This window comes from Cyprinodon tularosa, unplaced genomic scaffold (assembly GCF_016077235.1).
Source record: "Cyprinodon tularosa strain WSP-4 unplaced genomic scaffold, ASM1607723v1 ctg211, whole genome shotgun sequence".
NCBI classification, from domain to species: domain Eukaryota; kingdom Metazoa; phylum Chordata; class Actinopteri; order Cyprinodontiformes; family Cyprinodontidae; genus Cyprinodon; species Cyprinodon tularosa.
Genome location: NW_024038781.1, coordinates 745,001 through 984,640, shown reverse-complemented (window position 1 = coordinate 984,640; position 239,640 = coordinate 745,001). Strand labels below are relative to the sequence as shown.

At 38.7% G+C, this 239,640-nt stretch overlaps 11 protein-coding genes across 16 annotated transcripts in view; 7 read left to right on the top strand and 4 right to left on the bottom strand.

Moving 5' to 3' along the window:
• Positions 1-365: 365 nt before the first annotated feature.
• bace2 (beta-secretase 2) lies at positions 366-27,095 on the top strand. Its single transcript, XM_038285546.1, has 9 exons — positions 366-943; positions 8,977-9,065; positions 10,803-11,019; positions 16,584-16,715; positions 17,190-17,324; positions 19,116-19,217; positions 19,608-19,757; positions 19,851-20,016; positions 25,467-27,095. The coding sequence occupies exons 1-9, from the start codon at positions 650-652 to the stop codon at positions 25,703-25,705; spliced, it is 1,524 nt and encodes a 507-aa protein (XP_038141474.1). The 5' UTR covers positions 366-649; the 3' UTR covers positions 25,706-27,095.
• On the bottom strand, positions 26,962-34,677 carry LOC119783852 (transmembrane protease serine 2-like). Its single transcript, XM_038285547.1, has 13 exons — positions 34,526-34,677; positions 34,086-34,233; positions 32,749-32,841; positions 32,522-32,635; positions 32,166-32,295; positions 31,961-32,071; positions 31,834-31,877; positions 31,594-31,756; positions 31,335-31,507; positions 29,733-29,834; positions 29,483-29,625; positions 28,763-28,915; positions 26,962-28,435 (listed from the first exon to the last, which is right to left on the bottom strand). Exons 1-13 carry the CDS (start codon positions 34,538-34,540, stop codon positions 28,418-28,420), a joined length of 1,407 nt encoding a protein of 468 aa, XP_038141475.1. The 5' UTR covers positions 34,541-34,677; the 3' UTR covers positions 26,962-28,417.
• A 3,995-nt stretch (positions 34,678-38,672) lies between these two features.
• On the bottom strand, positions 38,673-77,384 carry atm (ATM serine/threonine kinase). 2 transcript variants are annotated; one of them, XM_038285548.1, is made up of 63 exons: positions 77,249-77,384; positions 76,272-76,373; positions 76,056-76,174; positions 75,661-75,806; positions 74,377-74,541; positions 73,065-73,230; positions 72,740-72,978; positions 72,101-72,270; positions 71,835-72,013; positions 71,387-71,758; positions 71,075-71,278; positions 70,116-70,217; positions 69,801-70,038; positions 69,593-69,724; positions 69,368-69,490; positions 69,199-69,291; positions 68,934-69,123; positions 68,290-68,483; positions 68,144-68,223; positions 67,893-68,048; positions 67,689-67,764; positions 67,465-67,613; positions 65,704-65,821; positions 65,440-65,610; positions 65,174-65,349; positions 64,840-65,083; positions 62,836-62,951; positions 62,610-62,736; positions 62,327-62,526; positions 62,061-62,235; positions 61,629-61,787; positions 59,775-59,907; positions 59,594-59,689; positions 59,340-59,511; positions 59,125-59,266; positions 57,289-57,465; positions 56,937-57,114; positions 56,758-56,863; positions 55,820-55,978; positions 55,632-55,740; positions 55,426-55,514; positions 53,701-53,803; positions 53,365-53,513; positions 53,179-53,280; positions 52,599-52,718; positions 52,287-52,521; positions 50,962-51,132; positions 50,694-50,813; positions 48,076-48,293; positions 47,377-47,584; positions 47,166-47,291; positions 46,186-46,326; positions 45,710-45,848; positions 44,343-44,425; positions 44,113-44,253; positions 41,104-41,220; positions 40,870-41,019; positions 40,605-40,770; positions 40,436-40,522; positions 40,234-40,348; positions 39,602-39,665; positions 39,371-39,513; positions 38,673-39,286 (listed from the first exon to the last, which is right to left on the bottom strand). In XM_038285548.1, the coding sequence occupies exons 2-63, from the start codon at positions 76,341-76,343 to the stop codon at positions 39,106-39,108; spliced, it is 9,291 nt and encodes a 3,096-aa protein (XP_038141476.1). In that variant the 5' UTR covers positions 76,344-76,373; positions 77,249-77,384; the 3' UTR covers positions 38,673-39,105. The 2 variants fall into 2 exon arrangements, with proteins under 2 accessions (XP_038141476.1, XP_038141477.1); XM_038285549.1 differs by having other exon boundaries at positions 77,120-77,258.
• Positions 77,385-77,677: 293 nt separating this feature from the next.
• Positions 77,678-94,794, top strand: npat (nuclear protein, ataxia-telangiectasia locus). Its single transcript, XM_038285552.1, has 17 exons — positions 77,678-77,880; positions 78,020-78,138; positions 78,234-78,294; positions 78,387-78,459; positions 78,548-78,588; positions 81,064-81,306; positions 81,450-81,525; positions 81,860-81,980; positions 82,668-82,759; positions 82,863-82,944; positions 83,055-83,151; positions 83,255-83,371; positions 85,757-87,016; positions 88,416-88,516; positions 88,617-88,710; positions 88,810-90,107; positions 94,273-94,794. Exons 1-17 carry the CDS (start codon positions 77,844-77,846, stop codon positions 94,351-94,353), a joined length of 3,993 nt encoding a protein of 1,330 aa, XP_038141480.1. The 5' UTR covers positions 77,678-77,843; the 3' UTR covers positions 94,354-94,794.
• A 1,225-nt stretch (positions 94,795-96,019) lies between these two features.
• Positions 96,020-114,226, top strand: vmp1 (vacuole membrane protein 1). Of its 2 annotated transcripts, none has more exons than XM_038285564.1 (12): positions 96,020-96,131; positions 96,667-96,771; positions 97,012-97,144; positions 97,904-97,994; positions 99,894-100,004; positions 104,682-104,849; positions 104,973-105,104; positions 106,715-106,795; positions 108,176-108,292; positions 110,312-110,373; positions 112,173-112,272; positions 112,705-114,226. In XM_038285564.1, exons 2-12 carry the CDS (start codon positions 96,702-96,704, stop codon positions 112,846-112,848), a joined length of 1,209 nt encoding a protein of 402 aa, XP_038141492.1. In that variant the 5' UTR covers positions 96,020-96,131; positions 96,667-96,701; the 3' UTR covers positions 112,849-114,226. The 2 variants fall into 2 exon arrangements, with proteins under 2 accessions (XP_038141492.1, XP_038141491.1); XM_038285563.1 differs by lacking the exon at positions 96,020-96,131 and adding an exon at positions 96,339-96,507 and having other exon boundaries at positions 112,705-112,848.
• A 1,567-nt stretch (positions 114,227-115,793) lies between these two features.
• On the bottom strand, positions 115,794-122,614 carry tubd1 (tubulin, delta 1). Its single transcript, XM_038285527.1, has 8 exons — positions 122,357-122,614; positions 122,142-122,289; positions 120,403-120,619; positions 119,693-119,924; positions 117,775-117,939; positions 117,527-117,658; positions 116,100-116,283; positions 115,794-116,006 (listed from the first exon to the last, which is right to left on the bottom strand). Exons 1-8 carry the CDS (start codon positions 122,505-122,507, stop codon positions 115,904-115,906), a joined length of 1,332 nt encoding a protein of 443 aa, XP_038141455.1. The 5' UTR covers positions 122,508-122,614; the 3' UTR covers positions 115,794-115,903.
• Positions 122,615-123,701: 1,087 nt separating this feature from the next.
• rps6kb1b (ribosomal protein S6 kinase b, polypeptide 1b) lies at positions 123,702-134,143 on the top strand. The gene is made up of 15 exons (XM_038285526.1): positions 123,702-123,888; positions 125,532-125,575; positions 125,668-125,788; positions 125,935-126,003; positions 128,301-128,448; positions 128,806-128,863; positions 130,235-130,335; positions 130,674-130,764; positions 130,851-130,941; positions 131,036-131,143; positions 131,224-131,286; positions 131,415-131,492; positions 131,677-131,784; positions 133,157-133,269; positions 133,348-134,143. The coding sequence occupies exons 1-15, from the start codon at positions 123,820-123,822 to the stop codon at positions 133,580-133,582; spliced, it is 1,497 nt and encodes a 498-aa protein (XP_038141454.1). The 5' UTR covers positions 123,702-123,819; the 3' UTR covers positions 133,583-134,143.
• Positions 134,144-137,546: 3,403 nt separating this feature from the next.
• Positions 137,547-145,657, bottom strand: slc33a1 (solute carrier family 33 member 1). Of its 2 annotated transcripts, none has more exons than XM_038285525.1 (9): positions 145,602-145,657; positions 144,609-145,063; positions 143,840-143,993; positions 143,063-143,258; positions 142,327-142,526; positions 142,069-142,253; positions 141,871-141,988; positions 139,311-139,526; positions 137,547-139,235 (listed from the first exon to the last, which is right to left on the bottom strand). In XM_038285525.1, the coding sequence occupies exons 2-9, from the start codon at positions 145,019-145,021 to the stop codon at positions 139,068-139,070; spliced, it is 1,650 nt and encodes a 549-aa protein (XP_038141453.1). In that variant the 5' UTR covers positions 145,022-145,063; positions 145,602-145,657; the 3' UTR covers positions 137,547-139,067. The 2 variants fall into 2 exon arrangements, with proteins under 2 accessions (XP_038141453.1, XP_038141452.1); XM_038285524.1 differs by having other exon boundaries at positions 145,436-145,655.
• A 5,996-nt stretch (positions 145,658-151,653) lies between these two features.
• gmps (guanine monophosphate synthase) lies at positions 151,654-165,946 on the top strand. Its single transcript, XM_038285543.1, has 16 exons — positions 151,654-151,901; positions 154,242-154,414; positions 154,530-154,644; positions 154,800-154,897; positions 156,763-156,866; positions 157,032-157,225; positions 157,488-157,653; positions 158,456-158,607; positions 158,705-158,878; positions 159,105-159,210; positions 159,425-159,540; positions 159,797-159,922; positions 162,627-162,742; positions 162,851-162,981; positions 163,411-163,583; positions 164,152-165,946. The coding sequence occupies exons 1-16, from the start codon at positions 151,875-151,877 to the stop codon at positions 164,251-164,253; spliced, it is 2,073 nt and encodes a 690-aa protein (XP_038141471.1). The 5' UTR covers positions 151,654-151,874; the 3' UTR covers positions 164,254-165,946.
• A 1,901-nt stretch (positions 165,947-167,847) lies between these two features.
• Positions 167,848-179,755, top strand: LOC119783840 (vomeronasal type-2 receptor 1). Its single transcript, XM_038285534.1, has 14 exons — positions 167,848-168,118; positions 170,059-170,350; positions 170,433-170,675; positions 170,772-170,963; positions 171,910-172,035; positions 172,119-172,303; positions 172,542-172,662; positions 172,745-172,972; positions 173,069-173,192; positions 174,827-174,987; positions 176,128-176,323; positions 176,396-176,631; positions 176,786-176,985; positions 178,895-179,755. The coding sequence occupies exons 1-14, from the start codon at positions 167,901-167,903 to the stop codon at positions 179,214-179,216; spliced, it is 2,844 nt and encodes a 947-aa protein (XP_038141462.1). The 5' UTR covers positions 167,848-167,900; the 3' UTR covers positions 179,217-179,755.
• An 18,850-nt stretch (positions 179,756-198,605) lies between these two features.
• kcnab1a (potassium voltage-gated channel, shaker-related subfamily, beta member 1 a) overlaps positions 198,606-239,640 on the top strand; it is a 125,060-nt gene continuing 84,025 nt past the window's right edge. Inside the window, exon 1 of one of the 3 annotated variants that reach the window (XM_038285562.1) lies at positions 198,606-199,137. In XM_038285562.1, coding sequence (XP_038141490.1) covers positions 198,860-199,137 — 278 coding nt within the window. In that variant the 5' untranslated portion in view covers positions 198,606-198,859. Of the gene's footprint in view, positions 199,138-206,851; positions 207,653-238,271; positions 239,037-239,640 lie in introns of those variants that run through there. The other 2 variants (XM_038285560.1, XM_038285561.1) reach the window with 2 other exon arrangements.

The following is a 239,640-nucleotide window of genomic DNA, read 5'->3' as shown; positions in this document are numbered from 1 at the left end:
GTTAATTGTCTGAAATAAATTCATTCAATGATTCAATCCAGTTTTTTAGTTATACTTTACAGTGTCCTTACAGATGGTTAAAAGTGTTTTTGCACAGTCCTAACTTTGAGTGTGTAATAAATTATTTAAAATAATAAAAAAGAAAAGGTACTGAAACCTATTCTGGTATTTGTCTATGCATCACTCCATGCTAAGTTACAGTTTTTTCTGAATGCTTAATGCAAAACTCAATCTTGCCTAGGGCAACCAAAGGGCTAGAACCGGCCCTGATTATGGGAGAAAGCCCCTGCTTATAATTCCCCCCAGAAATGGCTTATATTTTACTTTGAAAGTACAAACCGGAAGTTACTGCCTTTACAACGTCAGACTTCACGCGGTTGGAGGTGTGGATGGACACAAGTCCTTTGGAAAAAGTCGCGGCTGTGAGAAGTTTTGCTTTCTTTTTGTCGCCAGTCAAACATTAGGAGGATGTTCTGTCTGTTTATGACGAAGAGAAGGCTGCGTTTCCATGATGGCGACAACAAAACAGCTGCTGTTCCCCTGACATGACAGCAGAGCCCCCAACCTCAGGAGAGAAAGTTTCCGCAGCAACTTTTCTAAAAACTATTTCAGTTATTAACATTCGGAGAAAAAGAAAACAACCGTAACCATGGCCAACTTCGCTTCTGTTTCCATTCGGGTATTTGTTTTCAGCTTCTTCTTTGGTGCGTTTAAATGTCAGTTTTCAATCCCGTTGAAAATGTACCCGGGGAAGTTTAATTTATCATCCGGGGCGAACTCGTCCTCAGTCCGGGTTCTGGCGCTGAAGTCGGATGGAGACGGCCTCTCTCTGGCCTCTGATCCCAGCGGGACTGTCAACTTTCTGGACATGGTCAATAATCTACAGGGGGACTCAGGTAGAGGCTACTACATAGAGATGTCCATTGGCACGCCTGGCCAAAAGGTACAGCAGTCTATTATCAGACTCTTTTCTGTTTTTGTTTCATTTAAATCTTTTCTTTTAACTTAATCAACTACAGTCTCTCTCTCTCCATTGAATCAGTGTTGTATTTTATTGAAAATGCTTGAAATACAATGATTCCTGTGTCACATGAAGGAGGGAAAAGTGACTCATTATTAGTCTTTCTAACCAGCTGTTATTTTCTAAGGACCCAAACTCACATGAGCTCACATGATGCTGCCTGTGAGGAACCAGAGTGTTTCCTTCCAGGCAGCTGACTGGGATTATGAGGCTCCCATGGAGCAAGGAGCTGCCCCAGTCTGAGAAAAAAAAAAACTATAGCTCCCAGCAGACATTTGCTGTAAAAAAAAAAAAAGAAAAGAAAACACAATTTAATCTGTAGTTGGTTATAAATAAGGGATTGTACTGCATGTTCAGTGCCACAACTTAAGTTATTTTAAATCTCTCAGTTTAGATTAAAAGCTGTTAATTGTTTTGACCAAAAAATCATGAAAATGTACTTAATTTCAAGATTTATTTTGAGAATGACTGAAAAATACAACTTTTTTTTTCAGAAAAACAGCAAATTAAGCCAGAAAGTCAAATTTGTTGCTGCAAAATATAGTGTTTACCTTCATAAGCAGTAACAGATGCATTAAAACGATACTCATCCAATGTGCATTCTGTTCTGGAGCATAAATGGTTTTTAAATCCTGAAAATAAGATATAATGTCACATTTCTTTATGGATTATTTTGCAGGCTAATTAGCCATCTCATTGCATAACAAATCAGCTGACTTTAAACTATTAATAACGGTATATGATTCCTTTAAAGAACAAAAAAAATCAATCAAACTTTGGACCAAAACCTCCGCAACAAGCTCCTACAGTACTGTTCTTACTTGACTTTACTATTGAAAATTGTTTGAATTGCAACCCAAGCTAAAAGCTGTTTTTTCTTCCTTTCAGCCATCCTAAACATTTAAAGTCACATACCTACTGCCAGTTGTGGGTTAGACACACCTTAAATAGTAGCTCAGTGACTTTTTTTATTTTATAAAAGTAAAAGCAATAATAAAATCAGAAATATTAAAAAATAAATGAATAGCCATCCCCGATTTTTATTTGTGTATTAGTCACCCATGGCTGAAATTGCAACAAAGATTATTTCCCCTTTTAAAGATAAAAAAATCCCATTGTCATAAGTAGCCATTCACTGCAACAACACATACATTATGTGCTGTAAAACTGTGCTGTTTGTTCAATAATGGTTATCAATAATATTATGACTAGAAAACATAGCTTTTAATACAGATTTCATTATACCCGCGGTGGGAAAACCTGTCCAAACAGCCAGGGTAAAAACCCAAACAACATTTTTGAGGGTTTTCCAACATCAGTTATAATTTTTTTTACAATTATCTATCATGATTGCTTCATAAACGATATAATAATTGGCCATTCCTACCTCCAACTCCATTTCTTTGAGGTGCAAGACAAATTTTGCCGGGGGTAACCTGGCGTCATTTTATTCCTCTTGTAACATAAAGTGCCTAACAAGATCATATTAATGATTAAGGGGGACTAAATGTGCATGAGTGGGGAATTAAGAATACATGAGGCCTTAAGGGTGGCAGCCATTTGCCATTGTGTTCGAGTGGAAGCGTTTGAAGCAGAGCTTAAAGCAAAGGTGAATTATCTCATTAGTAGGCTGACCTGCTGGCCCCGGGGCCTCTGCAGTTAAACAGATCAGAGCTTTAAAGACTCCTGGGTGGTGCAGCTTAGTTTCTCTGTCTCATAGAGGCTTATCAGTTTTCCTTGCTATGGGGCTACAGAGGAACGAACAAAAACATGAAGAAAAATCACAGCTTTGAAAATTAATTTAAGAATAGAAAGCATCCTAAAATTAATTACTATTATTTTCTTTTTGCTTTGATTGTAACTATGCAAGCACTAATGATAAATTACTGCAGGGCTTCTTTTAGCATGCTACAGGAAAAAAAGAGGGCTCGATTTGAAATTATAAAAAGGCAAAAGGGAAGTTATAGATAGACAAAGAGATGGAGGGGAAAAAACTGGCTTACAACACTGCCATGTGAATCTTTCATAAGAAATCTCTGAGTGTTCCTCATAGTTTCACACTCCACTTAATAGGCAGGCGCCACAATGAAAAGAGATTAAAATATTTAAAGCATGGCCATGTGTGAAGGCATGCGTCTGTATGAGTTTCTCTCTGAAGGAAAACCTTTAATAAAACACCAAAACTTCAGGACAGTACGGCATAAAACATGTCAAGCAGAAATATTTAACATGTTGCTGATGAAGATTCTCAGTCATCCAGGTCGTTGTCATTCCGTAAAAGTTAAAAAAACAATCCACTAGACTTGGACCAAGTCCAGTGGATTATTTTTTAAACTTTTACGGAATTTAACGTTATTGTGTTCATTTAAAACGGATCATTAATTCTTTCATAACACTGATTAAAGTGATGGGTGGCGTTTCTTTAGTTCACACATAATGACTGCCTCTTTGTGTCATAACTAAATATTTTTCTGGGCAGCCTAGATCCTTCCTACTAAGGGGAGAAAAATTGTTCCAGCTGTCCGGCAGTGCTCAGCAGCAGCTGCCAGTGGGGCAAAAACATTAGTCCACCGTATGCAGCTCTTTCTCTGGCAGCTAATTAATATAATTTGAACTGTAGAAAGTGGATGATTGAGAAGTTTGCAGTTTCGTAACCATAACTTTAAACATTTCTTTACCTCTATTACTATGATGGTTTCCCAGAAAATAACTGATGTATTCATGAAGTGTAGTCGGAAATACTGAATATAATTTTACAAAGTTTACTATTGTTTCTATCATGGTGTCAAAAGAATTAAAGATTTCTTCGAAAAGTGCAGCAATCAAAGGGAGGCTGATCAGATTAATCTTCATTAATCGATTATTGAAATAATTGTCAACTAATTTAGCAATCGATTAATCTTTTACTTGAGTTTAGAGACTTTAAAACATGCCTATAGCTGAGCAACCCACTTAAAGCAGTAATTATAGCAAAATTGTAATAAAATATACAAACATTTTGCATTTAAGATAAAAAATAAATTCTCTTTCAGTATGGTGTATCCAGAACTCCTCAAGTGGAAGTTATAGTTTCACTTGGATTATTTTTGGGAAAAAAAAAAAAATTTGCTATCCAATTATTAATCAAAAAATAATCAACAGATTATTCAATTAGAAAAATAATAATTTCTTGCAGCCCTAATTCAAATCAACCAGGGGTTCATGTCAGATTATCACATTGGCAAAGTGAGAGAAAAGTGGGTTGTTTTCTGCTTTTACTCAACTGTAAACTCTTGGACATGCACAGCTTCTCAGAGGGGATATACAGGAATGTTTTTGTGTGACAGTAGTATATTTTAAGTTCTTCTTTTTCACTTGGATGAAAATGTTGGATTAAATTTGAGGGAAAAGGCTATCCTGTTTCTCTTTCTGTTGTCAATGATTACATTTGGTTTTAAAACAAAAGACCAGACAACTTGGTTTCTCTATATTTCAATCTCTGGTTAAAAAGAATAAAATATGCAGATGAGACAAGGACTGTATTCAGTCAATTAGTCTTTGAATACCAAAACTCGTTTATTTACGGGATGAAATAATGAGTTTTAGTTGTGAATATCAGCAGATGATCGCTTACTTTATGTTGTGGTACTTTTGGTGTAATTCAATTCATTTCAGCTTATTTTTATAGCACCAACTCACAACACGTCATCTGGGATTTACAGAGACAATTCAACCAGATCATACAGTCAAAATGATTCAAAGCTTTCTATCTAAGGAAAACCAGCTGATGCATTGACTCATTGAAGGCAATCCTTCACACCAAACATGTTTGTAGCAACAGTGGAGAGGAAAAACTCCCTTTTAACATCAAGAAACCTCCAGCAGAACCAGGCTCAGTGTGAGCCAGACATGTTCACAAGTCATTTTTTGCAAGTCCAAGTCAAGTCTCAAGTCTTGAGAGCTCAAGTCCAAGTCAAGTCTCAAGTCGCAATAATCAATTAATCGCACAAAAAATTCTAATCACTTGATTAATTTTAAAAAGTGCAATAATTTTTGTGCTTGCTTGTTTCTCCTTGTGTTTTCATCTCTATCACGGAGACGGTATAGCTTAAAGGGCGCTATTATATCTATGGAATTATCATTATCTTGAACTGCTAAATGAAAAATACAATTAAAAAAAGCACACACAAAATTTTTTTCCAGATAAATTTAACATTTTCTTACAGTATTTCCTGACATTTGTGGTTACAACTTTTTCTAGTTTTAGCAGTAAATGTCTGCTCTTTTATTGAAAATGAGGACTGTGGAAAAAAAAACAATCACAATCCTGCCGTCCACGTGATGTCGCGTCAGTGACGTCAGTGTGTTGCACAGGGAAAAATATGATTTATGGTTTTCTTTCATTTTAATGTTAGTTTTATGCTTTGCATGTTTGGATAGGAAGATATGATTTGTTTTTCTTTGTATTTTCTTCTTAAGCTTTGCATGTTTGGATGTTTCTTTTTTATATGATTGTTTTCCTTTATTTTAGACTTTTGAATTTTTCCTGCATGTTGGGTTGTTTTGGTTTGTTTTTCCCTTGTGACAATCCATGCGCACTGGACTGAAGTAGTTGTCTGAGGAGGCGGAGTGCATTAATTGCGCTGCGTAATGCTGCGCTCAGGTGTGAGCAAGGGCTGATTAAAGCCGACATAAAAGGAGTCTGAAGGAAAGGAGAAGGAGAACGGAATCTGCAGGTGATGGAGACGGACGCGCTGCTGGGGAAGATGCAGGCGGGATCCGTGCGCACTGATGGCGCAGTAAGGAGTATTAGGGCAGAGGAGGAACCTCGCCTGTAAGTAGCGCTCCCCCTCGCTTAAAGCATAAACAGGCATATATCTTCCGACGGGGTTTTGGCGCGTGGATGCTGGCGTTCTCCTTGCTTCTCTTTTTAGCTGGATCGGTCTGGAAAGGGGTTTGGCACGCCAGGGAGTGGAACAGTGCTGGAGCGCCGCAGAGTCTGTGGATCAGCCAGTGAGTGCTGCAGGCTGATCACTCGCGCACCAGAAGCAGCAGAACAAGCGGAGCCCAACTTCCAGCCTCTGATTTTTAAGGAAAACTCTTGAATTTTAGGTTTTATCAGGAGAAGAAAAGGACTGTTTTATTATGCCACTTTTGCTGTGGCTTTTTGTATAAATAAAACACTTGAACTTGAGTGCTTCACGGTTTGGGTCTTTGAGTTTTCTTCTGTGTGCGAGTAAGGCGAGCGGCGATCAGTCAAGTTAGTAAAACAAAAAACACTTGAATAAGTGTTTTTACACTGGAATAAAATATTGTTCACAAGTCGGAAATCACGAGTCTCAGTCGAGTCTGAAGTCCTTTAAATGCAAGTCTAAGTCGAGTCTGAAGTCATTAAATATGCGACTTAAGTGCGACTCGAGTACGAGTCACAAACTCGAGTCCCCATCTCTGGTGTGAGCGGCCATCTGCTGAGGACGACTGGAGATCAAGGAGACAGAAGCAGACATACAGAGAGATGCAGAGACACAAAAGGCAACTGTCAACCAGCTCCACAGGCGGCCCCGTCCAGGAAACACACAGTCAGGCAGACGCGCTCTGAGACAGCTCCAAAGTCAGAGGACAGAACGAGACCTCATCCAGCCAGGCACAGTCAGAGAAACAGGACTTCACTGGAAAAACAGGCCAATCTCCAACATCTATCAACAAAGGTGTTGATGGCAGCAGCACAGCTGATATTTCTCTCCAGGATGGAATCACAGACCAGATGAAGCTACTATGAGAAAAAACAAAGAGAGCAGAACGTTCGAGATAGAACTGACAAATACTGCAGAGTGGGAGAATATTGATAGAATGATGAAAAAGGAGATATACATTAGTTTTAATAACTAGTTTTAGTAACCTGCTAATTCAGCCAGCACTGATCCTTTGGAAGTTCAGCCATGTGAAGTTCAGTCAATGATGTTTGTATTTCCTCACATATGTTTTCTGATGTACCAGATGACTGACTCCTGCTTGAGGTCTGTTTCATGTCACTTTCTCCATACACAGAGCAAAGGAACAGGGTGAAAAGGAAACACCTCTATGGCAGTTCTAGTAAATTATCTTGCATTACTGTTTATGCTGTGCTAAAGTGTCATTATTTGGACGTATCTCTACTTTGGATTGATAGGCGAGTTAATTATAAGCTGTAAAAACTGTGCAGGTAAATGCAGTTTGGAGAAGTTAGGAAAAGTCCGGAATTTGTTTTTTGCCATCCAGGTATGGCTGACGAATTTAAAGTAAGATTTTTTAAGAACATAAACATATTTGCAGTTCTCCTAAATCCATTTGGTAATCTCATAACCTTCTGTCCTTTCCGTCTGCCTTGGTCCTTTCTTCCTTCTTCATGTACTTACCTGATCTCTTTTAGTCTGCTCTTCCTTTTCCTCTGTCTTTTCTCCCTCTGTTTCTCCTTTTCAAGTGGTAAAAAAAATCCTATTTTGTTTTTACATAGATATACTTAAAATGTATGTATTTTGTACCACCTTTTGCTATTCCTGCTCAGATAAAATGGCCAATAAACATTTCCTCTCTGGCATAATTACAGCGAGTCCATTACATCAGTTATTCACGCCAGCAGAGCTCAATCCACTTTGGTTTCAATTGGTTATTTGTTGCCAGAATGTCCTGTAATTCAATACGATTGGGTCACACTCTCCGTATTATGCTAACTAAATCATGATGTGATTACAGGGCCGTGGTGTTAAACGAGGCGCTATTCAAATCAGCCTCTAATTGCTGCATCTGTTAACATGTGGCACAGCCGGGCTGAGAGAGGCTGCGGAGAGCTCTCCCATCTGCTAATTGGTACAAACAGGTAGCAGATGCACATTGCCACCATGGAGCCGCTGCCAATTAGGCAGCAAACGCTCAACTGCAGGCTGCTGAGACAAGAGTGGGAGAGAGAGAGAGACACACAGAGACAAGAAAAAGTGCCTTTTACTGTCCCTTCTCACAAGTTTACGGTATTTTCCAGCCAGGCTTGTTTGGCTTGTTTTGGCAACGGATTCCTGCTGTGAACAAGGTGATGCTGGGGATTTTAGGATGACAGTGAAAAGACCAGAACAAGTTCTGAAAGAAGGAACTCATAACCCGATTGAAACTTTATAAGAACAAGTAAATAAAATAAAACGTTGATTATTATATCATTGCATAATGTCTAAACACAAACCTTTGCTTAACAGTGAGGAAGCATTCATTAAACAGGTTTAGAAGCAAAGTATGAGGAAGTTATTGGCTTCACCCTCTACACTTTTAGTATTTTAAGCTACTTCCTGCTTGTCCACTGCTTACAGTAAAAGACTGCTGATCTTAGATATCACCTGCTGGTTGAAGGAATCAGAGTTTCCACAGATGTGGGAGCTAACATGTGGTTGTGGGGCCTTCCCATAGCAAGGAGTGGTTTTCAGTGATGGTTGATGGAGCCGAGGAGGTGACAGGACTCCACTATCTAATTAGCTGATGCTCGCTCGCTAACTTGCCTGGAAGACAGAATTATATCCATCGCTGCTTGCCGTTCCACACATGACACATACCCAAACGGCTGGCGAGGGCGTATGTTCATGCCCGCCGCTCAGGGCTGTCGTGATCGTCTACCAGATAGAAAGTAATTATGTCACAATGTGTCTCTTTGCTTAACAGCAGTTTTTGTGATCATGGAGACGGTACAACCAGCAAAGTGACAAGTTTATCTTTTATTTTCTGTCCGCAAAAAGAAGAAGTCACATTACAGTAACCACTAAGACAGTGGGTTCTTTTTTCAATTTTAATCCATTTAATCCCCTCAATGAAATAAAATGCATAACCTATTGTAGACTGATTGCTTCTCTGCTGTCATTTCTTACAGTGTTTTTTTTCCAAGTGAGTTATTTATACAAGGAAGGAAGGGTAGCTGATAACTTTGTTTGTTAAAGCAAACTCTTCCTTGTGTGTTTCAGCTCAACATCCTGGTGGACACAGGCAGCAGCAACTTTGCTGTGGCTTCGGCTCCACACCCATACATTACTCGCTACTTCAACACTAAGCTGTGAGTGACACTTTGTGTGGAAATGTCTGCATACTCTCCAAAATAACTAGATTGTTACAGTTGTAGATCATAATTTGGCATTAATGTGTGCAGAGAGATTTTCACAGAAATAATAAACATTCTTCTCATTAAGTGTAAAGTTCAGTTATTCAAGTAATTTAGTGGAAATACTTAATTATTAAACATGTAGGGATTTTCCAGATTTTTATTTCTCTTGTTTATTGTGATTCTGGCCCTCAGCCAATGAGAAATCCTGATTCAATTTCCTCAGAAAAGTATAACCAACCAATTAAAAACATTTTATGGCAGAAATGTTATTACCATACAGTCATGGTGAAGACAGACTTGGCACTTGCTGAGAGAAGAGTCATTGACTCACTTCACAAAGAGGGTGAATCTGAGGAAACCACAACCTGAGGAGCTGGGTGTTCAGATTGCTGTATCCTAGCAATAGAAAGTTTAGCGGAAGGAAAAGATCCAGTACAAAAGTCGAAAATTCACAGGGATAACCGCAGGCTTGATGATCACAGACTGGAGCTGAAGACTTAGGCTGTTTCCGAATTTCTGCCCTAACTGCTATATAGGGCACTATATAGCAGTTACGCCATTTTAGATGAGTGTCAGAATGTCTAGTGGATGAAAAAGTAGTGGACTTGAAATTTCCGACAATGCACCAGGAAAAGTAGTGATCTTCCATGGTCACCAGACAGGCAGATATATCCTGGAATGCTTTGGGAGGTGAACTCTCCTCCAAAGCATCATGGGATTTGTTGTTATAGTGGCCCGCTGTCGCTACCAGATAGCGGCGACAAATAACAAAGATGCCGCAGGTACGTTATGTGAACAACGTTAAGTGAAAAGTCTTTCAGAACAGTCAGTTAACTGAGTTCACTATTAAGTCCACTATATAGTCCCGCTCTATATAGTGATTGAAGGATTTAGATGTTAGGACGGACATTCAGACGCAGCTTTATAGTCACTGTAGACTAAAGCAGGACATGGTTCTCTACTGAACCAGAGACATTGGAGCCATCAACGGAGCTAAAAAATAAAGGGGATTAAACCAAAACTTCACTTTGAATTTTTATTAAACTTTGCATTTAATGAAATTATGAGTCCACAGGAAGACTAGAGAAGTCCACTGGTTTCCACAGTTCATAATAGTTCTGGTGCTACACAGGATGCTCCCTGCTAGGAAAATGTATACACACCTTAGCTTCCTCTGCAAACGAGCTTTATTACAGTCCTAATTTTGGTTTCCTGCAGTTCTTGACGCCTGCCCACACTGCCAAAGGAATCCATACCTTTCACTGTGTTGGATTTAGGCAAATAGAGAAACCACGGTGGCGATAAGAGACAACAGAACAGAAGGAGCATTGGTCTCATAATTAATGAAAAAAAAGCACAAATCAAGTATTGACTTTGCATACTGTGGTGAGATCCATGTCAGGAGGAGGAAATCATTTAATTGATCACGTTGTGTTATATTCAACTTTTTGAGGAAATTAATTTTGGAAGCATTCATCAAAATTAACAGAAAACTCTTTGCAGTTAATCTGTAGGAGCTTCAGTTCTTAAATTACTGAAATAAACCTATTCTTGATATTCTAATTTCTTGAGATGCATCTATGCTTTAGCTTTGTTCCCTCTTTTTTATGACACAGACGATGTTAATATAAGGTACTCTACACCTGCACACTTCTGTTCACACTCTTCGGCTTCTTCCTGTCCCTGCAGCTCCACTACCTACCAGTCAACTAGTCGCTTAGTAGCTGTCAGATACACACAAGGCAACTGGGAGGGCGAGCTGGGAACGGACCTCGTCACCATCCCAAACGGACCAAATAGAACCATCGCTGTTAACATTGCGTCCATCCTATCATCTGACAGCTTCTTTTTGCCTGGGATCAACTGGCAAGGCATTCTGGGGCTGGCCTACCCTATGCTGGCAATGGTGAGATGTACGCTCTTTAATTTTAACCCAGTAAGACCTTTAAAAAAACAACACCACCAAATAGAGATATTAGCCTGACATTTATTTTGCTCAGATGTTCTTTTCTGTTCTTTAGCATGCCGCTCCAACATGAGTAAACAGACCGCGGAAGCTGCTGTAGTGTCCTGACAGTGCATGAAATGCGGTCAAAGAAACACATATGCATCAGAGCAATAAAATAGCTTTGCAAATGGAGATGATTTAGTTGATATTACCTTTTATCTGCCAAGCAGGACTGTGTGAGGTAATGCTCTGCATATTAGTTAGGGTTACGCATTCTTTTCAGTCTGAGATCATATCTAGATGTTTTCATTGATGTTTTCACATGACAACAGAATGGATATATTATCCTAATTCATTTACATCAGTCCACTGTGACATGCACGTCTTTGTTCTCTTTAACTTGCTTTTGTTTTCAAATTGGTTTAATCTTATTTCCTCTGTATTCCATACGGAGATTCTGAATGGATTTGATTCACATCTTTTTGATGAGACGAAAAAAGTATTTACCCTTGTATAGATTTCTTCTTTTTATGCTTTTTTATCCCATTTAAAGGTTTTAGATCGTCAAACATATGTTAAAGTCAGGAAGCAATAACCAGCATTAATACAAAAAAAATTTAAAAATCCATTTAATTTTATTCATTCAAGAATTTATTTCAGACAATTTGACAAAAAACAATAAATAAATCAACCAAATACACACAAAAGAGACTAATTAACATCAACCAAACCAACCACCAATTTCCAAAATAAATTCACCTGAACATAAAGAGATACAAAAGCCTCCGCCAAAATAAACCTGTAGGCATATACATCCATCGAAATGACATCATTAAAGTAATGTACTAATGTAAGTTGTCTGAAAGGGGGTATGAAAAAGTAGAACTTATTTTCATACCCCCTCTCCCTCTAATTGCAGTTAAATTAACTTAGAGTAACCTTCCTGTTAAACTTCAATGTTTTTTTTATCCAATATTCACACTCTATATATATATATATATATATATATATATATATATATATATATATATATATATATATATATATATATATATATATATATATATATAGATATATATATATATAGATATATATATATATATATAGATATATATATATATAGATATATATATAGATATATAGATATATATACAAACACATCTGGCCAAAATCCATATCCCTACACCCTAGTACATCGGCACTCAGAGAATGAGTCTGTAGGGGAAAAATTGCCCTTATCTGCTTTGCAGAGGTATTTTATTTCATCTACAGTAGATGTAGGAAGATTTGATATTATGAACAGGCGTATCACAGCATCCCAGTTAGTTTTAAGTCCATATCTTACCTGAACCGCTTAAACCTACGTCCTTCAAACCTTTGTTTTGTGTCTTTCCTTCCATTTAAAGGTAGATTTGCTGATGGACTCTGAATCATTGTTTTGCTGCAGAAACCAAATGACCTTGAGCTTTAGGTGCACTGAAAAAAGTGTCCATCTAACTAAGTCTTGTAATCTTGGGTCTACTCAAAATGTATTTTTGTTCTTGTTTTTGAGATTTATATACTAAGAGCCAATTCTGTTGGATTTTTACTATTCTTTTGGGAAAACTTTACTTAAAAAAAATTAAAATATCTGCCAGTGCAGCTGCAGCTGGGCAATTGCATATGGTGAGACTTCTTATTTAAAGAATGTAGATCATGATTTTCCAAGAATTCTTCCCACAGAGTCTGACCACTAGTGCAATTCACACTATTGGTCAGACACACAAGCAATTGCTGTCAAGCAATAATTGGCAGATTATTGCCATCAATTTGAGTAGAATACAGTACATAATTTAAATTCTTTGTTAGTATATCAATCTCAAAAAACTATCCTTTATCATATAGGGTTACAGTGGCTTGGATTGTTTTATTCACTTAAAAAAAAAAATCTTCATTTGAAAACCAACTTTTGATGATCTGAAATTGGAGAGAAACAAAAAACTGAAATCAGCAAATAGATGCATACTTTTTCACCAGACTGTAATGTTGAAATGTGACAATCCAAATGTTTTTACCAGGTGTTGGCTTTCTTTGGGCGTGATAATTTAGTCAGGAGCAGTACAGGACTTTCTTTCTTTAGTTGTTCTCCAGAGTCACCCTCTGGATCAAATGCCAGTCACTTAAAAGCAGATACAGTATGCTCACACTGACCACTTTGTGCTGTTTTTGTCTTCAAAAGATCAGGTTTTATTTGCCTAGAGGACCATTTGTTATGCTTGGCTTACCACTGAACTAACATGGAAATCTTTATCTCCATAAAAGAAAGAACGGTTGCTTAGAAGGTGAAATACAGTTTGTTTTTAAATGTACTGTTCATGCACACATTGCAGCTTTTAACTTTTATCAAGACTGGCTTTTTAATAGCATCATGTAAGATAAAAAAAAAATTCTGCAAATTACAGGGCCTTGCAAAAGTTTTCATACCTGGAGAAGTTATTTTTTTGTTTTTTTTGTGTCTGATTTCAACTTGTTTGGAATATATTGCATTTTACCAGCTGCATGTTAGGATCTTAAAGGAATCAAGATCAGAAATGTTAGAAGTACTATATAATACAAAAGCTAGAGTTCAGAATCAAGTTTCAACCAATTTATTAAAATATATGGCTAAACTTCTCACAATATTTTACATGGAGTTTGGAGAAGAGCATAACTTAAGCTTGATCCAGACCCCACAAGTACAGAGAAATGTGTTCTTGTTCTTTTTGTGATAGCAAGAACTACCGTGGAAAAAAGGTTTACCTAGCTAAGCTGCCAAAAGTATGGAAAATCCCATCCACTGTAGTGTACGTCCTATTCACAAAGGAAAACACAGGGGCAGAAGAAACATTTCTTAGATTGATAAGGAGGCATTGATTGATAAGACTATATATGCTCAAATATTTTATTATATATTTATATATATATATATATATATATATATATATATATATATAAGCCTCAAAAGCTAAATTGCATGATTTGTTCATATACAAGCCACACCGGACTCGCTGTCGTTCTGTCTCGTATCACTCGCGGTAGAAGTCTGCTTTCGGAGGACCTCTGCATTCCCCCGCGCACAGCTACCGTACTTGTGTGTTGAAGCAAATGTGACGTCAACATGGTGGATGGTAAAATCCATAGATTTAGGTATTACACTAGTGGCCGTTAGCTGTAAAAGTCCACAGACAAGCCGCATTGTTATATAAGCCGCAAAGTTGAAAAATGGGGAAAAAGTTGCGGGTTATAGTCAGAAAATTACGGTATATATATATAAATATATATATATATATACTTGGGGAGCCATTGCTCAAACTACTGATCTCATAACGGATCACTGTATGAAGTCTTCAAATCATCGCCGTTTTTCCTATTTAACGACAACAGCCATCCAAATCCTGACCAATCCCACCACTGTTCTCAAACATGCTGCGAGGAAAATGTTCTGCCCTGACCATGTGGCAGCACAAAAGCCTTGGTTCTATATCAGCCTTTAGCAGTCACACAGCTCTTATAAAAGTATGACGTCAGAATTATCCAAGCCCTTTATATGGGGGGAGGTTCCTCTCTGTAGAGATAGCACCCTTGTTGAATCCAATCTGATTTCTCATTGGTCCTCAACCAGTCTTTATCAGTCGATTATGGCTCCCTCTGCCCCATCAGTTGTGATTATTCTAGTTAGCACCATGTTTTTTGCCTACAGCAGATACTGTGTTTCTGACAGGCACAGAAAAATAGGAACATGACCTCAGGCTAAGCTGAAGAAATACACATAAACAATTTCACTGACTTTTAAATAATAAACCTTCCTATAAGAATAAATAGACTGAAAACTGGACCAAAAAGGAACCCATCGCTCCCTTTGCACTCTGTCACCTCTATTCACTGATCTGTTTGAAACACTTCTGCATCTTTGCTCTGAGATTATCAACATGTTTATTTTTGGCTTCTTGCATATCTGCTGTTTTAATGTGCTTTGTAGTTCTAAATAATTCATTTAGGATAAATTTACATGTAGGATAAGATCAAGTTTTGTAAGGTCAAGCATGTACGTGTAAGGTACATGTAAGGTCAAGCTTGATGAAAGACACCATTGTCTACCCAGCCCATAGGCACCTAGAGATGTTTACAGAAGTTAGGAGACATCGGATATGAAAAAAAGAGGATAAGTTTCTGTCCTAGAGCAGAACTAAACAGACTGATGTGATTCTTGCAATGTGCGACTCTGTTCTTATTCTTGGAACAATTAATAGACCTTTTTTACATCCTGCATCTGATAAAGGTAAAAAACCCCTCTTCGCTGTCATCCGTGTTCACAGAGGAGGGTGTGTTCAGGGTGATGAGCAGCGTTGGATTTTAAACAACTGCTTTTGATTCCTGGATGCATTGATGTTAATTTTTTTTGTTCCTACACCACTTTTAGTTCTAGATAGATAGGTAATATATAAATAAAGTTTAGCTCACTCCTACACTCGCTCACATACTCACTAACTAGTACACTTGCCTAGTTTAGTCTTTTCAAACACATGCAAGGTTTTGCATATAGGCCTTTACTTCAGATCTGACTAGAGCAGGCATGTCCAAAGTTGGTCCTTGAGGGCCGCTGTCCTGCATGTTTCAGAGGTTTCCCTGCTTCAGTAAAGCTGATTTTGATGATTGCAGTTCAGCAAAAGCCTGTTAATCAGCTATCAATGGAAATCTGCTGGACTGAAACAGGGAAAACTCCAAAACCTGCAGGATAGCAGCCCTCGAAGACGGACCGACTTTGGACATGCCTGGCCTAGAGCATCGTCTTCCTGACGCTAATTTTAGATCATACTACTTTTGGCTTTAATTTGAACAGTTTCTGTTCTTGTCAGTCTTTCAGTAGTCAGATTTGTGTATTTGAGTATACATCTAAACCTAATCAGTAGACTCTCCCATCTGAGATCTAGGTCTCTGCAGCTCCTCCAGAGTTACTATGGGCGTTTTTGGTGGTCCTGTGATTAAAGCTCTCCTTGCTGGGCCTTGCCATATCTTTTTAGATCTACAGCCGTGTCTTCATCTTTCCATTTTCAAGTGATAGATTAAACAATGCTCTATGAAATGTTAAAAGTTTGAGAATTTTATTTTATGACCAATTTGATGGTGTTAGACTAAAAGGGGAAGAAAGCTTGTGAGCATTTGCTGTTTGTTCGCTAATGTTCTCTAGCAAACCTCTGAGGTCTTCATAGAGATCAAATTACCACAGATGAAGCCGCTAAGTAACCTGAAAACAGTCCTGCTGCACTGGAATATTTTGGGATATTTGTGTAAAAGGGTTTGAAAATGAGTTTGTGCCTCTTTTTACTTGTTAAGGAAAAGAAAACACGTTGGATCATTTCTCATCCATTTCAGATTCATATGCTAATTAGTGTATCTCATAAAATCCAAATAAAATACACACTAGGGGTTGTTTTCTGTAAAACAAAATAGGCACCAGTTCAAGTATTATGCTTATAGTGCATTGCTTCCTGTCTTTCAATCAGCCGGACTCTTCTGTGGAGCCGTTCTTCAACTCGATGGTGAAGCAGCTGGGAATCCCCAACACCTTTTCTCTCCAAATGTGCGGAAATGGACTGTCAACCAGCAGCGTGGTCGACCCTCCTGCTGGCAGTCTTGTGAGTATCCACAATGGCAACATAAGGTTGCCTAAATAATAAACTATATTAATTTGTAATCTGATAACATTTTGAAATTGTTTGATATCAGCTTTAGGGTTTTATTACAGTTTACCATACCGTCCTGGTTGTGCTGAACCACTGGAATGTTTCTCAGTACTTTCTACTCAACAAAATGATTAAACATTAATTGACCAGACAGCAGCTGAGTGCAGTTTATAAACATAATAGCTGATGTCCTGTGTGTCAGCAAATTTTCCCTTTGGATGCCTATTCTGGTTAGAGAGGAGCTTATTATTCTAAAATAGCTTCCTGCTGAGAGCAGGTCTGTCGCTGTTGCACACACAACCTTGGCACCTTGCACCCTCTGATGCTGACAGATGGATTAGTTGGTAGGAGGCTTCTGTGTGTTTATGCAGTGTGCTGGGCCAGAATGTGAGCAGATGGATGAACCTTTGCTTTTTTTTTTCCTAGATAATGGGTGGGGCTGAACCAACTCTGTATCGGGGGCCGATTTGGTACACCCCTATTGTAGAGGAGTGGTACTACCAGGTGGAGGTGTTGAAGCTGGAAGTTGGAAATCAGAATCTGAATCTGGATTGTAAAGAGGTAAACATCAAGCTCTGCACTGTCTGACTTAAATAAAATGCTTCCCACATTTATCGCCACTGCTGGTAAAGATGTGTTACAAGCCTTATAAGGAAGCCATCTTTTATTTGAGCTGCATGATCTCATATGGAAAATACCTGAAAAATTCAGTATTTAAATTGATTTATTAAACATGGATATAGTCATGTTGAGAAATGAAGGATGAACCAACCGTCCTTAAATGGCTGTTGTGACAAAACTGCAGAAAAAGAAAGGCAGAGGAGGAAGGACAGTGTTTAGCAAACAAGAAAGGCAGTAGCAACTATTATGTGGCTAATAATCTATGTGTTTATTATTTTATTGATGTATCGACTAATAATCAGTTACCAAAAAAACTTTTTATAGTAGATCTTTTAAGGAATTTGAACAACGTTCAGCAAAACTTTGCAGATTAAGGACTTCTGGATAGAGAATATGTACGGACAAAGAAGCTTTTTCATCTTACATGCAAAATATATTTAATTATTATAATTTTTTTTACTGTTTACTTTCTGGTCCAAATTGTTTTTCTGTATACTTAACAATTGATTACCAAATTAATTGGCAGTTATTTTAATGAGACAAAAAATAAAATTTATTGTTTCAACTCTAAAAGGCAAAACTTAATTTGTATGGGAAAACATTTGATTTAAAGAAACAAATAACGGGAACAGAAGCCAAATTAGTTCAATTTAATCAGTGGGTAATCCATGAGCACCTAATATTGAAAATGACTTAAATTTGTTTGATTTAGATTTTTTATTATTTCAAAAATGTACATTCATGATCTTTTGATTTTTCTCAAATGTTAGCAAATTTTTTATAGCTTATTTATTTTATAATCTTACATTTATGCATTAACATATTTTATAATGAATTTTCAAGTGATACCATGTACTGTGGAAGTAGCTAATCTATGTTGTTATTCATCTATTATTTTATGCCCTTTGTTTGGATAACTGCTAATACTTATTCATGTTCAAAAATACAATTTTCTTCCAGTGTAAATAATAGTAACTGGGATTTCAGTTAGATCACAGACATAATCATAACTTTTTACATATATAAGCAGCCATATTAACAGGATTCCTGGGGGTCTTAGCAAAAAAACAGGCCCATATTATCACAGACCCTCCTCCATACTTAATAGTGAGCGTGATATTTCTCCTTATTTTTTTTTTCTGTTCCTCTAAAACCATCTGCAAAATTGGTTGCCAAAAATTCCATTATTAGCTGTCCAGAGCTTGCTGTCCTCAGTAAAATGAAACATGTTTATGTTTGTGATGGCATCCAAACCAATCAGATCAAGTCTGATTCATATTGAGACGTGGAACTCCCAAGATTCCATGTGTAACTTAAATAAAAGTGGTGGAGTTATGTATTTTATTTTTTTTCTTGTACAAATAAATGTTGAATAAAATGTATTTTTCAAAAGAAGATTAACTTAAAGGTTTTTCACACATCTTTACTACAACTATTATTGCAGCATAGTAGCTGTCCTTGAGCAACAGAGAGACTGTTAATACTAAAGATCTGCTTGTTGGATGATTTTTTTAAGGTTATTTTTAGTGGATCATTTACATAAATGTAGAGCACCTGCTGTACTGTTGAGGAATGTAGTTTGCCTGCTTGTAAAAAAAACAAAACAAAAAAAAAAAAAAACTCCCTGTTTTTTATCGTTCTTTTTTACGGTGTTTCAGAGGCCTGTTGTATTAAGAAAAAAAATGTTGTTCATTTCTCTCTTTTTTTTCTTTTTTTTTTTTCTTCCCCCAGTATAACTCAGATAAAGCCATAGTTGACAGCGGGACAACGCTGCTGAGACTTCCTGCCAATGTCTTCAGTGCGGTGGTGGAAGCCATCACAAGCAGCTTACCGGTACGCTGCCTCGTTCTCACAGACGATGATGAAACAGGTTGTCAGAGCAAAGGGAGGCAGAGAGAGAATAGTTGATCCTTACTGTTTAGGGATGCAGCAGCTGTAGGTAGAAGGGTTCAGGGGGTTCCTGCTTGGAAAGTAAGTATGCTACCTCCATGCAGCTGTTTATTTTAGATTCTTTAGGCATTTTCACCTTTTGAAACTACATTCACGATCAATTTGAACATTTGCCTGTAACATGCTCTCATTCTTGCAAAGCTGTCAAATGAAAGACAACATCAAAACGTGTTTGGTGCCAAAGTGACCTTCTCTTTCTGTTCCTTTATCATTCACGCTGCCTGTCTTTTTCATTTTAACTCTTTTTTTTTTTTTCCCCTCTCTTTGATTTAGATCGATAATTTTTCTGCAGGGTTCTGGGAGGGCACCAAACTCGCTTGCTGGACAAAGGGTGAAACCCCCTGGGAGTTTTTCCCAAAGATCTCAATCTACCTAAGATCCACCAACTCTAGCCAGTCCTTCCGCATTACTATCCTGCCTCAGGTAGCTATGCACAGAAAGGAAAATCCCTGCTCCACCTTCCCCCAGAGGACCTTTATGAGGTGTAATATATGGTGTTATTTTGTCACATTACAGCTTTACATCCAACCAATCGGAGACTTGGAGGACTTGGACTGCTTCCGTTTTGGCGTATCTTCCTCGGCTAACGGATTGGTGATTGGAGCCACCGTTATGGAAGGTTTCTATGTGGTGTTCGACCGCGCCCAGAGGAGACTGGGCTTCGCTCTCAGCAACTGTGCAAGTAAGGAAACAATGCCTTTTAAACATCCACTTATGAATAGAATAAGAACTCTCAGTGTCTGTTACCAGTTTATTTTAGTAATCTGCTAAACTTATTCCTGCTGCTTATCATTTTTAATGTTTTTCTTGGACTTATCTGGCCTCTTTAAAATGTTGGTTAGATGTAGCAACATGTGGATAAATGGCTCAACGCAGCAATGTAGCTGATGATGCTCCTTAGTGTTAAATATTTCCACAGAAAATACTCACAATGGCCCAAAACTAATATGTATTTTGCAATCTTACAACCTAAAACCTTGAAAGTGTTTTATTGGGATTGAGATTAAAGAGGAACACAATGAGTCCAAAACTGAGAAGTGGAAAGAAACAAATGGTTTCAGCATTTTCTACAACTAGAAAACTAAAAAGTGTTTAATGCATTTGTATTATGCCCCCCTTTACTCTGTTAACTCAAAAAAAATAAAATAAAATTTGAATGACCTTCAGATTTCGCTAATTATTTAGAACAGGTTCTTAAACCCGGTCCTCAGGGCCCTCTGTCCTACATGTTTTAGATGTTTCCTTGCCTCCAGACACCTGACCTTACTAAAAAGGTAATTAACAGGCATTTGCAGCATTTGGGGGCTGTTGAGGAGGAAATGCAATCTTTTGCATCATGTGTGCTGGAGTAGAGACATGTCTAAAACATGAAGGACATTTGGCCCTGAGGACCAGGGTTAAGAAACCCTAATTTAGCGAGTATAGCTGAACTGTGTTTGAATCTAATCAAAGTATAATTCCAGCTGTTCTCTTAAGACCACAGGGGAGAACGTCTGTGAACAAACAGCATCATAAAGACTAAGGACCAATTCAGGCCTTTATAGGCAACTGGGAAGATGAAAGTTATACGAAGTCCAGAAGAAAGACTGCAGAAACGCATGCAGTGGTCAAAGCTAACATGTGAGAGAAGATGCTCTGGTCACATGACAGTAAAACTGAACTTCATGGCATACATGCAAAATGCTGTTTGTTAACTAGCATTGCATGCCACTCTGAAGACGCCATGCCTTGTTGAGCTCATTAGGTGGAAGCTTCAGCATCAGATATGAAAGCATGTTACATTATTATTTACACAATCTTATTGGAGAGAAATGTAGTGTTGTTTTCTTTGCTTGTCCAAAAATGAACTGCAGTGTGTTGGTTAATTATGAAAAGCCCTACATGAAGAACGTAGTTCAAGTTTAGGATTTTTAGCTCATTAAGTCGTTTTTAAAGTCAAAGTATAATCTTGGATTCATTAATAACCAATCCAAAAGCAAACTCTAAAGTTCAGGTTGTTTAACCAACACAGCATAATATGCAGAGCCAAAGGTAAGCCTCGCTCCATGTGCAGAAACGGCCTCAGAGGGTTTTAGATATAAGTTCCGCTCATGTGCTGCATCAGGTATTAAGTAGGCTAATAGTTTGGTTTTGTGTTTGTATGAGCTTTGCAAAGAGTTCGTGTTCCCATGTCAAAGTACAAAGATCACCTTTGTTCACACTAAGCAAATGCACTTTGAGCAGATACTGGCCTGAGGCCGAGGATGCAGACTTGTGACGTTTACTTGCCGGCTTTACTCTCTGATCTGGTGAACAGATTAATGGGCCTATTGATGAGCTTCTGTGAAAGTTGAGGATGTGGCCCTGTAGCTGGCAACTTTTTAAAGAAACTAATAGGTACATTTGATCAACTTTGTTTTAAATAGATTTTGTTTATCATTAGTTATAATAAATTATCTTAATATCATAAAACAACACACAAAATAATTTCACATTCAGCTCCCTGGTTTTCCTCCTGTTTTAAAAAAAAATGTCTTTTTAGATCGTGGATTTACACTCATCAGTTGCTATAAAGTATACTGAACATACAAGCTTTATTTCCCTCAAACTTTTTCTTCACATTTTAACCACAAACCTAAATATGTATTATCACTAATAAATCCAAAGCTGTTGCAAATACAGATCTAAAGAGTCGAATGGGAACGCAACCCTAACCCTCCCAGCTGCTGTAGCTGTCTCTACCAGCTGTGCATATTTAGATTAAGAAATTGTTATTCTTGCGAAATAGCTCAAACTCGATCAGAATGAATGGAGAGCATTAATTTTTAAGTCATGATACAGATTCTATGATGGATTTAGGTTCTGTTGTCCGACTGCCCTGTTTTAACACATGGGTTCCTTTGATGAAGCAGTTGTTTTCAGGTCCCAGGTTTTCCCCGCATCCATCTCGACCTTTCCATCATGTCTGATCTCTTCTTTCTAAAGAACACCCACAGCGAAACTCTAGATTTACCGGTCGATCTACGTTCCTACCCTCATCTATGGTCATGAACTCTGGGTCATGACCGAAAGAACAAGATCGCGGATACAAGCGGCCGAAATGGGTTTCCTCCGTAGGGTGGCTGGGCTCTCCCTTAGAGATAGGGTGAGAAGCTCGGTCATCTGGGAGGACTCGCCGTAGAGCTGCTGCTCCTCCACGTCGAGAGGAGCCAGTTGAGGTGGCTCGGGCATCTGGTTAGGATGCCTCCTGGACGCCTCCCTGGTGAGGTGTTCCGGGCACGTCCCACCGGGAGGAGGCCCCAGGGAAGACCCAGGACACGCTGGAGAGACTATGTTTCTCGGCTGGCCTGGGAACGCCTTGGGGTTCCTCCTGAGGGGCTAGAAGAAGTGGCTGGGGAGAGGGAATTCTGGGCCTCCCTTCTTAGGCTGCTGCCCCCGCAACCCGACCCCGGATAAGCGGAGGAAGATGGATGGATGGATGGATGGATGGATGGATGGATGGATGGATGGATGGATGGATGGATGGATGGATGGATGGATGGCCCACAGCGTGATTGTGTCAACTGCGTGTTTCATGTTTGGTTTAGTACGTTCATGTGTTTGTTTTCCACCTCAAATTGCATCCTGCAGAAAGACCAAAAATAAACATGTTGGTTTCATCTTTCTCCTGACATGAACACATTCTTCCACATGTTTTCTGAGCCTCCTAGATAGCATGCGACAAACTGCATATTAGGGATGAGTACCGTTAACATTTCAACAGATACGTACGGTGCCCTGTACCTGGAATCAGTGTGGATTCAATGGCACCTATTTTTGGTACCATGGAAACCTCATCTAAAACCCTAGAATTGTTTACCTGAAGCAGTCTAAGATGCTGATGATGCTGCCTTATGTTGCTGGCTGCAGACGACCTGAGCCTGTTGGAATATTTTTGAAGAATATTCCACTTAACCAGATGCTTCCCCAGATTTGAAGTATTCCCACCGCTAGCCTTGTAATTCGCTTCACGAATGTTGCAACAAGTTTAATTTGCATCGGAAAGTGGAGCCCTCCTCTTAAGTGCGTTCTATCAGCCATGCTCACTTTGTTTACCTTAGCAACAACTTCTGGTGTCATCACACTCTGCATGCAAAGCTGCATTGAGGTACAAAAAAACTTGACCTATTTAATTATACAGGAATAGATACTTGGTGATACCAATAAAAACATAGAATGTGATGCCCTTAATGCATGTCCATACATGCATCCTACTGCATGTATGGACGCCCTATTGCTTTCTTTATTCTACCCTTCCATTAAAGGACAGGTTTGTGACACAAATGGCTAATGTTACAGAAACGGATATTCTCTTTTTCGTTGTGGATCTCTGCAGCTCCTCCAGAGGTATCATGGTCCCTCTTCATGCCCTTCGGGTTAATGCTCTGGTTTCAGTTTATCAGTGTAGACGCACCATCAGGTCTTTGTAGGTTGGAAGTTGTGCCGAACTCTGCTTGAACAGGGCTCTGTCTGTCTCAGTGTTGTCGTACTCGAGATCGGTCTTGGTCTCAAGACCGATCTCGAGACCATATTCTAATCATCAGAATATTATCAGTTTCTTTAAGATCCTTCTTTTTATTGGATGCTTGGATTCAAATCCAAGCAATAACCTGTCTCATTGGTAAATGCAGTGAAGGAGATCAATCTATTTTTTCAACAAATTTTCTGTCTCATAACATATTTCACAACTTGGTGACAGATATAGATTTATTTAAGAAAAGTTATATAATATAGCTTTAATCTGTATATGAGAGAGAAAGAAGAGAAATGATTGGCTTTTTTTTTCAGTTTTACACATTTTACAGAATTTTGCACATTGTGTTTTTAATAGCACATTTAAAAACAGCATAAATGTATGTACTGTTTATGAACGGCAGAGAAAATACTATTTTTATCGACTTTGATTAATTGTTTGAAATTCTGTGATTACTAAACAGAAGTACTAAATAAAGATGTTAATGTTTAGTCCAGTTATGTGTGTTAAATATCTAGGTGTTTTTATGTGAATGTGGGTCTTTTAGATCAATTTTTGTGATTTTGATCATTTTTCACATTTTATTGTCACGTACTGGCGCTGGTCTTGGTCTTGACTTGGTCTCGGACCCTAAATGTCTTGGTCTTGTCTCGGTCTCGATACACTCTGGTCTTGGTCTTGTCTTGGTCTCGGGTTAGGTGGTCTTGACCACAACACTGCCGTAAGATACTAAAGCTTAAGATGTAGTAGGGCTGGACAATATAGAAAAAAAGCTTATCGATTTACAAAATGCAAATACCAGACTTTGTTTTTACTGGTTCCCTGCAATTTACAAATCATTGTGGTTTGGTGTCTGTCTGACTTGCTTTAACCGAAAAATTGCAAAACTGGTGAGTTACTAAAACCCTTCTTTTGGAAAATGTCCTCCGCCTCTCCTGCTGCAACATCTTCACGTGCTGTGTGTTGTGGTTTGAGAGGGCGGCGCTTTGTTGAAGGCATGCCTGAGTCCGCGGTTACGATTGGTTGGTGGGATGTGGTGACGGTAGCATCAACCTACATGGTAGGCTACAATGAAAAGGAAGGAAAAGTGTGTTTCTATATCGAGCTTTTATCAACCCTCTTTTTTTCTATTGCGCCACACGTCTTTCGATCGATATATATTGTTAGTGAATACAGCCTTAGGATGTGGTATTGTTGCCCAGCCTGCTGCGTTCCTCTTTCTCAATGATGCTGTTTGCTTATTACAGTATATTTTTTAAATACTCCTAAGGCCTTCACCTAGCAGCTGTATTTATAGTGAGATTAAATCACAGAAATCTTGACTATTTATTGATAAAGTGAATGTTATTTAGTTGTACTAGTTTTTGAAGGATATAAGCAGGGCTTAATAAAAAGGCTGCCATTCTTCAGAGTTATAATAAAAAAAAAAAGGATATTTAAAATCATGTGAAGTTTTTCTTTCATAACACGTGTTTATATTTCTAAAGATTATTGGTTGAACCTAAAATGTAATCCAAATTTATAGTTGTTACATAAAAATGCAGTTTTTATGTAGGATTGCCATTTTTTATATTGAATTAATCACTATGTCCTCTGGTTATACAGTACGTGACAGTAGGGTCTGTCTTGACTGTTTTTAGTGAGTAATGGAGTGGCTGTTTCGGAGATCGCCGGGCCCTTCTCAGCAGAAGACGTCGCAGCAGATTGCTCCGGCCGCGTTCTGAAGCCGCCCGTCCTGTGGGTGATCTCCTACGCCCTGGTGGCGGTCTGCGCCCTGATCCTCATCATCCTGCTGCTGCTGCTGCTCCTGCCCTGCAGGCGCGGTGACCGTGGGGAGATCACAGATGAGTCCTCGCTGGTGCGCCACCGCATCAAGTGACTGCGGGGAAACGGACGGGCAAGCGCGGTCAAAGGGCTGGAGAACAACGGACAGAGCCCGTCCATAGCTGTGGAGTAGGGAGTGGGAGGTCAGTCTCTCCCGATCGCCACGCCGACTGCCTGACAAAACGTCATCAGCTTCACCCATGGAGGCAGACAAAAAGACAGTTAAGCTGCCTCTCAAAGGGAAATTCCACTCAGAAAACGCCTCCTGAAAACTTCCTAAAACCGCTGCTAGAGCTGAACGGATGTGTCTCAGCTTTTTCCTCGGTGGTTTATTTTTCTTGTTCCCAATCAAATAAGTGGAGCATTGTCTAGATAAGAAGATGATGCACTGACCATAGCTTGGATTAACCTGAATGCACTGAAGCCTTGTGGTTATGGTTATGGCTTGTTTTGTTTTTTCCTTTGCCCCTAATGGGAAGAGGAATTCACTTGATGAAGGTATTTGACTAAGTTCAGGACATAACATATAAAGCTCTACCAAATTATAAAAAAAGATAAAGATAAATCACATCTTTGCAATCTACACAACTTTAAGCAATTCTTTGATTTGAATGTTAGGACTTTATATGTTCTGCTGCTCCATTCTTCAGTGGAGCAAAATGAGCACGAGTAAAAGGAGGTTTGGGAGGATTTAAGCTGCTCAAACAACCACTCATAGGACTATTTATAATTTAAATAACTATAGTGCCTTTGTTTCTTAGCTCTCTGATCAGACAAACTGATAAATCATATCAGGAGGTTGAGATTGACTCTCCTGAATTGCACTTTGTTTCTGAAGTTGATCAACAGAATGATACAAAGCAACAGATCAATGTCTGTGTTATGCAGTTTTTTTGTGTGTTATTGTAATTTTTATCAGTTCATGTTCAGATTTATGTATTTCAGTTTCCTTGACTGTGCTGATATTTCCAACCCTGTAGCCTGAAGTCTTAAGGCCATTCATATGCAGCACCTTTATTTAATTAATCAAACACTACAGTGGAAGGATTCCAGATGTGCATATGTTGGAAAATACCCACTCATTGTTGATAAGACTAAATATTCTTATAGACCTGATGACTACTAAGTGAAAAGAATTTGCACATCACTGTGGCACAGGAAGCGGCGGCTGTTATTACGCAGCAGGTCTCGCTGCTGAGGCTGCATCGGGAAATAACGTTTATGTGGAATAATGTCATCTTTAAAAATCCGGAGCCACAAACTGATATCAATCAACAACGATGCCCAAAGCTGAACATGTAAGACTTGATCTATAGGTACACATGATTATTCCTTTATTTAACTGTGTATGTTTCATGTGCTAAACATCAGAGGTGTTTTGTAAATAAAAAAATTGGGGACAAATCAGACATTTTAAATTAATAAATATTTGGGAGCCAAAGAAAGAAAAAAAAAATCTTGTTTCTGTTTTTTTTTTCCTCTTATCCCTCCATCCCAACATAATTCATCTCACCCTGCATTTTGATGACATATAAAGTTGTATGTATTTCTTGCTTAATTTATTAGGATGCTACACAAATTAGCAACAATGCTAATATTACTTCTTGTCATGCTACAATGTCTACTAATAATTTAAATAAGTACCTCATCATCTCAAAGAAAACACTCTACAAAATAAAAGCATGTCATAAGTAACATGCATTATTTATATATTTTATACGTTTCACAATGCAGGCCTAATTTCTTTCTAGATTTATGTTTCTATTTTTGACACAAGCAACTGGAAATAGAATATATTTAAAATAATAATTTTTTTATTTTATTTAATATACTGTGTGAATAGAATAATATTTTGAATCTCATTCATTAGCACCCAGGCCTGATTAAAATTTAAAGGTAAATTCCTGGCGTCTAAAAGCATGTAGTAGTCTAAAATATATCTAAAAAAGGAAAAACAACCTGGAACAATAGAGATAGGCTTAGAAAGTCATTTCCAATAAAATATTGAGCAGTACAGTAATTATCCAAGAGTGGTCGGCCTTAAAAGGCGGCTCCCAAAAGCTTATCTATGATTTAAAAATCTGAGCAGAAAAAGAATCCATAAGCACTGCAGACTTCATTTGCCTCAGTTAAGATGTCTGTTTACACTTCAACAGTAAATAAGAATCTTTGGTACAATGACATCCAAGGGAGAGGGTTGCATTTCTTGAGCATTACCCTTGATGATCTACTTAAAATTAAGAGACAAAAGTAGAATTTTGTGGAAGTTGCTACAAAATTACAGGAAAAAGAAAATCTTCTTGAATCTTAAACATTGTAATAGAGGGCTGGTCTGGAGCTGTTTTTCTTCTTCAGGAACTGGAGGACTGAAACTGATAAGACAATTATTTCTTCTTAACTACTAATTCGTGAAGCAGATTTTCCACCACATCAAACTTAAAGCTCAGAGAACTTCAGGCTTTAAAGCAACTTTAGGAGTGGCCTAGTCAAAGTCCAGATTTAAATCCACTAAGCTGGAGTGGCATCAAGCTCCTCTTTGTAAACTTTTTGACTTTCTAGTGATGGATATAACCTAATAAGGTAATTGTATAACTGATCTGTGTTTTTCAGAGCCTATGGAAATATTTAGCATTATTTTATGTAATTAACTCAAAATAAAACAATCAGTATTACACACAATTAATTACAAATCCAGCTTTAAAATCTTAAGTTAAGAAATGTTACAACAAAAATCTTTTTTCAAGGCCGATCCTCTTTGGTCGCAGTTTCAGGCATCTTGATGCTTCTGTAAACAAAACAGAAACACTGCTGTGAACTTGATTCCATGCTACTTGCAAAGCGGATACAAAACATTAGTTTTATTCTTGTTTCACATTATAATTAGCTTCCAAAAAATATTTAAGGAAAGATTCCAAGATGTTAATCATGTTAACCATTAAAACCTTCATATTTTATGTTTGTTTTGGCTTCTTCTTCTACACTTTGTCCACATATGATAAATAAAATTAAAACAAGCAGCAATATAAAAACAAAACCACTAGCGTTAACCCATATCAATTACAATTAAAACAGGAAATGAGGAGTATATACTCTATCAGCATGTCATTTTTACCTGCATCTGATAGTAGATCCAGTCCAGATGGTGTCTGATGTTGGTATAGACACCTGGTTTATTCTGTCCATTACAGTGTTCCCCCCACACGCCCTCACCCATTAGCCACCACAGCCCATCCATGTGGGACACCAGAGGACCCCCACTGTCAGGCTGAAGGGAAGTTCCAGACAAATAAAGTCAACATCAGATTCAACCAGATCACAAAGGACCACTCTGTGATCCCAAAGTTCAACAGAAACACTGAGACTGATGTTCTTGAAAAGTGTCCGATAGAGATTTCCTTCATCGATGAAGAGGCCTGAATACTTTCAGTACTGTGAGATCATGATCAGCTGCCTCTGCTGAGCTTTAACTGAACATCCATTATCAGGATGGCTGTATAAGCAGCTTGTTATAAGTTACAAAAATGTGTTTATTTTAATCTGTTTCCATCTGCGTGGCATAATACAGGTTTTGTCTAACTGTGTCTTAAAGCCAGTTACACAACTTCATAAAAATACTTTAAATTCTTTCTGGAACAGAATCCTATCTGTCTGTGGTTGATAAACCAGGCAGACGTTGGCCTGAGTGCTCTCTTTTACAGCATCAGATGAGTTCATATTGATAACATCTCAGCAGATACCCAACTGAACACAATGCAGCAGCTGTACGGCTGGATCGTTAGGCCAGGCCTGTCAGTTGTTTTTGATACATGTCATTGGTGTGTATTAGTCTTACATTGCACATAGTGGCTCCTGCTTCCATCTTTGTGGCACAGAGCATTTCCTGGGATATTCTGCCCCTGTATGCCTCGGAGCTGTTGCACTCTGCGGAGGGGATGAGTGATACTGGAGCTTCCTTCAGGTACAGAGAACCAGAATCTGACAAAGACACCAAACAGCTCAACTAGTTGTCTCTCCACAAAGATTTTAGTACATGCATATTTTATGAGTTGGACTCTGGCGCCATCTAGTGGTGGCACTCTCACCTCTGTTTGCTGTGGGGCCATAGTATGTCACCCAGCTCTTTCCAGGATCAGTCATGTTTAGACCGGCAATAGGGAGGCACACAGGTCTGATTTTACTGGAAGCTGCAACATAAAAATGCTTTTTATTGATATTATTTTCATCAGAGGGATTATTTTTTACAGGGTTCTGGAAAAGTAACATGATGGAAATTTATTAACAGACATAACGCATATAGCATAAAGTAAGTAATAAGTGGACAGACATTATAAATGGTTTTAAATATTGTTTGCAAACAAGAAGTACAGCGTTCATGTTTAATCAGCTGCTTAGCATCTATGCCTTGATGAACCACCTTTCTCTGCAAGAACCACTCAAGCCTTTTAATGAACAAAAACCTCAAGCTGAGTCAGACTGTTTTCTTGTATTTAGGTCTAAGATTTGACTGGGACACTCTAAAGCACGATCACACTCCGCTCTGATCTAAAGCAATTTAATTTCAGCTCTTTCTGAATTAGGGCTGAAACAATCAGATTAATCTTGATTAATTGATTATCTAATAATCGTTAACTGGATTATAGAGGCTCAAAAACATGCCTTTAGCTGACAGAGCGAACCACTTAGAGCAGTAATTATATCAAAATTGTAAAAAAAAAAAAAAAAAAAAAGTAAACATTTTGCATTTAAGATAAAAAAAGAAAAACTTTTTTGTTTGTCAATATGTTCTATCTAGAACTCCTCAAGTGTAAACATTTTAGTTTCACCTGGTTTAATTTGGTAAAAAAGTATTTTTAAGGAACCTTTGGTTGACCGGTTATTAGTCGATTAATCGAAAAAAATAATCAACAGATTGATCGATTTGCAAAATAATCACTAGTTTTAGCCCTAATCCGAATGTCTTCTTCCTGGAAAGTCAACTTCTGACAATTTCCAACATTGCTTTATTTTTCCCTCCATCAAATTTTACCATCTTTTCTGTTGAAAAAAAAAACAGCCCCACATCTTGATACAGCCACTACCATGTCTTACAGTTGGAATAAATGTTAGTTTCCACTAAAGAAATTTTTTTTCTGCCAGAAATTCTTTGTTTGTCTCGTCAAACTTCAGCTGCTTCCTTTACACACTTGCAGTGTCCCCTATTTGGCTTGTTGAAAGTTACAAAAACAGGTTATTTTGCCTTTTTCTTTTCAAAAAGTACTTCTACATGTCACACTGGGCCTGCAGTTTAGGTCGATGGCCAATTCTTGGTATTTTCTGTGTGTCATACACCTCATTTAAAATGACAGATTGACCTCTGTAAAATGTTAAAAGCCTGTGATTTTGTTTTACAATCTAAATTTGGATCTAACCCGTCTGCAATATTTCTAGCTGTTTATAATGCAACATGTTTAACAATATTCTTTCTTTAATAAACTATAATAACTTTATAAAACATCAGGATTTATACTGCAATTATTCTGGTAGCAGTATTAATTATAGGTGCCTATGTTTATTAAAAAATAATATTAAAAAAATCTGTTTTAAGAAGGTGTAACTGAGTAAAGAGTGATGTCTATGGTTGTGATTTAAGGATATGTGCAAATAGGTTTGAGTTTAACTCTGCAGGGCATTGTATCTATGAGTACCTTTGGTGTTCAAAGGATCGAAGAGCTTCATGAGCGCGACGTTATTCTGTTGAGTCTGGCTGTTATATCCTTCATGTGTTATTATTTCACTCACAGCATGGGCAGGATTAAACACTGGGCCTAACGGGTCCACTATCCCAACATACACTGCCCAGTCTGCAGGACTTGAGGTCCTGTAGAGGGAGACAAAAAACCCAAAGCGTTAGACTGGATTGGACTTAAGCTCTTGTTTTAAAGAGCGTCCCAATGAAACACCCACCTGCTCACACAGTGAGCTGCTGTGATGAGCCATCGTGGTGAAATGATTGCTCCTCCACACCTGTGAGAGCCAGCAACATGTAGGCTGACCTGCCAGGGCCAAGACCCCACAGAGGCCAGCTGGGATCCAGAGGCTTCGCTGGAGCTCTCCCTGTTCCCACAGTCTGAAAACATAGACTGCAATCAGATTAGGGGAGGGGGGGGGACTTTAGAGAAGGAATTATAGCAAAATGAAACATACCTGTACACTGTAGCGTTACCACACTGTTGTTCTTGCATGAACTTCTAAAATAGGTGAAAATAGTGGGATTTAGAAGATTATGTTTATAGTTTTCTAAGAATCTTTTACTCTCTTGATCAGCTCTAACCTCTGGGTGAGCTGCTGCAGTATAGATGATTGAGGGTTGAAGCTTGACTTCACTGATAAAAAACCCCTATTTGAGTCAGTCCTTTGGTGTCCTGATTGAAAATATGTGTCCCTGTCAAAACATGCATGCAGATATACAGTTTGTATTGCAAATACAAATCTTTTCTCTTCCAAAAATGTATTTCTTTAGGTTTTATTAAGAGCACCTGGTGTATCCAATGTCATGACAGCTTGCTTTACCCTGCTGATCACTCCAGCCCTCGGAGCAAACCTGCCTCCACTCTTTAGTCTCAGTCCAGTAAACTTCAAGGAGGAAGTTTGAGCCACGCACCCTCACTGAAAACAAATAATAGACTTTATATTAATTGTCAGAGTAGAAGATGAATTGTCAGATCAGAGCCAAATATATACTAAAGGAAGAAATGAGGTGGAACTTAAACACAAATAACTTGAACTATCACATAATCCGTGGGTATATTTGATCCTGTTGTCTCTAAAAAGCTTTTTGTGCAAATGTGAATAAAGCTGATTTTATTTTTCTTTTGTAAAAATATATATTTACCACAGTTAGCTTCATCCTGGCCTGCAGGACAGTTCTTGACCCCGTCACACCACTGAGAGTCCCACACACAGTTCCCATCCCCACACCGCATCCCATGTAGACAGGATGAGGAATCTGAAACATGTACCGTAACAAAGAAACCCCCCAAAAAAGAAAAGCTTTTAAAAATACTAATTTATCTAAAAAAAAGCTGCAGGGATAATGGTTCAGGTAAATCATGCTCTCACAGTAATAACCGAGGAGGATGCCAGCCACCATCAGGAGGAGCAGCAGGGAGATCACAGCCGCTACGGTGAACTTCAACCATCTCTCTTTGACATCTGACAGAACATCACAGTGAGTAAAAGCACATCTGTATCCATCCCCACTAACTCCAGCTGCTGCTTCAGATTTTCATCATTTTAACCCAAACTATAAATATGCATTTTGTTGTCTCTAAAGAGTAATCCATAGGCTGAGCCTAAAGTTTTTGCTAATTTAAAGCTACAGGATAATGTTTTTATTGGTGTGATGGCAGTTTTCTCACATAAAGCACTCGGCAAAGTATCCATCACCTTTTGTTGCATTACACCATTATTTATAATTTATTTTATTTATGAATATGTTTTTATAAAGGCCAGATTTTTAAAACATGCAAGTTTTTTCTTCCAGCTTTCCTCTCATCTGACTGTAGCGTCTCGTACACTGCAGACATGAAACTGGACCTTTAAGCCTTGAAAAAAATTTTTATAGCCTATCTCTGCCTCAAACCTGAATATAAAATTTATCATTGCCCAATTGTTTTTAATTATAGTTCATTGGAACAAAAAAGCAGGGTTTATACTTTAGATTGGATTACACACAGGTTACTGGTTAGGTCAGATCTGAGGGCAAATCATTGCACTAGATTTTATTTTAGAGGACCAGAGTACTAGGGAGCTGAATACATGTAAGCAAATTCTTTTTATATTTTCATTTGCTAAATATATTAAAACAAACATGCTTCCTTTTCTTTTACTATGTCTACTTCACAGTTCTGAGGTAATTTGTTCACACATGAAATTCCTGTAAAATGGATTGAAGTTTGTAATTTTAATATTTTAAAATGATCAACTTTAGAATATTTTTTGTAGAAGCTGTCCATTTATATTTGAAATGATCAAATCCATACTATCAGTTTTAATGTGGAAATGTTTCTGGCTTTTAAACGCAGCGTTTTGCTGTCAGTAAACATCTTTGGAAATCTTTGATATTGCTGATTAATTTCTCTGCACACATCTTGTCAGTCTCTAAGTGCTAAGTATGCTTTAGTTCAATACTTTAACGACATTCGTGATTATCAATCACTATGGGAGCGATTTGTTTCTGACTTAAGCAAATAAAGTCTGTTTATCTGATGCTTTGTCAGGGAATAGCAATGGTGCCAAATTTCTAATAGTAGCAATTAATCCAACTTCTGTAGATTGATTCTTGTTCCAATTTATTTTGTATATTTTAAATACTTGCAGACTGAATATTTTTTTCCCTGTATCTTAAAAGGATAATTATTGATCAAAAGTTCATAGCAAAAGAAAGCCACATTTACCTTTCTTGGGGGGGTTGGAGCTGCCGATCTCTGGTGGGGGGTTTGGGGACACATGGTGAACATATTGGAGCTTAACATCTGATCCTTTCTTTGGTGTGAATTGTATTTTGTCATCTTCATGCATGAAGGGTTGATCTGTATTGAGATACTGTTGGCAAAGCATACAGGTTATTCTTGAAAGTCAAATATAAAGATAAGTGCTTAAAATCAACATGTATTACTGTTTAAAATCTCAAATATTTAGTGTGTCAGTGTGACTTTTTTGTGAACAGAAAGTTAACTATGTTATCTGAGGCAGCAATACACCCCCCAGATTTCGATAGGGTTTATAATTCTGTCAAAGAAGAAACTAAAAATGATAAGTTTTTAATTTAAACCAATGTAAATAATACAAAAATGAATAATTTCTTTTAAGAAATTCAGTGGAAAAGAAAACTTACTGGATTGGTGATCATCTTCTATTAATCTGACAATAATCTCTTAGGGATTAAGTTCCTGTGATCCTTCAAACATCAGTTAGCTTCTCGTCCACATAACGAATCCGTGTTTGACTCTGAAAGTGAAAAGACTGACAAGTTAAGGACCTTTAACGTCTCCTCTCTGCTCTGCAGCATTATCACAGTGCAAATAGTCAAATTAATCAGTTTGTGTAAACATATGAAAGGCCCCTCCTGCTCTTAACACGCAGTCACTTAAAAGTTTCCCAAATAGGCATAAAGCAAATAGAACAAAAGCTGGAAAAACAGGCTGAATGTTGAGATGGTTTTCTCACATTGCAGTAAATGTGCAGTGAAAAACTACAACACAGCATGGAGCCTGCAGGGAAACAACATCAATGTCTCATCAGAATAAATATATAAATGTTTGATATAAGTGTTTGATATTTTAAGAGTTTATTTGTTCACTGCAGGGGCGAAGCTAGAAGCTGGAAGAGGAGGCACTGGACCCCTTTGAGATAACCTTGCCCCGCAACAATAAACGCCTAGCTCCACCACTTTCGGATCAGTGATGTCACACTCACCTGAATGAGTTTCTATGGCACACTTTTGTTCTTATATCATGCTTTTTTTTTAAACCTTCTAAAGTCAACTATAGGCATATATATGAGAAAATATTGCCTTTGGCACTATGGAGTATTTATTCATTTTAAAATATTGTTTAAGGAAGAAAGACTTTACTATGAGGCTGCTTCTCCCTGATGCGGCCCAAGAGACTTTCTGAAAACAGCACTAAATACCTTTCAGTTTCATTTCCCCCCTAGAATATAAAAGCTGTATTGTTTTGCCTGAAGGAAGACAACATTTCCCATTAGCACCAGCGTAGTAAAGACCATAGCATGGTAAAATTCTGATCTCCCGGTCATTGAACTACATTTGTGTTTCCAGTGCCTGTGGAAAAGATTAATAGAGATAAGGTAATGAATCTAACTGTGGCGAAGCAAAGTCATATGACCATGTTGAAAATAAGAAAGTTTGTTTTTGTACCGTATTCCTGCTCCCCCGACTTGTCAGCACATTAGTCGCTGATGAGTTAAGAGCCTTGAAACAAATAAATATATTGAGTTTGATCATTTCATAGTAAACACATGTACAAACCCCAACAGGAAGGTTCTGCATTGCCTGAATATCAACCATGCACAATTTGCACAAATATACAGTCTCTAAGTAAAATGTAGTTGCATCGTCTTCTGTATGAAGGGGGAAAGTGAAAGGTGAGCAGCCCGCACATTTGTAGCTGTTGTTTGTGGCAGGGTTACTGCCACACAGATACATACCCCCTTTGGGCAGACATCATCAGGCTCTGCTTTACAGCACTGCATGACAATTAGATAAAATGGGTGTGTTGTTTATCGGGCAGACACAGTGTGGTCAAAGTAGGTGCTTCCTGGAGGGGTTGGATATTCACTGCTCAACATGGAAATGTGATGGTCACTATTTTTCCCGGAAAGAGAGGTGCTGCTGCTCAGAGAGCAGAAGTAGTGAGGTTTACTCAGACATATATGGATAAAAGGAAAGAACACTTCAGATGGGATTTAATAATAATATTCTCAAATTGGAGAAATTTGACTCTGCATTTAACCCATCCCCTTGAGGAGCAGTGGGCTGCCATCGTGGGACACCCAGGGAGCAGAGCGGCAGTCCAAGCTCTATGCCCTAACCATTAGGTTGCCACTCCCTGTTATTTTTTATAAGGGAATAGGATTAAAAGTTAAAGAAAAGACGTTGATTTTTCTTGCTTGAGGCTGTTTAAGTAAAATATCAAACACTTCATATAATTTTCTAAGATTTTACATCACTTCACTTCAGATCATCATTTCCAACTGTACTTTTCTTTCCCAAGCCTTTGTCAATTTGGCCCAAGCATGCTGTATTTTTAGCTTCTGGACTGAATCCTAATCGATGATGTCTTATTACTGGTTCAAATCCAGGGAAATTCTTTACCAGGATTAAAGGACTAATGTCTCAGCATGATCTGGAAAAACTGATCCATGTGTTTATTTTTAGTTGAATCGATTACTGTAATGGTGTTTTCACAGGTCTCCCTAAAAAGTGGATCAGGCAGCTGCAGCTGATCCAGAACGCTGCTGCCCGTGTCCTCACTAAGACTAAGAAAGTAGAGCACATCACCCCAGTTCTAAAGCCTTACACTGGCTCCCTGTATCTCAGAGAATAGACTTTAAAATACTTCTGTTAGTCTATAAATCTCTGAATGGCTTAGCACCTAAATACATCACAGACTTGCTATCAGTGTATCAACCCTCTAGACCACTCAGGTCTTCTGGCTCCAGCCTGCTCTGCATACCTAGAACCAGAACTAAACATGGAGAAGCAGCATTTAGTTCCTATGCTCCACTTATCTGGAACAAACTTCCAGAAAACTGTAAAAGTGCGGAAAACCTGAGTTCCTTTAAATCAAGACTAAAAACACGTTTGTTTAGGATTGCATTCGACTGTTCTAGTTAAAAAGTTCCACTGAAACATCATCAGTTCATTTTTTTTGTTTTTTTATTTTCTTAAGTCCAACTGCTTTTATTGTTCTTTCTTGTTTCTGCATCTTTTTTTTTATTTTTTATTCTTTTATTTTTTCTTCTACTTGCTCTGATTGTGTTTTATTTCCCTATATTTTAATCACGTAAAGCACTTTGCATTGTCTTTGTACTGAATTGTGCTATACAAATGGGATCCAAAATCCCAAAGTTGCTCCTGAGCCACCTGGTTATTAGTGGCTGCTTGTGATATGATGCCACATTTTGCTGGAAAAAGTATAATTCGTTATCAGATATCTCCTAATTTCCCTTTAAGATGTTTTACATCTTTATTTGTGGCAGTGAGCCACCACACATTCCTGGTCTTTACTGTACATATGATGTGGGATTCCTTGTAGTTAACCTTTCCTTTCCTGGATCAGTCCTTTTAAAGATGTATACAAAAGCCTAAAGGGGGTTAAAACAAAAAAATGTTCTTCCTGTTGAATTACAGACTGTCCAGGATGTTTATTGTTTTATGCAACACTTCCTGACACTCAGCCAGCAAACAAAACCTTCAATCTCAGCGTTGAAACTGAAATACTCATCTTTGCCCCACCTCCATTCCAGAGCAAGCTCTGCCCTGGCGGCAACCCTACCCTTATTTGAATACTCTCCAGGAATAGCAAAGCACTCATTGGCCTTCCTAGGTCACTCTTAAATCGGTTACTTATTGCAGCTAAATCTCTCCTTGAGGTTATTTGGAAGATTTGATTAATATTTGATTTAAATGCAGTCGTATCAGCATCATTATTCTGGCCTGTGGAGCTCTTTAGATGCAAAACTAAAATGATACCACGTTTCCTGGATGGTTACCAGGTCTGTCTAAGGAAGAATAATTCCAAGCATCCCTTTATAAAGGAATCTTTCACCTGTTCTTCATTGCTGAATATTCCTCTGAACCATGAATTAATTAATGGGCTGGCAGTTCAGTTTATGATGGGGCTCAAATACCAAAAAAAAGGCTTTAGTCCTCAACGCGACCAACCAGGGTTTAAATCTGACCAGTCAAAAAAAATGAGCCACTAGTGCTATAAAAATATTGTAACCAATGCTCATCACTTTTGATGGCAATCTAAATGAAATCCCATAGCATGCAAGAATAAAAAAAGATTTCAGCTTTTTTACAAAACCTTCAGCCATAGCTGTGGATTACAGGGAATTAAAGGATCAAAGTGATATGAAAGGATCTTTTTTTGTATTTAGAGGGTTTCTGCTCATTTTAATGCCCCCTTTCTTTTTCATGGCATTATTTTCCTGGAGTTTTACAGCTTTTTTTTGCCTAATTTTTAAATTTAAGGCAATGTATTTTGAAGATGGATGGAATTTCAAAAAAAAGTTTAAAATGATCCAGAAAAGGAAGCAACTTCCAATGTGAAGAACTGAAAACAATTTTCAAAATGATTCTGAATCCTGTCCCCCCCAAATATATGACCCTCTTCTTCTATTTTCTTGCTCCCATTTCATGCTTAAATACAACCTCTTTTTTATGATCTGTTGTTTTAATCCTTACAAGAACAATAACATCAAGTATCAGAGGTACACAGAAGGAGCTTTTGATATTAGCTAAAGTTGTTTTGAAGAACAAACTGTATTCAGATGACATCTTTGTTTTCTCTTTAATTATTCTATGCTGAAAGAAAACATCCAGAGATGAAATACAGTAGGATAGAGAAAAAAAAACAGTGAGTAAAAAGATGAAATGCACTGCATTTACATTCATAAAGCGTGCTCTTTGGATAGTCAATGGCAGAAGTCTCATCATCATCATCCATCATGCTTCAGTGGACAGAAAGAAAACATTCACATTGAACCTGATGAAAAAAAGCTAAGGACCAACATTTTCTAAAGAACACTTCCACTTTTTTTAGGCATGGCTACATTGGATCCACAGCTTCCTCATAAAGTGCAAAGTTGGCAGAAACGGATCTACAGAGACGCTGCAGCACTGATCTGCCATTAAGGCTCCAGAACAACTGATGTCGACGGGGAGGTTTACACCCAGGCCTGCCATCCTGGAAACAGCCTGCTGAGGTTTTTGGGGTCCATGGCTTGTTGAATGAGCAGGTTGACCTGCCCACCCACGCTGAGCACCGTTCCCTCCTCCACCCCTTTCAGCTTCTCCTGCAGACGCAGCAGCACCCTCTCTGCCACCTTGTTGGAGCTCTGGCTGTCACTGCAGATGGAACCAAAAAAGAAAGAGTTTAAATAAGTGGTTTAATGAAAACTAAATGCAGCAGAAAAGGCTTCCATTGATCACCTGGATTTACGATGGTTGACGAGGTCTTCTCCTCCCATGGTGGAGCTCAGGGTGGCATTGAGCTCCTGGTGTTCGTCGTGCTGCAGGTAGAAGGCCTTCAGAGGGTTCATGGTCCAGTCAAACAATGGGTCATACAGCAGCACCTGTCAGTCCAAAAGACAAACATTAGCTTAATATAAAAGGTGAAAGGGGAGGGGCTCTGTGTTGTGATCTGTTCTCCAGTTCTCGTACCTCTACGATTGTCAAGAGAGCCTCCTGAGAGCTCCTCATCACCTCCATCGTCTTCTCACAACATCTGAGAAGAGAATTAGTTTGCAATCAGCTTATTTCTATATCTAAAGTACCTTAAAACACTTATTTATATAATTTTCTTACAGATGCATGCAAACTGAAAGGAAAGTTATTGTGTCAAAAAAGGTCTTTAAACGCCCCCAATGCATCGGCCCTAAACAACTGAGGTGTTAGTCTGCTCTTTTAGTCCTAAAGGGTCAGATAAAAAGGCTATTTTAAATATTTTTTTAGTAAAACCCTATAAAATGTCTTTTGAGAGGCGCCGAAGTAGCCTGATATAAAAATCAGTTTGACACTCCCTGTTAAGGTGGAAAGTTAGACACTAAAAACTAAATTAAATAATCAGAGAACATAAATTATCTAAGTTTTCTTTATCTTGCTAGGAACCAAACATTGTCCAGTGATGGTTTCATGGATAATAATCTGAAAAATTTGCATTTCTAGTCTTAGGATCCACACAAAACCCCCAATGAAATTCATTGATGTTTGTTTTTGTAGCTCCAAAAAATGTATCCAGGCTGAAGAGTTATGAACATTTTTACAAGGTATTATAAAGCTGATGTCATCCATACCTCCTAAAGACCCCCTCCACTCCGGTGATGCCCATCCCATCCACTATGTCTCTGGAGAGCCTGAAGGGAACGGTTTCAGGGGTTGGGAGGATCTTCCCCTGCTCGAATGCCACACCTTAAACACCACAATTCAGCAGAGTTACATTTAGGGTCCAGGCCATGCAAGTTTGTCTGAATTCACCCAAAAGAGAATAAAGAATACCCAAGTCGATGTGGACTAGTTCAGCGCTCTGTTCATCAATCAGGATATTCTGGATATGTCTGTCCCCGAGGCCAACGATGTAGCCAACTGTAGATGGGAAACATGAGGAGTAATAATCACCAAATAAGGTTATGATTATGTAACCGACAACGCTGCAGCACGGCGATACCTATGGAGGATGTGGCCACGCTTCGTGTGTAGGCCAGTCGCTTCTCCATCCACACTGCTGGGTCTAGGAATCTTTCCATGCAGAAGTACCTAAAGACCGGTCTGAACTTCTTACACACCTCAGCGTAAGCCTCAAGCTTCTCATCAAAGCCCTGCCTCTGAGCCTCCTGCAGAGAGCCAAGAAACAAAGCAGAAGTTGGATCTTTTTTTCCAACCTTTACAAAAATAATCTGTATCCCATCTACTATTCAGGATGTGTAATGAACCATCATCCTCCTTCGGCAGGCCAGGTTGGTCCAGTCTTGAGGCCGGAACCGTTTGTGAGCTCCTTTATTGGGTTCCACCAGAAACTCCCCGATGGGCACGGTGCCCGAGCACCACTCCAGCACGCCACTGCGCTGTGAGAACGGCACCACCTGAAAGACGAGGTCATCAGAAAAGCTGCAAACAGCAACCAGATCCCTGCGACTGACAGCCACATTCAGGACTTTTTTCCTCACCTTGTATCGCCTGATGTTCAGCTTTCTCTTCCGGGTGTCCGTGTTGCGCTGCAGCAGCATGGAGCACATGCTGAAAACCTGTTGCATGACTGCGTCCTGCCGCAGGTCGTCCTGACCCTGCTCACAGAAACAGGTCACAGGGGGAGTGGATGACGTTATACTGACGTCACATTCAGCTTTTATCCCTGATTAGAAACCTTTAGATGAAGCCAATGATCGATGCTCACCAAATACTAAAGATTTTTACTCGTTTATTTATAAATATACCCAATGATGGGCAAAGAGAGAAAAACTCCACAAGTTTACATTTGTAAAAAGAATAGCTTATTGCCCGACATGTAGACATAATGGAGACCTATCCTGATTTGTTTTATAGTCCAGGTGAAAAATGCTTTCAAAAGAGCAAGTCTTCTTTGAAAGATTTCGTCTTCAGTCTGAGGAGTTACAGCTAGACTTTTGAGCAGTACTTTTTGCATCGTGAATAATTTGCATCCCAGTTCATACTGACATGGCGACTTGATGACCTTTAATAGGTCGTCCTCCATGTCTTTCATTCAGTCTTTCAAATATTTATCAGAAGGTAAGAATTAGCAACTCACAAAGGTCCAACTCTTCAATCTTGTAGCCATTTCTAATTCAAGCGTTTTCACCATCATGTGTTGTAAGTTTCTTCTCTAGATAACATCCCAGCTTACAATGGGTGCAAATATGAACTTAATAAACTAAAATATTTCATATTTTAACTAAAAAGCTAATTACCCGAAGTATTGTGACTTCCACCTTAAGTTAATGCCTGTATTAAAAACATTCCTGGATCCAGATGGTGAACCGGATCATCATTTAAGTTTAATAATTTCTTGCCGCTCATAAAACCCACCTTCTCTGTAAATTTCATCAAAATCCGTCCGTACTTTTGTCATTTCAAACAGACAAAACAAGCAACGAACCAACAGTGATGAAAACATGACCTTGTTGGCAGAGGTAAATAAGTGTTCTAGGTAACTGCTCACTCCTTTAATGAGTCAGTGCTGTAAAGTATTAAACATTCATCATCTCAGTGTGTGATCTGCTCTATTTAAGTTCTGCTCTCATGTGATAAACATTTCTCTGCCCACTCTAATGGACATTCCCTAATTACTGAGAAATGTTTGTTGTAAAAATCAATGTAATTTAAGTCCTTTTTCGATCAATGGGTGAACGGTAAGATGATTTGCCCATGGAATAGGATCACTGCGTTCACACCGGACGCAGCAGAAGCAGCAGAAGCAGCGAGTTCACATGCAAAGTCAATGGTTGACACGCATCAAGGTGCAGCAAAAGATCCCGCAGCGCGTCTGAGCAGCTGAAGCGGCGCGTCTGGAGCATTTAAGCATCTGACGCGCGCGACGCACCGTAAACATGCTGCTGCTCAAGATGGACAAATCGAACTTTTGCTGCTCAACGTGCCGCATCAACCAATAAGAGACGCTGATCTGGGAGCTGGCAGGGAGACAGACACATCGCTAATGACACAAAGCGCTATGATCGCTCCTCTGAAACAGTTTATTAGTGCCTAAATTAACTTAAAATGCTGAAACCTACCGACAAAGCGTGATCGCTTCTATTATCCTGGTTCCTGCAGTTTGGATTATGGACACGAAAACCACCTTCCAGCCACCGCTGCGAACCGCGAGGAGGTGACCGGGCCATAGGCTGCTCTTCAATGGGATTCCTACTGACAGCGCACCGCTGGTATGCGGGGATCGGAGCGGCTCTGACAGAAATAATATTGGAAGGCAGGATGGTCATCTGGATGAACTGACTGCAGTGATTAAGTTTTCAGGTGGATTTTCTCACTTAAAACATATTAAAACTACTTTATTCCCACTGATCACAGCAAATATAGCTGCAAGGCAAAGAAAGGATAGAGTAGCTCTGCCCAACGCGCGTCAGACACACTTTTCCACCGCGCAGCCAGAGCAGCAAAGCTGCTTCAGTCGCTCATCAGAACTAAACTGGTACAAGCAGCAAAAAGGAAGCAGCAGACGCGATTTTGCTGCTCCTGCTGCGTTCGTTGTGAACGTAGCATAACATTTAAAATGACCACAAAAAAAAAAAAAAACATCTACATTATCTTATTTCTGCACAGTGCTGCAGTGGGTAGCACTGCTGCCTTGCAGCAAGAAGGTTCTGGTTTCAATTCCTGGTCCAGGGCCTTTCTGCATACAGGTTGCTTGTTCTCTCTGTGCATGAGTGGGTTCTCTACGGGTACTCCAGCTTCCTACCACGATCCAAAAACATGACTGTTAGGTTTATTGGCTTCTCTAAATTCTCCTTAGGTGTGAGTATTTATGTGAATAGTTGTTTGTCTCTGTGTTTCCCTGTGAACTGTATGACGGGTGTATCTATTGCGGTGTATCCCGCATTTAGGCACCAGGACCCCTCGCAACCCAGCAGGGATAAGCGTGATTGATGGATGGATCTTATTTCAAGTGCATATTATCTGATCATCTTATCCAAGAGCACAAACACTTATTCTATTCAAGACAAATACACGTATTTTAAGAAAATTCATATATATTTTTGGATCCGTTTTTTTAAGTGGGCGTGATATTCATTAAAGTCTATGTTGAACTCTTGAGAGGTCAGCTCTGAACTGCAAGAATAAAAAACATATTAGGGGAAAATAAAACCTCAGCATGACTAACATTTGGTAAATCATTAGCCTTTAAGTGTCCCCAGAATGTTTCTGCAAACACACTTTCACACACATGTATCCACACACCTTCCCTGTTCTATCTCTCCATTAGGAGTGTCTTCATTATAGAGGTGTGAGAGCATGTTTGTCTGGGCATAAAACACTTGATTAATTATTACCTGAAGCCAAACCTAATGGAAAATAACCAGAGTGACCAGGTTCTCGTCAGAGAGCTTAGTTCAGAACAGATGAGTGTTTACAGCACTTCACAGGTGAACTTTTAACACTTGATATGCTGCATGTGGAACACCAATAAACCCACACCAGCTTACCTTCACCAGCTGTCTCCTGCTCTTGCCGTCAGTGCCCACACAGTCGATGATCTTGGGCAGGTTGACTCCTCCGGCGAGGTGGTAGTGAGGCAGGAAGCCTCTAACGGTCACCAGGTTTTCATAGCAACCAGACGGATCGACCTGTTTACAAACACCAAAGGTTGGTGTTTTTATCCAGCTTATGTCGTAAATGTTGAGCTAAAATGTTTGGTCGGTCGGTAGAGACCCACCTTAATCTCCATGGTGGGGATGACCACCTCGTCCAGGTCTTTGAGCTGCATGATGGGCTGATCAGCAGGGATGGGAATGGCCTCTGATGTACAGGATGAGCACAGAGATGAAGCACAAATCTGTTTGCTTGACAGAGTAAAACACTGAAAACTCACAATACTACAAATAAAGCCTGTGCTTCAAATAGGTTAAACTTTCTTCTAATTCTTCTATATGGACTTGCTAAGTTTTAGTCCAGCATTTCTAAAAGATCACTCCTTTTTTTTTAAAATTTTTCTAACTACCGTATTTCCGGATAATAGGCCGCTACTTTTTCACCACGCTTTTAATCATGTGGTTGATACGAAGGTGCGGCCTTACTATTAATTTTTTTCCAACCATCAGGGGTCAGAAGTCAAAGCTGGAAATTAAAGAATAAGGGGCTAATTTTCATCTAGCACAAGAGCATGCGAGCAGCAGACACGACAAAGAACAAATGTACAGAATTCAAATATTTTGAGATTTATTTGTTGCATTAAATCTGTCAAACCATTGGATAGACTGTGTTCAACTCCTGCAGAGCTGAAATAAAGAGCTGATGAAGCCCCATCTTTTATTTCCACGAACCAGTAAGCTGCTCTAAGGGTGATATGTGGAGCCCCCAATACCAGTTTGGTGGGGAACAGTTCAGTGGATATCCCCGGTTTATATATGTACATTTCCAATTTTTCTTTTTTTTTTTTACTTAGTGGGTATGTGTATAGTGAGGAGCACTCTATAGTTTGGAAAATACGGTATATATTTCTGTCTCTTTTTGACTAATTTTAAGACCAGAATCAAGGAATAAAATATTTCTAAATTTATATGAATCCAAAAATACTTAAATGATCTAAAACAGGAATAAATTGTTGTAACTCATTGTTTTTTCCAACAAGTTGTTGACATTGATAGCTTTAACTAAGAAGTATCTCCTGTAGTGGTCTGCCTTGCAGCAGATCTGAAGAATCATCTGACTGAAGACACTTTGTTTTTGTTTACCAGTCTTCTGCAGAGGATGCTCAGTTTTATTCATAAAGATTTTCTCTCATAGGAGTTCCGAAAAGAGAACTGCCCTTCTTTATCAGCTTGTTATTCCTATATAGGCCATTGGCTCTTATGCTGTTACCCCAGAAAGGGATCACACTCAGAAGATTTACAGCATCTTGCTGCAAACACTGAAGGACATACAGTAAGCTTCCATAAAAAGTAGAGTCTGATCTGAAACGCAGATAGCGAAGTAAATTTAAAGGATTAAAATATGGCTCTGGCTCTTAGAAAGCAAAACTAAATCAAAACACATTGAGGATGTTTTTAGGACTTTTCCACAATGTGGCTGATAACGACTCACTCTTCTCAGTTTTGTGCCTGCTGGCGTCCATGTAAGCCAGAGTGATGTAGGCGTCACACAGACGCTCGATCCCTCGGATCATGCTGCCTCGCTTCTTCCTGATCACAGAAATGATCTTCCGAGCCACATCGGAGCGCTCCTGCATTAGTTTGGAAAACAAAAACGATGTGGTGCCATTAAAAACCAAGGATGATACATGTTCTTATTATGAGGAACATTTTATAAGGAGAGCAGTTTCTATTCTAAAACAGTTTGGATCAGAAAGTTGCTTTTTTTTAGCAGAGCTTTTATCCACTGAGGAAGTCAAAAATACAGAATTACAGAGTTTTTATGTTTACATTTTACCGTAATATATTTGCCTTAATCAGACAGTTTTCAACTTATTTTCTATTTTTCTTTAAAACAAAAATATCTAAACATCAAGTCAAGGCAAGAAATAAGTCACATTTCCTAACGATGTCGAAAAAAAGTCTCACCTGATCAAACTGCGACAGCTGCCGCGGAGCGCTTTTTGATGGCCGCATCCTGCAGAAGCTCTCATCTTTGTTGGCGTTGACCAGAGCGAATATGATGAATAGTGTGTGATGAGGATGTTCCAAAGACGCCCTGCAGATGAGCTAAGGAGGGAAACCAAAGCAGGCACAGACAGAGATCACTCATATGAGCCTTAAGCTCAGTAATAAAAGAAAGCCATAGTCTGACTGAAGAGTAACACCAGAGGAAGGAGAGATTTAACCTGCATGTTTAGCTCATCAAGTACTGACTATACCAGATATTTAGGCTGAATCCTCTTCAGGTTTAATTTCTCTATCATTTGTGCTGATAGATCAGATACAGACTGTATAAAAATACATTTTTTTCAAAGTCTGACTTAATATTGGAGACATTTTCCTAGTTTAGCTAAGTTAGAATCACCACCATTTTTATTTCTGAGTGCTAAATACCAGAATAAAAGGAGAAAAGTGTCCAAAATTTTCTCCATAAGCGTAATTTTACACTAAGGTTGATCCGCCTTTAAGCATTGTGAGAAAAATGATAAAGCATGGAAGCCTGAGAACACCATGCCAAAGGAGTTTTGTTGCTGGAGAGACGGACGGACTTCAAAAATGGGAAAAAAATCCAGAATAAAGAACGTTATGTTGAATTATGTGGCATGACTGTGCAGAAAAGGTGTGAGATCACAGCTGACCTCCACTGGCTCTGAGGTATTAGAACTGTCAGAATGAATGAGCTCAAACTCCAGCAATTTATCACAAGAAATTTGTAGGAAGATACTTAAAACATTAGACCCAACATTTTCTATTTTAGCATTTAATGGAAAAAAATATCTTTAGTTACGTTAACTGGAATATAAAGTCAGATCTAATGGCAGATAAAGGGTGAACAGGTAGTGCGAGTGAAAAATATCCGTTTTTAGTCATTTACGTAGTTTTGAAAAGACAAAGATCTGATTTACATCAATAAGGACTTCATGGAATCCTGTGTCCTCAGAGACGCCGGCCGCCATTTTCGTTCCCATGCGGGCAGCCAGTTGATACATGAGGGGCAAAAACTTGTAGGACGGGATCTGTTTCACTCCCGTCTAGGTAGAAAAAAAGGAAAAAATGTCAGTTATGAAAATGGAGCATGTTGACCTCCTGGTTAATCACATGCGGATGTTAACCAACCTTCATTATGTCGTTGACATCTTTAATCTCAGCATTTTCCAGCCAGAGCGAAGCCAGACGGAAAATCCAGGTGTCATGCTCCTCCCCTTGTTCCAGACACTGAATGTAATTCTCCACCGCCTTGCATAGAAAGCGCTGTCGGTCTGTTCTTAGGTTGGACAGGGCCTTTTCGTCCAGCTCCAGCTCCCTTTGCACCTTTACGGTGTACCTATGAAGTCATTTCATCAGTTAACGTTAACCACGAATGCAATGACATGTCTGCACTTTTTCAAAAGTCTGTTTTGGTCCCCTGCATTTTTACTGTCCAAAAAACAAAGTCACGCTAAAATACACAGACAATCATCGAGCACTAGGACCAAGCAGAAAACCGCACCTCAAACCCTTGAAAGCCCAAAAGGAAAAAAAAAATACAATCTATGAATGTGATTTTTTCCAAGCTCATAATAATTGTAAAACTACATGTTTGTACTCTTGATGGATTGTTGCATCCCAAGTTTTTTAATTGATCATGTCATGCTTCCACATATTTTTTCATGAGAGGGATAGCAGAGATGCAAGAGAATGTGGAGTAAAAAAACACAGAAGATCTGCTAGAAAACGCTCTTAACTTATATAGTGTTTATGTTAAAAGAATTCTGTGTCGTCCATGGCGTCTACAATAACCTAGAGCCCTGTTTTTACTCCTTACAGCACACCAACCTGTTGGAAGTCACTTTACGCTCCTTCATCAGATCCACTTCCTCCTTGGCCTTCTCCAGCAGCGTCCGCTTGTTCTCAAACTCGGACGAGTTCATGTACTTGTCGATGCTCTGGTACTGAGCGTCAGAGAAGCGAGCCAGAGACAAGAAAGCCTGGGTCCGCTGGCTTTGCAGCCTGGAGTCCCGCACTCCAGAGTTCGCCTCTATCACCTCCACCGCCTGATGGGAGAACAGCATGAAGGATAGTTTATAAGATCTGAAAATTTATGGGCAGCTATAACATTACAGAAGTTAGGGTGAAACTAACAGAGCATCTGGAAAATATGCACCTATTGTACAAGAGGTTTTGGAAAAAACAGCAGCCGAGGCTCCACATCTAAACTGTGGGTCCTGAGAGGAATAAACCTGTATGATTTATTCTATTCTATTCATCTGAAGCCGCCACAGCCGCAGGGAATAAACCATAAACTTCTAGAAATGTATTATTTATCAGATCAGCCTCTTCTGATTTATCTGGACATAAATTAATAATTTATTCTCACTGTGACTCATTTGTTTCTTTCGGGTAGGCCTGCTGTTATTTCAGGGAGGGCGTAGCGTCACATATATTACACTTGAGACCCGTCTGGTTTCATGTTTACATATTAGAGCGGTTGTCCTTTGTATGTTTACATTCTAGAACGAACGATCTCGTCGGTTTATTCCATGATGATGTTTAAAAGGAGCAATAAGTGACTTTTCATTATTTTAAATAAGAAAAAGTAAAAAAATAAAAAAGTTTTTTGAAGAAGTAAAGGTTATCTTTCCAGATGAATTATGGTAAGAGGTCTCTCTCTGTGTGACAGACTGGCCGTGCTTATGTGTGCGTTCATGTGAACAGCTTCCACTCAGGGCGTACCAGCGTAGCATAGGAGGAAAATAGCAGAAAGTACCTCCAGCAGACTAAAAAGTTCACCTGAAGTCAATCGGGACTTAATGCTATAGAAAAAATTATGGTCTTAAACAAATAAGTTGTCACATAAGGAAAGAGACAAATTGGGGATGACCTTGGTGTCACGGTTCAGAGGTGGACAGTGCTTTGAAAGCAGGAGCAGCTAGCTAGCTTTTCTCCTCCTGGACTGCTGAGTAACAGCATGAAGGCAAACGTTTGGTTTTTTTGGTGAACCATTTTGTTAAACCCGTGTTGATTCAATTCAGTGAAGTGCTACGGTTGTGGCCTGTAGGTTAATTGTTGGAGTTTGACCAGCAGTGGTTCCTGTTATGTGGGGCGAGTAGCTGGTGGCCCAGCTAACAAAGTTAGTACTGTTTAATGCAACCCCATTACCTTCCATAAATACACTCAGGGTAGTCTCTCTTTTTCACAAATACCTGAAACTCGAAACAGATAACTAGTGCCTAGATTTTCTGATATGTTTGTTTTTTTTTTTTTTTTTTATCAGAATCAAAATCCTGGCCTGTTGTCTCTGCTCCAAGTTTTTTTTTCAATGATTTTTATTGGAGCCGAAAGAGGAAATAACAAAACAAAGATATATATATATATATATATATATATATATATATATATATATATATATATATATATATATACACATATATACATACAATCATACATATAAAAATATATATTCATATATATGTACATACATGAATGACTCTTGCTGTGGTCTATATCTATCTATACAGTATGTACAATATAGACAAAGCATTGCACCAAAGTAAAAATTCAAAAATTATAGTCAAACAGTCCCCCCCCCCCCTTTTTTCCTTTTTTTATTCCAAACAACAAAGAAAAAGGAAAAAGAGAACCCCCCCCCCCCCAGCTCAAAGTCCACCTGATGGAAAATAAAACAAATGGATGTCATTCATCAGGTATGAAATCCCCTGCATGTAAACCAACACCAAATCTGATGGCAGGCACCTTCAATCGGGTGTTTATAAAATAGGATAGAAAGAATTGCCACTTTTGGTAAAACTTCTGTGTAGACCCTCGAAGGGTATATTTGATTTTCTCAAGCTTCAGAAAAAACATCATGTCTTTAACCCAGAGGGATATTGAGGGACATTTATAGGACTTCCAGTGTAAAAGTAAAACACTCCTTGCCAGTAATGATGAGAAGGCAATGATCTCTTTTTGAGCAGAGCTTAGAACTAAACTAGGGTTGTGGATACTTGACAAGGTTGCAAATTTACTTTCAAGACAGAAGACATAATTGAGAAGTAGTTAGACCAAAAATTATATAACTTCGGACAGAGAAAGAGAAAACTGTGGCCCAAATTGCAGGGGGAACCTTTGTATTTCTCACATACATTCACTTCTGCTCCATGTTTTGAGTCTTTACACCGACAACTCATAGTGTAACAGAGAACATTATGTAGCCATGGGAGATTTTTGGCTTTGGTTTAATGAACAGAGTTTTTTTGTTTTGTTTTTTTGCCATCCGAGAAACAACGTTTATCCCTGGCTGACCGACTGCTGCATCATTAGTTTCAAACAAATTCCATCAACTATTGAATTCATGGTTGGAGCAAAACCAGAATCCCGTCTGCAGTCTAGTCTAGGACTGAATCCTGATCTGTGTTTCCAATGTTCATGCTAGTGGGAAGCCAGAGCCCTCTTACCCTCTCCAGGTACTTTTCCAGTATGACTCCAGGACTTTCCAGGCAGGTTTCAGCCAGCCAGTTCCCACACAGCCTGAGGCACTCGGTGAAGAGGGGAGGGAGGGCTGGATTGAAATCAACCTGATCAACATAAATCGGATCAATACGCAATTCCTTGACACAATGCTTTTAACTTCACATAAAATAAATATTTCTTAATTCATTCACATAAAGTTGTTAGTAAACCAACAACATTGTAGTAGATATTTGTCAGTTTTTTGTGTTTGACCTTGGCTTCCAGGCTGTGGATCATCTGCCTCAGCAGGCCTAGAGCAAGACCCTGCTCTCCCTTTGCCCAGAACACCTGGGCCTCCTCCAGCTGCCATGACAACACAGGAGAAGACGCCCAGGTTCCTCCGTCGCTGTGCTGCTTCATCTGGTAGACTGCACGCTCTGCAAGCTTAGCAGTGGTTACAACGCTAGCATTAGGAAAACGTGTTCAAACAGAGAGAGAATGTTTAAACTGCCTTAAATCTGTTGAAATGTAAAGTCTCGCTAAATTATATGAAGATTTGTAGATTCTGTAATCTGCTGAAGAAAAGCCTTCCAACATCATGATTCTCCCACTGCCGTGTTTACACTGAGAATAGGACCTGTTACTCTTTGTACCCTCTACAATGGCTCTTAAAAGTGGCTATTATAAAGAACCAAATCATATTTTTAAGGTATAGAAACAAATACTATTTTTAGAAGATTAAGCTGTTTTAAAAAGAACATTTGAATTTATTTCCACAGCAGAATAACATTAAAGAACCAGAAACCTGTCAATAGATCTAGATTTCTTTGTTATTAGCTTGGAAACTATGTTTTATATTCTACATTAAATAATATCGAATGGAAGAAAATATATGCTTCCTCTTAAAGAAACGTATATTTTGATTCTTATTTTAACCCAGTAAAACCCATAAAATAACTTTTATTAAAGACCAGATTTTTCAAACCAGGGTTGTCGCTAAACAGTGATAAAAAACATAGATTATTTTAATAATTTAAATAGAATAAGTTATTTGTATCATTTGTGATGCATTAGGCATTTCCAAATAATTTTTTTATACATTTTCTGTTCACTATATGCATCTTATTGTGTAAATCATGATTTTCAAAAACAAAAATGTCCCACCGATGATGCAAAGGTCTCTAAAACGCACATATAATACACCTGGTTTTAAAGACTTAAAGGATAAAAATACAAACGGTTTGTTGTTTAAAACAGCAACAGATTAACCATTGCAGATTTTTACAAAATCAATAAGTTGTGTTTTATTTGAAGGTCACGTAACATTTGTGGCTCTAAAGAACTTTTATTCGGCCGGGCTTTTTGATATAAAAGGTTGCAGACCCCTTGTTTAGTGTGTGTTTAAGTATCAGTGACAAATGCATAGATTATGGCAATTACTTGTTTTTTTTTTATCATTTAAAATGAGCAAGATGTTATTTGTAAAAAATAAAAAAAGGCAAATCTGAAAACAAAGTTCCTTCCTTCTACTTTATAGTTATCCACCACTCTTTGTTGCACCAATAGAATAAAAATACTCTGTGTAATGTGCAGAGTACCTGTGTATTCCCAGCTTTCCGAGCCAACCGACAGAGCTCCATCAGGTGCTCTGTGAGCACTGCGCTGAGCTGATGGTTGCTTTCTGAGCCCTCCGTTCTAGATAACAGGGTGTTCTGCGCTACAGAGCGCAGAGCCAGGATGGGCTCCACCACAGTAAAGTCACTGTCCACTAGCAGCTGGGAATGCTGCCGCCACTGGTGGCAAACTTCCCTCAGGGTCACATCAGAGAAGGGTCTGACCGAAAAACACACTAATTATTTTTGCCCAAATTCATCTGATGCAGCTGAAGGATGCAATGAAGGAGAAATCACCTAACAAAGAGCTGCTTGACGCTTTCCAGCTCCCTGATGCTCTGCAGGTTCCTCAGGGCCGGATACAGAGAGGACACAGCCTCTAAAGTGCCTCTGCAGAGCTCCTCCACTTCAGCCACTCTATGCAGGGGAACATTTTAGTAAAACAGAACCGTATTTTCTGGACAATAGGGCACACCTCACTATAAGCTTATTTTAACAAACTGGAAACGTACATATATAAGCGGCACCAGGCTATAAGCCGCTGTTATTTACTGAAACTGTCTCCCACCAAACCTGTAGGGGGAGCTCAACATGTAGCCCCTGGAGTAGGGAGGAAGAAGAATGCTAGCCCCCGTTAACTTCCAATTAAGAGCTTCTAATAAAAGATAGTGCTTCTGCTGCTCTATTTCAGCTCTGTAGCTTTAATGAGGCAAACATTTGTTCTCCGTCATGCCTGCTGCTAGCTTTTTCTTGTCCTAAATGGAAATTAGCCCCTTATTCTTCCATTTCCAACTTTCAAAGCTTGGGAAAAACGTAGCGGCTTATAGTCTGGAAAATACGGTAATCATTTTGGCCAAACTTTGACACCCCATCATACCTGGCTTGTTTAAGGGTGTCTTCAAATATGGAGAACTCTTTGTCCCTCAGTGCTTGCAGGGCAGAAAACACAGACTCATGGAAGCCAGGGTTGGCTTTATCACTTTTGAGAAAAAAAATAAACAAAGCTCTAAGTTAGAGATTATTTTAGACATGACAGAAGAAGCCTGCCAGTCTTCTTCTTCACCTCTCCGACTGCTCGCAGTCCCACTGCGTGTTCCTCCAGGCGGCCTCAAAGCGGCGCTCTCGCAGCTCAGCCCCCCACTCCACACCTTCACTCTCCAACCCCCTCATGTAGGTTGCCAGGATGCTGCTAAGCCCAAAGTTCTGCATTCCCTGATCAGATACGGGGGAAAAATTACTAAGAATATTCCAAGATTCGTTTGCAGGAATTTTTGGTCTTAGAGAAAAAATTCATGTAAATAAAAATAAGAAAAATGAATCACATCACAGTGAGTTCCTTTGCTTCCAAACGTATATATTGCAATAAATCACTTTAATTAATAAAGTCTGAACGTTTTACCTCGACAATTCCTACAAGTCGAGTAACTTCAGGTAGAGAAGAGTGAAGATCGTATGAAGTCAGAGCTTTCCCCCACATAGCTTCATGCTCATATGTTCGTATCCTGTAACAAAAACACAAACTAGTCTGACCACAAATGTTGACACAATGCAAAATTTTCTACATTTAGTCAAACTTTAAAGAATCCTTTTTTAATTCTATGCCTTAGATCAACAGAATGCAGCCCATATGAAAGGTTTCCTTTTAGGGTTGTCTAATATCCAACTTTATCCATCTGCTCATCAATTGTATGAAGGCCAAAGACTTCAAATTATGTTTTTTTTTATGATCAGAACCAGTTTTTCCAATTTTTCTAGTGTTCCCTTGATGGCTTATAGCAAAATGCAAATAGAAATTTACCAAGTAGCTTAACTGGAACATGAAGCTTGTTCAGAAAAGAAAACAAACAAACAAACAAACAAACTAAAATAAAAGACTTAAAGTGCAAACACAAATTTGAATCTAGACAAAAAAAATACATATGAACCAATATATATCATCAAATACATTGAAGAAAAAAAGAGAATTAATCTAAAAGAATAAAAAAAAACAAATTCTGAACTGAAAAACAATTAAATTCAATTAAAATAAAAAATAAAGCTAAGAAGAATTTCAAACCACAATTTTTTTTATTTCAAAAATTTTAGATGCCGAAATTAACTCCTTAATCTTTTATGTTTCTTCTTGCTACTGTTCTGTCTACAGATTGCTAAAAATTTTTGAAATGTGCATCATTATCCTTCCACATCACAGTTACACTCTAGGATGGTCAATAACATACAGGGTTTATACAGGAAGGAGTAACTCTAATTTAATGCTTTTTAATGCTCTTTGAAATTATATATATATATATACACATATATATAGCTTTTTCTCCGTCTCAAGCTTCTTCTCTGAACATACTGCTTTACGATCAACTGGAAGCAGTTCCACCCAATCACACGAAACCAGTTATATCTGATATATTGGACGAAATAGCTTTTATAAAGCTTTTTTTTTTTTTTTAATAAAGCATTTTAAATGCTACTATAATGACATTTAATGCCCCCTCTTACTTGTCTGAAATTTTAACTTTTCGTAATTGTGGTGGAGCCTTGCGCTCCTCGGGTCAGCTTCTGTTAGAGGTCCCTAGGTCAAGACTCAAACAGTGGGGCTATCGTTCTTTTGCCATCGCTGCTCCCAGACTGTGGAACAAACTACCCCCTGACATCTGCACCACTACTGACCTCAGCCTTTTTAAAAAAAAAAAAAAAGCTTAAGACCCACTTTTTTAAATTAGCATTTAATTCTGACTAGGATAATACTGTCTCTTAGGTGTCCTCCTTCTGTCTTCTCCTTTCTGTGCACTTCTGGAAGGCTTTTAATGTCCTGCAGCGCTGCACCACTACAGCACTTTTAATTGTATCTGTATGTTTTGTATGTGTTATGTATTGTTTTATGGCTTTGTTGTAAAGCACTTTGGGTATCATTTGGCTATTGTAAAGGGCTATAAAAATAAACTCGATTGATTGATTGATTGATTTAATGCAAATTAAGCCCTTAGTTTAAAAAGTTAAAATTTAATGACTTTAAATGATTTTTATTGACTCACAGAAACCCTGATATAGTCCCAATACAAAAACAAAGGAACTTGTGATTCAGCGGTTATCCATATCTTGTTAGCCACTGCACTTTAGTAGAACTTACCTGGTGAGTGGACTGGTCATGGTTTCCCCTCCACAGCCGTAGAGACTGTCCGGCTCACCAATACTGCGATACACCTCAATAAGCAGCTCCTGCAGACATGTTAAATAAATATCTTAGATGCATTATATTAAATCTAGTTAAACCAAATTAAGGTAAATAGAAATGTAATAATCTAAAAAAATCACTGCTAACTAAAATAATCAGACCTGCAGACTGATGTTGGTGTCTTCCATACTTTTCTCAGTCAGGCTGGAGATGTTGAATTTCTGGCTGTTCTCTTCAAAATTAATCCTGCGTGTGGCTCTGGACTTGGTTCTGCACATTTAATCAAATCAAACCAATTAAATGCATTATTAACTTATATAAACTAAAAAACAACAGTCTTCCTGCAAACCTGCCGCTCTCCTCCATGTTGACTCTGATCTTGTCCACATAGATCTCCGTGTAGAGCAGAGCGGTGAAGTGAGCCGAGCAGGACTGAGCCGCTCTGGCCACCTGAAGGTAGTTCAGCTCCAGCCAGAAGTTGGAGTCGCACACGGTGCCACAAGCATTACTGCAAAAGGTCAGCGGGAATCATTTCAAACTTTTAAAGGAGGCTCTTTTTTACTCCCATTTCAGTTTAAATGATTTCTTACAGGACACAGGCTACGTTCACAATGCAGGCCTTGATGCTCAATTCCGATTTTTTTGCGAAATCCAATTTTTTTTTGCGTTGCCGTTCACATTTCCAAATATATGTGACTTGTATGTGATCTCCTGTGTCAACTGCAGTCATACAACCTAAGTGTCCCGCATGCGCAGTAGAGGACGCAATGACATCACAGGCCAGCGTGTTCTTTTTTTCCGGAAGTAAACATGAATGTTAGTGCCGGTGCACATCTAGCGGTCTTTTCCAACCATAAAAACACAATCTTTTTAATACGGTTAAACATAAATACTGCTCTCCTCATCATCATCTGCCATGGTTGTTGTTTTTCTTGCCGCTTCTGCATAGCAAGATGCATAATAGTGACGTTTGTCGGGTATTAATGACGTTCAGGTAGGATAAAGATTTTATCCGACACAGGTTGCATTTGAAAAGATCAGATTCGTATCGGATTAAGGACCACATAGCCAAGTGGCCTGGGTCGCATTAGAAAAAAATCAGATCTGTGTTGTTCAGACAGCCATGAAAAAATCAGATCCAGGTCACATATGGGCAAAAAAAGTGAATTGGGGTCACTTCAGGCTGCAGTGTGAATGTAGCCATAGATCCTTTATTGTGCATCAAACTGAGTTGCAGGAAACTAGTTGAGATGTAAACAGTCTGAAGAATAGTTCATCATAACAAACCTTTCAGCTGCCACTGTTCTCTGCTGGTGTCTCAGATAGTCGATAACAGCCAGCATGGTTCGCAGGGAGGCCTTATCGTACAAACCCTGGCTTGCAGAGTCGGACTCTAGAAATGGGAGAGAATTTTATCAAGAAAGGTCAAACAAGAAGCGCTGGGTTCTGTCGCCACTCAACCTCACCAGAGTCAGAGTTGAGTGGAGTTGCGGAGCGACTGGCAGCCTGAGCGCTCCTGGAACAGAAGCTGAAGAAGTCCTGAATGCGGGTGGAGAGCAGCTCCCTCCAGGAGCCGTTGGGGTCGTCCAGAAGGATGGAGTGGATGATGAGGGGAAGAAGCCTCTGGCAGCAGTCTGCCATCACCTGGAGACGGAGGGAGGGAATCAGCACAGCTGTATTCTTACGGATCAGTGAATAACTCTAAACTTTAACTTTTGGATGTCAGACAGTACTTCAATTTGCCAAAAGAAAAACAAAGCATTTGCTGCCCTATAAAAAAAAAAAAAACTAAATGAGTTTCAAACCAATTTAGCTCACCAGACACAGAGGCCGTGACAACAGCAGAGCCTCGCTCCTCACCCCTCCACTGTCCAGCAGGGCTGTGCACAGCTCCCTCAGCCAGGCCTTGTGGCCCCCTGCCTGTGGGATCCAAAACTCCTGGCTCTCCAGCTTCCCTTTGGCCTCTGAGCTCTCCTCAACACTCACAGAAGCCACCTAGTGAAAAATGCCAACATGAACCCAAATACAGACAAAACAAATGTCAGATCTGCTGTAAAGTGATCAGGTTGATTTATATAAATCATATCACACACTATGGAGAGCCATTTCACCCAAAATTAAATAAATAAATAAATGGGTGAAATAAATTAAAAACGAGTAAAATAAATCAAAAAGTGAAGAAAATGAGTGAAATAAATAAAAAATTTGTTAAATAAAAAATGTAGCTTTTTCATTAAACCAATTTTTAATTTATTTATTTTTCATATTATCAATTTCCCAATTTTTCTTTTTCATTTATCTATTTGTCATTTATCCCTTTATCCATTTACCCATTTTTCATTAATCTAATTTTCATTTAACCACTTTTCAATTTCCCTTTTTCATCAAGCCAATTTTTTTATTTATTTATTTTTCAGATGATCTATTTCTCAATTTCTGTTTTATCTATTTTTCATTTATCTATTTTTCATTTGTCCATTTTTCATTTATCCCTTTATTTATTTACCCATTTTCCATTAATCTATTTTTTAATTTAACCATTTTTCAATTTCCTTTTTCCATTAACCCGATTTTCTATTTCCCAGTTTCATTAATCAATTTCTCATATATCCCTTTTTTTATTTACCAATTTTTCTTTTATCTATTTTTCATTTACCATTTGTTTGAAAAATTTTTAATTTTCCCATTTTCCAATTTCCCTTATCCATTACCGGTAAGTATTTCCTTATTTTTTAATTTATCACATTCTATTTTCCCCTCTTCGCTTCTGCTTTAATATGATAATGAGGGGCGGTGTCTTCAGGCTACAATGGCAGCCTATTGGTTGGTGAGCGCTGAAGGTGCATCTGTTCTATTTGTTTTGTTTTTTTCCTCAAACAGGAAGTCAACGCTCTGATTTCCAGGAGTTGGTCCAGACCCTGAATGCAACATTTCAGATGAGCTGCAGCTGCCACCATTTGTTTACAGAAATCAGTATTTACATCCATTGTTTTTATTCTGATAATGCTTCTGATAATGATTTTTGTAGGCTGATTTCATCACATCCTTGATCCTGTAGGTTTTATGCACACTAAGCAATGACTTTAACATGTTACTGTTACTCTACTGTTCAAGAATCTCCCAAAAATACTCTGGTCCTGTTTCTCTCTTCTGAGGCCTTTCTCCTCTTCTCATACACTTTGTAGACACTTTTTCTCTTACCAACTTCGGCCATTTTCAAAGAACCGTGGTGAGAGAGGTGAGCTTCAATGACTGCCTTAAACCGTAGCTCACCACAGATATACGCATGAAAGTTTGCATGCACAGAAAAAGAGAGCTAACTGGGGACGTAGGGCGGCCTTAACATATCACCGGAATGATCGACAATTAGGAGGACCACTTATTTTGATGATCCACCTGGAAAAAGAACATCCTCCACTATATCTTTAACAGAAAGCACTGAAGAGATCTTTTTTTATATAAAAAATTAGTAAATTTAGTAAGTTGGATTAGATATGGTCTGTGATTATATGTTATCCTGAGCTGTGATCTTTCTAACTTAGATGAAAACTAGATACCATCTGCAATATTTCACATGGAAGAAGAACATTTTCAAACCATCTAAGAATCTTAACAAGATGTTTTTCCTGTGACATGGATACATGGTCCAATCACCTTGTTTTTGGCTGATCTAAATGGGTTGAGGTAAGCCAGCATGGGGTCCCTGTTGTCTTTATGTTGGTCCCAGAAGTCAACGCCGGACTGAGTAGCCAGGATGTTCTTCACACACTGAGCTGCAGCCCGTCTCACCTCAATGCTGCCAGAGAACAGAGAACACCTTCACTTCTCGCACAGAACAAACTGATCAGAAGCTCCAGGATTCGCCGTACCTCTGCTGCGTGAGGGCATCATTCATGCAGTTCAGGATGATGTAAAGATGTTGCAGCTCGGTGGAGGCGAAAAGCGATGCGGCTCTCTCATAGAGGGGGTCTCTACCGTGAAGGAGGGCGATGGTGGAGAAGTCAACTGGACCCAGTTCCCCAAGACAGGTGCCTGCAGCCTCTGCAGCAAAGGTTACAAGCAGATACAGAGTAAAGGAAGCTGTCGACCAGCAGGGGCAGAGGAAAACCAGATTTTATTTTACCTAGAATGTCAACACCTCCGGGGTGATTGGCAGCCATTTTGCAAAGCTGTAGCAGACTGAGAACCAGCTTCACCAGCACGCTGTCAGTGGGGTTAGCTAAAAAGGAAGGGAGACAACATTAAAACAAAGATTCTTAAAGACACCTTTCATTGAGGCAAAGGTTGTTTCTACAGCATCCCACCGTGACACTCTTTGAGCAGCTCTCGGATCTGATCTTTGTTGCCATGGAGCTGTCGAGTCAGCTCTTTTAACCCTTCGAGTCTGGTCAGCGGTAAAGAGTCACACGATGACGCCGACAGGAAATGCATTATTTCCTATAAAATGATACAGGAAATGCAGTGACTTAAAAGATGTGCAATCAAGAGTTTTTTCCATATTATTGCAACAAGAAACTTAAATGAATTTCAGTTGCACTAAACTCTGTGATGGACCAACATAATATAGAGAATCATAATGAGCGTGAAAGTAAAACAACACCAGATTTGTCAATTATTAATGAGGTAAGGCATTCTGTGCATTTATCCTGTTTTACTATGGCACCCCTAAATAAAATTCTGTGCAAAGAGCCATCTTTAGAAGACAACTGTAAACTGAATATAAATCCAGCTATTCAGTCGAAGCCTCTGAGGTCATTTAGAGAATATTGGTGAGCAAGCAGCATCATGGAGATCAATGAACAGAGAAAGCAGGTCAGCGATAAGTTATGGAGAAGTTTAGGGTGAGATCTTTGAAGTTCTCACAGTAAAATTGATAGTAATGACGTAGGCAGAGAAATGTCCAAACCTTTAACCTGACTTTTAGTTGGACACTACAAATCTGGTCTTTCTTGCTGAAAGAAAGCCATGATAATCCAATGTGCAGTTTGCATTTAAAAAAATTATACTATTTTTATTTTAACTTAATTCAATGTGCAGCAAAATAACATGCTGAACACATGCTGTCTAGTATGAAACACGATGGTGGTGACATCATGGTATGGGGATGCATGTCCCCCCCCGCCAAACTTATGTTATGATGCTGGAGCTATTCAGCAGAGAAAACAGCTAACAGACTCAATGTCCAAATTAGGGGTAGGTAACGTCGGTTCTTGAGGGCCCCTTTCCTGCAGCTTTTGCATGAATCTCTGCTTCAACACACCTGAAACAAAAGGCCGAATTACCTTCTTGGCATCTACGCAAGTTTAGCATTTTTTTGTTTCAGGTGTGTTGAAGAAGGCATGCATGCAAAAGCTGCAGAACTATGGATATTTGTCTGCCAAGGCTCTTGGTTTGATCCAGAAAAAGCGGCTGGCGGCAAACTTTTTTTTCTTCTTCATATCGGCCAGAGGCAACATGGCGGCAGCAAACAGACAGGGGTGCCATACTAGCTGTGATCGGCTCAGTTGTTTCACCCAGTCTGATAAGAGGAAAAACTCTAATAGCTGTCTGTTAGTAGCTAACTGACGTTTTGTAATTCTGTTTTACAAAAAAAAATTCCTCATTCTGGTGGGAACAGTGCCCAGCGCAGCCGTTGTATCATGTGATGAAATCAGCTAATTTCACTGGCTAGAAGCTGCTCGACTCTATCCAGTGTAGATTGCTTTGGCTTGAGTTCACCAAAAGGTCAACACTTTTGTGGCTGAATTTTTGCAACTGAATTTTTTGCAGCTTAATTTTTTTGCAGCTGATTTTTTTTCTGGAGAATTTTTACTAGATAAAAATTGAGTGTAAGGAATTCAATGTCTAAAAAAATTCAGTGTTTAAAATGTTAAATAAAAGGCAGATTCCAATGAGACTGTTTTGCACTGAGGGATTGACCTTGTCTACCCCTGGTTTAGATGGTAACACAGGAATTTTCCATTGGTAAAACAGAAAAAAATGAAAAGCTAAAGTGTATTTTCCTTGAATTGAAATTATCTGCTGTGCACGAGTTAAAGGGGTATTTGGACTTTTTTTTAAAACTTTTTTTGTAAGTATTATCAAAGAGGATTTATTTTAATAAAGAAAAAGGGATTTGTATGTATTTAAACATTGCATTTCTGTTATGATGCAGGTACCTGTCTCAGTGTGAAGCTGCCGCTTTTATATTTGAGTCTGTGCTGCACTGAGCGCAGCTCCTTGAACTCTGGGATGTCAGAGAAAGGCTCCAAGTTGCTGATGGGCCCTTTTAGTTTTTGCTGGTTCTCTATGATGAGGAACTGCAGTAGGCTCAGCACCTAAGGAAAAAAAAAAACCCAAGATATATAATGTACAACAGCTGAAAAGAGGCGATAGATTTTATAGAAACATTTGATTCCGGATTTGATATGAATGAAACATTTCACTGGGCTTAAAATACAGCTCTAGATAGTGTTGCGTTAGCTTACTCTTTCAAAAATAAAACATTACTTATTTTTTAATATTGAATTTGAATAACATAATGCACAATAATACGTTTCATAAAGCTTAAGAGTTTTAAATGAATGTTCTGTAAATATAGCATTCCATACCTGCTGGGAAATAAAAGGCCGACTGGTGACCTGAGCGGTGAGAGTCCCCACTATGACCTGAAGGTGGCAGTCAAGAGCGTCATCACAGAACCGCAGTGCTGCCTGACACACAGAGGCGAGCAGGTCGCAGCACAGAGCGAGGCTCCTGTTGGAAACCTCGTCACACTGGGGCGGTCTGTGGGATCACAGGAACAAAAGGCTGCAGAGTTGGTTGTTTTTAGAAGAACAGAATAGCCTCCCCCCCTCCTGTGAGAGGGTTTACCAACCTGCTGTTGATATGATGAATGAGAGTGTAGATAATGTCTCTGAGGACGAAGGCCCAGGCTCCTCCCAGGCCGTCCTTCACCTCCCTAAGCAGCAGGCTGACAAACAAATGGTACATGAGGAGGATGCGGTGGCGTTCGTAGCTGTTGCTCGTCTCTGCTGCTTTCTCACAAACCGCCAGCAGGATCTTCTGGATGGAAATCTGCAGCCCCCACAGAGGAAATCGTTAACTTTCTCTTAAATGAACATCAAACTGTGACTGATAGTGGAAATGATCCTCTGTACCGGGGTTTTAGACAGAATGGCCACCAGAGACTTATGGCTGGCGCTGTGGCATTTGCTGAGGTAGTCCAGTGTGGCTTTGATGACATACGAGCTAAAATACGGGGGGTTCGGTAGTGGGTCCAACTCTCTGTGGGACATAAAACTGATTGTGTTTATGTGCCATTCCAATAAATAAACAGAATAGGAAAAGAGTGAGATGGTAGAGGGACTGCTTCAGGATGAATACCCAGTGAAGCGGTTCAGGTCTCCTGTGTCTCCGTCTGCGTTGCAGCCTTCATACAGAGTCATCAGCAGCTCCACTACGATGTCCGACAAGTTGCTGTGAATCAGGCTGTCAATTTGCTGTGGGGGCAACACAAAGAGAGCTCATTAATCCATAAAGGCAATTCTGATTATTATCCCATATCCATATGAAAAGCATTTTTTTTCCCACTGAAAAGGTTGCCTAATCATTTTGCTTTGTGCCAGTCAGGTCAAGGAATGTAAAATGCAGCCCTTCCTCTGAAGTCAAGCATTAATGGGATAAAAAAAAAAAAAACAACAACTAACTGATAAACTAACATTTTGAACGATGCCCGTTTTCAATTAACTTGTACTGCAAAATCTGAAAAAGACAAATTCAATGCTAACAGCTCCAACTGAGTTTGAACAAATTCATGGCCCTAGCTGTGTGTGCAGCGGCCTTATGACGTCATCATATGGCAAAACCACTTGGACAAACTGCATTGCACCCGTTTCTTAAGAATCAAATTTATACTGGAGTCTCAACATATTATTACCTATATTTACAATTATTTTACAATTAATTGGCGATCTAAAGTAGCCGAAAGTAGAAAACAATCATTGTCAGTCTTGAAGGAAAGTCCTGCCTTCTAGGACAGACTGAACCATTTAACAAGGTAACAAAAAAGTCTCAGCTTTTTTAATTGTTTTTATTAAGATCTGAGGGCAGAAATGACAAATGGGACATCTTAAAAATGACTTTCGTGGAGATTTTAGACAAATAAAACAGTTCTTCTACTTGTAGAAAACGAACGGTTGTTGTTGTTGACACAAAGTTAAAAGTAGCTAAGCTTAATATGGCTTACTGACCAAGCTAAAAGTGGCTAACCTGTTAACTACCAAACACAGCTAGCCACAGAGCTAAGCAGCTCTACCCCCTTATATCATAGTCTTGCAGTTTCTTTGTTCACCATAAACACATGTTTTTCAGTTTTGTTATCGATCAGGATAAACTTAATCGGTCATTAGACACGCTAACACGACAGATGCTCCAGACGCTGCGTGATGTTATAATCGTTCTCTGGGCAACCACAATGTTTTACATCATGTGGCAATGTTCAGCCAATCATGTATGGTAATGTCACTGGCATGCGCAGGGCCTGAGCAGATCTGGTACCTACACTGGCTCTGCCACACCTGCCCTGACGTTGTCTGACTGTCCCCCAGAGCCTGTTAGCCTTGGGCGAGCCTACAAGCATTTAAGCCCCAAACAACATGGCCTTTTGGGAAACCCCTCCACCACGTTAAGATGGCAGCTTAATGATGGGCTACTTCTTCTATTTAGCTTGTGATTATTTCTTTGAGAAAACAAGGTGTAAACCGGCTTATTATGCACTGCAAAAACAATCTAGAAATAAGTAAAAATGTCTTAAATTAATTACATTTACCCTTAATTTGATTTGGTAAATGGATTGAATATTTTTAGTCTCGAAATTAGATAATATGCACTTGAAATAAGACAATGCTTTTGTTTTTTTTCTTATTTAATATACATATTTGTTTATTCCATTGACAAAGTGTCTCACTTACCTCCTCAATTCAAGAAAAATGAACTTATATTAAGAAAAAATAGTTATTTCGATTTTATTTTTGTGCAGTGTGATGTATTGATGCCTACCGGTAATTTATGCAACACTACAGAGTTTGACTTGTTCCTTTTCCATACCTGCAAAATTAGTATTACCGTACTTTAAACCAGGAAGCTCCTACATTTCACTAAATTTTACAATAGAATTGAAAATTCCTTTCATGTCCCACAATGGGAAAATTCTGGTGCTTACAGGAGCAAAAAGGTTATAGAAAAAAAAGATCACACAAATGTGAACCTTAGAAAATAGAAAAAGATAATAATGAAGAGTTAACTTTAATAAAAATTATTTTTATCTGTGTAAGAGGTCAACAATATAATACAAGACGACGTTAGGCTATGTTTTAGAGTCAGCTTTACCTGTTTGCCCAGACAGCTTGCATCCTTCAGGAGGTCGTACACTCGGTGGGCCTTCTCCCTCTGCTGTGCAACCTGAGACTCCTGGCCTTTAAAGGCAAAGTACGGCAGGATGTTCACCATGATCTTGGGGAAACAGTCGGCCAGTAAGTCCCTCCAGTCCCTCTCGAGGCACCGGCCAATGGACTTCACCTGCTCAAAGTCGTCCAGGAAGACCAGGTGGGGGATCAGCACCTGGTAACAAGAGCTGAAAACAGAGATGTGGACGTTGAGTAAGAAAACCATGCTTGTTTAAATGGACAGGGGGAAATTTATTTATTTTTTTTAAATAACAAACTTGTAGAAATCTTTGACTGTGTTATGATCCAGCAGGCTGTAGGGGAAAGATCCGAGAGTGTAGCGGTCATCTGATTGCCTCTGTGCGAGCCACTCGGCTACCAGGTAGTACAGGTGAGAAGTGATGAAGGTTTTTACATTCATGTAGCTCTGTGTTTTAGACACGCTGCATAACATCTGTAACAGAAACGAGAGCAGACCTGTTATGATGTAGCTATATTTAAAAAGACTGAATGGAGATAGTTTATTCCTGTGCTGCATAAAGACCTTTTTGATGAGCTCCTCTTCCACATTGTTCTCCTTGTAGGACTGGAAGAGAGCAAACAGACACTGTTTCTCACAAACCGGGCTACAGCACAGAACCACAGAGAGGCTCCTCAGCAGGGTGGCTTTGCGGTTGAACGCTTCGTCTGGCTGGTCAATCGGGGAGCCACCTTTCTGTGTGTGATAATGCACAAGAGAGGGGGCTTTAATTTACATTGGATAACAGAGACGCATCTGTTGAGGCGAGGCGATGCCGCCTGATCTCACCGGTAGCCTCATCCCCTCCTGAGCCTTTAGGTAGATGTTGTCAAATGCTGCCTGTTGGTGTTTTAGAGGCAACATCTTCCTCTTATCTGAATGATTTGGTCTCAAATCAAGAAACAATCTAGAAACAGAGCAGAAAATAACAATGATTGTAAGAAAAAACAACTAAAGAACAAAAACTAAGTGTTGCAAGGAGCTTTTAATGTATTCATAGTCAGAAAACTGAGCTTTAAATGTGTCTTGAAAATGTGATTTTTTTTAAGAATTGCATTTGTTGAAAAGGGAAATTTATTTTAAAGATTGGGAAAGATGCATAGGAAAGAAAGATGAAATCCTAAAAGCTCACAAAAAAACTCCTGATGTATTTAAATAAATAATTTAAAACTCAATTCCTTTTTTTGTCTCTAGTTAATAACCTTATCGAGCTTGTTTTGGTTCCTTTGTTGCACAAAAGTATTCACTCAAGCAGAACACTTGATCAATGAACCTGGAAGTGAGTCTTATCTCACCAACTCCTGAGAAGCAGTTTTTTTCAGAGTTAGATCTTTGTGTAAGGAGCTAGAATCTTTTAGTTCAAGGCTATTTAGCAATCCTTCTGTTTATGGGAAACTGTCTACTTTGTTTTGATGAAGCTGTGTGTGAAACCCTCACAGATTTTCTTTTGTTTCTTAAAGGGGGAACGCAGTTTTTTTTTTTTTTTACATTGGGCCCTTGATTTTATGTTATTACATCATGTTCTACTCACCCATATTAGTTTTGTGCCATTTGGAGCTGTCATGAAGATACAGTATTCGCTTTTGTAATCCAAGTAACGTCTTCCTATGGGCAACGAGTTGAAGGCACAAACTAAACTGTTCATAATTTATTCTTTATGATACGCCAGCATTCATAACATGTAGGCAAATCACTGTCCCCCAGACATCCGCAGTTATATTTTTTGTATTTATATCTTTTAAAAACAAAGCGGACTGTGTATGACGCCATCCGCTCGCGCCGGCTTCCGTTCATTCTTCCTGTCCGCTGAACTGCTGCTAGTTTTCCACACATGTCTGGAAGATGTCTAGTGCTACTAACACAGATGATCTCTCTCTCGAAATGGAATTGAACGATTCAGATTAGCAAGCAGAATGAATAGAAGGGGTAGAGCGTGCCTCTAACAACTCCAGTCCAGCAAGCGGATGACGTCATGTAGGGTGACGCCTACATGTGCTGAATGCTAGCGTACAATAAATGATAAATTATGAACAGTTTAGTTTGTGCCTTCAATTCGTTTCCCATAGGAAGACGTTACTTGGATATAACCTAACGGGATATCTTCAGAACAGCTCCAAATGACACAAAACTTATATGGGTGAGTAGAACATGAACGTAAAATCAAGGGCCAAATGTAAATGTTCCCCTTTAAGTATAATGACTCCTTACAAGGGGCAGATGCAATGTTTGCTGTGATCTAATTTCTCATCCTTTTTTTCCTGATAACAGGTAGGACAAAGATTTTAAAATCTGACCACTACAATCAGATAGACGTCCTGGTTTGACCTGACAAAGTCTTAAGAACAAGGTTTTTCTGGACACCTTAAAACCACCTACTAACATATCTGGTACTGATCTGCAGGTATGTCAGAAAATATCTAAGGAAACCAACTTAATTAGACATTTATACTTTTCTATTAAGATATACTTTTTTTTAAATCTAAAAATGTACATCTATCCACTTTATTCAGATTCACCATCAGTACAAACGCTCCTGCGGCTGCAGCTTACCTGTCTGCAGACAGAGCGGCCAGCATGCGGACCTGGTGGTGAGCGTCTGCGAGATGCAATGGGAGAATGGAGAACACAGGAGAGGGGACATCCTCCTCCTTTTCAGTCCGTTTGAGAGATATCTTAGCCCAGTCACACAGAGGGTCAGCCTAAATGGAAAAGGATGGAAATATGTGACACCTTCTGTGACAGAATATATAAAAACGAAACCTCTGAGACTTTACCTCCAGCAGGGCGACGAGACACTGAACTAAAGCAGCTCGGACAGCCGCCACGCATTTCCCCCCCTGGCTCAAGATGCTGGAAAACAGCAAAGAGAGTAAAATGACTCGTCCCTTTAGCATCCGATACTTTATCCTTAAAATGATTAATAAAACAACATTATTTCTCTGCACGGGTGAATAAAAAAGGTGTTTGTGGCTTTTTACCAGAAGCCAGACAAGACTTGTAGAAGTGATCCCTGTACGTGTTTCATCTCCTCTGGCAGGTGTCTGGTCTTCCCCAGGCTCTGTATGGAGGGTAACAAACTGAGCAACACAGAAGCACAGATGTCCTGATCCTGACGGTACAAAGAACACAGATCCCTGCAGACAAACAACAATACACAGATTATCCTCAGTGGGTTGAAACACACATAAAAAAATGCATTTATGTTTAGAGGCTGGAGATGTCTCCTTACGCGAGAGGGCGGAGCAGGGTATCGAACTCCTCCGGAGACAGGGAGTCCTCAGCTGGAAGTTTCTTCAACAGGATCAGATACTAGAAGAGAAATCAGCGCTAAGCTAAAGCTCGTAATGCGTCTCATCCTGGTTGACTGTAACCCACCATGTGGAGGTGCAGAGCTTTGCTGAAGTCGATCTCCCTCAGCAAGAGCAGCAGCCTGCGCCGCACATCCTGAGGTTTAAACAGCAGGCAGCGGAGGGGCTCGGCGCAGGCGCATTCACACAGGAACTCCAAGACTGCAAGGACAGCCAGGTCCTGCTTCCCCAGGTAGTCCTCTGTTAGCAGGCTTTTGGCACCTGTCAGAGTTAGAGCAATGGATTACACCTGACACTTTAAAATGTGTTTTACGCCTTGGGGAATTAATTGTGCCATTTATTATCATTTAGTTTTTCCAAAACAAAGAATGGAAAGGTTAGTTGAAAACTTCAAGATGTGCTCCTATCAGAAGAGTAGCAAGGAGGAATCTATCCAAAGAAGTCTGAAGCTTCGCTGCAAGCCAACTTAACATTTAAGACTGCATGCAAACCACATGTAAATGCTTATTCCAAGTTAAATTTCTAAACCAGGCAGGAGGAGGCTTCCAGCAGGAAAAAATCCTTATACACGCAGCCAGAGCTGCAGATGAAGTGATTAAATTAAAGCATTTTAATTTAGTAACCGGCCCAATCAAAGTCCCTACCAAAGTACAACGCCGAATAACAACATTTAGCTCCCCATAGCAGCTCAGGCTCTCAATCTGCTCGTACCCGGGCCGCACGAGGCATCGCCGCCGTCCTCTTTCTGCCTGTGGTTCTCGCTGGCGCTGCCGTTGGCTTCCTCCCCATCCTCAAACAGGTCGATGTCGTTACCAGCAGGAGCATTTCTAGTCATTTCCAACTCATCGTCCATCATCTCATCATCATCCACGACACTGACCCGCTTAGAAACATTGCTGAACTAAAAGGCAGAGATAAATGTCAGATAAATGTCCTCCAGCTCGTGGAATCAACTCATCTCATGTCAGCCACGTACCACATGAAGTTTGCAGATCTCAGCCAGCTCTGTGAGCAGGCTGGGAGGCAGAGTCATTATAAATAAACCTGAGAAGATGGATCCCACTTGACCCTGTAGGATAAATGATTTATTAACCATTTAAATCACGTAAAACCTGGAAAAAATCAAAAACGGCTGGAGGTGTCACCGCTTTTCTGTTGGCAGACTCTGTGCAAAGGTTCATAAGCGATCTGAGTGTGGACATGGTCCCCTCCTCGCTCATTTTCACTTTGACGCTTGAAACAAACCCACCGAGGTCCTGGGCCACAGCCTGGTGACATAAGCAACATTAAAACCTTCATGTTGGCTGGAAAGTGAAGGGAAATCACTTGAGACTACACCAAATCCGCCAAAGTGCAGTGAGGGAAGAGACCTTTGCTTTGGTGAAAAGCTGCGAGCGGCAGGCCTCCTCCTCAGTCAAAAGTCCCGCCGAGACAAAACCTGCCAGCACACCTGTCAGCTGGTTGACACAGCGCACCAGGCAATCAGGAGGGGTGGACTGAGACTACAGACCAATCAGAAGAAGCATCAGAAAAGGCTAAAGGGTTAGTACACACAGGGACATATTTGTATCCACTCACATCAGGAGAGTAGCAGCTGAGCAGAGCGTCGGCCACGGATAGCAGGCTCCTCTCCAGCTTGTTTCTAAGAGCGGGGATGACGGCCAGCTGAATATCAGCGGACGCCGCGTTCACCCACTCATCATCGGTCGCTCTGATGTCAGACGGCGCCGTGCTAAAGCTGAACTGCTGGTACAAACTCTCAATGTCCTCCCACTTGTCTTTGGCATCGGTTGAAACATCGTCTTTTAAAAAGGGACTGAAAATTAAGCAGAGTTGAAACAGAGTTTAATTGTAATGGAAGTTACTGTTTTTTTTATCGTTGTTTTTTTTAACCTTTTTATCCCTTCAGCACCCAGCAGAAACTTTAGCCCAACCCTTGAGTCCTTGAACGTCAGTGAAACCAGGATTCTTGCAATAAGATTATGAGGAAAATCTCTGCAAACAAGAACAAAATACTCCATAAATACACTGAAACATAAGAAACATGTAGAGTAATAAAACTCAATCAAATAATCGCTTTAAGACAAGCTTTAGAAGCTATAGAACAATATCCATTGAAATGATCCTTATTGCAAAATATTAGAGACACTCTTAAATAAAATTCCTTCAGAAAGCAGGTTGGTAGATAGAAGATGGATTAGGTTATAAAACAATATCATAAATGTTTTTTTATGTTAAAAATGTACATGCATCAGCGAAAATATGGAAGAACTTCTAACATACAGGAATAGGAGACATCAGGCCCATAGGAGGCATCAGGCCCATGGTATATTATGGTGTTACCATGGGCCTGAAAGGAAAGTTTTGCATTTTAGACTACATGCAAATTGCAATGAACACACTGTATCCATGGTGATAGAAATAAATAAACTCAGAATAAAGCACAGTCTAAAGTTTCATCTATGGTTCATTCAAAGAAAGATGCCTTGAAACTGAAAATCTTTAGTTGGCCTCTGTTGTGGGCGTTCTTAGGGGAGTTTTCTCAGTCTTTTATTTTTTAATATGAATCAGCTGATCTTAAAAAAATATATGGTGATATTAGTTGTGGCCATGTTGTCCAGCCCCAGTTAGAGGCTGCAAATAGCTGCAGGGAAGGTTCAGCTCAAGGCATGACTACACCTCTCTACACCTATCATCCATGTGGGCTGAAAACAAATGAGATCAAAAATCCCAATTCAATAAAAGAATGACAAAAATTGGTAAGTGGTGAACACTTGAGTTTATGCCAAATAGTTTTTCAAATAATGAACAATATAAATGGTGTTAAAAAAAAAAAAAAAAAAACAAGCAACCTGCAGATAACGGGGTGAGGCGTGCAGCTATCCTCCATCTCATCCTTCTGGTCACTCATTAGCAGCCAGGCTATGAGGCTCTCCTTCAGGCTGGGCGAGGCAGTCCCCTCTGTGGTTACCATGTAGTCAATACCTGAACTCCATCCAGCGCTCTTTGGGATTGGCCACGTGAGAATCGCCTGGGCAAGACAGAGCGCAGCGCTCCTGCAAAAACAGAGAAACATAGATTAGACAAACAGACGGATATTACAATGAATTTTAGGTCAAAATAAGGTTTAATTAGAATAGCAAAGAGGCAACAGTGTTACTCACCGGGTCGGTTTGCACGCAGATGCACGGAAGAGTTTCCAGAATTCTCTGTCTACATCAATCAGTCCCCCACAGACAATGGAGGCCAGCAGGTCCAGACTGAGAGACTCCGTCTGAGGGGAGCTGACGCCTCGCAATGCCAGGGGCCAGATCCGCACCCAGAGCCTTCCCAGCTCCGCTCTGTGGATCTGAGCTCTCTGCGTGAAGCAGGCCTGGCAGCAGGCGACCGCCGTGAGGCAGCGAAGCACGTAGGGCCCCCTGTCGCCTCTCCGCTGCTCGGCCAGAAGCTGATACAGCACTGACAACAGCTGGACCAGTTCCTTACCGGGCACCATGGATGGGTACTTAGAGGCAAGCACCGCAGTGATCTGCAGCCTGACCAAAAAACAAAAAACCTTTTAAGTTTTACATGCAAGATATTTTCAGATAAAATGTATTTTGATTCATATACCATGGAATGACGTCAAAATCGCTGTGCTGTGGTTGCAGATGGTCACGGAGTACCTCCCAGCCCAGCTCTATGCGCCGTCTCTTGCTGGCTGCTCCGTGGGAGGGGCTTCCCATCTGTGTGCCTCTGAAGGAGGCCTGAGTGACCTCCAATGTTTGGGCATCACTGCCATCGCTGAACAGCTACAAAAAAAAAGATATCATACATATACTGGAATGCTAATTTAAACTCCATGTAGAGGAGAGGAGAGCAGAGGTCAGGTTTGTCACCTGGTGGCAGATGTCAGCAGTGAGTTCAATGAGGCCGTCTTTCACAGCGATGTGTCTGGTCCCGGTGGCGTACTTCCCCCTGCTGCCGATGTGGCTGATCTCTCTGACCAAAGCGTCGTACAGGTTGTACAGCAGGCTGCACCATCTGGTCCAGTTCTCCGCATGAGCGCCTGAAACCAAACAATTGCAATTCAACATTTGTGTGATGACATTTACTTTTCAGTTCTTTTAAATCAGATTTCTGTTATTCATAAACAGGATTTCTATTTATATTCTGCTTTAGTTTTTTTATGCTCTTGCACTCTTGTGCAGAAAACGCTGTCCATGGTACATTTAGGAATGAGAAAAATATCGTTTGGTGCAGCATTCCAAGTTCAAAGATTATATTTTCATGACATCTTTGCGATTCATTTTGAATATAGATTTCAGTGCTTAATTTTTCCCATGATTAATTTAATGCAATTCCTGTTTTATGTAAATGTGTAAAATACTGAAGTATATTCTATGGGAACAATGTTGCACAAATAAACTTAACGCACTTTGCCTGAATGGTGCAAAATCCTGACAATAAATATAAATTAAAATTGCAAAAAGTAAAAAAGGTAGTCTTTTATAATTTAAAAGATAACATCATTGAACCTGTGTCTTGTGTCTTGGCTCCCTTCGGATGGTGAACACGGAGCTGCAAGCTGAAGAACTCCATGATCTCCTCCTTGAGGTTGGCACTCGGCCTCATGTCTTCCCAGACGCTCAGTAAAGAGGGAAGAAGCTCCTCTCCGAGTCGGCAAACTCTCATGCGACAGTTCATGGCGGCAGATCTCAGGAAGATGTTCAGAGCCGAGACAAGATGCTCCAGGATACTGAGGTGTTTTTCTTGCCTGTCAGGAAATAGATGCATGAGTTTAATTGCAGGTTCTCTCAGTGTTTCTGATACAACTAAACCTGAACAAGCAGTAGTTTTTACCTGGCGTTAAGCATTGCTTTGGAGAAGAAGCTAAACAAAGCAGAGTTGAATCCCTCCGTCTGTGTGCAGCAGCCCTTCACTACTACATAGATGACTCTGCTGAGCAGCACGCGGTTGATGGCTCTGGATGAGGAGCTGAACAGGCCGCAATACAACTCCAAAAGGCCTTTAGATCAAAAGTCAGAGTCAGTCTTAAAAATTTATTAAAAAAACCCGCATCTGATGGAAAAAAAATAAAATAAAAAAATCAGATCTTTATCAATTAGTTTTATTACACTCACTGATTGACATTATCATAGAATTTGCAAATGTTAAGTGATTTCTGTAGAAGGTCTGAATCGGTGCAGGAGCATCAATTTTTAGCAAACAAAACAGCAACTTTAAAAATACCACAGATTTAAAAAAAAAATTAGGATTCAGCCTTATATATATATATGAGAGTTTTTACACTTTCTGTGTGCAGTAATTGTACAAATCTGAGTAAAATTCAATCCAAAAAATATTTCTACCTCTTTTCAAGTTTTGAGAGGTTTCTGAGATTTCTTGCAGTTTTCCATTAGATTAGATTCAACAGGTACAAGGCAACGAAATGCAATTTAGGTCTAACCAGAAGTGCATTAGCAGCAAGTGTAGGATAAATAATGGTTCCATAAATACAGGACATGGGTTTCTACTGAATAAGTATAGAAATGAATACCATTATAAACAGAATCTTACAAATAGATGAATATAGTATATAGATAACTAGTGTTGTGAACTAAATTTACAGCTGGATAATTGCTGAATATATTATACAGGTGGATAATACTATAAAAAAGGTTTTTGCAGTTATGTACAATAGCATATATACAGATGGATTTTTATATAAATGAATGAATAAAGTTTGGACAGAAGCTTTCCAAAATAAAGTGCCGTGAAAGGTAATTGCGTATTACAGTTAAAGTACGTTATTGCAGATGTATATGTAAACAATTGGTACTGTGAATAAACAGTCGGCAGTGCAAATATAAACAGTCGGCAGTGCAAATCAATATTCAGTCAAGGTGAGTAGTGTAAGATGCATGGAAACAGTTGTCACAATAGTAACAGTCAGGAGAGCATGTGAACATTACGGCCTTGTAGAAAACAGAATAGCAAAATGGTTGTAGGTGTGAGGAAGGAAAGTAGAGTCTATCATCAGGTGGAAAGTAAAGAATCGTTGTTATACTAAACAGTGAAAATTTTTGAACTTGATGTTTCGATATGGAAACCGTTCAAGTTTCCAAATAAACCAGATTCATTTTTCACACCTTTAAGCCAGTTAGATACTCACTCTGCCACTGCTGCCGAGTGACGTCGCACCAGTACTTGCGGACAGAAAGGATGTCCTTTAAAAGGAGGCTGCTGTAATTCTCTCCATATGCTGAGCAGCAGAATGAACTCTGCAGCACCTCCATGACGTGTTTCAGAAGTTCGCTGCATTTCAGCCTTGGTCCCCCTGCAGAACAAAGATACCCTGGAACCGCAATCAACTTTGTATTTTCAAAGATTTTAGCTTTACATTCCTAAAGTTTTAGTTTAGCAAAGAAAAACACTTTTTTTTTTCTTAGAACTAGTCAGAACATCATCAGATGTTTAATGACCCATACATAGCATCTCTGTTTTGCGTCCGATCCGATAGAAAATCTATCAATGAAACATTAAAAACATAAAAAAAGAATACTTCACCCACGATAGGAGTTCAGAAGGACAGAAAACGGATAAAGTAGTGATCCTCTTTGAGCCGTGCAAAAGCAAGGAGGGACAGAAACCGCACTTAATAAAAAAAAAAAAAAAAAAAACTTCCGGAGTAGAAAAAACAGGTCTAGTAAAATAGTCATCCTCTTTGAACCTCACAAACAAACAAAAAAACAAATAAACCATCCCACAGTGTTTATTGCTGTGTTTTTCTTTTCTTTAGACATAGATCTTATTATGTTTTTAATATTGACATATAAACAATTTCTAGCTGATCTGGTTTGAGAGGCTGCACAGACTTTTCAAGCCGGGCTTTGATTTATAGAATGCGATGATGGTTATTTTACTTTTCTATAACTTTTCATAATTTGTCCAAGTCAAATGTGGCAAATGGTTTTATTTTGCGTATAGCACAGAGACAGAAGTGAAAAAAATCTGCGCAGACCTGCCCACCCTACCTAGTTAGTTCCTCTCTGTACGCAGTGTGACAGAATGAAATCGGATCTGAGATTAAAAAGTTGTACGCAACTGTTGTGTTCAGGCTTTAAAAAAAAAAGCCCTAAACTTTTTGCCTTTAGTTAATTTCTACCCATCAACACGTGGAAGAAAACCAACCCTACTCCTGTAAGAAAACCTGTTAGACGCTCCAAAAGACTTTAGATGAGTGCACAGGTTTCCCTTTTAGCAGAACGTATTTATGATACACTGAATTTTGTGGTTGAAACACAATTAAAAGTGAGGAGAACTTGAAGTGATGTTTGGAAGCTAAGTTAGGCAACACGTTTTGTTTTAATCAGGGCTTTTCCACGAAGATCAATTTATCTAACTGAAACACAACAATTCATTTTACGGCTGGACTATATGCGGACTTTGCCCTTACGTTTGTTTGCATATCTAATGAAAAATTTGACCAAGCTGCACGTTTCAGCCATCTTCTTCTGCCGTGTTGCCATTGTAGTCGCTGTGACATTGGATTTACTCGACTGCATGCTCTCAGTCTCCTTCTGGACAAAACGCTGCAGAAACCTGAATAGGAGGAAAAGACAGGATTGAGCTTTTCTTTTCAAAGGCATTTTGCAAAAGTAGAATAAGTAAAAAGGGAATAAAAGTGGAATGATTATACAATTTAAACAACTAGAATTTCTTAGATGAAGAATATTAGACAAAAAAGAGAAGCAAAATTAGTGTGGCAAGGAAAATAAAATATATTATAAATCCCAGTAATAAGAATTTATCTGACACAGACACCCACTTATAATATCTGTGGAGACGTACCTGAAAACAGCATCCCATGTGAGCTGACCGGAGCCTTTAGCTTTAGCCCCAGAGGTGCGATCCAATTCCTGAATGACCTCTTTAGATCGAATGAGTCTTCTGAAGCGCTCAGTTTCTTTCTGGTTGCAAAAATTAGGGAACAAAAAAAGCGATAGATGCTATGTACAAAAAAAATTTACATATAATTAAATTTTATTTTATTCTTAGCTCCTTTACCTTCCTCTCTGTAGCCTTGTCATTTTCCAACCCTCTGCAGCAAGCCAGGAGATCATGAAGAACTAGACTCATTGTGTCGTTAGTTTACATAGGCCGCTGCACCTGCAAGGAAGGATCAACAGTAGCAACAGGATTACTGCTAATACACTATAAGGCCAAAGTCACACATGTGCAATGTAAACAGACAACATCTGGGCAGGTTGCTGTGTTTTGACCAATTTCCTTAGAAACAGAGAAGAGGAGGAACCAGCAAATCTAAGCAAGCATCAATGCAAACTACAGGTAAGTGTGTCCTCTGAAGCAGCACAAGGAAAACTTTAGAAATCTAACCAACTAACAGGTGAGTAGTCTTATGATTAGTTTAGAGATGCTTTTATCACACTGACTCTGACTTAATTAGAAGAACAAAATGATTGCTTTGCATGGGAACAGCTCTTGAAACCATTCTTCTTTTGTCAGCCATATTTAAATTTAATAAAACAGCTGTTATATTAAAAAATAAACTCATTGTCTAAGATATTTATATCCTAATATTGCACCCAAATAAATAGTCCTCACAAATTCACTTGATTCATTTTTATTACAACTGTCTCTCTAGGTTAAAATCATTAAGAAAGTATGAGATGTTTACATATGTCAATCCCCATCAATAAATAAAACATAGACCAAAGTTTTGGTTTGTCACTTTGTGCAAGAAATCAACAAATCTGTGGTAAACTGGTGCAATCCGTTGTGCTATTTCTTTTTTAACAGTGAGAAAAACCATAAAACAGTTTATATCATCGCAGCTGTCAGCATTCCTCTCTAAAACACGTATGACAAAGTAATCAATGTTTGAATTCACATACCTCCTGAAACAAAATCACAACAAATATAATTTGACCATGCCTGCAGGGAAAGGGTAATCGAAACTAGCTGCGAAGCTGATTCACAAATCTCCATTTACAAACTTTGATTCTCTCATAAAGCTTACTGACCTCATTGATCTGCACTGATTCTACTCTCCAAGCTGTTATTCGATCAAGTGCAGAAGTTACAGGAGGTTTTACAGTCCATCCCGATACTAGTTTACCATTTTTCACGCGCATCTTAACTTGCGCACAATTTTACGCAGCTTACGTAGGAATATTCCCGCCCCGGGAAAAAGTTCCTTTCACATCCTGGTTGTAATAAAAAGGGAAATGAGTTCTTCCGTTTGGATTTTTTAAGTTAAATAAAATAAAATAATTGCTTTAAGTAACAAAAGGTCCCTCATTAATCTAAGTATTGCATTAACTCCCAAAACATCAGATATATGTATGTTCACATGGAATATTAATGTATATTTGGACGTTTAAACATTAAGAATGGACAACAAGTCCCAGAAATCCAAGCGACACGTTAAGTTGCTACTTCCGGGTGGTTGAGTTCCCCGCCGTTTGAGAAAGCAGGAGTCTTGTCAGGATGTCGCCTTCATAATATCACAAAAAAACACGTATTTTAATGTCGGGATACGCGGCGACTTTTATTAGCATTTATTTGAATATGTAGTTGTTTAATAACCTTTTTTTTTAGTTTAATTAATCGGTTGTCATGTTACTTCCTTCTGACGTCGCTCGGCTTGTTTTGGGTAAGCCGAACATAAAGCTACAGCTGCTCTAGCGTTAGCTAGCAGCCATAATGGAATGGGAACAAGGCAGCTTTGGACACAGTTGTTTATCTATGAGTGAGAGCTTTTTTTAAAACGTTTTTTGTTCATTTTCCTATAGGGTATCTTCAGGAAGAGGGGCTGCCTGCTACAAGCCGAGCCTTCATCCATGAGAGCCCGAACCTGAAGGAGTATGCCGAGCACACCACAGGGGATGGCACCATCCCTGCTTGTGTTTTTGTAAGTCTGAGGAACCACACAGATTTTCCTGCCATTTAATCCCAGATTATTGTCATGATAAGCTATTAAGCAACTGTCTTTTCACTCATTCACAGTCTATTTTTGGGAAGGGACTAACAGCCATCTTGAACGAGTATGTGGCTGCTAAATCGAAAGGTAAAATTCACTTTCATGTTTAAAAACACCTTTGTATTTATGTGCCATCTTTAACCAGATGCTAATAACTGTCTTATTATCTTTTTTTTAAGAGTCCAGACATGAAGTTCCTCTTGTGATGACATCATTATGGAAAAAGCTAGATTTTACCATCAACCAAATCAAGTAATGACAGAAAGATTGACATTTTTAGGTCTTTTAATGTTTTGAAGTGCATTTTAGTGATTTAATATACATGTGTTGTTTTTCTTAGGTCTTTGCAGAATTCTCCTGCTATTTCTTCAAGTCAGAGAAGTACGTTCGATTGTTTTAATCTCATTGTCTCTTTTTATGTTCAATAATACAGAGTAAACATAGATTTGTTTTCCAGCTTTTTTTTATTTTTATTGTCATTACACTGTCACAAGTGCAGAACAATGTACTCCTTGCATTTAACCCATCCTCTTGGGGAGCAGTGGGCTGCTATTTTTGGGTGCCAGGGGAGCAGTGTGTGGTTAAGAGTCTTGCTCAGGGACCCAAAGTGACAGTCTGTGGGAGTGAGGTTCGAACTCAGAACCTAAGGATTCCAAGCTCTATGCCCTAACCACTAGGCCGCCACTCCCTGTTATCTGCTTTCTGGGAATATTGAGGTTTTAATTAGTTATGTTTCCAAACATAACTTCATATTGTTCCTAAAATTCAAGCCCCTTTAATGAGAATATAAAATAAGGGACTGCCTGTTCTCTTACTGGTATTGTGCAGTCCTGGTCAGCCGGCTGAAAGAAGTCCAAGCTTTTCTTATGTTTGCAGAAAAGTCTGCTTGAAAAAAATATTTTTAGGTACATAAAATCAAGGATGGTGAATAGATTAATAAGCTTCCCTTGCATTAATGGTGTTGACCATTAACCACTAGGGCTGGGCAATTAATTGCATTTGCAGTATTATTCTCAATTTAACAAAATGCAAATTTAAAAACTGGAAAGACGCTGATTTTTAATCACGCTATATTTAAAAGGAGTAAGACACTAAGTTCCTCTCTCCAGCCTTTTAGGTGGTGGTAAAAAGCTTTAAATGGGTTTGTTGCCACACAGAAAGCTAGAGAAAATTGTAGCTGGGAGGAGTGTTGGCCTATTGGTTAGAGCAGTACGCTTGTGCTCTGAGAAGGTTAAAAGTATCTGGTTCGTTCCCCACACCCACTTGGGGTCTCTTAGCAAGGCCCTGAACCCCACACTGCTCCCCGGGTGCCGCACAATGGCACCTGGGGAGCTGCTCCCCAAGGGGATGGGTTAAATGCAGAGATAAAACTCTTCAGTGTGAGATTAATAGTTTAATTATTATATTATTATTAGCTAACACAAAGATCTATGCACCCAAGTAGAAGTAAGCAGTTTTTCACACAGTGGTTAGTAAAATACTATAACAATGGAATCTGGGCAAGCAAGCTTTCAAAAACTGAAATCCTGGGTGAATCATCTATAAACTAGGGTTTAGTGCAAAGGAAAATCCAAATAGAATCGCAATCTAAATTTTGAATTTTGGCAAAATCGTGTCCCTGAGGAAAGATTGCTTATTATAAGATGCTTGACGAGTTCCTCCAGATAAACGTAAATTTATTGTTTTATTAGACTCTTTACATATTTTTAACATGTCAGAATCTCATCTCCTGCTTTTAGCAGATTCATGTATTCTTCATTAGTTTATTGCAAACTTGGGTCAGTTTAGATAAAGTAGAATGGAACGTTATGGCTTTCTTAAAATTGCTATTTTAAGAAATGCAAGTTAAATTTTTTATATAGAGCAAAACCGACGTCGAGAATCAAGAATCCACCTTTCGTATTCCATTATCAGAGTTTTTAAAGTGTTTAACAGAGACGTTAGCACCTCGACGTCGGAGTACACAGAATGAAGCGAAAAGACTACAACTGTGTATACAGGCCCCATTTCCGTTTCCGGTGGCAGGGGAATATTGACTATTCCTACAGAACTCAATGGGATTTACAAAATGCTAAATAAAACAAGACAGGAACGGTTTTTCTTCACGAAACTTTTTTTGGAACGTCATTGAACAGCGCTGACGACCCGGTGAGTAGCATATTTAAAAAAAAAAGAACGTTTAAGGTTGTTTTAAGGACATTATCGGACATGCTCTATGCAAGCCATTCTAAAGCAGCCAGGGGGTGATTCTAAATGAGCCAAAAAGCAGAGACAGGAGCAATTGTCAAACTTTTGGTGTCGATCATTCGATTTCATCCTGGACACTACAGAAAATGGGCTTAAAGTGTAAAAAACCGAACTTCTCCTTTAATCTTTTTTTGAGTTAGAAAAAAAGGTTTTCTACTTTCACTCTAGCATAAATATTTTAACAATAATCTGTCAGGTTTTTCTTTGTATCAGTAAGAACCAACATTGAAATTGAAAGTTTGATTATCACACAATCCAAATCTGAAATTATTGATTTATAAATTTGTGTGTGTGGAGGGGAATCTAATTAATGGTTAAATACCAATATGTTTTTGTTTTGTTTTTCAAGTAGTACTTTATTGCATGACTCATGGATTCATAGAGTGATGAGGTTGATTTAGGGAAAAAAGACACAGGTTGTTTTTATATTTCTAAGCAGTGTGTAAATCACATGTTGTCCTATTTATTGAGTTTGAAAACTTTAGGCTCAACGGTAAAAGTCAACTGTCAGTGTATGACTGTAGCATCCGTGCACTAGCAGCATGCTGTATGCAGCATATTGTGTCCCGTCAACATCTGTGTTCACTCGCCCGCCTCTGTTCTTTGCAGCACGTTCACGCATCGGGTTGGCAAACATGGCGAGGCAGCAGGTTCTCACTGTGACATCTTCGAGCAGTGTGCTCTGCTCCTCTGTTTCTGAAACCAGCTCCTTCATCGGCCCTGCGCACACTTCCCACTGCATGCTGGGCCACTCCACTCCTGTGAGCTACAGCAGCCCTCTGAGCCGACCAGCACCAAGCAGTGGGGCACAGCAGCCGGTCCAAGATGGCAGCCGGTTACTCAATACACCCCGTAAGTATTTTGGCAGCTTTGTTGGGGCGTTGAAACAAATTGTGCACTTTCATTTTAAAATGCTCTGTTCGAGTCAAACTTTGCTGTTGATTTTACATCAGCAGCTTTAATGGATCGAAGAACATTTTATTGTTATTTCACAGGAGATTCACCCATACAAGTAGTTGTCACAGAGCATCGGCTCACTTCAGGCCCAGTCTCTCCTGGTCGAAGGAAATGGTAAGGAAGGCAACACGGCATAAAAAAAAAAAATACTGTTAAGGTGGGTAAATTGGGAATCTATTGCTGTAACAAACAGAAAGGCGACAGAGGAGGGTTGGAATAAGGGTAATATTATCAAAAAAAAAGAACCGTAGCAAGAACCTCGCTTATTTTAATATTTGTCACAAGGTGAACAGTTACTGCAGTTTTCACCAGTTTTGATGTATATGGCAGGTTTCCATTTAGTCCCCTGCTCTGTTTTGTTGTTACACCTTATGTGATCCAAGCCAATTATCTGCATAGATAGATTATCTGCATCCTTCCCTTTAATTAACCTTTCGTCTGCTTTCAGGGACACTCCCAGGAAGAGAGGAGGTGCAAGCGGGTCGGGTGGTCCCAGCAAAGCTGCAGTGACTGCCAGTAGTCAACCTGCTGATGCACAGCCTGAGGAGGTCGTCAATGAGAACTTCCCAGTAAGTTTATACTTGTTTTTTTTTTTTTTTTTTCCAAGTATTATTACCAAATGAATCTTTTGGGGGGGGATTTTTTCATGAAGAAAAATTTTTTTCAGATTGTAAGCAATGTGTCTTTACACGTGAAGTTCTTGCTCTGGCAGTTTCTGTAAAATTTAATTTTTGTAGTATTTTTGAATCTGGACAATTGTTAAAAATGGGGGGAAAATGTTGTGTTTTTAGACTTTACTCCCTGTTACGTAATTAAAATGTTTAATTCTCTTTTCTTGCCTTTTATTCTTAATCTCTTCTTTGCACTTCCTGTCCTTTCTTCAGCCATTTTCATATCCGTCCTTTTGTTTCCCTCTTATGCCCTTTCTTGCCTTCTATCCTTCTTCTCATCCTTTCCTGTGTCCTGCCTCCATTCATTTCTTGCGTCCCTTCCATCTTGTCCTTTCTTCTTGCCTTCCTGCCTATATAAAGTGTAACCCAGTTGAATTATTACTGCTGCACTTTAAGAAATGGAAATGTCATGAGAGTTGGATAAAATTAAATGTCATTTTGTGAACAAAGAGTGTGTACACAAAATGACAAAAAAAGTTTGTCAAAGTCGAACTATCTGCGGGCGAATTTTTGCTTTCTATATGTTTGGTTATTTGTTTCCATAGACACACTGTCTAACTATTCTGTTCATCTATATCTTCACAGCAACTTGTGATACAAAATGCTCGCGACAAGATATTGGGGGACAGGTCGCTTCAAGAGAAGCTTGCTGAAAACATCAACAAAATCCTCGGCAGGTAAGATGAGAACCTGTTTTTAGGTTTTGTAGAAGCTGATCGTGGGCAGAACCTCTCCAGATTATACCACATTAACTGGGTCTTTTTATTATTCCTGATCCAGTGACGCAGTACCCCAAACCTGCAAGTCCTCTTCCAGCGCAGTGGAGCAAGACCAATCTATAGATGAGATTCTAGGATTAGAGGTGCTAAAATAATCTATTTGAAATAAATCAAATGTGTTTTGTGCCTGTTCTTGTTAGTAAATCCATATTCGTGTTGTTTTGGTTAATTTCCTTCATGATATTGTTATCAGGGAGAAATCCATATGAGTGATGATGCCATCCATGACATTTTGGAGCAAACAGAGTCCGACCCGGCTTTTCAGGCCCTCTTTGAGCTCTTCGATTACCGTAACTATCAGATGCTTTCTTTTATGTTTTTTTTTTTTTTTTTATCAATCAAAAACTCTATGGAAGTCAATTTAAAAATTGTTTCATTTTTTTTTTTTTACAGATAAAAATAAAAATGCAGATGGAGATGCAGGGGAGTCCGGTAATACCTGCAGCGCAGTAGAGAATGAGACAGTCGGACCCTCTGCTGCTGTTCAGGTCCTTCAAAATACTGATCCAGGTATTTAATTAATTGTAATGTAGAAATAAACAAGTTCCATTGCTTGACAATGTGATCATGGGAAGTACAAGTAAAAAAAAATGCCTGCAGAGCTGTTATCCTGGAAAATGTTTTAAGGTTTCAAGTTAGCATTCTGTTTAGGATGATTGTCAGTATCCATAAGGGTATAATTGTATTTTCAATTTAATTGCAATGAAAAGAAATGCAATCCCAAATCTGAAAGGTAACCTTTAATTGGGTTAGAGAAGGAAACTATCCTTCCTACAGCTTCCTACGGGGGGGGGGGGGGGGGGGGGGGGGGGGCGGGTCATCCGGGATTCATAGAAAGATTGTTAAAGATGTAACTTTCATTCGATTTCATCCCTACTGTCCGCCATACGGTGGTGCTGAAAGAATTGAATGACTATTACCAACTATGTTCCCTCTCAAGGACCACATACCTCACTGAAAGGGCCCAGTCAAACTTCATAACCTTGCCCAGGGGATGAGGGGCAGCCATGTTGACGTTGTAGAACCTGGTGACTATACTTGGAGAAACCCATGATGCTGCAGCACATATGGAAACCACGTCGCGGTGGCCATAACGGAGACACCAGCTGCAGTTTGTCGCCATCCTCGCAAAACCCTCTATAGCAAGCCTGCTGTAAGTTGGTACTTGAGGGCCGCCGCCCTGCAGGTTTTAAAGGTTTCCCTACTTCCGCACAGCCGACTCTGATGATTGCAGTTCAACAAAAGCCTGTTAATCCGCTATCAATGCAAATCAGCTGTGCTGAAGCAGGGAAACCTCTAAAACCAGCAGAAGAGTGTCCCTCGAGGACCGACTTTGAGCATGCCTGCTCTCTAGAGCCAGTGCATGAAGACACGTCCACATCACTGAGAGCCTGCAATGCCTGTGCAGCATGGCATCCAGAGGAAAGCTGTTGAGCCACCTTTGAAAGGGCCGCAGAAATGGCAAACCCAAGGGATCGACACTAGTGGAAGCAGTCAGTTTGTCTTGCATCTGCTGGAAGGTGACATTGGGAAACCACCTGTCCAGACTGAATTAACTGACAAGCTTGAGTATGGTGTCCACCCTGTGGACAGACGGGCGAGCCATCATGGTTGTGGAGTCCAACTGCATCCTGAGAAAAGTGGATGTCTGAGTTGGAACAAGGCAACTCTTTGCCAAGTTGGCCTTGAGGCTCAACCATGAACCTTTAGCAAGAAGCTGGCATGTATCATGAGAGGCACTTGTCTGAAGAAACTGAGGTTGTGAGCATGTGGAATAGAAGGACCTTTAGGACCTGATCGAGTCACCTCAGTTCCAAAATGGGTTGAAAATCACTTGTTTTCTGTGGCACAACAAAGTACATTGAATAGTAGCATGCAGCTTTCTGCAGAGGGTCTACAGCCTCTACTTTGGTCAGGAGGAAAGAAAGCTCCTGGTCCAGAACCTGGAATTTCACAAGGTCGATAAGTCATTTTGACCCGGCGTGAAAAGGAGTCCCAATGTCATCACTGTAGCCTGGGGTTAAAGTGGCAATCACCCATGGATCCACAGTATGAGCAGACCAAAACCTGAGCTGCTGAGTGGAGAAATGTCCGACAGCAGACCCGGTGGCGACATTTTTGATCCACGCAGCCGTTGGAAGCAGAGCCCTGGATGACAGCAGCATGTACAGCTTCTGATTGGTCACCAGTGTGACTCTGTTGCTATAGTTACTCAAGCTGCAAGGGAACATTCAGTGCTTTCAGCACTGCCCTCTGGCGGTCAGTAGTGATGGGTAGTTAGTAACAGTTGTGAAAATGGTCAGGATTTAGATGGGGGCTGTTTAATAGGAAAGGTTGAGTTTATTTTTTTCCTCATTTTATCTTCGGGTAGGAATTCTGGATTCCGTACAGATTATGCAACAAACTTGAGTACTGAAGAAAATCTCGATAATAACACAGGAACTGCAGTTTGAAGGAAAAAAAAAAGAAAGTCTCTTTGACTTTTGGCTAACAGTCAAACAGTCTAACAGCCCTAGTATCAGTTATGGTTTCTGAGTCTTCAGGGTCAAAGTGTGTCTCAAACTTTAAACATGTGAAAAGTTAAAGAATGAACAATTTTTTGTGAAACCCAGCACCACATTTTCACACTTCATTGCGAAGGTTTTTTTAGAGTCTCCATATGTTTTAAAATATAACCGATGGATCATACCTTTAAGGAATATCAGAGCTTTGCGATGATTACATGGTTAATGTTCACTGAGTCAGATATTTTGAACACGATGATTAAAAGAAATGAGTTGCATGAAAAACATTTCTTCTCCCTGCACCTTTGTATTGCTGCTACTGACCTGCTGAAAGCCTCATAATGAGAACATGGCTAACCGTCCCTTTTTGTGTGTTTTCTTATTATTTCAGCTCCTGCTCATCAGGATGCGGTGGTTTCAGATGCAGCATCAGGAATGCTGAAAGGGAGACCAGGACAGGAGCGTAAAACCAGAAAGCCTCCAGCACCAACAGTGTTAAGGAAAACCTTTTTGGACTCTGGCGACAGAGCTTCCAGAATCGAGAACAGCTCGCCCAGGCTGCTAGTAAGCCAAGGGGAGCAAAGAGGCCCCTCGTCTGCTTCAGGAGGCTCCGCCAGGAGACAGAAACCCTCGGATAACGGCAGCGCAACATCGATGGATATTGATGAACCTCTAAACACGCCGCCGCCTCCTGTGGACATTGTCCCCTCTCTGGAACCCCCCTCAAAGGAAAACACGTCCACCCCAGTTGTGCTTTGTAAATCTGACTCTGTTCCCTCATCCAAAGACCCAACCTCCATCGGTGAAGACGGATCTGCCTCAGATGTTGACAGGAACCCTCAGCAGCACCAGGCCAAAGGATCAAAAAGTCAAACTGATCCAGCAGCTGCAGGTGATCAGCCTGAGGTTGTTTCCACTGTGGCGGTTCGGATTAACAGCCCTGCTGCAGCGACTCCCAGCCAGCCTGAGGTTTTAGTTTCTGGAGGAGACGGTGTAGCAGTGTGTCAGGCCTCTGCACCATGTGCTTCCTCTACTGCTGCTCCTGTTTCTGCTTCATCCACATCTGCAGCTCCTCCTGCAACAACTACCTCTCCTGCCTCCTCCTCTAGTGTTACAGCAACACAGAGTCCTCCTACCACCAACCCGTCTACCCCTCGTAAGCAGGGGGAACCGAACATCGTGTCTTTGAAGATTATCCTCAGCGAGAACCAGGATGGAGATACTTCCAGAGACACAGCCATAAATCAAGCAGTTTCAAGTATTTCCCAAGAAAAGATCCCCACTATCTACCTCTCTTCACCTGTAAAATCTCCGGGCTGTTCCTCTACTCCGAAGGCTAGCTTTGACGAGGTGGCACAGGCAGTGAGTGGCCTCCAAAGGTCAGAGGGGTGCGCCAGCCCTCTTGTCTGTAAAGCCGGAGGAGTAAACACATCTCCAATAAAAGCGACGTCTCAGGCGCAGCAGAGCTACATCATTCAGCTCCCGGTGGACAGCTCCAACCCCAGCCTCCAAGGATCCACTCCCAGCTATATATTTGTGGCTCCAAGTCCAGATGTCCAAGCCAGACCTGTGCTGCTTCCTGCTGGAGTCCCAAACGGACAACCTTTACCCGCCAATCAGCATGGAGTCGCCACACAGAGCTTCTCCGCAGGTGAGACTGGCAGCCTCGTCTGTCTGCAGGGGGGCATAAAAGCATGGAAAATGGACATAGTCTGTTTTACTTTTCTAACCTGGAGACTGTCAGAAAACTAAAACAAAAATTTAAACCTGAAAAGATACTTTTTTTTTTTTTCAGTCCAGTATACCTGTGTTTATCTGTCTGTCCGTGCATAGGATAACTTGAAAAGTTCTAAAAGGATTTTAATGAAATTTTATACCAAAGCTGCACCTCAGTCCAAAGAACAATCCATAAAATTCTGGTGATCTAGATCATAATACGATTGCAGGGTTTTTTTTTCATAAGGATTTTTTTACATTATCTGGTAAACAAGTAGTTCCACCCACAACCAGAGAATCTAGAGGTATTTTACTGAAAATGCAAACACAGTAAAGGTGAGCAATACCTCGCTTCAATTCTCGATCTGCTGATCATAAAAGAAAGCAGAGTAAATGAAGGTGAGAGCAGAACATTTGGTAATGATCCAGATGTGCGAGTTTTAGCTATAGGTGTAAGTTACATTAAAGGAATAGTACACCCAAAACATGATTAGCCTTCATGCGCACTTTCATCTGGTTTGATCTGCCGCGGTTTCCGTAGCGTCGTGAGCTCGCAGGCGCACGCTTTTAGGAAATCCTATACACTACTGTTTATGCTCTAAAAACATTCTAAATGACTTCGTTTCGAGTAAATTCTGGATGCTACCCACTCAGGACACTTGGAATACATTGGACGAGCAGTATGGAGGAATATTGACACGTTTTTTGTGGACTTTTATGGACCTTTCTGTCTCGGGCACCACAGACCTCCATTATTTGAATGTCAGCAGACAGCAAGAAGCCTCCCAGATCTCCAGATGCATTTGAGATATCAAAAAAGTACTCCAGAGTGTTGTTCAGCATGGGGGTGAGTAGAAAATGAAGGCTAATCATGTTTTGGGTGTACTATTTCTTTAAAGGGGCAAAATTTGCAGCTTGGTAGAGATCTGTGCTCTAGTTCCATCTAGTTTTGGACTCTACAACATTTACCACCCAAAGAGACATTTATGTCTCTACTACCACAAAAAAGCTGTTTTTTAGCTGCAAAACTGCCAAAAGCCTTTAAAAAAAAGATATAATAATAATAATTCTTATGAATGCCTTTTTTAATAAAAGTATTTATATTAAGAGCTAAACCTGAATTTCATTTTCCAATTCAAAATTTTATTTTGTGATTTTTCTTTATAAACTTTTATAGTAAATGTATTAAACATTTTATTGAACAGAAAAACAGAAAGATGGAAACACTATTGAGTTGTGTATGATTATCTGCCTCAGTAAATGGAAGGAGCAACCACAGGATGCAGACTCCTCATCCAGATCTGAACCTCAGTGTGTGTTCTCTCTCTGCACAGGACCAGCGCTTATATTACCCTCTCCCGTAAAGCCTGTTGTGTTTCCCGTTTCTGTCTTGGGACAAAATCCAATTGGAAACATCCGTGTTGTTTCCAATCAGGTAACATGAATTTATTTATTTATTTTGTTATAGAATTATTACTTTTTACTGTAAAAATCCATCCTAAGAAGAATTAATGCCCCCCAACATACATTTACAGATGGTTGACATTAAGAGCTCTAAACCTGTACAGCCGACAGAAAAGGTCAAACCCAAGCCAACAACCACCGCCCCCAAACCGGCTGCAAAATCAAGTCAGTTTCATCTTTCTGTTCAGATTGGAGGTATAAAAAAAATGCTTCAATTTCAGCATCTCATTGTTTTTTTTTTGTTTTTTTTTATCTGAATACCAGGAAATGAGAAAAAAGTTTCTGCTGCAGCTCTTCAGCCTCAACCTTCAGTCCAGAAGGATTTGACCAAAACATTCAGTCATAAAAGGATTTTATGTTTTGAATCTTCAGCATCAGAGGTTCAATCTCAAGCTACAAAAACAACTGGGACCCCAACACCTGCTGCGCCAAAGACCTCACAACCCACCCAGGAGTCAGATAATAGAGGAGCCGCCTGTCGGACAAAACCCGCCATCTTAGGCGGCAGCAAACCTAAGAGAAGGGTGGAGACTGTGAGGTGTTCGTCTGACCCCCAGGGTGGAGTTAACTTACTGAAACACGCAGCTTCTTCACAAAAGCAGCGGAGAGATTCTATTAAAAAGACGCCTCGCAAACAAATGCTTGTCATTCATGACCAAGAGCCTCAAAATGCAAACAGTTCCTCACAGCCTGACGCTGAGAAGAAGTCACAATCAAAGGAGGTGTCCAAATCTTTTGAGGGTTCACATGGGCCTAATGACGAAGAATCAAAAGCTAAAGAAAGTTGCAGCTCCAGGTCGCCGTCATCCGACCTGTTAAGATCAGGAAGCAGAAAGGACAATGAAGAGATCAGCAGGAAAGAGGCCGGAGAGAAGAGTTCTTCAAAATCACGAGAAGCACGAACAGAGAAGAGGTCTTCCTCCCAGGACAGCGTGAATGTCAGAGCGAACAAGGAGAATGAAATGAAAGGTAGCCTGGAAGATAGGAAACAACAGTCAACAATGGCCTCCCCAGCATCCAGAGACTTCAGCCCTCCACCTGTCGCACAGGCCAAGCCTGGAAAGGCTGCGTCAAAAACTAGTTCTCTGGCTAAACAGGCTGCTGAGATGCTACAAGACCTCAGAGGCCTCAGCTCTCCCTCCAATCCGCTGAGAAAGGCTGGAGCCGGCACTCCAGAGCTGAGTCTTTCTGAGGCTGATCATAACCAGGAAGTTCCTGGTGATTGTCAGAGGACTCCTTCCGGTCCGAGAAACGCTAAAAACGCAGAGGGGACTCCAAAGCAGCTTTTGCTTCCCAACACCCCAGATGTGCCAACCTGTAGCCCTGCCAGCGAAGCTGGGAGCGAAAGCAGCATTAACATGGCCGCACACACCCTCATGATTCTTTCTCGCGCTGCCATCGCCAGGACAGGCACTCCGCTTAAAGACAGCCTGCGGCAGGAGGAAGCAGGAGAGAAGTCGCCAGCGAGCTCCAAGAGCAAAAAACGCAAGCTCTCCCCAGCCAGAGAGAGTCCTTCTGCCAAGAGAGAATGCAAGCGATCTCCCAGCAGCAAGAAGGACAAAGTGAGTAGAGAGGTTTATTTTCATCCTTTAACAACAATTTATGAAAAACATCACTTGTTTCAGAAACTGAAACTTATGGGGTTTATAGATTTATTATGCAAGTCTGATGAAATGATAAATAACAGATAATGACAACCTAGGTTCACTGTCTCAGAAAGTATTAAATGTTAAAAAATCAATAGGATCTTTTGAGCCTGAATATCAGGCTTCAAATGCTGGTGAAGATTCTCAATCATCCAGGTTCATAGCCAACTTTCTAGGAATCAGGCTTCAAAATTGTTATTTTCTAGGCACTTGATACAAGGTTAGGGTTTCTTTAATGGATTACTGGATCAGTGAGGCAGTCAGCCCATTGTTCTACTGAGGCATAATTGAAGCATTGATAGAGATTTTCAGATCATCTACAGTGTTTGGTCTGGTGTCTGTTTGTCTCTTGATTCTCTATGGATCAGTTGAGGCCAATCTGCTGGGCTGTAGATGACAGTCGCTCAGTAATCATCAAACCAGCTTTTGGCACCTTTGAAAATGTAGACAGGTACTAGGTCCTGCTGGAAAATCAAATCAGCGTACCTATAGAGTTTGACAGCTGAAGGAAGCATCAAATGGTCCAAATTTCTGAAAACATGGCGGATCAACCCCAGAAAAGTTGCTCAACTCTTCCTCCAGACTCTGGGACCTTTATATCCAAATAGAAATTCAAATTCTACTTTATCAGTCACAAATACTTTGGAGTCCTTAGCAGCGGTCTGGTTTCCCTTTTTTTTACATAACCCATTTAAGACCTTAAGAGATGTTCGTGGTTCAGGACAATATCTGTATGTAGTGGCTTCATATGTTCTGACTTCCCACTCAGCCCAATTTGCTCAACATTCCGTTAAAGACCACAGTTATTCCTTTTGCTGGTGCAATTTTTCCCTTCCAACTAACTTTATGTGAATATGCTTAGAAGTATTGACACCTTTTGTTGTACCCCCCCTTGTGAAGTGGTCAGTAGGAATGTTTACTCTGACAAGGATTTGGAATAAAGGTCCGATCAGAATAAAAATGTATCATGTAAACACTATAGTGGGAATGTTTTGATCACATTGGGCTCAATGGAAATATAGTCTCATTCCGGTGTTTATTCCTGATCTATAATCTAATCAACATCCATCCAAACTTGTTCCGATCACGTCATTAGATTGGGATGAAGTGACATTTGTAGCTTTCTTGTTGCAAACAAAGCTTTTCTGATTAAATATGGCGACCCAATGGCTTATGATATTTTATTCCTGTGTTTTCCTCCATGTGATTTTGATTGATAGTTTCAAACTGTTTTTTTTTTTTTTCACCTTTAAACTGATCCAGGACTTTATCCTTGACCTCGGTGGTGGCTTCCTTGGTTTTCCTAATGGTTTTTGTGCTTTTACTGCCCAGCAAATTTCTCAGGTCCTTAAAAAAATCGCTGTATTTGTAGATTGTTTATTGAACTTGGTGTTCCAGGTAAATATCTTACTGCTAGTTGTTTCTCAATTTCTTCACCACAGGTGAAGGGGTCCCATTAAGTTCGGTAAAACACATCTTAGTTGATCATTTAATTGCACTTTTAATATCTACCCTTAAAAATAGTATTGTTCTGCAGGGCTAGATCATGACCAAAAATGCATTGGAAGTCCCAATAAGAATTTATTGGGACTTCATATAAATTGCTGATTTAGACAGTGTATGCCAGACTTCCCAGAATCTGATGAGTCCAGAGCGTATGTCCAATGGCAGCCTAACTTATGCATACCGCACTGCAGAGAAATACTCATGAAATGATGCACAAGCCAGTGTCCGATGTGCCCGGAGGTGGAAGCGCAGAAAAAGAGAGAGGGGTTTGCAGTCGCAGCACATTTAGCATCATGTCTTCTAGAAAGATTGTTGGTTGTTCCAATGGCCGTGGGAGGATTCACAGGGAGGATTCATCACGCTCACCTTCTCCCTCACCCTATGATAGGGAGGAAGTCGGGAGGGGAACTGATGGATTCCTCCTGTGAACCCCCTTTTATACCAAAATGCTGCCAATATGGCAGTATACAGGTGCTGGTCATAAAATTAGAATATCATGAAAAAGTAGATTGATTTCAGTAATTCCATTTAAAAAGTGAAACTTGTATATTATATTCATACATTACATACAAACTCATATATTTCAGATGTTTATTTTGTTTAATTTTGATGATTACAAATGACAACAAATGAAAATCTCAAATTCATCATATCAGAAAATTAGAATATTGTGAAAAGGTTCAAAATTGATGGCCCCTGGTGCCACACTCTAATCAGCTAATTAACTCAAACCACCTGCAAAAGCCTTTAAATGGTCTTTCAGTCTAGTTCTATAGGCTACACAATCATGGGGAAGACTGCTGACTTGACAGTTGTCCAAAAGACGACCATCGACACCTTGCACAAGGAGGGCAAGACACAAAAGGTCATCGCTAAAGAGGCTGGCTGTTCACAGAGCTCAGTGTCCAAGCACATTAATAGAGAGGCGAAGGGAAGGAAAAGATGTGGTCGAAAAAAGTGTACAAGCAAGAGAGATAACCGCACCCTGGAGAGGATTGTGAAACAAAACCCCTTCAAAAATGTGGGGGAGATTCATAAAGAGTGGACTGCAGCTGGAGTGAGTGCTTCAAGAACCACCACACACAGACGTATGAAAGACATGGGTTTCTGCTGTCGCATTCCTTGTGTCAAGCCACTCTTGAACCACAGACAGCGTCAGAAGCGTCTTGCCTGGGCTAAAGAGAAACAGGACTGGACTGCTGGTGAGTGGTCCAAAGTCATGTTCTCTGATGAAAGTAAATTTTGCATTTCCTTTGGAAATCAAGGTCCCAGAGTCTGGAGGAAAAGAAGAGAGGCACTTCATCCACGTTGCTTGAAGTCCAGTGTAAAGTTTCCACAGTCAGTGATGGTTTGGGGTGCCATGTCATCTGCTGGTGTTGGTCCATTGTGTTTTCTGAGGTCCAGGGTCAACGCAGCCACATACCAGGAAGTTTTAGAGCACTTCATGCTTCCTGCAGCTGACCAACTTTTTGGAGATGCAGATTTCATTTTCCAACAGGACTTGGCACCTGCACACAGTGCCAAAGCTACCAGTACCTGGTTGAAGGACCATGGTATCCCTGTTCTTAATTGGCCAGCAAACTCTCCTGACCTTAACCCCATAGAAAATCTATGGGGTATTGTGAAGAAGAAGATGCAATACACCAGACCCAACAATTCAGAAGAGCTAAAAGCCACTATTAGAGCAACCTGGGCTATCATAACACCTGAGCAGTGCCACAGACTGATCGACTCCATGCCACGCCGCATTGCTGCAGTAATACAGGCCAAAGGAGGCCCAACTAAATACTGAGTGCTGTACATGCTCATACTTTTCATGTTCATACTTTTCAGTTGGCCAACATTTCTATAAATCCTTTGTTTTTATTGGTCTTCAGTAATATTCTAATTTTCTGATATGATGAATTTGAGATTTTCATTTGTTGTCATTTGTAATCATCAAAATTAAACAAAATAAACATCTGAAATATATGAGTTTGTATGTAATGTATGAATATAATATACAAGTTTCACTTTTTAAATGGAATTACTGAAATCAATCTACTTTTTCATGATATTCTAATTTTATGACCAGCACCTGTACAGTAGCTGTAAGTTAGAAGCACGTTCAGCGGTCGTCTGGAACATGTCAAATATGTTGATATGCGTTAGAGATAAGTTCTTGATAAGATACCTATAAGTTATGCACAAGTTGGCCTGCAGGGAAAGGGATAAACCTTATGTAATTACGTTAAGCGATTTAGTCCCCTTTAAAACTTCTCTTGTTAACTTTTGGGTTTGACTGAAATGTATTGGTAAAATTATAGGTGATCGAGTAAACAAATAGTTTTAAATCTCTATAAACAGCAGTCTGGCGTCATTTATCTATTGAAAAAGGCTTGAAATTAAAGTATAAATGTAAACTGAATGGTCTAAAGTTTTTAAATAGAAGAAGTTAATGAATAAAAGGTAAAAAATTTCAGCCAAGCCACTTCTGGTTATGTGTTGTAAAAATTGCTGCACCATGCCATTTGGTGCCATTTTGGTTATAAATACATTTTATAACTCAATTTTTCTTTTTCTTTGTTTTTTGCAGGAAAGGAAGAAACTTATTGAGTGTTTCCCCGACGATTTAGACGTGGATAAGTTCCTTTCCTCTCTTCATTATGATGAGTAAAAGTTGGCACAAGATGAGGATGGAGTTCACTACCAACCTGGGCTACTGTCCATAAACGAAGCAAGCAACCTGCTGAGACTGTTTTTATGGTTCCTATTGCTATCCATGCCTTAGGACCGCATGTGTTGTGGAACGTCTGTTTGACTGTTCCCTCGTTATCAAGAGTAAAATCTTATTTCGTGAAGCAACAAGGCAATCATTGCACTATTTAGGATCTGATTGTTTTAATTTCAACTTTTCTTTCTTTGCAGTTTGTTATTTTGGGCGCCACTTCTACATAGTTAATACTTGTTGTTATTGGATAACTCAAAATATTTCTTTGGTCAATATTTGACTAATTTCATTGATCCAGTTAGCACTGAGCGACAAATTTGTTTGTCAAAGTACGTGTTTGAAAAACGTATGTACCAGTAATAAAGACAAATAAATGGGCTTTTTTCATCTAATTTTGTCTTCTGTAAAGTCTAGGTAATAGAAAAACAAATGTACACACAAAATGTATATTTTTTATACATACAATGGTACAGCAGTACTGTCAGTGTTTGCTTAAACAAAATACAGTTGCATCTAGTTAAAAAAAAACAACCCTTTTTTTTTTTTTGTTCTGATACATGAGTCTTCTAGCCTAGTAAACTAGCCCCACCCGCCAGCAGCCAAAATAATTTTTGCCTGCGAGTGGTCTAGCCTTGATCTAGGCCCTAGAACTGGCGGGTCAATCACAACGCAGAAATCTGTTTTCTCGATGCAAAGTGGGCAGGGTTTTGAGGGCGTGACGACAAAGCTGCGCGACGATGGAGAAAGCACAACATGAAAGATGGCAACAACTATTGAACAATTCTTGTTTGAATCAGGTTTGGAATCAATTTTGGAAGGATTAGACTTGGGGTTTTCGTTGAAACGTGAGCAGGAAGAGGCTCTACGCTCATTCCTTTTTGAGAAGGATGTTTTCGCCGTTTTACTGACAGGCTACTGTTTACACTACTGTTTTACATTACTTATTTACTGTTTACATTCCCCCACCAGCTTCCTGTCGCGCTTACTATGTCACAGTCAATTGCGCTCATTGGTCAGAGCGTCGGCCAGTGGGCACAGACGTGGTTTGAAAAACAACGGGTTGTTCTCATCAACAATCTTCTGATATCTCATTCATCTGGGCCAGACTAAATTACACATTTTATCTCACATTTAGTCTGGTTTATCAGGCTATGAGTCTTCACCAGCAGTTTCACCTCTCTGAATAAACTTTTACTGGGAGTAAAGAAGACCGAACTGACTCACCATAGCCGGTTTTCCTACTTTGTAAATTAAAATTTGTTTAAATATGCACATGTAAAACTTCAGATCTCAGATTTTTTTTTTCATTATTTCCATATTATTTATAAATGTGTATAAATATATTTTTATTTTTTATTATTTTTGTCATATATCATTTATTTGAAAATATAATTAGCTCAGGGGCTCTCTGTTAGTAAAGCTTCTAGGGGCAAACAGACGCGGCACTGCGTTGCCATGGTTACAGAATCCTACTTCTGAAATCTGGCAGCTTCTTATTGGACAGGAAGAGGATAACGGAGGAAATGAATATTTCTTTATTAAACACGTTAATTGGGTACTTTAAGAAGTTAAACTCAAAAATAGGAGAATTAAATCCCCTTATGATTTTATGCCAAGTTTTAAAACGTCAGTGTCGCTGGAATATCTTACCCTTTCAGCATCAACGTAGTTTTATTTTGAAGGTTCCAGGTTTTGTGTTTCCGGGTGAAGAAGACAGGAAAGAGGTACGCTGGTGCCGTTTTATTAAATAGAGAAACGTTGATATATATCTTTTTTTGTTGCTTTTATTACCTCAATAGTATTGTAATACGTAATTTTACTTATTTGTGTACAAATAATCTGAATGGTATTTGATTTCAAAGCTCTAATTTGAATGTAAAGGCTCCCGGTGTCCCTGTTGGCTAACCGGTTAGCATGTGAAGGGTTCTGATGTTAGACCGCATCTGACATCGTATCCTGTTACAGATTGACCTACAAACAGACATTTCTTCCGCTTGACTCCATTCTGGGTTTTTTTTCTAAAGTCTGGCGTCAGTATTTTCACATATTTGTGTGTTTGTTTGTTCTCTCTCCCCTATCTTTGCCACCACGGACAGAAAGGTGAGCTAGCCGCCGCCGGTGTGTTTGACACTTCCACGGGTTATTGCTCAATAGCCCCGCCAACGGAGTACTCCGTGTCCCGTAGAAAGCGACTGACAACAAAGGAGGGCCTGTTTACTGTACACTAACGCCTCCTTATTGATCTTTATTTTCTTCTAGACTGCCTGAGCAGTTAGAAACCTTGACAGAGAGAAATGGCAGCCAACGGATCAAGCTGTGAGCAGCGAGCAGGACCCAAAGATAAACAGAACGGCAAGTCCACAGGTTAGTGTCAAAGGTTCGAGTTAAAGTTTACTAATTATAACTCTTTTTCATTCTAACTCTGATCTCACCCTAATGGCAGCAGGGTTATGAAATAGCTCCAGCATGACAGGAAGTAAGACAGACCTGCTGCTGCCACCTTCATTATGAGCTTTGCATTATCAGTTCCTCAGGATGTTATAGTTGCTGAACCCAGTAGTTCTCCAGAAACTCAAGATGATCCCAGCTCTGTTTGTCCTTCAGATCTGTCATTGAGAGAAAGGCGACACAAAGACAAAGAGGAGCGTCTGTCGCTGGTGTTATGGAGGAGGCCTGTTGTCACCCTTCATTATTTTCTTCTGGAGACCCTCGTAAAGCTAAAGGAGTGGACTTTTGAGTAAGCTGTTAAACAGATTTTCTATTGGATCTTTGTCCTCTGTTCTGTTTAGGTCAGGGGTCTTCAATGTTTTCCAGGCCAAGGACCCCCAAACTGATGACAAGATGGAGCGGGGACCCCCTAATTATATATATTGTATGAAGTAGTCCTATATCAAACTGGTCCTATAGTCACTCTATTACATATGGAGTAATGTAACGAAAGTAATTTAGCCCTGGGATTATTAAAAAATGTCTGATTCTGATTCCTCATTGATGGGACAGGTGTTGTGAATGAAACGGTGCCCAGCTTGAAAGAGCTCTTTTGTGTCCCTGAATGTGTGCTTTAATGACTGAAAGACATCTTCTGCCTCCATTTCTCTGTTTACTACAGTGTGCTGAATTCATGTTAATGTGGATTTAAAGACATTTCAATTAGAGGAAAAAATTGCAGGGGGGAATAAACAAAAAAAAGTCATGACCACCATGCATTACCTCCGTGGACTCCCTAGGGGTCGCGGACCCCCTGTTGAAGACCTCCGGTGTAGGTTATTCAGGGATATATTTTTGGTTGCGAGTGGTTTCCTGTTATTGAATAGCTACTGAAAACTAAGCAGACCAATTTCATGTTCAACCATTCAGATGACTTTTAAAAATTATTGTTTTTGTGACAGGATTAAGATTTCAGAACAATATTTGAAAGAGATTTGTTATATTTTATTATTTTGCTTGTTTGAAAGTGTATTTACTGATTATATTGCTTCATTGTTTTCACTCCCAGGCTTTGGCACCGGCGAGGCACAGTGTTCATATTTCTGTTGTTGTGCTTTCTGTTCTCTATCACATACTCCACTGATGGATCACACCAAACGGTGAGCATTTATTTTGTTTCAGCCACATAAATGATCGACTCCGTTGCCTGACTAAAAGCTGTTTGAAGGTTCGTGATAATTCTGGTTTTATCGTCATAAACTTTGCATGCTGAAACCTTGTGTTGATAGATAATGCAGTGTGCACTGTTGGCAAGTAACCCTTGATCACACTTCCAACGGGCTGAAAGTTTTGTTTACTGCTTTATCAGTGCAGCTCCCTCCAGCAGTTCAGTTAAAGCAGAGAAACTCTGCGTGTAATTTTTAACTCAATATTACCAAGTAAAAATAAAATCAAGCTTTTTTCAAAGTAGTCTGAACTTAAATCCAGCAAACTAAAGTGTAACAGTGCTACAATCACAAGCTGACAGTGAGTCCTGTCCATAGCTTTGTACTCCTCATAGTATATGACAAGAGGCAGTTGGTGGCAAAACCAGCTTTGTATCACCAGTATCTTAAAGAACTTCCTGTTCCTGAATGTCTTTATCAGTCTCTAACATCTTAGTTGAAGTATTTTTGTCCTTTGAGGTGTGTCGATTATTTATTTATTTATCTCAATGAGCATAGTTCACACTGGGGCTGCGGTGACCAATGTTCCCTCTTAATTTTCCATGTGTCTGAGCATTCAGACAAACCCCCAGAGTACACTGCTAGCCAATGTTTGCAGCATCAGATGTGTACGCTGAAGCCACACACCAATACTAAACACTTTCTAAACCTCAGATTATAGCAAGTTACATTGTTTATTAAAAGAAGAAGAGATTACAGCAGCAATAAGTTGAATTAAAATTTGGTCCACTTTATAAAAAAAAAAATGTATATATTAGATGTGTAGGATGCTATATTTAGTCCAACTTTGGCCAGTATGAGGCTCCTTTCAAACATTTTGGTTCACATTAATACATTTACATTTCGCACAATGAAATATTTGCTGAAATTTGTGATGCAGTATAAATTCCTTAAACTCTTTCTCTGTGAATTTTTAATGAAGTATTTCTATTATAAATCGTATAACAGTATAAGTATTTTGCAACCAATATCTATAAATAAGAAAAGTAAAAAATGTCACTAGATAATGAACAAATCTGACTATAACTTTCTATTTTTCACGTCTGCCCTTCTCACCTTTCCAATGGTTTTCTAAATATGCCACTTAAAGATGATTTCTTTAGATATGATTCATGAAACTACATTTTTCACAATCAGCAGTGGGTGCTGGAAATGTTGCAATTCAATTCGGTTTATTTATATAGCGCCAATTCACAACATGTCATCACAAGGCACTTAACAGTTCAACAGATCATACATTAAAGTTGATTCAAAGTTATCTAAGGAAAACCGGTTGATTGCATCGACTCGTTGACTCGAAGGCATTTATAAAAGGCATACCGTAATCTCTTACCTAAAGTAGGCCAAATATGCAATGAAGACCCTTTAAGGCAGGCTCTTATGTAGTCTAATTAGTTACTGTGAAAATGGTAATTTAGGCCTTAACTACTACTCAAGTTTCTAAGTAAAACTTATAAGACGATTTGCTGACGTCTTTCAGCCTTGACATATTGTTAACGTAGACCTTTTGTGGTCCAGGTGCTTTTAAAAAGGCTGACATGCTTGATCGATTGATCAGATACGTTCGAAGAAATGCTGTCTTTTTTTTCTACATGAAAACTTTCTTTATCCAAGAAAGGCATCTTGTTTTTGTTCAAAGGGTTTAGTTTTTCACAGAGAGACACTGAAATGTTATCCACATTCACAAAAAATAAAATAAAAGTAAATGTGTTTATTGAGAAAATAAATGTACATAAATCAAAAATACTTGAGCTCAAAATCTTAAGCTATATTGGCTTTTCTCTATTTCCTGTCTTGCGTTCAAATGTTTATCTGCTTAACATTTCCTTTCAGTATGTTCAATACCTGGAGAAGAAGTTCCTGTGGTGTGCCTACTGGGTAGGCCTTGGGATCCTGTCCTCAGTGGGATTGGGGACTGGTCTGCACACCTTCCTCCTTTATCTGGTAAGAACATAAGCAGCATGTGGACAGCTTGAAATAAATACAGGAATTTACTTTGAAGTTTAAATACATGTAGAAGTTTTTTACTGATATCTATTTCCATTCTATAGCAGAATAACTGTAGTAACACTTTGGTAGGCAGCGTGTTAGGAGAAACCGGAGATCTGTAGCTTGGTAAACTACCCCCACCCGCCAGCGGCCAAAATCATTTTTGCCTGCGAGTGGTTTAGCTTCATCAATGCCACAGGCCCTAGAACTGGCGGGCCAATCACAACGCAGAGATCTGTTTTGAATTTCTGGATGCAAAGCGGGCGGGGTTTTGAGGGGGTGACGACAAAGCTGCGCGACGCTGGAGAAAACACAACATGGAAGATGGCAACAACTATTGAACAGTTCTTGTTGGGCTCAGCTTTGGAATCCGTCTTGGAAGGATTAGAGTTGAAACGTGGGCAGGAAGAGGCTCTACACTCATTAATTTACGTTAATATAATAATATAATATACGTATTCGCCATTTTACAGTCAGGCTGTTTGTTTACTCTCCCCCACCAGCTTTCTGTCACGCTTACTACGTCACAGTCAGTTGTGCTCATTGGTCAGGGCGTTGGCCAATGGGCACAGACATGGTTTGAAAGAAAACGGGTTGTTCTCATCAACAATCTTCCGATGTCGCGTTCATTAGGTCCGGACTAAATTACACATTTAGTCTCAAATATAGTCTGGTTGAACAGGCTAGGAGATCTGCCATTATTTCTAAGTTTTAATGTAAAAATTTAAGTTTGATTGAATTACATTGCAATGCTATCATGAAGGTTAATTTAAAAAAAAGCTTCAGATTTTATCAGCAGCAAATTTTAAATTATTCTGCCTCTAACTTCAAAAATATTTCTAAAACAATATCTGTTTCAGTAGTTGTAAAACAAATCCACCTACATGACAAACGGAGGAACGTTGATCTGCTTTGCATGTAAACTGATAATACTTTAAGAGGCAATAAACCCTGGAGGTTCATAGTAAGATAAAAAAAAAACTGAATTGCAGCCTTTGCTCCAATTAATCCTGAGGTTTTCTCTTAGGCTGAGGTCAGGATGTTGGAGTAGTTTACCTCCAACACCAAAGAATTATAACTTTAATGAGTCTATCCCAGTTGTTGCCAGATGATGGCGCTCTCCCTCATACCCCGATAGAAGTCATTGTCTTTTAAAACATTCTGAGTCAAAGGAGCCAACCAGGTGTGACCTTCAGTTTCCTCAGTGATGCTCGTCTGTGAGGATGACTGCATTAACCGAACCACTGACGTGTGTCATTCCTCTTCGATGTGGTGAAGCTTGATGAAAGAGTGGAAGAAAGTAAGCAGTTATGATCCGATTTAGAGTGGAAGACGGTGGACTTCTGTTCTGTAGAACTTGTTCACATGTGGGCCTGCTGACTCAGCTGTTTCCATGAAATAAGAGAAAGTATATATAAGCATTTCTGTCTTTAGAAACATCCTTGTTAGTTTCTAAATTTGTTGGGGTTTAGTTTCGCTATCTTCTGCTTTTCCAGAGGAAGTGGGACCTTCTCTCTTTCTGTCTTTTATGTAAAAGCCCTACATTCTGGGTCTTACTCCTCTGCTTGGAGTTTATCTCACCCTAATATGATCATATTCATTTAGATCTGCTACCAAGGTTAACCTAAATCAACCATACTTAAAAAAAAAATGAATAAACTAGTATTTTACTAGTAAAAGTACTCAGACACAAAAGGGAAAACGGCTTCATCTTGACTTTATCTGTGCATTCGGATACAAAAGCATTAGTTTGTGTTAATTATTTTAGAAATAAAATAAAACAAATTTAGAAGGCTGCTCAGCTTGATCCATTTTACTGAGTTTGAGACAAATGATTGTTAGTCTGAAAGGTCATGTTGGATAAAGTTTGACATTTCATTGTCACTTTGGATCTGTTACACTCAGACCCATTAAAAACGGCTGCTTTGTGTCTTCACAGAAAAGCTCAAACTGTGTCACATGATTTCAAGCTGCTTCTCACCAGACTAGTGAGACTCACGAGACTCTTTGTTCTCAGCACTTATTTTGGTTCATTTTGACAAAGTCATTCTTGTTGAATGTGATAATTATAAAGATGAACCACACGCGGAGTTTCAGTGGATTTACTCAGTCTTGCAGCGGTGTTTAAACACCCCATAGGGAGGATTAGCTCATGGGATTCAGTCACCACAGAGATTCATCATCATCATCATTCAAAAGTGCTGATCCTGAGGTTTCAATTTTATTCTAAAGATGAACATTTGTAATTTCCATTCTTTTATTTACAGCCGTTTAAACTAACATTACATTATAAATTTTAACTTTATTCAAAAATAGCTCATCTTGGCCCTGTTGGTTTCTCACACATAAATCAGATCCATTTGTCAGGTTATAAAAGAAAAAAAATGTAATTAATGAAATATTTTTTAATGATTACAACTATATTATTGGTGATAGTTTTAACTATTAAAGGCAGGTAGCAGATGTTAAATAGTAGAACAAATTAGGAGTTTTAAACAATGAAAAAATTTAAATATTTTAACATTGTAAAAAAAAAAAAAAAAAAAAGACCAAGCCCTTTTCAGGTCACCAAATCCTCCTATTCCTGAAACTACACTGGACAAAGTCGAAATCTAGATGAGTCAATTTTTTATTAAAATAAGTGCATTTGTTCTTGGATTGAGGAGATAAAAGACACATTTTGCCAATGGAACGAGACAATTTACATTTAAAGTAAGAAAACACAATTGCAATTGTCTTATTTCACGTGCATATTATCTAATTATCTTATTTTAAGAATAAAAATCCTCTTCCCATTGGCAAACTATCTCATTTACCTTCTCAAGTTAAGGTTAATTACACTTAATTTAAAACATTTTTACTTATCTTTTGCATTGTTTTTCCAGTGTAGCTCATTTATTGGCAGAGGAATTTAAATCAAGAGGTTTTCATTACCTTAAGCTGCTCCTATTTTGAACAGGCAGGCTTTTTATTCAGGTTTGGTGGAGACAAATCCTCCAATATTTATATTAAAATATTACATTAAAATGTAATAAACAAAATTAAGCAGTTTAAATTATATTATTACAGTCTTTTAACTTCAAAATCTTGCTTATAAGGGAAAGCCTGTTCTAAATCTTATAATATTTAGATGTTTAAGGGGGATTTCTTTAATTTAAGGTGTTTAATTCCTGTCAGATAGCTGGAGTTAACGTTTGAATCAGGTGCAGGCCCTCACTCTGTGTTTGTGAGCGTCAAACGCTGGCTTGTTCAGGCAGGTAAAACTACTTTTAAATGAAGTTCTTGTTGAACTGTCCTGTAGTTGGGATGAAGAAGGGTTGAAGGAGTTTATGTCAGCGCTGCCTTATAGAGATCTGTCAGCTGGCTGTCTGCTGGTGGCATAAAGGATTAAGTGTGTTTTAGTTGCAGGTGGGCCAGCTGTCAGACAGGCCAGGTGGGTCTGTGTCATCGCAAATCTTTGGAGAAACAATGATCGACCCGTCAAAGACGCATTGTGTGACTCAGTTAGAGTATGTGTTTCCAGGGTAGTGTGAATGTTGTATTGGTTTACCAATTCAACATATGATCAAACATAACTATATTTAATGGTGGTAAGCTGCTAACTGGAAGCACTTAGTTCCTATAAGAATTCAGGATCTAGTCCCTAAATGAATATAAATGTGATCAAAAAGCTTTACTGAATGAAAATGAAAGAATAACAAGATTTTATGTCCTCTTCTTTTTTGAAGGTTTTTAAAACACAATATAAATAGGAAAAAGGTGCAACATTTAGTTCTCATTTTTATTAAACCTGTTATTACTCGCATTTAATCCTGGTGGAAAACCTGTTCAAACAAGTCGCATTTTATCTGCTTCAAACCCTCCATAGTTAGTTTCCCACATTGAACCGGACCTTTTGTGCACGTGTGAATAAAGACAAGCGAACTATGATCCAGACAAAGAACTGGATCGAGACCCACCTTTAGAGGTGGTCTCAGTCCGCTTTCAAACAGAATCTGCTGCGATTCACTTCAGGCATGAATACAAACCGAACTCGGTCTGACCCAAATACAGAGAAAACATATTTTCTCTTTGGACTTTACAAGACTTAGACTTCTTTATTTGTCATTTTGCAACAAGCAGCCATAGTAGTAAACATAGTATCACAATGCTACCTGTTCTGCTGTCTGTTGCTTAGCAACGCTGCTGTAAGCTAGCTGTGGCTCTTACTCGGTTTTAAAGATGCGTTCGGCGACACGTTACAAATCTGCATTGGATGAGCTGCTGTGGTTCTGCAGCTGTAATAACCGCATAGATGTGCAAACAGAAGTGCTGCACACAGGATTCCCTCATTGGTTTTCCTCTATTTCCAGGTTTGTGCTCTTGTCTTGTATTAATATTGGAACAATGAGTACAAAAATAATCTTGCACAAAAAATAAATGTCTGCTTTTCATCTTAACCATACAAATGGTTGAGATGTATGTGAATACACCCTTATAAGACATTAGGATAAACCTACGCAGCAGAATATGCCCAAACTGTTTCTTTTACTGATTTGGCTGATTTAATGGTTCAGTCATCCAACATTTTTCAGTATATCTTTTTTTTTTATAGTCTCCATAAGCCCAATATCTCTCTGTCTCTCCCTTTAGGGCCCTCATATAGCTTCAGTCACCCTGGCAGCCTATGAATGTGGCTCCACAGACTTCCCAGAGCCTCCATACCCAGACCAGATCATCTGTCCTGAAGAGGGAGGCATGGAGAGCAGCGTCTCTCTCTTCTCAATCATGTCAAAGGTCCGCCTGGAGGCCTGCATGTGGGTGAGTGGTGAAGCCAACAAGAATATATCCGACATAGATGGCCGACTGACAGGTTCAGTGGTCAAACATGTTACTAATTTGGAAAAAGGTGACCGTATAATAACGGCAGCTATGTCTGTTTAGGGCGCAGGTACGGCCATCGGAGAGCTGCCGCCGTATTTTATGGCCAGAGCGGCTCGCCAGTCAGGAACTGATCCAGATGATGAAGATTATGAGGAATTTGAAGAGATGCTCGAGCAAGCAGAAGGCGCTCAGGTAGGAAATATCAGCACTTGTGTTTATAAAGTGGTTTTTTGATTTAAAGGAGCAATAAGTTAGACATTTTCTGTAAAATTTACCAAAATCGGTCGAATTTGTCACCTGGGATGGAAATAACATTCCTTATAAACAGGGTGAGTTTTAAATAAATATTTATATTCTAAATGTCTTCTTGATGATTATAAAGATATACTTTCTGCTCATCGCTTCCAAAAAAAAAAAAAAAAAATCAAGAGCTTAACATTTAAGTGGATCGTTTTATTACTTAGATTAATTTTCTGGGATTTTTAAACAGCCAGTAGCTTTAATCCTCTTCATCCTTAAATAAAAAGGGCACCTTAACCAAACCACTTTATTCTAAATCTATTTTATTACCCCTTATCTCATTATGATATCATTCTTTTTATTAAATTTTCCCCAATTTTAAAAACCAACAACGGAACATGGAACCAAAGGGGCCTGTGATTGGTCCTAAAGCAGCATATGACTTCAGCACAGCCCCTCCCGCCCTCTACTTCCAGTAAATCTGGCTGTTTTTGGGTGAGTCAACCCGAGCCCAGCTCCCTCTTTAATCATCCCTCGGGCTTCACTCACTTTGCCTCCCTCCATTTCTCTCCGTCGCTCTCCTCACCGGCTCTAATGACAGACAGCGCTGTCAGGAACAGAGTTCACATGACTGCACACTGCTTAGATCAGATGCTGAGTCAGCAGGATGGAGATTACAAAGGCAAGAGAGGAGGCATTGTCTCCATCACTTAGTCCCTCTTCGCTGGTTGGAAAGATTTTTGCACCTGCGTTTTTCTTTCTCTGTTAATAAAGCAACATGCCAGAAGTGAAGACCTGGCTAAAATTACTCCTGTTTAGTTAAAATAAAGACTTAATGTGGCAGAAAAGATAAGCTCTCTTTAAAGAAAGGAGAAAAAAAAGGAATTCTCTAATTAGAAACAAGCAAAGGGAAGTTGGCTTTGGGTTATTTCTGTTATCAAACTAGGGCCATAAATACTGTGAAAAGCAAAACTTATCATTTTAAAATGGTGTGTTTCCATTAAGAAGTCTGAGACTAAACAAAAACTTGCTTTGAATTAACTTTTGTGCCAATTTGATGAAACATGCTCCTCATTTCCTCCTTGATTGGCCAGTTATCTTTACCATGAAACCACACAGTTTGAACCCCTTGCAGGAGAACAGATGCAATCAGAAGAGCTGTGGAGCTTTGATACGCCACAGATTTAAGCAAAACGCCACAACATTTACCAAACGGAGAGAGAAAAGCAAAAATTGCCATGCTTGAAAATAGCAGTTTACCACAGCCTTCTTACCAAATATTCTGTTCCTTGTTATAGTGTTACAGGAAAACGGTGTAATAAAAGCCACAAGAAAGTGCGTTGATTTATTCAGACAATAAAGATGGGTGATCATGTTTCGGAAAAGCTCAAATTATATGTAAAGTGTATGTGACTGAAATGTAATGTAGCTTTAAAATGACATGGGCTGGGAAAGTTTTAAATGGCCTGAAAGTAACTTCAGACAAATTGATTCAAACATGTATGACTGCAGTCAGGAATTAAAATGTATTCTGAATGTTTTTTTGTTTGTTTTTCCTTCAGGACTTTGTCACAAGAGCAAAACTGGGAGTTCAGCACATGGTGCAGAAAGTGGGGTTCTTTGGGATCCTGGCTTGTGCCTCTGTAAGTCCACAAAGTACTGAGAATTGCAAAAGTATTTAAAACCCTACAAATATTTCTGACTTTGGGAGGATTTTAAAGTTAGACTTCAAGGCAAGGCAAGGCAGCTTTGTTTGTATAGCACATTTCAGCAACAGGGCAATTCAAAGTGCTTTAGTTCAGTTAAAAAAATAAATAAAACACAGAAGAAACAGTTAAAAATAAAAACAGAATAAAACACAAGAATAAAAATTACAGTGCAGTATAAGAGATTAAACAGTAAAGAAATGAACGGCATTTAGAGAAAAGCAACATCAAAAAGAAAGGTCTTCAGCATTGATTTAAAAGAACTGAGAGTAGCAGCGGACCTGCAGGTTTCTGGGAGTTTATTCCAGATGTGAGGACCAGAGTAACTGAATGCTGCTTCCCCCTGTTTAGTTCTGACCCTAGGAACAGAAAGTAGACCTGTCCCAGATGACCTTAGAGGTCTGGGGGGGTCATAGTGTACTAGCAGGTCAGAAATCAATTTTGGCCCTAAACCGTTTAGTGATTTATAAACTAGCAAAAGTACTTTGAAATAAATTCTTTGAGACACAGGAAGTGAGTGTTGAATGCAATAAACATAACTAGGAAGAGAAAGGAAAATTGGAAATGTATGATTTTATTTTTGACACAAAAAAAATAACATCGATTTCTATTCAATCATCCTGATGTTGTGTGATCATCTTTTTCTGCAGGTCTGCAGTTTTTAACCCTCAGTGTTGCACAAATGCAGACTAAAACATTTCCTTTTTTTTGCTGCTCAAGTTTGTTCTGATTGAAGAACAGCAGTTTAACCTCAGTTTTAAAGTCTTGCTTTAGATTCTAATTTGAATTTAGGTCTGAACTTTAACTGAACCAGCCTGCCACACAATGCATTGATCTCAGTCATTCTACCAGCTTTGGCTGCATGTTTAGGCTCATTGTCCTTCTGATGCCTTTCTTTCAACAATGGCTGTCTTATTGTCAAAAGGCCATATCTCATGTCACATCTTGTTTGTTGTTTTTTGCATCTGTGCTTCGCTATTGTATGACTTGAGTACTTCTTGTGATGCTATAAGCTAACTCTGCCTCACAATTCTCAGCTTTACCCCAAATGTGTCTGCTGTAGTCTTTCTTAAAAAAAAGCCACACTTTTCAGATTTCTAAGGATGATAAAAAGTGGCTCTTGTTTCTTAAACTGAACGTTTTTTCACTCCTTTGTGATGGATGTTCCCCATGAAAAACCGTAAAGCTTCTGGTTGTAACGTGACAAAATGTGAAACAGTTCAATTGTGTGAATACTTTTGCAAAGCATGGACTTGCAAACACATTTGAACTCCTTTTGATATGAAGATGATCGTATTTTGTTTGTTTTTTCGTCAGATTCCCAATCCTCTCTTCGATTTGGCTGGAATAACCTGCGGGCACTTCCTGGTTCCTTTTTGGACCTTCTTTGGAGCAACTCTGATCGGGAAAGCCATCATCAAGATGCATATACAGGTCAGTGGAGCACGCAAAGGGTTCGTCTAAGGTGGGGTAAACCATAGCTTCTTCTCTCAGGGTTTGTTCCGTTCTTCTAAAGAAACGATACTCGCAGCATCTCCTGATATGATTCATCCTTTTGGATCACATAATCGCAATCGTCTAACCGCAGCGTAATTCTGCATATCAGAATTATACTTTAGCAGAAAATGGTTCACTGCTGACTGATATACTTTGATCAATCTCCAGAACCTCAAAGTGTTCTGGGGAAGATCAAACCTTGTTCTGAGGTCATAAGTTGATTACTATGAAACTCCTCTCTGTGCACCTCTGGTTGACTCTCGCTGTAGGTTCTGCTCTCTTGGGGTTTCCCTCCTCCTTGTTTTAGCTTTTTGTAAGTTTCCACAACCTTTCAAGCGGCTCCAAGATAAGAAAAGTCTTTAACAAGAGTTTGCAATTACAAAAAAAAAGGGCGAATCACCAAATAGATTTATAAAATCTTTGTTGTTCAGGGTGGAGTTCAGACTCTGACACTAGTGACTAATATGAACATAGACAATGCTGTCTGTTTCTGAGTGACTCGCCAAATTAATCTCTTGAAGGTAGCAGTCAGTGATCTCACCCAGAGAGCTTTGGGAAGGTCAGTTCTCCCTGTGGGGGGGTTACGGGCCATGCAAAGTGGACAGGAGAGGGTAGAAGGAAATGGGGCAGACTTTAAAAGCTGCAAGGGGGGCAAAGCCGGTTCTGTACCTTGAACTTCTCAGACATCACGTGTTCTAACCTTTCTGATCTAGTCCAGGGGGGCGATGTGTCACACTGTTTAAAACTGATCAGTTTCAAAACCAGAGGAAAAATGATGTGGTTATGCCCCCACCCTTCTGCCTTGGTCCTTTGCAAACCACACAACCCCCCCCCAGCCTAAAGTGTTGCTTTAGAGCCAGATTTGAGTTTTCTAATTACCGCCTGTGAGCAGTGAGGCTTGATTCCCCACAGCTGTGCAGCAGTAGCCGTCAAACGGTCCCTTGACTGAGAACACCCCCCACCTGGTGAAAAAGGATTTTTATACGTTTTTTTCGTTTTCCCCTCAGGAAGCTGTAGCTTTCTGATCTCTATTATCAGGTGCTACTAAACTCATAAAACCATACGAGTGAAAGCCTCCTGTGCCTCACTATGCCAGGGTGGCCTAGGAGCTGAACGGCTCAGGGGAGCAGATACCTAGCATGGGGGGGTGAGGGCAGCATCTACCAGATCCTGACTCGGTTTTAACGCACGAGTCCAGAAAAGGGCTAGATGCAGTGCCACAGATTTTCCAACCTCTGTCAGAAACAATTGGTATTAAAAACTGTTTCTTGTCTTTAGTGTACAACGACACTCCGTTTTTTTTGTTTATATTCTTCTAAGAAGGTTTTATATCTTCTAACTTTTCAATTCACAGTTTTCCTCTTTTTTTCCCTTTAAACATATTTTTACATTCATTAAAGGGGCCCTCTAATCTTTTTCTATGAGTGTTTTTAATTTCTGCCTGTATTTTATGTGCTCTATCATATTTTCATTATGGTGTCATGATGATGTTTGATTTCCCTTTGGGATTAACAAAGTATTTTTGAATTAAATTTAACCCTTTAAAGCCTGATCCAAGAATAAAACAAAACAGAAAATTCCTTTTTTTTTTTTTGTTTGAAGTCCTTATTTGGCCTTTTAACAAAATATGTAAAAAGAAAAAACAGAAATACATTTTTGATATTAATAATTTATTAGTCAAGATTATTTTTTGTGTAGTCTTCTGCCCTCTGTTATCAGGTATATCTGATTGTGTACAATAGGATTTTGAGCAAAGTTTTTACCATTAAATTATGCAAAAGGTGTCAGACGCAAAACATTTCAGAAACCGTATGTATCAAATATGATACATTTGGCATTACAGGGTTAATGAATTTGGCACATGACAATTTTTTTGGTTTAACAAATTTTTAACTGTGAATTTCTCTGGAAGTTATAGGTCAAAATAGCTGATAATTGTTTCTCTTTTCCCCACAGAAACTTTTTGTTATCATTACCTTCAGCAAGCACATTGTGGAGCAAATGGTTTCACTCATGGGGTAAGTGTGGGAGAAAGGCTGAGTAAATTCCAAGTCAATGTGCTTTGGGGGTTTTTTGTGGTTAGCATTGTGTCAGCTAACGTTTTCCCCTGCATTTTTTACCTCTTATGGTTGATATGTTCGAATAAGTGTTTTACTGAGTGGGAGTAAATCTAAAGGTACTCACACGCCTGCGGTTCCAGCTCGTCTGAGCTGATGCAGTAAGCGTGAGGTCACCTTCAAACAGGTTGATCCGACTGGCTACGTTAAATGGAATGAATACAGATGCAAAATGAGATCCTGTTGGAGCAAATGCTGGAGCAGGGAGCATGAAGTGGACATTGATGCTGTGGACTGGCTTGTCCCCAGACCTGAATCCAATCGAGCAGATCCTGGAACATCATGTCTCTTTCCATCCATCACGGTCACTTTGACCTCAGACTGTCCAGCAGTTATCTGATGGTTTTATCCAGGCCTGGGACATCTGCCTCCTCATCAGGAGCTTGTCCAGGCGCTGCTGGGAGGTCAGACACATCACTGAGCCTCACTTTGACCAGAATGTCCACTGAAGCTGGATCAGCCTGTTTAGAGTTTAACAAATCCAGACCTTCATGGGATAATCATCATAATTTACATCCATAATTTTTGTTCCAAGTTCATTCCGCCATGTAATGAAGATTTTAACTACAATACTTCATTTTGGATCAAGGATTAGCATTTTATATACCTTAAACATTCACAGACTCGGTTTACTATTTAGGACTTTCAAAGTAAAGGGGCTGAATTAATTTTTGTAAACATGTCTTATTTTATTTTAAATTTTATATTCAAAACCCAATCAAATATATCAGTATCTGTGATTTTTATGTAAAAAGAGTTGAATGATTTTAACTTAGGACCACTCCTATCTGATAGATCATCGCTATTATGCATCACTGTCAAGTTTAACCATATTTAGACACAAAAAAATCCTGATTCAGTCAATTTTAAGGTTCTTTCCCACCATATGGGCCTCCAGTGACTCACTATGATTTGTGAAAATAAAGTTTCATTGCTGACATGTGGGATAGAGTCCTCTCTCCTGCCTGAATTTATGTTTGTTTGTGTGTAAGACTGGAGAGATAAGACTGAGTCACTAAAATGTAGCATTATTCAGCAGCAGGAATTACCCTTTCTCCATTTGGTGCTTGTTATCTCTCTTCCTTTTGCTTAGTCTAGTCAAGTCTAGACAACCTGTTTACATCCTGACTGAATTCACACAGATCCTGTCAATAGCCAGCAATATATTTGTTCTTTTTTATTGTAATGAGTTTGACCTAAAGGTAGATGTTCCATCTAAGCTGCACCAAAATGTGAAACCGCAGCAACAAAGCTCATCTATGGCATGAGAACCGTTATAGTGGTATTCATTATGACTGGCCCCCAGTGAGCATTTCCACTCCTGTCTAATAGAGAGAATTAGTCAATTCTGATTGGCTGTATTTCCAACATGAAAGCAGCAGTGGTGAAGGTGATGACATCATGTCGACTCATTTCCTGGTTTAGGCTGACACAGACTCCTATAGAGAGCTTAAGAATATAAAAGGAGGACTGAGGAGTTGGTGCTTAATTCCTCTCAGCTGCCTACTGCTTCTCACAGTAACAATTAGAGGTGGTGGCAGCTGCAGCACTGGGCCCGTATGCAGGCTGGGGCCTCAGACGCTGCTGATGGATCAGTGTTTGGAGACGGATGGGATCTTTATTTCAAGCTTTTTGAAGTTTGAGTGGTGAGTTATAGAACTTATTTTCCTTCTTCCTCTTTTTCTCCTTGTTTTTTTCAGGTCTGTGCCTAAAATAGGGCCATCACTACAGAAGCCCTTTAGTCAGTACCTGGAAGCCCAGAAGAACAAGCTGCACCATGCTGGGAAGAGTGGACCTGCGGTAAGAGCATCAGATTTCAGTTTCAGAACCTTTTTACCCTGAAGTGTCTGTGATTCTGTGTAACATGGGGACCTTTAGAGAGCCGGCAGTTTTGGGTAGAATAACTGTCAGAGTTTAGAAAATCTGCTTAACAAATCTTTTTAAATAGATTTTAAAAGTCGGCCATTTAAAATGCTGCCCTCTGGTGGACAAGTAATGTAGCTCCAACTTTTTAGTGACGTGTCATATCTTCAACCTTTTTATATGTGAAATAGATTTTATTTATGTTTAATATTAATAATCCATCGATTTTGATTTGGTTTATCAGTTAAACTTTTTGTCCCCCATTTTACACTGGAATACAAACCTAGCTGATCTTGTCTATCCAAGCTCTAAATAGTTTCCAGGAATGAGTAATTCTGAGTATGACCGTGTTAATTTGGGGTTTTCCAGGATGAGAACTGGCTGTCGTGGGTGTTTGAGAAGGTGGTGCTGGTCATGGTTTGCTACTTTGTCATCTCCATCATCAACTCCATGGCTCAGAGCTATGCCAAGCGGCTGCAGCAGCTGAGGCACTCTGAGGAGAAGAGCAAGTGATGGCGAAGCGCCTCATGCATCCAAGTGACTGTGTTTCTGCGGCTGCTGCTCACAACTTACCAACAAACCTCACCATCTTCATTTCTCAAGACAGGCTGAGGGGTTAATTAAAAAGAAAAGCAGGCATTTTTCGCCTCTGTCGGGGGGTGTGCATCTGCACACATGCTATTAAGGATGTATGTGCTCTTGTTTCTGTCTTCAAATTTTATAGTTCTTCCTCTCATCTCACTATGCGTGTGTGTAGTGTGAGTGACTCCTACTAGCGGTCTTAACATGTTACTTAAGCGTTAAATTAATCCATTCTTTAACCTCAGAAGTAAAGGGGTGATTTGATGGTAGCTGCTGTACTGAGGGCAGCGCCCATCAGATGCTATGCCTTATGCAAGCTGGGAATGCCTGAATTCCCTTGAATATAGCTCTTGACTCATGGACTTGATTTTTATTTAATTATGTAACAAATATGTATGGATGGAAGTTGATTTGATTTTGCTATGTGCTGCCAAGAAAGCTGCAAATGGAAAACGTTTCTTTTCAGGGTCTTTGTGTTTTTCTCCTGATAAAAAAGGACATTTGTCTTTTTTTTTCTTTTGTTCCAGTACTGTCAGTTTATAGCGATTGGGAGGGGAACAAGCAATATAAATTAACAGTGGGGTATTAATGGTTTGCACATTGTGTAAATATGTTTTTTTTTTTTCCACTGTACGATCAGATGTATTTTTATTCCAGTTGTTGCTGTGAACAAGAACCAAAAGTTAAGAGAAGGTTGTAACATCTCCATTGTAATTTTAGCAAAAGGTCCCATTTCTATTCTGTACATTTAGGTCAGATCATATAAAATATGGAAACAATGACACATTTTGTTCAGTCTGAGTCTTATTTATTGCTATTTGATCTTTTAAATGTTCCTCCTGAAAAACTGCTCTAATTTTGTGGTGATTTTAATGTTTAATTCCCCTAAGCATCTATAAGGTAAGTGAACAAGATCAAAGATGTTTTAGTAGATTTACTGGAACATCTTAATACAGTCTGTCGGATTTGGCTTTTGGTAGATATTCTTAGTTGATATATTATTTTTATCTCTAAAGGCATGTAATTATTTATCTTTTTTCAAAAAAAAAGATGCCCTAACTTCTTTTACCCCCGCCTCGTCAGCTAGCTTATCAGACTGGTGTTGGCGGTAAAATTTGCACGGCAACAGCGGTCTGTAAGCTGGCTGAAGCTGTGGGCCTTTCAGCTTCTCAACCAGTGTTGAGACAACGCATCCATCCATGGATGTGTGGCAGCCTTCCTGTCGTATTGTTGCTATGCTTTCATGTCTGCCCAACTTTAAACTGTAAAAAAAAAAACAACCAAGTGAACAATAAAGTGAATTACCAAAGATCCTGGCCATCTTGTTTCTGACTGCTTTTTCACTTTCAGGTTAAATTGAATAATTTTAAGTATCCGTATCAATTAACTTGTTCAATAAAATATTTTACTGAGCCTTTCAGGATAGCAGTCAGTTACTTATCACTTACAGATAATGTTGCAGTAGTGATTCTAAGCTCTGTGTCAGAAACTGGTTATAATTAACTAGAAGTTGTCTTTAGGACCTTTTGATATCAGCTTTATTATCAGCTGACTTTCTTACAAATATGTTATTTCTTTCAAACTGGTTTCATTCAATAAAAAATACTTTTATCCCAAATGGAAATTAAACATAACTCTAAAACTAATCAAAGGTATTTATACAGCTGAAAGCAAATGTTCTGACACTTAAAGGTACATTGCTTCAGTTTGTATTATAACAATTTAAAATTAATAGCAAAGTTGACACACAAAAAATGTTTTCTCCATGCATTGGTACTCTGGCCTCTTCACACTGATGCAATGCATGACATTAACCAATCTGCAATGTACTGGTGACCTATTAAGGTCTACTATAGAAATAATACCACCTCCTCCATCCTGATAGGCTGTAGGAGATTGGTGATCCTTTACATTGTGTGCAAATCGAGGTGTTGGAATTGTCAGCTAAGGGTAAAAAGTATTCATGAAGACAAGGCATTAGAATAAAAAGACAAAAATAGTTGCTTAAATAGAGTTCCTGCATGGTAGGAAAGTATTGAAGGTGACTTCTCTGTGACTTATCTGCCAGAAATTGTAAAAATAATTTTACTGACATTTTTTATTAGATATAAAGAAATGGAAAACAATTTTTTTTGCTGTTTTAAATTAGATGTTTTTTAAGCTGGACTGAAGGTAAATGTGGGTCTTTGGATTTGCCGTCATCGCTCTGCCTCAGACCAGCAGGCATAGATACCGCCGCTGCTGCTGCAGCCATTTAAAAAAAACATCAAGAACTTCATAGTAAGATGATGAGAAGATTTGAAAAAAAGGCTTTAAAGTGTCCAAGAAAGTACAGAACCGTCCACATGAGGTAACACAGCTAGGTTTGGATTGCCACCAGTGCAGAGCTTAATTAGGAACTGAAGCAGGCAAAGGTGAGAGTATTCTACCTAACATGGGTGGCCTCATTCTAAGAAGGGCAGCAAAGACAGAATGGTCTGCGTACAACTGAGGGGAAGTTATTTTATTTGGTGAAGCTTCACTTCACATCAGTTGGAAAAGAGACAGAGATCTCATGGGTTCAGCCGCGTCATCCTAAGACTGTCCATGTGTGAGGACTGAGTTACAATTCTGCCTAAAATCACTGCCATGAGCTGAGAATGGTTAGAAAAGAGGCTAGTTCCAGGAGATTAATCCATCAGTCCTGATTTGGTTCAGTCTGATATCCAGTATGTCTGAGCAAATTGCTGGATCCTTTAAAAAAAAAAAAAAGAAAGATCGACATTTTACCTACTGAAACTTTCAGCCATGAGTGACTCCAACAGCGCAGACTGGACATCTTTTCCCACTGTGGCTCAACAAAAAGGTTCATTCCATAAAAAATAAACACACTCAAAAAACTTTAAAAAAATAATTTTATCTACATATTAGATTTTAAAAAGCAGAAACCAGAATTATTTATAGAATAGGAATCAGTCCATGGCTGTGCTCGCTGCCTCTCTCACTGCTAGAGCTGAGAGTAGCTGGCGATCACCTGCTCCAGAGATGTAAAGCTGTCCAGGAAATCCTCCTCTGATATCCCAAATTTATCGTACTGATGGATGTAGGCCCTGCATCGACAAATGAATCCAGATTAGAGAAAAATGATGGAACTTTTTTCTTTTCTTTTTGTTTAAAAGGAGAGAGACGCAGGACTGACTCACCTGGAAGCAAACATGTTCCAGGCTTTTCTCACCATGTCATCCAAAGGTCTGAGCAGAGCCTGGCTGTTACTAACCAGCGTAGCAGACTTCTCATACTTATTGAAGGGAACGGGGGATTTCCACAGGCTGAACGCTTCCTCTGGTGGGAGCCAGGATGTATAAATGGCTGAGTCTTCAAAGGCGCCTGGGGAGAAAAAGAAAACAAAGAATTTCTCCTATTCTAGGTGTCATTCACTTTTTAAAACATGTAGTCATATTATAGTTCTATTAAAGGATTTGATGCAATAGAGCAGCAAATACTGGCAGCTGGGTGTGTAACATACAATATATCATCCTAGAATCATTTGTATGGTGTCCCTTAACAACTTTCACTTAAATTATAAAAAGGATGGGGGAAAAAATGCAGTAGGATCTAAATCAAACAGTCCATCTGTCTGTTTTAACCCAATGTTGGTGTCATTTCTGCATTAAATGTCCATAAATGACTGAGCCAGGCAGTAAAACAGCATTTTTACCAGTTAGGACCTTTATAGTTGGAAACAGATATGGGAAGGTCAGAAGGATTCCTTATTTTATTTTTCATAATGAAAGGACTTGATTGGCTTCAATATTCACAAGAGTGTACAGTTATGTTTTTCTTTAAGAAGAAAAAGAAAACAATTAAAATGCATTTCCATAAGAAAAAAATACTAAACTGCAAAATTAGAGAAATTGATACATTATTATTGGACTTTTGGATGAAAACAGCTTGCAGCTCCAGAGAGATCACATTCTTTGGAAAGGAAAGTAAAACAGCTCCTTGGATTTTTCAGGTTTTTGACCCTTTTGTTCTAATTGAAATTAAATACAAAAAACTTTCTTGGGTTTAGATTTTTGTGCCATTTGGTTGTTTTCTTCCACAATTTTTGCTAATCTAGACTGACATCTTTACATTTCCTTCTTTGCAAACCTGTCAAAGCCTTTTTTACACTAAACAGAGAGAATGTGTAAAGATACATTTTAAATGTCTTAATTTCTGCCAAAGATTCTTACTTTAATGTGTGTTTAGCCTTGTATTAACCCTTTGCCCTGATCACAACCTTTCGATTATAGCTTTGATCCATGTTCATATTGCCAGCAACATTTTAGGAGCAATAGTGTTCAAGCGGGTGTTGAAATTTAACACAGCATGGGCCATTTATTTCAAGGTTGACTTTTTTTTCCTCACCTTTTTCCAAAAGTTTACATCATCCGCCATAAGACTCGTAGCAGAACGCAAACAGGGCTCTCTCACAACATGGCTTTACAGAGAGGGACTCTACTAATGCATTAGATGACTTCTACAGCCAAAAGATTGCATTAGATTTTATTTAGGCACTTTTCAGATTGTCACATAAAAACCATAAAATACTTTTCTACGATTAGATTCAACTTCTTGTGTCTCTGACCTGTCTCTGCACTGTAGACATCCTTCCCTCTCAGTATGAGCAGGTTGGCCAGGGAGGTGTTAAAGCTGCCAGTGGCGAGGCTGCCGGTCCGCCCTGCTGAGGCTGGAGGTGGTCGGACCTGCCAGTCTATACCTAACGCAACACAACCGTTAACACAGTTAACAAAGTACCCATCACCATGAATATCTTTTTATATTAGGGGGAGGGGTATAAATCAGCTAGAAATCTTTTGTTTCGACTAAACCTGCCTTCTTCCATCTTGGTGTTAGAGATGAGCATCTGCCGCAGGTGTTTGAGCAGCGCCGGCCAGCTGAACGTGCTGAAGGCCATGGAGGAGCTGGACATCTGAGGGATGGTGCACACGCTGAGCAGCTTGTACTCCGGGTGGCAGGCCAGAGCACTCACCAAGTCGCCTTAGGAACGGTGGCCACAATGATATATGAGATATTGGGTTATTATATGATGATATATGTATATATATATATATAATACCTATACAAATAAAATATTAAGTGAAAAACATGGATTTAGAAAAAAAATAGATCAACTATGTATGTGGTAATACAAATAGTAAAAGAAGTAGCAGAAGCAAGAGAAAATATCAATATTCTATTGTTATTTTTATTGATTTAAGGAAAGCTTTTGATACTGTAAATCAAACTTTATTGTTTAAACAGCTGTAGATGTACACTACATAAACGTGAATTTATGTAGTAAAAAATATTTCAAGAAAAGGCATCAGTATGTACAAATCAATTGAACAAGGTCACAACTTAGACAGATCACATGTGGTGTGCTACAGGGTTCTGTAATCGGCCCGAAATTATTCATTGTCTTTATAAATAATATCTGTAAGGTTTCTGAGTTATTGAAAAGTATTATTTTTGCTGAAAATGCTAAAATGTATTGTTCAATAAAAAACTTATATACACAATCGAAAAAGAGCTGGAAATACTAAAAGTCTGGTCTGATGTAAAAAATTATTAAAAGCAGATAAAGACGAAATTGATGGTATTTGGAAACAAAAAAGTAAATAATGCTGACATGAATCTAAAGAGTTTGGATGTTGAAAGTGAAAGAGATTATGAGACAACATTTTTGGAAATAATTATTGTAAACAGCATATAGAATATTTAAAAGGGAAAAAGTAGCAACTTTGCATATAACAAAGAATGTGCTTCATTTCAAAGGTTTGCTTTTAATCTATTACTCTTTGATACACTGTTATTCAACATATGTGGAATTATGGGGAAAAACTTGCAATGACAGAAAAGGTTGTGGTGCTACAAAAAAAGAGCCATTTATAATAATAATAATAATAATCGTAAATAACCATAAAATCACTAGCAGATTGTATCCAGAAGTTGTTTTCTATTCCAGAAAGTAAATATAACTTTAGAGATAAATCTAAATTCATCTTACAAAAAGTCAAAAAGTAATGTATTTCTGCCATAGTTAAAGTCATGTACATCCTGTCTTAGTTTAAAAAATTCTGTGCATATCATATTTTGAATAGTGTCATTGTAAGTTAATTATGTACTGAGAAAAAAGTCAGAATTCTGAGAAAAAAAGTCAGAATTCTGAGAAAAAAGTCAGAATTCTGAGATTTAAATCAGAATTCTGAAAAAAAGTCTGAATTTTTACTTTTTTCCCATGTTAAACTTACGGTAAATAAAATTTTAAAATCAGTTAACCTTTTTTTTTTTTTTCAGTAGCCCTAATCCTCTTCCGTAAATATGTCTTCTATTATTACTAAATTATTTCCTATTTATTGAAGTGTATATTAGTTTTGTGGTAAGAAGTCAGGCATCCTTAAGCTTTTGTTTCAACCTAAGCCTTTCAGCCAAAAATGTGAATTTGTTTTTTTCATGCTTCTGAATAAAAATCAAACTAAACTCAAATCAAATAATTTTTTTTTCATTTTGTAGAACAATAAATGTGGAAAGTAGGCAGGGTTCTTAAACGTCATGAAAAATTCTCCTTTACAAACTCAACTTTTTTAGAAACTTCAGTGCATTAAATTCACTTTTGAATATTAAACACTACAGTTCACTATAAATTCACAACATAAAGGCTCCTGTTTCCATTCCTTTCATACCAATAAAGTGAAATCTAATCCTAAACCCTTTCAGACTGGGTAGAAACCTCCTAGCGTTCTGCTCTTACCAACAGGATGCCTGCTGTAAGTTCCACAGGAGTCGGGGGTCAGTGTGGGCTGCAGGACCCCACCCAGCTGGTGAGCAATGACCCTGTTGATGTCATTGAAAGAGATCTGCTTGATTTTCAGCAGCTGGCTGCAGATCCTGTGCACTGTGTCATTCTCGTGCACCAGGATCGCATCGGATAGCTGGTAGAGGTGAGCCAGCGTCAGCACAGAGTTATAGTTCTGGACGATCACCTGAAAAGTAGAGAAATGATCACATAGATGGACATGTTACCCTTCCTAGTTCCTACTTATTTTCTTGTTCCATTTTTTTTTTCTAGTCGTTTTTTTTATTATTAACAAAGTTCATCTGTTTGTTTCTCTAACTGTATTAGAACATTGTTCTGATATACACTGGAGTTTCCCCAATGGGGCGTCAATAAAAGATTATTCTATTCTGTTCTGAAATGTTATCATCATTATGTTTTGCAAACTTTGAAATCTTCATTGTTTTGAGCTGACATTTAACAATGTTTTAGATTTTGTGAAGACCGATCGGTACAGAATAATAGACACATTGCAAAGACCTACGCTGGCTTAGCAGGTTTGTTTTCTAAATAAAAAGAACGGTTACGCTGACCTTTTATTAACCAACTTTGTTTTCATTTTATCCAATAGCGAACAGTTAAACTCAGGAGAGCCTATTTGGTGAAAACAGGAAATCTGGACATACTTCCCCAGTCCCATATGGCCAGGTGAGGTGGTTGAGGACAAACGATGAAGGGTACGCGTCTCGGAGACACTGAGTGACGAAAGTACCGACTCCTGACCCCGTTCCTCCAGCAACACTCATCACAGGGAGGAATCCTGCCAACATGTCACAGTGCTCCACCTCCCTCCTCACCAGCTCCTCCAACGCGTCTCTGTGACGAGGGCCATGGACGCAATACCTGGATAGATGAGCATTTACTAATGATCTGAAAAGGCTTTAGGCATTGGCACTAAGACATCTTTACTCTGATACCCTTAAATAAAATCTGCTATCATATACCTTTTATCTGTCTTTTAAAACTAAACTTTTGGTCAAATGTGTCAGACTACGTTTATGTTAAATCCTTTATCAATTGAAGATTAGCAATCACCGTTGAGCAAACGTTGGATATTGCTACCAGCCAACACAATTTGAAACCAATGAAATGACAGCGTCAGATTGATGTTGAAAACTTAAAGTTTGGTGAAGAAAGAGTTAAGTCATAAGGCAAATATCTCGATTCACCGGTCGATCTACGTTCCTACTCTCATAAATAGTCATGAGCTTTGGCTAATGAACGAAAGAACAGGACTCCAGATACAAGCGGCCGATATTAGTTTTCTCCATTGTGTGTCTGGGTTCTCTCTCAAGGGGAAGAGCTCAGTCATACAGGGAGGACTTAGATTAGAGCTGCTGCTCCTCCACATCAAGAGGAGCCAGCAGAGGTGGCTCGGGTGTCTGGTTAGGATGCCTGATGGATGCCTCCCTGGTGAGGTGTTCCAGGCACGTCCCACCGGGAGGAGACCCAGGAAACGCTGGAGGGGCTATGTTTCTCAGCTGGCCTGAGAGCGCCTTGGTCTTTCCCTAGAGGAGATCACCCAAGTGGCTGTTGAGTGGGACTTGTTGGCCTCCCTGCTGAAGCTGCTACCCCTTTGATCCGGATAAAGGGCTGGTTATGCTCCTGCAGCAGTGTGCCGCACTGAGCTTGTCGCAGGTGTGAAGCAAACATTTTTTATTTATGCTCAATACTGAAGCGTGGTCTGCACTGTTTATTCCACACCACAACGCAAAAGGGGAAAATCAGGAACTACCTATGGGTCTAGATAGGGCCGAGGCGGTGTGGAAGTGGGGGCAGGTTTGTCTGACAGCGGAGGGACATGAGGGCTAAATATAGTGGGGATCCAGGTGGGAAAAGGGTCGCAGTGTTCTTGCGCACCTTGCTATTCTAGCTGGTCCAACTTCACGAGTCGTTTTCCACAATGGATGGATGGAGGGAGGGAGGATGGATGGATGGATGGATGGATGGATGGATGGATGGATGGATACGTTTAAATGACATTAGCTTTTGACATTTCAATGTTGACTTTTGATTTTCTAAAGTTGAAACCAATATCCAACCAAAAACAAATATTGATACAACATGCCTGGTGTTATAGTATCTCTGGTGGGACAGTTGAGGAAATTTAGCTAATTACAGAGGAATAGTGGAAGAAAGGCTATTAGAAGCTCTATAGGTAGAGTTTAATCTTCCAGCAGGACAATGACCGTAAGCACACAGCAAGTAGTTAGGAAGTAGTTAGGAAAACTAATTTTATGGTCTTTATGTAATTCAGGGGCGGGAACAAACACAACCCCAACTGTTTTCTTTTTCTGAGTTATTGTTGCTATGCATCATTTTCACTACATATACCTTCAGTTTATGAGTTTGGTTCACATCTCACCCATTGGCCCAGTTGTTTCCAGAGCCCTGTTTCTGGCTGAAGTGGGAAGTTTCTCCATACCTCCATCTCCCACACTTCTCAGCCTTGTTCATGCTGTGCTTGATCACTTTGTGCTCCATATCAATCAGCACCGCCCGGGCCTCAAAGTCTGGGACACAAGGACAGATTCAAAATGTGCCAAGTTGACAGCGATCGTTAAAGGGCCCCGTGTTTACCTCCCTGTGAGGTCCGCCGGAAGAAGCGCTCACAGCTGACCGAGCTGTATGTTTTTCCCTCCGCGTGCTGAGCATCGCTCCACATGACGTCACACAGCTGCTGTCCCACCTGGTTACCACACTGACCGAGCTGGACCGTTACCACCGACATCTTTAACCACGGAGGGGGGCCTCAGGTCATTAGGCCATCTGGCTCAGGCTCCAGGTCAGCGCACTGTCGCTGTTTTGGAAGCGGCGCTAAAAGTCAAAACGTCATTTCCGGTTGCGACTGTCGAATATTTCAGAATAAAATTCCAGTTTGGCACATTTATTTCCCGATGTTCTTCAGCTATTACCAAGATATCTATCCATATTTTCAACCTCTGTGGTCAAAGTTAGCATTGTCTAAAGACACTTTAAAAGAAATTGATATTATCGAAGTCTTTATTGTGATACCTTCATGTTTAGAAGATAATAGAATAGAATAGAATAGAATAGAATAGAATAGAATAGAATAGAATAGAATAGAAATCACAATGGGGAAATTCTGGTGTTTACAGCAGCAAAAAGATTATAGATTTTTTTTTTTTACATATATATATATTTCTTTCATATACTCGAAAATGTTTCTAGTATGCATTTACACATTTGTGGTTGTTTTACGTTTCTTTCGTTGCCTTTATCTTTTGGGAAGTGTTCTCTGTATGGAAAGGCAATAGGTTTTTCCTCATATGTCCTTCCCTATCTTATGATTAAAGCCTTTTTTAATTTCATAAATTAGTAATATAGTTTTTCCATTAATATATTTGTATTCGTTTTTAATGAAACATTTACCTTGTCTTTGTAGGTTTTTATACAATCCTACCAGATTGTAGCTGCATTTAAGAACATTCTTGTTGTTTTGTTTTTTTAAACAAGGACAAATACTATAACTAGAAGAAAAGCAATCTCGTGTCTACATTATTGTGATAGTGAAGCGTTATAATTATCTATAATTATATTGTAGATGCCTCCTCTTCTTGCAGAAAGTGTCTCCTGTTTGAAACAGGTAAACCACGTACAGACATCTTATTGTATGAAAAAGCAACGTGGGGTTATTCCCGTTATGATAAATTAAACTAAACTAAACATGAAGTAAATTATGGCTGTTTTATATTGAAAGATATGATTTTGAACTAAATAAAACAACAAACACAAATTTACCAAAAAACAAAGAGCAGTTAAATTGAATTGCTTATTTTAACAATGGTAGCTCGATTGCTTTTTTTTTATTTTTTTTTTATGAATAGGTAAAATATTATTGCCTTACAGTCAGGTTGATTCCCTGTTTATCAGACAACAGGCTCCGCCCCCTCCGTAGAGGGTCGCAATGCGCATGCGCGGTGTAGTAGCCGGTTATGGCGGCGGTGCGTGCCTGTCCATGAGGTGGGGGACGCCTGCTGTATCCGCGGTCTGTGATAGAGCGACCCTAACGACTCGCTGCGATGGCTGGAGTGTTTGACATTGACCTGGACCAGCCGGAGGAAAATGTCTCCGACGATGAGAACGATGAGGTACTTTAATAGCGGCTGTCAGAACAAAAACTGTCCGCCGCGCCGTAGCTAGCTAGCTGCGTTAGCCTGGTGGTCTGCCAGCAGCAGCCGCCGCTGTAGGCCTGCAGGCTGCAGCAGCCGGAGCTGTCAGGGCCTGGCATACTCTTCCTTACTATAAGCAAGTACTATAAGCGCCTGTTATTTTTCACACTCTTTCAAGCCGCTTTAGAAGCGGGTTTTATGCCTTGCAGAGGCTGTCTGGTTGGCTGTCATGCAGGGGTTGTGCAAATCACCCTTACTTGGCCAAAGGTGCAGCAGTGATAAATGCAGCTCCGTACGCAACAGTTTATTTTGGCAAAATGTGACAGAGTGGGGCTCTGTGGGCCGAGGAAGGGCTGCCCGTCTGCTTCTTTTTACACAGAGAGCAGCCATTGCACATTGAATTAATGTCTAATTAAACTGTCTGGCTATTTTCACTCCCACCATAACCCAAAAAGTGTGATTTGTATTTATAAAATGCTGCTTAACCAAATATAATTACATATTCAGTTTTCAGTGGACGAAAATGAGGCTGAAATTTCGCACCAAGTGTTTGTTTACATCTTGGCTGGTCCTGTTTTGGGAATTCTGTGTGGGGAAAGTAATCAAAAACTAGAAAAAGCTGTTTTGGAGAAACAGCAAAGTGGGAATGCTTTTTTATGCTGGATAAAAATAGAAAAGTTAGCCAAAGAAACTGATTAAAGGGGGAAAAAAGCAGAAATTAGCTAAACAACATATGAAAATATGATAGGAAGGAAGTCATCAGAAACTTCAAACTACAGAAAACATTTAAAAATCATCTGAAGAGTTTGTAGGGTTGAATCACTTGGCTGAAACACACTCATCTTAAAAGCAGAAAATTTTGTGAAATTGATTAACCAGAAGAAAAAAGTCCAAAAGTATCTTTTTACCTGGAAGTTGAAAGACCTTTGTAAAAGAAAAGAGCAAAATGTAAAGGATGTGTAAAATGCTGTGTTGAACTAGGATTAATACAACAAAAAGTGTAAAAGATACAGAAACATTTTTAGATCACAAGAATCAACAGTTGTTGATGAACAACTGGGCCAAGTTTCATGTCTCCTCAAAAGAGGATGTGGCCATGGTGACGATGCAAAAAAAAAAAAGCAGAATTTTGAAAGATTTTGGTGTGAGGCCCCTGAATGACATAGCGGCACGGTCAAACCATAAATGATATCTAAAGCGTAACCATGAAAATCAGCCGACTTTGAGGAGTGATTATAATGATGTTTCTATGGTAACTTTGTAAAAAAAAAAAAAAGTGGGGTCATTTTCAAAGATTTCAGTTGGAAATTTGGCTAATTTGATGCCCCGAACAAAGTAGCTGTACAGCGAAACCGTACATGATATTAAAAAATTTATTCAACATCAACATGTTGATCAATATGAAAACACAAAGGTTTTGTACATGTTTGTTTTTAACTTATTATGAACACTCAAAATAACTGCTTTATAGTGAGGCTATATGAAAAAAAACCCACTAAACATCAGGATAGAGGTGTTAATGCATAACAATATTACACACCAGAGTCCCTATTGTTTTATTTTTTTCTAAAATAAGTATTTAATGCTTGCTTTTGTGATCAGCTTTCTGCTCCTCCTACCAGGCTCAGAACAGTGATATCATGGATCAGTGCAGTGGATTTGAGTTGTAAGTATTCAGAGCTGTTGCCTTATTTTAAATATTTAGTATCAAAAAATAGGCCCATAAAGGAGGAAGTTTTATTCTGTCTCTTCTTGCAGCAATATGGACGACTGTGAGAAGATTGAGATCTCAGAGGATAACGTCAATCAGGGGACGGAGAACATCAGACCAGAGTGCTTCGAGCTGCTGAGGGTGCTTGGAAAAGGCGGCTATGGAAAGGTATGAGTTACATGAACATGCTGTCTGTCTGAAAGGCTCATAGGGGGGGAACTATTTTGCCTCTATAGCTTTCTGCTGACTTATGTTTTTCCCCCAAACTGCCTTTGTGATTATTCAAAACAAGTTTTTCTATCCTCGTTCTGCAGGTTTTCCAAGTTCGAAAAGTTGTTGGAGCTGCAGCAGGCAAAATCTTTGCCATGAAAGTTTTAAAAAAGGTATCTATTGTTTTCCTTTGAGTCTAAGTCATATTTTAGCAAAAGTTGTGTGAGCATGCTCCACAATTTACAAATTAACATGTTGTTGCTTCTGTCTGGAGATATGGGCTGCTGCTGGAGTCTATGGAGGGGTAAGATTTCACTGCTGACAGCTAGCTGCTGCTGCAGCCTCGGCTCTTTAAACAATCTGCTCCAGCCCATTAGGTTCAGCTTCATGTTAGCGGTTGCTTCAGGCCTGATCGCCTTGCACCACTCTGGTGACACATTATACAGGTGCCACGTTACACTAACGTGTTTTTTTTTTAACTACAAAAATGATCAGTGTAGATCAGATGGAGGCCTGGAGCGTCTCAGGTTTTCAGTTTCTCGACTTGCCCAAAGATTTTTAGTCACAGATGCTCAATTTGTGGTAGAAGTGAAGCATCTCTAACAGTTTTATAGCTTTTATTAACAGTTAGGTGTCACTTAAAATGTAGCTTTGTGGTAAAAAAAAAAAAACTAAACAGAAAAAAAACTGCTCTATGTTTATTTTGTGAATTTAAGAAAAAAAGATATCTAATAGGACATCAATCCTGATTTGCTTGCCATTACAACTCTGAACGCTCAGTGCTGAGACAACAGTGTTGTTGGCAGGCATCTCTTTAGCTGTCAGACAGAATGTGTTTAGTAAACAGAAGTAAGGAAAGTGCAGGGAGGAGAGACTCTACCAATAATAATCCAGGACTCTGGATTGGCTATAGACCAGTAAAGACGGAGCCATTCAGTATCAGAAAAGGCTTTTAATGACAATTATTTAGGGATGCACGATATTGGGATTTTGGCCGATATCTGATATGCCTATATTTTAAAACACATGTAGCCGATAACCAATATCGATACTGATGTTAAAGCTGGACAAAAATAAGTAGTCATTGAAAATAGCAGTTTTGTTATCCATTTCTGACACTTTGAAAAATAATATACTCAAATATATTTTCATATGCTGATATCAAATTGATTTTTAAAAACGCGGTATCGATCTATTTTACTTTCAAAATCTCGTGAAATTTCATCGTTCTGTTACAAACTCTCGTGATATTTTGCAAATTCTTGTGAGATTTTGTTAGTAAAATAGATCAATACCGCCTCAATATATCAACATATAAAAATATGGTAAAATTTCGTGAATTTTCGGGGGATTTCGTAGCATAACGATGACATATAGCAATATTTCATTAGTAAAAGAGATTGATATGGTGTTTTTAAATGGCAATATATCAGCATATGAAGATATTGTGATATTTTAATGTATCAATATTTTTTCCCTCATCTTTAGAAGTTTTTAAGTCTGTAAAAAAGAAGTTTTTGAGGTAGAAGAAGAAGTAGTATTTATTTTTATTTTTTTTAGACTTTAAAAACTCAGAAGCTGATCAAATATCGGGTTAAATATCGGTGGGGTGGCCGATGTCCGATATTCAGTTTTAAGGCCGATACAGGCCGATACCGATAGGGGGCCGATTATATCGTGCATCCCTACAATTATTCGTTAACATACAAGGAATTTGTTTTGATGCTACAGCTAATGTTAATGTCTAAAGTTGATGTAAATGCTCAGAGTAATGACAGAAAGGCTACAGGTTGAGTTTTAAATTGCTTTGTTAGGTTTTTAGTGCTGAGATGGATAAAGGCATTGTGGAAACGGGTGCATATGTGATAGATTGGGATAATTCTGCATATGGTAAACATGTTTTTATAAATCATCAACTTGTTTTATTGTTTTAAAGAAAATACCCTTTGCATGTGAATAGATGTACTACTACAAAAAAAGGAAAAAGACAACAAGAGGAAAATAACTCTTGAGTTGTGCTCATTCAAGTAAATCACACAGAGGGTTTAGTCCGGTGGAACTAGGTTCGAATCCGACCTGTGGTCCTTTGCCACATGAGCCACTAGTGCTGTAAACCTACCCCCCCCCCCCCCCCCCCCCCCCCCCCCAAAAAAAAACAAAAAAATAAATAAAAATTGCCCAAACATTAATAAAGCCTTCTGTAACATTTTGATCTGGGTAAAACTTATTTATAGGTTTAGTTTAATAATAAGAGCTGAATGAAATAAACTTGCCGGCTTTTCTCTAGGAAGTTAACTAGCAGTTTGCGACGTTGATCTTTATTTTCTCTCCCTATAGGGATAATATTGGTTTTTCCCTAACCAATATTATGTTACACGGTGTATAATAGATTCTGTAATTTATAGGGCTGTGGTAATTTAATCTGCATGTTTTTATTGATTTTTATATTTCCTGTGCCTCTGACCATCAGGCTATGATTGTACGTAACGCTAAGGACACAGCTCATACCAAGGCAGAGAGGAACATTCTGGAGGAAGTGAAGCATCCCTTCATCGTAGATCTCATCTACGCCTTCCAGACAGGAGGGAAGCTCTACCTCATCCTGGAGTACCTGAGTGGTCCGTAACGATCAATAAAACACACATCACCCCTGCTGTTTGTGTTTTTGCTTCTAGGTTTATTATCTCTACCATAACACATTACTATTATCTCAATTTTATGGTCACTTTTAGTTTATGATGAATAAAAACATAAGGCAGGGGAACTAGGAGCTATGCCTTACACGGCGACTTTAAATTGGCAGATTATTGCAATGTAAATAAATAATGATATTCCTAGCTGAAGATGCTTACGCGGCTCATCATAGGTTGTGTTCTGTTTCCGTTGCCTTAGAAACATCCTACTTGGATATTTGGAGCAACATGAGAAGAAAGTTGCATGTATTGGATCAATCAATTTATTTTCTTCCTGTGCAGGAGGAGAGCTCTTCATGCAGCTGGAAAGGGAGGGCATCTTCATGGAAGACACAGCCTGGTGAGCATTGCTTGCCATTTCAGTCATTAATTCCTTATGAATCTTTTCATAGCAGTTTTTAATGTTGCATTTTACTTGTTATACGTTTTCCATGTGTTAAAAACCCCCTAAAAAAAGCAAAAATAAATCCGCCTGTTATTGCGGTAGCTTTAAAACCCACTATGGAGATTTTAGAGAAGTAAAAATATAAAAACATTTATTCTGGAGTTAAAAACATCAACATTCTTTAATAATTACTTTATCAATCAAATGAGAGAAATAAACAGGTGGGTTCCGCTCTATGCTGCCGCAGCTTCCAACTACCACATGCTTTGATTAGATCAGAATTAAGTCAGACATTTCATCAAACACTTCTGGATATGATGTAAAAATGTTTATTTTTTTAGTTTGGTGAAATGAGGGCTGTCCCTTCAATATTGAGCAAAGTTCCAACTCCTAATTCTTACAGTCATTTATAGTAAACCTGTTGATTAAAAGAGAACAGCATAACTTCTAGTTAATCTTCTGACCCCTATTGGCTGTCATTTGAAAAGGCGCCAGTGTTTTGCAAATGCATGAGAGAGGAGGAAAAGCAGCACGATCATCTGTGACTGCACAGGTCTTTTTCTTTGTTTAGAGGTATTCTGCCCTCTGAGGTAATAAAGTTATAAATGTTTTGGTTATTCTGAATAAACCATCTTAACTTTGTTTCCTTTTTATTCCTCTGGATGATCAGAGCTCACTCCTAGTTGAAAATTGCCCTAATACTTACTCTGGTCTTATTCCTTCGCTGAACATACTCGAGTTTGGCTCTGTTCAAAGCTCTAGACAAAAGTTTTATTTTTTTACTCTAGCTTGGAGTCTGTGACGGGGTTTCAGATGCACTCATGGCTGGTCTTTAGGGATCCATCTTCCCAAGCAGTCACTCCTGCTCTCTTTCTGCCTAACAGAGTCAAAGTAGCTCGGTAGACGAAAACAGGCAGTGCCTCACACCCACACAAGGCCTGAATCAACCACTTTTGAACCGATTGAGGAGCCTATAGAGGCAGCTGCTGTAAATGGAGGAAAGCTGGGTCATTCTAAAGGCCTGAACGGGAAAGAATAAAAGAAACCTACCTTTTAAACTTGCACAACGCACCGTTAACATGGCACTTTTTTTCCACCAGTTGACAAACATGAATTTTTTTATTTTCAGTGTCTTTATGCTACTGCAATTAGCAATAACTTTAAGGGTTTTTACACATCTCTGCCAGGGATGCTGATAGGTATGGAGGTATGCTTTACATTTACTGCAGAAATGAAAATATCTTAAAATATCTAAGTCGTGTTTGCCTTATTGTCACTTAGATGGGATGTTTGGTCTGAAGCTGTTTGTTTTATTTGCGGCTGTAGTTTTTACCTCGCTGAGATCTCCATGGCTCTGGGTCACCTGCACCAAAAAGGCATCATTTACAGGGACCTGAAGCCCGAGAACATCATGCTCAACAGCCAAGGTCAGTCCGCACAAGTTGATGTGTGTTTTAAGGCGTCTTTTTTTTGATAATTGTTCTGCAAAATTAATTCATATGAGAACTGCAAAGTTCAGTGCGTTTTTCTTTTTTTTTTAGGATGTACTTGAGAGACTAGCTAAACTGCAGCATAATTATGGGGTGGAAGGGAAAGGATGTTCTGAGTGGGAAATGTTTTCTCCTGAAAACCTAGTAGTTAATGTGAATAAGATGAAGTTTTTGGTTTGAAATCAGCTTTATTTTCCATTGAACTTCCTGTCGCTGAACTGATAGCGACCAGCAGGTGGAGCAGTTCCAGTAAATGTTCTTCTGTTTCTCTGCAGGTCATGTTAAGCTGACAGATTTTGGTCTTTGTAAAGAGTCCATCCACGATGGGACGGTTACCCACACCTTCTGCGGAACCATCGAATACATGTATGTTCGCCTCTGGTTCTCGGTCTCATTCTTTCTCTGACCAAACGTCCTTCATCCTCAAACGCTTTGGGGCTGCTTCGTTTCAGGGCTCCAGAGATCTTAATGAGGAGCGGACACAACAGAGCTGTGGACTGGTGGAGTCTGGGCGCTCTGATGTACGACATGCTCACTGGAGCGGTCAGTAGAACCTCCTCCTCCTCCTTTTTCTCTCTATTGGTGTGAATTAACACCCGTACCGTCCGCCCTAACCTTCGTCCCTCTCTGATTTTAGCCGCCCTTCACTGGCGAGAACAGAAAAAAGACCATTGATAAAATCCTAAAGTGCAAGCTCAGCCTCCCGCCCTACCTCACACAAGAAGCCCGGGATCTTCTAAAACGGGTACTTCCTGCTTTCATCATAAACCTTCATGCTGTTATTTTTATCTGATTGTTTTTAACATCTGCTGTCTGGTTGAACAGCTGCTGAAGAGAAATGCTTCATCGCGGCTGGGAGCAGGACCAGGAGATGCTACAGAAGTGCAGGTGAGAACAAGAGGGAGGGAGAACCACATTCTGCAGACTCCCATATCTAAAATGTTGATGAAAGGTGCAGGACCTTTTATTTTAAGATGATATTAACCATTTTTTGTTTCTATATTTGGAATTTATAGGCTCATCCTTTCTTCCGACACATTAACTGGGAAGATTTGTTGGCCCGGAAGGTGGAGCCTCCGTTCAAACCTGTGCTTGTGAGTAAAACTCATCATCACTGGAGTATTTGGTGGGAAAATGAAGTAAAACATGCTTTAGTAACACTAAGGTTCAAAAGATCCGCCAAGCTGCCTTCTATTTCTGATCCACTTCTGCTTGCTTTGACTTATCATCTCGTATTGCTGTAACCCAAAACCTGCCCATCCTCTCATGTCTGACCAGCAATCAGCAGATGATGTGAGTCAGTTTGACTCGAAGTTCACCAGCCAGACTCCGGTCGACAGCCCCGACGACTCTACCCTCAGCGAGAGTGCAAATCAAGCATTCCTGGTAATGCTTAAAAAGAAACTCGCCGTCACTGTTATCTGATTAAATATGGCAGTTTGATAAAAGCTTACTGTAAGAGATGCATTTTCTGAGGTCTGTCTCTCAATCGCAAGGGTTCTAGCTTAGTTTTTCACTTTTTTCACATTATAACAGCGAACTTCAGTCACATTGTACAGTAACTAAATAAACACGTCTAGCTTTGAACATTTGGACTTTGAAAAGAGAACAAAAAAAGCAAAGCATCCAAGGCTTTTCAGTCTGTTCCAATCCACACAGCCTGGAAAAAGATTAGGTTTTGAAGGCTTTTGCATCTCTGGGAATATAATTTTGCGACAGGGACAGGTCAGTGGGTATAGGAGAAGATGGATGAAGGGAAATACAGCCTGATGCTTCAACAAAACCCTTTTAGAAGCTGCAAAAGACTGGAAATAAAGGCCACGGGACACAACCTTAGAGATCTTGAACTCAATCTCCTTCAGAATACAGTATTTAGGTCAGGGTTCTCTGGTTTTCATTCAGGTGAGGTGGAACAAGGACACATCTATGTATTAGAATAAACATGATGATCCTAATCTACATGAGATACATCCACAAAGATGTCTGCAGCTATACAGATATATCTGTCAAGCTGAAAAGCAATGAAATTATGGTTCTGGAAACTGGGACTGAAACTCTTAAGATTTTTTGGTTTTATTGGTAAAAATTGCAAAGCTTGCATATATTGCCGTTGGTTTTGCAAAACATTGATTTTTTTGCATTTAAAATGTGTTCCAGTAAAATTTTATTTTATCCAATATTATTCTACATTTGAAAATAAAAACTATTAACAAACAAGCCCCCAGAGCATGTTTTGGCTGTTTCTGCAGGAAAATTCCTGAAAATTCGTCTCAGATTAGACAGACCGCCTTTACCAAAAATGTCCTTTTTCAGCCAGCTGCTGGATAAGGCCACGTCCCCAAAACCATGACAACCAGTCAGAATAAGATAGCCTAGAATTCCGGAGAAATACCTCAGATGAAGGCTGAAGGGCTGCTACAGACCCCTGTGGACAGTTTGTTTCCCCTTATGACATCATAAGGGGAATGTTTTTCAAACAAAGCATTTTGAGAACATATTAGCTAAAAGGTGGAGAAAGGCAACGATTAATGTGAAAGGCTTTTTTTATTTTTTTATTTGTGAAGCTCATAACCAGGCTTCAGGACACATCACTGTTTAAACATTTTTAGAAACTGAATTTTGCATAATATGGGACCTTTAAGGACAGTTTTTAGATGTCAGTTGTATGTTTGGGTCAAAAAATGAAAACCTGGAAATGTATGAACATTTTAAGTCATTTTTGTAGAAATTAAAAGTTGAATTTTATTTTATTTTTCAGGGTTTTACGTATGTTGCTCCTTCAGTTCTAGAAAACATCAAAGAGAGGTTCTCCTTTGAGCCAAAAATCCGCTCCCCTCGTCGCATCATGGACAGTCCTAGGACTCTTCTAAGGTGGTTCCCATCTATTCAGATTGTTTGACTTCATTTGAAACTGAAGGCCCTAACCGGTTGTGTCTCCTGCCCCCTCAGCCCCGGCTGGTCTCGCAGTCCTCTCATCCCTGGGGTAGGACCGAGTGTCCTCCCGTCTCCTCTGGAGCAGGCCATGGATCTGTCCACCACGGAGCAGATGGACGTCACAAGCAGCTCAGAGGCTTCGGCCCCTCTCCCCATCAGAAAACCTGCTGGGGCCAATCTGGCCCAGATGAAGCAGCCAGCGTACCCCATGGTGGCCAAACGGCCCGAGCATCTACGTATGAACCTATGACCCCTGACTGACCTTTTCCCCCCCTTCCTCCCTCTGGTTTGGTGACATTTTTTCTTAAAGGCGAACAAACAGGAATGGATGCTAGAGACAATGGGAATCTAAACTTCTGCACACCACATGAACTGTCCCAGCCTGGAGGATGTGCTTGGGCACTCAGGCAGACTGGAGGGAAGCGCTACGAGCGGCATCATTGCCTCACCACGTCTCCTTGGACACCTCCGATCCGTCGACTTTTGTCTCCGGCGATCATTTCTCACACTACGGTATGCTTGGAACTGAGATGCAGTCAGTCTGCTGTACTTTATGATATCCAAAGTGCTTTGATCTGTTTTAGTCAATGCCAGTAAACTACTGGGTGGATTATTTCACAGATTGGTTCCTGGTTCTGGAAAACGGTCTGAATTAGGATCATTGATGAGATGGATTGTAAGAGCAGATTAAAAGAGGCTCTACAAATTAAAAGTTTTACTTTGTTTTACGAAGTCTTACAAAGTGGATCCATTTACTGTGCTGTGCATCTTCTGAGAAAGCCTCTGATGAATAAAACGATCAAGTCCTTCAGCGGTGTGGTTGTGAAATGACATAAAAACCTGTTAGATCTATGCTCCTCACACAACATGCTGCATCTCTCCATTATTATTCAGCTCTGTGCAGCATTATGTTTGCACCAACATAAAAGCCCCGGTGCTGATTGCGTCAAACCAACAGCTCTCCTCTGCAGGATGCTCAGACACTTGTCCTTCCTGGAGTCAGTCAGTTCATCTCAACAGCTTTCTAAGGCCTGGAAAAACATTTAGAGCCTCCTACATCTGCATTATCTTATTCAGGAATAAGTTAATGCATAAAAAAAAAAACACTAACATATGAAATGCAGATGTTTTCTTTCGTGGAAGAGGTTAATTTGCAGGATTATTACTTCATTTTGTTTATTTATATAGCACCACTTCATAAAAATTAGTATTTTCAGGCAGTTTATAAGACAAGGTCCAATCACTGGTCAGGAATCTGATCAAATGAATCCAAGATACAAATATTTACGCTAAAACACCATTGACTCCACAGGAGGGCCCAAACCGGCCACTAAGCACTAGCCCTCTTGTAGGCGTGTTCCAGCGGAGGGTCTGCCACATTAAGTGCCATCTCAAACTATGTATTCGGTAGGGCCAGTGGACTGTTAAGCAAGTCTGCATCAGCTGGAAGCTCGCTGGAATTCGGCAACAGGTGTAACAGCGGCCTGGTGGCAGAAAAAACTCCTTCCTCCAAATGTAAATTCCGCTGGTTTGCTGCAGTTTTTTCATCCATCCATCCATCTTCTTCCACGTATCCGGGGTCGGGTCGCGGCGGTAGCAGCTTCAATAGGGAGGCCCAGATGTCCCTCTTTTCAGCCACTTGGGTCAGCTGAGAAACATAGTCACTCCAGCGTGTCCTGGGTCTCCCCCTGGGCCTCCACCCGGTGGGATGTGCCTCACCAGGAGACGTCCAGGAGGCATCCTAACCAGATGCCGGGCAACCTAAACTGGCTCCTCTTGACATTTTTTTCACACTGACAGAAAATCACAAGTTTATGAAAAAAAACGCAATTATTTCCAAAATGTAAGGTCCTCTTTGAAATTGTTTTATTTGACCGTATATATTTGTCTAAAGAAAGGGGCAAATGTTTGTTAACCTGCGCCACAGAGCTACAGAATGGGGTGTCACTGTGACACTTGATAGTTAAGGGTTAGTGGTTTGGGGGCCAGTTTGGGATGTGAGCATGTGGCGACAGTGGGAGAAAACAACTCCCTCTACACAGGAAATAACCTCAAGATGAAATAGGTTCAGTTTGAACAGCCCAGATCTGTTTGTCAGGATAAGTTTGGAAAGACATTTACTGTTTTAGACTTAAAAAGAAATTTCCTTTTAAACGGTTTCTACACTAAAATGAAAAAAAATGTTTAATTGAATTGAAATTTAGTTCTTGAATGTAAAGTATCAGTGATCAGATTCTGATCACTGACTGATAGCAGTCATTTGAAATGTAGCAATAAAATAGAAATGTGATTTAAAAACAAAGTAAGTGCTTTATTTCAGAGGCCCAAAATGAATCAAACATTTACAGAGAAGAACATAACTTTTATGGCTTCATATGTTGGATATATTGGAGGGGAAAAAATCCTAATCTACAAACCTGGACATTCTTTCAATTAAACCTGAAACATTTTAACCAATAATATAAAGTAAAAGGATTTCCTTTCCACTAGTCTTGATTTGCTCTCATTTACTAACTTTCATTCATGCCTGAAGGTAAATGTCAGATGTAGAAACATCCATAACTCCTTTCTGTAGTCAGTGAGCTTACTTCATCAATGCTACATATAAATCTATAAATGGGTGCCCTCCCATTACAACTCTTCATTTCTCATATAACAATATTGACCTGACATATTGGCATGAATCATTCTTTTATTTTGTAGTGTGGCATATTAGAAAAAGGCTTGGTCAGGTGATGATATTGGGAGAACAATAGACATCAACCATAGATATGAGAACCGCTGACCAAATCATCATTGACCAAAGGGTTACCTAAACCTTTTTACAGAAGTAGTGATTCTATGCCCTTGTTTTTATCAGATTTAGACGATTACTAATTTTTAATTTTGCTGATGTAGGACAAAGTATCAGAACTCATGTAAGAGTGGAAAGGTTACAAACAAAACGTTTAACCTTAAACTTGTTTAAATGGCATAGGAATGGGAAAGATTTCAATAAAAAAAAAAAAGAAAATCACTTTTTGAAATAAACTAAGAAAAATGTTTCACACTAAACTAAAAGTACAAACCCACCACCCGTCAAAATAAATCAGTGTCATATTAATGCCAGAAATATCAATGAGAATCTGCAACAAAGATAAAAAATGGAAATCTCTGATAATGACAATGTGGGTAAATATAAAAGACAATTGCACATAGAAAAACTCCGGGATTTAGACATGTTTCCTTCTGTTCCCATGCACGAGAAATCACCCCTGGTGCACAATATTATCCACATACGCCTCTGTCAGTTGACTACCATGAGGCTTTGGTTTGCTTTTGGCAGTGCAGTTATTAAATACAACAGCAAGAAATAAAAATGTATGTGATGAACCAATATTTTCACCTTGGTTACCAGCATCAAAACTACAGATATAAACAAATTAAAAGGTTTAATGTTTCATTGCAGCAATATAAAGTAGTGCGATCCATCCAGTTATATGTATAATAAACTAGAGAAAGCTGCATGAATTGAAAGAAAAAATATTTCTTATATTTTATTTAAATTATTTAAACCGGTGTGTATATATACTAACAGGGAATTGTATGTCTAGTTAAACTATTACATTAAAAAGGGAAAAGATGTTATTTAACAGTAGATGACAGTTTTCAGACTAGAAAGTGCGAGTTGAATTCCTCTTTAATTATGCACATTCCCACTGACACAGATTAAAGCTGCCTTGTTTCATTTCATCTGCTCTACCAACCAATAACAGCTCATTCAGCAGTACTACTTCTCTGCCACATGATGGCAGTATAACCCAAATTAAAACACCATAAACATATTGACTGAAATGTTTCTATTATCAAAGCAAGGCACGGTATAACCAGATAAAAACTACTACAATTTCAATTATAAACAGATCTGAGTAGATTAAACATAAAAAGGCTTAAATTAATCATCGGTTTAACTTAAAATTTAAATTGGGCAACATACTATGAAGCAGGTTTGGGTTTATTATGCTCTACATTACAATCATCTTCATCTCTCTCAGCGCAGATTTAATTGACGGAATAGGTTGGGGATCCGTTTATTTTTAGCATAACATGAAAACACTAAAGAAAGCTGAAAAGCAGCACAATCAAACAGAAAAAAAACAAAAAAAAAACAGAAAAAAAAAACAGGAAGGAAGTAAATATGTTGATTATTTCTGAGTTTGTTTTTTGAGCTAAAAGATTAAAGCAGATCTGATTGTCTACAACTGATCTCATAAATATGCATGCATCTATTCTAGAGGCTAGTTTCAGTCTTATTCTGTTGGATCTGTTTGCATCAGGCAATAAAGAGAAAATGTATATCTAAAAAAAACTGTAAACAGTCGTTCCTGTTGTAAAAGTCCAAGTTAGGGTTGGTGAATATTTCATAAACGCTGTCAACTTAACATTGATTTAATATATTTTGAATGCAGCTATTTTTTTATGGACACCGGGTTTCCAGCCTGTTAGAGCTTTATTGCCATAAATTATGGAAAGCAGGATTTGTGAAACTAATAAAATTGTCTTTGCATGAAATTTTATATTAAGCTTTCCTTGAGTCTCTCTTCACTTCCTGCCAGCCGAGATATCAATGACAAAGCGACACATTTTGATGCGCCTTGTGTTTGATGTGATGACTTTTATGGGCCTTCACTTTGATGCATAAACGGAAATAATCTTCCTTCATTTTCTGCTGGATTTAAACCTACATTTTCCAAAGAACTCATAGTGTCTTTTTTTCCTTATTTATTTTTATATGATACAGTCCTTTGAAAAACACAAAATCCAAAATCTTACATGTCGGACTTCAAAGAAAACCAGAAAGTGGCTTCAACCAGCAAAAGCCTGATAGGTGCAACTAAAAACAAACTTTTTCTTAAAACTAAGAAGACAAATAAGTGCAAACACATCTAGATGTAATGCTGAACACTTTTAAATTACAGGAGACGAGGATTATTTTATTCATTTGTCTGGATTTGAATTAAAACCAAGACTTGATATTACTAGAGAGTATGATGTCACACAAAGTGGGCTTCTTAGTAAACCTAAATGAGTTGACATAAAAGGAAAAAACAAGCGATATCCACATGCTGTAGATAGTCTCTTGCTTTTTCTGTAAAAAAAAAAAATATGTGCCCCTATTTCATTCGCTGTTTTGATTAAATAATGGGTTCAATAAAGGTTAAATTTCCCTCTGAACATCCATCATAGAGACACTAGTCCTGCTTCATAGTAAAGCCCATTGAGTACAGTACATGCGGCAACCCTTCACTCATGCTTTGAGTTAGGATTATAAATGCATCTGTTCCTTTCTTGTAAGGCAGATAAGTCAGAGCTTAAAGTGTTGAAACTTATAAAAAATCTTATTTAACGAACCTTTTGGGTTCTTTAAAGGTCTGCAACTAAAGTGGAAAACAAATATTGACCAACATGTTCTTCGAACCAGCCTCTGTTTGGTTTAAAGCAGCAAAACACGGTAAATAAAAACTACAAGGAGGCTTTAAAAAGATGGTGATGATAAATGATTACAGCTTTTTTATAAAAAGAAAACAGCGATTCGCTTCGTGCGTGTGTACATCGAAGCGACAGGTTTGATGGTAAAATGTCTCCTAAATCTGGCAGACCAGAGCAGGAGATTTAGGTGAGGTGCTGGTTGAGTCCAGCTGGTTTTGGAGCAAATCATGAAGCTGCGCTCGCTTAAAGTGTCAGTGGGACTTTTGTCACTGGTTTACTCTGCACCTCCAGGCGCCGGGGCTCTGCTCCTGCAGCCGCCTCATCTTCTTCCCCAGCCACAGCCACCAGAGGAGACCGATCACAACGCATACCACCGACTCCACATAGTAGCCATCCAGCGTCGTCACACAAACGCCTCCTTCTTTAACACACAACTGGAGATGGGGAGGAGCGGATTAGTTTCTAAATAAAAGCAGGTAAGATTCTCCTGCATCTCCTGCACCACTCACCCCTGCTTCTAGAGAAGAGCTGCAGCTCTGACCGACGGCGCCCTGGCATTCCTTAGAGGTCAGGGGGTCAACCATCCACAGGGCCACGGTGGAGGGCCAGTTACCCCCCAGGTTAGTGACCGTGTTGAGCAGGGTCATGTAGGTCCCCCCTATGAGAGGGTCGCTCACTTTGGCGTGGAAGGCCATGCAGGCCACATACATGCTGTACAGCGCCACCTAGGGACCAAACAATCCAACAAGCCGAGAGTTTATTCTTAGAATCAGAAGTTTGCAAACACTGGTCACTGAGTTATTTTTTATTTAACCAGGAAAGAAATTCCCATTATGTTTAAAACCCACTTATCAAGGGAGTCCTGGCCAAGAGGCAGCAAAGTTACATAACAGAGATACATTAAATTAAATGACAGGTACATTGAGGCTCACTTTCAACTTAAAAGCATTTAAAGATAAAAACTCCGTCAACTTTCAGTTTCTTTGTAAAAAATGCCACCCACAAGGAGCTGTTTGCTTAAGGCTTTCTTCCCTAGTTCTGTGCGGGGAAAAGGAACAGTGAGCAACAGCTGATCGTTGGATCTCAGGGTATCACAGTTAATCTGCGATTTGAATTAATCTTTTTGCTTTTCGGGAGAAAAAGGAATTTGGTGCCCTGCTTTAAAGTCACGGTTTATCTAAGCAAAGCCAGAAATATGCATATAGTTCTATATAAATAACAGTCCCAGTAATCTTAAGCTCTGCATCCCTTCTGGATGGATATATGACCACTCTCTTATCAGAACTCATTTAAACGGGTTGGTTTTTCTGCCCAAAGTCTAAAACAGTCCACAGAATCTCAATCCTGAGGTCAGCCTGATTCCAGATCTTTAAAATCAGCCTGAATGTATTACTTCTTTGTGTTCGGGATAATTTCCCTGATGCAATATGGAGTCATTTGCGGAGTCTCAACCATTTAGCTTCCTTAGCTTTTCTGCAGGAGCAGCTGAGTATTGTGAAATATTTTGTTGTCTTTCAGGAGCTTCTTAGATGTTGTTGCTAAACTCGCTTCACTTCTGTGCTTCAAGTCAACTAAGATCTACCGAAAGAAGCCTTTAAATTATACCAAAAATATTGGTAGTTGCTTGAAACAGGGCTTAATTTCTCAACAGATTCAGTTTCTGAATAAGAAAAATAACAAAAAAAAAATAGTCTTCTATGGATCTAACTTAAAACATCCTCGTGGCATCAGAAGAAAAGCTCCAACATGCCTGTTAGCCCTTAAATAATGTTCATCATTTTTCTCATACATCTACTAATACAGGGCTTCTATTACCTGAAGGGATTGGATGTCTAGTCTGTTGTTATAACATCTTAATAAACTTCTGTAGGAAAATGAGCTGTTTCAGGCTCATTGTTCTCCGTTAAATATCTAACCCCTTTTAATGTCTGTTAAATGAAGAGACGGGGGTTTAAAAAGTGTGGCCCAGGGGCCATTAACACCTCCTGTACTAGTTTTGTGTGGAGAGTTTTAGTGTTAATTACAGAAATAATTATTATTTTTGTCTTGTGATTATTCTATGTGATTATATAAATTTTCTCATTTAAATATTGAATTCTAAGTTAAATATTTTACCTTGTTTTGAGCAAATAAGACAGATACTTTACCAGATTAGATTATTTAATAGGATTATTTACACGTTTCAAGTGCATGATATCTAATTATCTAATCTTAAAGACAAATATACTAATTTGTGATATCTTTTTAGATTTCTAACAGTAGTTTTTGACCTACAAGAAATGTTTAACTTGAAGACGAAAATAGAACACATCTGGTTTACCAGTAACAGCCTCCTACTGAAGGAGAGAACTGGCTCAATGGTTTAAGTTTGCACCCAGAGAAAAGAATGTTGCTTTATAAACTGCATCACAGGTTTTAAAACAACTGTCAAACTGTAGCAGTTTGACACCAAGTTATAGATGAAGACAAAGTCATATAAATCCAGATGAACCAGACTCAGAAGTCGCAAAGAAAAAGCTAAATCAATGCGAAATGAGGCAAAAACAAACATTAATACTTTGCTTCGTTTGACCAATTGTAAAAGCAGACGCGGTTAGAAGCAAATTTTCCTGTTTAAATTGTGTTGTGTTGACGTAAGGGCTGAAACAATAAATCGGATTAATCAATCAATCAATTAAATAATTGACATCTAATTTAGTAATTGATTAATCATTAACTGGAGTAAAGAGACTCTTAAACAAGCCTTTAGCTGACAGAGCAACCCAATTAGAGCAGTAATTATACCAAAAGAAAATAAATAAATCATAATTAATAAAAAATATTTTCGTCTTTCGAACTCAGGTGGAAATGTTTTGGTTTCACCTGGTTTAATTCTGTAAAAAATTTAAGGAACCTTTTGCAATGAGATTATCGACTGAAATCATAATTGACAAATTAATCAATTAGCAAAATGTTCGTTAGTTGCAGCTCTAGTTGACGTAAAGAACCAGAAACTGCGAATCCTTTTGGTCTTAACTAGAAGCCAAATCTAGAGGTTAGAACAAAAAGAAACAAAACAGGAGGACCAACCTGATGCAATGCATAGCTGAGAAAGACTATGGCATAGTAATAAAGTGGGAACCCTCCCTCTTGTTTCACACTGGGGGTCCACCACACCAGCAGAGCATACTCGAGCCCAATTAGCAGCCTGCAAAACAGAATAGGTCTCTGTTAGCGTTCAGATAACAGCTTACAAACAGAAGGAGGCGGGTTTGGTGGAGTGCCTACCGGAACGGGAATGCTTTGTAAAAGACGTCAAGGGGCCGGGGTCCTGCCGTGTATCTGCTGATGACCACAGGCAAAAGGATCTGCAGGGGCACCATGGGCACCGCAAGGAGGGCCAGCTGCTCTTTAGGGACTCCAGCTTCCACCAGCTTCAGACCCGTAACAGCATCCGCTGCAGAGAAACCGATCTGATGGAGAGAAGATCCGCCCTGTTAAGAACGTTCATCACATAGAGACAGCACATATTGTCTCTCTGCTCACTTTAGCTGTGAGGAGCAGGGAGCAGAAGGTGAAGACTGTGGGCATCTTCACGATCGAGAACAGAAGCTTGTAGGTTTCCATGACACCCTGAGTCTCTTCCGGGACGTTCCTCCTCCCTCTGCCTTGATTGTTTTCCCTTTTAAAGATGGCCACCAGGGTGGTGGAAACCAGGAACATCACCCCCCAAAAAAACAGAAAATCTGCAGCAGAAGAACAAAGGATTCCCTTTAATCAACCAAAGGAGAACAAAAAGACCCAATTCATTCATCTAAAGGTTCAAGGAAAAGACTGGCACAGAAATGTTTCACAAAACAGGTTTATGTGGTATCGAAAATGAAACAACTTTAGTGAGACATTTATAATGTAGAAACCTAGAGGGGATAGTTCTAAAAAAAACAATATATATAAATATATATATATATATATATATATATATAGTGGTTGCATAAGAGTGCCTACATGAACGTAATACTTTGTCTTCCCTTTGTTTTTGTTTTTATTCGTTGGGATTATCAGGCAGACTTCTCCTGTCTGATATGTTTGCACAATTAGATTATGTTGATCCTTTGTAACCGCTCTGCAAACTAGGGCTTTAAAGAGGATAGGTGTGTAGAAGGAGTAGAACACATTAATTTAAGGATCTGCCCCCTTATGCAACCAGATAAAAGCAGCTTTAAAAAAAAACATGCATAGATTTGTTTTCAATTCAATTCTACGGGAAAAGGGAGCGACGTACCTGGCAAGGTGACGATGCCTGTGTCTTTAGGCACTAATCTGAGGTACTTGTTGCAAAATTCAGGAGACTCCAGGGCCAAAAAGAGCACATTCCCCAGGAAGTATCCAGCCGTCTGGCCCACAGAGTTGCAGGTAGATGCATAACCCACATTTTCTCTGGATAACATTGTAAGGGCCCAGCCATCCACAGCTATATCCTAGCATACAGAGAGAAAGAAATAAGATGGGAGTGGTCCATTTGACAGGCCAAAAGTATTCATACCACATCAGATTGGTTCCTGTTTGAACAACATAAATTTAGACTTAGATAAAACTTGTATGCACAGAGTGTAGACATAATAAAAAATTTATTGCATACAGCTTACAATAGCGTAATGATATTACAGTTGGAGTATGATAAACATTACCAATATAAAGTGCAGCAGTGATCAGAGTGTGAACAATGTAAAAGAAAAAGAAACCAGTTAAAAATACAGTAATGGTGCAAAAGGGCATTAATATAAAAAAGTTAATTGCAGTGCAAAATAAATATTGAGCAAAATGCAGTAGAAACCTTGAGTTGTGTCCTATTTAAAAGGATTATAGGACTCGACTCTATGTTTCTACAACATTTTGCTCCATATTTACACTTTATATTTCCTTCCACCTAGAAATTATATCCTGATTTGGTTTTGACCTTTGCATTAAATCCATTGAGTTTAATGCATGTGATTTGAAAAAGGTTAAAGGTGTGTAAATACCTTTACAAGGCACTGGATGTGCGCTTAATAAATGTTACCTGTGTGGCTGCCAGGAAGGCAAGCATAAAAAAGACTGCAGTGAGCGTCACCACATCAGGTCCCTTCTCCCTCTGCAGCAGCGAGTTGACGGTTACTGAAAGGTAGAGCATGAACAGGCCCAGCAGGTACTGAGTGGGCACCAGCCATGACTTCCTGCAGAAAACACACAAGAGATGAGCAACAGCCCAGAGCTGAAAAAACACACGAGCAAATATCAGTATCATCCATCTGTTAGTATAATTATCATCGAAGATGTGTGAGTTTATTACACCCTGGTATGGGCTGCCTGTTACGCATCAGAACTGACATTTTAATCCAATTAGGACAGTTCCCCTGTCTGGATATATATAGTTATAATCTTCATTTTGTACGTTGCAAAGATTTGAAAATGGAATGAGAGCGGCATCCCTCAGCTAAGAACGAAGAGTGATATTTTGATAAGGCTGGAGCCACGGATGTCTAATCATCTGCTATCGTGTATGATGTAATGATACGGCAGACTGGAGATGTATAAAATGGCTTTTTAACTGTTGATCGGGGCCACTTCCTGAGAGGGGAGCAGCTGCCTTCTGTAAACTCTAAGCAATTTTTCTGATCTGAGTAAAATTACGATTTCTATCAGAATCTGTTGTCATGTCTCCTGGTTATTTAATACATATAAATTATGATGTGTTTTTTAAAGAGTTTGTCGTGAGTGATCTCTTTTAGGGAAAAGAACCAGAAAGATAGAGCATCTTTAACACATCTGTACATGGACTTGTATCTTACCTCCTCCCAAACCTGCTGAAGTACAGGGCGTCCACCAACGGCGCCCAGAAAAGCTTCAAACTGAACGGCCAAAAGACAAAGCTGAAGAAGGCTTGGTCTCTGTAGCTGACATTCTTGCCCTGAAGGATCAGAGGAATGCTGCCGGCCAGTCCTAAAGGAATCCCCTGAAGCACATAGAGGAACAGGAGGAGTAAAATATTCCCCAGTTCACCACGGATCCCTAGTCGCCCCCGGTGACGCCTCCTGTCCTCTGAGTCGGATCTCCTGATGAGGATGTCATCTTCTTCCATCTCTGGCTCAGGGGAGCTCGTCTCCCCTCTGTCCATGTACCCAGTGTGCTCAGGCACGGTGGAGGCGCCTGCTACTCTCCTCTGCCGCCCGTTCCTGCGTGTGGTCAAATCTGAGGACTCCATGATGGAGCTGAGGGCATCAAAACTTCTGCGCCCAAAATAACTCTGCATAATGAAAGTAGAAATTACCAATGAAAGAGATGGAGAGCTTCTATGTCAATCTACTGTCTCCAATAAACATGGCATGATAGAAAAGGCGAAATATAAACAAACGATTAATTTCAATTGAGAACTTTTGGCAATTAAGAGCCGTTATGATTTTAACAATAATTAAAAAGAGTTATGACACATAAATCATTCATTGATCTCTAACAGGAAGTTAAATGATCAACTAGGTGAGTGAAAAATTACCAGAACGTTGCTTTTGTCACCTTAATGGCCTTCAACAGACTTGTTAACGAGAATAAACTTAAAGACACGCAGAAAACATGCATAGAAGGGACAATAGCGAAAAGCAGTAGATGGGATCATGCATACCTGGTGATGACAGCATGCCAAATCAGAGACAAACACAGAAGCAGCGGAATCAAAGAGCCAATCAGCGGCTGGTTTCACTGCTCAGTTCGGTTAACAGACGGTAACATCCTAACAGAAGGAATGGACAAGAGGAATTACGAGACTAGCGAATAACTTGGAAACACACCGGCTGACAAAAACACAGGGCACCAGGAAGAGCGCTGTGCGTAGCACTGAAATGTGTCCGGGTACCTTCAGCTGACGTGTCTGAAGACGCCGCTGCTAAGGTTCCTCCCCAGGGAAAAATGACGGAAGGTTTTTACAGTGGGACCCATCACTCACTTCCTACTCACATGGTCACAGTTTTGACTTTTAATCTATAAACATTTTGGATAAAAGTTTATCCACAACAAATAGAGTTTACACATCTAGACCAAAAAAAATATTTTTTCTTCTAATCAGTGAAATATTTGTAAAAGCATACTGCTCGGAAACTTGTTAGTGAGTTATGAAATTAATGTTATTGATATTTCTTGTTTATTGATTTTTTTTATTGCTATTTCTATTTGTATAATCATTATTAGACTATACTATATTTTATTGTCTACTTTCCAATATTTTGAGATTCTGAGATGTTTGTTTGAAAATCTTTAAATTTTGTTTCAAAATCTTGAAATTTTCTGATGTTTCAAAAATATTTTTGACTTTAAATGAAATTTATGATAATAATAATGAGAGAAGATGAAAGAGGTGAAAGTTAGGATGGATGGGGAGAAAAATATAACACTAAATGAAAATCTAAAGTTCTTTTGAATTTGACAATTGAAAGTTAAGTATTAATTCGTATTTTTTTTTTTTCAGATTTTGTCTAAATCTAATCATATGTGGATTATCTTATTTTATATAAATACTAGTTTCTAAGATGATGCCTGACTCCTTTTTTATCATAGTACGTATTTATCGTGGCTTATTTTTTTCATATTTGTCCTTTTGTATTTCTGAGTTCCAAGATGGTGACTACTATCCCCATTTTGGAATTTACTTAATCTTTTTTCTTATTTTGGATTTATATGGTTTTAGTCAAAACAAAATCAGTAAACAAATGTCTGCAGAGAAGAACAATGAAGAAAATACCCAATATTATATATGTAAAGGTTAGTTTATTTCAAAGTGCTGTACATGAATAAAGTATTTAAAAAATAGGAAAAAAAAGCAGTGGCATAATATAGGCAGTTAAAGAAAAGCTCATATAAATGTAATATATAAATAATTTAGTCAATAATCTAAATAAATAAATGCATAAATATGTGATAGTGAGTATGTGAGAATAAAACAGAAAACCTGAGAGGACTGGGTGGTTGATACACTGACAACAAACATGTACAATTAGCTCACAGCCACAATAAATAGATGCTTTTCAGACAATTCTACTTTAATCAACTAACAAAGGTGCTTTTTTTTGTTTTCCCCTTTGAGGTCTGACCATAGTCTCAAACATCTGTGTTGCATTGGAAAGATGCAACATCCTAGCTTTGTGCCAATAACAACAACTATCACCAGAGAAACACCAGCAGATTACTTCAATGATTAAGAAAGAAAATGTGTACTGCTTTTATCACCAAACATAGCATAGAGCTGGCCATCAGTATATATATTTTTTTATCCATCTTTATTTTTTATTTTTTTGATACTTTGATTAGATAGCTCCTTCCTTCCTTCCTTCCTTCCTTCCTTCCTTCCTTCCTTCCTTCCTTCCTTCCTTCCTTCCTTCCTTCCTTCCTTCCTTCCTTCCTTCCTTGCTTCCTTCATCTTGATTGAGGGTTCTTTACCTGTTTCAATTAAAATAAAACAGGATATCTGATGCAGCAGAAAAACAATATTCGACATGATTTTATACCAACTGTCATGTAAAGTAAAAATTAGATATATATTTTCCACATAGCCACTTTGAGACCTTTATTTCAAACTGGCTAGTTTTTTTTTGTTTGTTTGTTTGTTTTTGGTTTTGAAAGGTTTATTTTTTTTCAAAGAAAGAAAATACTAATGAATGGCCCAGCAACCAATGAGGGCTCCCACGTGAGACAATAAAAGGGATCCATTCCTTTTCTTCCCATATAGTTAGCTGTAGCTCTACTACAGATCTGGTTAGTTAAAATAAAAAAAAAAAACTATTGGACAAATGATCAGATTCTATTCGAATCTGGCATTGTTTGAATATATTTCTGTCTTAATCTAGCGGTTGCAGAGGCATAGTCATTTAAAAACCATTCAGTGATTTAATTCTAAGCAGACTGTGTCTCTTAGGTCCATTCTGCCCCCATGACCTCACATTAAATTAAGAGGTAATGAATAACGACATGCTCTGCCTTGTGGGTTACTTTGAGCCCATGTGAAGTCGCTTATCCCAACAGCAAACATGTGACAACACACAGGCATATCAGAGTGCCATAGCATGTGATGAAGAGGCAAACCTAAAGCTGCCACTCATTTACCGTCACTGATCGAGATATAAGTTATTAGTCATTACAAGACAGCTTTGCTTTACATGGTTTACCCTACATGTTCATGCAATTCAACTAGATCTACTTAGATCAATTCAAGTTTTAAAAAAAATAATAATAATTAAATAAATTAAACATGTAGTGATAAAATTAAACCAACTGAAATATCTTACTGGAAACAGACCTCCTGAATCTCAGGAACATGGTCGGTTCTCGAAGGTGGCCAACAGGGGCCCCCACCCATATAGAGCTGCTCCTGGCCCCTGCTGCTCCTGGCAGAATCCTACACTACAAACATTAAAATTTGTCATCTTTTCTGGTTAGAAGTATATTTTTCCTTGATTTGAGCAGACAGGTAAAACAACTTGCCAATAGAAAAAGATGATACATTTTACATAAGTACAGATGTCTATAATCTTATTTTAAGTGAATAATAGGTGATAAAAAACAACAAATATCCATTCCATCTGCAGATTGTCTACCTGCTCAATTCAAGGCCAAAAACACTAATTTTTCAGACATTTTTAGATCAGCTTTCTGTCAGTTTTTTTGCAAATCAGTTTCCTATTTTTAGAGCTGTTTTTTATGTTTTGCAGAGTTTGAGTTACTTTAATAGTGTTAGGACAACTTTTTTCATATTTAGTAATATAGGAATGTATTTAGTTAAATAAATGTTTATTTAACTATTGTGTTGTATTTGATGGGCTGCTGGTTTGGTGTGGAACTGTCAGGACACATGAAGAATGTCAGAACAGAAGATGCAAGCCTTAGGAGCATCACAGTCTTTTAAACGGCACATAGGAATTTTATTTAGATAAGAAGTTAAGAATTCACTAAAGAAATACATCAAATTCAAGTTTCTTATTCAAGACTTTTATTTCTGTTAGGTGTTGCATCTGAAAGAACTTCAAGGCTAAAAGCTAGTGAGTCACCTGCGCTCACACTTATGATGATTTGCATTGACAGAAAACCATAAGTGATTTATCCCATTGAATCATTTAATATATTACACATTTACAATTTATTTGAACAAAATCATTTCAGAAAGAATCATTCCACTTGGACCACCTATTGTGGAACATATATATAAAAACTAACACATAAAATGGTTTGTTTAACAAAATCGTATCTGCATTCACTCTCTGCAAAGAGCAGGTGTTGGCATAAAACCTTATCTTCCTAGATTGGATGAGTTTGTATTTCAGTTTACTTTTAGGAAAAGCAAAATGAGCCCAAAAACTAAACATCAAAAAAGAACACTCTTTAAATAACAACAGTTTAAAGAAAAGATTAATAATCATCTCATAGGAGGAAGCAAACTGAATATGTTTAAAGCACTTTTGATCCAAGAGGCTGATGTTGGGATTTTTGAGAGACTTACACAACTATTAAGGCTGCAAACTTCCATGAGACCCATTACAATTTAGACAGAAAACACACTGTCCCAATTTCAGTAGATGAAGTGATGCTTTGTCTCAGCTTAGACTTTAACATGAACCTAAAACAAGGATTAAGGGTCTTCTGATTGGAACCGTAGATAAACACAATCTGATCAGACACTAGAACCTCCTGAGGCGACTGATCTTAAAGTGCCGTTTGTGAGATGTTCCACATGATGGGGCTGTTATCGTCATATCTCACCACAGATGTTTCCGCTTTGTTTTTCCTTCTTTTCAGGTTGGATTCCAAACATTCTTTTTGAAAATGTGTAAAAAGTGCTGATCATGTTTCCAAAACTGAAGAGTATTCCCATACTTGAAACAAAAAAGTGAACTGTTTTGGTTTGTAGGTTTCCTTTTACATTCAGGAAAAAGATAAAAGGAAGGGAAAAAAATTGTATTTTTAACCTTGAAGTGGATGGCACCTTCTCTTAATGGTAGAAAGTAGGTGTTGTTGTTTTAATTATTTTTTACTTATACATGATGACCAGCTAAGAGGTTGTTACACCAAAATAAAATGGAACAAATTTATAGGATTAATTGTGATTAATCGTTTTTTGAAATAATTGTCAGCTAATTTTGTAATAGATTTATCACTAAATGGAGTGTAGAGACTGTATAATATGGATTTATCTGACAGAGCAATCCACTAAGAGCAGTAATTATATCACAATTATAACAAAATATATAAACATTTTGAATTTAAGATAGAACTAAACTTTTTCGTCTCTCAATATGCCCTATTCAGAACTCCTCAAGTGGAAAGCTTTTAGTTTTAACCTAGTGTAATTCTGCAAGTTCTTTAAGGAACCTTTGGCTATATGATTTTTAATCAATTAATCAAATAAAATTGAAAAATTTATCAATTTGCAAAATAATATTTAATTGCATCCCTACACCAAATGCATTTTGTCAACATGAACATGAAAATTATAACATTAACAAAATTAATGTTAAAAATAACAGCTGTTATAGATGTGAGAGATATTTGTTGAAATATAGTCAGCTAAAAACAATAAATGGTACAGAAGACATTATACACTAAGGAGGAGACCACTCATATAGCCTACTAGAAAAGTTCTATGAAGTCACTATTGTCTATTATTATGGCAGAAATATATGAATCGTTGTCCTGAAGTCTTTACTCGCTATAATTCATTGGAAAACTACTCAAGCTCTTGAATTATCTCCCCTTTTTCAGGCCTAATGCACCTAATTAGACGTTTTTATGATGACCAAATGAAGCCTCACATTGCCGTCAACTGATTAAAGTAAATCAAGAATATATATGCTACTTTTCTGCTCCAACTTCATGCAAAATAAATAAATAAATAAATGTTATGATTACTAAATTACGGAAGAGGATTAGAGCCACTTTTTTGTATTTTTAAATCTTAGTTCAGTATAATATGAGAAAAAAGTCATTTTTTCTCAAAATTCGGACTTTAATCTCAGAATTTTAACTTTTTTCTCAGAATTCTTGTCAAAATTTAGATTAAAGTCAAAATTGTGAGAAAAAAAGTCAGAATTGTGAGATTAGTCAGAACCGTGAGATTAAAGTCAGAATTCTTAGAATATAGTCAGGATATTGAGATTAAAGTCAAAATTGTGAGAAAAAGTCAGAATTTTGAGAGTAAAGTCAAAATTCTGATAAAAGTCAGAATTCTTAGATTAAAGTCAGAATTGTGAGAAAAAAGTCAGAATTATTATATTAAAGTCAGAATTCTAAGACTAAAGTTTGAATGTTAAATTTAAAGTCAGAATTAATATATTAAAGTCAGAATTCTGAGATTAAACTGATAATTCTAAGAAAAAAGTCAGAATTCTTACATTAAAGTCAGAATTCTTAGATTAAAGTCAGAATTGGGAGAAAATGGTCAGAATTCTTAGATTAAAGTCAGAATTGTTAGAAAAAAGTCAGAATTCAAAATTTAAAGTCATAATTCTTATATTAAAGTCAGAATTCTTTTATTAAAGTCAGAATTGTGAGAAAAAATTTAGAATTCAAAATTTAAAGTCAGAATTCTTATATTAAAGTCAGAATTCTTAGAATAAAGTCAGAATTCTTGTATTAAAGTTAGAATTGTGAGAAAAAGTCAGAATTCTGATATTAAAGTCAGATTTGTGAGAAAAAAAGTCAGAATTCCTATATTAAAGTCAGAATTCTTACATTAAAGTCAGAATTACAAATTATATCTAAGTTATAACTGTAATTATATGTTTCTCTATTGGTTGAGTCTAACGTTGTAAGCCCATCCCTACAGGGACTATTATCCCACTTTACTATCTGTTGATTTTCACTTTGCGCTCCACCCATGAGACAGTTTAGTCTGGCCCCACAGAGGAAATTCATCCCCCGTCCGGAGGAGTAGATAGAGTCCCTCCGCTGCTCCCTCCGCTCAGTCTGCCTCTCCAACGGTAGTCGGCGTGCTGATCCAGCAGCGCTCTCTCTCAGTGTGAGACCTGGGACAGCGAGAAGAAGGGGAGCGCTTTCACCACCGAACACGGCGGCAGTCCCCCATGGCACTGTGCAACGGAGAGAGCAAGGTCAGTGGATGGGATACTTTAACACCGAGCGGTCCGGGTGACCACTCGGTGAAGCCGATGTGCCCGCGGTTTTAGACCCTGACGGCCTCTGTGCTCCTAAAGGGGGGAAAGTTAGTCAGCATGTTACCAGCAGCCCCGCGGAGGACCAGTCGCTCCGCTCTGAGTCTGTTGCAGTTTTACATTTCAACGGTCATGGCTGCCTGACAGCTACGGGGTTATATCAGGGATATCTGACATGAAGGAAGTCTGTCACATATTTCCCCCATCGTCTGCGTGTATTTCGAGTGGGTCCTAGCAGCCCAGTGGGCGCCGTGGGTTCCTAGCATAGCCCCGTTAACCTTTCTGCTAACAGGCTAACGCTCCGCACGACGGTTTGATTCCTCCTCGCTAGCTCGCTACACGCTAGCAAGCTTTAGCCTAGCACAAACTGTTACCGGACTCCACAGCTAACGGAGGGATGTGTGTTTTTCTTGCATTCGGTCCGGATTGGAAGCTGTCAAATTAACTTTTTGGCTGAATCGTTGACTTTGCATGACCGCTGTCACATAGTTTCAGTTAAAATAACGTCTATCAGTTTGCTAACATTCTAAGCTAGTTGAGCAAACTTGGAACTCTAACTACCACTGCGATGTTAACGGTTATTTTTTTAAAAGTAGTTTTCCCCACACATCTCTCTGGCTCATGTTCAATTGTGTGCATCCTAACATTAGACAATTAAAAAAAACTGCGAAACGTACAATTGGAGAAGGAAAATGAAGGTTTCACTTTCCACGTGGGTTGTTTCTTGTCTTGCCGCTCATCACGAGTCTGTTTTTGTTATTGGCATTTGATTCAGTGCTACTTCCATCACTGTAGGACCTCAATTTAATAAAAACAAATGGCAAAATTGTCCAGCATTTGTCAAGATCCACAAGGAAAGAACAAAACCATGGTCGAATTTTAACAGCTTAGTACTTTTTAAAGTATTGGAATTCAATTCAGTGCAAATTCACAACACATGTCATTTCAAGGCTCATCCAATCAAATTGATTCAAAGTTTTCCATCTAAGGAAAACCAGTTGATTGCATGGACTCATTGACTGGGATGCAATCCCTCACACTAAGCATGCTTGTAGCGACAGTGGAGAGGAAAAACTCCCTTTTGACAGGAAGAAACCTCCAGCGGAACTAGGCTCAGTGTGAGCGGCCATCTGCCGTGGCCAACTGGGGTGCAAGGAGACAGATGTAGAGATACAAAAAGCAACTTTAAATTCCTGACCAGGAAACACACAGCCAGGCAGACGAGCTCTGAAGATCAGAGGATAAGGGGGGAAATCCAGCCAGTCACAGTCAGAGAAACAAGACTACACTGGAAAACAGGTTGATCTCCAAAATCTATAAACAAAGGTGTTGATGGCAGCAGTACAGCTAATATTTATCTCCAGGTTGGTGTCATAGCCGAACAGGAACAGACCAGATGAAGCTACTATGAGAAAAAGCAGAGAGAGCATAACGTTAGAGATTGAACTAACTGATTCTGCAGAGTGGGAGAATATAGCATGAACCAAAATGATCAAATAGGGGTCATATTCCTGAACGTTTTTTTCTCTCAAATATGTTAGGTCACAACCACAAAATAATCTATTTGACTGGAATTATAATGTATTAGGCCAACCCAAACTCAGGTCCATGCTCAATTAAAAGGCCATTCACAGCAGGATGCTGCCACCACCATGTTTTACAGTGTTGATGCTGTGTTCAGATTAATCTCCAGTGTTGGTTTTTCAACTCGCATAGTGTTTTGCATGTAGGCCAAACAGTTTGGGTTGCTTTCTGAGCAGAGCATCACTGTAGCTCCTCCCGAGTTACCATAGATCTTTTATCATTGTGATGTTATGTCATTTCTTTTTATTTTTACTCTGGTAGTTCTCTGGTAACATCTCTACTTGAAGTCCTAGTTTAGCAGTAAAACTATAACCCCACTGCCTATTCTTGCTCTGTGTTCAGAGGGAACAAATGTCAATTTAAGAAGCTGATCAAGCTAATAACCCTTGACTAACTTGAGGTTTCTTGTGATTTTCCTTTCTCAGAATGGTTGCAGCACGTTTCAAAAGAGTGCCTGTCTGTCTAGGTTGTAGCTCACATGTTTTTAATCACGTTATGCCTTTTATTGAGTCACATTTTCATGGCACTCAGGAAAGGTTTTAGAAATTGGCTTCCTTGTGCTTCTACTCATGCAAACCTACCAGCATACTATTCGCACATTTCAACTGTGCATTTCTTTAACAACTTCTCCATACGAGTCCCTCTGTGAATACATGAAACAGATGAGCCGTTATCTGTGTAACTGTGCATCCATAGCTGGAGATCAGCACCACAGAGCAGAATGGATCATTTGAGGGGGCGGTTGCCATCCTGGATGCAGGCGCACAGTACGGGAAGGTGATTGACAGACGGGTGCGGGAGCTGTGTGTCCGCTCAGAGATTCTCCCTTTGGAGACCCCAGGCTTTGCAATCAGAGAACAAGGTTACAGGTGAGAAAAAAAAAGAGGCTTTTTCTTTCCTTTTTCTGTTTTGTTCTGTCGACTAAGCTTAGAGGTGCTGTAATGTTGTAACGTTGTCTGATTGCTTCTCCATCTCACTCCTCAGAGCGATCATTATTTCAGGAGGTCCAGCTTCTGTGTATGCAGAAGATGCCCCCTGGTTTGACCCAGCCATATTCACCATAGGGAAGCCAGTCCTTGGGATTTGCTATGGAATGCAGGTACCTATAACTGCTGCTATTTACCTCTTCTTAAGAAAGGAAAATATAATTCCGTCTTCTACGGTACTTAAAAAAAATTTATTTTGCCTTTATGTCACACGTAAAAAAAAAAGTCAGTGTAAAATGATTAACTCAAATGTGTTTGTTTGCTACAGATGATGAATAAAGTTTTTGGTGGGACGGTCCACAAAAAGAGTGTAAGGGAGGATGGCGTGTTCAACATTGCGCTGGACAACACATGCTCCCTTTTCAGGTATTGTGGGGAGTTTATTTTAATATAAATTAATTTTTATGACTGACTCTATAAATCATTATTTGCTATACATTGTTATACTGATGTAGACAAAATATGGGGACCTAATTGTTAATTATTTTAAATCTTTCTGAACTTAAAAGGCATGAAACAATTGGATTATTCATGATTAATCGATTATTGAAATAATCGTCAACTAATTCAGTAATCGATTTATTAACTGGGGTATAGAGGCTCAAAATCATGCCTTTAGCTGACAGAGCAACCCACTTAGAGCAGTAATTATACTAGAATTGTAAAAGTATATCTAAATATTTTGCCTTTATGATTAAAAAAATCCTTTTTCATCTGGCAAAATGTTTCATCCAGAACTCCTCAAGTGGAAAAGATTTAGTTTGACCTGGTTTGAAAAAATAGTTTTTAAGGAACCTTTTGCTATCCGATTATTAATCGATTCATCTTAAAAAAATTATCAACAGATTAATCGATTAGCAAAAAAGTCGTTAGATGCAGCCCTAAAATTTACTCATTTTTGAAGCTGGTGAATCTCCTCTTATCTTTTAAGTTAAAACAAAGGTTTAGGTACTCTACCATGCATCTAAATATTTGATACATACGTTGGCACTCAATCAGAAACCCACACAATATGACAAATACTCTACACTGGAGATGCTCCGATCCAATTCAGTCAGTGCGCTGTACATCTAACTAATATTTATGTTATGTTAATTTATACCCGCATTAAATGTTACCTTTTCTTAGCAATGTTTATATCAAGTCTACAGTTGAATCGTCTCGGATATCAGCTGATATGCTCTGCCAGATCGGTGCATCTATACTGTTAACCAGGACTTAATGATATGGCCAAAACCTATATCATGGTATATTTCTTAATTTCAGGTGATATAATTCTGATGTCAATATAATCAATATAAAAGCCTCAGAAAAGCATCAAAGAAAGCTCAAGTCCATGCAAATTTTTAAAATGATTATTTAAAAAAAAATTGTGTACAATTATTTTATTTATTTATTTTTTTGAGCTACACCTCAACAGATGTTCTTCTGCCTTATATTCTCTTCTTCCTTCTTGCCTCTTTCAGTTTCTTTGTCATGACCTCCTTTATTTATTTTTTTTATGATTAACTTCAGGCTTCAAAGACTAATTTCCCAAATCACTATATTAAATTAACCAAATAACTCATAACTAGCTCCGAATATACAAACTAAAGGTCCTTAATAACAATTATAAAAAAAACTTTTGATAAACCCTCATGGAGTTGTAGGCAGAGCTTCACAATGAATAATTTTTGGGGTATTTCTAAACCCTTCCTGTCAGGATTTCTCCCCCTCTCTCTCACATCATCCTGCTCTTGTCTCTATTTACGGTGTGATATTTGTTAATAATGGTTTTGTTTGTTTTGAACCTCTCATTTTTAGTAGAAGCAAAACAGATCCCATCCCTTTTATTTTTTAACCAAGGCACAGCGAGCTTTGACAACAATAAGATTTGAACAAAACCTTTATCTCAGCTCAGTCGAAACTAAATGGGACATTTGCTCTCATTACTATGCACATTCATTTTGTAGCAAAACTTCAAGTGTTGGAGCTTAGAAAAAACTGAGCAGCACAGCGTTACAATGACCAGTACTGTAACCACAGACTGCAGTGTATATCAAAATACTGGAAATGTGTTTAAATCTCATACTACTTTTACTGAATAAAATTATATCCTGATATATATCGATATTGAATTATTGTCTAGGTCTATTCTTCAATGTAAACATTGACGAATATGAACTATAGCACCACATATCAACCAACACTTCTTACCTTTCTGTAACGCCTGTGTGTGTCTTTCTCATCAGAGGCCTTCAGAAGGAGGAACTGGTGCTGCTGACCCACGGTGACAGCGTGGATAAAGTGGCTGATGGTTTTAAAGTGGTGGCCCAGTCAGGAAACATCATTGCTGGTGAGGAGCATTCAAGATAACCTTTTCCCAGCCTATATGCACGTATAAACGACTGTGCCATTGTAAAACATTACTTTCTTTTTGCATAGTAGTTTTATTCATGTACCCTTTCAAAGTAAAGCAAGTTAGGTTCTGGCTGTAAAACGTCACTGTTTTCCTTTCCAGGGATTGCCAACGAACAGAAGAAGCTGTACGGGACACAGTTTCACCCTGAGGTTGACCTGACGGAGCGAGGGATGGAGATGCTGCGGAACTTCCTGTTTGAGATCGCGGGTTGTACGAGTAACTTCACCGTGCACAACCGGGAGGAGGTTTGCATCAATGAAATCAGAGAAAAAGTGGGCACGTCGAAAGTTCTGGTAAGTGACATGGCTTCTTTCAGAAAATGAATCAAAGAAAAATAAATGGCTGTAGAACTGAGGATGGTTTCAGCTGCAGAAGTTGGAAGATATGCAACAGCTTTTGAATTTACTTGGTTTAAATAAATCCTGTTTTTTTGTGAGAAGAATGGTGTGCTTGGTGATTTTAAGCCTGCCATCAGATGGAAGCAATCTTTAGTAAATATTCAACAGAATATTATAGAACACTTTTAAAGTTATGGTGTCTTCTTTGTATCCACAGGTGCTACTGAGTGGTGGGGTTGACTCAACAGTTTGCACAGCTCTACTGAACAAAGCTCTGAATCAGGAGCAGGTGATTGCTGTTCACATCGATAACGGCTTTATGAGGAAGAGAGAGAGTCAGAGTGTGGAGGAGGCCCTCACCAAGCTTGGTATTAAACTCAAAGGTAGGAGACGAGTTCTAAGGTTGTTTCTGCAGAAGCATTCATAGCTTCTGCCTAAAAGGATTTTGAATTGTATTCAAAACTGTTATTTACTGAACACTTTGTGGTGAGGAGATCCACGTTCTGTTAATGCTGCCCCTTACCTTGTTGAGTCTCCCTTTGTCTTTTTTGACAATGTTGGTTAAGTTCTCTACAGGTTTTAGGTCAGAGGATTAACCTAGTCTGTCGAGCAAAGGGATGCTGTGATTTTTTATAAGGCATGCATTGGCCTTTCTCACAGGGCAGACATGTTTTACTTCACAATCAAATCAAGGTTGTATGTATCTTTGTCACTAGTGATTTTTTTTTTTCTTCCACTCAACTTTCAATTAATATGCTCTGTACAACATCCCATTGATAGCGAGCTACCTTAGCTGTGACTTAGTAGTTTGACAACAATGTGGTTCTGAAAGACAACCCTAGTCTTGTTTTTTATTAAAGAAAATTTATTTTACTTTTATTCATTAATTTCTATAAAACAGCAATAATAAAAAAAATAAAGTAATATGGACATAAAGTAGTTTAGTAGTAGTAGTTTAACATAGTAGTTTGCATAAATTTCTCTAAAGAGAGCAAACCTTATGATTTCTTGCAGGTCTCATTAATTAAACCAAAGTAGCAGAAACAAGTAACTAGAATAAACCGTATGGGATGCTCTTATTTAAAAAAAGGGGGGTGGGGTCTAACATGGATATAACAAGATGTCCTGATGATATTATGATATTGGTATTGTATTGTTTTTAAGCACCACTTTTCTATTTTTTAGTGGTAAATGCAGCTCACACTTTTTACAACGGGACAACAACTCTTCCCATTTCTGAGGAGGACAGGACGCCACGGAAACGCATCAGCAAGACCTTGAATATGACCACCAACCCTGAGGAGAAAAGGAAGATTATTGGAGACACGTTTGTTAAAGTGAGCGACAGCTGTTTGATCATTCTCTTTTAATTGTGTTTTTTTATTGTATAACATATTTAATTTCTCATCGATTCTGCCCTGTGTCACTCCTCAGGTGGCTAATGAAGTTCTTGGAGAAATGAACCTGAACCCGGAGGAGGTTTTCCTGGCGCAGGGCACGCTGCGGCCGGATCTCATTGAGAGTGCCTCTCATATTGCCAGTGGAAAGGCAGAGGTCATCAAAACGCATCACAATGACACCGAACTCATCCGCAAGCTCAGAGATGAGGTACGTTCTCTCTCCCAAACTCTCAACCTGACCGGACTTTGAACAGCTGCTGTGAGCCCTAGTTTTCTAATGAACACAACTTGGATTTAAAGAAGTAAACTGTTTTAAGCAGCATTGGAATAATTAATTTCCTGCTTTATCAACACAGTATAAATAAGCAATACAAATCTGCTGCCTTTAATGTAAGAACTTTGAGAATCTTAAGCCTTTTTTTTTTATCATCCAGGGAAAAGTAATTGAACCTTTGAAAGATTTCCATAAAGATGAAGTAAGAGCACTGGGAAGAGAGTTGGGCCTGCCAGAGGAGATCGTCTCTCGGCATCCTTTTCCTGGTAAGTAAATATACAGACAGCATTTTTCTGATCAACACAATGCTGCCTGATAAACTGTTTTAATCCTTGCATTTACTGTATGCTGATTTATTTTCTCCTTTGTGTTATGTAAACAACTACTGTTTGAATCTGTCTTAAAGATGAACCCTCTTTCGAATATTTAAAGTTTTTGTTTTTTGTTCGTAATTTACCATGGTTGTTCTGCGTTTTGTAGGGCCTGGTTTGTCCATCAGAGTGATTTGTGCTGAGGAGCCTTATATTTGTAAGGATTTTGCTGAAACAAACAACATCCTCAAAATCGTCACAGATTTTTCTGCAAGTGTCAAAAAGGTCAGTGAGGAACTTTTTGAGCAACAGTCTAGTTGTCTATTGATTCTACTGTGGGTTAATAAAGGGTATAGATGTGTGTTTTCCTTAGAGCTAGGTTTTCTTCTGTCCCTCAGAAGTCAGCTCAAATTAATGATTTACTTGAACAATATTAAGGATAAAGCAAGTTTTTTGATAGAATAGTTTCTAAATATCATCTAAGCTGACTGCCGTCTCTTCATTTCATCTTGTTTAATCTGCTTGTTTCCCTCCATGCCAGCCTCATGCCTTGCTCCAGAGAGTGAAGTCATGCATATCAGATGAAGAGGAGGAGAAACTCATGAAGATCACCAGCCTTCATTCACTTAATGCCTTCCTGCTGCCCATTAAAACTGTTGGTGTCCAGGTTAGTCACAACATCTAGGATAATGCTCCTAGTTGATTGAATAATTCAGTAATTTTATTTATTAGTCGCTAGTCTGCACTTTAATCAATCTTGTAGGTGTATAATTCTAATGCATTTTAGGGCTGCAACTAACGATTATTTTAAAAATCGATGAATCGGACGATTATTTTTTCGATTAATCGATGAATCGGACAAAAAATATTTTTTATATTAACCTCTTTATTGCAAAATTAACATTATAGACAGAACAAACAAGCACACAAGTACAGGTTGCTCATTAACTGTACTGGTGCAATATGAAAAATAAATGTTTGTGTTAAAACTACGCAAACTTACATGAGAAATGTAGATGTACATCCACAAAATATAGGGTACTTTGTTTCATAAAGCGCAAAAAAAGACATTTTTGTTTTTAAAAGCCTCTAAGGGGTTCAAACAATAGGCCCCCCCATTTCAACAAATGAGTTTTTTTTAGACTAGAAGAGTTCTGCCTTTTAAGACAGGAAAGTATAGCAGTTAAAGTTGCTACTTGAGAAAATACTGAACCATAGAGATAAAAATAGCCCTGTGATTCAAATTATAAATTGTATTTGGAATACAAAATAGAGAACTAGGGGTGCTAAAAAACACATCCTCCAAAGACAGATATTTACATGGGAATGTGGCATATAATTAATTGACATATTACTGATCTTGCTGGATTTTATTCTGCTTTACTTCCATAAATTGCAGGATCATCTTTACTTTATCTTTGCCAGAAGATTTAAACTTTAAAAGCCTTGCCCTCATAATTTGCAAGTTAATTTATTTATAAAGTAAATGTAAACGCTGCTTAAGCTAATTCAAATGAAATTAAAAGTAAAATAAGTAGCCAACCTTATCACTGTATGTAACCTACTAACAAGGTAAGGAAAGCATCAGATGAGCTACCTGAGAAACTAACGTAACGTTTCCCCACTTTAAAACCAAACAAACATGGTGGTTCCGTGCCATGTTAATTTCTTTTGAAAAAAGTTGCATGTTATCACTTTTTTCGCTTTAATTATTGTGATCAATTTGCGCCGTCAATCCCGGTGCATGCGCGCTTCATTTGCAGTCTGGACGCTGAGGCTCTGACTGAGAGGGACTCCTGCGGGAAAACGCGGTTGGGGTGGGGGAGGCGCCCCACGGCAGAGTAGGAATGATACATGCTTTCACGTAAGAGTCTCCAAAAGCCGCCAGTGACACCGAAAAAAGTCGCCAGATTTGTCGCTAGTCGCTTTTTTGAAAAATAGTCGCTGGAGGGGTCTGAAAAGTCGCGGAGTTGGCAACACTGCACCTGCGGCGCTGACTCGCTCTGCCGTATTTTTTTTTTCTTCCTCTTTCAGTCAAGAGGCAGTGATGACGGCGCGGCGGATGACGTAATAATCGCGCGACACAACTAATCGATGATGAAATTCGTTGCCAACGCTTTTAAAAGTCGATTTTTATCGATTTTATCGATTCGTTGTTGCAGCCCTAATGCATTTTCTACCTGATATTGTTTAAAAAAAAAAAAAGAGATAACCTTTAACTTTATGGTCTGATTGCTGATCCTGCCACTCTTGCCAACCTGTAAGTTTTGACCCAAGTATTAGCTTAATTTGAGATTTTAAGTTTTGGTTACTGACTTATATTTCTAAGCTGATGTTAGCCAATAAAGACAGCACTTAAGAACGTACCTTATCAGACATATTTTAGATTCTCTGATTAAAGTTTTAATCTAGAGGTGAATGGGCTCTTATTTTTACACGTAGCTCCGTGATTTCTCAGCTGTTGGTCCAAAGCAATCTGCTAACAGATTCCATAACAGAAAGGGAGATTGACTTTAGGACAATGCAGCACTGCCTGTTTCTTTTCCGGGGAAGCTAAACCTGGAAGTTGTGGGTCTGGAGCCCCTGAATAGCTAAAAGTTGCACAGTGCAGCTTTAAATTAGAAATGTCTAATTCTTAATAATCCTGGGATTTAAGGATAAATCAGGTGATTTAAGATATTCTGGTTGTAAAATAATTGTCGCCATTTTAAACATCTAAATGATGAGTAGATCACAGTACTATATATCAGCCATTTGGTTGGGTAGACGTCAGTTATTGCACATATGTAGGACAGTTAACATGTTTTCAGAGAAGCAGTCACAGTGACACAGTGTCTGCCGCCAGCTGTTTGTCTCTGTAGGCACAGAGTGTAATTTAGCCGTCAACCACAAGACACACCCACTGAAACCACCACATTCTTTCATTGCATTATTCCTCTCTCCTTTTTCTGCCCTCTTCTAATGGCTGACTGCATCTGGAGGATGGGTGGCTTTAAATTGCTTCAAACTTTGCTAGTCAGCCAGTGACAGAATGTTTTTTCTGTAGGTGTACCCTTTCACTGTCTGTTCCACACCAGAGGTTTAAATTTAACTGGAACCACAGGCTGTGGGCCAGACAGGATACCATTCCTAAACACAGGCAGCTTTCTTTACCTGGGCTGAAAATAAAAAAAACAAAGTTTTTCAATTAATCTTGAATCTCTATAAGTACGTTGTAATTTAATTCCATATATTCATCAATCCTTTTATTATAAGGTGCACAATGTGTGAACACTTCTACTACGGTATAACCTTTTGCTGCTGTAAACACCAAAATTTACCAATTGGGGATTTTCTATTCTATAAAACAGTTAATTTTTTCTTTGCTTTAGGGAGACTGCCGGTCTTACAGTTATGTGTGTGGTGTCACAAGTAAAGAATCTCCCCACTGGGAATCACTGATGTTTCTGGCAAGACTCATCCCTCGAATGTGCCATACCATTAACAGGTAATCAAAAAAAAATAAAAATATGCATGTATTTTCTTCAGTCATCAGACATATTTCAAGTTCAATGTTTTCAAAGACTTTTTGAAACCCTGTACTGTTTTTTTCCAGAGTTGTGTATATATTTGGGTCTCACGTGAAGGAGCCGCCAACAGACATTACCCCGACTTTCCTGACCACCGGTGTTCTGAGCACGCTCAGACAGGCAGACTTTGTAGCTCACGCTATCCTCAGAGAGTCTGGTAAGCCTCTGGTAATCCCACAACTAAAAGGAATCTTTTGAAGATTTTTGAATCACCATTTTAAACTAAACTATGTGTGGAAATCTGTAGATATTTGAGCTAATGGTTGTCAAGGAATTCTGAAATTTTTCTCTCTAATATTTTAAATATTTGGCTAAGCTTAGTATGATATATTTACAATCAAGTTGTTGATTTGGGCCCTGTGGTCTTCAGCCTCAGATCGGTTTTTAACCTCTGTCTTTTTTCAACCTTGCACCTGTTTCTGCACTTTAATGCAATGGATATAATCTGTGTTCTCTCAGAAATAAATTAGTCAACCGTCCTGTTGTCACCAGTCGAATATCCTTCTTCTATTCTGACAGATGATGGGTTTGGAATAAAACCAGAAAACATTGGGTTTAACTTTGACTATCTTTGTTCTCCCTTCAGGTTATTCAGGGAAGATCAGCCAGATGCCAGTCATCCTCACTCCCCTCCATTTTGACAGAGACCCCCTGCTGAAGCAGCCCTCATGTCGGCGCTCTGTCGTCGTCCGCACCTTCATCACCAGCGACTTTATGACGGGCATCGCTGCCATGCCTGGTAACCACATCCCAGAGGAGGTATGATAACCCAGTTAGCCTGGTATAGTGTTGCCATATTCTGTTCTTTGATTAAAACAATTTGTTGGCATTGTTTATAGAGTTGATCTTATTTAATTGGTTAAGCCTTTATTTTAGTGTGTAGGGGTTCTCTGTGCAGCAGCGGTCCTCTTTGTGCATCATGGCTCTCATTGGGTTCCCTGGAGTGTTCATAAAGAGCTTGTAACCCTTCCAGACTCATGAATATCACCACCTTTTTGGTTTCTGTAGTTACATTTCTTTAAATCAAGCCAATGTTTTGTTGCTTCTATTGATCTCCTATCTTACATCCCTTCAGAAAAGTGCTATTTTTAAGTAACTCTGCAGATCAGGTTGTAATAGCGACTCATTATGACTTGAGAGATTAAACTCCACTGATCTGGGAGTGATCTGTTAGTTGATGTCAAAAGGTGGGGGATTAGTTATTTTTTATCACCCATAGGTTGGGATTTTTTTTTTTAAACAACTGTCACTGATGGTTTAATGATTAAAACATTTAATGACACTGTGTTCTCTGATTCCAGTTGTAATGTTTTCCTTTTTCCACTAGGTGGTGCTAAAGATGGTAAACGAAATCAAGAAAATCCCCGGCATCTCCAGAGTGATGTATGACCTGACTTCCAAGCCCCCCGGCACCACAGAGTGGGAGTAGAGCCACAACATGACTTGATATCACATCCACACGCAGTGCACAAACACTCTCCGCAGATACGGGGGGGCGGAGAGCCAATCTCTCTCTCTCTCTCTCTCCATTTCTCTGTCCTTCCTCCCTCCTCCCCTCTATCACCTGCTCCTTCTCTTCAACATTCCCATGGAAGGCAGACCGTACTGTGACGAAGCCCCTCCGTTCTGCACTCCCCACCACTCCTAACTGGTCTTAATTTCTGTTTGTTTGGCGGTATGGATTAAATAGTGTCAGTTATGGTTAATATGTTGTCATTTTTAATTCATCTACATGTCCCGGCTATTATACAAAGGTAAATTGCTGCTTCCTTTTTATAAGCTTAACCTTTAAAGGCAAGCAGTAAGAGGCTGTGATGGTTGAGTTTACTCGATGTTGTGCCTAAAGATTGAATATGGGCTGGATTAAATATAATAAACAGTGTTGTCATAAAAGAAAATGCAGTAGTGGGTTGGAGGGGGTATGAACTCAGCCTTTGATTTTATTTTGTTTTGCTGTTTCTTGTAGTGAAGAATATTTTGAGCATAAAACTATCCTCTCTATTTGTACTGGCTCCCCTTCAGCCTCCATACTGTGTTAAACTTTTGCTGTCTTAATCGGCAGCCTAGTGACCAATCACTTTTTAAGCTCTCTGTTTTTTCTTTTTTTATTGCCAAAAGTAGAATATGCTGTGGTGTGAAATCTGTGGACAAGAGCTGTTGGGTTGTTTGTGCATCGATCTCAGACAGCAGTCCACCCAGCGGTCGTTCGGACTGATGAATCGTGTGAAGGAGGCGGTTGGTAACATGTATGTGCCTGTTCTAGTTTTTTTCTTTCTTTGGTGTGAAACGACATGAACTCTGTCCAGAGAGGAGGGTTCCGTTCTCCTCATGCTGCAGTGTGTGTGCTTTTTTTATGGAAAAGATTATAAAGGCAAAAAGGACTAATATCAAACCTATAGGTACAGTAGTAAGAGCTCTTAAACCACATCGTGTCACTTACTGTTATTTGATGGATTGGCTGCTCCTGCGTTCTGCAGAGGCACATTTCTTTTGCACTTTTTGTCACCCATAAACCCTCGGTGCTGCATCAGCAAAGACATCACTTTATCTTAACCCTGTCCTGTAGTGTTAAAGGTCCGTTTGAGGGGAGCTGGTTTCTGCTCCTGCCTCATTGCAGTCCATCTCAGAAAGACTTTACCACCCGTTGTATACATGTTAACTTTCACAGCGTTCAGTAGATCATTTCCAGGTTCCATTCTCGTCATTTAGACCTCAGTGAATACAGCGCTCAGGTTTAACTGAGTTTTTAAAAGCTTGTAGTCTCCTGTTAGAGATGTTTAACTCGTATGTGATTCCTCCATTTGTTTCTGTGCCTCTCATCTCTGTTGGTTTTTCCTAACCTTAACTGCTGTTTGTGATTGTCCTTCTGTTTTGCCTTTTTAAGCGTGTGCTTTATGTTACTCAAGTCCCCATTTAAAAAAAACGCTTAAGTGGATTTTTTTTTCCAAATCTCAATAAAATAAGTTATGCAATACTGACTTTGATTTTGTTCAAGTTTGCTCAGCAATGTTCATTTTCCTTAGTAAGGTGCCTCAAACCAAGCCACTGCATGCAGTTTCAATTATGACATTTGTACAATGGAAAACTGAGCTTTAATAAAGATCTCAATGTTAAAACTCCTATTATTGTTTCTGTTCTTTATTTGTTCAAGAAATGGATGTACACTTATCAGGCTTAACATCACAACTGCATTTAATGTGTACTTTATCAGACTTAACATTCGCTGTTGGTTATTTCTAGTGCTTTTAGAAAATATTTACTTGCCTCATTTTGATTTATAGGATTTCTCGGGTTTCCATTTTTTTTTATCAAATTGAAATAAAATGTTTTGTCACATTTCACATTGGCATACAGTGTGTTGCCTTCCAGGTGCACTTTATGTTTACTATTTTCTTTTTTCTTTAACGTCACAACTCAAATATTTACTAATTTGTTAAACTAGATTTTATGGAAGAGGATTCGGGTGGAAAAAAAAAAAAAAAGTTAACTGATTTTTAAATTTTATTTCAGTTTAATCTTGGAAAAAAAAGGCAGAATTCTGACTTTAATCTCAGAATTCTGATCTCCCCCCCACTCACACACAGATATTAAACTGAAATTAAAATAAAAAAATCTGTCAACTTTTTTTTTTTTTTTTTAGTGGCCCCAATCCTCTTCCATTAGATTTTAAACTGACTTGGACCAAATGTTGGTTCCACATCTCCTTTGTGGGAATTGTGGCACATTTCTAAGTAATTTGTTGGATGCCCTACTCCTGTAAACATCTTGAACGTTTCTCCTTTTGCACTTTTTGTAAACATACAGTGGTCAAATTTATGTGCCCTCCTCAGCCATATATCAATTTATTCTTGGGGAAAAACTAGGGCAAACACCATAAAAATCTCATATTGTTGGACGAAACGGGGATGAGTGATGATTCTCTGCTTATTCTGCAGCCACAGATCCCACTTAGTATATAGTACTTAAACCAACCACACTCCTTCCTATAGCACCATGTTCTAGTGAGGCGTGTGACCATCTGTCCATTGGATAAATATATATTCATCAACAGGATTGTTTTAGAGCACAGCAGCAAAATGACTGAGCAGTGTTGCAATGGCCTAATCAAAGTTCAAACTGCCTGAAATCTTGTGATCAAACCGTCAAACAAATTCCAGCACACCTGAATAAACTGAAGCAAGACGGTGGATCAAAATTCAGCCAAATTAAAGGACTGATGAAGTAATCTGGAAAACAACTATTTTTTTAATGGCTAATTTGATGGACACTGTTTTAATTTGGCATGGACAGTGAGGTGCTGAAGAAGCCAAAGATGTTGAGAACTTTGCAAAGTTCTACATTTAGGAAGAATGTCAGATGTTTCCTTTATCGACCCTTCACCATATTGTTGATAGCTGAACATGTTCGGCCGATGTGCTTTTGTCTGCTGGAGGTTCAGGTGTGTGTAGCTCCCCAGACTGTGAGACAAGAGCAAACAGGTCCATCACACTGCCAACCAGAACTCTGGGGACCTGGGCTGATCTCAGAGCAGTTTTAAATGTAACATTGGATGTAACTAACAAGTCACCACACGCATCTGATAATTAGTGGGCCGCCTGTGGCAGTTTGCACAGAATAATGAAGCATATTTACAGCAGTGAAACGATGGGGACTAGGGGATGAAATGAAAATGTATCATGTTTCTTGGAAATAATCAAACCCTGAAATGTGCATTTATGCTAAATCTCCTGGATACAGTTAGAAATGTTCAAAAATAAGTCTGGGACATTTTAAATCTACAATTGATTAAAAAGCTGTTCTATGATTCATGGTGGTGGGAGTTTAAAAAAAAATTATATAAGTTGTACTTTTATTATAGTCCAAACGGCTAAAGTCAAATGACTCATCATTTATCTGCTGTTGGTGTGTTTTTGTTTTACTCCATTAAATCTGCAAGGCTACCTTTGCTGCTCTTCTCCCCAGAGGACAAATGAGACACCTGTCACAGAGTGATGCTCACTTCTTTACTGCTGTGAAGAGAGAGAGACAGAGAGAGATAGATCTCCTGACTCTGTTCAACATTCACAAAGTGTGAAAATGAGAGGCTTCTTGCTTGGATTGTTTTGCCTTTTCCTTGTGTACAAACCTCTTTGGGCCGTATCCACTTGCAAACTGAAGGCCAAGTTCAACCTGAACGGCTACAAGAATGTAGAGAAGAAGAGGGTGGTCATCGGGGGGATGTTTCCTGTACACATGCGTGTCGCTTCCAACGATGGCAACACTTCCAAACTACCAGTCTCCTCAGGTTGTGATGGGTGAGTAGGACCACTTTTAATCTTCTCATTGTCAATTTTCTTTACAATTAACTGTATAGGTTTTAGCAATCAGCTGAATTAGTCAAAGCTAATATATTTCAAAGATCAACTACCTTTAGGTAATCTCACTCCTTGACATAACAGTCACCGGGACCTCTGGGGCCAATTAGCTGTATTAGTCAGGCTATTATAAAAACAGGCTTTTACTGCGTAATTTGAGTAGTATTGCCCAGTATTGCTTTCACCTTTCAGGCTTTTTCTAGACCTTCCCTGAGCCCTTGGTATTTCACCAATTTCTCATGTTCCTCTGTCCCCCGTTTTGAGATGGCCACATCAGTCGCTATGGTCGTCCTCTGCTGCTTATCAAGGATAGCAATGTCCTCTTGTTTGGCCACAGCTATTTTGTCTGTGGCCTTTGGAGGTGGCTCCCATTTTGACTTGGGGGTTTCCAATTTGTATTCTGCACAGATGTTTCTGTACACTAGTTGCAGGTTTCTGTACACTATGCCAGCCCCTTGGTTATGGCATTCCATGTGTTCCTTTACTGTCAGTATCTTACACCCTTCTGTGATGGATTCTCCCAGCTTTTTATTGTCATTACACTGTCACAAGCACAGAGCAATGAAATCCACTCTCTGCATTTAATCCATTGCCTTGGGGAGCAATGGGATGCCATTGTGCAGCGCTCTGGGAGCAGTGTGGGTTAATGGTCTCTTGGTCAGGGATCCAGAGTAGTAGTCTATGGGAGTGGTGTTTGAACTCAGAACCCCATCTCGCCATCAGTTTTGGCGTCATTGGCCTGGAAAACGTTGAAGACCCCTGCCATACAGCGAAAATCCCATACAGGGTTTTTTCCTCCCATGGTGGTTTCTCCAGTTTCTTCTCTTCCAGCTTCCACTGAATGAGACATTCATTAAGTGCTTCATCCCTTGGGGCCATCTTCTTGATGTATTCTTGGAGCTTGGATGTTTTATCTTCAATGGTGTCTCTGACGCTCACGAGGCCTCTGCTGCCTCCTTTGTGTTTAATGTTTAGACTGTGGATACTGGAGTTGGGCTGGAACCTCCATCGCGTGGTGAGTAGCTTTTGTGTTTAAACATCAGTGGCCTGAATTTCTTCCTTGGGCCAACTTATTATCCCATCGGGGTATCTGATTACTGACAAGGCATAGCTGTTGATTGTCTGTACTTCGTTCTTACTACTGAGCTGACTTCTAAGAACCTGCCTTACTAGTTGCAGGTATTTGTCTGTTGCAGCTTTCCTTGTGGCATTTTTTGGTGGTTGCCATTTGTACTGTAGCTCTCTTCTACATTTGTTATTCCTTCTTCTGGGAGTGTGATCAACTCTGTGTGGATTACCTCCCCCGTCCTGGTCATCATCCAGCCACATTTCTCCAGCCTGAATCCCATTCCAATGTCCCCTCTGTAGATTCTAGTGGTGTAGATTAGTGGGTCGATGTCTTGCATACTCTTAGCATATAGCTTGATGTCATCCATGTACAGGAGGTGGCTTATAGTGACCGGTATCGAAATCCAGTCTGTTTGATTATTTGGCTGTGGTTCAGAAACTCAGAATAAACTGGACTAATTAAAAATTGTTTGATTGTCCCGAACATTTAGGGGTTATATTTAAAAAATCTACTAGTAATAAAAACATCTTAGGTCCACATTTCCTCATTAGTACTTTGATAGATAATAAGCCAGAAGTCCAAGCATTGGGATTTAAATATTTTCTGTTTGACAGTCACTGGAACGGCTGGTTGTGTCGTCTTTGTAGATTTTTTCCATAGCTGTGGAAACATTTTTCTTGCCTGATTTGTGTGGCAGTTTTAGGCCACCTTGGTTCAACTGTTGGTTTGGAGACCCTGAGTAGTGACTCACCTTGCCGTTCCCCTGGCCTGACCCTCTCTCTATTAATGTGCTACTTTCCTACCATTCCAGATTTAATTTTCGGACCTTCCGCTGGACGCAGACCATGCTGTTCGCTATCAATGAAATCAACCAGAGGGATGACCTGCTCCCCAACACTGACCTGGGTTATGTTATCTATGACTCCTGCTTCACCATCTCTAAGGCTGTGGAGGGAACCCTGACCTACTTGACGGGACAAGATGAAGCAGTACCAAACTACCGCTGTGGTAACGGGCCACCTCTTGCCACTCTAGTGGGGGCCGGGGGTTCTGATCTATCCATTGCCACAGCCAGAATACTGGGGCTCTACCATTTTCCACAGGTACTGATGAGTGTCAGAATCGTAGAGAAAGAGGAGAGAAATGGAGAAAAGGATAACAAATAGTTGCTGCTCATTTCTGTAGGTCAGCTACTCCTCAACATGTTCTGCACTGAACAATAAGTTCCAGTTCCCCACCTTCATAAGAACCATTCCTAATGACCTGCACCAGTCCACCGCTATGGCCCAGCTGGTGCTTCAATTTGGCTGGACCTGGGTAGGCACCATCGCTGCTGATGATGATTATGGTAAATATGGCATCAAGGACTTCAAAGAGCAGGTGGAGGAAGCTGGAGTCTGTATTTCCTTCTCTGAAACTCTGCCTAAGGTAGACCTATTCCTTCATATTATCAGTCTCTGCACCACAAAACCTTCAGCCGGATCAGTGTGGTGTCCTGAATTTAGTTCTTTGTCTACACTTTAGGTGAACTCACCGGAGGCCATCCAGAGCATCGTTCAAACAGTGGTTGAGTCAACAGCCAAGATCATCGTGGTTTTCTCGTCAGACGTGGACCTTAGTCCTCTCATCGGCGAACTTCTCCGCCACAATGTGACAAACCGCACCTGGATCGCCAGCGAGGCCTGGGTCACTTCTGCTCTCATCAACCAGCCTGGGGTGAGATATAAGTTAGTAGCTGGCATTTAACTTATTAAATGAAGATATGGCTTAGTTTGATCAAAGTGGTCAAACAGGATAAGAGATAGAAAGTTCTGTTGAAACGTTGGAAATATTTGTTATCTTACATGCATGTGGAAAATATAAACCCAGATTAGCCTGCAGGATAAAGCCAATAGATTATCCTAAAAAGAGGCCAACAGACTTTTACAGCCTTTAATCAACTTTTATATCAAAATATTATGGCCTTTTTTAATGCAAATACTTTTCAAGAAAGCTTTAAATCATGACTGGTTGCTTTTTTATTATTTACACAGAAGCTATTGAATTTCTCAAAGGAAAATGAAAAATAGCAGGTGTTGATCCTACTCTATGAAACATAGTCTGAGAATAGAACATCTAGAGTAGTTCCTGCAGGCGTAACTTCCTGAATTGAAGAGAAGATGAAGTAAAAAGCAGGGGTATCAGGGAGCATCTGTTCTGTACATTGATGGTTTAAGGTTTATTTCAAGGTGTAGAGCACACAAAAAAATAAATAAATTATGTTTTCAAAGTCTTAATGATAATGCTATAAATGTTGTGGGGAGAAATAAAACTGAGGCCCACCCTAGAATTACAAAACAATACATTTATACTCCCAAACCAAAGGACATCCGTTTCAGGTCAATTCTTGTAGACACATGCAGGACAGAAATAGGTAACTACTTGCATCCTACATAGATATTATCACAGGCAATAATTGTTTAAAATATCAACAATTGTGATGCAGGGGTTAATTGCACCACCCATGTATGTGGTCTCACCATCTCACCATCAGTTTGGGGGTCCTTGGCCTTGAAAATGTTGAAGACCCCTGAGTTAGATGCTAACTGATTAAAACTCTCAAGCCCACATCAGAAGTTAGGAACTGTCCTTTAATTTTTTTTTGTTTTGTTTTTTAAACAAGGTGAACTCAGTCATGTCCGGTACCCTCGGCTTTGGGGTGAAAAAGGCAGACATTCCGGGTCTTCAGCGCCATCTGTTGGATCTGGATCCTTATGCAGATGCCCTAACAGAGGAATTCTGGGAGACGGTGTGTTTAAATTAAAGTTGATGCAAGAAACTTAAAAACAGGCCATGTGACATATCATTTTTTATGTTAATTACATGTTCTAGCTATTTAACTGCACACTGGACTATAGCAAAGCCCTGAAAAAGGCCAAAACGAGAGCCAAGGAGGTGAACGGCACACTGGCCAGAACAGTGAAGGGGTTACCAGATGGTCTGTGCACTGGCAGTGAGAATGTGGCTCAGCTCAATAATACCTACTCTGACGTCTCTCAGTTAAGAATCACTTACAGGTCAGTAACCACAGCGCAAGCGACCATTAAAGGACTCACTGATGCTTGTAATGTCCTCACTCCACCTTTTTCCCCTCTTTAACTAATTCTGCTACTGTGTTCATACTAAGATTTTTACACAACCTTTGTTGGGTGACCTACGAGTAAGATATTTTACAGTTGATAAATAATGGATTCTGTTTATTTAAAATTTGTATTGGATAAAAAATACATTAAGGAATAAAAATGGTTTCCACAGTGTTTACAAAGCAGTGTATGCTGTGGCCAACGCCTTACACAACCTGGAACACTGTGAAGAAGGAAAAGGCCCATTTGTTGGAGGGACCTGTGCCAACATCACAAATTTTGAGCCCTGGCAGGTAGGCTTATATAGATATTACAGATCTCACTGTACTATGTGGTATTAATTGTCCTCATAACTCACCACTTTGTCTTCCACAGCTGATGTATTATGTGAAAAACGTGCGTTACACAATGCCTAATACGGGAGAGGTGATCTACTTTGAGGACGGTGACATAGAGGGCTTCTATGACATCATTAACTGGCAAGTGAACGGTAATGGAGAGATATCTTATGTCACGGTGGGACACTACAACGGATCAGCCTCTCCAGAGGAGAGGATGCACATAAGCAATGACTCCATTGTTTGGAACAATGAGGAACTGGAGGTCAGTCGGTTATATAACGGTTAGTACAGCAATTAAAGTTAAGCCATATTTTTGTTGTGTTACGGTAACTAAAGTTGTCTCCTATGTGTGCCCAAGCCTCCTCGGTCAGTGTGCAGTGAGGACTGTCAGCCTGGCACGAGAAAGGGGATCCGGCAGGGGGAGCCCGTCTGTTGCTTTGACTGCATCCCATGTGCAGATGGAGAAATCAGTAACACCACAAGTCAGTGTGCACCTTACCAATTTTTGTTACCATTTTTAGGTTTCTGAAAATAATATATATGGATAAATATATAAATACACCTTAACTCATATTGGTTAAATCCCCTTTAGCTATTAAGGTGTTTCTGGCGTAGTACTGGGTTGCTATTTACCCACTCCTCTAGTCACAAGTGGAGTTTTTCACATTGGTTGGTCTACTCTGAAAGCATTACTATAGTTTTTTGTTTTTTTTCTAATTTTTGTTGTCATTACGCTGTCACAGGTACAGAGCAACGAAATTAACTCTCTGCATTTAACCCATCCCCTTGGGGAACAGTTGGCTTCCATTGTGTGGCGCCCAGGGAGCAGTGTGGGGTTAAGAGTCTTTTGCTTCACTAAGGGACCCAGTGTGGCAGTCTGTGGGAGTGGGGCTTGAACTCAGAACCTCTATATTCCAAGTGCAATGCCCTAACCACTTGGCCGCCACTCCCCAAAAAAACATTACCACTCTCCCTCATCAATGTGATGTCTTGTAGTCAATGTATTCCTGATACCCAATATCCTTTAATTTGATGACTGCTACATCACAACTTGAATCACATTTTTTTATTTCAACTGATAATCTTACAATCTGTCATTATTTACAAGTTACTCCAGAATACTTTCCCTTCTTGTATAAATTAAATTTTACTGTTAAAGATCTGCATTTACATTTTTCTATTTCTATTACATATTTCTATTACAATTTCTCATTAATTTCTCCAGTATAATCCAAATCAGTCAGTGGGGAGGCATAGAGTTTGTAATCCTGAGGTTCTGAGTTTGAGCCCCAGTCCCACAGACTGCCACTCTGGCTCTCTAAGCAAGACTCTTAACCCCACACTGCTCCCCACAATGGCAGCCCACTGCTCGCCAAGGGGATGGGTTAAATGCAGAGGTACATTTCTCCAATGTGAGATCAATAAAATTCAATTATTAGCAGCCGTCTAGCTAAAGTTTCAGGTTCGTATCCCAGCTGGGGGGGAATTAGCTGCCAGTGTGGTTCCTAGCGCAAAACCCTTCACACTAATGCCTGCTTTGGCAACAAATTCATTTTGTTGCTCTGTACTTGTGACAGTGTAATGACAATAAAACGGTGGAAACCAGTGCTGTCAAACAAACAGGAATTTGTACACTTAAAACAGCATATTTTGTTAAATATGGTAAACTTATATGGATTTTAAAAATTAGACTAAAAAAACAGTCCATTAAATATGTGGAAACCTTTGACATACCTTTACCCTTAAACATTTCAATTCCCCAAATTGTAGGCTGCTCATAATAGGTGTGTGTTAAATTCTAACAAATATTATCAACAGACATTTGTGTTTTGTTACAGTTGTTTCATGTTTCTTCTTATGCCCTTAAAACCTTTAATACTTCCTCATTTAGTTCCTATAAACACGTTCAGCTGCTCTACTAGAATTTTATCAAGCGGAGTCATTTTTGTATATGTTTGCCTGATAAATCTCCTCTTTTTTGTGAAATAAAAGTATTTTCTTGTGTTCATTCTGCCATTTTCTTTTGGAAGTGGAAATTAATTATTCTAATGTGCTTAATGTGCTGCTGCCTGCTTACCTTTGTAATTCTCTAAATGTCTTGTTCTTTCTTTGACAGATGCCCGTGAATGCATCCTGTGTACTGGAGATGACTGGTCCAATGACGCCCATGATGCCTGTGTGCCTAAAATCATTGAGTTCCTTGCTTTTGGAGAACCGCTTGGAATTACCTTGATAGTCATCTCTGCATTTGGAGCTTTAATAACCATAGCTGTTGGGGTGAGAGTCGTATTACAGAGAAAACCAAAACATCTATGGATAAAATGTTTACATACATTGTACGAAATGGGCATGAATGAAGAGGTTGAAAACAATAGTGTTTTTCCTAATTCTAACCATATATTATATGGTATGGAAAAATGTTTGTAATTTTATATCTGGATTATACTCTGGTGAGCCTATATGTGAGAGAGAACATTTTTCAGGGAATGTTTTAGTACTTTCTTCAAATTTCGAAGTATATTCATATCATAGAATTTGGGAAACAGTTTTAAAATTCATAAATAGTGCTGAATATACTGTACAACAGTTTGTTGGAATTTATTAATTTCTCTTAACAGAACCAGAGTAACTGATTCGGTTTAAACACCATCTTGCAAATTGTGACTAATTTAGCGGCATGCTAAGGTTCATTAACCCTTTATCCCAAGCTTTAAATATTTAACTGATGTCTTAAGATTTTTTTTCTTTGAATTTCTCCACACCATTTTCACTCCTCGTGATACCATCTGTGTAATGCAGGACACTAGTACTTCTATGCAAAACAGAAAACCCAACATGATGCCTATATTTCACAATTATCATGGTGTTTTCACTGAGCCTTTTGCATTTATGCTGTTCTCAATGCTTAAATCTTTACAGTATAGAACTCCTTGCTGAACAGTAAAATGGTTTCCATTTTGTTTATATTTGCATATTATTGTTTGAACAGATGCATGTAGCACCTCAGCCATCTAGAAATTATAACCAAGGATGAGCCATAGTTGTTGAGGTCCACCATTCTCTTCCTGAGTTGTTTTATTTTTCTGTGATGTCACACAAGTAAGCTGAGCATTTGAAGATTTGCCTACAAGTACATTTTATTGTGAATAATCTATTAGAAGTTCAATTATGTCACCTTCATCTGGGCTTACTTGGATTATATAGAGGCCTAGTAATCTTATGTGAACCTCTGAATTTGCAGAAAAAAAAAGAAAATCCTCTGAAAATGTTCTCTCAGTGTAATTTAGCCATAAAATAATTTTAGAAATACTTAACAAATGAAGTTTAATCTGATTCAGAATCAGCCAGTGAGGAAGCAAATAATCTTTTAATATACAGTTCCAGCAAAAACTTTAACCCTAAAATTTCTTCTACAAGGTGGTGTTTTTGATGCACATTGGAACCCCTCTGGTGAAGGCCAATGATCCCCTGTTGAGCTTCCTGCTACTCTTATCTCTGGTGGTAACCTTCCTTTGCTCCATCGTCTTCCTCGGAGAGCCTCAAAACTGGAGCTGCATGACCAGCCAAGTAGCTTTAGCTCTCGGCTTTGCTCTATGCCTTTCCTGCATTATGGGTTAGTAAACAGCATAGATTTATTATTTATCTTCTGATATGCATTGTGCCTTGATCTTTTTCTTTCCTCCAGGTAAGGCAGCCTTGTTAATGCTAAGAGCTCGAGCTCTGAAAAAAGCCGGGGCCAAAGCCAAGGCAGCTGCCAAAGCTGCAAAAGCTGCAGCTGAAGCAGCAGCAAGCAGCGGCAGTCCTGATGTGATAGTAAACAGCTCCATCAACAATGACACAGGTGCTTTGGATAAACCTGAGGTTGACACTCTCACCTTTGGTCACCAGAGGGCAATGGCTGCTGTGGCAACATTAATACAGGTGAGCAATATTAAGAAAATAACAAAGATAAAACATAAACAGTCACATGAGATCAAAACAAGTGTAGAAAACTAAATACAAAAGGGAATATGATAAACAACTCTGTTATCTGAGCAGAACAAAAACCCAAAGAAACTATCCTCCCTCTATCTAGGCTGTAGCATGCACGCTTTGGCTCATCATCCTCCCTCCACACCCCGTGAAGAACACCGCTGCTCAGAATATAAAGATCATTCTTGAGTGCGACGAAGGCTCTGTCATCTTCATCTGCTGCATCTTTGCGTATGACATCCTGCTGGCTCTGCTGGCTTTCATTTTTGCCTTTACTGCCCGCAAACTGGAAGACCACTTCAGGTATGTATCTCAGAGCTTAGTTATGAAAAAGATATATGTTTTGAGGTTATAAATGAAGTCCTTGATACCCCTTTGAACCTTTCTACAATTTCTGATGTTACGACTAGATCCTCCAATGCATTTTACCTGGATAACTCATTAAAGATCAAGAAAAAAGTAAAGTTTAAAGAGTATGGCATGCATTTGCATGTCCATCGTCCTTTTGGATAGAAACTAGTCCAACCAGATGCCTAAGAGGTTTATGTTCTGAAGCTCAAGAGGCAAAGCGTATAGTTTAAATTATGATCAATAGTCTAAGTCAGGGGTCTACAACCTGTGGCTCCAGAGCAGCATATGGCTCTTTGGACCCTCTATAATGGCTCTCAACAATGGGGAAAAATGATATGAAGAACTAAATAATATACTATATTAACAAATATGCTTTAGAAGCTTAATTTTTTTTAAATATATTTTCTTATTATATTATCTTTTTTTTTCACATCTCATGATATCCTGTTTTAGAAACTCCATGCTTCATTTTTATGAGTTGTTTTATGCTTTACATTTTTCTTTTTTAAGCTAAAGATACAAAATAACTGTTGGTTTATTTGGCAAAAGATTTCTTTAAGTAGATATTTAACATAAATATTGGGTTGGGTTTTATTAAAAAGTAATGTAATATTTTGCAGCTCTAAATAGATTCCCAAATACATAACAGATGTGTTATCAGTGCATCAACCTCCCAGACCGCTCAGGTCTTTTAGTTCCAGCCTACTCTGTCCACCCAGAACTAGAACCAAACAAGGAGAAGCAGCATTTAGTTCCCATGCTCCACTGATCTGAAACAAACTCCCACAAGACTGGAAAGTGCTGAAAGCCTTTTTAACTTTTTAAAGTCAAAGTTAAAAACCTATTGGTTTTGTTTAGAACTGTCTTTGACTGTTGAATTTAAACGGTTAACTGAGGTATTATTAGTTTAAGGTTGTGGTCCAGGTGTTTTATATGTTTTACTACCTGCTTTTATAATATTTTTTATCTTTTTTTGTGCTTTTATTCAGATTTTATTGTTTAATTCATGTAAAGCACTTTGAATCATCCTTGTACTAAATTAACTAACTAAATGAACTTGCCTTGCCTTAAATGACTTTTACTTAGTTTTAATCAGGGGCAAAATCACTCTTTGGATCACTCAAAATCACTCATCCTTTTTCAGTGAATCATCCAAAAATGGTGGGAATAACTGCAAACCTAATGAGACATGACTGAAAACCTAAAACTAAAACACAGAGTGAGGAGATTTATTAATTAATTAAAAAAATAAAGGTCAAGAGGTCCATTCTAGCTCTGGAGGAGTTGCAGAGTTCCACAGCTCAGAATCTGTGAGAGCTAAAATTTCTATAGAACCCTTGAAATCTGGCCTTTATGCAAGGTTTGCAAGGAAAAATAACAGTAGATGTGCAATTTAAAGAAAGGGATATCTAATGGAAAGTAGCAACAGCTGGAATGAAGTCATAAGAAACATTGTGGTTGCAGTGTCATGCTTTTATAAGGATTTTCTTTGTTGGGGAATACATTTTGGGACTGAATAAAAACATGTTAAAGGCTGCAAAGGACATCTAACCCTCGTTACAATTTTTCCCATTAATGCATCTTCGTGTATAATTATGATCTTTAAAGAAGCTATTCATCAAATCTCCCATGAGGACCCCTCAACACTAAATGCAGTGTTTGCTTGAATTTTGTTTAATATTTTTGAAAGGCATGTAAGATTTCCTCTTGACTTAATTCCACTTTGTGTTTTTTGATACCTTCAAGAACTACATGGTGGTTTGTTATTATTAGACACTATAATGAAACATTCAATGAGGGTTGCCTTTCCTGTTCCTCTCTTTGGTTGTTATGCATGTTTTTATTGATTTTTTTTTTTCAGCGAAGCCAAGTGTATGACCTTTGGCATGCTGGTCTTCTTCATCGTCTGGATTTCCTTTGTCCCGGCTTACCTCAGCACACGAGGAAAGTTTATGGTTGCCGTCCAGATTTTTGCCATTCTAGCTTCCAGCTTTGGCCTGCTCAGCTGCATCTTCCTTCCCAAGTGCTACGTTCTCCTGGTCAAACCTGAACGCAACAAAGAGGAGCTGATGAAGCCCAGGCCCAAACCCAAAGACAGCTCCTTCACTGGAACGTCGGCTTCTCTTGCTACAGCTGGAACTGAAATCAATGCATCATTTGCATCCACGGCTATCGATGATTAGCCGGGAAACTAAAATAATCAGGAAGAAAGTTCTAAGAATAATAAATAATAAATGTGTCTTCCTATTCTAGATATATTTGTTTTAAATTTGCTGAAAGCATTTCTAAAATATCTATTTGAAACGAAATAATGTCTTTCTCCTGTCCTAAAACTTTAGCTCTTTCAATACAATTTATTTAAAGATGTATCTTTTCTTTCAAATTTACTTTTTAGTGCAAAACTATTCTAAATTAGAACTAGATGCTTTTATATTGTATCATTTGGAGAAGATATTTTCACTAAGATGTTTCTTTTATATTTATTAACTTCTGTAGGTTTTACAGTCTATTATATATACATATATATGTATGTCATAATTGTATTCATAATCATTGTAATATGTGATTTTCTCATCTATCTTTCATCTAAAGCAATACATTTTGTTTTCCTGTCTTTCATTCTGAACCCAACTATATGTAGAAGTGAGTGATTCTGTTATTTAAGACAGAATATGGTGTTTTGATTTTAGCAGATTTATAGATTAAAGTTTAAAGTGAATAAAATTCTCAAGAAAAAAAAAAGGAAAATGTCTTTTGTTAAGGGGGATAGCTACAAATTTAACTCCTCCCAGCGAGTAAGTGATGCACTCATGCTAAAACACCCTATTTCCATTTTTTATTATTTGCAGTTGTTTGCAGGGTCTGCCAATGCTATTGCTTTGGCAAACATTTACTTTACCCCACTAGGAGGAAAAATGCAACCTCTGCATGGTTACTGAGTCCCTTTGCTTTTTTATGGGAGCACCAAGATTTAAAAGCTTGACCGATGTTAACCTTTATTGTGCTTCTTTTTGGTCCACTTAAATTTGAGAAATGTTACACTGAGCAGAACACTGTTAAGAAGCTACTAGGATCTGACAACACCTGAGCTCACTGATCCTGTGGGTGCAGAATCTTTGAGTTGGCGTTGACATACAGTAGCCCATGCACAACAAAAAGCCTCAACAATCCAGGAGAACAAGCGGTGGCTATTTTATTTGCATGTGACTTGGAATGTGTGCAGGTTGGTGGAACTCCATGCTGCTTAAATACATAAGGGCTTCAACTAGAGATGGCTCTGGTGCGAGCTAACAGAATTGACCAAGACTTCTGGACAGGTTTCAAAATGTCTTCAAAAAAAGCTGAGAGAAGTCGGGTTGCATTCCAATTAAAGCTTCTTTGTGATTATTGTTTTTTTTTTTTTTTACATCATTATTGTTTCGATAAAAACTTGTAGTTGAACTTTAATAATGGATTCTTAAGCAGTTTAAAGATCAAATATTGTTCAACTTAAACTATGTCTAAGAGGACAGAAAGACTTGATGACAGACCTTTTTAGAGGCTCCGCAGGACCAAGATTCATTAGGATTTTTTGAGAAAGCTCCAAACATTTTTTTACTATAGGGCCGTTAACCAGCCAACATAGCACTCAACCTAAATTTCTCCTCGTCTGTCTTTTAGCCTAGTGTTGTCTTCTCCAGCTTAGTTTATCTGAGCCACCAGAAGCTCATTGGCTAATTACCCCCTGACATTGTTTTCTCTATTAAGGATATATTTGCATCAGTCCTAGTCTGACTTATTTGCACAGGTGTCAACTAACGAAGTAGAAATACTTTGTTACTGTACTTAAGTACACTTTTTAGGTATTTATACTTTACTCCATTACTTATTTTTCTTCCTACTTCTGACTTCTACTCAGGTATCTGTACTTCATATTCCTTACATTTTTAAAACAAACGTTACTCGTTACTCTTGGCTTCGGTTTAATGTTTATAAATATTTATTTCACGTCATGCACGCCATCCAATGCAGATCATTGGCGCCATCCACATCTAGTGAAAACTAGTGTGATTGGATGAGTCATTTAACGCAAACACTCATTGGTTAGCTATTCGTCAAATTTTGTGCCCACGCTAAAGGAAATCATCAGAGGCAAGCAGGTGTTCTTCAAACTGCAAACGTGAATTGTCTATGCCATGCTACAATGTCAGATTCAGAAAAAGATTTCAAATGTCTGAAAGGTCGGACACAGGCGAGAGCATGTTGGTAGATGGAGACGGAGACCAATAAGACCTCCCTCATCCTTGGCCCTATCTCAAAGAATTATTCGAAATAGTTGAAAAATTTAGCTTGCAATTCATATAGTGGCCTCTGGCTGTTTTTTTTTTTTTTTAAAGGTTACTTTATACTTTTATACTTTAAGTAGTTTTTAAAGCATATACTTTTTTGCTTTTACTTGAGTAAAGAGGTAAAGTTGACACTTCAACTTTTACCAGAATGATTTTAAACTGCAGTATCTATACTTCTACTTAAGTAACAAAAGTTTGTACTTTTGACACCACTGCTTATTTGCCCTGGAAGGCGCAAATAATATTATCTCCATACGATCATCAGAGCAACCAGCATAATAAGGGGAATTGGTTTAACGCTGGACTGGTTTGTCTGGGTTAAGGGTCATTCTTTTCCCCTAAGCGGAGAAACTTGAGTATATTGCTGTCCTGTTCACAGGTAATGGTAGAATAGAGCAAAAGATGGTTAGACAGACAGCAAACATCTGATAATGCTGGCTTCTGTGCAAACCCCATGGATTAAAGTGCAAGATAAATGCAGAAAGAGCTGAAGGGACTATCTATCTGTTCTGACCTTGGATTAATAATTAAGCATCCCCAGAATAAACATAAAAAGGGATGCCTGGGTTTCACTGCTGATTTGTTCAAAACTCAAAAATGTGACCTTGGATACTGGGAAGATGGTGGATGGATGGAACCATAAATGTAAAACAAAATACACTGCGAGTTAAACGTGTGCAAATGTTTATGTAAAATTCCATAAGAAAATGAGTTTGTAAAGTATTTTGACCAGCAGAGGGAGCCAGAGGCACCTGAATTGTTTGGTGATATGTATTTTTGTGTGTTAGTGTGGTGGAAAACTTTAGGGAAGGTGGTTGCATGACTGTGTTTTTTACCACTTTATTGAAATTTATAATTGTTTAATTTTAGGAGTCCAAATAATGAATGAGAAAGAGATCTCTTTTTTCCAGTTTATGTTAGCTGTTGCACATATGGTCAGTTTTCTCTCAGGAACACGTGGCTTTGCAGCAATCTGCCATGAAGCTGTATCCAGTCAAAGCTGCCTGTGTGGACAATAATAAATTCTCCCGGTGACAGAGGGGTGAAGGAATGTGTTTATAATTGAATGTCAGCTGACCGGAGAGGACAGGAACACTTGAGCTAAATTGAGACAAAATGTGCACACATGCATCTCTGCATGTCCATTTTACTTTGCATTTGTCTGAGTAAGTGTTTACATAACATAGTTATTGTGAGTTTACAGACTTCTTTTAATCGTTTGTCAAGTCCAAATACTTCGTTCAGTTCATACGGAAGGTGTTTAAACATTTCACTTCAATAAAACATTTGAATACAATTTCTAGTAAAACTCAAAATAGAATTAAGGCTTTGCACAAAGATCATTATGTCCAATGAAAGTGACATATGTAGTGCAGTGGGGAGGGCTGCTGCCTTGCAGCAAGAAGGTTATGGGTTCAATTCCTGGCACAGGGTCTTTCTGCATGGACTTTGCATGTTCTCCTTGAGCATCCGTGGGTTCCCTCCAGGTACTCTGGTCACAGTCCAAAACCAAGACTGCGGCGGGCTGGTGACCTGTCCAGGGTGTACCCCTACTCTTGACTGGAGATAGGCACAAGCAACCCTCGCAACTCTACTTGGGATAAGAATGACAAAAAATGGATGGATGGGTTAAAATCTGATTGCTGAAGCAAAGGAAAATGTACCCCGGAAAATAAATAATCTTTCTAGAGTTGTTACTAATAAAGTAGTTTTTGCTCTCTTACAGATTGTTTCTGTATTTGCTTTTTTGACACCTTACCTGAATAAGTATAATTGGCAATTATATTATTCGATAAAAAAAATGAAAGCTATCCAAATCACCCGGAATCTTATGTGGAGAAATTATTGCAGCATTGTGATTTATGTCCAAACTTTAACTACACTGTTAATAATCTGATTGTTTATTTGATTTTGGCTTTTCAGAGGTGACCGTACTGTTATGCCTTGGTATTGTTTACTTTCAACATTAATAAATCAGGTTTGAACTTAAAATCATAAACAAGGTTTCCTAGTAAAACTGCCAGGTCCTAAAACAGCAAATCAGCTTCTGACCATCTCATAAACATTTATTTTTCTAAAACAATAAGTCAGTTTTATGCTTAAACCAAAAAAAAATGACATCGTTATAAATAAGGGAGCAATTAATATGGATTTCTAAGAAATGGTAGCTGTACAGCATCAGGTGGATGCCTTTTTAAAATGTTCTCCTCTGTCAACTTTCCAGATATAATGTATACTGCTTAATTATGTTGGACTGAAGCAGAAGATTTTATTGCTGTAGGTCTGTAGTGAACTTAGTGGTATTGCGCAACAGAAATGAAATAATGCCTATTGTTCCTGTAGATAGTCCAACACCAATGAGCAGTTTAAGGTTTTTAATGGGCTGAACATGTGGAGTTCCTCTGTTGGATTTAATCTTAAGTTGATGAATCAATGGCCATGGGAAGACTGAATGGAGAATTTCTGATTTGTTAAGACCAATGGTAAGTCTTGAGAAAAAATTATATGAACTTTGAGATCAGATGTAATATACTGAGTGAGGCAGGGGACCAGCACATGAAGGAAGGTGCACATAATCACACTAGAATGTCTTTTTCATGTGCACATATCACATGACATCATCTGAGATGTCCAAGATCCCCTCGTGTCGGTGGAAATTATGCATCGGTCTAAGGGTGTCAGTGGAAAATCTTAATCTGATAGAAAAAAAAGCAGTTGACTTAAATAAAAAGCAGTAATCTATGTTCATCTGTGATCCAAAACACTCTAAACCAGTTTAAATGATTTGTAATGAAAATATATTCAGTCCAAATGATCAAATTATTTGTATTTCTACTTCAAAATGAAATGCATTAAAATCTGATGTTAAATGTTAAATTACATCATAACCCATAATATATAATATCTCAAACTCACAAAAATAAAACATAATATTTTTTATATGAATGTTTTTTATACTTATTTTACTAAATGAATCTTCCATTGAATATTTTAGATAAGCATTGATTAAATAGGTAAGCTAATCCTGGCTTTTTAAAACTAACTAAATGTCAAAATGCATCAGTCTTTTTGAAAAGAATAGATTAATAGGCTCTCTCTCATTAAAAAACCATGGATTAGATCTGTAATATCTCTTGCAAATTTAGATAAAGGCACACAGGTTGCTCAGTTTTGAAACAGAGGTTTGCCCACATTTAGTCAAAGTGAGCTGCTAACAATTACCCTAAACCGAACCCAAAAGCATTTATTTTGTATAGATAGCTATGGTGTCACATTCTTGAAGTAATACGGTCCTGCAGGGTAACATAAAGTTGTGTCAATTAGCTGTAAGTGAAAACTAGACCAATGGGTCATTCAAAGGCTCAGGTTTACTTTCTCTAATTTAGAACAGTAAGAGCAACTGTTCCAGATTCTTCAATTCAGTTTGTAGTCCAAGTGTTTTGTTTTTATTTTACTTATTCTTTTACATATACATCTGTACATTCGTCTTTGATTTCAAAACTCTCTTTTAGCATATCTCAGAACTCTCTCCCAGTTCACTCCAATATCCCATCTCTCAGGCGCTTTGCAAAGTATTGGAACTTTTTCACAGTGTTTTATGTTTTTATATATTTATATATGAGTGTTGTCAGGTTAGACTTAGACAACTTTTGTCATTTTGTATACACAGAGTGTATTTAGTTTTTTACAGCTCTCATGACATTTCCATTTTCTTAAAATGCAGCAGTGATCAGATGTAAACATTGGGAGAAAAAATAAGGTGCAAAGAAACACATTGATATGGTCAGTTTAATGCAGAGTCTATGATATGATTTACAGTTTTTTTCCACATTCATCTTTTTTTAACTTTTTTTTCATTTTTAATTTCAGCATTCAACTGTTTGATGGCGGTGGGAAAGAAACTGTTTTGGAATCTGCTGGACCTGCATTGAATGCTGTGAAGCCTCTTCCCAGAGGGCAGCAGGAAAAACAGTCCATGGTGGGGAGGGGTCATTGATAATATTACGGGGCTCGGGACACACAGTGCTACGATGAAATGTCGTACATGGAGGGAAGAGTAGCCACAATGACCTTCTCTGCATTTCTCACTACTCTCCTTACCTTCACACCAAAAACACCAAAAAGGTTACAGCCAAAAACCTCAATACATTATACCTCAATTTATATTTTATGCTGCTTTATTAGTTTTCTGAGTAATGTAGAATTATTTTTTATTCAGCCTGCTTGGGTCAACAGATTGTGAAACTTTTGCTGTTATCATATCTGCTTGTATTTTGGAGTAATCTACCTGTTATCATCACTAGCTATAAAAAAGGTAAATCCCACACTGGTTGTATTAGATTTTATCTAAATTATGATCATTAATGAATCAAACTTTGTTTTAAAAACACAGATAAATAATTGTAACAAAACTCACATATGCTGTACTGATTAATAATACTGCTACTGTTAAATCTATTCTGGGATGTAAAATAAAGACATTTTATTCATGATTGTGTAGAAGTTTAGTAATTTCTTCTTTCTTTTTAATTACTTTGCTGTCAAGTGTACTGTTGGAGGTGCTTTCTAATGACCTAAAAGCTGTATTAATTTTCAATGAAAAATAAAGTCTTCTAAACTTTTCCTTTGAAGGTTTCTTACACGCTCTTAAGAAATAGCCGAGGCATCTAAGATTGGCTAAACAGAATTATGTTTGCTCTAAAAATGTTATGAATTTAGCCTGAGTCTGTGTCAGAGCAAACAGAGGGCCGGATTTATCAAAGGTTTGCGTGTATTAAAACGTGAGCTATTTCACTGCGCACGCTAAAAAATGTACAAACTGATCTATCAACAGCGTGCTAAAAGGATTTGGTCTTTAAAACGTGCTAAATAGCGCCTCTTATCCATTTAGTACTTTTTCTGCAATGAATATTCAATATAGGGCGTTTACACGCAAAAGTGCGTCTTGTGGGAGGAGAACATGTAAATATATTAATTTAGCACTCGCAAAGTGATTTATCAAACCTGAAAGCAATTTTGCTAACGGTATCTGACTCTATATTTAACACGTTTCAAAAGAAGGTGCAAATGGTCTGTATGCGTAATTGCGCACACATGGCAGCGGTTATTGTCGCAAGAAGGAGACATCGAAATGAAGCAATGAGACGCAGAGAACGCATTTTTTCACTCCGTGTGAATATTTTTGGAATGAACGAGGAAACGATCATCAAAACATATCGTTTATCCGGCATTGCCATTTTGGAGCTGTTGGGGGAACTCCGAATGGATTTGGAGCCAGCCACAAGGAGGACCCACGCAATACCAGATATCACAAAACTCCTCGCAACATTGCACTTTTTTGCATCTGGGATCTCCCAATCTCGTTTTTCAGAAGTGCTGTCCGACGTTCTAAATGCCATGTCGCCCTGACGCCCTATCGGAGAACCCCGACACCCTGCGCCTGTGGAGCAACATGCCAATGCAGTCATCTTATCCGCAGTCACTTCTTGTGAGCCATTTGGTATGTGCATTGTTCTACAGGCCGATACAAAACACCTGTTTTTTTTTTTTTTGTTTGTGTGTTTTTTTCTTACTGCGGTGAAGTAGAAATTCAGCCACATACCACCTTAGGGAATAAAGGTTGCCAAAGTTTATATATATATATATATATATATATATATATATATATATATATATATATATATATATATATATATATATATATATATATATATATATATATATATATATATATATATTTTTTTTTTTTTTTTCTTTTTTTGGAGGGGGTGGTGTCACTGTAAGATTAAAATTTCTTAATGCACTAGTTTGCACAAACTACTTTGCCGCAAACCACAAAACGCGCAAAACCATCATTTAAATAGGGCGTCTCCAACAGTTTTGCGCCTGCCACCAGTTACGCAATCGCTCTTGTTAAATCACCCGCAAACCATGGTTCAGCCCCTCGCGCAAAATTCCACTTTGCGAGCGCAAAATTACTGCACGCAAAATTGGATCTTAATAAATCCGGCCCAGAGTGTAGATTTGCAGAATGCACCATATCAGTTTGCGTCTCAGCAGAGCTTCTGGATAAAGGATGGATGACAGAATTTGTTTACGGTAGGCTCTCCCACTAAGTGATGAAGGAGAAACGGATAGGTCAGATCAGATACTCTTTATGTTAGAAATCCTCAGAGCCAGCGGCCTTGGAAAGTAGCAGATCCTCCAACTGATTTGCTTTAGATAAGCTTGAGTCCTGTTAAATTTGTGCCAAATGTTATTTTACTCAAATCACCCTAAGCAATATAAATGTTGAACATTAATCAATATTGTATTTTTATACTTTTTTACGAGAAGATGCAAACCTTTCTACACGAAAAAATAATTAATGCATCTTTTGCATCAACTTAACCATTTCCTACCTGTCTAACATGAAACAATTATGTTAAAGTAACTAAATGTGCTTAAGTGGATGTAAAAGATGCATGGATAGTTTTTTTTCAGTGTCTTGTTGTTGCTGAATAATCGGATTCTAAATGGTTTTGAAAAGTCTAATATTTGAATCAAATACAATTATTTACGACAAATACACACAAAAACAAACAAAAAAGTTTATTTTGTGCATATTGTTTGCAGTAGGGAAGAGTATTGAACAAGCATTAAATTGCAATCAGTGTCTTTGAGCCCTGGAAAATATATAGTTTTTACCAAGATATTAAATTAGATTTAGAGGTATTAGATAAGGTATCTTATTTTTTATCTTTATTTTATTTTTTTTTTTACAGATAATTTCTTTTTTCTAGTGTCTTCAGAAGACCTGCAACTATAATTATTATTAAAGTTTTACAAATGTATTGACAAAAGAAGTCTGAATAAAAATCAAGGCTACACTTCCAGATTATTAGAATTAAAATAAATGAATAAAACAGTAACACTTTATTTTACAGTACATCAATAACCATGCAATAACATGGTAATAACAAAGCAAGTTACACTTTATTACTAGGTAACAAGAAAAACTGGAGAAATGGTAAGTGCTGTGCTTCAGATTTCAGGCAGACAACTTAAAGTCGGACTTTTTAGATTTCAAAAAGTTATTACCAGGTAACTTATTCATTTCACTGACAGCAATAAATCAATAAATTAATGTGTCATTTTCTAGTAAAATGCAGGTTATTACTTGGCATATAACAGAAAACAAAACCTAGAAGGCATCAAGCCGATCTTCTTAACTAAACTCTTATTCATATGTAACTTGAGTTTAGTTTTATAATGCTTTAATTACTTGATCATAAGTTAAAATTTACTTTGTAGGCCGCTGGTAGGTGTTGGCCAATGATAGAAAGTGTTATGTGGTAGCCTTATGGTAATTACCCACAAAAAGTTTCCATTGTTACATAGTAACATACAATTGCAATAATTACATGCAGGTAATTACTTTTAATTTATATAGCTTAACTTTGGGGTAATTACCAAATAAAATTGTTCTTATTAACAACTAACATAGTGTGACTTGCTATGTTATTACCATGTTATTACATGGTTATGGATATACCATTACTGATAAAACACTTTTTGTTAAGTTTTTGTTTTTAACTTATTTTAAAACTTCCTTAATTTTGCATTTATTCAAGTGTTTCTCCAAGGTTAAACTGTGAGTCATATTTCTTTTATCCACTCTTTAAAATAGAACCAACAATAAAACATGGTCTTTTTCTTGATCTTCATATTTCGGACAATGGTTTCCAAAAACGAATGTAGAATGACGAACATGTACATTTAGAGTAGATGTGGTGAATGCTGCAACCATGTTAATCCTGCCATCTATTAGGGTAAAAAAAAAAAAAAAAAAACAAGATCACAGTTAAGAAACAACAACAGAAAGCATCTTGTTGGTGGCAACAAAGTCTCCATAGCAGCACTTGTTTTTAAATGAGACAAGAAGCGAGTGGTTAATCTATGTAGAGTTATCAAACTATCTCAAATATCATAACCACAACGGAAAATCTAAATACAAATTTCTAGTTGGATTTTAATTAAATGATTTACCATTAAAGGAATAGTACACCCAAAACATGATTAGCCTTCATTTTCTACTCACCTCCATGCTGAACAACACTCTGGAGTACTTTTTTGATATCTCAAATGCATCTGGAGATCTGGGAGGCTTCTTGCTGTCTGCTGACATTCAAATAATGGAGGTCCATGGCGCCCGAGACAGAAAGGTCCATAAAAGTCCACAAAAACGTGTCAATATTCCTCCATACTGCTCGTCCAATGTAATCCAAGTGTCCTGAGTGGGTAGCATCCAGAATTTACTCGAAACGAAGTCATTTAGAATGTTTTTAGAGCATAAACAGTAGTGTATAGGATTTCCTAATAGCGCCCCCATGCGCGCTCACGATTCTACGGAAGCCGGCAGACCAAACCGGAAGAAAGTGCGCATTCAGCGTCTGGTCTGCCGATAATGCAAGCGTAGAAGAAGAAATGTGCTGTTTACCTGTGCAAAGAAAGAAACAACGAAAGAAAAATGTCTGAGGACTTCAGTGTTGAGGAAGAGCATGAGTTCTTTGCCGAGCTGAATGCGCTGGTTTGGTCTGCCGGCTTCCGTAGAATCGTGAGCGCGCATGGGGGCGCTATTAGGAAATCCTATACACTACTGTTTATGCTCTAAAAACATTCTAAATGACTTCGTTTCGAGTAAATTCTGGATGCTACCCACTCAGGACACTTGGATTACATTGGACGAGCAGTATGGAGGAATATTGACACGTTTTTGTGGACTTTTATGGACCTTTCTGTCTCGGGCGCCATGGACCTCCATTATTTGAATGTCAGCAGACAGCAAGAAGCCTCCCAGATCTCCAGATGCATTTGAGATATCAAAAAAGTACTCCAGAGTGTTGTTCAGCATGGAGGTGAGTAGAAAATGAAGGCTAATCATGTTTTGGGTGTACTATTCCTTTAAGCAATGGGTTTAACCCTTTCCCCTGTCCCCTCTGATGCCATTTGACCAGTTTGTCCAGTTTGTTTGGATCTCATTACTCTGGGTAAATAATTTAAGGCTGATCTCCTCACTTGACCTTAGAAGAGTCAAATCGCTGAGTGTCTGGTTAGATAGCTTGGGGATTTTCGCAGAGCCTGACCACTGGGAGCTGTTTAATGCATGAGTTGGACTCAGCTGTCAATGTCTGTTAGCAGCCTTACCAACAAGCTAATAAGACCAGTCAGAAATAAAAGCATATGTGGATTTTTAATTTCATAGTTAGACTCATGTTTGCCCTTAACTTATATATAAATCTATATATATATGTGTACAGTATAAATTAGATCCAGACTTTAGTTTTTAAAAGCTATTGCTTTTGATTATTCACTCCTCTTCTTTAACCTCCTTCAATCTTGAAAATGTAAAAGAGGAAAACTATTAGGCATCATTCATACTATTTCATTAGATTTTTAACACACGCCAAAGTTCTGCAGGATTTATTAAAGAGCGAAGGGGAGGAAAAACGTCCTTAACGTCTCCTAACATGATAAATCATCATAGAGCGACCCCTCCCTAACAAATAAAATGATACATCGTCCTTATTGTACCAAAGGGATCATCTTTTTCACACATCATTACACATTCCAAGCCGCAGATATAAATAACTGAGGCGTTCAAGAGAAGGTGTGACATCACAAATAATACCTTGATGGTAAATCTCTCCTCATGTTTCAGTGTTGCATCTTGGCTGACTTGTATCTCCTCCTTCAGCTCTAAAACAGTTCAAATGACCGCTGATGTGTTTCTCCAGTATTTATTAAATATGTTTCATATAATTTTCACATTATTTGCATTGCTTCTTGCTGGGATTTTATGTGATAGCATTAAATCAGTTAAAGCCAAATTTAAATACAAGGGAAGCTGGTAGGAGAGACTGGACCACCAGTATAAACGAAGAAATCTACACTTTGGGCCGGATCTATCAAAGGTTTGCGTGTATAAAAACGTGAGCTATTTCACTGCGCACGCTAAAAAATGTACAAACTGATCTATCAACAGCGTGCTAAAAGGATTTGGTCTTTAAAACGTGCTAAATAGCGCCTCTTATCCATTTAGTACTTTTTCTGCAATGAATATGCAATATGGGGCGTTTACACGCAAAAGTGCGTCTTGTGGGAGGAGAACATGTAAATATATTAATTTAGCACTCGCAAAGTGATTTATCAAACCTGAAAGCAATTTTGCTAACGGTATCTGAATCTATATTTAACACGTTTCAAAAGAAGGTGCAAATGGTCTGTATGCGTAATTGCGCACACATGGCAGCGGTTATTGTCGCAAGAAGGAGACATCGAAATGAAGCAAGGAGACGCAGAGAACGCATTTTTTCCACATTTATCCAGCATTGCCATTTTGGAGCTGCAATTCCAGTGATTTGCTCCTCACAGAGCGTCAGCTGTACTTGTTCCTCAATGCTGGTCAGAGGCATCTCATCTACTGTGCCCCCTCCTCTTTTGTTCGCAGATGTTTTGTTATATGCCAGTTTTTCTTTGGTTCACCTTCTAATATCCTGGTATCTTCTTTTTACTTCATCCACTGTTCGCAAGGTTTCACCAACAGCGTTTACTTTATTACAGATTTGTTCACAAATAGCGTTCCTCTGTGTGACAGTCACACTTCTTTGCTGTAGCTCACTTAAATGTTTGTTGGCTTCATCCACCAACACCTCCATTTCCATGGGGTCGAATTTCCTTTTGCGCCTTCTGCTGTCCAAACTCGCCATGCCGCAAACCACAAAACGCGCAAAACCATAATTTAAATAGGGCGTCTCCAACAGTTTTGCACCTGCCACCAGTTACGCAATCGGTCTTGTTAAATCACCCGCAAATCATGGTTCAGCCCCTCGCGCAAAATTCCAGTTTGCGAGCGCAAATTACTGCACGCAAAATTGGATCTTGATAAATCCGGCCCTTTGTGTAGATTTTTAATAATAAAAACTGCATTAATGTGGTAAAATAACATGTCTTAAGAATTAACAGATGTCTTAATGTGAATTTGACTTATTTTTTGTTAGTGGATGTTATGCTTTTTAAAAAGCATTCAGAATATTTTTTATTTTTGTCAATCTGTTTAAATATTGAATAACCAATCTTTTTTACTGTTGTGCTTGTTGTAAATGAAGCTTAAGTGAAAATTCAATCTGGAAGACTCCTATCTGCTTCACCTGAACCACTTGCAATGTTTCCTGTTCAGCTCCAGCCAATCAATTTGGAGACTGAACCTTCTTCAAAGCCAATTATCTTTCAAGATCCTCTTCATTTAGCTCCTGGCCCACATTCTCTCACCCACACACAAGCAAACTTTCACCAACCTTAGCCCCATCTCCTCCCTTATTCTCAGTCTCATTTAACCTCTGGCTTATTCTACCATCAGTGTCCCGGCTTCGGGGGAAGACTACTCTAATCCTTTTTTAAGTTACACATCCAAGTGAATGCTGATTCACAGCATGGAAGTCTTCTGCCGGGGCTTGAGCACCAAAGAATTTATTTTGTTTATGTCTTTATCTGCTTCTGTCTCCTTGAACCCCAGCCGACCTCAGCAGAATGCCGCTTACACTGAGCCTGGTTCTGCTAGACGTTTCCTCCTGTTATAAGAGAGATTTTCTGTCCACTGTTGCTACAAGCATGCTTGCTGTGAGGGATTGCAGATAGCCAATGAGTCCTTGCAATCAGCTGGTTTTCCTTAGATATAAATATTTTTGAAGAATATGGTTGAGTTGCCTGCAGAAATAAATCAAATACTTTCCTAATTGCAGCTTTTCTCTGCATGAGTGGCTCAGTTTGAAATATGTATTTCTTAACTTTTTTTCTCCTGGTTTACCATCAACCTCAAAAAAATTTATGTTAGAACTGTAAATATACAGTCATATATTTATATTACTATTTTATAAATGTATTTATTAATGTTTTTCAAGGCTGCACTTTAACGAACGAAATTGTATAGAGCTGTTTTAAATGAAATTTCTTTTTGTTTACGTTCGTGTGAAATGACAAAATAAATCTAGGTCTAAGTCTAACCTGTCGTGGGACTGCGTGTGAAAATTAGCTCCTCTGGCTAAATCTGGAATATTTACATGAGTGAAATGAGAAAAAAACAAACAACATAAAACAGACAGTTTTCATTTCTCTATTGTGTCAGACAATTGATGCCCCCCTAAATCAATACTTTGTAGAATCACAGTTGCTGCTGTTAACGATGTAGTCAATAGATTTGATAATATATTTTTTCCTCTGTGTATTTTTGTAAAATAACTCAAGCCTGTGAGATTGGCTCCATTCAGCTCCATTTTGTTCTGACTGCACCGTTTTAATGCATGCGTGTGTTTTGTCTAAAGGAGGGTGAACGTCTATCTTAGTCTCAAGCTCTTGCAGTCTATCTTAGGCCAAATTAATCTTCCTGTCAACTCAGACCAGCTTCCATGCCTGCTGAAGATAAGCTTCCATCACCATGTTTCATGATGGGACGAACATGTTACAAAATACAAAAGGTATTGCATGTGTTCACCTTTTTCTATGTTTGCTGCTCTGTTCAAACTTCAAATAAGACTTTTTGTTCCTCTTTTCTAAGAAGGGACTCTCCAACTTGAGCTGTGAATCTCACAGCATTCTCTGACATTGGATCCTTCTAATGCAGTTTTTTTTATAGAAAGAAAACACTTACAAACATCTGAGGCCTGCACAGAAAATCTCTACACACAGAAAGCCTATACTAGTAGGCTGCTGTTACAGACCTCCAAGTTCTAACAATGAATATCTTGACACAATCTGTGAAATGTTAGCTAATATGAATGTGAGTCTGGATGTCTATTTACTTGGAGATTTTAACATTGACTGGTTTGCTCATAACTGTCCACTGAAGAATAAGATACAAATTGGAGCTAATGCAGGTGGATTTGATCAAATTATGAATAAGCCAACAAGAATATGTGTAAAACAAGATGGTACTAAAACAGCTACATGTATTGATCACATTTTTACAAACTCTCCAGAAACAGTTAACAAGATATCATCGGTCCCAATTGGAAGCAGTGACCATAATCTGATTATAGTAGAAAAAAACAATAAGGTAGATAGGCAAGGACCTACAATAATTTTTAAGAGATCATATGCATCTTTCAATCCTTATTCTTTTGTTGACAATGTGAGAGAAATATGTTGGTCTAAAGTGTTGACTGAAAGAAATCCTGAGCTTGCACTGTCAAAGTTTGATGATTTATTTCTACCTGTGATTGAGAAACATGCACCTTTGAGAAGGTTTACCGTCAGAACATCGAAAACACCCTGGCTGGACAAAGAAATGAAAGAAGCTATGAAAATGAGAGAACAAATGAAAAAAACTGCAATTATAACTGGGAATAAGGAAGACTGGTGCCTCTATAGGAAAACAAGAAACGCTGTGACCAAGCTAAATAAAAAGAAAAAAAAGAATTATTATGAAGATAGAGTAAAGAAGGCGGGGAATGATTGCAAAAAAATGTGGAAGATAGTTAATGATTTGACAGGTAGGAAAAATAGAACGCATCCATTATTCCTTGAGACAAATGATGGCTTCATAACTGGATCTAGAGAAATTGCTAATTATTTAAATAATTATTTCATTAGTAAAATAGCAAAACTAAGAGAAAATATGCCTAACCTAAGTAATGAAATATCTCACTTATTAATAAGAAATGAAATAATGAAAGAGAAAAGGTCCAAGTTTAAATTAGAAATGGTTAACTTGCAGAGGGTAAAGGATTGCCTGAAAAAGTGCAAAGATAAACCACCGGGTGTTGATGAACTGGATGTCAGACTTCTCAAATTGGTTGCTGATGAAATCGCTCCTGTAATTACTCACATTATTAATTTAAGTTTTATGTCTTCAGTGTGTCCACAAGCCTGGAAAACAGCCAAAATAATCCCATTACAGAAAAATAAGAAACTGCCCTTTTCCAGCTCAAATAGTCGTCCGATAAGTCTACTACCTGTGTTAGGAAAAATAACAGAGACCATAGTATATGAACAAATTAATAATTATCTGTCGATTAATAACATAATTTGTCACTCTCAACATGCTTATAGAAAGGCTCATTCTACAGCAACAGCACTAATTAGTATGTCTGATGACTGGCTTAGGAGTATTGAAATGAAAGATATGGTGGGAGTTGTGTTTCTAGATTTTTCAGCTGCTTTTGATTTAATTGACCACGATCTGCTATTAGAAAAACTTTCCTGCTATGGTTTTGAACAATCTGCACTTACTTGGTTTTACAGTTATTTAACTAACCGGTCACAAACGGTATATTTTAATGGTGCATTTTCTGAAAAACAAACTGTAACATGTGGTGTACCTCAAGGGAGCTGCCTGGGTCCTTTATTATTTTCAATATTTACTAATGACTTACCATACATACTCAAAAGAACTAAAATAATTATGTATGCAGATGATTCCACTATATATACATCAGCAAGAACAAATAATGAATTAGAAATTATTATGAATAACGAACTAGTGGGAGTGGATAAATGGGTGAAAGCAAATAAGCTGGTATTGAATACAGCAAAAACTAACAGCATGATTGTGAGGTCAAATGACAACGTAAACAGTAATCATATATTGAATATTAATATCAATAACGTCTCGATAAGGAATGTGCATGAGTCCAAGCTTCTGGGAGTGACGGTGGATAACACGTTATTATGGAGAAAACATATTAATAACATGATTGCAAAGATGGGTAGAGGAATCACAGTCATAAGAAGACATGCAACCTTTATGTCCCCACATATTCTTAAAATGATAATCCAATCATTGATTTTTTCTCATATGGATTACTGCCCAGTCGTCTGGTCAAATGCCCCAGGAGAGATGCTAAATAAACTACAACATGTACAAAATAGAGCTGCCCGAATAATATTGAAGTGTGATTTAAGGACAAATATCATAACAATGCATAAAAAATTAAACTGGTTGTTGGTTAAAGACAGACTTTCATACTCATTGACTGTTATGATTAGAAACATATCTGTATTAAAAACACCTTATATGTTATTTACAAACCTTACTTTTAGTTCAGAAAATCACGAATACAGGACTAGGCATGCGACTGAAGGAAACTTTAGTTTGCCTAAAGTAAAGTCAAATGCCCTAAAAAGAACTGTTATGTATAGAGGTATGAAAGCATGGAATTTACTGCCGAATTACATTAAACTGATAACTGATTTAAGGAAATTTAAAAAATCATTGAAAGAACATTTATTAAATATAGAGGTAAAACATGATTAGGACTGTCTTCTTCACTTGCTGTGCTTTGTAGTTTGTTTTGATTAGTTTGGATTGTTTCTGTTTATGTATATGGGTATATATGTATATGTATATATGTATCTGTATATGTGTGTATGTATATATGTATATGTATAGATTATGGGAAATGTTGTTTTAATGTCCACATAATTTTATTTCATTTGTAATTTTTTTTTATTTCATGTTTTGTTGTTGGACCCCAGGAAGAATAGCTGTAGCTTGCTACAGCTAATGGGGATCCTAAATAAACTAAACTAAACTAAACTAAACAGAGATTAATTTACACACAGTAGGGCTCTCTTCACTTGTCAGTTTTCCTTAAAATACAATGTCTTATAATGTAATTTGTTTAGGGGTATTTGAGAAAAATAGATTAAATAAACTAAACAGCTAAATGTGAATTCTAAACAGTATCCATCTGGAACGGCTGCTGTAGAAATGGAGGGACATTCAGTACAGTTCTTCCAGTTGATTAAATAAATCATCAAGTGGCACCTGCATCCCATGTCAAGCTTTTAGCCAATCGTGGCAGCAGTACCAACTGTGAGATACCATACGTGCGCATATGTGTTTTATATTTACTTACCTTTTGTATGTGGTGTGTAATTCATCCTCAACAATTCAGACAATGATTTCCTGGTACATCTCGGATGAAAATATGTCTCTATTTAGAGTTGAACAACCATGAATCCAGGCTCCCAAATACCAGCTAGGAATCACAGCTGAAGAATTTTTCATCACTTGGTCCTCCATGAGAGTGACTGAAGGAGACCCAATTATAGCAATACGATCCTGCTGCAGCTTCCTGATCTGTTTCACAACTAGTTAACTGATAAATCCAACTCTTGCCACATCTGGTCGGAACATGCAGCAATTCTTTCCATCCACAGGGCAAAAATTGGGTGCTTTTGCTTATTTTTAAAAAAAAAAAGGGGATATTCCAGTTAAAATGGACTGAATAGAGGAGTCTATGGGTACCCTCCACCAGTACAGCCATGTTTGTTTTGCTTCAGCCTGCTGCTTCTGGTCGACGTCATACAATTCCCTGCATTTCATTTGTTCGACTCATATCTGTATTGAGACTAATGCATCTATTTGCTTCATGCAAGATATATTTTTGGGAGTTTGTGAATTTCTAAATCTCATGGCAATCCATCCTGCTTGCTAAGTAAAAAATACACAACATACTTTTCAGTTTTTTATGAGACCCCTAACGACCAATGGCTATGAATACTTTTGCAAAATACTGTACTTTTCAGTTTTCTACTATTACTTTCTTTAGCCCTAAAACAATGGATATAGTTGATTATTTTACTTAGAAATTTCATAGTGCTGAACCAACCTGCTATTGAAGACAGAAATAGAGTCTATGATTTAATACCGATAGAAATAGAATGATTGAATTGATTGTTGACAAAGAAATAGACAAGAAATATATGATTACAGTGGGCTGTGTCTGGACCTTCATGTTGCTATGCTTGACAGAGGTGTAAATTAGCACTTCTCCTGCACCAACCTGGACTCCTATTACACAAAGAATGGTGTTGAGATCCTAAAGTGGTCCAGGAGAAGTGTAAAGTTAGAGCTGTTACAGATGCTTAGAAAACATATGTGTTTGCTCATGGCCCATTTGTGTCCTAAATATAGTGTCTATACTTCTGCTCACCAATGCAGATTGCTTGACTTTGTGATAATGTTTTACTGCTTTGCTTGAGCCGATCTGGGTTAATGCACTTTATTTATATTGTTTCTGTGTCATTCAAGCACTTGTGTCTATTGTGCACAGGTATCATATATGCAGTCCGTGCGAGCGAGTGCATGCATGGATTGTTGACACCCTGGCATGTTTGGCTGCTTCCTTTTAGGTCAGAGCAGGCAGTGACGAGACAAGGAAACCAGGATCTAGTTTCAGGCTGGATGAAGCTATAAGAGAGCAGGGAGAACACTGCACAGACAAAAGACAGACAGTGAAAAGGCACTGACAAGATTACAGATACCAAAAACTTCCAAGATAGGATTGAAGAAGACTGCTGATGAACAGCAGGACAGTCTGAAAACTGAAAGACAGAGAGCAAAAACTAAAGTTTCACTTCAAAAAGAAGACAAAGAAATTTAAAGCCACTGGAAATCTAGTTCCCCGCTTGTTTACCTGAAACTTTTCCTGTAAAGGGAAGGGCCAAACTCCCGGGTCATGCTAGCCGCCCGGAGCAGCGGAGGAGGCGTGGGGGGGCCCGGTGGACACCAGCCCCCCGGCGTGCACCGAAGACAGTCTGTGGCCTCTCTCAGCGGGGCCAAACTCAACCGAAGCAACTCCCAAGATGCTAAGCCCAATTCCTTCTCTGGAAAGAAGGTGGCGCAGCAGAGGAATAAAGCGGCGCTGATCAGAGAGTTGGAGACCAGCTGGTATCTGCGAATGTTTGGACTGGGAAAAGAGGAAACTGTTGCAAATAAGACTGGCATGCCCTACAGGTCAGTTAAATCTTGTGTGTGAATTGATATATGTAGCCTAACTCAGGTGTGTCAGGGGAGCTTCCTCTCTCCAGAAAGCATTACCAGTTGTGTTATTTGATGACATGTGTTTCTCTACCCTTTCTGTCCAATCATCCATTTGGGTGTTGTTCAAGTCGTGCTGGTCATAATGACCTCCAGATTACACTGGTGTCACCTGATCTGTCTGTAATGTTATTAGTCTGCATCTGTCTTGCTGGATTTGGCTGTGTTGACATGTTGGACCGCCATGGTGACAAAACATGTTGAGGTGACTGTTTTGATTCTTGGCGGTGTGTGACTGACCAAGTGCAGTTGAGTTGCTCGGTGCTAAAGCACATGTTAGCTATAGTTTTTATTCCTGCTTCTTCACGCTGTCTGCTCTGATCATTTTTTGCAATATAAACAGTTTAAGTTTTGTGTTCCCCTTATCTAACCCTTGGTCTTTACTCATTTCTTTTTTTTCAGTTTAAAATTTCTCATTTGTTTTCATCCAATTATTCAAGCCTTAAGCCAAAAAGCCATCCATTTGCCGCTTCGCCTGGCTCCCTTTCTGCTTCCTTTTTTTTGCTTTGTTTACTCAACCTTTTGGTTTGGACTTTGTCCGCTTTAATTCAAAAAGAAAAAAAGAAAAGAAGCAGATCTTGCCATTCCAGAGCACAATAGACTGATATTTTTGCTCAAACTTACACATATCCGATTGAAGATAATTCACTGAGGATCTCATGATCCTGTCCTCTGTTACTGGAGAAAATTGTTTCCATTTTTCTATTTCAAAATACTTAAGATGTGTATGATTTGAATATTTGTTTGTTGAAAGACCTTCTGCTAACTAAATAAACACAGAGTCCTCATGTAGATAAATAAAAAATGTAATAATTAAACAGTCAATATCTCTAACAGAGTATCCATCCATCCATCCATCCATCCATCCATCCATCCATCCATCCATCCATCCATCCATCCATCCATCCATCCATCCATCCATCCATCCATCCATCCATCCATCCATCCATCCATCCATCCATCCATCCATCCATCCATGACTATTAAAGGCATTAAAAATTAATAATTAAAGTATTAAAATGATTATAAAAAACAAAAAAAAACTAAAAAGATCATCATAAAATAACAAGTTTATTTATAATATTATTTAAATGGTATCCTTCTCTAGTCTCTCCCAACATTCTTGGGAGCATCCTGGGGGGGTTTCCGGGAGCTTCCAGGCCAAAAGGGATCATAGAGTCACATGTACTTGCAGTTTGAGGAAAACCTCAAGGGTGGTATTTTAACCTCCTGGTTTGAGTCATCATGCTTGTTAATAAATGTTGGTCTCAAAAAAATTGGCAAAAGCTGAAAGCAAGAAAATGAATATTTAATATGAACCCAAGCACCAAACAAACACAATGCCTCAAGCCCTGCTGACATGTTTGTGGCTACCCACTTCCCATAATCTTTATTTACAGGCTCGTAAAAGGCTCATATGCTAAGAGCTTCTCATGACAGGTGCAGGAGGAGTGTGAAGATGGTAAGATTATGTTTAGTAGCTCTGCTTTGGATGGCATGAGCTAAGTTCAACCACCAATGAACTGGAGAATGTAGTGTGAACCACCACTAGATTAGCAAGACCTTTTAGATTTCTGTTTTTACGTTTGTTGACTCTGGTAAAGATTTGGGCTTTTGAATTAAACATGAGATAGGAAGTGAAAGTTTGCACATACTATAGTCTTTCTTTCTTCTGGTATGAACATGTTTTGCTGGAGATTATTTGAAATAATAAAGCCATCTTAAAAACATTTTTCTTGCAAAAAAATTATTTTTATGTGGTTTAAAAATTCAACATTGAATAAGCTAAATTTGATATTCCACTTATTTAAGAAGGGTAAATTACGGACAATTTCGGAAACCTCCTGTTAGTCTTTTTTATACTTTCCAAAAAAATTTTGATGAGTGTTTAAACTTATAAACTTGAGTGCAAATTTCAACTTTTTCCTTTGGAGAGAAAGTACAGAAATTTGATGATAGTCCATCTTATTTTTGTTTTTCTAATGCAGTAACAACAGTTGCAATATTTAATTAAACTAGATGGTTGCTCATTTCTTCGTTGTATTCCCTTCCAGTCAATGTCAATGTTAAACTTACTATAAGGTGACACAGAACACTTTGTGGTTGACATCAGGACTGGAATTCAGCAGGATTATGGTTTATATTTTAGAAAATTTGATTTTTTTTCTTTCTAAAGAAGTAATGCCAAAATTACTATCTTAAATAAAACACAGGAGCTCATGTGAGACTTTTGGATTTATCTGCATTAAGTTTTCAGCACATCCTCCAAGCATTTTTGAGTATTTCTCCTGTGACTCTGATATGCCATTGCATACAGACATGGCAGGCTTCTGTAATGTCCCTGTTCCTCGTGGTATGAATTGACACATTTCTAGAAAAAGGTGCCTTTTTTACTGCAGGGCTAAAAACATCCATCATCATGTTGACATAAAAATGCCTATAAAACGTGTGGGTAGGAGATTTCCACCTGCTGCAGAGGCCGTGGAGGACAGGATGAGTTGCTAGGTGACGTTTCTCTGGGTGATTTGTATGTATGCCTGAATGTGGGGCTATAATGATGAAAGCCTGTGATAGCATTCACTGTTGTGAACCATTAGGAAAATTAAATTAGGTTTAATTTCATTTGGGTTTGAAATCAGTTCAGTTCATCCATCCATTTTTTTGTCACGCTGTATTACAACTGGGGACGCTGGTGCCTAGCTCCAGCTATGAGAGGCAGGGTACACCCTGGACAGGTCGCCAGTCTATCACAGGGCAACACAGAGACAAGCAACCATTCACACACACACTCACACCTAAAGAGAATTTAGAGAAGTCAATTAACCTAAAAAATCATGTTTTTTGGACTATGGGTAAAAGCTGGAGTACCCGAAGAGAACCCATGAACATGCAAACTCCATACTGAAAGAACCAAGAAAGAACTGAGAATTGAACCAACAACCTTCTTGCTGCAAGGCAGCAGTGCTACCCACTGCACCACTGAGCAGTTCAATTCAGTTCAATTAAATTAAATTCAATTAGGTTTGGTTCAATTCAGTTCAGGTTCGGATTTTGTCCAGTCTAGTCTAGTCTAGATTAGTTCAGTCTAAACTACAATAACATTTAACACTATAAGGGCAGGACTAACACAATTTTGCAGTAAATATAAGCAAATTTCCTTAAAAAGTACAAAGAAATTCGACCACAACATTAAAAGAGCAGCCCATAGGCCCACTTTATCTGTCAAAATACTTCAGTTTTAGGCTGAGTTATCATTCTTTTAGAAATTCCCCACAAAACCACCTTCTTAAAAAAAACTGTGGATTTTTTAGAAAACTAATCTAACCAAATATATTTATTCCTATCTTATGTGGGATAGAGAAAATTTACACTAAAGTCAACCCTTGGCAGCTCATTCTTGTTTCCTCCTGCACAAGCTGAAAGTTGTATATCTGAAAGAAAGACTGACACGCCTACCTGTATGTGGCTGTAACATCTTAACAGAACTGTACACTTGTGCTGTTAAATTAAACTTCTGTTAGCCATAGATGTCACTGGTGTGCTCGGCTAGGCAGTGGGATTAGGTTTCCTAATTCCATTGGCACCAGGTGTGACAATGCTGTAGAAACATGACTCTGGAGCACAGAGAACAGCAGCATGTGTTCCTGCAGAACTTGATGGATGAAGCATGGGTTTCCTGCCAAGATTGACATGTTTAACTTGTGCAGCAGCTACGCTTTTAAACTTCGGTGTGGTAAACACAGCTGCCCAACAGGAAATTAAATAATGAGAGTTTCTTTTGCTATTTTTCTGTTATTTTTTTTCCAAACAAAACAGCTAATTATTCCCCTGAGATTCCTAAGCAACGTCCAAATGAAACTCCACTAAATCTTGCACTCAGTGTTTGGTTTCCATGCAGCTTTTAGCTCTCTGTTGCTGCCTTGACTCTACTCTCACTCCTCTTCATTAAGCCTTGACTGTTAATAAACAATGGGATTTAGTGGATAATGTACAGGTGCTGGTCATAAAATTAGAATATCATGAAAAAGTAGATTGATTTCAGTAATTCCATTTAAAAAGTGAAACTTGTATATTATATTCATACATTACATACAAACTCATATATTTCAGATGTTTATTTTGTTTAATTTTGATGATTACAAATGACAACAAATGAAAATCTCAAATTCATCATATCAGAAAATTAGAATATTACTGAAGACCAATAAAAACAAAGGATTTATAGAAATGTTGGTCAACTGAAAAGTATGAACATGAAAAGTATGAGCATGTACAGCACTCAGTATTTAGTTGGGCCTCCTTTGGCCTGTATTACTGCAGCAATGCGGCGTGGCATGGAGTCGATCAGTCTGTGGCACTGCTCAGGTGTTATGATAGCCCAGGTTGCTCTAATAGTGGCTTTTAGCTCTTCTGAATTGTTGGGTCTGGTGTATTGCATCTTCTTCTTCACAATACCCCATAGATTTTCTATGGGGTTAAGGTCAGGAGAGTTTGCTGGCCAATTAAGAACAGGGATACCATGGTCCTTCAACCAGGTACTGGTAGCTTTGGCACTGTGTGCAGGTGCCAAGTCCTGTTGGAAAATGAAATCTGCATCTCCAAAAAGTTGGTCAGCTGCAGGAAGCATGAAGTGCTCTAAAACTTCCTGGTATGTGGCTGCGTTGACCCTGGACCTCAGAAAAAACAATGGACCAACACCAGCAGATGACATGGCACCCCAAACCATCACTGACTGTGGAAACTTTACACTGGACTTCAAGCAACGTGGATGAAGTGCCTCTCTTCTTTTCCTCCAGACTCTGGGACTTTGATTTCCAAAGGAAATGCAAAATTTACTTTCATCAGAGAACATGACTTTGGACCACTCACCAGCAGTCCAGTCCTGTTTCTCTTTAGCCCAGGCAAGACGCTTCTGACGCTGTCTGTGGTTCAAGAGTGGCTTGACACAAGGAATGCGACAGCAGAAACCCATGTCTTTCATACGTCTGTGTGTGGTGGTTCTTGAAGCACTCACTCCAGCTGCAGTCCACTCTTTGTGAATCTCCCCCACATTTTTGAATGGGTTTTGTTTCACAATCCTCTCCAGGGTGCGGTTATCTCTCTTGCTTGTACACTTTTTTCGACCACATCTTTTCCTTCCCTTCGCCTCTCTATTAATGTGCTTGGACACTGAGCTCTGTGAACAGCCAGCCTCTTTAGCGATGACCTTTTGTGTCTTGCCCTCCTTGTGCAAGGTGTCGATGGTCGTCTTTTGGACAACTGTCAAGTCAGCAGTCTTCCCCATGATTGTGTAGCCTATAGAACTAGACTGAAAGACCATTTAAAGGCTTTTGCAGGTGGTTTGAGTTAATTAGCTGATTAGAGTGTGGCACCAGGGGCCATCAATTTTGAACCTTTTCACAATATTCTAATTTTCTGATATGATGAATTTGAGATTTTCATTTGTTGTCATTTGTAATCATCAAAATTAAACAAAATAAACATCTGAAATATATGAGTTTGTATGTAATGTATGAATATAATATACAAGTTTCACTTTTTAAATGGAATTACTGAAATCAATCTACTTTTTCATGATATTCTAATTTTATGACCAGCACCTGTAGGCCAACACACTGGTGTTAAACAGGAGCAGGACAGTCCCTCAGGGCTGGAGACTGATCACTGGCATAATTATTGCAGTCATTGAGTCAGATGGCATGAAGAAAAGCTTCTGTTGTTCAATTAAACAATGTGGAAGCACATTTCATCTCATGCAGTTAACAACCACCTCTTGTATAGCATCCTATGCTGAATTCTTTCCTCTATCAAGAGGAACTGTTCTGCTTGTTCTATTTCTATCCCTCTGTGGACACTAGATAATTGTCATGGAGCACAATGATTATAACAGGGATTCACTTGGGGGGATGAGGGTAAAAATGAAAGATAGAAAACGACAGCTAATTAGTCTGAAGGAGCGTGAGGCCGATTGTTAAAGCTCAAGTAAAAAAAGCGTGAAATAATAAGCGAAGACGGAGACAAATGAGAGAGAAACCTGGTCTAAAGCTGTGAATCAGGGTGGAGTTTGTTTCTAGACGGTCCTCATCATGGCTTTACCCTCTGCCTCTCTGCTCTTCCTTTTTTGGTGTTCTTGTCAGCAGCTCACCTATACACATGATGAGCCACTGGACGGAAAAAAAGAGTAAATCATAGCAAAAGTCAAACAAAACAATAAATGAATGAGACACAGAGAAAGCTACATTATATTAAAATGACCTCAAATTCTTTTTTTTTCTAATAACAAAGACTTTATTTTTCGGTATTGAACACTTAATGTGCATAGCTTCCGTGTGTATGGATCCCACCTCTATAAATACATGCTGAACACACTTAGGCGTTGCATAAACTCAGCTGACATTCCTGACGCCTGGCTGGATCAGTTTTTCCATCGACCCCGCTGGACAACAGACACAGCTGCCCCCCCTCCACCCCCATAGCTTCACCGACCTCTCTGCCTAATTCTGTGAGCTCTTATGTGCGTGCACATGCTTTCACCTTGGCAATGCTAAAAACCTTTTTTTTTAGTTTATAAATACCTCTGGTAAAAAGGCAAAAATAATGGAGGCTCTGAGGCATAATGGGGGTCATGACTGAATAAATTTGAAACCACTTTAATTGCTTTGAAGTCAAAAAGCTGAAATGCTAAATATTTTGGGGCCCAAAGTAGCATCTCATAATCCTGTGCTTTTGCAATGTCGATTTTGATTTATAACAGATATCAACAGTAATTGGGCTTAAACCTCAACAGTTTCTGCAGTTTTTATAGAAGTTTTGATGTTGTATGAAAAGCTGTGTGCGAAAAACAAAAGAAAAAAATGCTGATTTATACTGAAAAAAGATGCACAAATAAAAATCTCCATCATCTGATTGCATGTGTGGATTTGTAGGAAGAATGACTGTGCGTATCTAAACACAGATTTCCTGATATGGCAGAACAGCATTCCTCTTCATTCCTACAATTCACTGGAGGACCCGACATGATGTCACTCAACATTCTCATGAGAGGACCAAAAGTCTCTGTGTTTTAACAAAGAGAAAAAAAGAGGCTTCCCCTCTTTATTGTAGCAGTTAACATTGTTAAAAATATGTCCTCAAAGAGGCTGAAATTGTACATAATATGCTGGGGGCTGTTTAAAACTGTATATGAGAGTGTTTATTCTGGCCAGAACTAAGGTTTAAGGCGGGAAGAAAAGGAATAGTAGGGAATTAAATACAGGATATAAATAAAAATGTATCTATATTTATTTATAATAATTTTTAAAATCAGATTTTTGAAATTAAAAAGTGTAAAAAAGCATCTAGTGCAAGAGAAACTGTGAGAGCGCGAGAGAGTAAGAGCAAAGGAACTAAACCAAGTGCTGAGAGAGAGCTTGTGACGTGGGGAATACTGGGAGACAAAGGAAGGATGATGAGGAAAAGGAGAATGGGAGAAAGGATAAAAGGGAGTTAGGGGAAAAAGGTTAAAAGCATTGAGAGTAAAGGAAACCAACAGAGAAAGAGAATGGAAGAGAGAGAGTGAGATGGGGGAAGTAAAGGGGGAGGGAGAAAACCAACGTCCCAGATTCCCAGGCCGTTTAATAGGGAGTAAAACCAAACTGAGCTTATAATGTAGTCTGGCTGAGCAGAGGGCAAAGTGAAAGCATGAGTGCATGTTTTGTGTGTGTGAGAGCGACAAAAGGGGGAAAGAGTCAGGGTTAACCATGAGTGCATGTTGCCACTCCGTGTCTACATGTGGGGTTTGTATGCAGACAACATATGTGGCCCAGTGTGTGGAGATGTACATGTAAGGGAAAAACAGTTTCCCCTGAGTGGACATGCTGCAGCCGGCACGTTGACTGGACTCCATTCATTTTGTTGCTTTTTCTTCGCTTTGGATTAATCTCAACCACTGCTTTTATTTTACTTTTTTTTAAATGAAAGAGTTCAAAGTGATTTTTAGTTTTGTTCAGAGATTAATCTTCTTCTTATGTACGCCCCCTCCTCCACTTCATTCAGCGCTGAGTGGGCGAGGGCCCTACCTGGATTACTGAGAGCTTAGATGTTTGTGGGGGGCGCTAACAGGAGAAGGGAGAGACTGAAAGAGAAGATAAAGTGACAAAGAGAACTTGAAGATGTACCTGTACAAAGCAACATGCCCGGAGATCCCCAACCCAAAGCAGAAGAGTTCCAGGGGTCAAGGTGGAGTTGGGATCCCGGTGCAGGGCTTATGTCAGGGGAGACTGATCAAGCAAGTGTCCATGGGGCCCGGGTCACAGTCTTATGCCCCTGTGATGCTGTGGACTGCAAACAGGGCAAACAACGTAAGGCAACTCAAACAACTGGAGGAGTTCCTCAACTTCCACTCATTGTCTTTGCAGGATACAGTGAGGAGTCAGACTGGCATGGTCTACAGGTAACCTTCCCTTGCATTTCCTTATTAATTTATTTCTACTATTACACTCGAGGTTAGGTGTGTGGACCAGAGGATGCTCAAAATCGATCTAAATCTAAACTAAATGGATTTAAATAAACACTCAAGCATTCACAGAAAAAGTGTGGAAGAATTAAATATATAAAAATAAAAAATGTAAGAAGAAAAAAGAAAAAAATCTGCAAACATACTTTATGGGTCTACTATATAGACATTTAAACATTTCTATGCTTTTCATCTCATCATGATTCGTAATGAACATTTTTAGAGAAAGAAAATAGACTATGAATTGTTTTTTTTTTTCTGCGCTAAGCTGTTGACACAGACTTGAGCTGTATGCATTTCATGATATATAAATAGAAAGTAGCAATATTTAGCATTATATGCTCTATATATTCGCCTGTTGATAGTTGTTCCTGATCGACTGTAATCAGAATGTTAACACGCTTGTTGGATTACAGGGCTAATTTGCCTTCTTAACTGCTAAGGGGAAATAATAAATGGTGATCGTGTTTCTGTTTCCACGGATGTTCTGTTCTAGTTGCAGTCCGGAGAGTTTGTAATTTTTGTGAGCAGGCATCATGTTGCCAGTGAGTGGTTTGAGTGAGTGTGACTGGGACACTGTGGGTCGCTGCTCGGCCCGCAGGCTGCATTTACATACCGCCTTGTTGACAATGAATTGCCTTTGGTAGGATGGGAACAAAGTTGCGCAGAAGAAGGGATTTTATATTTTATGATTGCCTGTAAATAATTTTTTCTGCATTAAAAAAGCGACAGAAGCAGAAGAAGAAAAAAGTTTGAACACATGTTTTTTTTTTTATTATTCACCTGCAGAAACAATGCACTTGCATTGAAAGGCTGCTGTGCTAAACATGTGCATCAGAGTTTTATATTCAGAGTCTCTGTCGGCTTAACTTTTCCATGACTGACAGCATTTGGTTTTGGTCATTTGAACAGTCCTTTTATCCCCCTCGGCTTTCTCTCAATTCTCTGCTCAGGTCTGCCGACATTCTTTAACATGTTACAGTTGGTGTAATAATCATAACGTGATCTAAACTTATTCTGTGGCTGTGCTGGCCTTAAAAAAACTTGCAGCTGTTAGGGTCATTGAGCAAGAAAATCCTATGCTAGACCAACCTGGCTATGGGAGCCCATGCTTCCCTGATTTTACAGCAGGAACTCACTAAATGTGTTTCCATAAACTTTCTGTCTAAACATTTGCTACTGTTACTACAGCAGACTAATAAAGCAGCTGCCTGACATAAATACTTGAGGATCATCAGTAAAACCTCTGTAGGACATATTGTAGATTCACACTAGGAATACAAAAGATTATGCAATAAAGTAACTTTTCCACAGATAAATCTTAATTATAGACAAAAAACATGACATTTTATAATATTTCCCTGCCCTGTCAAAACGTTCTCGATGTAGTCCTGGATGGAAGCTATTTAATTAGTCTGGTTATTTGCTCAGGCAATTACCCTGCAGTCTAATGCACAACAATCATGTTGCATCTATTGATTTGAGCAACAAACATGATTTAAACAACAGTGATGCTTCTCTTTTATTAGATTCCACACCATTGTCATCCATCCAAGGTCTATATAGGCCAGATTAGGGATTAATATTGCTTCCAGCTTAATCTAGGTTTGTCCCGGTGTCTTCTTAGAGTCAGATGATCCAAAGGGAAAAATTGTCATCCAAATTTGTTCTTCCAGCCTGCTAATTGTAGTCTTAGCCATCCCAGGTAGGATGTGCGGCCCTGTGGTAACTTGAAATGAGTGAGGCCCTTTGATATGGATGGTTAGTTGCGCAAAATTAAAGGCTGATTTCCCATACTAGTGCTGCGCGGCTAGAAATTTCCACATCCCGCACCTAGCAAAACATGTATCTCCGTGGAAATATCACCATGATCAACTCTTGGAAATAAATTACTGACACTGTTGAATGAAATGAAGTGACATTAAAATGTTGGACACAAACGTTTTGTTCTACTTGTACTTGTGGTGTAGTGTTCCCAGAACATTAAGTAAGGGAATAAAATGCTGCGAAAGATGTATCGCCAACGTTCCACATGTAGATGTATCAAGCTTAAACCAGGCTTAATAGTCAAACAAACTGAATAGATTATCCCACTGATAATACATTTATACCAAGTAGAATAATACAGCATAGACCAGTTAATAACTTGTGGCAATTTATAAAAAAAAAAAAAGGCATTAAACAACAACAGTGCACCAAACAGCTTGATATGAAGTCAGCTTAGTAATTTTTTTTTGCATCTTAACTAAGCTTAGAACCATTTTCATTCTCAGTATATCTTTACACAACACATCACTTCACGGTAACTCTAAAGTATGAAACCAAACAAATTCACAGAAACAAATAAAAGTCAGCTTTCTCTTTCTTTTCGGTTTTATTTCTTTCTCAGAAGCCAATTGGTGCTTGCTAAATTGGTCGTGTTCTCCTATGTCTGCTTCCCTTCTCTACCTCCCTCAGGGAGGCGTAATGTAATAATTTTTGTGCGTTTTTTGTCCGTTTCCTTGATAGAAACGGACACAATCATGTATAACTATTGCATTTATTAAAAAAAAAAAGGAAATAACTTGCAGGAGTGAGGCCCCTTAGTAACTCAAGAATCTGTGTGGCCGTACAGTTTGCACAGCCCATGCCATGCCTCTGAGAGTCGCACCCAGCAACATATGGAGGGTGGGGGAGATACAACACTTGTTTTGAAATAGCCAGAAAAACAACAAAACCACGTTGAGTTTAAGTGTAACTCACCTGATGTAAATGCATAACCCCACCCTCAGACATGTTTTGAAAAATGTCACCAAAGTGGTCAGTGCTAGAAGCCCCTGAGGAGCAGGGCTAAATGTAAGCATGAGCAGTAGGGGTTAGGTGTTTGTGTGGTCAGGATGAGGGAAAGTAGCAGCTGCCTTAATTTGACATTTTCAAGCAGAGAGGGATGAAGCTTAAGCATAAATTCAATCTATAAGACTCTTATCAGCTTCACCTGAACCACCAATGATGTCTCCTGTTTAGGTCCAACCAATCAACTTGGAGGCCGCACCTTCTCCAAAGCCAACATCTTCTAACATCCCCTTCATTTAGATCCTGGCATAGCTTCCCTCTCCCTCACGCAAGCAAACTTTCACCAACATCAGCCCCATCTCCTCCTCCATGCTCTGTCCCACTCACCCTCTGGCGTTTTCCACCACCAGTGTCTGTGCCCCATGGGAAGACTACTGTAATCCTTTTCTAGGTTACTCATCCAAGCGTACGTTGGTTCACAGCATCGAAATCTTCTGCTGGGGGCCGAGTGCCAAAGAACATATTTCGTTTATGTCTTTATCTGCTTTTATCTCCTTGAACCCCAGTGGGCCACGGCAGATGCCTGCTCACACTGAGCCTGGTTCTGCTGGAGCTACTTCCTGTTAGAAGGGAGTTTTCCTTTCCACTGTTGCTACAAGCATGCTCAGTGCAAGGAGATAAAGAGAGTCAATGAGTCCTCGCAATCAACTGGTTTTCCTTAGAAGTGTTTTTAAGAATATGATTGTCTTACCTGCATAAATAAATTAAATATTTTCCAGTTGCTCTGTGTGAGTCTCTCCCAATTGGATGATGCTGATAGTTTCATCATTGATAGACTTTTTGAGCTGGAGGGTTTTCCAGCTCAAAAGAGAAGAGATGGATCTAAAAGTTGCAGGATGGGAGCTCTGGGGGGAAAGACTGGGGATCTCCTGAGTACCCGTAAGATGGTTAACATGCAAATATTATTGATTTGCACTAAAATAGCACAACCCATGGGTCCATTTTATTTTCTGAAAAAGGAAGATTTTGGGGGTGATATTATGACATGATAAGAATGTCAACAAAGCTTAACATTTCAAAACCAAAGGCCTGCTTAATTTCTTTCACCTAAACCTCACCTAAAATCTGGAAGAAGTATATCAAAAACATTCCTTTTAGATATGATCTGTTTGTCATGTTTTCTTTCTTTTTGGAAACAGATTGAAGCAAATAAAATAAAAAAGCAAACATCATCAAGTTTTTTGCTGTTTTGCCTAATTATTAAATCGACCCAAAATTAGAGATGCTCCTTTTTATACATCTTACAGCTGTGAAATAGCCATCCTGTTTTAAAGAGAGTAAATTAAGCATTCTTCCTCCGCTCGTTCACTTTATGAATAGCAATGGTGCTATAAACTGTCATGACACTTGACTGTTGTTCAGTTCAGAGCATATGGATTAAATTTATCCTGGGGGCTCATAGATGCACTGTTTCCACTAATTATCAAAGCACGAGGACCAGATACTGTTTCTGGTTGCAGTTCTCAGTGAAGCGTGTTAGGTAAGCTTTTTACCAGAAAGTGTTTATAAAAAAAAAAGGCTCATAAATGGATTCTGACAGTCAATCAGTGACTACACCGTATCTAAACACTCCGCAAAGTTGACTGCATCAATAACACTGCTGTTTCAGTTTCCCGTGACATTTTATGGTGGTATTTTTGCTTTAATAAGCTTGTGGCGTAATGTCTGATGTGCTCTATTTTCCTGAGGAAAATCAGGTTTTTCAGTAAAACGGTTGCTTTAAAGGAACCTTGCACATCCCTTTTTAACCCAAATGTCATTGTTGCCAAAGCACTCAGCTGATTTTTTCGATTACTTTCCCTGATTACTTTGACAATGATTTGATATTGCTGGATAATGAGGGCAGTGTGGAAAGGCGGTAGGAAGTGAAGTGGCATATCGGCCTCTAGGGGGCAGACAGGCATATTATGAGACATGTTCAGTAATTTTGGGTGTAATAATGTGAGCATACGTCACAGGACGTGGGAGCTGTGCACTCCCCGTGAGGGCTCCTAAAGCGAATATGTTGAGACTGAAATAATGTGTCAAAATTATATGTGATGGAAATGTACAGGAGTGAAATCCAATGAAATATCCTCTGTGGATGTGTGTGTGTGTAGTTTTGTGAGAGAGATTCTCAGACCCCCTGAATGCTTCTCAATCCCTCTGATTAAATGAGCTAAGCCTGCTTCTAGACAGCAATTTAAATGCCTCACAGTTGCTTCCTCACTCTGCTGTCACTCATTTAGCATGCCTTTCTTTTCTTAAACTTGCAGCAATATTATGTTTACAACCATTTTTATCATAATAAAGTTAATGTTTTTTTAATGTAAAACATAATTGATCTTGTATAGCATAGATGCAAGTTAAGGGATGATGGAAAAAAAAAATCACTGCTCAAACTATAAGAACAAACATAAAGGGAACACTAACCTTACCAATTATTTGGTTGGAACCAAGATAATAATAAAACAACCAGATGGACGTGAGCGGAACAGTCATGGAGGATGTCCAGAAAGGGCAACACGTTATTCTTGGCATGTAGTATGCTCTTCTTCTCTGCATTACCTAAAGTAAGCGTCCTGTGTGCTCTGCTCTCTTTTTTCTTACAGGGCTGCATACAATTAAAGCAATGCTCTGACTAGGTGCACCTCTTTATATCATGGTGCTAAAAAGATGGAAATGTCAAACAATGAAGGAAAATGATGGGCAACATTGAAATACAAATAAAAGAAGGGTTTCAAGTTGCTGTCAAAAGCATCTCTCCTCCTTCCAATTCAACTCAAGGTGTCCAATCTTTAGACAACCCAAGTCAGTCTAAGTTTTCCATAACCATTAGTCTCTAAAAATAAATAGCTAGATATGTAGACTAACTCTACAAGGATTCGACAAAGAGTTCAGTGCTTCCACTTCTGGAAACTAATGGGCAAATATCTAAGAAACAATTGGCAGAAGAAAGGTGCCTGTCTGAATTTGTTGCATGTACTTTAAAGTTTACACAGGATGATATTATAGGGCTGCTTCCTGGTTTCATATGGTGGAAGAAGCTGACTGGCCTGCACAGAGTCCTGATATCAACCCAACAGTAAAGTGTGAAAATAGTACCCATTTTAATTAGTTATGATTAGCAACCAGTAGATATATTACATCTTTTTTATTGTGTTGCATGTATGTGCCTAGAAATTTATTTTTGCTGCTTTTTTTATAGGTATGTCAGCAAGTTTTTCATTGTTGCTTAAAGGCTAAATCGGGGGCCAGAACATAGTTGACATACTTCTGACAGACAAAGGAAGAGCATGATTGAGCACACACTGACACAACCATGACACTTGCGGTTGAACGCACAAACGTAAGCATCATCCTTTATTCATCTTGGAAAACGAGTGAATATTTAACAGAAGAGCTGGTGTCCTTTCTGAATACTTAATTGCTTAGATGGACACAGAAACCTACATTTGAGTTGTTGTGCAAGTGTGTGTGGGTTGGTGTCAGATTGCATATGTACATTTAAAGCATATGATTTAGTCACAAATTTAAAGTAAGACTTTCGCTTTGTGTGCGTTTTATCTTTTATCTGTAGAAACAAAAGAAAAGTGCTGAAGTAGATCGGACTGAAACTAGCTGGTGTATTGTTGTCTTGAATAAATGCAGGTGGGTGTGTTAAACCGTGAAGGTCTTTACACAAAGGCCATTAGATCAACCGAGATCCTGTGACAAGTGTGGTTTGAATGCAGCAGGTGATAAATTACTCTGCACAAAGGGACAGAAAACATCACCTTCTGCTTTGCTGCAAGTGGCTCCTTAAACTTGATATTATGATTTTATATTTTATATAATGTGTTTAAGAAGACATCTGTAAATTTGTACAATTACCTTTGCTTTTTCTTGTCTCTAAGACAAAATTTCTATATTAATGTTGGTTTGTATTTATGCTGCTTCTTTATCCAGATGTGTAAAAGCTTGCATAAAGCTCATTATGTTTATTTCAATTTAATGGCTGAATCTCTGGTTCAATACTGTCGCTGCTAATATGACTTTATCTATCTAAAGTACAGAGATAAACAAAGAGACATTAAAATAATCTAGAAGGTTACACATTAAATACATTTAAACTCTTCAAAAGATTGATATACATGAGCTTTTTTAATTTATTGAAAATCAGCAAAAAACGCAACTTGTATGGCTAATAGTAGTTAAAATGTTAACGAGTCCAGAATTTAGTATATTCTGCTGTTTAACTAGATTTCTTTTCAGACTGAAAACCAATGAGCCAAATGACTGTAAATGTCAGAGAAATTTAGAGAAAAAGAACAATACAATCAGTGTTTTATTTACTTATTCTAATTATTTTTATTGTTATTGTTTTCAATCTAAGCAGATCATGTAATAAATAAAAAATAATAATAATAATAATTCAGACCATAATCTGGTGGATCTCTGTGAATATAGTGAATATAAATCAGGAAAAAGGAACATGAGAAAGAAGAGAAATAGCAGGGACTCAGAGAAGAACTGGAGAAAACCTGGAAGGTCATTGGGGCCCTTGGGGCAGTGACCCCAAAACTTGAGGAGTGGTTAAAGCAGATCCCTGGAAATACATCAGACATAAAATAACCTTTATTTTTCACATATGTCAGCTCTAGCTGACGACATAAATTAATAGGACACCAGATTGCCCTATTGACGTGTTCATTCAGGAATAATCCCAGGCTGCTGTCACTGTAGATCCTCGTTTGGTGCAAGCAAACTAAACTAGGACTTAGATCATCAGAATATGTTTGTCAAGCTAGTGGAGTCACAGTTACTGAGCACAGGTTGATCCATTAACTGCTTTTACGCTCCTTTAGGTTTTCTGGTCTGAGGTATCACTGCTTGCTTTTTCGATCTAAGTATTCGTCCATCATTAATGAGGACTAATAAAGTCTTCTTTAGTAGGCAGAGCTCTCCTTGAGTCTCAATGAGGTTGTATAAGGATAACACCCCAGCAGAGCTTCATCTTACTTTCCCACACATAGAAGAGAGGAGGCACCTGGCCAAGTTCAACTTTGAAATAATTGCTCTCTCAGACACACACACACCATCTTGATCTTTAAATCTATTAAGTGATGTTCAAGGTGACTGCCATTTCTGGCTGAGCTTAAGTACCACTGCTCTAAATGACATCGAGACCCGGCCTTTTTTCTGTTTTATCATTACTTTACAGCATGTCTTTAATAATATTGCTGCAGTTAAACACCTCGTTTGTTTGAATGGTGTAGAATACAGGATGGGTAACAATGTGGGTGTGCATGTGCATGACAGCCCTAGGGGGGAACTTGAGACTCTCTGGATTAGTGAAATACAATTATAGGAAAGTGACGGAATCCAAATGAGTCCTGGGAGATTGTAAAGGAGATCAAAAGAAAGAAGCAAAGAGAAAGCCAGGAGGAGGTTTTACACTTTATAGGGTTTATTCTTCATGTTGCCACAAGGGGGGGATGTGGATCCATTTAAATTGTCAGCTTTTGACTTAATTGTGTTAATGAGTATTTATTTGTTCACAGTAGTTTGTAAATGTGACTCTTTACTCTGACTATCCAGACAAACTGATACAACTGAAGATTCACGTCCGTACAGGAGTGGCTTCATAATTGTTTTAATTATGAATGTCATGATTCCTGGAGCTATCTGAGAAGCTTAAAATTCAATTATTCACCTGTGTCATGAATTAGTCCTCTGCTCTGTTTTGCTTGCAAAGAGAATTGCAGGCTGCCATGTCCCTGTGGTTGGAATCAGTTGAACCGCCCCCCCTGCTGTGGATTTCAGACATAAGAAACTTTCAAAACTGAATTGAAAGGACTAAAACATTATATCGAACAGAGAACCTTTAGAAAAGTGAAATGAATGCATGTTCTTTTCTCCATAAAGCTCTTTTCTGCATTCCACCTAAACCCACTTCTTTTCAAACTGCTCCTTAGCTTTCCAGCTGTTCAATTAGTTTTTTTTTTGTACCAACTGTAACCCCAGGTACCTATTTAGTCTTCTCTTTTATGTTTTATCTTTTCTAACTAAAGATTTCCCTTTATTTCATTCATTAGTTGGACTATTTAAGTATGTTTTTGGGCAGTTTAGCCTGCTAATAATACATTCTGCTGACTTCATACCTCTAATTCACAGCTCTAAGCTGATATAGTAATGCAGCATAGTTTTATTTTAAGCACTTTCTTACTCTTTTGTATGTATGAATATGTCCTCTTAGACTTTAACATAAATTAGCATAGCATGGACCGTTAAAAGACAAAAGAGGGAAAATGCTGACTCTGCTCATACAAACAGATACTATGGAAACAGTTTCCAGTCCTACACATTTTGTGCAATCAGAATGTGTAGTAGTGAATTTAATTTTTCTGTGTTGCAAACCAAAATGCAGAGATTTTTAACTTTTTGTATCCATGAACACGACTTTATGTGTAAGAAAGACTTGTATTAGTGAAATAATGTTACGTGTCTTATGAAAGTTATAGCACAAGTTATAGTTTTCATGTTAATATCTGTTTACAGACACGAGGTAAAGATCTGGGTGAAAGGTCTGTTTTCAAGATCTCTATCTTGCTTGTGAGTTTCAGCTTGTGGGGTTGAACTCCCAAAACCTCTGACTGGCGTTTCTTCCTCTCAGGAGATTGGTTATAGTTATGTTAATTTCACCAATCAGAGAACATTCATCCATCCATTTTCCATCTCACTTATCCCTCACAAACCCCAGTCAGAGAACAAATGGGTTTACATTTTTTTTTTTTCGAGCTTTTATTTTCGTTACACCCTCACAAGTACAGAGCAATGAAATTAACTCATTTAACCCATCCCCTTAGGGAGCAGCGGACTGCCATTGTGCGGTGCCCAGAGAGCAGTGTGGAGTTAAGGGTCATGCTCAGAGAGCCAGAGTGGCAGTCTGTGGGAGTGGGGCTCGAACTCAGACCCTCAGGATTCCAAGCTTTATGCCCTATCCACTAGGCCGCCACTTCCCATGTCACGATCGCTCTTTAAGATCTGCAGGTATTTGAAGAGGGGTGCATGATGAAGATGAAAGGATGTTGGACTGTTTAAAAACTTGTTTTTTTTTTTATGAAAAATATATTATGTTTTAGTGGATGTATATTGTATTTCTGCAGAATTATATTTTATGTTACACTGAATGATAACTTGAAATTATGCTGATCTGAGCTATGAAATGCTAGCACTGTGCTTAATTTTTAACAGATTTTAACAAAGCACAGCCCTGATAAACAGGTTTCAGACTGGCTGATTGACAAAACATGGACCAATCAGCTGAAAGGACCAAAAAACTCCTAAATTTCTGCTTACAAGTTCAAACTCAGATACAGGTTAGACAACTTGAAGGCAGTGTTTTACATGTAGATTTAAGCTTTTTAAAAAAAAAAAAAAAAAAAATCTATAAACAGACCTTAATGTAGAAAAAAACAACTTGAGTAAAAGAGTTGTATATTTTGTAATATTTTACAAATACTGTATAATAATATTTTTTACACACAAATCCGTATATATATTGATTAATTAAGAAATTCTGAACATTTTGGTTAACAATGCAGAAAATGTAATACATTAAATACCTAATTTGTCTGCAAGTCTTCTTCTCTCTGTCAACATATTCTCTGTCTTTGTTGATGTCAAATGTATCTCTTAAACAGAGGTAAACAGCACACACTTTTTGACCAGCTTGAGCTTTGTGGTTCCTGTATTAGTCATTAATTATTTTGCCAACTTTTACATGTGTACGACGTAATGATGAGATGTGATGAAGTGGCAAGGTGGGACCCTGGAGATGTATAAAATGCTTCTATAAACCATTATTCTGGGCTGCTGCTGACTCTCTGATGAAGCGAGCCGGATGGGCCATCTGTGCAATCTATTGGTGTGAGTGAGATCACCATTCTATAAAAGCTGTTGTCATGCTTTCTAGTCCTTTCATACATAAACTTATAAAGTCTTATTTATATAGACATTACATACATGTACTGTAGATAACAGTAAGATAATAATAAAGGGCAAAAGTAAAACGCACATACCAGAATGGGTTAAGAAATTGACAAACAAGTAAATATAATGCTTTTGCAGTGACCTTGATGAGGTCCTATCCTTAAACACATAGAAAAAAGAACCGTGTTGGGGGAAAAAAAGAATCAAATATCTGGCTTAAATTATATTAGAACTTATTCTTAAACTTATCATTTGACCTCTCTTATAAATGAAGAATAACTCAAATACATGAATAAAAATATTTTTTTGCACAGCATTGATGATTGCCGATCTGCAGAGCGTCTTTAAGGGAGAATTTAATGTTTCTTCCAATTTTTGTTTCAACATTATATGATCAGATTTGTCTGTTAAAACATAAAGTTATGAAAGCAAATTTTGTTGTTTTCAAATAGACATGTTTAATAAATCTTGGTGATCAGCTGCATGTTGCACAGAAAAGCTATTGTTTGGGAGGTCGTGCAGAGATTTATTCTAAACAAATAAAAATTATCGCATGATGCATATGCAAGCATTAAAAACACACAAAATGCCTTTATTTTAAAGACTTATATCCTTTCAATAGTAGTGGTTAAGCCCAAAAATTAAACAGTGTATATTTATATTTAAAAGTGTTTGGGTATCAAGTAGAGAAAGAACATTTGACTTCACATAATCTTTACATAATTTCAACCGGTGTTTTAGTGCTGATCTAAAATATTCTGATAACTTAGAATATTTGAAAACTAGTTTTTCATCCTAACTCAAAAAACCCAAACATTATCAAAGGATTTATTTTCAATTAAAATTTCGTAATGATCAATTAGGGCGAAACAAACCTGCATCCTTCACAGGTTGAGAGGTTTGTCTTGAGGATAAAGCACAAACCAAAAACTATTGATCAACCTTTAGTTTGAGTTTTTTCATCCTTAATACTAAATGTCAAAATATCAGAGGAAATACCAGAGGATTCCATTAATTATTGATAAAGGTATGTATAATTTTGGACATTCTTTGGATCTTTGAAAAAGGGAAATAATATGTTTTTCAAAACAGCTACACCCTCTACATTTTTAAAAATGTGTACGTCTTATGAGAAATATCCATATCTGTATCTCTTAGGCTATGGATGATTATGGGCTTTGACATTCATACGACAGACTTTCATTTTAGAAATATTAAAGCAACAATAGAGTCCCTATTAATTGAGTTAAACCACAAGGCTGGTTAAAGTGCTGTACATAAAAAACAAAACTAAAAACAACACAGAAAATACATTAAAACTAAAAACACAAAAAAAATACATTAAAACTAAAAACACACAAAAAAATACAAAAAAATAAAAACAAAAGCAAAAAAAAAAACTGTTTCAAAGCAAGAGCATTTTAAAACGACATACACAACAGGATCACAATGTACTGAAAGTCAGGGAATAAAATATGTCTTTTAAAGAGATTAAAAAAAAATAGGAAAAGATGAAGCCTGTCTGTTACTCAAGTCTTAATTATTGGTAAATGGTTCCTGGACCGTATGAAAACATGCTATTAACTGTTTGACAGTTTGTCCTGGTTTTGGTTCTGTTCAAGTTGTATCTCAGAGTTTTCATTGGTTCTAGTTATTTTTGACTGTATTGGAGTTCTTAGATATTTCTTGTTTGCTCCTGTGTCAGTCTCCTTTTCCCTAGCTCCCTTCTTGCCTCTGTTCACACCTGCTCTCAGTCTGCTAATTAGCCTGTGCTTAGTTTCTCTCTTCCATATAATCTCGTCCTTTTCAGTCACTTTTTGCTGGTTTGTCATCATTACTTTGGCCCCTTCTTCGTTGAAATATTCCTGGTTTTCAGCATTTATGTTTTAGAATTTTGAACTTTTTGGATGATTAAATATTCCAGAAACCACTTAAAGGAATAGTACACCCAAAACATGATTAGCCTTCATTTTCTACTCACCCCCATGCTGAACAACACTCTGGAGTACTTTTTTGATATCTCAAATGCATCTGGAGATCTGGGAGGCTTCTTGCTGTCTGCTGACATTCAAACAATGGAGGTGCCCAGCGCCCGAGGCAGAAAGGTCCATAAAAGTCCACAAAAAACGTTTCAATATTCCTCCATACTGCTCGTCCAATGTATTCCAAGTTTCCTGAGTGGGTAGCATCCAGAATTTACTCGAAACGAAGTCATTTAGAATGTTTTTAGAGCATAAACAGTAGTGTATAGGATTTCCTGAAAGCGCGCACATGCGCGCTCACGACGCTACGGAAGCCGGCAGACCAAACCAGCGCATTCAGCTCGGCAAAGAACTCATGCTCTTCCTCAACACTGAAGTCCTCAGACATTTTTCTTTCGTTGTTTCTTTCTTTGCACAGGTAAACAGCACATTTCTTCTTCTACGCTTGCATTATTGGAAGAGCAGACGCTGAATGCGCACTTTCATCTGGTTTGGTCTGCCGGCTTCCGTAGCGTTGTGATCGCGCATGTGCGCGCTTTCAGGAAATCCTATACACTACTGTTTATGCTCTAAAAACATTCTAAATGACTTCGTTTCGAGTAAATTCTGGATGCTACCCACTCAGGACACTTGGAATACATTGGACGAGCAGTATGGAGGAATATTGACACGTTTTTTGTGGACTTTTATGGACCTTTCTGTCTCGGACACCATAGACCTCCATTATTCGAATGTCAGCAGACAGCAAGAAGCCTCCCAGATCTCCAGATGCATTTGAGATATCAAAAAAGTACTCCAGGGTGTTGTTCAGCATGGGGGTGAGTAGAAAATGAAGGCTAATCATGTTTTGGGTGTACTATTCCTTTAAGCTTTTTGGGTCTGCATTTGGTTCCTGTCAAACTTCCTCCCCTCTTGACACAGTTTAAAATCTTGATAATTGATTTTTATTTATTTATTTATTTTGTATATACAATGAAGTCTAAATTTATTTATATTCTACAGTGCGAATAAAAGTCAGAATATCGTTGCATTTTGCTCAGATAGACTGGATGGAGAGCATGTGTGAAAAGTCCTTTTAAAGATTCTCAATTAGGTTTAATTCAGGAACATTTTATCACCTAAATATGCTTCGATCAAAACCAGCCTATTATAGCTATGTGTCTATGTTCAGGTACATTGTTTTAAATTATGTTTTCTTTTCAAACTGAGCCATCTTCCAATGTACTTTGGTTTCACTTTTACTTCTTAAAAAAAAAAATGTCCTGTCCAAAGTATGATGATTCCTGCACCATCTGGGATGGTCCGTTACTTTTTCATCATGGATAGTGTTTACAATGATGGCTTAAAATATATTTTTGGTAATCTCTTACTAAACAACCATTTTCTAAACAATTGCTTTCTGGAAGCAATCAGTTAAGATGCTATAAAATAAAACAGGCAGACTAACTTTTCTGATTTTCATTTGTAAAAACAAAACATAACAATTGAGCCTTCCACCATGATAAACAACAGCAAATACTGTAGTTTGAGGGGCGTAAAAAGATCTGCAAAGCACTGTATATTTCTTAAATGAGGGATGGGTCCAGAACTGCACTAAAGTGGCAGTGCAGATGTAGTTGCTGCAATCAAAAGACCACAAAAAATGGTAAAAGGAGAATAAAGCAGAGCATAGTATTTCCAGGGCTGCATAAAAACTGCTGCCTTCTAATGCTCTGAGACATCTTGCTTTTCAGTGATTTACTTTATTTGATGTAATTTGAATGAAAAATAATCTCCATCTTTTAATTCTCTCATTCATCCTGTGTTTTAACCCCTGACACTAAAAACCTTCATCTCCACAGTAACCGCTGTGCATCCTTTATTCCTGCAGATGCTTTCTGGTTGCATTCTGGCACTTTAATTCTTTCCCCAGAGTTTTTATTTTTTCATTTTTATTGCTACTTTTTCCCACATACATAACGCCTCCATACTGTTTCCATAGCAATGCTATTATCGAGATGACGACTTTCTCTCGTTGTTACCACTCTTGAATATCAAGTGTCCGTATCTGGAGAGTCTCTGGCGGTTAGGAAGGCAGCTCTCTGCCACAAACAGTTGATTGTGTTGCAGGTGTAGGCGTTGGGGCCAATGGGCCTCAAGGTGGAGAACACCTTGTGTCGTCCATCATGGTAAAGTGGACAACTAAACAAAGAACTTCTATCTTTTTCAGGCAGTGACAAGAACTACAGTATGACTAAATTGACGTCTGCAGATATTTATGATTTAATAACCTAACTATAGAGAGCAAACAGCGAGTACACATTTTATTCCTCTGAATCCTCTGATAATATTTACAGCTGTGACCCTGGATGGCTACAGCCCTGATCTGAGAAGAAGTGAGAGGAAGTGTAAATAAACAGCTGCAAACGGAGGCAGAGGAAAATATTTCACCCACCTATAATATATCTGAAGCTCACCTGCAGAACAATGCATACAAAGAAATATGTAATTTCTCGTCATTTATAGATGGCATTTGGCTCCACGTACCAATATTGCCATGGTGACCTACTTGGCAATCTGAAGCATTACTATAACTACAGTTCCTGCACCGCATATTATTAAAGGTGATATAGTTATTGAACAGTGACAAGTGGCACTGATTAAACCTGCAAACTTAATTGGATCTTGTTTCTTTACTGTCTTTTTATACAGCAGGTTTCAATAATTAAGAATTGCTCGATAACAGAAAAATACTTTGTTCAAATTTTTAAAGCTCTGACAGGTCTGCTGCTCAACCTGGATGCGTCTTGGTAAAGGTGCTGCAAGGCAAAAATAGTCCAGAAGAAAAGAAACGATTTCCGCACACCGTGCAAAGTTAAATGTTGCACAGAGTGTGCAGAAATCTTTTTTTTTTTTTGGCTTGTAGCCAAATAAAAAAAAATCCCAACCCAGTCATTGTAGTTGTTTTACAAAACTGTATCACAGGTTTTGCATATTAGATTTTCTACACTAATGAATTCAACTTTTTCTTTACAATTTGTTTTTATTTTTTAACACTTCACATTGTAGTTTACAGTTGAAGAGATAATTCCATCTATTTGTAATGCAACTTCTGAAAATATCACAAAAAAAGAAAAGCAAATTATGCACATTTCCATGTACTGTTTTGGAGGGAATTAACCCGGGTACACAAAGCCTAATTTTGTCAGAAGGTGACATCATGCATAGCTTTATTAAACAGGAAGTAGATGTTGCAAACCAGGTTGGACCACAGCTCTGAGTGACTGGAGAGGGGTTTTTCTGTAATGTGTTGCTATCAGGCAGAATGTAATTGGTCTGTCCTGTCATTTGGTGATAACATATGCTACCCAGAGACATAGAGAAAGAAATGCAATTTTAGTTTGTATCCGGGAAAATGCCGACAGAGGAAACAGATGATCAGTCAGGAGAGGTAAATATTTGCTTCATATTCTGCAAATATGTTTCCATCTCCTATTAAATGCATTACCTCTTTTTCAGAAAAGCAAAATTTTATTTAAATGTGGCCGAGTCATTTAAGAGAATCAGGACACAAAGACATATATATATTTTGTGGGTTCTTTATTCCCCAACTGTATTCAGACCGAACACAGAATGGAGAATGGAGACAGCACACACACACACCTAAGTGATGTTTTCCCACGTTTTTTAGTCCGTTTAGAATGTTTTATGACCAACTACAGTGATTAGCCGTCCCTAGCTACATAAAAAACCTTTTCTATCCTTCAAAATGCATTTGATAAAAGGATGGATAAAAACACAGCTCCTGTTTTGGTGGAAGTGACTCCCCCCGTCTCTGCACGCTGTGCCCTTGGCTGTGAAGGCAGCTGAAAATACCCATTACATTCAGAGGGCTAACTTTACATAAAGCCATTGATAAACAGGGAATATTTTATAAATTAAGTCATCATCAAATCATATCAAAAGCATTAGCAATGTAGCAAACTGCTCTGCATCAGGACTTTTTCCACAAGAGCAAAATGTGAGTTTCCAAAAGACAGCAGCTGCAAGTGTTTGAGTCAGCTTTATCTGTAGAAACATGAATCTGATCTATGGAGAATTCCCTGGTGACAAAATATCTGTCACTGTCCAGGATAACAAATAGGAGCATCTGGAATGTCACTGGGGAGTGAATTAACAGGGTCACAGGTTATTTCTTAATAATATATGTACATATATAGTAATATTTAATATATCTTTTTCATTTTTTTAACAGTGTCCTGTCTGGCGATGTGGCAGTAAAAATAATTGTGTTGATACCAAAAAGAGCCCAACAGATTTTACATTCGCAAGTGGAGCAGTACGGCTATCGCCATAGTGTTCCGCTTGATTTATGCATATAAATTGCTTTATTATAATTAACCAGGGATTTTTACAGATTATATGGACACTGCAATGTAAGTAGAACAGGAAAGAAAAAACAGAAAAAAAGGAGAAAAAAATGAAAGATATAGGAGATAATGATAAAAATATGTAATATATTTAAAGTAGACTTTTCCTCTTCTCAGCTTAGTTAGGGTTAACCGAATTATTCTTATGTGTTAAATACTTAAATAATAAGGGACAGATGTTTTCAGTTTTAATCAAAATCATTTAATTTCACTGCTGGGTCAGACATTTTACAAAAAACTTTCACAAGTTTCTATGAATTTAATTGAAAATCCCTTTATTGTCCCACAATGGGGAAAGAGTGTATAGAAATAGCATAATAGTTAAGAGATAACAAAAAATAAACACATAAAATACTGTACTATAAAGTGTTTTAACAATATAGATATTGTGCACCTAGAGAATATACAGTATAACCAATATACAGCTGTGGACATTCTCATAGTCATTTGCTGCAATTTCGACCATTTCCTCCTGACAGAGCTGGTATAACCGGGTCAGTTTTGTGAGCAGGCACATGCCATTTCACTTCTGTTGAACAGATTTATGTGGCTGAGGTCAGGCAATGAGATGCCTGGTCTGAAGAACTGAATATGCTTTCCTTAGGCCAATCTAATTTAGCTGTATGCTTAGGGTCATTGCCCATTTCAAAGACAGAACACTATTTCTGTTTCAAATGTTCTGGAGCCATGCTGTTGAGAATCACCTTCTTTTTCTGCAAAAAGTAAATCACTTAAAAGTTGACAGTTTTGTTTTTTAAACCTTACAATTCTTGATAAAATATAAAGTAGAGACAGGTTATAATATTACTGGAGATCTACGTGTTTATGCTGCATGAGGATTCTGCTGGGAGGGCTTAGAATGGAGGCCTTTTCACACAAGCATAGTCTGAAGTTGACATGTTGTTGATCTTGAGGCTAATAAGTTTCACTAAGATATGCCTGCATGTTGCAGCAGGGATCTGTGATCCACCCCATCGCAATGAAACTCCAGCTTTAATGTCACAAATGATCATTTTATAAATCCCCAGGAGTGATGAGTGACTTTCAGATAGTTCCCTAGACTTATTTCCCCACAATGCCCTGCAAATACTAATAGATAGCATCTAGGGTAAAACCCTCATGGTTGGGGTCAGATATGCTCTCTAACAAAAATAAATGTATGTAACAGAATGTGTTCATTCTTTAAAATATAATAGGTAAGCTGAATTTATTGAAATAAAATTAATTGTGTATATAATAGGAAGATATACAGAAAACACACATGTGAAAAAGTTTTAAGAGAAAATAGCAAATATGCTCTGGATTTGTTGCAAGATAGGAATTTTAACGCTTCAGGCTTGTTCCTACATCAGATTTAGGACACATGTTTTAGCTTATTCTTTGTCTTCTTCAAACCCACCTGGAGCCATTTGCAATATTACAAAAGGAACTAAAAGCCTTCACTGCCATCAGGAAAATATGCTTAGTACACCAATGAAGCATAGCATTATGACCACCTGCATAAGAGTGCTTTGTTCTCCCTCTGGATCCATTACAGACCTGACCTGTTAGCGAACAAACTTCTGCACCTCATGGGCTCCCTGAATATGAGCTGTAGTTCCTGACCCCAAGATGTTAGCAACAGACCTCTTAAGTTATGTATGATGCAACCCAGAGCCTCCATTGATCAGACTTTTTTTTACACAGATGTTGGCCAATTTTTCCATAGTTTGAAACTATGATGTATTTAGTATGAGTAGGAAAGAGATTCATGTCACAGCAACATACTCATTAGCTGCTGTAACCATCCATCCATCCATCCATCCATCCATCCATCCATCCATCCATCCATCCATCCATCCATCCATCCATCCATCCATCCATCCATCCATCCATCCATCCATCCATCCATCCATCCATCCATCCCCGCTTTATCCGTGACCGGGTCGTGGAGGCAGCAGCCTAAGCAGAGATGCCCAAACTTCCCTATCCACACACACACTTCCTGCAGCTGCTCTGGGGGGACCTTGAGGCGACACTAGGCCAGCTCAGAGACATCGTCCCTCCAGCGTGTCATGGGCTTTCCATGAGGCCTCCTCCCAATGGGCCATGCCTGAATCAGGCGACCAGGAGGCATCCAAAACAGATGCCTGAGCTACCTCAGCTGGCTCCTTTTGAGGTGGAGGAGTCACGCTTATCCCAAGTGGGGTCGCGGGGGTGCTGGTTCCTATCTCCAGCGGTCAATGGGTGAGAAGCGGGGTACAGCCTGGACAGGTTGCAAGTCTATCACAGGGAAACACAGAGACAAACAGGACAAACAACCATTCACACACACACTAACACCTAAGGAGAATATAAAGAAGCCATTTAACCTGACAGTCTGGGCGGGAATCGAACCCAAAGTCTTCTCGTTGCAAGGCAGCAGTGCGGCCCACTGGGTCAATGTGAAGCATCAGAACCTGTTCCCAGAACATAATATTGAATAATCTGGTTCTGTTGGATTAAACAAGCCTATAATTGGAAATACTTTATCCTCTTAATGGACACCAACCACTACAGACCTACTTTTTGTAATCGGTGAAATACTGTTGTGTGGGTTTTTTTGTTTAGAATATCTATATCTGTAATATAAAAAAAAAACCTGATATGTACTATCTGTTTTGTCATAAAATCAAAGGAAATAGTTTATTTCAATAGTACCCAGAAATCTGTTAATTAAAACAGCATTTCTTTCATCGTCAGCAGTCGTTATGCTTCACGGCACTTTTTGCACCGAGGATAAGACCTGTCAACTGCTTTTTCTTTCCATTCTCTTACATTTTGTACTTTAATCTGTGGCCTGTTTCACTACAGAAGGGACTCTAAAACATTTAATGACAACAGGACTTTGTGTTTGCAATATAAATGTGTGTGTGGGTTATTGTCACTGTTTTTTCAGACATGTCGGTTTCAATTTAAGCTTTCTTTGTTCCTTTGATGTGTGTTAAGTTTTATTTCGACGTTTTAGGTCAATGCTGACATTCCTATTTAGTTAAAGCAAAAGCAGTAAAAATAATTGTTTTATTTTATTTCTGGCAGTAATGTAGTTTTAACTGATGTACTAACATTTTTAGTTTGTGCTTTTATATATTTTTTTACATTGCACACTAACAGAAGAAGAACATTCAATAAAAAGAAAATAAGAAAAAGACTCAGGTTTTCTGTTTGTTCAGTTTTCACTTCCTCAGATGCTGCAATAGACTGGATATTACAGTAACATTAGAAACAATAAAAGCTTTACACTACATTTTTTATGGGACCCTTGGGACCCTTTACCATGAACATCTTGGCACATTTCTTTTTCTACTTGGTGAAAAACAGTTTATGAAGCACTCAGTGAGAACCTTACTTTTGATGAAACTCTGACAAAAATAACAGTAAGGGTTGATGTTATCAATAAAGCATTTATCCTTAAATAAAATAAACTCTATTTCCATGCTGCTGAAGTACTACCTGAGGGAAGCAGAGTAGTTTGATTGATGCAAGCTTATCTCAGCAGCAGACACAGAGCTTTAGTTTTGGGAGCAACTCTGTCCTTTAGGCGAGAGGAAAGATGACTCTAATGCTGTCCTTTTAACTAACATAAATTGCACTTTTGTGTTGTACCTATTGGGCAACTCATACACACATGAATAAAAACAGTCACCATAGTATCATCCTTGTAAAGAAGAGTCATTATTCCTACTTTTTTTTTCTTCACTGAAATCTTATTTAAGTCTGAACATGACTCTGACATTTTCCTTTTTAGTTGTGTTGTATAACTAAAGTATGCTTCAGTTCAAGGTTACAAAGGGATGGCTAAATATTTTCCCTGGGGATTTACTTGTGGAGAGCCATATTCATAGCGCTGTCATTAATGGCACGGAACCAAGACCTTTAATAGCCCCAGACCATCACACATTTTGACTTTCAGTATGATGTTCTCTTTCTGAAAAGCTATGTTAGCTTTAAACCAGGTTTCTAAAAGTTTCACTTTTCCCTCAGCAATGCAAGATTTATTCATATTGAACATTTCAGTAACAAGACAATTCAAAGTGTTCTAAGAAAAGAAAACATAAGAGGAAAACATACAGTAGTGGCATACTAGTAGATAAAAACACATTTATAATTAGTTATGAAACTATTATAAAAACTAACAATAAAATGATTATTATTAAATAATGATATATTTTTCTGTAAATTTTATATACATATAGTGTAATGCCAGTGAGTGTTGCAAATAAACAGACTTAGTTGACTGATTATCAACAGTGTTTATTTAGTCTTCAACAACAATGCTAGGGATGCAGCACACACTTCAGTAAACACAACAGCCTTCTCACTCAGGGTGAAACTCACATGCCCTCAACACATACCCCCAAAACAGCATTAACTGAGGCAAATACGAACAATAAGCAACATGAGCAACATTTAAACAGAATAACAAGGAAATAAACAAGCAAACAAACCAAAACAGTGCCCCATAATGCACCTCTTCATCCAGCCGCTACAATATATATATATATAAAAAAAAAAAACTGTTTTCTCACCCCTCGTGGGGTGGTATGTGTCATCCTCAAGCTCGGGTCCTCTACCAGAGGCCTGGGAGTTTGAGGGTTCTGCGCAGTATCTTAGCTGTTCCTAGGACTGCGCTCTTCTGGACAGAGACCTCTGATGTTTTACCTGGAATCTGCTGTAGCCACTCTCCCAGTTTGGGGGTCACAGCCCCTAGTGCTCCAATTACCACTGGCACCACTGCTGCTCTTACTTTCCACATCTTTTCTAGCTCCTCCTTCAGTCCTTGGTATTTCTCAAGCTTCTCGTGTTCTTTCTTCTTGATGTTGCTGTCGCTTGGGATTGCCACATCTATCACTACTGCCTTCTTCTGCTGTTTGTCGATCAACACGATGTCTGGTTGGTTAGCCATCACCTGTTTGTCAGTCTGGATCTTGAAGTCCCATAGGATCTTAGCTCGGTCATTCTCAACTACCTTAGGAGGTGTCTTCCATTTTGACCTTGGGACTTCCAGCCCATACTCATGGCAGATGTTCCTGTACACTATGACAGCTACCTGGTTGTGGCGTTCCATGTATGCACTTCCTGCCTGCATTTTACACCCCGCTGTTATGTGCTGTATTGTTTCAGGGGCATCTTTGCACAGTCTGCATCGGGGGTCCTGCCTGGTGTGGTAGACCCTGGCCTCTATTGATCTTGTACTGAGTGCCTGTTCTTGTGCTGCCATGATTAGTGCCTCTGTGCTGTCCTTCAGTCCAGCCTTTTCCAGCCACTGGTAGGATTTTTTGATGTCAGCCACTTCTTCTATTTGTCTGTGGTATACGCCATGCAGCGGCTTGTCCCTCCATGATGGTTCTCCTTCCTCTTTCTTGTCCTCACTTTCGGTTTTCTCCTACCTGAGGTACTCACCAAGCCATTTGTCTTTGGGGGCCATCTTTCTGATGTACTCCTGGATCTTAGTTGTTTCATCCTGGACAGTGGTCTTTGGTACTGATGAAATGCTACTATATATACGTATATATATATATATATACACTATATTGCCAAAAGTATTTGCTCACCCATCCAAATTATTGGAATCAGGTGTTCCAATCACTTCCATGGCCACAGGTGTATAAATTCAAGCACCTAGGCATGCAGACTGTTTTTACAAACATTTGTGAAAGAATGGGTCGCTCTCAGGAGCTCAGTGAATTCCAGCGTGGAACTGTGATAGGATGCCACCTGTGCAACAAATCCAGTCGTGAAATTTCCTCGCTCCTAAATATTCCACAGTCAACTGTCAGCTGTATTATAAGAAAATGGAAGTGTTTGGGAACGACAGCAACTCAGCCACGAAGTGGTAGGCCACGTAAACTGACGGAGCGGGGTCAGCGGATGCTGACGCGCATAGTGCGAAGAGGTCGCCAACTTTCTGCAGAGTCAATCACTACAGACCTCCAAACTTCATGTGGCCTTCAGATTAGCTCAAGAACAGTGCGCAGAGAGCTTCATGGAATGGGTTTCCATGATCGAGCAGCTGCATCCAAGCCATACATCACCAAGTGCAATGCAAAGCGTCGGATGCGGTGGTGTAAAGCACGCCGCCACTGGACTCTAGAGCAGTGGAGACGCGTTCTCTGGAGTGAGGAATCGCGCTTCTCCATCTGGCAATCTGATGGACGGGTCTGGGTTTGGCGGTTGCCAGGAGAACGGTACTTGTCTGACTGCATTGTGCCAAGTGTAAAGTTTGGTGGAGGGGGGATTATGGTGTGAGGTTGTTTTTCAGGAGCTGGGCTTGGCCCCTTAGTTCCAGTGAAAGGAACTCTGAATGCTTCAGCATACCAAGACATTTTGGACAATTCCATGCTCCCAACTTTGTGGGAACAGTTTGGAGCTGGCCCCTTCCTCTTCCAACATGACTGTGCACCAGTGCACAAAGCAAGGTCCATAAAGACATGGATGACAGAGTCTGGTGTGGATGAACTTGACTGGCCTGCACAGAGTCCTGACCTCAACCCGATAGAACACCTTTGGGATGAATTAGAGCGGAGACTGAGAGCCAGGCCTTCTCGTCCAACATCAGTGTGCGACCTCACAAATGCGCTTCTGGAAGAATGGTCAAAAATTCCCATAAACACACTCCTAAACCTTGTGGACAGCCTTCCCAGAAGAGTTGAAGCTGTTCTAGCTGCAAAGGGTGGACCGACGTCATATTGAACCCTATGGATTAGGAACGGGATGTCACTTAAGCTCATATGTGAGTCAAGGCAGGTGAGCAAATACTTTTGGCAATATAGTGTATATATATATATATATATATATATATATATATATATATATATATATATATATATATATATATATATATATATATATATATATATATATATATATATATATATATATATATATAAATTAACAACACGTGGAAACCTAACTTTGTACAGGATGTCTTTAATTACATATAATATTAAATACATTTTTTGAATGTAAAAGAAAAGCAAAAGTAAAGAGCATTTGAAAGTGGAAAGAGACTCATGCATAGTTCAGTAAATGAGAATAATTTTAGGGCTTTGAATACCTTTGAAATATTGTATTGTAGATTTTTGACAGTTTTTCAAATCTCTTTTTTTAATTGTCCCTTTTTTTAGTTTATGCATTTTGTTTTGCATTTTCTTCGGGTTGTAATAGATCCCATGCGTCCAGATTTTCCCAAACAAAGCAAGAAAAAAAGCTCTTTCTAGTTTCCGCTGACAGTCTGTTACTGAAATATGAATGATCTTTTCTCGAAAAGCCATTAAAATAGCTCAATTGTGGCACCAAGACTTCTTACATCTTAGTGGGAAGCGAGTTGTAAGTAGACTTTTGCTGACCAAGCTCAGCATAAGCTCGACGTACACATGCAGCTGCTAAAGTAGGACACAGGCAGAGCTTTGCTCTTAGAATTGTAAGTTATCACTTGCTGGATTCAGGTCATAAGCAACTTCACAAATAAAAAAAAACAGATTGTTATCAGAAACAGTGAGAAAAAAGCCTTAAACTGAAGATAAACTAGAATAAAATATCATAGAAAAAATTATGCAATTTATCCTCATATGAGATGCCTTTCAGCCACAACCAGATCATCACTTCAACAGAGTAAGCAAAAAGGTTCACTCACCATTATCTTTTCTACAAACCTACAGTGCATGAATTGTGTTGGGGCACAGCTGCACGACTCTTCCAATGCGACTGATGAATCAGGTTGGGTTTAACTCAACTGGAAGAGCAGAGGCTGTAATGAGTCAGATTACTGCAGTACAGACATAGAGAATCCCACTATGTCTTTTTGTTTCTCCTTACATCGGAAACACACTCACACATGCAAAAACAGCACAAGTTGGCATGTCAAAGCAGCGTTACCAAAGCTGTCTGGGAAACATGCAATAAAAGGATAATTTTATCTCAGATGAGAGCTGCAGTGATCTGCAAAACGATGAGTTGTTTTCACTAGTTTGATGTTTTTAACATTTAATTTGAAAATGTTAACCAGGTTTGACTAAATTAATATAGTAAAGTGGATGCAGATATTAATATACAGGTGGATTTTAGTAAATTGGAGACTCATTAGAAAAAAATCTTTTTAGGATATGTAGACTGATTCTCATTTACATTTGCAAATTTTACCGATTAAATTACTGCCAATAAATAAACCCAAATTATCCTCCTCAAAAAAAATAAAAAATAAAAACTAAAGCAAAGGAAAAAATAACCTCTGTACTCAGACTGCCACAAAAATTATTAAATGAAATTATTAGTTTACAAATAACCAGTGAGGCGGTTTTTATGAGCTTACAGTCTCGTCTGACCTTTCTGATTCAATATACCGGTATGTTATGCGAATACTTTAGGTTTTAAAGTGGAGAGCTTTTCAGCTTATACAGGAATCTGTTATTAAAACTAAGGAGTAGTCTCAGCTTATATTGACCACAGTTCTAACATTGAATTGAATCGGTACAGTCCGCTAATGAGAGTTAATTTCAGTGCTTCAGTAATTGTGTTTTAAACTAGTTCACCCATTTCTTCTGGAAATGTATAGAAAGCTTTTTATCACCAAGGTCCTTTAATCATTTAGGACGTTTCACTGTTCATTAAAGAGAGGAGCCTGCTGTGCTTTCTTGTCTCGATTTGTTTGGAAATCTGTGGATCCATCCTCCTTGGAGAGAACAGTATTGATTTTGGCTGAGCTGCTTTTCCATTTAGTGTAAGACTGATCTGGAGATGTAAGTAAAGTTCAGCAGGGTGATGATTGCTGCAGAGGCGCAGATAGGAGGAAATATATAGAATGCGAGTGTCTGGTCTCTGGGTTTCTCAAATTTAATCTGATCCTTAAGTGTAAAAGACATTTAATGAGAAAAATCTGAGCAAAAACGTATGTTGACAAAGCCTCAACCAGAAGCTCATTGGCTTTTCTCTGAAAAGTGTTAAACATTAGTAACTCATAAGCAGCAAACTGATCAGGATCTGCTTTTTTTTGTTATTTGGTCATTTGGCAGTGGTAATGTTTTTAGTGTGTTTTAGTGAGTTTGTGTGTTTTACTTTTTCTGTCTGTGTACAAGATAACTTGAAAAGTTATGAACGGATTATATTTACATCTTTACCACAGGTGCAACTCAGTCCAAGGAACAAGTCATCAAAATTTGTCTATGATCCATATCATTTTCTGGATGAAGGAATTTTAAAAATTCTTTAACATTATTTGGTGGCTGCGATGGACTGGCGACCTGTCCAGGGTGTACCCTGCCTGGAGATAGGCACAAACACCTCTTGCGACCCCACTTACTAGCATACTGGTGGGCCTAAAAAACTTAGATGGTTATATTTGCTTGTTTATTTTACTGCTGGCTGACTGCAAAAGCTCTCCTGCATGTTTTCTTAAACATAATTTGTATCAATGTTTCTGTTCATGTCTATCATATTTCATTGTAGTCATGATTGTTTGTTTTTATTCACTCCTTCACTCTTAAAGATGAGATGAGATGTGAGCAGAAAAAACAAATGGTTGCAACCTGAAAGCAAGCAGGGGAGGTTGGAAGGAGGAAGTTAATGTTATTCTATCCGGGACCAACCCGTAGGGGATGCAGTCTCAGCGGAGACTCCCAGACATCCCTCTCCCCAGACACCTCCTCCACCTCCTCCACGTTCCCAGGTCAGCTGAGAGACATAGTCCCTAAAGTGTGTCCGGCGTCCTCCCCTGAGCCTGCTGCAATACCTCCTGATAGAGGTGTCTGGGGGGCCTCCTAAACAGATGTGTGAGCCTCCTCTCGATGTGGAGGAGATACGGCTCTACTCCAAGCCTCTCCTGGATAGCAGAGCTCCTAACCCTTTTTCTAAAGGAGTGCCTGGCCTCCCTGCCAAGGCCTCTCGTTCTCTCGGTAATGGTCCAGATTTGATGACAATATATGAAGGTAGGAATTCAGACCCACTGGTAAAATCGATTTGCCTTTTCACTCAACTCTCTCTTCATCCCTTCTGCATTATAGCAGAAGCTGCACCGATCCATCTATGGGTCTCCTGCATTATTTTCCTCTCACTCCTTGCAGGACTTCTCTTCTGACCTGAGGGGGACACGCCACTTTTTACCACCCAAAAACCATGGCCTTGGACTTGCAAGAGCCGATTCTCATCCCAGCTGATTCACACTCAGTGTCAAACCTCCCAAAAACATGCTGTAGGTCTTGGCAGGAGGGAGCCAGCAGAACCATGTCATCTGCAGTTAGCTAGAAATCCTGCCCATAAAAGTTATGATGAAGTTCTTATACTCCTTAAATCTGTTTAAAAGTTATAGTTTTGTTTATAATTTTGATAGAGCAGGAAAATGATTATTATGACAGATTTTTTGTCCAATATGTCAGCTATTTGTAGAATAATTTTTCAGCAGCAAATCCTTGAAGAGATTCTTCTGTCGAGATTTTTTCTTTTAGACCTTAATGTTACCATTGCCATGTTTCATCATGGCCGTGGGGAGAATGAGGGGTGGAGATTAGAGGGTTGGATGAGTGTTCACTCTCTTCAGTTTCTTTTTGCCTTATTTGCTTTGTCACCATTTTTGTGTCTACAGTAACTTTGCAAAATATATTTTTATAAACATCTTTCAACAATGGCTTTCTCCTTGCCTGTTTCCCGAGGGAGACCACATTTATAAGATAAAAAAACAATTGACATCCAATGGACATTTTCCTTCATTTCAGAGACTAATGGACACTTGACTTCTTCTCAAATACTTTCTTGATAGTTTTAGGTGAACAGTCATGTCTTGGTAGGTTTGCATTTGTACTTTTTATTATTCTAAAATTATTCAAACAGTTCCCCAAATGTTGAATCATAGAGGCACACGATCATGCACACTCATAAGGGCAACTTAGAGACACCAGTCAATCGACCAGTCATGTTATTGGATTGCCAGAGCACCAGGAGAGAACCCACACATGCACAGGGACAACATGCAGAAAGACCATAGGCTGGGAATCAAATCCGAGACTTTCTTGCTGCAAGACAACAGATCTACAAAACTCTCCACCACACAGACCCCGACCATTTATCTATCTGTTAAAAATCTGTTACATTTTTTCTCTTTTTTTTGATTTTGGGAATTAAATAAACTGCATTCCATTCTCAAAGCGCTCTGTGTCAGTGTTGCATGTTCCACACTGATGATGTTTCCCTATTATTTATTTATTTATTTATTAATTTTTTGTATAAACCTTTATTTATTTATTTTTTTAATTATGTTTTTGAGTAAATTGCCTATGTCTGCAATGGGTTTGCAATTCAAAATCCACCTCATTTCTGGCTAGAAGACAAAGCTATGCAGTTACTGAAGGTAGGGGGTATTTCACTTTGGGGCAAATGGCGATATCTCACAAACCCCTGGCATCTTGGCATTTTAATTATGCTTATTCTTATCCAACACATTAAATAAGAATGAAATATATGGAAAATTTTTTTAAACTAAAGCTCCATCCATGGTCACATTTAATAAGGCAAATAAAGGCAATAAATAAGCCATATAAACAGACAGATACAGAGATCAAATCTCATCCTCTCTCAGCGCTGCATCACCTTAGTTCTTTTTTATTTATCTACGTACATCTAAGCACACTCCAAACTGAATCCCCAGCATCCTTCCATCCTTATATCTTTGATACATAACTGTCTTTGGGGGTTGCATGTGTCTTGTCTGAAACATTGCGTAAGCAACTTATCCTCTGGCTACCCTACTATGAATCTCTTGTAGAACTTGCATGTATGTAAATGAGAAGAAAATATTTAGGCAAAAACTACCCAAACTATTTATATTTCCAATTTGAAGACCCATATGTGCACAACCTTGAGTGTCCTGGCTAAAGTGAGATTTGGCTTCATGTTTCTACATACAGTTATTCCTGCTGATGTAATCTGTTTTGAGAACTGCACCAGTCCCTCTTGCAGCATATTACTCACCACATTTGATACTATGATGCTTTAGTTTACATTCTGATGTCTATCACTGGTTCTTCATTTTCCTTTAAATGTGTCTTTCATGTTTTTTTTCAGTCACCAAGGCACCTCCAAAAATTCAGGTCAAGATGGTTTAATTTATTTTCTAGAATTTTAGGCAATTGTTGTTTTGTTTTTTTGCTTAGTGGAATAATTAGCCAGAACTGGACTTGTTTCACTTTGGAACCAGCTTCAAACAGAGCCTTCACTACATCTTTGGCTTTTGTTTTGGGGATGACGCATACATTCACACCAAAACCTGTTTACGTATATCTGGGATTCAGTATGTTTCTACTTCAAAAATAATATGATGGCAGGTAATAAAACTTCCATAACACTTGCTAATAATTTGTAAATTTGTAAATCAAAGACCATGACTTCTTCATGCATTTGGGAACTTCTTGATTTAAAGGAGCATTCTGCTGTTTCCAAAGTTTTGCAGAAGTTTGCCCCACTAATGACAAATATTAATCAAACCGGTGTTATGCACGTGAAGATGAAAACCATTGCAGTCTGCTGCTGCACAGATCTTTCTTTAGAGGCACAATGTCTTTTGAGGTAAGAAAGTAATACATATGGAAGTCATATTGCTAGTGTGTCCATGGTGGAGCAGGCACAATGAAGTGGTCAAAAGAGTGTGCAATATGTTACACCCAAACACACACAGAGAATAGGAACTAGAACACTTTCTAATGAACTGACTTCAGGGCTATGGAGGCAACTTCATGAAATAGAGGAAAACAAATTTTACATGCCAGATGATGAGTTTGAAGTCTAATAAACATCCTAAAAAGCATAACTAAAGAGTAACGGAACAATGATTAAAACTTACTGTTGAGTTTTCAAACGGAATAGATGGTTTGCTGTGGGAGAATAAAAGGTGAAAATAGGAAGAAACCCATCAAACAATGGAGTAACCATAGAAGGAGGATGTGGAAGACAGCTAAACATTCTTAGAGAGCAGGTAGGAGGGAGTTATAGTGAGAAACAGTGTGTTGCATCACATCTTTCCCTCCTTGGTGAAAGAATCACCAACAGAAGGGGGATGTCAAAAAGAGCTGAGCACCCAAACATGGAGTGCAGATTAAGCAAGAGTCTGTGGAGAAGAGAAGGGGGAATACAAAGAAATTTGTGGCACATGCATATCAGTACCACACTGTAGAAGCAGGGACACTGAAAAAGTAATGATGGCACAAGTGTGCGAGTGTGCTCTTACCAGGACATGAGTGTGACCCCCCGAAACACATCACTCCACCTCCTCCTTGCTTCATCTGTCCCTTTCTTCTACTCCATGTTCTGACCCTGTCCCCTCCTCCCTCACCCTCCTCTCCCTTTTCTCTTACATGCCATTGCTCGTGCGCTGTTTCCCATAGTCAGACCAGGGAGAGCGCAGCGCCAGGAAAGCATCTCTGTCTCTCTCTGCTTTCCTTTACTTTGCCTCTGCCAACCCTCTGCAAGCTCTCCCTCTCTCTCTGATTTTCTCTCTGCAGCTAAAATCCTTCAGCGCAGCATCAGAGGGAAGACGCAAAAGCAAAAACACAATGATGGACTAAATGGAGGATCCAGTGAAGAACTGAGGAGTCCTTGTTCTTGTCAGGGTTTGATGACTGACCTGCGCTGCAGTCTGTCTTTTAAGAGGAAAGACTGAAAATGGGAAGCTTAATTTGATCACGGAAAAAAGGAAAAGGGTTGTTTTAAAGGAACAAAGTGATGAAGATGAACCTCCTTCAAGAAAACAATTGAAGACTTAATCCCTGGGAAAACTGAAAAGAACTTAACAAAAGATCAGAAGCAGAGGACTAAATCTGAACTTAAAAAGGAAAGTGACTCTTTGAAAAGGTCTGCTTGGCGGAGTTAAGGCTCTTCTGCCAGTTTTCCTCATTCTCTTCACTTTCTTCTCCACAACATCCCCTGAAGCGCAGCCATGCAGGTGTCCATCGCCTGTACAGACCACAACCTGAAGAGGGGGAATGGGGATCACAGCAAGCAGAACACCACCAGCCCCAATGTGGTGAACCAGGCCAGGGCCAAGTTCCGCACCGTGGCCATCATCGCCCGCAGCTTTGGCTCCTTCACCCCCCGACACATCTCCCTAAAGGAGTCCACCGGCAAACACACGGGCATGAAGTACAGGTTGGTTACTCAGAAACACGAGTGTGTGCCGAGTTATTTGGCTCAGGAAACACATTTTCTAGCTGATGTTTCTTTGCTTTGTTTCTTTACCCAGTTATACTTTTAAGCCACAACTGCAATGAGTCGCTTATGCTTGAATACTTGAGATGCAGAGTAAATGTTTTAGAAAGTTTTGGAGACTATAAGGAACATGTATCATAATTTTTGTCCAGTCTGATTTTATGTTATTTTAAACAAAGCTCTCAGGTGGATTTCAAAAGAAGAAAAGACAACAAATAGAGATATACTTTACTTTGACTGAATGGATAAAGAATATAACATCAGTTGTTTATCTCCAGATTAAGTAATATCAGTATCTAAATAAGATTTCAAATAATTGAAAATTTCTTCCTCCATGGATGAAAGCACTTTCTTCTATTTCTTTAAACTTTCTCCAGCACCTTGTTCTAAGTATCAACCATTTTCAATCACATGTTGTTATTAGTAAATGTTTTAAATGTTTCCAACATAACTGGTCTTTGTTCAATGCTTTCTGACTTTGGCTCTCATACATCATCTTTATGCTTCTTCTGCAAAAATCTGGACCTGCCTCTTAGTGCCCTCA

Excerpts from the sequence above, each read along its gene's own strand:
- npat (XM_038285552.1), top strand. The coding sequence starts at position 77,844 with ATGTTACTTCCTTCTGACGTCGCTCGGCTTGTTTTGG. Across the intron at positions 81,981-82,667 it reads TCGTCAATGAGAACTTCCCA|CAACTTGTGATACAAAATGC; the intron begins GTAAGTTTATAC and ends ATATCTTCACAG. Across the intron at positions 90,108-94,272 it reads CCAGCAGCAAGAAGGACAAA|GAAAGGAAGAAACTTATTGA; the intron begins GTGAGTAGAGAG and ends TGTTTTTTGCAG.
- bace2 (XM_038285546.1), top strand. The coding sequence starts at position 650 with ATGGCCAACTTCGCTTCTGTTTCCATTCGGGTATTTGTTTTCAGCTTC. Across the intron at positions 19,758-19,850 it reads GCATTACTATCCTGCCTCAG|CTTTACATCCAACCAATCGG; the intron begins GTAGCTATGCAC and ends GTCACATTACAG. Across the intron at positions 20,017-25,466 it reads CGCTCTCAGCAACTGTGCAA|TGAGTAATGGAGTGGCTGTT; the intron begins GTAAGGAAACAA and ends GACTGTTTTTAG.
- atm (XM_038285548.1), bottom strand. The coding sequence starts at position 76,343 with ATGAGTCTAGTTCTTCATGATCTCCTGGCTTGCTGCAGAGGGTTGGAA. Across the intron at positions 69,491-69,592 it reads AGCTTTTCACCAAAGCAAAG|GCTGTGGCCCAGGACCTCGG; the intron begins GTCTCTTCCCTC and ends TTATGTCACCAG. Across the intron at positions 47,292-47,376 it reads ATGTCAACGACATAATGAAG|ACGGGAGTGAAACAGATCCC; the intron begins GTTGGTTAACAT and ends TTTTCTACCTAG.
- slc33a1 (XM_038285525.1), bottom strand. The coding sequence starts at position 145,021 with ATGGAGTCCTCAGATTTGACCACACGCAGGAACGGGCGGCAGAGGAGA. Across the intron at positions 143,259-143,839 it reads CCTTCCTGGCAGCCACACAG|GATATAGCTGTGGATGGCTG; the intron begins GTAACATTTATT and ends TCTGTATGCTAG. Across the intron at positions 142,527-143,062 it reads AGGCATCGTCACCTTGCCAG|ATTTTCTGTTTTTTTGGGGG; the intron begins GTACGTCGCTCC and ends CTTCTGCTGCAG.
- rps6kb1b (XM_038285526.1), top strand. The coding sequence starts at position 123,820 with ATGGCTGGAGTGTTTGACATTGACCTGGACCAGCCGGAGGAAAATGTC. Across the intron at positions 128,449-128,805 it reads CATCCTGGAGTACCTGAGTG|GAGGAGAGCTCTTCATGCAG; the intron begins GTCCGTAACGAT and ends CTTCCTGTGCAG. Across the intron at positions 131,144-131,223 it reads CCCGGGATCTTCTAAAACGG|CTGCTGAAGAGAAATGCTTC; the intron begins GTACTTCCTGCT and ends CTGGTTGAACAG.
- LOC119783852 (XM_038285547.1), bottom strand. Across the intron at positions 32,296-32,521 it reads CCAGGATGAAGCTAACTGTG|TGAGGGTGCGTGGCTCAAAC; the intron begins GTAAATATATAT and ends ATTTGTTTTCAG. Across the intron at positions 31,757-31,833 it reads GGTAACGCTACAGTGTACAG|ACTGTGGGAACAGGGAGAGC; the intron begins GTATGTTTCATT and ends CTATGTTTTCAG.
- gmps (XM_038285543.1), top strand. The coding sequence starts at position 151,875 with ATGGCACTGTGCAACGGAGAGAGCAAG. Across the intron at positions 151,902-154,241 it reads TGTGCAACGGAGAGAGCAAG|CTGGAGATCAGCACCACAGA; the intron begins GTCAGTGGATGG and ends GTGCATCCATAG. Across the intron at positions 158,879-159,104 it reads TCCGCAAGCTCAGAGATGAG|GGAAAAGTAATTGAACCTTT; the intron begins GTACGTTCTCTC and ends TTTATCATCCAG.
- LOC119783840 (XM_038285534.1), top strand. The coding sequence starts at position 167,901 with ATGAGAGGCTTCTTGCTTGGATTGTTTTGCCTTTTCCTTGTGTACAAA. Across the intron at positions 168,119-170,058 it reads GTCTCCTCAGGTTGTGATGG|ATTTAATTTTCGGACCTTCC; the intron begins GTGAGTAGGACC and ends CTACCATTCCAG. Across the intron at positions 174,988-176,127 it reads TAATAACCATAGCTGTTGGG|GTGGTGTTTTTGATGCACAT; the intron begins GTGAGAGTCGTA and ends TTCTTCTACAAG.
- tubd1 (XM_038285527.1), bottom strand. The coding sequence starts at position 122,507 with ATGTCGGTGGTAACGGTCCAGCTCGGTCAGTGTGGTAACCAGGTGGGA. Across the intron at positions 120,620-122,141 it reads GGAAACAACTGGGCCAATGG|GTATTGCGTCCATGGCCCTC; the intron begins GTGAGATGTGAA and ends TCATCTATCCAG. Across the intron at positions 116,284-117,526 it reads TGTCTACAGTGCAGAGACAG|GCGCCTTTGAAGACTCAGCC; the intron begins GTCAGAGACACA and ends TTTTCTCCCCAG.
- vmp1 (XM_038285564.1), top strand. The coding sequence starts at position 96,702 with ATGGCAGCCAACGGATCAAGCTGTGAGCAGCGAGCAGGACCCAAAGAT. Across the intron at positions 96,772-97,011 it reads ACAGAACGGCAAGTCCACAG|ATCTGTCATTGAGAGAAAGG; the intron begins GTTAGTGTCAAA and ends TTTGTCCTTCAG. Across the intron at positions 106,796-108,175 it reads GGATCCTGGCTTGTGCCTCT|ATTCCCAATCCTCTCTTCGA; the intron begins GTAAGTCCACAA and ends TTTTTTCGTCAG.